Below are 275,498 nucleotides of genomic sequence, written 5' to 3' on the forward strand. Positions count from 1 at the left end.
TGAAATGGTGGAAATGACAAATGACTGCTTCCTAACGCAATTTGTCAAGCACCAACTAGAGGGGAGGCATGCCTTGATTTAGTCTTTTCAAATAATGAAGACAGAATAACTAAAACAGAGGTCAGAGAGCCATTGGCAAACTCAGACCACAACATGGTCTCATTTGAAATATTTTTTAAAACCCCAAAAGTAATGACCAAAGCTAAGGTTTACAATTTTAGAAAACCAAACTATGAAGGTATGAAACAGAGACTAATAGAAGTAGATTGGAGTAAAATAGGGAAAACATCCACAGAAAAAGGGTGGCTGTCTTTTAAAAATGTAGTACTAGAGGCACAAAACAATTACATCCCAAAAGTAGACAAATCTAAATCTAAAACAAAATGGCCAAAATGGTTTAATAGCTGAATTAAAAAAAATATTCAGCGAAAAAAGGCACTTTACAGAGTGTTTAAAAGGGACCAAAAACAAAGCACACAGAAAGAGTACTTGGAACTGCAAACACAAGTCAAAAAGGAAGTTAGAAAGGCCAAGAGAGAGATAGAAATCAATATTGCTAAGGGGGCTAAAACCAATTCCAAAATGTTTTTCCAATATTATAACAGCAAGAGAACATTCAAAGAGGAGGTTAAATGTCTAAGAGACACAAATGGCAAAATCATAGATCAAGAAAAAAAAATAGCAAATATATTAAATGATTACTTTTCACAGGTTTTTACAAAGGAGGACACGGACAACATGCCCCACATGTCGACCTGTTCCTATCCAGTTTTAAATAACTTTAGCATAACAGAGGCAGAAGTGTTAAAGGGACTAGGAGCTCTTAAAATAAACAAATCCCCTGGGCCGGATGAGATCCTCCCAATAGTACTCAAAGAAATTAAAGAAGTTATTTACAAGCCGCTAACCAAGATCATGCAACAGTCTCTTGACACAGGGGTTGTACCGACAGACTGGAAAATAGCAAACGTAATACCGATCCACAAAAAGGGAGACAAAACTGAACCAGGTAACTACAGACCAATAAGCCCGACTTCTATTATATGTAAACTTATGGAAACTATAATAAGATCCAAAATGGAAAATTACCTATATGGTAACAATATCCTGGGAGACAGCCAGCATGGTTTTAGGAAAGGGAGATCATGTCTAACTAACCTACTTGACTTTTTTGAGGATGCAACATTGAAAATGGACAACTGCAAAGCATACGACATGGTCTATTTAGATTTCCAGAAAGCTTTTGACAAAGTCCCGCATAAAAGATTAATTCTCAAACTGAACGCAGTAGGGATTCAAGGAAATGCATGCACATGGATTAAGGAGTGGTTAACATGTAGAAAACAGAAAGTACTGAGTAGAGGAGAAACCTCGAAATTGAGTGAGGTAACCAGTGGTGTACCACAGGGATCAGTATTAGGTCCTCTGCTATTCCTAATCTACATTAATGATTTAGACTCTGATATAGTAAGCAAACTCGTCAAATTTGCAGACGACACAAAAATAGGAGGAGTGGCAGACACTGTTGAAGCAGCAAAGGTCATTCAAAATGATCTAGACCGCATTCAAAATTGGGCAGACACATGGCAAATGAAATTTAATAGAGAAAAGTGTAAAGCATTGCATGCGGGCAATAAAAATGTGCATTATAAATATCATATGGGAGATAGTGAAATTGAAGAAGGGAGCTATGAAAAAGACCTAGGAGTTTATGTTGACTCAGAAATGTCTTCATCTAGACAATGTGGGGAAGCTATAAAAAAGGCTAACAAGATGCTTGGATATATTGTGAGAAGTGTTGAATTTAAATCAAGGGAAGTAATGTTAAAACTCTACAATGCATTAGTAAGACCTCACCTAGAATATTGTGTTCAGTTCTGGTCACCTCGTTACAAAAAGGATATCGCTGCTCTAGAAAGAGTGCAAAGAAGAGCAACCAGAATTATCCCGGGTTTAAAAGGCATGTCGTATGCAGACAGGCTAAAAGAATTGAATCTATTCAGTCTTGAACAAAGAAGACTATGCGGCGATCTGATTCAAACATTCAAAATCCTAAAAGGTATAGACAATGTCAACCCGGGGGACTTCTTTGACTTGAAAAAAGAAAAAAGGACCAGGGGTCATAAATGGAGATTAGATAAAGGGGCATTCAGAACAGAAAATAGGAGGCACTTTTTTACACAGAGAATTGTGAGGGTCTGGAACCAACTCCCCAGTAATGTTGTTGAAGCTGACACCCTGGGATCCTTCAAGAAGCTGCTTGATGAGATTCTGGGATCAATAAGCTACTAACAACCAAACGAGCAAGATGGGCTGAATGGCCTCCTCTCGTTTGGAAACTTTCTTATGTTCTTATGTTCTTAAGATTTAAGGACACTAACTGTGGAGGATGAGACTGCTACGTAATCTTGAAAATTACAACAGTGATCTTCAGCAGGACAACATAGCTGAAACGGGAATAAAGAGATGCAGTGTAATTAATGACCTACATTTCTTTAATGTTGTCGACAACGTTGCTCCAGATATCATGCATGATATTCTAGAAGGGGTAGGCCCATATGAATTAAAACTGGTGTTGAATGCATTAATTGAAGAAAGACACTTTAGTTTAGAAAATCTAAACTACAGAATTACAAGCTTTGACTATGGTTTTGCTGACAAGGCAAACAAGCCTACAGTTCTGAGTAAACAAGATCTTAGAAACACAGATCGTGCAATGAGACAAAGAGCAGCTCCAATGTGGTGCTTGCTAAGATTGCTTCCTTTAATTATTGGTAACAAAGTACCAAGGGACAATAAGTACTTGGGGTTGCTGCCCGGACCTCAATCCAATTGAGAATATGTGGAAAGGGTTGAAAATTGCTGTTCACCAAAGGTCCCCACCCAACTTGACGGAGCTTGAGCAATTTTGCAAAGAAGAATGGGCAAAAACTGAAGTGTCCAGATGTGCAAAGCTGGTAGAGACTTATCCAAATAGACTCATGGCTGTAATTGCTGCCAAATTTGCCTCTACCAAATATTAACTCAAGGGGGTGAATACTTATGCAATCAATTATTTTATGTTTTGTATTTGTAATTAATTTAGAACAATGTGTAGATTTTATTTTTCACTTTGACATTATGGACTTTTTTTTGTGTTGATCAGTGGCAAAAACTCCTAATTAAATCAATTTTGATTCCATGTTGTAGCACAATAAAATGTGGAAAAGTCCAAGGGGGGGTGAATACTTTTGAGAGCCACTGTATATATATATATATATATATATATATATATATATATATATATATATATATATATATATATATATATATATATATATATATAATGTGTGTGTGTGTGTGTTATTTCTTTACTTGATTTATTCCTATATTTGTTTTCTTTTCATACAAGGTGCATGTCACACGTTTATCAATAGTGCAGTATAAGCTATTTTCTTTTGCTAATCACAGTATTTAATGTGTCATTTCTATACACACTCTGTTGATTTCCCTCACATTCATATGGATTTTAGCGACAAATAAGGTAAAAAATATGTATTTTTATTTTCCGTGTTCGCCAGAATATCAGACAGATTCTAGGAGTCAGTGCTGAGGGAAGAGCTATTGTAGACAGCTTGGACACTGATCATTGTATGAGCTTACAGCGAAAACGACTGCTGGTGAGAATCTTGGTGTCCCATCTAATAGAAAGTAATTGGAGAAACGTGAGTATTATTTATATGTGATATCTCCTTGTGCTTTTTTAAATTTCTTAATAATTAAATTCAGTAGTTAGAAATTATAATTATGTAAGAATGGACCGACATCTACATGTTTAAAGAACCATTAACAACTTATAAACTGTCCTTGGTGTTCATAAATTTAGTACTTTTTAGTTGTCTAATATAGAACAAATTGGGTCATTTTAAATGTAAAAAGCAAATATTTTTCTATGCATGTATTTTCAATAGTATTTAAAAATGTATGAATATAGAAAAAAAAATAGGAGGCTGTGTGGTCCAGTGGTTAAAGAAATGGGCTTGTAACCAGGAGGTCCCTGGAGGTTCAAATCCCAGCTCAGCCACTGACTCATTGTGTGACCCTGAGCAAGTCACTGAACTTCCTTGTGCTCCGTATTTCAGATGAGACGTTGTTGTCAGTGACTCTGCAGCTGATGCATAGCTCACACGCCCTAGTCTCTAAGTCGCCTTGGATAAAGGCATCTGCTAAAATAAACAAATAATAATAAAAACGCAATGAAAGATAAGATTACATTTTTAGTATGCATATGTGAGGGGAGTGGATATAATTTGTATGTGAGTGTGAACTTGGAGGGGGAGGAGAGTTAAGGGAGCTGAAATGCTGAAATAGATTAAGTCATTTTCTAAAGTAATGGGAACAAATACACAAACACATACATACTTGATTTTGTAATTATAATACCTATTTTTTTTAATAATGAATGCTTCTTTTAGACCAACATCTGAAGTGAAGAAAGCCCTGGCATCTTCATTAGTAACAACATTCCATTTTCTCAAGGACACAGACTTTATCATTTAATTGGTATGGAGGACACAGTGGGCCTCCAGGACTGGAATATACACACACACACACATATATATATATATATATATATATATATATATATATATATATATATATATATATATATAATCACACTTCTAAATGTTTCAGCATTTGATCTTGCAGGAAGCATGGTATACCCAGGGAAGACACCACCATCCAGCAACTGGCTACCTTGAAGACAGGCTACGCAACATCAGAAAACACTGAAGAAGACAGAGCCAGGACAGAGACCTGCAGACAGAATGACAAGCAGAGCTGTACACATGCCCGGTAATTAATATATTGGTGTATTATAAAGTAATTGCATTAGCGATTATTGCTGGATTATTTCACTTCAGTTGCACCATTTTAAATAGTCATAAAAATTGTATACTTTCAGGAATGGTATGCTACTTATGAAGCATGAGAAAAACGACTAAAGCAAAATTATATAATTTAATGAATTTACATTTAATTTTTATTCATATCTTATTTTAATTTGAAAAACACTCATGTTAAAACAAGGGCTTACTAGTACTAGTGAGTTTTATACAATTTATTTGCATGGAGTTACTTAGAAGCCTGACAAGTAAGGCTAGCTGACAAACTGTTCAGAAATCCCCCTTTTTTTAAGGAAGAATAATTGCCTTCCCCAGTGATAGCTAGCAACCAATAATCTGTGATGATGGATTGAATTTAGCTGTATTGTAATAACTTGATACCTCTGGAAGTTGGTCTGGATAAGGGCGTCTGCTAAGCAAACAACAACAACAACAACAACAACAACAACAACAACTTCAGACATCTGTTCCCTCCTTAGTTATAAGTGCATTTCTAATAATATCCACTGTTTATATATATATTCATGTTCTTGTTTTTAAAGATTGAACAAGACTTCAGAGTGATTTTTCAAGAATGTTCTGACAGGCTTTTTGAACGTTGGTTGCCATTATTTGCTGAAAAAATACTTACTTTTGCAAAAAAAGAAAAAAGAGCAGAAGATCAGCTTCCACGAAACTGTAGCAGCATTACAGCAGGCATAGTGAAGGAAGTATACAGATTTGTAGTTGAAAAATCTCTAATAAGCTTTCTTCTTATCGGTACATTTTCCACTCCATTTGAAGCATGAATCTTGAGTACAGAAACAGCATTAAATAATAAATAAATTCACCTACATATTGAAGGATCAACTACAAAATTATATCTAACACAAAAGAAGGTAACATATTTCTGTAACAGGGTACCACTAATTAAATCACTTATCCTTCCTCACTTCTACTGCCATGTCATTTCAGCCATCCTGTTCTAAGGTATTTTACATGTTAATAATCATATATTCCTGTTTCTTAGTGATAACTAATATCTTATACTGACATATATTATAAACTAACTGTTTAACAAAAGTTAGTTATTTATGTCATCTGCCTTATTAAAAAAACAAAACTAAAAACTGAGATAAAACAATCAGTTTGAGCAATGTCTTTCGTTGTAATCTAATTAATTTTTCTCTTCGATGAGATGGGAAACATTCCTATGCAACTTCTTCCCCTGATCTTGCCACTGTCTCCTTACAAACTTAAAAGGAAGATGTTTCGACCCAGCTATGCTGAAGCCAACAGGTCATTTATTGAGGTACAACCTGTAAGTATAACAAGTAATTCAACTATATAAGCAAGTTGTCAAATATAGGCTACTTCATATATTTCAAGCACAGACATATATACAAGTTAGTGTTAAGTCTGACACACAGTATACCAATTGTTTCATGAATCTACATTTGGGATAATAGCAGGATTTAAAAATAATGTTTGACATTTTTGTTTACTAGTAAGCAGAGATAATGAAATAATGAAAAGGGTATTTCAGGAAGTAATATTTTAAGTCTGCGTGTACAGATTTATATAGTAACATTCTGTATTATTTTAAAGGTTGGAACGAACATGGTTGAATACCTTCAGCATGCAGAAGTTGACAGACTGCACCCCTTTGTGCTGCTGTTTGGAGAACGACACCATTTTTCACAAGCTTTTGTTATTATCTATGGACAAGCACTGGAGCAGGCATCTTTACTTAAGGCTGTTGATGTGTGCTTTAAAGCATTTTATTGCTTTGATATTTCATACCCAAAGCAGTGCTCGCCTGCTTGGGAATTTTTGCAGCACGTTGTGTATGAGGTCGCTGGTAGTCATTTAAAGGAGGCCGAATGTGAATTGTTTCTCAGCCTGTTTTACCTGTGAAGCCTAAGAATAATTTGTATAATACAATAACATATTTCATATACACACCACCGTCGCAGCATCAATTAAAAGTGCTTGATATCCCCAACCACAGCAGCTAGCATTTTCAAAACAACTTTAATTTAAAGAAGAACAGTTGTGAATTGTTTCACAGTCTGTGTTTTACATGTGAATCCTAAGAATAATATGTGAAAAACAAAACATATCGCATATGCGCACACACTTAGCCTGACATGCGTAAAATGGCTTGATATCCACAACCATTTGTTTTTCACAAATTATTATTATAGGATTCACATGAAAATTATTATTATCCAGGGCGACTTACAATCGTAAGCAAATACATTTCAAAAAATGCTAGCTGCTGTGGTTGGGGATATCAAGCATATGCGGTATGTTATTATTTTCCAAAAATTATTCTTAGGATTCACCTGTAAAACAGAGACTGTGAAACAATTCACAATTGGTATTCTTTACATTACAGTTGGTTTGAGCACTGTAGCTTCTGTGGTTGGGGAGATAAAGCCATTTTCATTAATGTCGGGTTAGCGTGAGTCGAATATCTAACATCAAGCTAAACTTTACCGCTGTGTTTATTTTTCCATTAAAAGTGCTCACGGCTATAATTTTCTGCCGCCCGGCTGTACAGAATTCCTGGAGAGAACCCTGTTGGCACCTTGTCACATATTCAAAATCAATGCGCTGCGTAACAGAATATTAAGTACCGGTAGCCATATTGTTTACAGTTATAGCTGTAACTATAAAACAGAGGGCGGGATTCTGATAACAGCGCAAATGAGAATGCAAGCTCGAATGGCGCTTGCCCCCGATTCTGTGGCGCATAAATGGATTGAAGACGTAAAAAAAAAACAATGCGCGTAAATGGTATTCTTAAGACATGTCGTTATAGAGTGCCTGCCCCACCGTCACGGGTAGGCATACATTTTGGGGCATGGTATCATTAATAAATTTGCCACAGCGATTCTGATGACAGCACAATGGAGTCCCCAATAGACAATTGAGCACTGCGTTAAGACCCACTGAAGCCAGGTTTATTTAGTGGCGCAATCAGGAACTTTAACAATTGAACACACTACAAAAAGCAAAGTAGTCCTAAGTAGCAACTACATGTGTTTGGACTGAGTTAGAAAGAGGAAATCAAAGAAAGAAAAGTAAAAGAAAACGTAGGGATGTTCCTAAGACACTCAATAAAAAAATAATAATAAAAAAAGAACTTCTTGTTTACCCAGAGAAATACAAACACAGAGAATTTCTTTGGAAAGTTTGGCATTTAACCTGCTATCTGAGTGTTTTCACTTTCATTCCATTCCAAAATAACCATGTATTGTAAACCTCTCAAAGAAGATATTGTTTTAAATTTCCTATTTAAAAAATAATTATTGTTCTATAAAACGTTTCAAGAAGTTCATTATTTCAGGCGCGTAGCGTCCATTGAGGTAGCCTCGGCGGCCGCCTCGGTATAAATCGGCTCAATTTTTAATTGTGAAAACGAATTAAAAAAAAAACGAACCCACTTTATTTATTTTTTAGTGTAAAATTGAGATTATATATATACAGCTCTGGAAAAAATTAAGAGACCACTGCAAAATTATCAGTTTCTCTGGTTTTACTATTTATAGGTATGTGTTTGGGTAAAATGAACATTTTTGTTTTATTCTATAAACTACAGACAACATTTCTCCCAAATTCCAAATGAAAATGACAACTGGTCAAAATAACAAAAAAGATGCAGTGTTGTCAGACCTCGAATAATGCAAAGAAAATAAGTTCATATTCATTTTTAAACAACACAAAACTAATGTTTTAACTTAGGAAGAGTTCAGAAATCAATATTTGGTGGAATAACGCTGATTTTCAAGCACAGCTTTCATGCGTCTTGGCATGCTCTCCACCAGTCTTTCACATTGATGTTGGGTGACTTTATGCAACTCCTGGAGCAAAACTTCAAGCAGCTCGGCTTTGTTTGATGGCTTGTGACCATCCATCTTCCTCTTGATCACATTCCAGAGGTTTTCAATGGGGTTCAGGTCTGGAGATTGGGCTGGCCATGACAGGGTCTTGATCTGGTGGTCCTCCATCCACACCTTGATTGACCTGGCTGTGTGGCATGGAGCATTCTCCTGCTGGAAAAACCAATCCTCAGAGTTGGGGAACATTGTCAGAGCAGAAGGAAGCAAGTTTTCTTCCAGGACAACCTTGTACTTGGCTTGATTCATACGTCCTTCACAAAGACAAATCTGCCCGATTCCAGCCTTGCTGAAGCACCCCCAGATGAGTCCAATTTTCAGCTTTGCCCAACACCTGGTCATCTAATGGTTAGACGGAGACCTGGAAAGGCCTACAAACTACAGTGTCTCGCACCCACTGTGAATTGTGGTGAAGGATCGATGATGATTTGGGGGTGCTTCAGCAAGGCTGGAATCGGGCAGCTTTGGCAAAAATCCAAATACCTGTTTTTATGATGACATTAAATGTGTAGCTAAACCGCAATTGCTGGCTGTATGTGTTTTTTTTTTTCTCATCACTTTAATTGGACAGTCAGCTCGTCCAAGTATCACCCTACTTGCCATAGCATAGCGTTTTAATAGTGGCTGTGTATTTGCATCTATAGCGACCCGGCCTGTGCGCTAGGCAGCACCAGGACCTCTGCGACCGGTTTCCCCCGCCTGAAGTACTGTACTACTTCCTATCGTCAATTTATATTGACAAAATAATATTAGAATTGTGTGAGAAACTGTGTAAATGCTCAAAGGAGAGCTAGCGTTCAGAGGTGGGAACATCACATTATTATTATTATTATTATTATTATTGTTGTTGTTGTTGTTATTTTTGGTGAATACCTTGTCAAACTACTAGAGAGTTGTACACGAACAGCACCAGTCCCAGCAGTGTCAGCACCAGTCCCCGTGTCAGCACCAGTCAGTGTCAGTACCAGTGTCAGCACCAGTCCCAGCAGTGTCAGCACCAGTCCCAGCAGTATCAGCACCAGTCTTACCAGTCAGCAGCAGTTACCAGTCCCAGCAGTGTAAGGCAACTTAAGTAGCAGTGAACCAAATGCAAGTCAATAAAGGTATGAACCCATCTACTTATTAATATTGATGTTGTATTCTTGTCCTTTTAAAATCACATATTTCTGACAGTGTGAATATGGTCATTTTAGGTTGCTGTGGTTTTGCTGGGAGACAATTAGTTTTAATCTTTGAAATAATATGGGTAATCAAATTTTAACATTAACATCATCATCCAAGGGACTTAATATTGCTTTGCAGTTTGCATGAACAGTCTCCAGGCTTTATAAGATGATAACTTTTACCTTTGTAACATGAACAGGATCTGCAAGAGGTTTGTTCAACTTTTTTTTTTTTTTGCCTCAGTAAAAATCTAATCCTAGCTACACCCCTGTATTTCTGCCATCACATAAAGTGGCGCTCGGCAGCCTCTGTGTGCATTATATATTTAAATATGAATTCACCTTACTGACTGAGACGTTATTATTATTTACTGACAAGTAAAATTAGATCCTCTGCTGCGCTTGTGAAAGCCGTTTGGAATGCATTCTGGGAGCTGTAGTTCAAACTCAGTTATTTATTTATTTATTTTTGCTTACTGTAATTTACCTGCTTGTTTGTAATTTCTCTGTAAGAGAAACAGAAACTAAATCTTCTCATAGATAGTAAGCAAGGTTATATATATATATAATTGTACAGGACGGAGTAAAATTCCAATTGAATAAAAAACAAAACAACTAAACCCCCTACAAGGCCAGCTTTCAGATAGCACTTAGAGCAACTGGCAAAGCTCTAAGTTCCTCTGAGTTTAAGTTTTCACCATTCTAGCTGACGCCACGGTAAACAGCCCTTGTTTTATCCCCTGCTGTGTTGGCACTGAACTCTGCTGGAAAAAAAGGGACGTGAAGGACTGCTGTGCTGTAAGTAGTTCATCTTGATTGTCTGTCAGGACTGTACTATAAAATAACATTTGCTTACTAAGGTGGGTGTACATTAGTTTGTATTACATGCTGGATTGAGGTTGCAGTCTCTTCGGGGGTGTCATGTACATAGGCAGTTGCACGTTTCTTTCTTTATTTTTTGAGCAGGGTTTAAAAAAAATACCTTTACGTTTCTTTATTGAGGGCGGGTCTATTAAAAAGCTGATATCTGAGTGAGGCGTCAATTCAAAGTAATATGGTATTACTATGGTAAGTAATGTAATTGTATGTAAAAAATAATGTGATATCTTGTAACAATTGTAAGTCGCTCTGGCTAAGGGCATCTGCTAAGAAATAATAATAATAATAATGGTATATCATTTTTTTTTTTTTTCAAATTGACGTTTGCTAACCTGTTTCTTTCAAAACTTACTGCGACACCCTTATAGCTAATGGTAGTAAACAGCAGAGAAGATTATTCAAATATTTTAGTTAGCGCTATAATTATAATTAATTAAAAAAAAAAAAGTTTGCTCTTGCAGTGTAGTTTTTGTATGTTTTGGGGCACCACTGCCCTTTAAAAAACTTAAAGAAAATGCATTGATGGTCATAACAAAAATTCTGTCAGATTCGGAAATAGCATTTCCCATCATGAAATATTTATCAAAAGGCCAATACAATGTGTGTTCAAACACGTTAGTATTCTGCTGCTGCCATGCTGTCAATAAGTTTTCTCCAGGTAAATTAATTAAGTGAGTTATGATGTTTTGTTTGGATGTCACACAATGACATCTTTACACAGGATAAGATGTACTGGAATTTTTACAAATCTGTAACAGTTAATGGTTGATTTCTCATGCGATTTATATTATTACTACAGTTTAAGATTTGAATACTGTATTTTGAAAAAAGCTAAAAAATACACACTTTTACCCAATGATGAGGTCTTGAACCAACTTATTAGTTAAAAGGTACCATCTGATGTCTTTATGTGATGCATTAAGTGCTAAATAGTCATACTACAACACAAAAATCTTATACCAAAACTTTATTTCAGGGATACATGGATGTATGTAGTTTAATTTGTCGGGCCATTCAGTGGAATTAAACATACCTGTAATTTAATTAAATGAACATTATGGATGTATGGGAACATAAAACTGATTTGAATGACATAATCATCATCATATTATTTTGCAAGTCTGTGCTATTCAACATCGCACATTTAGAAAGAGAAAGCACTATACACACTTAATTATTCCAAGCCAGCTTCACACAACTCAATGTATTACTGTATATTAAAAAAATAAACAAAAAAACACACATTTAAAAATAATCTTTCTTTTTAATAAAACACCACAGTGAAGAGGGAAAAGCAGTGTTCCAGTGTAAAAAAAAAAAGTGTATTCAAACAATGGTGATTTTCAGTCACACATCCAAATAAGCATCCCTGTGTTTTGATGTCTTGACGGCATTCGCTTTATCACCTGGTCTCCATACTTCTCAAAATTGTCTAAAGGGGTTGTCTTCAAGGGCTAAGATGGGGTGTGTCTTTATATGCTATCCAGTTTCTGCAGGAGGTAAGGAGCTGTAATAAGGAAACAATTCAATTGTCAGGTTCCACTCATCTCACAGTGATGTGAATTATCCCAATAAAGTACCCCCTCCCCCATCCAGCCATAATTATAACACTGCTGCTGTACCCTTGAACAAGGTACTTTACCTAGATTGCTCCAGTAAAAAAAAACAAAAAACAACTGTATAAATGGGTAATTGTATGTAAAAATAATGTGATATATTGTAACAATTGTAAGTCGTCCTGGATAAGGGCATCTGCTAAGAAATAAATAAATTATATATATATATAGATAGATAGATAGATAGATAGATAGATAGATAGATAGATAGATAGAATATTCTTGTTAAAACAAACTCTGATTAGTCAAATATTCTAATGATCCGGGACAAATTTAACAGTCACTTATAACAACTAATTTACAACAATATGAATTCACTACACGAATTTCCGAATTATTTTGAAGCCCCACTAGAACTAAAACAAACAAACAAACAAAACCAAGAATCGCCATAAGTTTGAACAGCTGAGGGCAAAGGATATCAACTTGCATCCATATTAGCGCCTCTGTTCTGTATTTTAGTGCCATTTTGGGACTGATGCATTAGACGAATACACGGTATAAAACAAAATGTATAACCGACAGAAAAAAAAAATAATGTATCCATTTTCTAATAGCAATAGAACCATCATTTAAGAGGGCTTTACCGTCTGGCCCTTCTCGTTATGTGAATGCGCTCGCTTTCGATTTGGGACATTGATTTAACGACACGAGGCGGATCTTACGATAAAGGCCTTTTCAGGCTCTGTTGCTTAACTGAGACGTCAAGTAAACACACAATGACATTCCAATTGTTATTTATCACTGCCGTGTTTAATAAATTGAAGCCTCTTTCGATTTTAAAATTATTTTAATGTATACGCTAGTACTTTAAACATTGCTTGTTTTTGTGTCGGGGGTGTGTGTGATACTCACTGACTCTGAGCAACGTCACATATATCAGAAAGTTCCTGACAGATAAGATAACGTCCTCTCTCATTTTCTTCTTCATCTCCTCGGGATCCATCTTTGGCCCCAGTCCTTCGATCTTGAACATGTTGGCGTTGTTTTACTTGCACGACTACTGAAAATCTCCTTCCCAGTCCTCTACTCTCTCGTCAGTAACTTTTGACCTTACAGACCTTCTGATGCAAGCCAACTACGGCATGCAGAAAAAGACAAATCACATAGACCGAAAAAAAACCAAAGTCGCGGCACTAAGAAATAGCGCCTCTGTCGGTTGTTGTGGTTGTTTATTCCTTGCATTCACAAGTGACGTATCCTTTGCAGCAAATGTGAAGCTAGCAACAATAACAACTTCCGGTGTCAATCTCACATAACGGTTAAAAGAGAAAGAAGCGTCAGCAGCAAGCAGAACAGCATTAAAGATTCAAGTTATTATTATTATTATTATTATTATTATTATTATTATTATTATTATTATTAAATCTTCGTGGAAGGTCTGCTTTAATCCATACCAGATAATTACATATTTGAAAAACTACCTCCTGTATTTATTATGATTATTATTATTATTATTATTATTATTATTATTATTATTATTATTATTATTATTACAGCAAACGTTCAGAAATAAATGATCATTTAAACTCTGTACATCAATTTTTTTTTCTTTTTATCCACTTTTTTGTACACTGCATCTCCTCTGAAACCTGTACATATATATTAAAAACACTACCTCCTTTATTATTATTATTATTATTATTATTATTATTATTATTATTATTATTATGTTCATTAATATTGTTATTAGTAGTATATTTCAATACGGAACATTTATTTTAATTCGTATCAGGTAATTATATATGCAATAACAAGACAATAAACACATAGTAAGATTAATTTGATGTATGCAAAGAATTTAAATGATTAAAAATATATTTAATTTAGAACGTTTCGGGAAAAAGCCCTATTTCATCTGTGTAGAAAGAAAAATAAATGAAAAATAGACAGGCTTTTGCTGAAAACGTCCTGAAATAGATATTTAATTATCTAAACTATATATAAAAACGTAAAGAAAATGCATTGAGATAAATAAACATTGCTTGTTTTGTGTCGTGTGTGTGTGCGAGCTGCAGGCTTTTATTTACTGTGGCCAGGGGTTAACTATTACCCCTCGGCCACAATCTGCACAAGGTTTTTAATTATTCCTGGCAGAGGACGAGTACCCAACCTCGTCTCTGCCAGAACACATTTTAAATAAAAAACAAAATAACAAAACACGCAGCGCTTCGCCGTCATGTATACATACATAAATAAATCATAAAACAAAAATACAAAATTATTATTATTATTATTATTATTATTATTATTATTATTATTATTATTATTATTTATTTATTTATTTATTTCTTAGCACACACACTTATCCATGGCGACTTACCGTCGTAAACAAATACATTTCAAGAATCACAGTACAAGTAATAATACAATTAAGAGCAAGATAAATACAATGACTTTGGTTCTAGCAAGTACAAGTATGACAAAATACGATTCAATAATACAGCAGATAACAGTGTCAGTGATAGTTACATCAGGATATAATTAAATACAAAATACTACAGATTAAATAACACTTGACAGATTACAGTACTCTAAAGTACAGGATTAAATACAGTAAAATAGGGTGCTGATAAGAGCAAGTAAAGGTTCTTAGCTGAGGAGGAGGGAGAGAGTGTGGTAGATTCCAGAGGAACAGAGATAGAGAGATCAGAGGAGGAGGGAAAGAAAATGAGGTCAGATTTAGAGGAGATAGCAGACAGACAGGCAGAGATATGGGAGGGGATGGTGGAGTCAGAGGTGGGGAAGGAGAGGAAAATCTGAGCATCATCAGCATAGAAATGGTATGAGAAACCATAGGATGCGATGAGGGGGCCCAGGGAGCGGGTGTAGAGAGAGAACAGGAGAGGACCCAAGACTGACGCTTGGGGGACTCCTGTTGAGAGAGGGCGAGGTGTGGAGGTTGCTCCACGCCAGGTTACCTGGTAAGTGTGGTTAGAGAGGTAGGAGGAGAACCGGTTGGTGAGATAGGAAGGAGAGAAAGTGAGGCAGGAGAGGTGGGGCAGGAGGGAGAGGTGAGGCAGGAGGTGGAGGAGGTGAGGCAGGATGGAGAGTTAATATTTATATTCCAGATGTTAACTTTTGTTCTAGAATTTGTCAGAAACTAAAAGGAGGTAGTGGTATTAAACATAAGAAAAGTAAAGGTAGGAAAATGAATAATTTGGATTACAAACAAATATCAAATGCAATACATTACATAGATGAAATTACTGCTATAGATATAAATAACATGGGATTTTGGCAATCAGTAGCAAAAACTCTGAATTGGCCACACACACGACCTGCAGCTTCCAGAAGAATTAAGGCACTTCTAGAATATGGAAAGAAAATAAGAATAACATACAAACACTTATAGAGCAGATGAATATTTTAGAATCAGAAAATAATCTAGGCAGTGTCAGTCCAGTACATGCTGAAGTTGATACAGATGTTAAATTGTATAAAGAAACTGAAGAGAAGGTAAACAAAAAAATGACTAAAAAGGACTTTGATAGAGTGGGTCACAGAACCAGTGTTTAAAAAATATATATATATATATATATATATTATTATTATTATTTTGTGTTTGTAAATCCCCCCAAAAAAGTAAAAGACCAATGCTAGCTTGTGGTATTTGTAATCAGCGGTACCATTTTGCCTAGGTATTCCGATAGACATTGATAGTAACACTGACTCGTGGTTTTGTGTGTAGTTCAGAGACATGCCAGTTACAAGTATATTCAGGACATACAGGTTTTACTTTCACGGGTAAACAAAAAGACTATCCTTTAAAACTGACAGTACATAATAAAAATAATATTCATGATTGCAATCAAATTAAATACAGTCAGAATCAAGTTCAAGAAATAAGCTCTTCAAAATAAGTAGAGAGGTACACACAGAGCCAGTAGATAAAATAGAAAAAACCTGATGTAATTTCTGAAGTATTTGATGTTGTCGAATCAAACCCTTTTATAGCTGTACCAAGTTTAAAATAGAACAGCAACACAGGGATCAACCGATGATGATAACATTGACACTGATCTGGACAGCGAATATAATGTTGTTGACACTGAATTCGATTTTTCAGATGCGGATGAAAATGACCCAGATAATGCATTAATCAGTAAGGATACCTTACATTGCATTTGATCAAATAAGGCTACATTTTCTGATTTTAAATGTTCGGGTCCAGAAACTGCACATTTTACAGTAGAAGTATGGTTGAATTTAAAAACTAATAATAAAGGAAGATATTTAAAATATACCTGGGAAGGCTTATTTACAAATATAATCAGAGTCAAACCCATATTGCGTCTTAAAAATTGTTGTAAAAATCACAGGATAGGTGCTGCACATAACAGAATAAACCTTACCTTCAAATAAATGGATATTGCACACATAGTGTAAAATGAACTTCACCATAACCCTTTTGCATCCTAAGATACTGTGTTTACAATGTAAATAGCAAATGCAATACATTACATAGATAAAACTACTGATATAGATATAAATAACATGAGAAACCAAAAACATTTTGTCAATGTCCATCATTTATGTACCTTATTTTTTTTCAAAAATAAATGTGTTATAATAGTTATAAGTTTATTTTGATGCTCGGTATATTTTTAGGAAATGCTAATTTGTGGAGAGCATTATAAGGTACTTTAAGGGTAAATGGCTGTTTCAACTAGACACCTGACATAAAAAGTAGTGTTACTATTACAGTGATGTAAATCTTAAGCAAGCAACTTTATTTTCTGTACCCCCAGTGTGTCTACATTACATCGCACCCCACTTTTTATATGTATAAAAACTATATTTTTTGTGCTGGATAAGGGACTTTTATTTTTACTTTGCCTGCACTGAGCCGTTTTGAAAACTGGAAGTAATCATCTTATTGTTGCTTATTGTGCAGTGCTTACAGGTACTACGGAATGTTGCTGTCAGGACAACTGAGGAAGTCAGTACCTCCAGTCACTTTTTTTAAAGCAACATAATCGCTTATTCACTGCCAAACATGAACTACTTTAGATGTGTAATGACTGCAGAATAGGATACTGACTCAGGTTAGGGTTTTGGTGTAGGGGGAGGATTATTAACAATAATATGATAGCCAATCAGAGTACAGTGTCCTGGCAGGAGAATTTCATGTTACCTTTGTAAGGACAGTGCTTATTGTTGCTAGCTTCACGGGACTCTTGTGCACCATGCTTATTAGAAAATAGGATTGGTGAAAGACCACTTACTTTACACCTCCTCTTCTCATTATAATTTGTATGCATTAAATTAATTACACTGTAGTTAACACATCAAAACGTGTGATAATGAAGAATTATGGTAGGACTGGGTGTGATATAAATGGCTGTTATCACAAAACCCAGGAGTACCATCATTCTGTTATAAAAAAAGCCATTTCTCATTGTTAATACAAATTAGGCAGTTTATTCCTAATAATGATTTTCATTGGCATGCCCTTCCGCTGTTTTAAAAATGATGTTCAGGTGAGCACGATGTTTGTGTGTGAGGTACTATATTTATTATAAATTACATTGACTTTTACATTGTAGTTGATCCTGTATATTGTGCTGTGTTCTTGTCAATGTTTTATATGAGAAAGAACTTTAATCAACATAATTATAATAAAAAAGACAGCATTTAACTTCTCAGACCACTTGTGCGGCGAGTTACCCTCATATCTGAGGGATAGGTGTGTTTATAAGTTACAAAATCATAACATTATTCTTACTACCCTTGACGGTGTTTGTTCACCAATATTCCACATGCAGACGGCTTCAATACTGAGGTTCTTTTTAGATAAACAAACCGATACACACATTCCAGCCACTGTTTTCTTTTTCTTGATATGCCACACATTGTTCTCACTAAAATACTTTTGTATATGATCATTCATTTTATATGCAAGTACAGGGCACAGCGATGTGTGCTTCTTTTGCCCGATTATGCCAATCCTTTATGGAATTTTTAGAACTTGACCATGTTTACTCACAGAATCCCTTTCAAAGTCAAATTGTAGCCTACTATGTGTCGACAGGGGCGCCAGAGCCGGTGTTCTGAAAATGTGAGCCTCCCCCTCAGAACGAGCCTCCTGTAGCACAAATTATCAGACACAGCTGAAAAAATGAGCCTCCCCTGACATAGGCCATTTGAAGAGCAGGCCCAATTTTTCAGTTATATCTGATAATATGTGCCTTCCCTCCAAATGGGCTATCTCAATTGAAAAATGTAAGGTAGTCTATTTGGAGGGGAGGCATCATTTTTCAGGGGCTACCTCAAGTGAGAAATATAAGGTAGCATATTTGGAGGGGAGGAGTCATTTTTTAGACACCTTAAAAATTACGCCTCCACTCCAAATAGGCTACCTTATATTTTTCAGTTGCGATAGATCATTTTAAAGAGACGCACATATAACAAGACTCCTGAAAAATTGCACCTCCCCTTCAAATCTTAGGAGACACCTTAAACAAAATGCCTCCCCTCCAGATAGGCACCTCAAATGCATATGAGGTAGCTCCTTTGGAGAGGGAGAATGACTGCTCAAAGTGGGCTACCTTGTATTTTCACTGAAACAAAAAGTCAATCCGATGACGATCATTTGTTGGAAATGGGATGTAGGGGCTTTGTGGATACACCGTGGCTTCTGTAGGAGATTTTTGATTGTCTGGGTCGATGCATCGAAGTCTACATCTTGAGGAAGTTGCGTAACATTTCTAACTGCTAAATTGACAAGTCTATTATTATGTTTGGCACTTCATACTTTTGGAAGAATTGTGTTTAGCTATTGTGGTAAACTGTCCTTGTTTAACCACGTTGTTGGGTTGAATCACAAACACAACACACAGGGAATTTCAAATCCAAACGTTTTATTTACAATATTTACACAAGCAGTCTGTAATCCAAATTCGTAGTCACTTCATTGCACAGTTCCATATCCAAGTCGGGTTCTCATACACATTAAACAATTTCACCCAGCAAGCAAGTCATCCAAAAACAGGTCATACAGATTCACAATAACTCAGTTTCAAATACTCTCTAGGACACCTCTCTCTATTCACCTCTCCACTACTGTCTGTTTCTGCAGACCTTAAATACCTGAGGTGGTGTTCTATCAGCATAGGCAGCTTAGCTGCTCTGCATTCTGCACTGCGATTTCGCTAAGGAAGCCACCGGAGTCATCTAACTACACTTAAATCACTTTAGATATACCATGATATTTTGAGACAAAGAACATTTTGTATGTGTAACTTTTTGTGAGCAGTTTGCATGTCATGCATTTGGATTATGTCAAGACATGGACGCACACGCTCGTAAAAACATTTTCTATTTATTTATTATACATTTTTTGCACATATATGTAACTCCACTATGTTCCAGTTCTTCAGCAGAGTAGTTTGTGCAAACAACATGTACCCATCTGTAGCAGGCATCAATCACACTGTACCTGAAACAAATTAACAGGAGTTACTGATCTTTCCTTTTTAAATATGATAAATACGTGTATTAGCCAGCAAAGAGGATAACAAAAACATTCTAATAAATATTTCATTAAATATAAAGTACTGTATGTTAAAATACTTGTATTGTCAGAGATATACAGTACAATGTAATACACTGCATATGTATATTTACCATGTTGACGACGCCTCTGCCTGATTGCTCATCTGTTCCGTTGCAGTTAACACCGTACATCTATGCTATGTGAAAAAAAAAACATAAAAATAAAATCAATAGTCCAACAAAAACAAAAAAGGGAAAAAAATGACACCATAGCCTTAAAGTTGTTTAAAATACATCACATAGTAAAACTGATACATTTGCTATAAAGCAGCAGTGGTGTACAAAGGCAAAGCTCACCTCGATTTTCCATCATAAGTCAAGCCATCTCCAGTCTTGACCTCATTGCGTGTAATGTGCTTTCAACTTGATGGATTGAGCCACTTTTAACGGAGTGTTCTGCAAACTTAAAAAAAACTCATTAGAAAGGTTTGAAATATTAACAGCAAACTGCTGCCATTCACCTGACATTGGTGCTCTAATGTCTGTAGTTTCCAAACAGCCCAGCTTTCTTTGGGCAGATGTTTCAGCATAAAATGTATATTATGTATTTACTGAGCATACATTAAATACAAATACATGCAAGTCTGCACAGTGCTACACCGAGAATTTCCACATGTAGTTTATTAAAGAAAAGTGTTAAACAAACAAAGAAAAGCAAGTACTGTCCTTTAGAAGGTAACTATTCCCCAAGTAAGGCAGTTCAACATACTTGTCAAAAGCACTGTTTTACTATATAAAAAAAGACTTCACTCTGAAGCAAAAAGAAAGACTTCACTCTGAGCAGTCTGCAGTCCCTGGCCTCACTCTACACGATACAGAGCAGGGTCTACAGCAGAGCCTGTCGCTGCTAGAGCAGTACTGTCAGAAATGGGCACTGACGGTCAATCTGGACAAGACCAGAGATGGTATTCCAGAAGAAATCCAGATTTGAAGCAAACAAGTACCGCTTCACTCTGGGCAACACCATATTAGATCACAGCACCAATTACAACTACTTGGGTCTGACCATAAGTGCTTCAGGGAGTTTCAACCTAGCTGTAAATGCATTGAAAGAAAAAGCACGTCGGGCTTTCTATACCATAAAGATTCGTTTTGGCAAAACCAAAATACCAATAAAAATTTGGCTCAATTTTCAACTCCGTCATACAACCAAACCTGCTATACAGCAGTGAAGTGTGGGGACCTGTGGTAGGGTGTGGGAAAACACAAGACAGACACCAAGTTCAAATATGAAACGCCGGCACAGGTGCCCAGATTTATTAGATTGAGCTCGGTAGGCAGGTGTTTCTGTGACAGTTCGGGGCACTCTACCAACAATGGTATTGTGCCCCGTCTTCATACAACACACACAGATGTGTAATCCAAAAGCAAAATAAGTGAAAAGGTGAAAGGAAAATGGAAAACAAAATACTTTAAGGAAAAAACTACAAAATAAAGTGTGCAGGTTTTTAACCGCGGCTCGTTGCTCCCTCTAGCGGTGGGAGCCCAGAGAAACAGGCACTGCTCTATACCCTCTCCTACACACTGTGGGATGGCTCTGTCCCGCTAAACTCACTATCTAAAATAGTAGTACAGTAAATAACCAGTGTGTGGCTTGCTTGAACCACCGGGTCTGTAAACCTCACTCTGGAATTGCCACTCTGTCTCCCCGAGTTGCTGCTCCAAAGCTTCCAGTTTCCCTTCTGATTCTCAGGATTCTGCCGTGAAGTCACGCTCCACTGTACTTCCTGTATGAGCCAGAGAAGATACAAAACAGCGCCTTTTTATTCATTCATTCACCCCGTGTAGTCCCACCCCCCAGCCAATGACAGAGTGTCAGCCGATTTCTTCACAGCTGACTCCTGTCAACAAGACATTGCCTGACAGCGTGGGAATACACAGAGAGTAAGGACCCCCTACAGGCTCAGTGAGCCTCAGATACATTCCAATAACAATAACTCAAAAAATTGACCTTAACTTATAGAACAAATACACCGAAAAATTGGAAAATTGAAATAGAAGTAACAAATAAACTGGAATGCTATCGGGCCCTAAACAGAAACATTAAATTAGAGGAATATCTAAAAATTTAAAATACAAAAGAAAGACAAATTCTAACAAAGTACAGACTCAGTGACCACAGTCTGTCCATTGAAAAGGGCAGATATAAAAAATCCTGGGTTACCAGAGAGGAATGGCTGTGCAGTCATTGTGAACTATGGGAGGTTGAAACAGAGATACACTTCCTGTTATCATGTTCAAAATACATAGAAATATGGGGGAACTATATTCCAAATTTGAGAGCCAAATACCAAAATTTAAACTCCTCTTGGACAACATTAAAGTCCCCATCCTACTGGGAGAGGAGGAGTGGACTGCAAATTTAACAGCCAAGTATGTATCCGCCTGCCACAGCCTAAGAGACACCGTGCAGTGACACATGACCTGTGTTACAGTCAATGGGGAGGGAGGGGGCAGTTGTACTGTTCCTGGGGAAGGGGGCTGTTCTGTTCTGCTCATAGATGTGTAAAGTTTAGTAATGTTTATTTGTTGTATTATAAATTTATTTGGCAATACTGTACTTGTAATTATTGTTATTTAGTACAAGATATCACATTATTTTTACATACAATTACATTATTTTTTACATACAATTACCCATTTATACAGTTGGGTTTTTACTGGAGCAATCTAGGTGAAGTACCTTGCTCAAGGGTACAGCAGCAATGTCCCCCACATAGGATTGAACCCACGACCCTCCGGTCAAGAGTCCAGAGCCCTAACCACTACTCCACACTGCTCCACACTGTTGCCCTACTCCACACTACTCCACACTGCTGTAATATATGCTGTGGAAGGGTGGTTACACATGCCAATAAAGAACATTTGGATTTGAGAGAGAGAGATCTACTTTTCACAACCTTTCAATTATAATATAATTAGGTATTTTGCTGTACTATTATTATTATTATTATTATTATTATTATTTATTTATTTATTTATTTATTTATTTATTTATTTATTTATTTATTAGCAGGCGCCCTTATCCAGGGCGACTTACAGTCGTAAACAAAAATACATTTCAAGAATCACAGTACAAGTAATAATACAATTAAGAGCGAGATAAATACAATGACTTTGGTTCTAGCAAGTACAAGTATATGACAAAATACGATTCAATAACAGTGCAGATAACAATGTCAGTGATATTTACATCAGGATATAATTAAATACAAAATACTAAAGATTAAATAACACTTGTGACAGATTTCAGTACTCTAAAGTACAGGATTAAATGCAGTAAATAGGGAGCAGATAAGAGCAAGTAAAGCGCATTAAGGAAGAGTGTTAAAGTGTCCAGAGGGAAAAGAGGAGTTCTACAGGTGCTGTCTGAAGAGGTGAGTCTTGAGGAGGCGCCGGAAGGTGGTCAGGAACTCGGCAGACCTGACATCTGTAGGAAGGGCATTCCATCACTGCGGGGCGAGGATGGAGAAGGAGCGGGCTCTGGAGACGGGAGCGTAGATGAGGTACAGCCAGTCTTCTAGTGCAGGAGGAGCGGAGAGGTCGAGTGAGGGTGTAGGGAGAGATGAGGGTCCGGAGGTAGCTGGGTGCAGTCTGCTGAAAGCATCTGTAGGCGAGTACAAGAGTCTTGAACTGGATGCGAGCGGTGATTGGGAGCCAGTGGAGTGAGCGGAGTAATGGAGTTGCTTGGAAGAAGCGAGGCAGAGAGAACACCAGGCAACAGCGGAGTTCTGGATGAGCTGGAGCGGACGGGTGGCAGACGCAGGGAGGCCAGCCAGGAGGGAGTTGCAGTAGTCTAGGGGGGAGAGTACCAGGGCCTGGACCAGGAGCTGGGTGTCGTAGTTGGTGAGGAAGGGTCAGATTCTTCTTATGTTGCTCAGGAAGAATCGGCAAGTGCGTGCCAGTGGAGATGTGCTGGGAATAAGAGAGGCAGGGGTCCAGGGTGACTCCGAGGTTCTTAGCTGAGGAGAAGGGAGAGAGTGTGGTAGATTCCAAATGAATGGAGATAGAGAGATCAGAGGAGGGGGAGGAGGAGGATGAGGGGGAGAAGAAGGAGTAGGGAAAGAAAAAGAGGTCAGATTTAGAGAGGTTGAGTTAGAGGAGGGGATAGCAGACAGACAGGTAGAGATATGGGAGGGGATGGTGGAGTCAGAGGTGGGGAAGGAGAGGAAAATCTGAGCATCATCAGCATAGAAATGGTATGAGAAACCATAGGATGCGATGAGGGGGCCCAGGGAGCGGGTGTAGAGAGAGAACAGGAGAGGACCCAAGACTGACCCTTGGGGGACTCCAGTTAAGAGAGGGTGAGGTGTGGAGGTTGCTCCACGCCAGGTTATCTGGTAAGTACAGTTGGAGAGGTAGGAGGAGAACCAGGCCAGAGCAGTGCCAGAGATTCCCAGGTTAGCGAGAGAGGATGGTAGAATAGAGTGATCGACAGTGTCAAAGGCAGCAGAGAGGTCGAGGAGAATTAGGACAGAGGAGAGAGGCAGCTCAGGCAAAGTTTAGTGAGTTAGTGACAGACAGGAGGGCGGTTTCAGTGGAGTGAGCAGAGCGGAAGTCGGATTGGAGAGGGTCGAGCAGAGAGTGATTGGAAAGGAAAGCAGAGAGCCGGTGGTGTACAGCCCGCTCGAGGGTTTTGGAGAAGAAGGGCAGGAGGGAGACAGGACAGTAGCTCTGGAGGGAGGTGGGGTCGAGGGTAGGTTTCTTGAGGAGGGGAGTGATAGAGGCTTGTTTGAAGGCAGAGAGAAAGATACCAGAAAGGAGAGAGTTGTTGAGAAGGGAGGAGATGAAGGGAAGTAGAGCAGGAGCAGCAGCTTGAAAGTGGTGAGTGGGGAGGGGGTCCAGGGCACACGTGGTGGGTTTGTGACCCTGGAGCAGGGAGGAGAGGTCAGAGTCTGAGAGGGGAGACAAGGTGGAGAAGGAGGGTGAGTTAGTAGGGGATGCAGTGGGTGTAGGGGTTGGAGCGGGAGGTGTTAAAGAGTTTGTAGATAGAGATTTTAGAAGAGAAGAAAGAGGCAAAGTCATCAGAGGAGATAGAGGAGGGAGGAGGAGGGGGGTTTAGGAGGGAGGAGAAGGTAGAGAATAGTTTACGTGGGTTGTTAGTGGAGGCTTGGATTATAGATTGGAAATAAGAACATTTAGCAGAGGAGAGAGTAGAGGAGAAGGAGGAGAGGAAAGAGTGATAGAGGTCTAGGGCAGCAGGGAGTTTGGTTCTCTTCCATTTCTTTTCAGCAGATCGCAGTGTGGTTCTTGCTGAGCGGATTGTTAATATAACAAACTATGGATTATTACTTTATATGAATTATCATGTTATGCATGAATGTAGGAAATGGATTTCTGTAGTGGTGTACTTTTTTCTTTCAAATAGCATATATCTATAATCGTTTGTGCAATATATTTTAATAGCAAATATATATCTTCCACACTTTTACAGTTTTGTTACAGGATACATTAGTTTATCTCTAATGTAATTACAGCTTTACATATAGACTGCCCCTGTTTTCATTTACGTCCCAAATTCTAGGCCGCTTTGCTTTTCAGATAATGTCCCAAATTGTAGGCCGATTTGGTTTGCAGATCTCTTTCTCAAGTTTTGGTTTCTTTTTGTTACTTCTGCTTCCTTACGGCGCTATACCCTCTATATATTTTTATCGAGGTGTTATTAACTTTAACAAGCAATTAACCAATTGACAATTATCCATAATTCATTAAGGAAAGCAGCTGTGGGTTTTTCGTGGGCGTGCATACATGTGGGAACTCGTGACAACTAGTGGTCAACCCATTATACTGCAGCCAGGTAACACGCTCTTACCATTCTCATAGTAAATTTGATTCTGCACCACAGTAATCATATCGGTCCGCTTTTAAGAATCATCTGCTTATAAGCATCAAAACACTCGGGATGGATGTGATTCTTATAAACGGACTGCACTGTATTATTATTTGTAGGCTAATATAAAAATTGAACTCAAATGATGTTCATAATATATTGATTTTGAGTAATTATAATATACAGCTAAAGGCTATATTTGTATCCTGAGCCATTCGAAAAAAGGCACAATTCACAATTCTCTGTGTAAAAAAGTGCCACCTATTTTCTGTTCTGAATGCCCCTTTATCTAATCTCCATTTGTGACCCCTGGTCCTTGTTTCTTTTTTCAGGTCAAAAAAGTCCCCTGGGTCAACATTGTCTATACCTTTTAGGATTCTGAATGCTTGAATCAGGTCACCGCGTAGTCTTCTTTGTTCAAGACTGAATAGATTCAATTCCTTTAGCCTGTCTGCATATGACATGCCTTTTAAACCCGGGATAATTCTGGTTGCTCTTCTTTGCACTCTTTCTAAGCAGCAATATCCTTTTTGTAACGAGGTGACCAGAACTGAACACAATATTCTAGGTGAGGTCTTACTAATGCATTGTAAAGTTTTAACATTACTTCCCTTGATTTAAATTCAACACTTCTCACAATATATCCGAGCATCTTGTTGGCCTTTTCATAGCTTCCCCACATTGTCTAGATGAAGACATTTCTGGGTCAACATAAACTCCTAGGTTTTCTCATAGTTCCCTTCTTCAATTTCAGTATCTCCCATATGATATTTATAATGCACATTTTTATTGCCTGCGTACAGTACTTTACACCTTTCTCTATTAAATTTCATTTGCCATGTGTCTGCCCAGTTCTGAATGCTGTCTAGATCATTTTGAATGACCTTTGCTGCTGCAACAGTGTTTTCCACTCCTCCTATTTTTGTGTCGTCTGCAAATTTAACGAGTTTGCTTATTATACCAGAATCTAAATCATTAATGTAGATTAGGAATAGCAGAGGACCTTATACTGATCCCTGTGGTACACCACTGGTTACCTCACTACATTTGAGGCTTCTCCTCTAATCAGTACTTTCTGTTTTCTACATGTTAACCACTCCCTAATCCATGTGCATGCATTTTCTTGAATCCCTACTGCATTCAGTTTGAGAATTAATCTTTTATACAGGACTTCATCAAAAGCTTTCTGGAAATCTAAGTAAACCATGTCGTATGCTTTGCAATTATCCATTGTCGATGTTGCATCCTCAAAAAAGTCAAGTAGGTTAGTTAGAAACGACCTCCCTTTCCTAAAACCATGCTGACTGTCTCCCAGGATATTGTTACCATATAGGTGATTTTCCATTTTGGATCTTATTATAGTTCCCATAAGTTTTCATATAATAGTAGTCAGGCTTATTGGTCTGTAGTTACCTGGTTCGGTTTTGTCTCCCTTTTTGTGGATCGGTATTACATATTTACATTTTCCTGTCGGTACAACCCCTGTGTCAATAGACTGTTGCATGATCTTGGTTATCGGTGTGTAAATAACTTCTTTCATTTCTTTGAGTACTATTGAGAGGATCTCATCCGGCCCAGGGGATTTGTTTATTTTAAGAGCTTCAAGTCCCTTTAACACTTCTGCCTCTGTTATGCTAAAGTTATTTAAGACTGGATAGGAACAGGTCGACATGTGGGGCATGTTGTCCGTGTCCTCCTTTGTAAAAACCTGTGAAAAGTAATCATTTAATGTATTTGCTATTTTTTTTTTCTTCGTCTATGATTTTGCCATTTGTGTCGCTCAGACATTTAACCTCCTCTTTCAGTGTTCTCTTGCCGTTATAATATTGGAAAAACATTTTGGAATTGGTTTTAGTCCCCTTAGCAATATTCTATCTCTCGCCTGGCCTTTCTAACTTCCTTTTTGATTTGTGTTTGCAGTTCGAAGTACTCTTTCTGTGAACTTTGTTTTTGGTCCCTTTTAAACGTTCTGTAAAGTGCCTTTTTTCGCTGAATATTTTTTTAATTGATCTATTAAACCATTTTGACCATTTTGTTTTAGATTTAGATTTGTCTACTTTTGGGATGTAATTGTTTTGTGCCTCTAGTACTACATTTTTAAAAAACAGCCATACTTTTTCTGTGGATGTTTTCTCTATTTTACTCCAATCTACTTCTGTTAGTCTCATACCTTCATAGTTTGTACTACTGAACCTTGTCTTCTTTAACATTAACATCACAAGGGTATCCATGTATTATAAAAAATAATAGATGGGCCTCTTCAGTGAGTTACAGAAAAACAATTCCATCTCGGGTTTCTGTGACAGTTTATAAACGACTCGACCTTCGGTCTCGTAATTTATGACGTCACAGAAACCCTGGATGGATTTATTTTCCTGTCACTCAATGTATGACACAGGCCCGGTTTTTGGAATGGAACTACATCACAGTCTCGTGTTTTGATTGGTCCTTGTCAGTCACAGGAATATGACATCAACACGAGTGGGAAAGCTTCCAGGCATTTTTAACATTGCGATCAGAGAGAGAGAGAGAGGGGGAGAGAGAGAGGGGGAGAGAGAGATAGAGAGAGAGAGAGAGAGTAGGTATTTTGCTGTACTAATATAACAAACTATGGGTGATTACTTTATATGAATTATCATGTTATGCACAAATGTAAGAATTGGCTTTCTGTGGTGGTGTACTTTTTTCTTTCAAATAGTATTTATCTGTAATCTTTTGCGTGATATATTTTAATAGCAAATAGTTTATCTCTAATGTAATCACAGCTTTATATATAGACTGCCCCTGTTTTCATTTACGTCCCAAATTCTGGGCTGCTATAGTTTTTAGATAACGTCCCAAATTCTTGGCCTCTCTGCATTTTCGAATTCAGCCCAGTTTTTGTGATATTCTGCTCAGCTGATAGCTGAGTTTCTAAGTCATGCATGCACAGTTTACCATAAACTGGACGGTGAATTCATTTAAGAGTAACTCTTAGTAAATGAAGCAACGTTAATGTGTTTTTTACTCTCCCCAGAAAACATTATTTTTTATGAAGAAACAGAAATAAAATGTAAATGTTAAAAAAAATTATTTCTTTATTACAATGAAGAAACTACATTACACTGAAATAGATACATGAAAATTAATTACAGCAGTCATGAAACCACTAGAGGGAGCCATGATGCTGCAAGCTGGTGAAAGTACACTTGACATACTTGTGAACAACTGGTATCAACTGTGGTAAAAGGTAAGGTTGGTTGGGGGGTGAAAGTACTCAGCTGGCACTAAGTTAAAGATATTTGACACATCTGGGTTCTCTGTCCAAGCGAACACTCCAGCCTCTACAGTAGTCCATTCCTAGCTGCTGTTTTTTACTTTGAAATGTAATAGTGGCTTACTTGTGGATGCTTTAAAAAGACAGTTGCATCATATCTATTGGATCAAGTCACTGAGAGCTTAGTGCTAAGAGCTCTGCATTTTTCAATTGACCGGCTGTCTCATGGTGCTTGGATTTTGAATGGAAATGTAGTGTCTAATTATTATTATTTATTATTATTTGTTTATTTAGCAGACGCCTTTATCCAAGGCGACTTACAGAGACTAGGGTGTGTGAACTTTGCATCAGCTGCAGAGTCACTTACAATTATGTCTCACCCAAAAGACGGAGCACAAGGAGGTTAAGTGACTTGACTTAAAGCTATACATTTTGAGGTTATCTGATTCATTTAAATTGTTTAAAGCTGAAGTATTGGGGAAAGGTAAATCCCACAACAAATAAAAAAAGGCAACACACTTTTAAAAATGTATTTTATTGTTCAACATCAGGCAGACCACAGAAGATAAGAACGGTATGCAAAGTGTTACAATGGATAATATTGTAAACTCTGGCGTACTACCTCTATGATCACAGGACAGTGTGTGGAAGGGGAAAAGTATTTTTTTCTTCTGTTTAAAGCTGAACTATACAATAGCCTTATATGTGGGTAATATAGTGTATGAAATTCTGCCCAAAATTGGTTAAGGCACTTAAGGATTCTAGTGAGTTAAATAACAGTGGGTCATTATAGTGAAATAATAAATCATTACATCTCAATTTAAAAAAAATACGGGCATTTGAAGTCTGTTCAAGTCATTTAAAATGTCAGAACAATAATACAACATATAATATTCATATTACTTTTCCTGTTGTACTGTACATTATGCTGTATCATCTTTGCTGAGACACCAATCAATATCTATTGTGTAAGTTCCAGGGAGTCAATCACTTTCCACCAATAGGAGCCACCTCCAAATCATAACATCTTTGAGGATCACATCTCCAGGAAACCCCAAACATGAGTCCCATGCGAAACTATTTGAGTTTCATTATTTTGCCCTGCTTGCAATTTTGACCTTGCAAGATCGTCTCTCAGAGAGAGAGAGAGAGAGAGAGAGAGAGAGAGAGAGAGAGAGAGAGAGAGAGAGAGAGAGAGAGAGAGAGAGAGAGAGAGAGCAGACTGAGCGTCTGAGCCGAAAAGATTAGTTGTGAGTGCTAGAGCTCAACGTCAGTTACTCGCTCACACGATCACCGTTTGTTACTTCAACAGATGGACAGTAAGCTTCTTGCACACATGACAGGTAAGTTAGACTACTCACTCTTTGCATGCTTTTTAACGAATGTGCCTGCCAGTTACACTACATATTACACGTTTTTGCTATTTGGAATTCATGTGGCTGATGTAACCTTAAAAAAAAAAAAAGAAACTGTCAGAGCAACATTTCGTTATTTTTTTGTAACATTTAAAGTTACACTGACTGGCAATATTGACGTGTTTGTTTATTGAAATTCAAACAATTGGAGCGTTGTTGAGGGAGCGGTAGCTATTTAGTGGGAAACTGCAAATGACTGGCAGCTTGCAGAAGTATACACCAGGCAGAAACTGCTACCCTGTTTTAAGATTAATCCAAAATAAAACTGCCACGTATATTAGGAATCTGTATAATCATATTTAAATATTAGGAATACGTATAATCATGTTGAAATATTAGGAATCTGTATAACCATATTTAAATATTAGGAATATGTAGACTCATATTTAAATATTAGGAATCTGTATAATCATATGTAAATATTAGGAATCTGTATAATCATGTTGAAATATTAGGAATCTGTATACTCATATTTAAATATTAGGAATCTGTATCATCATATGTAAATATTAGGAATCTGTATAATCATGTTGAAATATTAGGAATCTGTATACTCATATTTACATATTAGGAATCTGTATAATCATATTTAAATATTAGGAATCTGTATACTCATATTTACATATTTGTTTATGCTGCCATACTTTAAGTTTTACAACTTACACAGGATATTTGAAAAGGGAGATGGTTTGACAGGGAAACCAAAGTGTTGTGCATATGTTGCAGTAAATAGAAATGCCAGTGTCTATTCAATATATATATATATATATATATATATATATATATATATATATATATATATATATATATACCTCATGGTGGCTCTAGAGTGCTTAATATTAACGTTACAATAGTTTTATTTTTAGAGCATCTGTAGTTAGCATATTGATTAGAAAATATATTGGATATTGCTCAGATGAGATTTAAATAAGCTCTGAGGTACCTTGTGGGTTCATTAAAAAATCATGCCCTTGCAATAGGTGCAGTTTCAAAAGCTTTTTTGAAACAAAGCCAGTCAGTTAAGATTGGCTACAATGGACTGACTCTGTAATATTTAATGTAGGTTATTACTTATGTAGAAATACATTATAGGGAGTAATTAGGGAAGTAGTGTCATAACAGTTTATCATTTGGCATGTCCATATTGGTAACAGAATATAATCGTTTTCTACAGTACAATATGTGTTTGAGTTGGGATTGTATGGATGAGTTTACAATGTGTACTCCAAACCGAAAAGGGGGGCGACGATGACTGACACACATGGTTAGTGTGGTTAGTGAACATGTTAAGAAATCTCCTAATGTACCTCTTCACATATGCAGAGCATATGTAACAGCATTCACATAGCAACGGCAGTAAATTCATTCATATTTTACTGTTAGTGGTTAATAGAAACAAACTGATAAAATCCAATAACTACAAAGTAGTGCAGCAGTGTGGAGTAGTGGTTAGGGCTCTGGACTCTTGACCGGAGGGGCGTGGGTTCAATCCCAGATTGGGGACACTGCAGCTGTACCCTTGAGCAAGGTACCTAGATTACTCCAGCAAAAACCCAACTGCAAAAATGGGTATTTGTATGTAAAAAATATTAGATTTCACTGGTGGAATTGTACAAAGGTTTTAATTTATATGTAAAATATTATTTGATAAAACTCACTCTGGGAAATTCCTCTATGTGTGTTTGTGTAAATTACCTGTATTTTACAATTTAGGGCCCCATACTTCCAGTATATTGATACAAATGGGTTTATGAAAAATATTGTGGTGGATATCCTTTTAGTGTTGTTTTATAATACCCACTGTGTGAATAGTTACACAGTCTAGTTTTTCTCCAGACCACTTTTATGTTGTTACAAGCTTTTCAGTTACATGTTCCACAATTATTGAAGTCTTAAATTAAAGAAAATGAATAGATTTTAGTTGTATTATAACTTTGGGGTAGTGATTTGAACTTCAGGGTTGAATTAAATTCACTGTTAGCTGGGTAAAAGCTAATATCTATCTATCAATCTATATGTATGTATGTATGTATTTGTATATATTTTATACATATATATATATATATATATATATATATATATATATATATATATATATATATATATATATGTTCATTTGTAACATTATTACTGCTCCCCCTCTCCACCTTTATTGAATATCTCTTGGTTCTTTTCTTGTATTTTATACTTAGATTTAGAGTATTACACTTCAGTTTGCAAGACAATGCTATTGCAGTAAAAGTTGCAAAGTTGCTGCTTCCTAGTATAAAATAACCTGCAGTTTAGGTAAGTTTGACTTCAGTAGACCCAACAAACATTAAAACGATAAAACATGCATGCTCCATTTGCACTGGATTGTATTGAGAGCTTGTCCGATTGCATTGGATTGCAAGGGGATTCATAAATAAAACAAAATTCTGGGCGGCTGTGACCTCACAGTGGACAAATTCATACTTATAACAGAAGATCTATGTCACAGACATACTTGTTATAACATATTCTAACTGACTGATGCCAGTATCTGGATTTTCCCACTTTGTGAGGGTAAGAATAGAGTTAAACTTCAGATGACTGTCCTCAGGGAAGATAAATCTATAGTTAATGGGGATCATCCTTTTAAGCCAAGGCCGAGGTCAGCTGATTTCGAGCTCTGCTCCATATTTAAAGTATCCAGTTGCTAGGATACACATTTTAGGCCTCTACATTCACGTTAGACAAGCCAAATCAGAAATAGGCCTATTGTATTCATGTTTTCTTGATTTAAAAATTAAGGCAATACATTTTTTTTCTTTTAAATCTGTTAATTATCTACCGATTACCTTCTTTTGTTTTATATAATAATTGGCAATATTATATAAAAAGAAGCTGAATTTAGTACGATAGTTAAATTAGTTAGGATTTGTGAGATTAATTAAAATGTTTTGCTTTCATTTGAACATAACATGTTAACAGTAATGAACAACCATCGTTCAGATAGAAATTACTTATGTTAAAATATAGTATTATTTATCATTATTACAATGTTAGGGACATCTGATGCAGATACACGCATATTCTTTTCAGGTGTTAAACTCAAGTCCTTTGTATTTCTTTTTTTATAATTGGAAGTGTTCTAATTTCAATGTAAGTTGTGCCTTTTTGTTTAACTATTATGCACAACACTGTTTTTAGTTATTGGATCTTCTGTTAAAAAACTAATGTTTGTTCTTGATTTAGAAAAATAAAATGTCAATGCATCGATTATTGTTGATAAATGCCTATACGATAATCGAATACGAAATTAGGGTGCCACTAATATATATATAAAGCAGGGTTCTCCCCGGGCCTTTTCAGCTGAGCAGGCCGTCCGGCGAAGTGGCTCTCGCCGCCCGGCTGAAAAAATCCGATCCGCCCGTCTTGCAGATGCTACTGTGCCTTTAACAATAAGGATTGATTGCGCTTCCAGCAGACTACATCAGTTGCGTGTTGCTGAGTCAAAAAAATAATCTTGGAACCACATCACAGCTGTGTTACGTCTTGACACAACATTTAACCAATCAGAGAGTTGAAGGGGCGGGTTTTCAGTGTTAAGCACTTCTTGAGGCTAAAACGTTAAAATGACTGCTAAAAAAATAACAGATTATTTTCAAAGCAAAAATAGTGACAATGAATGCAGGGTTTTCAAAATAAGATGGCGATCGCCGCAATCCACCACCTAATGCTATATTTGCACCGACTACTTTATTAAAAATATTAAGATTATTTTCGGGTATTATCATTCAGTCCATTTTTTGTCGTATTATTGTACTGTAAGTTGATATATAGTACATAATAGTTGTACATATTCACCCCCCCCCCCCCCCCCCAAAAAAAAAAAAGCCTATTCCTTTTGTTGTGGTATTGTAAAAATATGTACCCAGGTGCTTGTGAGAGATATTGAGGGTTCATCTATAGAGGCTGATACGCCTTTAAGAAGAAAGGCTTGCTGGGATATCAGATGAACTGTCATCTGATATACAAATGCTTAAGTGCAGAGGTGCTGGATTATTACAGTGCGGTTTCATGCAAGTTATGGTGACCAAACGTGTGTGAGTACTGTTGTATAAAAATAATGGTTAAAATGAACAGTTTCTTTAAAAAAATGTAGAACAGCGAAAAACAAAAAATACTAACTTTGTAGCAAAACAAAACAAAAAAATGTAATACAGTACTATACCAGTAACAGCAAAACTCTTTTAAATATTCAGCCCCTACAGTAGTTATTATAGGCTACTGACTTTGCGTTGTGTTATTTTCTTATTTCTTAATTTGGTTTTAAAATAAAAATAATTCAACCATTTGATTTTGCGGGTGATCAAACACAGTTTTATTGTTTTTTCATTCTTTTGTTGGTGCAGTCACATCCAGACAGTCATCCAGTCTTCACAACAGAAAACAAAAACATTCTTTATGCAACAGATATAAAAAACTAAAATGTATGTAAAAGAGATCTTCCAAAATAAAATACAAATGCCCACCATTCCTGTATAACCAGAGATCAAAAATACCTTCAGACACAAATCATTGCATCACAACCCAAGTGTTTTTTTTAACCATAACTTAACACGTTTTGACAACCAATATAACTCAAAGGGTGTTTAACAGGTACTTATTAATTAATATCAAATGATAATAACAATTCATGGCAATTTTAAAGTAAGATTTGAACATAGATAAAAAGGGAGAATAATTCCATGTGGCTTACCTTCACAACAGAAAACAAAAACATTGACCTCTGACATGCGGGAGGTCACAATAGAATAGAGGGTACAGCAAGACATATCCCCAGGGGGTCTCAATTAAACCAGCTTCCCCTGGTGGTAACAAACAGAAACTACTCTAGGCTACATTATATATATATTATAAATTATATATATATAATTTCTTACTTATAAAAAGAGAACTCTGGCGTTTTGGCCAGCTTCAACTACTCCGATTACAAGAATCTATTAATTCTTCTATATAACAAAATAACACAGAAATACTTTCCTTGAAGCAGACTTTTTATAACTAGGCCAGATGTTTTACATACAGGGGTATTTTAGAAGTGCTCTAAAAATGTGAGCAAGGAATGAAAAAATGAAGCACTGCTGTGGAAGCTGATTCACACAGTACTTCAAGAAATGGCTTGATGAGGTTCTTACTTGGATCAATAAACAACTAAATGAGCAAGATGGGCCAAATGGACCTCCTCTTGTTAGTAAAATTTCTTATGTTTTTAAAAAGTCACATACAACATAACACCTTCATGAATCTATACTGTCCAAAACTGTATACTGTAAACACAGAGTATAATGCTAAACTTGGCTAGCCTGATTGATTCATGTACACTGTAAACCATATTTTTTTTTAAATGAACAAAGTAATGCGTTACATTAGGGAATACACACAAATGTTATATTCCTTAATTTTAAACACTATGGGCCTTATTTAGCAACGTTCGCAAACCCCTAAGGAAATCGCAAAACACTTTTGCAGACAGTTAGCGCACCAAAATCAGGCACACGTGTGGGCAGAAAGACTTTGCCCACCTATGTGATTAGCAACCATGTTTTAGTGCCTACCCGGCAAGTCAGCATTAGCGCTGGACATGGGCTGAACTTTAGGGGAGTGTCCTCATTTACATACAATTGTAGTGATGTGTGTTAGCGTTTGCATTTCAATTGACGTGAAAAACAGGTCTAAACTGTGCACAAATTACATGGTCGACTATAAATACCGTTGAAACTACCAGGGAAGCAGGTAAAGAAAAGAGAGAGAAAAAAGAGAAATAAAAGCAATATGGAGTGCACACTGGATTTCTATGTGGCCAGACAAAGAGAGGAGGAGGAGGAGACCCCGATATTAGGTATGGTAGGATTTTGGTATCATGATATACCATAGGTATCCATATACCGCAGAACACTAGTTTCTAGTGCTTCAGTCTGAGCTATATGCTTAAATCAACCTACAAGCCCATTGGGTTCCATCACTTCATGTTTGGTTATATTCAGTGCTCCAGATAAGGTTTTGGGTCTGGGAGTAACTTACCCTCTAATTTTAACACAGAGAGACTAAAATGTATTTTCAGGGGGTAAAATGCAATATTACTTTGAAGTCATGAGTAATCTTGATAAATACTGTACAATCTTTAATGGTAATGACATAGGCATTAAAAAAGAGCCTTACATTTTAACTGCAATGTTACTTTGAACTACTGTACAACCACACGTGTGTTCTACAAGATTCTTTATTGGCTCAGTGCATTTTTTTTGAGGTATCACACGACTGCAAATTAATTATGTTACTTATATTTTAACATTAAATTCTTAAACACAATAAACATGTTAAAACTTCAAAGCCATACAGAAATGCATTAATAAGCGATAGGCACCTTTTTTTAGTGGTTGCCTCTGACTACGGTTCCAGCTGGATCTGTAGCTGGACTGTGGTGTTTACACTTCAACCTATGTAGCTTGCTATCAAATTTGTCTTATTCTTACTGTGATTGGCTGCAAAGACAACAGGGCTAGCCAGAGATTGGATAATGTTTGTTGGGTTGTTTTTTCTTGTGTACAGTTTCCTAGTAACTGAAGACATTATATTATGGGAGATGTAGTTGTTGGTGATCATTTAATGAGTCCCCAATTACGAGGCCTGAGTAAATAATTTTTATGATAAAGTAATTGTAACAAACTTTAAGCTATCTCAAGACACGCCTTTAGCTATGCATAAACAATATTTTACTATAAAATGATCTATCTTACCATCAAAATTGCATTAATATTCAGGTGTAATCAAAAGTTACACTGAACATATCAATATATATTAAAGTAATCATCGAATGGCTATAAATATGATTGATTCATTCGGCATAGGATTTAAGGTTTAGACAATATTCAACTTTGATTCAATTCAATGTTATCATATATCAGTGCTTGTTTCAACATACAAAAACAAAACGACAAATCTTGTTGAAAGTAAATACATTGTTTTATTTTAAAAGTTACACAAATAAGAGTAGATTGTAATTGTTTTGTATGTATAATCAAGTGTTATACTAAGTATGTTCAAGACAAATTAACCATATATTCAGTTGTAATTAAGATTCTAAATGTATTCAACAACACATTCATATTCTACCATGTAATTCAACATAAGTTAATATTACTTCATACTCACTTTAAACAGAATTAATCATACAATCGATTTATGCACCACAGAAATTCATGAGTTGTTTAGTTACCAGTCCTTATATGTGAAGAAAGTTAAAAACAGTCGTGCAATGAAGAATTATTGTATATAGCTTTTTCCTCTTGGTTAAAAGGGAACAGAGTACCCCGGACTGGATGGTCGGACAATTAATTCCAATGGTTAGGTGGAAGTCGGCCATCTAGAAAGGGGGCAGAGCTACGGTACACCAAGTCATCGCCCCAGATGGATCACGCTACACTGGCGGCACTGTTGGAGGCGCTTGATAACAGACGGGAGGCCGAGGAGAGAATGAAAGAGGAGAGGTACATGGCTCTAGTTGAAAGGGTCAGTATTTCTGATGTCAGTGGAGGATGACCCGGAAGCATATCTGGTTGCGTTTGAGCGGCTGGCTACCACCACGTCATGGCCATGGGAGTTCTAGGCTAGCCAGCTGGGGTACTACCTGATCAGGGAGGCCCAGGCAGCATACCAAGCCATGACGAACGCCGAAGCCGCCAAGTACGACCTGGTGAAACAAGCCATTTTCCGCCGCCTGAACAATCATGGGGGAAAAACACAGGGTACAATTCAGGGAGTACCAGAGATCGCCGGGGACATGCCCCAGGGTAGTCGTGCACTGGCTCAGCCTCGCTCAGAAGACGGGGCTACAGATGGGCGAGGCGATTGTCACCGAGCAGTTTTGCCATGTGGTTGGTGCCGAAACCCAGTCATGGATACGGCGCCACAATCCCAACAACTTGGAAGCTGCTGTGAAACTGGCTGAAGACTTCAAGGACTCCCTGATCTCCGCCAACACCGGCTTACTCACCGCTCCCCTACAACGGAGCAGCTGAGTATGGCCTCCTCTTGGAGCTCCACCACTACCAGGGCCTGGAACAAGACCTCCTAGATTGCCGACCCCCATGGGCCACCTTACCTCCCCATCATGGAGGCCAAGGTTAGCCCCCAGCTGGGGTAGATTTCCTGCCCCTGCCCCATTGCCTTATCAGCTATGGGACAGATACTTAACCTCAGCTCCCTCTGGCCCTCCTATTTGTTTCAGGACACCTCACCAAGTCATGCCCATCGGCAATGGAGTGTGATGTGGCAGCATGTTATTTGGCATCAGAAGAGGGTAAGCGATGGGGAAATGGTCGGGAGGGGCCTTGTATTGTTTATGTGGTTATCGGGAAAGTGAAAATCCACGCATTAGTGTACACAGGGTGTGAGCAGACCTTAATTCGAACGGCTGTCTTGGGCGGTGTGTCGTGGCAGCCACAAGGCAAGGTCGCCATCTCCTGTATCCATGGAGACACAGCGTCATACCCCGTACTAAATTTATATATTTGTTGGTAGGACTGATTAAATGTCACCTGGTAGTAGGGGTGGAGGAAATGCTGCCACACCCAGTAATTCTGGGCTGGGACTGGCTAAACTATAAGGAATTGGTGAAATTAATGGCAACTCCGGTCACACACGTAAACGTGGCAGAAGAAGAGAAAGGGGAACCGATTGGTGAGATTTTCCCCTTTATAACTGATATGTTTTCCCCCAATTTTTGGCCTAGAAAAACAAAAAGATAGAGACGGATCGAAAAATGGGAGGGAGCATCAATTAGACAAGGCTGGGGTCTGGTGGGAGAATGCTTTGATGGTAACAAACGCCAGTCAAAGGGGGTTGGTACGCAGTGTGACCGAGCGGGCGACAGGCAAAACAAAGCTTTATTTAACAGTCACCATTCCAAGCAGGTTATCAATCACATTTTACTAGTACTAAAAGTATTAATAATAATATGAACTTATACTTGTCAAGGTGACCCTGGTTGTGCCTCCATGATACATCACCAGTCGCTTGCACAGTTTACATTCACCTTTTTTTTTTTTTTTGGTTGTCTGGGCATTTAACAAAAAAAATCCTAAACAGCAGAGGGGCTTTGAGACATTTCTTTCAATACAGCTTATGCTATACAACACTTTTTCTGTTGAGATGTCAAATGAAGAAATTAAAGGTTTGCCTCTGGATAACACGAGCTGGAGCGGGGAGGGTGTTAGCGTATATTTTGTATGTTTCAAACATATTCTACCATAGCACTTCTGTTGCACTGTCATGTACACTAGGTATTCAGTACATATTTTACTGAAGCAATACAACCGCTATAGGTACCCCCCCAGTGCTTTGGATAACATACCCTGCTCCATATACGGCAGCGGTGCTATATAGAGTTGCTACATATAACAATTTGGTAGTTGATTTTAATACAACAACTTTTGTTTACATAATATGCATTATACCAATCAAAAGTTCGAATTTTTGCATGTGAGTGACATTTAATTTGTTATTTAAAGTATTCACTCATTTTCAAACGGTTTCAGAGAAAAAAAATCGCAGTGCTTGAATGCCACCTTACGAACCTTCGAAGGTTTAAAACTACCTTTGAATTCCTGGCTAAAGAACAAACCTTCGAACCTCTAACACAGCCCTAATATTGTTATGCATTAGATTTAAATGTAGTGTGTATTTAGGAATTTCTTATGTGTAAAAACGGCAGGTACACAACTTATCTGGACTGCTAGTTGTATTAAATGTATGTATTGTCTATGTGAATTGTTTTGGTACAGTATGGAAGTACTGTATCTTTGCAAGCTGCTGTATTGTTAGATTCACACTTTGTTATTCATTTGTGAACATGGTAATTCTGCTGTTTTCGTAAGTAGTATCCTTGCTGTAATAGTCAGGGTAAGGTCTGAGTTAAACCATAGGTAGAACTGAGAAAATAGTAAATAACAAAAAAGTGCTGGGGGTCCCCTGAGAGTATACATGTGTTGCTCCTCCTTCACTCTCTATCAGCTGTTTAAATCTAAAGAACATGTGATAAGGTCTTGCACAAATGACTATCTCAGGCCCCAACAATAAAAGTATTGATTAGCTGCGCAGCATTTTGTATTTTGTTAATGGGACCCTGTGGCAAAGTGGTAAGTGCAGGTGCAGTAATTCAACAAGAAACAACAGACAAACAAAGTACGAGTGAAGAGGTTTCTGTTTTATTTTAATCCAGGGGTCTGATGACCAAACAGAGACAAACAATGATTGCTGGCAATACACAACGATGTGTATTGCACAGTAAATGATGATGGGTTGCAGTCCCGTTTACAATGAACAATTATCCCACAAGAACAATAATCCCAATGCAAATACCCAAACACGGTCACCTCTCCCAGTGAATGCTGTAGTGCTGGTTGTGAATTTACAGTGTTATTTTAGTGAACAGTCAGTGCGTTGTTGTCCGGGTGTTGTGCTGACCGTGGGCGTCACCCAATGTGACGAGCATGGTGGAGAATGCGGGTAACCGCTCCACTGGTCTCAACAGATAAAGGATAGCACGAACCGGGCAACATGGAAGTGGTGGTACAGCGCCTCCTGCAAGTGGTGATGTCTCAGCAAGAGGCGAGCGCAGCAAGAAGTGACCCGGGTGCAACAAGAGACCAACCGACCAACCACATGTTTTTGGAAGAGCAAAGACACACTTCCCAAGCACTGCGACAGGAGGTACATGAGTTGGATCAAAAAATCCTAGCTCTCAGTACCAGAGAGCCCCCCCCCCCCCTACACACACACTACCTATCAAGGCTAACAAGTTCATCCAGAAGATGACCGAACAGAATGACATGGAAGCATTCCTCAAGACTTTTGAACACATCGCAGAATGGGAAATGTGGCCACAGGACCAGTGGGCTGAGAATATAGCACCATTCTTAGTGGGAGATGCGAAGAAGACATACTACGATATGGAACCTGAACAAGCAGATGATTTCACCTTGCTAAAAGAGGAGATCTTAGCCTGGTTCGGAGTGACATCAGCGGTATGAGCCCAGAGGTTTCATGGGTGGGCTTACCAGCTCAACAGAGCACCACGGTCACAAATGTATGACCTCATACATCTCGCCAGGAAATGGCTACAGCCTGAGGTATGCAGCCCATCTGCTATTTTGGATCGAGTGGTCATAGACCACTTTCTTCGTGGATTACCCTCCAACATCAGAAGATGGGTCGGACAGGGAGATCCGGCAGATGCAAACCAGCTTGTCGCATTGGTGGAGCGATACCTCGCAGCGGGAGACCTTGTGAAACCAATTGGAGCGGACCAGGGCCCCCAGAAGAGAGACAACGCCTATACCGGTAAGACTGTTTCAAGTAAAAAGGGAACAGAAGGGCAGCGGTATGCTGTGAAGGGACTGGAAAATAATAATAAAAAAGCATTCTCGCCATCAAAGCCAGAAGGGGGAGCTAGACTGAAAACGGGACTGATAGAACCACATATAATTTGTTTTAAATGTCAAGGTCCAGGTCATATTGCTGTAAATTGCAATGTAATGTGGAGGAGGGAGACGGTTACGTGGGACTGTATACATGCACAGTGGTGTTGGTGCTGACGGGTCAGGTCAGATTGCAACCACTGTTGTAGAATAAACATAGGAGGTAATAATGTTGAAGCTTTGCTCGATTCGGGAAGTATGGTTACTTTGGTCTCGATAGGTTTAGTCAGACCCATGTAATTGATTAAGTCTAAGGACCTCCTATATCCATGGTGACATACGGTCTTACCCCAGCGCCAAGGTACTGTTCGAGACGGCAGTAGGGTCTGAAATGGCGAGTGGCTGTGGTGCCTGTAATGCCCTATAAGGTAATCCTGGGGTGAAACAGAGATGGAAAGACAGAGATTTCATGGAGATGTCGAAGCCAGTGCAGCCAGACGGAGCCCAGATAAAGATATCTCACACCCTGTCAGGAGGTGGGAAAAAATTTAAAAAATATGAGTTATTGTAGAGTGTCGCAAAGTGAATGGTCAAGGCTTCATTCGCTCTCTGTCACAATAGGCTATAAGCCTAATGCTAGTACATCTTGACAAGGCAGGGACACTAGTCGTAAAGTGCCGCACTTCATTCCCCTACACAACCTTCACCCTGTCACACCTTTGTTTCTACACATTCCCTCTATGTTCTGCAGCAATGGTACAGAACAGAACAGCAAATGTCCAGTTTATCTGGAGATGGACTGCACCTGGCCTGTGAACAAAGAGTGATAGCGTCTTCTGCACCAGATACTGTTTATCACTACCTACATTTATGTAATTATTGTTTCAAATTTTAAAAAGCATAAAACACTTAAACAAAAGTGAATGTGCCAGTACAGGAAATCCAATGGCTTTTAATGTAGAAGGTTTATCTTTAGTCAGCATTAGCCAGTCCTTACTAAGTATTTTCCCTTATAACTCCACTCAAGCCACTAGTCTAGACTAAATTTGATAAACTGAACCAATGTGATATTGTGCAGTAATAAGATTATGTTTTTAAAATGGGTAAAGATTTTTCTCTTTCTTCTTTAATACAATATAAGAACATAAGAAAGTTTACAAACGAGAGGAGGCCATTCAGCCCATCTTGTTCGTTTGGTTGTTAGTAGCTTACTGATCTCAGAATCTCATCAAGCAGCTTCTTGAAGAATCCCAGGGAGTCAACTTCAACAACATTACAGGGGAGTTTGTTCCAGACCCTCACAAATCTCTGTGTAAAAAAGTGCCTCCTATTTTCTGTTGTGAATGCCTGTGAGCAGGTGGCTTTGCAGAGGGTGATGTCAGACCAGAAACACAGACTCAAAACAAGTAAAGGCGGGGCAAAACTGTAACGCTACGACACTCAGCTTTTATTAAACAAAACAAACAGTTTAAACCAAACAAAACACTCAGAAAACAAATGGCACAGGGGACCAGTTTGTGGCTGGAGCCCAATTAATCATTGATTAACAATTACTCAATTAAGGCTCCAGCCACAGTCTCACATGTATTTTGGCAGGGAGGAATTTAACCCCCTCCCTGCCAATCCAAAACACACAAACGTGAACTCATATTAATAATAAAAGGAACATATACATATATACATAAAAACAGTAATAAATCATAACAGTACAAAAATATAAATGAATAAGGGGCATGTCTTTTAAACCCGGGAATTCTGGTCGCTCTTCTTTGCACTCTTTCTTGAGCAGCAATATCCTTTTTGTACCAAGGTGACAGAACTGAACACAATATTCTAGATGAGGTCTTACTAATGCATTGTAAAGTTTTAACATTACTTCCCTTGATTAAATTCAACACTTCTCACAATATATCCGAGCATCTTGTTGGCCTTTTTTATAGCTTCCCCACATTGTCTAGATGAAGACATTTCTGAGTCAACATAAACTCCCTTCTTCAATTTCAGTATCTCCCATATGATCTTTATAATGCACATTTTTATTGCCTGCGTGCAGTACCTTACACTTTTCTCTATTAAATGTCATTTGCCATGTGTCTGCCCAGTTCTGAATGTTGGCTAGATCATTTTGAATGACCTTTGCTGCTGCAACAGTGTTTGCCACTCCTCCTATTTTTGTGTTGTCTGCAAATTTAACAAGTTTGCTTACTATACCAGAATCTGAGTAATTTATGTAAATTAGGATAGCGGAGGACCTAATACTGATCCTTGTGGTACACCACTGGTTACCTCGCTCAATTTTCAGTGCTTTCTGTTTTCTACGTTTAACCACTCCCTAATCTATGTACATGGATTTCCTTGAATCCCCACTGCGTTCAGTTTGAGAATTCATTTTTTATGCGGGACTTTGTCAAAAGTTTTCTGGAACTCTAAATAAACCATGTCATACAGTGCTGTGAAAAAGTATTTGCCCCCTGTATCTCTTGGTTTGTGAAACAGCCTTAGTTTGGATTGAAACACAATGTCAGTATGAAAAGCTGAAACAAAGCAGCCTCAACACAACACCCACCCAGACCTTTTTAAAAAAAGCTTGTCTGTTCATTATGGTTGGCTCACTGCAATGATCCGGATAAATAGGTGACGCACTTACACCAATGTTAAACCCTACCTAAAATGGTACTTAATCCTATCAGGAAGACCTGGAGACATTGGACCATGTGTTCATTGTTTTAAATCATAAGAATGGGGCAAGAGCGTATTTATTTATTTTTTTAATAACTAAACATTGCTAAACCTATTTTTAATGTACTGTGATATGTGTTCTTTCCACATCATTTGATTTTTTACAAGCCAGATTAACCCACCCAGACCCCTTTTGTGGGACCATATAGCCAATTATTCACCATGCTGTAATTAAAAGACCTTACACTAAAGATGGCTGAAGTCTTGAATGCCTTCAGCATATGCCAAACACATTCCTGGAAAATCTGCATTATCTAGAGAATGCTTATGTTTGAAGAAGAATAGGTGAAAAAACTTCCTTGCAAGATCTCAATAATTTATATGGAAAAAATATACATTTGCACAGTAAAATATTTAAAAGCCTTTTAAAGGTATTTTGAGTTTTTCTAAAACTGATTTTATACTTTTGTTGCCAGTTTATATGCATTAGATATATAGTTTAAACATGAAAATAAATTCTGTATTTCAAAGAAAGAATAAGCTTTTCTCTGGCTTGATAATATTATATAAACCCCAGGAGGCTGACTTGTACACAGCAGATCCCAGTCTTACAGGCAGCTGCTTGTCTCACAGCGCTTTATTACAGTACAACTGAAAAGGCTGTGCTCAGTTCAAGGACCCATTTCAATGAACCTTTCATTTGGACAAACATTACATCTTAATATATTTTGATTACAATGCTGTGTTTTTTCAACATAAAGGTTGCTCAACATTCACTTATTTTATTATTATTATTAATTATCCATTTAGCAGATGCTATAATCCAAAGCGATTTACAGAGACTAGGGGTGCATCACAACTGCTGCTGCAAAGTCACTTACAATAGGACTTCCATCTCATACGAAGGACAGAGCACAAGGAGGTTAAGTGACTTGCTCAGGGTCACAGACAGTGAGTCAGTGGCTGAGCTGGGATTGAACTGGGAACCTCATGGTAGCAAGTCCCTTTCTTTAATCACTGGAACACCAAGCCTGCTTGCATTGAAGAGAGTTGTACTGGTGAACAAATTCTGAGGATAACAACCAAGGTGTTACAAACATGTTCATACCACTCATTAGCATTCATTGTGGATCTTTGCTTTCATACATAAATTAACCGTTTTTGTGGTAGTAAACTATGGGCCCATAAAGTCACAAACTGTTAACGCCTATGTTACGGTATATAAAGTCTTAACCCTCCTGTTACGTTTACAATTTAGATGCGTCCGTTATGTTTCGGGTCATATTGGCCCTGCGCAATTTCAAACAAATTGAAACAGCCTTGAATTGATAGAATATTTATCAACTGTCATTATGATAAACTCAAAGATATATTTAATAGCATCATAACGTTATATGACCATTTTATTAAATAGAAAACAAAATTGTATCGTACCTTAATATTTGGAGAAGTAAATTAGTGAAGCTTGATTATAGTGCTGAATTTCAAGTATGTAAAAAAAGAAAAAAACATGTACTGATTATAACTATGGTACATTCATTCACTGAAAGAAATGTAATCTTGTGAAGCTCTGATTTCTTGTATTAGGCAAAGAAATCCCATTATAACAGTAATAAGAAAATATATCTTCCATTATCTTGGCAAGATATTTGCTCTTATTTCAGGAGTTGTGTTTGCAATTTCAGATCTGTTTTAACTTATAGAAAAACAAACTGAGTATCTGAGTTGATTTATACTGAAAAAAAAAAAAAACTCTTGAAGCAAAGATCGAACATATTTTTGGTAAATATCGCCCTGTCTAGTACAAGAAGGGGACATTTCACATGTCTTCTTGTTATTTTATACATTTATTTATGTTTTAATTTTGTTTGAAAATTCACTGATGGTGAAAATAAAATGTCTTTATAAGGTGGACATAAAGTAGACCACAATTTAGCATTTACTGTTTTTCAGGTAAGAGTTAAAATATTTACACTGAAAAAAGTCATCACAAAGCAGAAACAACAGCTTCCCCAATCACTGTCAACCATGATGTTAGAACAGAAAAGTAGAATAAACTGATTTAGCAAAAAGGCTTAAACCTGTTCCTGTTCCACATCAAACAAGTGTCCGAGTCTGTTCACCTCACATTAAATAAACTGCTCCGTCCAGGCCAGTCCGGCAGGTATCTAACACTGGACTGTCATTCTGTCTGCTTTATTATTTTATTATTATTATTATTACAACAATTACTTAAATTACATAGGAGGGGCACGAGACAGTAAAGCCAAATTCTCTTAAGTTACTTCTGCTGTTTCCTATTTCGTGTCTGTCGGCTGTTCCTTCAGCACCAAGAAATGGAGCTTGGGAAAGTGATAACTAGTATTGTTTTGGTCCGGAACCTTTAAAAAGGTATTTAAAAAAAAAAAAATAATAATAATAATAATAATCGGAAAACTACTATAATGATAATTATTTTTTATATGGAGACTGTAGATAAGTAATTGTGTGGTGTAGGATTTAATCGACCAGAGCCTTTCTTCTTCCTCTTTTGAAAACGCTGCCTTTCTCTGATAATAAGGAGTGCCTCCATGATCAGAAAAAACACTTTATCAGATGAGTCTCAGCTCATAGCACCTGCTTTTCATCCGTGCTACTAAGAACGCGATTTAATAAATACCATGTGCACACCATTCCCCTCATTAGTGCTATTTTTCCACATTATTTGAATACATTACAATGCATTAGGCATATTCAGCAGATGCAAATTAACCCAGCACCTTATTTTTATGCTTTAAGGTGCACTTTATCTAGGTGGATGAATAAGGCGTTCAATAGCACGCACGTTATCCTAGGAGAGGGTGCGCCTTAAAGTCTTTAGTGAATAAGGCCCTATGTATTTTGCTACTGTGCAAGAGGTTAAAAATAAGCTATTCCAAAGCATTAAGATTAGCAGTTTTGCAAAACTCCGGACTAAAAGTTACAGGTCCATACAGCAGGCTACATATAGTAAACAATGAGGGAAGGCATTCAGTTGGAATAACCATTTTGTTTTAAGCACTTACCTAATCTGTTATACTGTTTCCGTTTTCTATTTAAAGCAACTTTTTCTGGGTAGTTTTAACTTAAACATTCTTCAATTAACATTTAAGGCTAACAGCCAATTCTGCTAGTCCTCTTATTTACCTACTATGACCCATTATTGTTTCAGCTTTAATGTGCTTTCATTCTTCTTTTACTTTAGCTTCCTGCTCCATATACTGGCCTTGACTAATATTTCACTTGGGTCCCAGCTTTTATTTTCCCCCTCTCTCTTTGTGGGATAAATAAATACATTTGGCCTACAGTCACGTTCACTTCATAACCCGTATTTCCTACAGTCACGATCACTTCATGCATCTGTAACCCATATTTCACAGTCACGTTCACTTCATGCATCTGTAACCCGTATTTCAAACAGTCACGTTCACTTCATGCATCTGTAACCCATATTTCACAGTCACGTTCACTTCATGCATCTGTAACCCGTATTTCAAACAGTCACGTTCACTTCATGCATCTGTAACCCGTATTTCCTACAGTCACGTTCACTTCATGCATCTGTAACCCATATTTCCTACAACCCCCTCTAAACATACAGTTCTAAACATTATTATGGACATAGTATATGATGGTGAGGGTGTTAGTGCTATATCCCCTGACAGGATGGTGTGAACATGATACATTTATAGTAACGGCTTACTACTAACAATAAAAAGAATATGCCTATCCCAGCAGTATAACTACATATATGTATGTATATTAATTCCATTGTATTTGAGTAGTGTTTTATTCTAATTTATAAAATGGATTGTTAGAATGCTGTATGCTGATTGGTCCATCAGTGTTCCAAGTCATTACAATATCCAGCATAATGTCATGATTAGGAACTACTTAAGAACAAAGGCAAATCACTGCACCTGTGCTTACCACGTATCACTGCACCACCAAAATCAAAGCATGCACAGTCAGAAACTGTAAAGTGAGCAACACGGATCAGCAGCTATATGGGGCTCCGTGCTGGATTGAACAAACATTTAAATGAAGTTTTTTAAAAACTTCCAGAAAATCCGCCTGCCGTTTATCCAAACAAAGCACCTTAAACTCTTCCACTGTTTGGTATACGCTAGAGCCAATGGGAGTGAAGACTTGGCAACAATGTTACCTAGAATATGCAGGAAGGCAGGCACCTCACAAATATACACTAATCAAAGCATCCGCAGTACCTTGATACAGAAACTGTCCAACGCTGGATTGCAAGAGAGAAATTATGTCCATCACATTTCCGAGACCTCCCTGCAGAGTTACTGGGTACTCTCGCTAGAAAATAGAAAGCGCTGGAGCAACATGTTGTGGAACACTCCACGGCATCGCCAAATAAACAAACAAGATTAGATGAGCGTAAGAATTCCGATATCTTAAAACTTAGTTTTCCGAAAACTAATTCCGATATCAAAAGTCATGTAAACACGGTTTTCGAAAATGTATTGGAATATTCCGAAAGTCAGTTTTCGGAAAACAGCACCTAGAAATTCCCGATTAAATTCCGAAAACTAACAAAATGTATATCATGTGTAAACGATCGTACTCACACGGGTTCGTTGCCCCTTTAAAATAGACCCAACACGTCAGAAATGGAATTTAAGCGCGGTTGCGCTATATTTTAATAAACAAAATACAAAACAAAACCTAACTCCTCTTGGAGCACTAACTCAACTCTCAGGAACACCCTGTCTAACACGGGACAGCTAAGCTGTTTCTCCGCCCTTACATAAACACATGTTTGACACAGCACTTACTTTTCTGGCTACTCGGAAGCAGAGCACCTCTTTTCTGCTTCCTTCTACTCAGCAGCCTCGTGCAGCCCTGCTGCACGTCTTAAATACCCTGCACCCGGTTCTGATTTTTAATCACCCCCGGGTGCAGGGGATAATACATAATAAAACAATTAACAAACAATGAAGTGTCCAGTGCAAAAGCTCTCCTCTCCGCAACAAAGTCTTCAATCCCACATTGGATCAAACTCAGCAACAAAGCTTTCAATTCTCGATAGAATCAACAAACAGCTGCAACACAGTCAATCTGACAGGCAATTTATATATAAACACAATAAATGATCAAACTTGCAAGGAAACCGGCATGATAACATTTCATAAATATACTAATGTAATGTATGTAATGGCATATTAGCAGGCGATAGGTGAGCAAGAACATAAATAAAAGAACAGTACAAAAATAAAATCACGAATCGTCTTACCTTCAGTGTTGCTGGATTCTTCTTCACTGGTATATACAGTAAAAGTAGGATCCACAACCTGTTCCTCCTCCAAATCAAGATCCTCGCCGCCACTTGAGTAATCAAAGTCACTTCCATCCCCCAAAAGTAACTCCAGTGCTGCCTGTGCATTTAAATTGAGCGATCACTTGCAGAATTCCATTTTTTTACAAAAACGTACCTCACAACTCACAAAACGAATTCTCTGTTTATACTCCTACAGTAACTACAAATTTACCTGGGCCTCGTTCAGAGTTCATTTAGCCTTCCCTTCATTCAAGGAAGCGGAGAAAACCTTGGAGGCGGACCTGACAGTACTCGAGAAGTATTGCAAAGTGTGCCGCTTGAAGCCAAATGCTGGGAAGATGCCAGTATCCTCCTTCCATTTGAGCAACGTCAAAGCCTTGAGGTTGCTCAAAGTCAAATTCTGTGGCGTCCCCCTTAACCTCGACCATAAACCCTGATACCGCATAGTCACCCTCGACCAGACTCTCAGCTATCGCCATCACCTCAAAGCCACCAACAAAAAGACGAAATCCAGGCTCAACATCATCCAAAAGCTGGCAGGGACTTCCTGGGGATGTGACACTAGGACCCTTTAGACATCAACGGCAGGTCCTAGTGTCACATCCCCAGGAAGTCCCTGCCAGCTTTTTGGATGATACGTGTGGGAAGTGGCTCCCTAAAATCTATACTGCTGCCATGGCTGTCAGTGCTCGTGAGCATCCCGCCATCGAACATCCGATGGGATGTATAAGGAGATCTTGGAAAATCCAGATCTCTCTTTGCACACAGACATCAAATCCCTGCCACCCTCCTGTCTGAAGTCGCCAGCCATTCTGGACACATGCCTCGACTCTTATGTCGGCCGGAAAGGACCTAGCCACCCAATGGCGTGAGATGTTAGAAAACAGTGTTGTCCCAAAAAAGGACCTTATCGAAGATCCTACGAAGGAACAGCCTGGTTTCTCCTTGCCCGACGACAGTGGATCGCTCTCAACCGCGTCCGAACAACACATGGGAGGTGCGGATATTTCTTCCATAAATGGAAGATCAAGGACTCACCAAGCTGTGAATGCGGTGAGGTGCAAACCATCAGGCACATCATTGGTGATTGCCCAATACACATGGATTCTGGCTGAACAAGTGGACTCCACACAGCTATCATGGGTGTTGTGGAATGGCTTACAAAACTAAAATTACAACTGTAGCTTGTGCTTTTCAAACGCCATACAAAAGAAGAAGAAGAATTAATTACAGTAAATGTATACACATTTTACACAACACTATTTACAATATTTATACACAAAACCCACACTTCATGTGCTTCCTCCATATTCAGAAACATCTGACTGATTTTATAGATGTTATAAATGATTGTGTTGCCAGTGACACACGTGGAATTTTTTTGGAAAGATCTGAAAACATACAATCGTGTTATTGTTAAATTGTATATAAAGGCTTTATGCACAAGTGTCCTTGTCAAAGCATATATACTGCAGTTTACTAAGAGGTTGTGCCTCTGTCTGTAACAACCAGCTGTGTTTGTGTCTGAACAATAGAGTCAATTGTTTCAAGAGCACAGCAGCACTTCATATATAGATAGCGTTTTTTTTTTTTTTTTTTTTGCAAAATTAATATATGTATGCTATTGCTTTAATTTGTAATCTGGTTATTTATTTTACAGTTTTACTTCATGAGATGTTTGTTCAAAATACAAGTGCATTCTCACAATAATATTTTTATTTTTTCCTGAAAACCGTTGCAGTGTCAATATTAGCGAGGGGCTACTGTTTGTAAATGAAAGATAATTTCTTAGATATTCTGTACAATGTGAACGGTGCCTTCTCAAGAAATGATTATTATTGTTGTGTTTCCTGCTTTATTGGTGCACGTTAAAGGCTTGTTTGTGACGGGCAGTTTGGGCTTCACAAAAATACATGCATGTTTGGTAGCTTTATATATATATATATATATATATATATATATATATATATATATATATAGCGTTTGAGGTGGTGCCCCCTCCAAGTTAAAACTAACAAATTGTTGTGTATTTGTAACAGGGCGAGGAGCCATGTACATGCATTTATTTATTTTTAGAATGCGGTACCCCTCTGCCCCTGTACAATTTATTATTTTGTATTTGTTTTGTGGTATTATTATTATTATTATCGTTATTTATTTATTTAGAAATATGTGTTTTGTTATTATTTTGTATTGTTTAGCAGCGTGGATGGGAAGCCCCATCCACATTAAAAACCTTGTGCAGAAAGTGACCATCTCCCTAGTTAATTAATTGTTTAATTGGTGCTAATCGGGAGATGGTCACCTGTATATAAGCCTGCAGTTCTCCATGCTCTGGGTGGGTGTACAGAGGAGAGTACGGGAGAGCGAAAGGAGAAAAGTAAAAAATTATACATTATACAGGATCAGTGACAGCATCTGCCCAGCCTGACCTGTGTGTTTTGTGTTCGAGTTTTGTTTTTGTTAAAAACCTTTATTTTGCTCTGTGAGCAAGTGTGTTTTTTGTTAAACCTATATTTTTGTTATTTTTGAAAAAAAACGGCACTGCAGCGTCCTTTGCATCGCAGTATTTCTGTTCCTGCATTCTGGCCTGACATCACCACTCAGCCATCCTGTCACACGTGGTGTCCTGCGTGGGATTGCAACGCCTCCAGGACCCAGACCAGAAAAGATACCGCAGGTTTTTTTTTTTTTTTATTGCTTTGAGGAGGATGGGAAAGAAGCCGCAGCAGCGACAGGAGAGAGGTGAGAGGAGATGGTGGTCATGGGACCCAACCTGCCTGGGACCTCCATACTGGGAGGCCGAGCAGGAGCAGCGGAGGGCTGAAGGGGCCCCCCGTGCATCATGTGCAGGGAGTTTGGGCATGACTGGGAGGACTGCCCCTATGAAGACCCCTGCTTCTGGGAGGCCTATTCGATGGGGACGGTGTCTTGTGCCTCCGGATGGTTTTGGCAGACCCCATCACCTCCACAGCCCAGGAAGGGGAGGCCCACAGGGTCAGAACCCAGGTCTCCAGCAGTGGAGGAAGGGTGCCTGCTATTCCCGCCTCAGACCAGCAGAGGGAGAATGCCTGCTGCCTCTGCCTCCACCACTTCCACCGCCAGGGGCAGAGCAGCAGGAGCTGTCTCTGCCTCCACCACCTCCAACGGCAGGAGCAGAGCAGCAGGAGCTGCTTCTGCCTCCATCACTTCCATCCGAGGGAGAGGAGCAGGAGCTGCCTCTCCCTTCAACACTGGAGGGACCAGGTCAGGATGCTGGCGGTCCTCAGCAGCCCCTGCATATGCTGCTGAGCTGAGCACGGGGGAAAACCACCCTGCCGCAGCGGCCACGAAGAGGGTCAACCCCAGCACCCCAGCTACTCCGGATTCCTTCACCAGGGGGAGTATTGGAGCTCCCGCTGCCACCTTCATGGCCAGGGGCTCTCATCCCGCCGTTGCTTCCCGAGAGTCTGCTGTCGTCGTCGCCTGGGGTCACCAGCTCTGCCTTGCCCAGGGATGCCACACCCGCTCCGCTCAGGGATGCCATGTCTGATCCGCTCAGGGATGCCACGTCCGCATCGTCTGGGGTTGCCTGCTGCTCCGCATTGCCTGGGGTTGCCTGCTGCTCCGCATCGCCTGGGGTGGCCTGCTGCTTCGCATAGCCTGGGAGAGCTATGTCTTTTTTGTCTCCTAGGGTTGCTGATGGTCCAGCTTCGCCTGGGGTCACTGCCAGCTCTGCTTCGCCTGGGGTCGCTTCTGGCTCTGCTTCGCCTGGGGTCGCTTCTGGCTCTGCTTCGCCTGGGGTCGCTGCCGGCTCTGCTTCGCCTGGGGTCATTTTGGGGCGCCAGTGCACCGAAGGTTATGCATGTATTACTCAGGCACCGTAAAAGCCACCTATCACAGCTTGTTTAAAAGTACATACTCTGGGTTTTCCAAAGATGTATTCAGTGTGTGTATGCGGTACTCCTAGCCCGGAATCTTCGATCGCCTGAAGTTAAGCCTCTCATCATGTGACAGAGTTCACAGCTTAGGTTTTCGTTTGCTCCGTCATTGTAGCAGCCAGACAGAAAGGGGCGGTATCGTTGGAAAACTTCAAAGCTTAGCTCCCCCACCCCCATGTTCATTTCATATTGAGGTTCAATGGTGCAGTGTTTTTTTTTTTTTAGCAATATATATAACGGTGGACAAGAGCTTTTTTTTTACATATATTCTCATCTCTACCACATATAGTATGCCTGATCCTGTTGCAACTTACATAATATGAAAGGAAATGTTGTGGCCTTTCATTTGATATGTTACATGCATGCAGCACAAACTATCCAGTAATTAAACATACATAAATGAAAACAGTGAAAAAACAGGCAGATTTAGGGCTGAGTGTAAAGAGTAAAACAAAAGAAATGGAGTGCTGGTTAAAAAGAAAAGCACCATGGCAAAAGCAATGGAGAGTGCTCTGTCTCACAGTGATGAACAGCTGTTAGGTCTCCGGAAAGCAGCTTATTTTAAAGCAACACCAGTGTGAATGATGATGCAGTAATATATATCTAGTTTTTTATATGCAAAAGTGCCTTTTTTTTGCCATTCCCCCTAAAATTTTGGAATCCCCCGTCATTGGCTGCAGCATAGGGGGGAAATCCCCCAGCACACAAAAATTAAATTCAAGCCCTAATAAAGTAATCTTTCCGCAAACCACATTTATCAAATATTATTGCCACAGTGATGTTTGGTTTCTTGTGTGTTTTAATGGTGTATAACCGCGGGCTAAATAATTTTGACTTAAACCCAAGTTAGAAAGTATAGCCATGTCTGTAGGTTCAGATTCAGACACTGATGCCATGGTGGAGATGCCTAAATTGGAAGTTGCTTCCGAGCAGGGGCTATATGAATATTTGATAGAGGTGATTAAACAGGATACCACGGGGGCTCCCGATCCAGGGGATCTTGTCGTTTCTCCCACAGAGTTGAATATCGCGAGGGCTCAGGAAAATGTGTTTCAGCAACTTAAAGTTAAGGCAGTGAGACTTATTTCAGCGCAATTGCTGCTATAGTATGACTATTGATTAAGAGGTTGGACTTGGTACAGTGTAAATGTCAGGTAGTGCAGGAGAGATGTCAGGTTTTGAGGAGCAAAAATCAGGATTTGATTGGACAGCTTCAGGCTGTAACTGGAGAAAATCAGGCTTTGAAGTGAGAGCACGCTAAGCTTAGAGACGAAAAAGCAGCCGAAATTCAAGATTGGAGGATTAGCCTGGATAGGTGTTAACTGCGTAACACAGAGCTTAATGAAGCAATGCGTAGGAATAATGTGGTGAATGGTGGTTTGGTCAGTGAGAAGGGTGCATTAAAATGTAGAATTGAAGAGTTGGAACACGAGTGGATGATGGTAACGTGGGATAGAACTAAGTCTGATGCTGAGGAGGCTGAGTTTGCAGCACTGCCTCCCCGAAAACCACAGGCTAGCACCCTTGGGTTTCAATATCCCAGAGATACCCGCAATACACACGCAGAGAAGCCTGAGTTGTCAGTGCTGTCTCTACGAGTTGTGGGCCGGTGTACAGAAACCAATATGCTACAAAAAACGGAGGAATGTAGAAAGAGAAGAGTCCGTGCTGAATGTAGTTTATGAGAGTCCCCTACAGCCCTCGATTTCAATACGAGCGGAGTCTGTGGACCTGAGAGAGAACCAGCTCAAGCAGACCCCCCCAAAATCAAATAAAACAGTAAGACCCCGCAGGGGCAATTCATGTCTCCAGTATCCGTAGCTGACAGGACTGAAGGCAGTCGTGGGGCCGAAGGAGGCTCGGTGCAAATGCATGTCCCTCTTGACCTCAGAGCCGACAGGTTGTGTGCGTGTGTGACAGTAGAAACCACTGAAGTGGCTGATACTGTTGTAACTCCACAGTATGAGAACACTTTGGTCAGTGAGTGTCTGTTTGATCAGATTCAAGAGAGTAACCCACAGCTTGTACAGGTAAACAAGAGAGAGATGTTAAATGACGTCCCTCACAGTAAGCACCACGTCCGCAGCACAGGTATTAGTGATATTGGTGTTGGAATTGGAGATAGGATGTTTACGCATTATGTGCATGTGGTCAGAGGCTTGCCAGTAAACCGTGGGGTCGGAGCCGACTATCTCGTAAGGATAGGGGCGCAGATTGACTTTAGATAAGGCATACTGCATGCAAGGGTTAAAGACATACATGACACGTAGGCATGGTAGGGGGTGAATCATTTTATGTTTTTGAATTGACCCATCCCATTGTGGGACCTTGTCCTCAATACTTGGAAAGGGGGGACGAGAAAGTTAGTCATACTAAACCCTGTCAATGGATTCAAGTACAGTATATTAACGAGAATGAGTCAAAGCCAGGTCCTGTTCTCTCCCCCATAGAACAGAATGCCGTGATGACTCTCACAGCCATACAGCAAGCAACACAAGAAATGGTACAGCCCTTGCAAGTGTATTTAGCGTACAGTTTAGGAAGTGCCGTACCAATATATGTGGATACAAGGGCAAGAGAAGTCGCCTTTTTGGTTAATTTGCCGGTGGTGGAATCCGTGAATGTCTGTCGATTGAAAGCTGTCTTGAACATCTGGTTCTAGCAGGGTGATAAGCATGTGCAGTTAGTCACACCACCTGTGGTTGCGTATCAAGACAGCAGTCCTAATCTCTATCTGGTGCCTAACTTGGAAATGTGCAGCACTATTGGGGAAATTCATTGGCTCTGCCCTAGCAAACCCTTTATTAGGGATACGGCTCAGATATTGTGTGGTTTGAGGAAAGATGCTACTGCTGAGAAATGCAAAGTTACTGTGACAATAACCAGCAGACCCTGTGTTACTCACAGTGTCGATGGGGGCGATTGGCAACACTGGAGATTTAACCCTTTATTACGAGTTTCAAATGGATCCTGCTATAGAGCAGCTCCTGAATCAAAAGGAGCTCCACACAGTGGAAATTACCGTCACTCCAACTGACCTTCAGGTCTCGGATTTGAGACTGGGACCCAGAGGCAACTTGATTATCCGTAGGACAGTTTGGAGTTATATTCACTCTGATCATATTGTCTGGGTTAGTGACTGCCTTGGTCATAGGAGTGGGGTTAATTTTCCAAAAATATCTGGTGGTAAAGAGAGCCATGGACGTGATATTTCTGGTTTTGCCTCAAGTGGATGTTAACTGGAGATCTAAAACAATTCATTTAATTGAAAAAGAAAAGTCTGAGAGTAATGGAACAGGAAGGGAATCATTGTCCTGCAATTGCAGCAGGTCAGAGTGAAAATGCTGAGGCAACAGTGTAATATGTCCCACAATAGTAAAGTATTGTTTATACATAGCTACAGGCGTGTCTTGAGAAGGTATCCAAATACATGTTTACTTGTCTCGAGATATGATTTAACCCTTTAAATTCACGATAAAATACAAAGCTGGAGTCCTGAACACGACAGCAGACTCTCTCGTATTCACAAGGAACAGTGTTCCTCCCCACTTAAGTATTTCACGGACATTGGATTCTGTTTTGTTTTTCTGACCATGTGTGTGTGAAAAAGAAAAGGCAAACAAATAATGTAATTACTTACCTGTGGTTTGCAGCGGGGAGCGGGGCAGCGTGGTAGGTCCTGTACAAGGCTCATTTTTAGAAGTAGTTATATTCTCAATATATTATTTAATATATTCTTAAAAAGGAAGGGAATTCTTTGCAAAAAACTCAGTTAATCCATCAGTAGTGGGTTGATATTAAAAAGTAGGGAAATGCGATATTAGGGTTTTCCCCCCTCCCCCGCTATAAGCAGTGGAAGGGGCAAGGTGTAACAGAGCAGCTTTTAGCATTAGCCAATTAGTAGGGTTTCAGATAAACACCCAAATTACTGTCCAATATTTACTATTACAGAAACATTTTAAACAGAAAAACTGTCTGACAGTGTAAAATGCCAATGTTACACTGATTCTAATCTGAAAGGTTTTTGTTTCCATATGCACACAACAGCAGTACATAAGTAATTGAATAAGAACTTGATACTCTCATTGAATGACAAATAGACCCACGAGTAATTAAGTTATCAGTATTTTTTCTGTTTTGCTATCTTCAAGTTCATTTAATTGTTCTACATCCAAATTGGCATTTTTCTACTTACTACTTTTGGGTTTTTTTTTGCTTGTAATTGGTCACTGAGTATTATAGTTAGTGTACATCTGTAACTGTAAACAGAATAGCTACTGGTACTTTAAATTCTGTGAGGCAGTGCAGTGATTCTGAATATGTTTTCAGGCTCCAACTGTCCGTATCCATCCAATATACAGACAGCTGGAACCTTGCTCTACCATTCACATTGCTTGTTTCATGTTCCATTGCGAGCCCTGGCTTATAAAGATATATATATATATATATATATATATATATATATATATATATATATATATATATATATATGTGTGTGTGTGTGTGTGTGTGTGTGTGTGTGTGTGTACATTTTTTTGTAAACTGGATGAATTCCAATTCTGGGGGTAATATTATAATGAATTATTCAAGCTTGTTTTAAAGTTACCTATTCTCAGATTGGAATAGTTGGGGAGGAGGGCATTGGCGGTAGCAAATACACCGCAGTCAGAGCCATTACTTTGACTCTGGCAGGGGATCATTGTCACTTTCAACTCTCCTTTGGTATCCAGTTGGGTGATGTACTGCTGCTTCATTGGTCGCTGTACATTCTCAGACAATAGACAAGAGAGGCTATCTGCATACAGCACCTCTCCATTGATACAAGCTGTTGTCACCCAGTGGTTTATGTTATGAAGAATCTGTATTACATCATCTGTCACTGCACTAAAGCCTGTTGACTCTGCCAGCAGTGTAGTCTGGCTTTGTGAATGACATAGGTGTGAACTGCCAATCTTGTTCACTCCATCCATGAGCGGATCAATGAGCCAGCCACCAGATATCAGAGTGTCTTTACCAGATTTATGGAGGCCTAGTTCAGCCACCCAGACTTTCTCACTTTCATTTTGATCCTCTCCACAAATGTCACAAATGGCCATCTTTTCCTCTTGCATAGCTGAAGGGTAAAGCCCTGCTTTATATCCATGGATATTCGCATCCGCAGGTGAGGATGCAGGTGTATTGTTTTAATCTTTGCAGATGGTGGATCGGATGCAGATATAATTATTAATATTCAACTGATAAAAGTTCAGCTTGTGTTTATCTGGTCAAGCCACCAGTTTCTTTTCCCACTGTGAGCCCAGAGTACAAACAGTGAATATAAATATGTGACAACATTGTCAGCTGACACGGTCACCTGTTTGCACTTTCTTAGTAGCCATGAAACAGGTACATCAAACTTATTAAAACATAAATGTGATTACGATTCAGGGCTGACGGTAGGCATAGGCTTCAGGCAGCTGTCTTTTGTTGTAGCTCAGCTTTGTGGCTACCGAAAGTATTTTTATTTTTTGTAACATAAAATGTTATGTGTTCTAATGCATGTCACTGTTCTTTATTGTGCTGCTGTTCCTGTAAGATTGCTGTTTAAAATTCTCAGATTAAAAAAGGGACCTCAGATGTCTTCCTGATATAAATGGAAGTTAATTACTTGTAATTACTGTGTTCGGAAATTATGTTAAAATTATTAACAATCTATAGTTACTAATATAGTGAAATAACTGCAATAAAACATTTACAAAATTACAGCTAGGCTATCCAAATTTGCCTTTTTTTTTTTTTTTGCATACGCACGCAGGAAAACTGGCCACACACTCATAAAAGAGAGAGAACAAAGTGACAGACCCTATCATCCACGCACGCTCTATCACAGCAGGCAGCTCAATATGCACCCTGCTCACTTCCGGTCGAACGCTAGATGGAGTAGACACGTGTGACGCTCGCTCCCACAAATTATTATAATATTACTTATCAAACCCATTTTTTAATATATATTTTTTCACTGTACCATTTTTTGTAACGTATTTCTATACTGGCCATATGATGTCCAAGCCAAATAAACCTAAGCTTTTCTTTACCTTTGAATTCCGCAACCAAGGGGCCTGCTGATCCTGCCGAGCCTGCACCGTGGTCTCTGAGCTAGAAAAGCTCTACGCAGCCCTTACTGCTGATCTTACTGCAGAGTTTCAGAACTTGTTTGCCTCTTTTAAAACATCTCTCAATGCCATCCAGACCATGGTTACTTCACATGGACACCGCATTGATAGCCTTGAGCATTCATCTGACGACACTGGGGATCGGGTTCATGAGTTGGAGGCTTCCTGTGCTACACTTGTTGCTGACAACAGGGCGATCAGGGAGAAGCTGTCGGATCTGGAAAATCATAGTAGGCGTCAGAATCTCTGAATCATCGGTCTGCCAGAGGGGGTTGAGGGCTCGCACCCTATTAAGTTTATGTCTGATTTCTTTATGGAGCTACTTGGGGGTGAGGCACTGGGATCGGCTCCAGAGCTGGATCAGGCCCATCGCTCTCTAGCACCGAAGCCTGCTCCTCACCCAAGGCCCAGACCCGTGATCGTCCGCTTACATCGTTATCAGACCAAGGAGCTTGTCCTTCAGGTGGCGAGGGAGCGGGGAATCCTCACCTTTCGGGAGCAAAAGATCTTTATTTTTCCAGACTAGAGCTCAGATGTCACCAGAAGCCTTTTAAGGACGTAAAGACAAGGCTATACAAACAGGGTATTAAGTTCAGCTTGCTCTATCCAGCCAGACTTCGTATTTTGTTTAAGGGTTGGAATTTGATCTTCACTTCGGTACAGGAGGCAGAAGCTTTCTATAAAACTGACATTCTCCCTTGCCTGGATGCCAGCAACATTTGTACGGCCCAGTACTGTGTACCAGTAAAACATTTGTTGCCTGTACGGCAAACCGGAAAAACATTTTGTCAAGGTCATTTTATATTTCGATTTATCAAAACGATTTTTTAATCTACATAATCTGTTCATATTTGAAGTCATTCCCCTCCTTCCGGCTTTTTCTTGGTTGTCCGGTTAGTATTGATGTTTAGCAAAAGAACTCAAAGTCACTCAGGTCCCGTTCATGTGACTTAGGATGACAGAGGGGTGATCTCCATGGCAATCGTCACTCTTGCAGCGAACAACGCTGACTGTGAAAGGGGGTTCAGCATACCTATCAACATTGTTTTCAAAATTAGGGAACTTTTGTAAACTGAAATCTTAGTGGCCTGAATTGAAGTGAATACCTTCTAAGACAAAAGCATACAACTACAGTCAGCACTCAGATATCCGTTACCCACTCGCGTTTTACCACCATTGTATTAAGAATAAAATCAATCCCCATTATATATATATATATATATATATATATATGTAACAAATCAATTCACTTACCCATCCCACGTGATTTCCGACTCCGTCACCAGTTTTCAATTTATCTATATATCCATCACAGCCCGCGTTTAAAAAAAAAAAAAAAAAAGATTCTCTCTAATGCCAAATCAGTCTGTCTTATATTGTGCAGTTACACAGCGTTTCCTCCAGTTTCACCTGATGAAAATGCAGCCAAAACAAAGCGAACGAGACAAGCTAGGGTAATGTAACAGTTAATCATTAAACAACTTCAGAAACCGTGATGTATTTTTATTTTTTTATTTATCTGTGATCTTTTGTTGCTTTTGTGCATTTTCATTTGCAAGGGACCTTATCGAGCACTATATCGTGCAATTTTGAATACTGACTTTGGATATTGTTTAAAACATTTTTTATCTTTTGGTTTTGCTAAATTGCATTGCCTTTTACGTTTTACGCAGTTCTGTGCATGGATAGCATTTAGATTTCATTTTAATGTTGGGTCGTTAATGGGAAATTTTACATACCGGTACAATACGTACCGGATTTAAAAGTATGTACTGTATTACAGTTAACGTGTCATCTCTTTAGTTCTGGCAAGTGATATTTTCAGGATCATATCATTCTGAATTAAAATACTACTTTTAAAATACTGTTACAAATATAGTACTGTACCAACAAAACCAATACAGTACATCTAAATGGAAGCCTACTTATTTTACACACAGTCCATATTTTTTTTTACACAGTCCTTTCAGATATGTATTTTTGATATTGTCCATTTTTCAGGGAACACAAAAAAGATACAAGGTTTGGAACGGGCCAAAATGAAATAATCAGATATGTGTCACACGCGTTTAACTGTCACTGAAGTCAAAATTTGATAGGGTCAGATATGTGAGACTGTATTCCACTTTTGGCAGAATGAGACTGTGATACGCTTTTTCTTCTAATTGCTTTTTAAAAGGAAAAATATCAAACATAAAAACAACCATGAGATGTTTCACAATCAAAACGAACTATACAAGGTAACACCACACAGAAGTAAACATTTTGCATGCAGTTTAGTTAATATTTTGAGGAACAAACGGAGCAAAAACAGCCTTGATTTTTTTGTCCCGGTCAGAAACAGTAAAATTGTTAAATCGTCCCTGTTTTACGATTGTATCACCTTTTTCTTTAATGTACAAAACTGCATTGTGTGCTCAGCAAGATAATAGCAGAGTAGGCCTAATTTATTAGGTTGTGTGTTAGCACCATTCAAAATAAAATAAACAATCTTATTTGTTTAACCATTCTGATTGTGTTTATCATGTTTAAATAGTAATACTAATAGCTGATCTTTAAATCCATTGTCCATTTAACATGTTTTGAGATGACAATATAAAGAAAATAATGAGTTGTTATCATCTGCAATAAATACACCCGATGTTTAACTATTTTGTGTTATTATATACTGTTATTTTAACGCATTCGGTGTTGGTATGGCGTCAGTACTTGAAGAAGAAAAAAAAAAAAAACTCCCAGTTTTTCACTCTGCAAATCTGGTAACCTTAATTACATGGACAGAGCGAGAAACTGAAGCTCTGATAGAAATTTGGACACCAAAATCCAAGCTGAACAACTGGAAAAAACAAAAACAGTAAAAAAATAGTTTTTTTTCCAATTAAGTGATGTTGTAACTGTTAGTATTAATATGTATATTTAAGGTTCAAAATGAATACTTACAGTGGCTCTCAAAAGTATTCACCCCCCTCGGACTTTTCCACATTTTATTGTGTTACAACATGGAATCAAAATGGATTTAATTAGGAGTTTTTGCCACTGATCAACACAAAAAAAAGTCCATAATGTCAAAGTGAAAAATCAAATCTACAAATTGTTCTAAATTAATTATAAATATAAAACAGAAAATAATTGATTGCATAAGTATTCGTCCCTCTGCTATGACACACCTAAATAACCTCTGGTGCAACCAATTGTCTTTAGAAGTCACATAATTAGTTGAATGGAGTCCACCTGTGTGCAATTAAGGTGTTTCACATGATTTCAGGTTAAATACACCTGTCTCTGGGAGGTCCCACAGTTGGTTAGTACATTTCCTAACAAAAACTACATCATGAAGACAAAGGAACATTCAAAGCAAATCCGGAATAAGGTTCTTCAAAAGCACCAATCAGGGGTAGGATATAAGAACATTTCCAAGGCATTGAATATCCCCTGGAGCACAGTAAAGTCCATTATTAAGAAATGGAGAGAATATGGCACAACTGTAAATCTGTCTAGAACAGGCCGTCCTCAAAAACTGAGTATCTGGGTGAGAAGGGCACTAGTCAGGGAGACCACCAAGAGGCCTATGGCAATTCTAAAGGAGTTACAGTCTTCCACGAGAGACACTGTGCATACGGCAACAATAGCCTGGGTGCTTCACAAAACTGGCCTTTGTGGGAGAGTGACAAAAAGAAAGCCATTGTTGAAAAAAACTCACATCAAATCTCGGCTAGAGTTTGCCAGAAGGCATGTGGGAGACTCTGAGACCTAGTGGAAGAAGATTCTATGGTCTGATGAGACCAAAATAGAGCTTTTTGGCCTCAACGCTAAGCGCTATGTTTGGCGCAAGCCTAACACCGCACATCATCCTGAGAACACCATCCCTACCGTGAAGCATGGTGGTGGCAGCATCATGCTATGGGGATGCTTCTCTGCGTCAGGGCCTGGAAAGCTTGTGAAGATAGAGGGCAAAATGGATGCAGCAAAGTACAGAGAAATCCTAGAGGAAAACCTGCTGAAGTCTGCAAGAGACCTGGGACTTGGGAGAAGATTCATCTTCCAGCAGGACAGTGACCCCAAAAATACAGCCAAAGCCACACTGGAGTGGCTTAAAAACAAAAAGGTGAATGTCCTGGAGTGGCCCAGTCAAAGCCCGGACCTCAATCCAATTGAGAATATGTGGAAAGAGTTGAAAATTGCTGTTCACCAAAGGTCCCCATCCAACTTGACAGAGCTTGAGCAATTTTGCAAAGAAGAATGGGCAAAAATTGCAGTGTCCAGATGTGCAAAGCTGGTAGAGACTTATCCAAATAGACTCATGGTTGTAATTGCTGCCAAAGGTGCCTCTACCAAATATTGACTCAAGGGGGTGAATACTTATGCAATCAATTATTTTCTGTTTTGTATTTGTAATTAATTTAGAACAATTTGTAGATTTTATTTTTCACTTTGACATTATGGACTTTTTTTATGTTGATCAGTGGCAAAAACTCCTAATTAAATCCATTTTGATTCCATGTTGTAACACAATAAAATGTGGAAAAGTCCAAGGGGGGTGAATACTTTTGAGAGCCACTGTAACCACTTCAACTCCAGATGTAAAAATGAAACCCCTTCCCAGATATCAGATTTTGAAAATAATAATAATAATGTTTTTAAACTTGTAATTGCTATAAAATGTTAACATATAATGAATAAAACACTAATAAATGACCTAAACTGTGTTTTTCCAAGCACAAACTGGCAGCAAGATGATATGCTGTCCATCGCTGCTTCTGAGGAGGTGGGTGAACAGGAGCTGGCATTCCCCTCTGAGGAGGTGGAGTCAGTCAGACAGCACATCCCCTGCAATTAAGCTCTCCCTATCAGCAGAGCTTCTGCCGCTGATTAAGATGGTCACTGCAGTTTTGCAAGTGCCGTGCCCTACAGATGAGACAGTGCAGTCCATCTTTGATGATGAGCCTGCTGCCTCTCACATGTCCCATTTTGTTTGTCTGTTTATTTTGGCTCAAGTGCTGTGTCCTGTGTTTTGTGTTCAAACCTTTTATTTTCTGTTCTGTTTAATTATTAAATGCGCTCAGCTTCATCAAAACCCCAAGTCTCTATGTGTTACTTCCTGTTTCTGGCCTGACGTCACCCACTGCAGCCGTCTTTGTGACACGTGGTGTCATCGTGGGATTATCAGCGCCTCCTAGACTCAGACCAGAGCAGGAGTACCGTGTGTTTTTTTTGGAAAGAAAAAAAAAAGATTTTTTTTTTGAGAAATGGAGGGAGGAAAGACGCTAGAGAGGAAGCAACAGCAGCACCCATCCTGCAGGCCAGTGACAGAGGAGGTGATCAACTGGCTGCTGGATCAGGAGAAGCAAGGGGGGCCCAGAGTAACATCAGCGCAGCAGATGCAGGCGGTGTTAAAAATGTGCCCTGCACCGCTACTAGCAAGGCTGTTGTCCTCTCTAGCGCCCAAAGGGGAGGAGCCCGTATGTCCTACGCCTGAGTGGGAGGAGCCCGAACGTCCTACGCCTGAGTGGGAGGAGCCCGAATGTCCTACGCCTGAGTGGGAGGAGCCTGAACGTCCTACGCCTGAGTGGGGGGAGCCCGAACGTCCTAAGCCCAAGAGGGGGGAGTCGGTGCGTCCACAGCCCAAAAGGGAGGAGTCGGTGTGTCCACAGCCCAAAGAGGGGGGAGTCGGTGCTTCCATAGCCCAAGAGGGGGAAGTCGGTGCTTCCACAGCCCTAGGACCCAAGCTGCCAGCAGAGGGAGAATGCCTGCTGGTTCCATCTCCACCAGCAGAGGAACAATGCCTGCTGTCCCTGTGTCCACCAGCAGAGGAAGAATGCCTGCTGTCCCCGTGTCCACCAGCAGAGGAAGAATGCCTGCTGTTTCCACTTCCACCAGCAGAGGGTGAATGCCTGCTGGGTCCACTTCCACCAGCAGAGGGTGAATGCCTGCTGGTATCACTTCCCCCACCGTCACCATCACGAGGAGAGGAGCCGGAGCTGCCTCTGCCTCCACCATCACCACCAGCAAAGGGAGCATGCCTGCTGTCCCCATCACAACTAGCAGAGGAAGAATGCCTGCTGGTTTCCCCTGCAAGAGAGGCAGAGCCGCACCAGTCCCCTGCAAGAGAGGCAGAGCCGCACCAGTCCCCTGAAAGAGAGGGAGAGCAGCACCAGTCCCCTGCAAGAGGGGGAGACTACACGCTGCTCCCACCTCCGTCGAGGAGGGTGAATACCTGCTAGTTCCATCTCAACCGCCGTGGGAGGACTGCTTGCCCCTCCCACCTCCACCAGGGTGAATACCTGCTGGTTCCGACGCCACTAGGAGCAGAGCAGCAGGAGCTGCCTCTGCCTCCGCCACTGCCCGGAGCAGAGGAGCAGTTTTCACTCACTTGGGGTTGGGTGTTCGAGAGTGGAGAACGGGAGAGAGAGGAGTAAAAGAAAAGTAAGAACGTAAATATAAGTGTTTGTACTCACCGTGTTTGTTTGTCTCTCCGTGCACCGTTTGGTAGTGTTAATCCGTTTTGTTTGTCTGTTTATTTTGGCTCAAGTGCCGTGTCCTGTGTTTTGTGTTCAAACCTTTTATTTTCTGTTCTGTTTAATTATTAAATGCTGAGCGCGATCACGCTGGGTAATTACAACAGCATACTGGTAGCCTACCAGACCTGTTTATTGAAGGCTGTCTCTGAGAGTCATAGACGCTCACCACAGCAGCTAGAGAAGCCGCGCTTGGTGAATAAAAACCTGCTCCGTATCTCCAAACTGAACGGACAGGCTGTGGGCAGGAACATGGCTGCTTTGATAGCCCCAAGAAGGCAGCTTTAACTTTCCCAGGCACGCATGCCTAATGTGGATAAAACACCACTGTTAGATGCCACATTACACTGGGGCATACCTTTGGTCCTGCAGTGGATGAGATGCTGCAGTCCACAAAGGAGCTGGTGCATCTGCTTCCCGAGTAGCCAGCCACAGTGTGTAAACCAGCAGCCTTATAGGTCCGCCACAGGGGCTTTAACAAGTTCCGCCACCAGGAGCAGAAACAAAACCCTCAGGCTAAGCCACAAGCCCAGCAGAAGCCCTAGGAGCTTGCTGCCACAGGCCCAGGGCCCCTTTTCAAGGAGCAACCTGGAATATTGGCATCAGTGTACCACAGATATCTGTCTGCTTACTACTGTTCACACCGGCTACTTTCTGCAGTTTAATCACGGTCCCCCTCCCTCTCGGGCCGTGACTCCAGCGTTAGTCACCGACCCGCAAGACGCTGCAGTACTGTCTCAGGAGGTGGCGGCTCTGCTGCGAAAACAGGCTATTTGCACATTAGACCCTCTCCACTTGAAGGAAGGGTTCGTGGCCTCAGACCAATCCTCGACCGCAGACAGGTCAACCTGTTTCTGAGTCGAAGGAGGTTCAAAATATTGAATATGCAAAAGCTGTTGCAGTCAACCAGGTCACATACATAAGAACATAAGAAAGTTTACAAGCGAGAGGAGGCCATTCGGCCCATCTTGCTCATTTGGTTGTTAGTAGCTTATTGATCCCAGAATCTCATCAAGCAGCTTCTTGAAAGATCCCAGGGTGTCAGCTTCAACAACATTACTGGGGAGTTGGTTCAAGACCCTCACAATTCTCTGTGTAAAAAAGTGCCTCCTATCTTCTATTCTGAATGCCCCTTTATCTAATCTCCATTTGTGACCCCTGGTCCTTGTTTCTTTTTTCAGTTCAAAAAATTCCCCTGGGTCGACATTGTCAATACCTTTTAGAATTCTGAATGCTTGAATCAGATCACCGCGTAGTCTTCTTTGTTCAAGACTGAATAGATTCAATTCTTTTAGCCTGTCTGCATACGACATGCCTTTTAAACCTGGGATAATTCTGGTTGCTCTTCTTTGCACTCTTTCTAGAGTGGCAATATCCTTTTTCTAACGAGATGACCAGAACTAAACACAATATTCTAGATAAGGTCTTACTAATGTATTGTAAAGTCTTAACATTACTTTCCTTTTCACAATATATCCAAGCATCTTGTTGCATAAACTCCTAGGTCTTTTTCATAGATTCCTTATTCAATTTCAGTATCTCCCATATGATATTTATAATGCACATTTGTATTGCCTGCGTGCAGTACCTTACACTTTTCTCTATTAAATGTCATTTGCCATGTGTCTGCCCAGTTCTGAATGCTGTCTAGATCATTTTGAATGACCTTTGCTGCTGCAACAGTGTTTGCCACTCCTCCTATTTTTGTGTCGTCTGCATATTTAACGAGTTTGCTTACTATACCAGAATCTAAATCATTAATGTAGATTAGGAATAGCAGAGGACCTAATACTGATCCCTGTGGTACACCACTGGTTACCTCGCTCCATTTTGAGGTTTCTCCTTTAATCAGTACTTTCTGTTTTCTACCTGTTAACCACTCCCTAATCCATGTGCATGCATTTCCTTGAATCCCTACTGCGTTCAGTTTGAGAAAAGCTTTCTGGAAATCTAAATAAACCATGTCGTATGCTTTGCAATTATCCATTTTCAATGTTGCATCCTCAAAAAAGTCAAGTAGGTTAATTAGACACGATTTCCCTTTCCTAAAACCATGCTGACTGTCTCCCAGGATATTGGATATTGTTACCATATAGGTAATTTTCCATTTTGGATCTTATTATAGTTTCCATAGGTTTACATATAATAGAAGTCAGACTTATTGGTCTATAGTTACCTGGTTCGGTTTTGTCTCCCTTTTTGTGGATCGGTATTACGTTTGCTATTTTCCAGTCTGTCGGTACAACCCCTGTGTCAAGAGACTGTTGCATGATCTTGGTTAGCGGTTTGTAAATAACTTCTTTCATTTCCTTGAGTACTATTGGGAGGATCTCATCCGGCCCAGGGGATTTGTTTATTTTAAGAGCTCCTAGTCCCTTTAATACTTCTGCCTCTGTTATGGATAGGAACATTATACATCACTTATCACAGGTTTAGTACATTATGTTTGTTTCAATAATTTATTTATTTATTTAATATAGCATTGACAAGGCTGTTCACGGCTACATTGTATAATGGTAAGATGTCGTTCGCCTCCGGTAACGGGGGCAGCAGTAGTTTTAGTGATTATTACGATTAGCAGGTCACTTGTGATCTCTGTATCATCTCTGTGGTTCACAGCCACAGCCAGTCTCCCGCAGCAACTTTTCAAAGCTGCGCTGGGCTGTGCAGAATCTGCACAGATTTCTGCGGGTGGAGTTGAGTGACGTCACGCAGCAGCCCTCAAAGAACCCGCATCTCCGCGATTCTGTGCAGAACTGTGCAGATCTGTGCAGAACTGTGGAAATCTGCGCTACAAGAACGCGACCATTATCAATCGCATGTTTACTTGGTTGCTTATCAGTTATTATTATTATTATTATTATTATTATTATTATTATTATTATTATTATTATTATTATTATTATTTATTTCTTAGCAAACACCCTTATCCAGGGTGACTTACAATTGTTACAAGATATCACATTATACATTATGCAGATATCACATTATTTTTTACATACAATTACCCATTTATACAGTTGAGTTTTTACTAGAGCAATCTAGGTAAAGTACCTTGCTCAAGGGTACAGCAGCAGTGTCACCCACCTGGGATTGAACCCACGACCCTCCGGGCAAGAGTCCAGAGCCCTAACCACTACTCCACACTGCTGCAGAGGGTACAAAGCTTTCAATATTTTCAGCTTCTTTGTTTATGATGAATTGGTTATATTTTATCAGTTATTTTTTAAGGCTTATGTTCATTCATAAATGTATTGTGTACCGGCTGCGCATATGAGTACATGCACTTTTTTGTTGAGAATTTCACTCCTGGTCATACACTGACATCTCTCATAGTAGATAGCAAGTCCATTTAATTAATTTTAAACAAATGTATAACAATTAATGAAGCAATTATGCTATTAGAAATATACCACATACAATTTTAAACAGAATCAATATAGTATTGTTGCAAACCAATGTAAAACAGAGCATTCAGGGCAATGGAGAGTTGCAGTGAGTGGGCAACAGATGCATTAAGTAGTAAAGAATAGGATCATCCTCTGAATATAAATGACAAGGACAAACAAGTTTCTTGCATATATAAGTAAGTGTTACAGCTTTGTACTGTTAACAGATTAAAACAAAATCGATTTAAAATAAATACATGCAATCCTTTTTTGCATAGTCAAAGCCAAATAACGAGCAAGTATGGAAAAAACACATGCACATATATTTTGCTTTTTTATTACAATAGCATCATTCATGACAAGCATCTAGGTGGTTTTATGTACCGGTACTTAGCCATTCCTATGCTATTTTTTCTACAATCCATCAATACAAGTAGTTTTGGTAATTAGAAAAATAGGAATTATTTCCATGCAAATCCTAAATATGAAGCTCAAATTCCATGTTTCTTGTCAACACACTTTTCTCAGACAGTGATGTCTTCCTTATGCCCTTATCAGTGGCAGTGCTGTTTTGTCCTCTCCATAGAAACAAAGCTGGTATAAGGCAGAGGAGACATTCAGTGCTGAAAAGGCTCTCTACAGGCTCTTATAGAAAGCCTTGTATAATGAGAACAATGCAAAGTAATGTGCTGTGAACTGTCACGCTGCGATCCGACACACTGAACTGACACACAAAAGATTTTCTGCTGCGTTGTTCAGGTTTAGGCATCCCATTTCTATTATGTGTGATAGAACTTTAACTCACTCAAAATGTTTATATCACTTTACAGTGTATTTTTTATGCTCACCTGGTTTTGATCCCATCGAATCAAATAGTGTATTGTCCTTTTTTAAAATGAGAAAGGCACCAGTTGTAAACTGTTCTCTGTGCTCAGCCAATCTTTTCATGCTAGCCACTATAATTTGTTTTAAGAATTTAGGGTGGTAAACCTCATACTTACTGGAAGTACCTCCCCCCATCCCTGAGGATTCCTTTTCAGCTGTTATAGCACTTTTGAAAAGTGCCATCCGGTAGGGTCCGGCTGCAAAGGGTCCATTAGGGAGAATTCTGACATCATGAAGAAATCCTGGACATTAACAGAGTCAATAATCTTAATGGCTCCTTGTAATCTTAGTGCTAATGGGACATTTTGCACAAAGGGAAGACTTATTTTTGTTTTCATTAAGCATTTTGTCGATTCACAACACATTACAATTGCAAAATGGATAGGACACTTTCTTGTTCTTGGCAAAATTAGGATATGTAATGGATAGTGCGTCAAACTGATACCATAGTAATATAAAAACCCTTTTTTTTAAATGCTGGCGGCTAGATTATCTGGGGATACCAAGATCTCAAAATGTCTTCACTAAATTGCTACCCGCTTCAACAACTCCCAACTCCCAGTTGTCAGCTTCAACAACTAGGCCAGGTAGAAGTCTTACAGTAATCAATTGAATCTGTCAAGGCCAGGCAAACTTATTACAGTAATCGATTGAAGCTGCTAAATTTACTTGAATCCTGTTTTTTTATTGTAAATATCTCTGTCGTTAACTATTCACATAGAAACAGAGCTACATAACCTATTGAATCATTCACAACTTCTGAAAGGGAATTCTTCACTTTAAAGGACATTTAGCCATCCGTGCAGTTTAAGTAATGTGCAAAATTGAGTTTATTCTCTTCTTCTGCAGATGCTTCGCTGGCTTATAGTCTAATTTAGTTACACAAAAAAAGACTATTCTGTAGCTTCCATTGCAGCATCGGCTAACTGGAACAGAATATAATTACACAAGTTATGTATTTCAGTGGATATTTCCTGCATTCGAATGTTATTACAGATGAGTTACTTAGTAATTGTAGTTTTTTGTATACACTATTCTGTATGATTTGAGAATCTCTTCCTAGCTATTTTCCTAGACAGCAGCTGCTTTAGATTTCAGTCTACAGTACATACATAATCGCTGCTTGCGCACACACAAATCTAGTGATGTGACACAAAGGAGTTCTTAACCTATTAACTTTCATTTCGTCAGTAAAAATCTGTGCTATACATTATGGTTAATTGCATTTCTTTCTAAGATAATAAAAAATAGTCAATTGCAGAGGGATGTCTCTAAACTTGGACTCTTTATGCCTACTCTGCAAAATTGTAGATAACTGGAAAATAATGTACTAATTTGAAATGAAATAATGTACTGACTTGAAATGTATGCCGTTTAAAGGAAGTCACACACATGGGGTCTATTTTAATGATCTAAACAGTGGTGGATCTGAATACCACTGCCTATAAACCTGCTTTTACTGTATTTACTGGTGTTATATAGGAGTTCCATAAATCCTATCTGGGATAAACTCCAGCAGCAATACCATAATGTAGAGCAGAAGTACTTAGATATACAACTGTATAGGCCAATTATGCCATTTCTATTTCTGGCAAAAGTAGTTATCTGGATCTCAAATACCAATCCCACCAGGACAACCACTATCCACACTGCGTATTGTTCAAATGAAGGCTGGGACTAGCTCTAAAACATGTCTCAGGAGATAAATGAACTATCAAATGAAGGGTAGAGACTGCCTCTAAAACATATCTCAGGAGACAAGTGAACTATCAAATTGTAATGAGTCTGGCTGGTATGGCCTATCATAGATTACATCCCTAGAGCTAAAACAGCCTTCATGAAGTGCATGCATTAAGGTACATTTTTAGTTGTTCTCTGAACCTATACTGGCTAGAAAGTGTGACCTGGCTTGAGAACGATGTTTGCGTTAGAGTTTAGCACCTACATGGCAAAATGTCTTGCAGAACTAAGAGTGTCATGTTAAAAAAAAAAAAAAAAGTATAGTCATGTAAACCACCTGCAGCAAACTAAACAATAACTGACCACTTCCACTAGGGGGCTCTGTTGTCATGTATTAACGAGCATATCAATGCCTTGTCAATACCGCAGTGGTTTGTATAATATATATATATATATATATATATATATATATATATATATATATATATATATATATATATATATATATATATCACAAACATTTACTTTACTTACTGAGAACCTATTTTGCAATGAACACTATAGTTTTACAGGCAAGTTTCTTTTCCAAAAATACAAATCTCCTCAGTAAACCCACCTTTATTACTGTGTCACAGAGAAAAAAACACACAACTGTGCATGCACTGTGTGGCCTTGGCAATATAATGAATCAGGAAATTGGCTGCAAAACACAGATGCTGCATTATTACAGTTCATTATTATCAAAACTACAGAAGTGCTGTTTAAATCAGTGTGTTATTTCTGACCTGTCATCAAGTGTGTTTCGGACAATGTGAATATTTCTGAATGACTCACTTACCCCATTGATCTGTTCATTGTGGATCTTAAATGCATCTGTAACCCAATCCTAGACTGACTGGCCTAAGTATGGATTTCCCCTCACTTTGCTTGGGTAGTGAGTGAGCATGTGTGTATGTTCCTGATATTATATGTAGTGGACAGACTGTCTAAAAGCATTCCTCCTAATATGTGCACAGCATTCCTTATTGAGATAGCTGGAAGCTGAAAAACTAAAAACATATCATCATCATCATAGCCATCATTGTCTGTTCTCTGAATCATCAGGTGTAGTATCATTCTGTTTTTCAAGATTACATATGGCTTCAAAACCTAGTGCAAAAATATTGACACCAGAGATTAAGTTGCAATAACATAATGCAAATAAATACGGGAAGGCTGTTCCTTATCCTGGATTACAGGGATCATATCTCATTTGATGTCATATTATTGATTGATTTTTGTTTTTATTTTAATCAAGGGAGCACAATACTCGGATTAACCTATACGCACATTACGCTAGAGCATAGGGCCCCCAGCCAAATTGGGGCCCAAGCAAGGTTGCGTTTGTTGGGGACATTTATCTATATATAATTATTTTCTGTGTAATAATCTGCTGCTATTGTATATATACTAGCTGCTGGACTTTCTGCTAAACTAACAAAACCACTGACCCATTATCCCCAGTGGATGCTATGCACTTGCTGATGCTTTTGCACTTTACTGCCTGGGACTGAAGCTTTTTTTTATGTCTGTGATCCAAATTGCATCATTTTGTGTTCTACAGCTATGGCCAAAAGTTTTGCATCACCAAGATGTAGATCGGTTAAAATTCCAAGCCAAGCTGTGCTAAGATAAGGAGCTGAGAGAGAGGAGTGTTAGCCTATCAGATTCAGCTCCATACCATCTTGGCCAAATAAAATCATCTGTGGGAGGGACAGGGAGATGAGCAGGCTGGGGGTGAATGTGGAGAGAGAGAGAGAGAGAGAAAGAGAGAGAGAGAGAGAGAGAGAGAGAGAGAGAGAGAGAGAGAGAGAGAGAGAGAGGAGCAGGAAGACAGATATTTTAGTTTAACAATTAAAAGCCCTAACTAGCACAGTTAAATATAACGCAAATTATATTAACTGCATTTATTTTCTTTTGGGTACATTTTGTTTATTTTTATTTATGTGCATCGTAATACAGCTCTGTGTTAGAACAAATGGCGAATGCATGTAGTTATATTCGCCTTAATTGTTAGAGTTTCGGCGTTCCAGATCAACAACCGGACAGCCACCTGGGTGACCTGGGTTAAAGCACAGTGTGTCCTCCGGCAACATTGGATCATTCAAAGAAAGGAAAATATAAAGCAGGAGCTTTATATTCGTCCACACAGCAGTTTCCCACTACTGTCGGGTAGCCTGCCTGGTGACAGGTTGTGTTTGTGAGTACTGAAATACACCGCACCTATGGCTAGCTAGTTCTCACTTTTCCCCAGGGTATTGGTACATTTCATTTCAGCCTGTAAGCCTAGGTAAACACAGCTCAGTTTGTGTAGTGAGCCTAGGACTGTCAGCAGTACATTTCTGTACTCAATATATTCTAAAATCTCAGATATCCGCAAACTCTTTAACACCTCTCCCTCCCCCGCACCCCCTCCTGCTCCAACCCCTACACCCACTGCATCCCCTACTAACTCACCCTCCTTCTCCACCTTCTCGCCCCTCTCAGACTCTGACCTCTCCTCCCTGCTCCAGGGTCACAAACCCACCACGTGTGCCCTGGACCCCCTCCCCACTCACCTCTTTCAAGCTGCTGCTCCTGCTCTACTTCCCTTCATCTCCCCCTTCTCAACACCTCTCTCCTTTCTGGTCTCTTTCCCTCTGCCTTCAAAAAAGCCTCTATCACTCCCCTCCTCAAAAACCTACCCTCGACCCCACCTCCCTCCAGAGCTACCGTCCTGTCTCCCTCCTACCCTTCCTCTCCAAAACCCTCGAGCGGAATGTACACCGCCAGCTCTCTGCTTTCCTGTCCAACCACTCTCTGCTCGACCCTCTCCAATCTGGCTTCTGCTCTGCTCACTCCACTGAAACCACCCTCCTGTCTGTCACCAACTCACTAAAGTCTGCCCGAGTTGCCTCTCTCTCCTCTGTCCTAGTTCTCCTCGACCTCTCAGAGTTTCTGAGATGCATTGAGAGACTGCTCCATCGGACTACGAAGAGAGGGGGTGAGGGTTGACAGAGTGAGGATTGAATAGCTGATCCGGGGGGCCTAACCCAGAGATCTAAAAATGATCCACCTACCTTTACGAGAGAGGAAAGAAAGCCTGCCATTTTTCTTGACCCTGTAGGGTTTGCGATAAACTTTCTAGGTGCTTGTTCTTGTGGCACGGCCCAACCTCTGCGCTAACGTGGATACTGCCAGGTTTGGAGAGCTGCAGGACCAAGTGAAGACACTGGAACATGGCATGGTAATGTTGCTGACCTGTCTTTTGAGGGAAGCAGACTGCCAGCACAGATGAAGCAACTCAAAGAGCTACAACAAGCTGTGGCTTCTTTATTGATGCGTTAAACTGCTGATGCTAAACCAGCGACAGCCCCCCCCCCCCCAATCCCAAGTGGGAGAAACCATGACTGTCCCAACACGGGTTGAGAGGTGAAGTTTTGCAATGCAGTAAAGGATCCAAAGCGGGTTGTCAGACAGTTGCTACAAGTTGAAAACGAGTGATGAGGCCAGTAATGGGGCAGACTGCGTCTCCCCAGATCAAACGCTCCAGTATGAATGCCCGTCCCGAGCCAGCTATGCCATTGGGGATCCTCAAGGGCTTGCATCAACAGTGCAGTTGAAAGCCAACAGGACTGGATGTAGAGCCCTGTTGGACAGCGGGTCTCAGGTAACCATCATTTTTGTAAGGTGGTACCAGATGCATCTCAGCAACATTCCCAGACATTTGGTGGAAGGCCTTGCCATATGTGGACTAAGTGAGTCCCGTTACCCCTATGGTGTATGTGATTCTGGAGATGGAGTTCCCCGCTGCTGTTGCTGGGGTGAAGGAAACAGTTGAAGTGCTGGCTTTAGTTTGCCCAGAGGCCAAAGGACACAACCAGTTCCCAGTGATTATTGGTACAAATGCTAGTTTCTTTGGTTGACTGGCTAAACTGTGCAAAGCAACGGCAGGGCCGGACTTCATAAAGACACTTAAAATCCACCCCTGTGTGCCGAAGCCTAGCGACTGTTCCAGAAAGAACAGTCGAATGATGGGAATGAAAGGCCGCTGAGGTATTTAATGTGGAAAGGAGCTGTCCAAGTGATGTTCCAGCCTGGAAGAGAATGCTGTCTCAGTTTTAAAGAGAATGTATGTGCTGGCTAAAGGAAGGAATCCTAATGGTAGATCCTCCATATGACGCACCACTGCCCGAGGGATTATCACTGCAGAGGACTGTGATGCCAGCGAACACAGTAAACGCCAATCGGATAGCGGTGAATGTAAAAAAAAACTAATCTCAGAAAGATTGAATACAGGAATGGTGTTGGCCCAGGTATTTAAAGCCGATACTGTGGCTGGACCGGTGAAGAATGGAAAGGCGGTTTCCAATATTGACTCTACCACCTTTAATTTTGGGGATTCTCCCATTCCCCCAGTGGAAGGAACGGTAATGTCTAAGATGATGGAACAAGCTGGGGTGTTCTCATCCCATGAGTGGATGTAGGACTGGCGAAGGGAGTAGAGCATTCCATTTGTCTCAGCGACCCCAAGCCCTTTTGCGAATGGTCCCTGTATTTGACTCCAGCAGACATAGAAGATGTTCGCCGACATCTGCAAGAACTGCTCTCAGCTGGGATAATCTCCAAGTCCAGAAGTCCATACGCATTGCCCATAGTGGTAGCACGCACAAAGAATGGGTCTGTGTGTATGTGCACAGACTATCGAACCCTCAACAGCTGCACTATCCCAGACCTATGCCTTGCATTGATGAGGCCCTGGACAGCCTTTCAAGCAGCCACTGGTTTTCAGTCTTAGACCTATGCAGTGGGTATTATATTATCAGATTGCCATGAAGCCAGAGGATAAAGAGCAAACTGCTTTCATCTGCCCCTTGGGGTTATTTCAATTTGAACATATGCCCCAAGGCATCACTGGCGCCCCAGCCACTTTCCAACGGCTGATGGAGAAGGCAGTAGGTGATATCTTGATGATCTTATAGTCTTTAGGAAAATGCTAGTCGAGCATGAGGAGTGACTGTTGAAGGTGTTGGACAGTCTAGAAGAGTATGATCGCTCGATAAATGCCAGTTTTGCCAGCCGAAGGTACGCTATGTGGGCCACATAGTGCCTGAAGACCCTGTGGGCCTTTTTGGGGTTCTACGCTTGTTACCATCATTTCATTCAGGGATACTCTTCGATCATTAAGCCCTTGACAGATCTGACGTAAGGCTATCCCTCAGCACAGAAAGTCTTTTGGCAATGGATGGAACAATAACTGAAGACGCGTTCTGCTCTGTTGTCAATGGCCTGATAAATGCACCAGTACTAACCTTTGCAGACAGCTATAAGCCCTATGTCCTCTACACAGATGGTAGCCTAGACAGACTAGGGGCCGTAATTTATCAGGGGCACCCAGAAGGAATGCGGCCAGTGGCGTTCGCGAGCCAGAAGTTGTTTGACACAGAGCAACGATACCCTGCCCATCAGCTGGAGTTCCTGGCCCTTAAGTGGGCTGTAGTGGACAAGTTCCATGACTATCTCTATGGGATCCGTTTTGAAGCGTGTACTGATAATAATCTTTTAACGTATGTGCTCACATCAGCAAAGCTGAACTCCACAGGACGTCCATGGCTAGCAGCCTTAGCCACTTACAGCTTCAGTTTGTGTTACCGGCCGGGGCATTCCAGTAGATGCGGATGCCTTGTCTCATCGCACCGGTGAGTCCCGTGAGATGGAAGATTGGATCTAAAAGCAGTCTGCCCATTGATTGGAGTGGACGAGCACTCCCAGTGCTGGATTAACAGATGCGTTGACCAGTTGGTTCTGTCGCCATATGTCATTCTTGAAGTCTACTCCTGCACCATCAGTTTGGGCCCTGCCCCCATTCCAACCATGGACCAAGGGAGAACTGATGTCTGCGCACCAGAAAGGTCCTGTAATAGGTGAGATGTGGGCGGCAAAGAATCAGAGCAAACCACCCAGCACTGTCATCTCAAATCACCCTACAAGACTGGTAACACCTAGAGATGGACTATGGGGTACTTTATTAGTTATAGTGCATGATAAAGTGGCTGTAAGTGTAGGAATCATACTCAATTTACACATTCATTTGTTTCAGTTTAGGGGCAAATTTAAAAAAAAAAAACTGTCCTGACTCAAATGTTACAATCTTTCTCTTTAAATAGGGGTTTGGAATTTTAGAAAAAAAAGGTAGGTAATGGTAAACATAAGAACATAAGAAAGTTTACAAATGAGAGGAGGCTATTCGGCCCATCTTGCTCGTTTGGTTGTTAGGAGCTTATTAATCCCAGAATCTCGTCAAGCAGCGTCTTGAAGGATCCCAGGGTGTCAGCTTCAACAACATTACATTAGGAAAATGGTTGGTTCCAGACCCTCACAATTCTCTGTGTAAAAAAATGCCTCCTCTTTTCTGTTCTGAATGCCCCTTTATCTAATCTCCATTTGTGACCCCTGGTCCTTGTTTCTTTTTTCAGGTTGGAAATGTCCCCTGGGTCGACATTGTCAATACCTTTTAGAATTTTGAATGCTTGAGTCAGATCACCGCGTAGTCTTCTTTGTTCAAGACTGAACAGATTCAATTCTTTTAGCCTGTCTGCATACAACACGCCTTTTAAACCCGGGATAATTCTTCTTTGCACTCTTTCTAGAGCAGCAATATCCTTTTTGTAACAAGGTGACCAGAGCTGAACACAATATTCTAGATGAGGTCTTACTAATGCATTGTAAAGTTTTAACATTACTTCCCTTGATTTAAATTCAACACTTTTCACAATTTACCTGAGCATCTTGTTGGCCTTTTTTATAGCTTCCCCACATTGACTAGATGAAAACATTTCTGAGTCAACATAAACTCCTAGGTCTTTGTCATAGATTCCTTCTTCAATTTCAGTATCTCCCATATGATATTTATAATGCACATGTTTATTGCCTGTGTGCAGTACCTTACACTTTTCTCTATTAAATGTCATTTGCCATGTGTCTGCCCAGTTCTGAATGCTGTCTAGATCATTTTCAATGACCTTTGCTGCTGCAACAGTGTTTGCCGCCACTCCTATAATCAGTACTTTCTGTTTTCTATATGTTAACCACTCCCTAATCCATGTGCATGTTGCATCCTCAAAAAAATCAAGCAGGTTAGTTAGACACGATCTCCCTTTCCTAAAACCATGCTGTCTCCCAGGATATTGTTACCATATAGGTAATTTTCCATTTTGGATCTTATTATAGTTTCCATAAGTTTACATATAATAGAAGTCAGGCTTATTGGTCTGTAGTTACCTGGTTCGGTTGTGTCACCCTTTTTGTGGATCGGTATTATGTTTGCAATTCTCCAGTCTGTACAACCCCTGTGTCAAGAGACTGTTGCATGATCTTGGTTAGTGGTAAATAACTTTTTTCATTTCTTTGAGTACTATTGGGAGGATCTCATCCGGTCCGGGGGATTTGTTTATTTTAAGAGCTCCTAGTCCCTTTTAAACGTTCTATAAAGTGCCTTTTTTTCACTGAATATTTTCGCTGAACGTGTACAATGGGGGAGGAGAGCAGGAGGCTGAAGATAATTCAAATGTGGATGTCTGCAGCTGGCAAGAAGTATTTAAGTCGGTAGAACTTTCTTCTCTCCCTTCTTACAACTCTATTGAAAAGCTGCTAGTGGTCCGGAGTAGGGATGCTTCATAAAGTCGAATGAAACCTGCTGAATAATGTTATGTCAACATACTGAATTACATACCGCTTTGTAGTTTTTCATATGCTTAAAGAAAAACATGCAACAATTAAAAAATGTGGCATTTGGAAATCTAACATGAAATACTATACTACTATTATGGCTTCTGGTAGACTTTTGCGATATAATTTCGTAGTTTCTTTGATTAAGTGATGTTAAACAAAATATCTAAATTATGTTCATATAGGTGTTTTTTTTTTGTCTCAATCCTAAAATTCTAGATGCAAAACTTGTGGCCATAGCTGCAACTATAAATTAGTTAATAATCCTTCAAGGTGTAACCACAAAAAGAGAAAATATAGCATTACAGCATTAACAAGACCCTTATTGTTTATCTGTTGATCTTTTCCAGTGTTTGGAATGCCTCATGTAAGGCTCTTCTGTAGTGTTTCCATTTCAAGTCAATTTTCCTACCACCATTAACATTAGTTTTTGTATGCCTTCTCACTTAGAATAGTTCATTTTTTCAAGACTGATACAAGCACATCATCAAAACTTCACTTAATGTATATAAGCTTTTTCACAAGTCATGAGTATTTCACCTTAGGATTCCTTGGTTCGAATCTGACTGGGGGACGACTGGGTAAAATGAGTATTAATATAAAACAATCATACAATTCTGCACATTGCTTGAGAGAGGCTCAGAACAGAATGCCAGGATTTGATAATCTTGGATTCTGAGATGAATCTCTCATTTTGCCTACTGACACTGTGCCTTACTGTGGCAAAGGCCATAGTCCAGCTCATGCCCAGTATGCTCAATATCGTGTCATCCCTAAACATCCAAAGCCAATTGAAAGAGTGAGCAACCTGACATTGTACAACACAATGAATTAACATAAATTACTTTTGTCTATCTGCAGTTATAAATGGAAGAACAGGAAATGAATGCATCCCCATCTCGTAAGACAAGCAGAGTTGAGCAGGTGGTAGGAAGATGGCTCCGTCGGTCAAGAGATAATTCCCATCGGTAAGTCTTTAACTGAGTATTGTAAACACATGCAGGAAACAGCTAAGACCATGAAAACAAATAGTGTCACAAATAGCTGTATTGCACTTTATATGAGACTGATAGCACTATTTTAGTGGTCCGCAAGGGTGGTATTTGATATGCAAACCATATTCACTTAAGGGTGCTAACAATTCTGAGTCTGTTTGCGTTGTATGGGACGAGGCCACTGATTACCAAAGCAACTGTGTTTTGTACATTATTTTCATCCCCCAGAGCTTCACAACTGCCAGTTCAGAGGAACTTAATGCTCACTTAGCAGATACATTGCATCTTGACTCTAACCACACAACAGTAGTAGGTCAGGATATCATTAAGACACTGTGGCAAAGTGGTAAGTGGTACGTGCAGGTGCAGGGGTGATGCAGTGCAGTAATGAAACACAGAGAGTTATAATCCAGTTTGGAACAGTTTTTAATTGTATCCAGGTCTGGTGACCAAATAATAATCCCTGGCAATACACAGCAATGTGTAGTGCACGGAGTAAATAACAACAGGGTTACAGTCCCAAATAATAAACACGAATATCCGTCCCACAGTATACTAACACGGTCACCAGTCCTGGGTGCATACAGTAGTGCTCGTGGTGGGTGATAACAATTAAACAGTGACTGTAGTATAGTGTTGCTCCGGGTACTGCTGGCCCAAGGTGACAGCTCCAGAGACGTGTTATTATTTGTTTATTTAGCAGACGCCTTTATCCAAGGCGACTTACAGAGACTAGGGTGTGTGAACTTCGCATTAGCTGCAGAGTCATTTACAACTACGTCTCACCCGAAAGACGGAGCACAAGGAGGTTAAGTGACTTGCTCAGGGTCACACAATGAGTCAGTGGCTGAGGTGGGATTTGAACCGAGGACCTCCTGGTTACAAGCCCATTTTTTTAACCACTGGACCACACAGCCTCCATGTTAGCCGTCTAGTGAATTTCACAAAAACAAGACAATTACTAACAATGACAAAACAAACAAAACACTCACAAACTCGTTTCAGTTTTTAAAGGGGTTTCTCCCGGTCCTTCCAGTTCCTTGCTTCCTGAACCAAGCGAAGGAAAAGATTTGCGATACTCCGTCCCCTTTATGCTATCACGCATTACCCCTTGGTAAATGAGTGCAGCTGTCTCTACTGTCTGCAGCTGCTACATCGTTTACCTTCCAGGTCAATACGTTCCTGCAAGAGTCTCGTCTTCCTCCAGACTGACCGACTTCCCAGCCCGGGGAAAGAACTGTCAGGTCAGCCCGTCCAAAGACTTCTCCTTTCGCTGCTTAGCGTCCTCACAGGTCGGGAGGGAGATTTACAACTAAAACTCATTGTATTTCTGTCACAGACGCTTGTGGAGAATGGCATTGATTTCAATTGGGCGTCTGCCTTTGTAATAATAGACAATGCAACAGAGGGAGAAACACTAGCTGTTTACGTCTATGCTTAGTTGTATACAATGTTTGTTTTTTATTATTAATATATATTTTTTAGATTGTGTTATATCATTTACTAAAAATTTAAAACGTCATAAAAAAATAATTTCTACATACTACTACAGGGGTGGCCAACCGGCATCTCCCAAGCCGCATGCAGCTCTTTAATCCACTACATGCGGCTCTGTCGAAGGGGCATAATGTAGAACATACTATCACAGTAGCAAAGAATAACGAATATCTCCCGTGCTGTGCAGAAAACTGTCATTGCCAAAAACTGTCGCCTCTGCTGTTCTGCGCACGCACATATGGGTCAAAAGTCGAGACGTCATCTAGCTGCCGAAACCAATCGCAAAACAGAACCAATCGCATGCCTAGTAGGCCTATTTAAAAAATATATATATATATTTGACGGAATTGTATTTTGCACTCATCTCGGTAATGTCCAGCATTCTGTATTAAGTAGGCTAGTCCTGAAGATGGAAGGAAAATGTAAACGCAAGCGAAAATATGAGGATTAAAACTTTTTCAGCGGAGTGGGAGATTTTATATTTTTTTATTGAGCGCAATGGGAAACACTGTGTCTGATATGCCAAACTTCTTTGGCACAGTTCAAATCTGGTAATCTGCAGCGCCATTTCACCACACACCATGCGAACATCGATCGGGAATTTCCAAAAGGTACTGAACTCCGCACACACAAACTCAAAACATTGAAAAAAGCCAAATACAAAAACAGACTCAAGTGTTCAGTAAATTTACCAAGCACTATCAAACAGTAACACTCGCCTCCTATCAAGTCGCTTGGAACATAGCTTGTGCTAAAAAAACATACTGCGAAGGCGAGTTTGTTAAAAAATGCCTCGCAGATGTTATTTCCATTGTGTCTCCAGAAGACGATAATCTGAAAAGAACGATCTCTGACCTTCAACTCTCGCACCATACAGTTGAACGCAGAATTTCTGACATAAACGATGCCATTGAATCACAGTTGTATTCGGAGCTTCAGAAATGCGAGTACCTCAGCATTGCACTGGACGAGTCATGTGATGTACAGGACAACCCGCAGTTAGCAATATTCGTACTGACTGTGTCAGATTAGTGTGTAATAAACGAGGAACTCCTGGATATCGTACCATTAAAAGACAGAACCCGTGGCATTGATGTAAAAGAGCACTGATGGCAGTTGTTGCAAAAAACAACCTACCTTTACAAAAACTTACGGCAATTGCAACGGATGGGGCTGCATCTATGCTCGGGTCTGTAAATGGATTTGTGGGGCTATGTAAGGCTGACGACAGCTTCCCTGAATTCTGGACGTTCCACTGCATCATTCATCGGGAGCAACTGGTGTCGAAAACGCTGAATTTAGACCATGTCATGAATCCCGTGCTGGAAATTGTCGAAAGCTCTCAACCACAGACAATTCAAGATTCTCATTGATGAGCTTGAAGACGACCTTCCCGGGGACCTGCCGCTTCACTGTACTGTGAGATGGCTTTCAAGAGGTAAAGTGATGCCGCGTTTTCTTGAGTTGTTGGACGCTGAAACTGTTCATGGAGGAGAAGCACAAAGATTATCCCGAGCTATCAGACCCCCAGTGGGTTTTGGATTTGGCATTTCTCGTGGACATGTTGCGTCATTTGGACAGACTTAACCTGGATTTACAGGGGAAGTCAAAATTGCTGCCTGACCTTGTGCAAAGTGTGTTTGCATTCATGAACAAACTCAAGCTCTTCAGGACTCAACTTCAAAGGGGGGAACTGACACATTTTCCTTCAGTGTTGCAAACAAGTGAACAAGCATCAGTACTTGAAAAACTGCAGGATGCTTTTGTGGAAAGATTTCGTGATCTACAGCTGAAAAGGCCCCAGATTAAATTCCTCATCGACCTTTACAAGTGTAAAAGCAGCTTTTCTTGTTCAGGGTGGATGTTCGGAATGAGGAACGTGAGCGAGCGAGAATCTAAAACGAAAGTGAAAAGAAAAGAAAACAATTGCTAGCTGTGCTGGGAAGCACCAGCACGTTACTTGTTTGTGTTCGTGATTTGTTTTTGTTAAACCTTTTATTTTTTTACTTTTTTTGTTTTTTGTTAAAATATTGATTTTATTTTTGGTTTTGAATAAAAATGGCGCCACAGTGCACTTTTCACCCGTAGTACCTGTGTGTGTGTGTACTACAGTGCCTTGCGAAAGTATTCGGCCCCCTTGAACTTTGCGACCTTTTGCCACATTTCAGGCTTCAAACATAAAGATATGAAACTGTAATTTTTTGTGAAGAATCAACAACAAGTGGGACACAATCATGAAATGGAACGAAATTTATTGGATATTTCAAACTTTTTTAACAAATAAAAAACTGAAAAATTGGGCGTGCAAAATTATTCAGCCCCCTTAAGTTAATACTTTGTAGCGCCACCTTTTGCTGCGATTACAGCTGTAAGTCGCTTGGGGTATGTCTCTATCAGTTTTGCACATCGAGAGACTGAAATTTTTGCCCATTCCTCCTTGCAAAACAGCTCGAGCTCAGTGAGGTTGGATGGAGAGCATTTGTGAACAGCAGTTTTCAGTTCTTTCCACAGATTCTCGATTGGATTCAGGTCTGGACTTTGACTTGGCCATTCTAACACCTGGATATGTTTATTTGTGAACCATTCCATTGTAGATATTGCTTTATGTTTTGGATCATTGTCTTGTTGGAAGACAAATCTCCGTCCCAGTCTCAGGTCTTTTGCAGACTCCATCAGGTTTTCTTCCAGAATGGTCCTGTATTTGGCTCCATCCATCTTCCCATCAATTTTAACCATCTTCCCTGTCCCTGCTGAAGAAAAGCAGGCCCAAACCATGATGCTGCCACCACCATGTTTGACAGTGGGGATGGTGTGTTCAGGGTGATGAGCTGTGTTGCTTTTACGCCAAACATAACGTTTTGCATTGTTGCCAAAAAGTTCGATTTTGGTTTCATCTGACCAGAGCACCTTCTTCCACATGTTTGGTGTGTCTCCCAGGTGGCTTGTGGCAAACTATAAACGACACTTTTTATGGATATCTTTAAGAAATGGCTTTCTTCTTGCCACTCTTCCATAAAGGCCAGATTTGTGCAGTATACGACTGATTGTTGTCCTATGGACAGAGTCTCCCACCTCAGCTGTAGATCTCTGCAGTTCATCCAGAGTGATCATGGGCCTCTTGGCTGCATCTCTGATCAGTCTTCTCCTTGTATGAGCTGAAAGTTTAGAGGGACGGCCAGGTCTTGGTAGGTTTTCAGTGGTCTGATACTCCTTCCATTTCAATATTATCGCTTGCACAGTGCTCCTTGGGATGTTTAAAGCTTGGGAAATCTTTTTGTATCCAAATCCGGCTTTAAACTTCTCCACAACAGTATCTCGGACCTGCCTGGTGTGTTGCTTGTTCTTCATGATGCTCTCTGCGCTTTAAACGGACCTCTGAGACTATCACAGTGGAGGTGCATTTATACGGAGACTTGATTACACACAGGTGGATTCTATTTATCATCATTAGTCATTTAGGTCAACATTGGATCATTCAGAGATCCTCACTGAACTTCTGGAGAGAGTTTGCTGCACTGAAAGTAAAGGGGCTGAATAATTTTGCACGCCCAATTTTTCAGTTTTTTATTTGTTAAAAAAGTTTGAAATATCCAATAAATTTTGTTCCACTTCATGATTGTGTCCCACTTGTTGTTGATTCTTCACAAAAAATTACAGTTTCATATCTTTATGTTTGAAGCCTGAAATGTGGCAAAAGGTCGCAAAGTTCAAGGGGGCCGAATACTTTCGCAAGGCACTGTATATGTAGTATAATACTTTATTATATGTCGAAAACTAATTATTACAATCTAATACAATCTATTTCACATTTTTGTAACTTTTATAATAAAATAAAGTATTTTACTTAACAAGATTTGTCTGTTTTGTTTGTTAACATTGAATTAAACCAAAGTTGAATATTTTCTAAAACATTAAGTCATATGTCACAAGAATCCTGTTTATAGCCAGAATTCTTTGATTACTGTAGAATACATATTCATGTGGTCAGTGTAACCTTTGATTCTACTTAAATATGAATGTTGTTTTTATGGTGCTATAGAAGGATATTGTGGTAAAACCCTAGATCATTTATAATAAAAAAGATGTGCCTCGAGATGCTATTCACAAACATGTATATTAATGATTTTTGCTTACAATAACTTTATCATAAATAGAATCCACATCGTGAATCGCTACACAGTCCTGCAGACTGATTCTCAAACCTTGTTCTAAACCTTGTTGTTTTACTTTAACCAATGTAACTGGTTATAAAAAAGGGGGGAAAATTGTTTAAAAACGTCACTTTATTTTCTGAAGCACCAGGTGTCGATCACTTCCTTCCACAATGGTCATCTGCTAACTGGTGTAGCAGGGCACGTTTGGTTCCTTGGCAGAGGTCTTCTCAGAAGAGCCCAGATGATGTAGGCATTTATTATTGCTATGTTCAGCATCCCCCAGAATACATAGTTCCACCACTTGTGACCAGTGCGACCTACTTTATAGTAGCTTCTAAACTGATCGAGATGATCCACATCACCCGTCTTTACATTATAATCAAGGACCATTTGTGGAACTGAAATCCTGTCATCTGGTCTGAACCTGGTTCGGGGTTTTTCAGCATCAGCTCTGTCACTATTGGTGGCAATGCTATACACATCTCACAGTGATGCCATCATCATTGCTCCACTTTATACTTTCCCCTTGATGCAGCTTCCCTTGCTGGATTTGTTTGGGAAAATGCTGTCTGTTCGGCCTGGCTGTACCACAATAATAGGTGTCAGTATGCAACAAATCTCTTGCAAGTGTGACATGAGAAAAAAGTTGTCAGCATAGACATGGTGTGACAAAAGATATTTTTTTAAAAGCTGCATGACCACACTGTAAACTTGTCCCAGACCTGCACATTCACCTTCCGGCTGCCCATGACCACTGTAGACTGTAAAAGCCAGGCAGTAACCAGTAAGAGAGTCACACAATCACCAAACTTCACAGGTTTCTTTGACGTGTATTGCTTTCATTGTAACCTGCCATCAAATTTAATCATTGCCTCATCAATGGCCAGAAGTTTGAGCAACAGGCGGACTTTGTCAAGTTTATCTGGATCATTAGGCGTGGTTGGATCACTGCAGTGCATTTACTTGCATAGTTGCTCATACCAATTGTGTGTCATTCTACTGGCAACATATGGCACCCGGAGGGCAGGGTCTGAGCTCCAGTAATCGGTGTAAGCTGGTAAGCGGTAAATGCCCATCAAGATATTTATGCCAATAAATGGTCTTATTTCAGATTCACCTGTCTCACACCAGGTAGGATCTGATGAAGCAAAAGGTCGGTTAGGATCTGGTATCTGTGGTGGCTTTTTGTCTGCAGCACACAAATTTGCATTTTGTGCCAGATCAATGAAAAAACTACTCCAACCATTTCTAAAAACAGTTCCAACTCTGTGACTGCGCTGGTCTTTGGACCTGACTGAGCATGATAAGGGTATATCATGGGTCTGGAAACATCAGATTCCCATTATCTCCGTCGGACCTGAGGACCTAGTGATGATGTTAGCCCCTCATCTGAACTTTCACTGTCACTGTCCCTGTCACTCTCACTTTCTAACTGACTGGGATGATATGATGCATCACTAAGGCTGTAAGAAAATCGTGATTTTTTTATCAAGAAGTTGCAGCCACTGTGTATTAAAGTTGCGGTTTCGGCGTGGTCATAAATATAAACAGTTTGCACGTATATATACTTGCTTTCAAGATGAATTTTTAAGAAAAAAACATACAAATAGATACCCAGAACATAAGTTTTTAAGACTTTGTCTTTATCACCATTTGAAATAAAATGTTTTACGCTGTGTTTCATTACAAGTGAAGAGTTGCAGCTAACAATAATGACGCATCACATACAGTACTTGCATAACAGTTAAAAGCTCACTCACAAAATTGAACAGCCACTACATAATTTGCAAAACGGCAATAAACCTTCAGTCACAAAATTTAACAGTAAGTAAGTACAGAACTTGCATCATGGCCCACAGTCTTCTTTCCCGTTGCTTACTATAGCAATGGGAAAGAAGATCACTGATTGGCTAGAGAGGATGACAAGGCATACCAATCCGCCACTAGCAAAAGACAATGTGAGAGTGACGTTTCCTTTTCTGTTTCAGTTTCAGTTTTCAGCATTATTTTGCAACGAAATTCCACATACATAATAGAAGCACTGTAGTCACGTTAAAAGTTGCGGCAACTATAAAAAGTTGTGGTTTGTGTTAAAAGTTTCGGTTTCCGCAACAAATTCATGGCCCGCGATTTTCTTACAGCTTATTGCATCACAGTCTGACTCCAAAAGACAATCCTGTGAAACACAACACACAGAAACTGTGCACAACTCTGCAATCACCAGCAATATAAGCACTATTGAGTATGCAAAAAAAATCAAGGCTCAGACATAACATAACTACTAGTCTTTATTTTGTAAAACAAAAAGCAGCATATTATGTGTCTTTTTTTATTATTGAAATTCAATTTACACCAAACAAACAGAAATATACATATAAAACACAGCGCTCATGCATAAAAACATTGTTCTATACAACAAAACAACAACATACAGAGCATATATATATATATATACACTACCGGTCAAAAGTTTTAGAACACCTCCATTTTTCCAGTTTTTATTGAAATTTACGCAGTTTAATGTCTCAATGTACTCTGAAATTAAAGCATAGAACAAATAAACAATTGGAGATAAAAAATAAATCATGGAATCGTTTTGTTTAACAAAATTTAATCTAAATTTTTGACTCATCAAAGTAGCCACCTTTTGCAGATATAACAGCCGAACACACTCGTGGCATTCTTTCTACAATGGAAATCAAATATTGTTCGGAAAGTTCTTCCCAACACTGTTGCAGAAGTTCCCACAAATGTGTTGCACTTGTAGGTTGCTTTGCTTTCACCCTTCTGTCGAGTTCATCCCAAACCAGCTCGATGAGGTTTAAGTCTGGAGACTGTGCTGGCCATTCCATGATTTGAAGCTTACCGTCTTGTTCTTTTCTTCTAAGGAATGTGACATGGCTGGTGGCGCCGTGCACGTTATTTTTTTGTGAGATAACCGGGTGACTGGTAGAACCTTGTGAAAGAGAGGCCGGACAACAGGAATGCAAGCAACGGTAGGTTTTATTGTTTATTCCTTCCTGTGGGAGAAAGACGAGGCAAATAAAACTGCTACCAAAGCTAGGGGTAAATCCCAAAGAAAGTTCAAATAATAAGTGCCGAAAGAATAACAGAAAACGTTCCTCTTTGAACTGGTGTCCAGAGTGTTCCCCAACCGTCCACTTAAACCTCCTGGTGTGGAACGGTATGGTACGTATTTGGAACTCAGTCCTGGAAGTTTACTGCTTTAGGTATCCGTCGACCAGCAGATTGCGCTGTTGAGTCAGCACTCCCAAGTATGTATTTGTAATCCTCTGCTTGGAAGCAGCAGCTCCTCTCCAGTGCGGCCCCTCCTGGAGTTCAGCGGTAGTGCACTCTCCCTGGCTCTCTACTGTCCCTCCTGGGACTACGTGGAACCAGAAGCTCTGTGCACTTATAGTCCAAACAGTGTATGGATCTGAACAACTCTGGAAGTTAATTAAGTCTTTTGTTAGTTGGTGGTTTCAGTTTCGTTCCTTTTCTAAAACCACTTGTTTCTCTCTCTCATAGCTTATACTCCGTTGCTGGAGAAAACGTGTATTAAAACCACAGTGCTTATTCCTCCGTGTTCCCAGGCCGTTTGGAACACTGTGCAGTTTCTTTGGTATTACTGTACTCCTTAGAGAACTATGTTGGTCTTGCAACAGGTTTGCAGCCTGTAACACACACAGTCCCGTTTTCTCTCCACAGTACTGAGAGCATTTAATCAAGACGGTTTTTACACACAACAACAGTCCGTATACTCGTGTCGTTTCCTTCTAACAATTCACGGTAGCTTGTTTCACTGCTTAACGTCGTGGCGGTTCTAGTGTACACAATACTAATGAACTTGAATAGCACTTTACCGTTGGAATTTCAAACACGTTGCATCTTCGCTTGTACATAACCACTTCCCCAGCTAGGTTCATATGCAAGCACAAGTTTTCAATAACAAATACTGCAACCTTGTTAACAGCATTTATAATATCAAGCGACTTACTTCGACATTTAACAATTTGACCAGAACAGTGCTTCGTTGTTCCATCGGTACGCAAGCGGGTTACAGCGTTCCACTTGCTTACTGTTTTTATCCAGGTCTTTGTTTTCAGCATGACTGAAAACTGGCTTTACAAACAGCGTTTCTTTTAAACTCCTTTTCCTATCCTTCCTTCTATCCTCCTCTCAGCCGATTTAAATACAGCCCCTACCCACAATGCATCACCTGGTTTCGCTATTCATTCTGGGTCTTGTAGTTATCTTTGCTTAACCCGTGTGCTGCATTAAAACCAAACTGACTATTTATTTTACGGCGTATTTTTCGATTGCCGTTTGTCTGTACACTAACGATATTCGCACTCTTTTTAACATTGTACCCTTGCTGTACCACCTTTCCTCCACAGGTAGTTCTGACATAGCCTGGAGGTATGTTTTGGGTCATTATCTTGCTGTAGGATGAACCCCTGACCAACTAGGCGTATACCAGAGGGTATTGCATGGCGCTGCAAAATACTGTGGTAGCAGTTTTGGTTCAGGGTGCCACTCACTCTGTGCAAGTCGCCGACTCTGGATCCAGCAAAAGAGCCCCAGACCATCACGCTTCCTCCTCCATGTTTGACAGTTGGTGTCACACACCGAGGAACCATCCTTTCGCCTACACGACGGCGTACAAAAACCCTGCGTGACGATCCAAAGATTTCAAATTATGATTCATCGGTCCATAAGACCTTCTTCCAGTCTTCAGTAGTCCACTGGCGGTGCTTCATGGCCCAGGCAAGCCTCTTTTTCTTATTTTGCCATCTTAGCAATGGCTTTCTTACTGCCACTCGACCTGTCAAACCTGCAGCTCTTCACAGTTGAAACTGAGACTTGCTTACTTCGACCAGTGTTAAGCTGTGCTTGAAGCTGTTGTCCTGTGAGCCGCCTATCACGCAAGCTGTTGACTCTCAGAAACTTTTCTTCTGTTGTGGCTTTGGGTCTGCCAGACCTCTTCCTGTCAGAGTTTCCTCCAGTTTCCAAGTGCCTTTTGATGGTGTAGGAAACTGTACTCACTGACACCTTGGCTTTCTTTGCAATTTCTCTAAAGGAAAGACCTACACTTTTAAGGGTTATAATGGTCTGTGTGTCTTCCTTTGTTAATTGCCTTTTTCTCGCCATTATGAGAGCAATATACTACTTCCTGCAGTACAATACTGTCCAAATAATGCTTAAGAGGGTGTAGGAACACAGTCTGTTCCAACACTGCTTTTATACAGACAGAGGGTTTGTAAGTAATCAACAAAAGTTGGGACACCTGTAGGAATTGTTAGCATCAACTTTCAAGGCTTAATTTACTTCCATTGCTGCAGAACAGCTGTAAGTTGTTAACCCATTACTTGTTCCCTGAAAAAGGCCTTTTTGTATAACTCTGAAATGTACATTATTTTTTCAGTTTTTGGTAACCTAAACTTTTTTTTTAAACCTCTGGCAGTTTACCGCTTACCTTCGTACCATTTCAGGTTATTCACTGGACTTGAACTGCTTAAATTTCAATAAAAACTGGAAAAATGGGGGTGTTCTAAAACTTTTGACTGGTAGTGTGTATATATATATATATATATATATATATATATATATATATATATATATATATATATATATATATATATATACACTGAACAAAAATATAAACGCAACATGTAAAGTGTAGGTGCCATGTTTCATGAGCTGAAATAAAAGATCCCAGAAATTTTCCATACGCATGAAAAGCTTATTTCTCTCAAATTTTGTGCACAAATTTGTTTACATCCCTGTTAGTGAGCATTTCTCCTTTGCCAAGATAATCCATCCACCTGACAGGTGTGGCATATCAAGAAGCTGATTAAACAGCATGATCATTACACAGGTGCACCTTGTGCTGGGGACAATAAAAGGCCACTAAAAAATGTGCAGTTTTGTCACACAACACAATGCCACAGATGTCTCAAGTTTTGAGGGAGCGTGCAATTGGCGTTCTGACTGCAGGAATGTCCACCAGAGCTGTTGCCAGAGAATTGAATGTTCATTTCTCTACCATAAGCCGCCTCCAACGTCTTTTTAGAGAAGTTGTCAGTACGTCAAACCGGCCTCACAACCGCAGACGTGTAACCACGCCAGCCCAGGACCTCCACATCCGGCTTCTTCACCTGCAGGATTGTCTGAGACCAGCCACTCAGACAGCAGATGAAACCGTGGGTTTGCACAACCGAAGAATTTCTGCACAAACTGTCAGAAACCGTCTCAGGGAAGCTCATCTGCGTGCTCGTCATCCTCACCAGGGTCTTGACTGCAGATTGGCGTTGTAACCGACTTCAGTGGGCAAATGCTCACCTTCGATGGCCACTGGCACGCTGGAGAAGTGTGCTCTTCACGGATGAATCCTGGTTTCAACTGTACCGGGCAGATGGCAGACAGTGTGTATGGCGTTGTGTGGGCGAGCGGTTTGCTGATGTCAACGTTGTGAACAGAGTGCCTCATGGTGGCGGTGGGGTTATGGTATGGGCAGGCATAAGCTACGGACAACGAACACAATTGCATTTTATCGATGGCAATTTGAATGCACACAGATACCGTGACGAGATCCTGAGGCCCATTGTCGTGCCATTCATCCGCCGGCATCACCTCATGTTTCAGCATGATAATGCACGGCCCCATGTCGCAAGGATCTGTACACAATTCCTGGAAGCTGAAAATGTCCCAGTTCTTCCATGGCCTGCATACTCACCAGACATGTCACCCATTGAGCATGTTTAGGATGCTCTGGATCGACATGACAGCGTGTTCCAGTTCCCGCCAATATCCAGCAACTTCGCACAGCCATTGAAGAGGAGTGGGACAACATTCCACAGGCCACAATCAACAGCCTGATCAACTGTATGCAAAGGAGATGTGTCGCGCTGCATGAGGCAAATGGTGGTCACACCAGATACTGACTGGTTTTCTGATCCACGCCCCTACCTTTTTTTTTTAAGGTATCTGTGACCAACAGATGCATATGTGTATTCCCAGTCATGTGAAATCCATAGATTAGGGTCGCATGAACTTATTTCAATTGACTGATTTCCTTATATGAACTGTAACTCTTTGAAATTGTTGCATGTTGCGTTTATATTTTTGTTCAGTGTATATATACAGTATATATATATATATATATATATATATATATATATATATATATATATATATATTTTTTTTTTGTTACATTGTTTTTAACATATGATTCAATTACTTATAAACAGCACATCATACAGTTTTCTTTTGGGATATAAGAAGGGCTTCTGTTTTTCAGGTTTTTATTAATTGTATTTTTCGGTGCTTATTTTTAGCTATTTTCGAGTTTTAGGTAAATAGTTTTTTTCGGGGCTTTCGTTTTTGATATACTTTATGAAATTAGTATTTTCCATTCACTTTTCAAAATGCTTGAATGTTTTTTTTTGTGTGTGTGTCAAAATATGTATAGTTACTCGACAGTACTAGCACACTTAAGTTGTACCTTCTTTCCTTTGCTGTCCCCGAAATCCCTATCTATGGTCACAGGCACATTCTTCTGGGGTTTTTGTGTGTAGGCATTTTTGTACATTTTGCCACAAGTCTGTTTTAAATCCTCCGTATCTTAACTGTAATACAGCTTTAAATCTCGCAAGCAGAGTCTCCAATAGAATTGTAGGAATGTGCTGTCACTCAGCAGCACTGGAAAATGCATTTATTATTATTTTTGTAGTAGTTTTTTTTTTTTTTTTATGGGAAAAGGGTAAAGTCAACATGAATAAATTAACCATTTCCACAGTTTTTTCCGGTGTTTATTGGCTATCCACCGATTTAATTCTTTTGTATTGGGGGTGTTTTATCGGGTTTTATCAGTTAAAACCGAAAATCAGAAGCCCTAGATATAAGTTTAGTATACCAGTGATATTTTCCTTAATTTAAACTCTTGAATACTTACTAGTCCATCTAAATCCATGTCTGAAGCAAACGAGAATGATTTGGGGTCGTTTTCTTCATCAGAATGAATTTCTCAAATCATCTCAACGGCAGTATCCACGTCTCTTAGGCGCACCCATCTTTGTTTTGGCATATTTCAAACACAGATAGCTTCAAAAGTTCAAATGTGAACATATGTCATTTCCACTTCCATAAGTGAATGCCTTCTGTATATATGGAAGAGTGATTTGAGTATGCTGATGTGAAATAGATTATTGCAGCACCTAAAAAAAAACATGGCCGCTGACAGGCGTTGTAGTAATTTACAGGATGGGCGCTCACAGGCGTTCTGGGGTTTAAAGGGTTAACTGAGAGCTACCGGTGCCAAAAGGCTTATAGTCTTGAGAGAAATGGCAGAAGCGAGCATTTCATTAATTAAATTAGAAATGTTGTCTACAGTGTAAGTTCTTATCAGGAAGGTAGCCACTTTAATTAGGATGATGTTTTTGAGCTAAAAACACTGAGTCTTTTGTATTACAAAAGAAAAAGCAACTGTTGGACAGAATTACATTTAAAAATAAAAATAAATGTTGCATTTATTTAAGTTTTACTGTGATAGAAAATAAAAGTATTTATTACAGGGAAACTGTTAAGTTTAAAAGTGAAACAATGTAACACAAAGCTGTAACCTAGTTTATTAACTTGGGCACATGCATAAAACTACAAGCCTTTTGTCACTAAATTTACTGCAGGCTACCCCTCAACTCTGCTTGCCTGAGTGAAGCAATATTGGGACATTCAAAGCTGGTTTGCTGGTCAGTTGCGTTTCCCATACAGACCCTATGTATAAACTGTTATACTGTTGTACATTGTATTTTGTATCTTGCTCTTAATTGTACTGTAATTTTTGATATGTATAAGTCGCCCTGGGTAAGGGCATCTGCTAAGAAATAAATAAATAAATAATAATAATAAAAAAAATTATTGCATCAGTGAGACAATTGGATACTAACAGAAAAAAAACTCCAGTTTAGAAACAGGTTTTAAACTAAACACAGAGCCTCTGTAAGATTAACAAACTGGACTAAAAGTTTTATTGTAACATAATAATGAAAATAAAACAATATAGTGTAGATTGTATTTAATAACTTTAGTACACAGTAGACTTACTGAAAGAACATAATTGATTGTTAACCTTGCCTTGAGACTGTTACATTTAACTATGTTTTCTAATAGCCTAGATTTAAGTGAAAATAACTGAACCAGCAACTACAGACAGAAGTTTGCCATGAACTCTCTAAACAGTCCGTATCCAATATTATTTTGTTAAAACACATCTATACATGAAACAAAGCCAGCCTATTGAAAATAATGTTTTGATGTTAAGAGGGAAATATATTTTAAAACCCAGGTTGAAATAATCAAAGATTAGGTGTTATATATTAAAAAAATCTCTCTATATATATTCTCTCTCTCTCTCTCTCTCTCTCTCTCTCTCTCTCTCTCTCTCTCTCTCTCTCTCTCTCTATATATATATATATATATATATATATATATATAGTGCCTATAGAAAGTCTACACCCCCCTTTCTGAATGTTCACCTTTTGTTGCCTTAGAGCCTGGAATTAAAATGCATTAAAATAGTTTTTTTTTTCATTTATCTACACATCCCACCACACAACTTCCAAGTGAAAAAAATATTCTAGAAATTAATTAAAAATAAAAACTGAAATAGCTTGGTTGGATGTGTGTCCACCCCCCCTGTAATAGCAATCCTAAATTAGCTCAGGTGTAACCAATCACCTTCAAAATCACACACCAAGTTAAGTGGCCTCCACCTGTGTTAAATTGTAGTGATTCACATGATTTCAGGATAAAGTTGTTGAAAGGCACAGATCAGGGGATGGGTATAAAAAAATATCAAAGGCCTTGAATATCCCTTGGAGCACGGTCAAGACGATTATTAAGAAGTGGAAGGTGTATGGCACCACCAAGACCCTGCCTAGATCAGGCCGTCCCTCCAAACTGGATGACCGAGCAAGAAGGAGACTGATCAGAGAGGCTACCAAGAGGCCAATGGCAACTTTGCAAGAGCTACATGTTTTTATGGCCAAGACTGGTCAAAGTGTGCATGTGACAACAATATCCCAAGCACTCCACAAATCTGGCCTGTATGGTAGGGTGGCAAGAAGGAAGCCATTACTCAAGAAAGCCCACCTTGAATCCCGTTTGAAGTATGCAAAAAAACACTCAGGAGTTACTGTAGTCGTGTGGCAAAAAGTTTTGTGGTCTGACAAAACTAAAATGGAACTTTTTGGCCTAAATGCAAATCGTTATGGTTGGCGCAAACCCAACACAGTGCATCACCCAAAGAACACCATCCCTACTGTAACGCATGGTGGTGGCAGCATCATGTTATGGGGATGTTTCTCATCGGCAGGGACTGGGGCACTTCTCAGGATAGAAGGGAAAATGAATGGAGCAAAGTACAGAGAAGTCCTTGAGGAAAACCTGCTGCCCTCTGCAAGAAAGCTGAAACTGGGACAGAAGTTCACCTTTCAGCATGACAACGACCCAAAGCAAACAGCCAAAGCTACACTGAAGTGGCTAAGGAACAAAAAGATAAATGTCCTTGAGTGGCCCAGTCAGAGGCCCGACCTAAATCCAATCGAAAATTTGTGGCATGACTTGAAGATTGCTGTCCATCAACGCTCCCCAAGGAACTTGAAAGAGCTTGAACAGTTTTGTAAAGAAGAATGGTCAAATATTGCCAAATCTAGGTGTGCAAAGTTGGTAGAGACCTATCCCAACAGACTCACAGCTGTAATTGCTGCCAAAGGTGCTTCCACCAAGTATTAACTCAGGGGGGTGGAGACTTATCCAATTATTTTGGAAATGAGGAAGGGGCAGACATTAGATCATATCCAGATAATTTTAAAGGAGGTACCGGAAACTTTTAAATCTATTATTCACTTAAAAGATAAGGGTTGTAAAACAAACCAAATAATTAGATTTAATTAGATGTGACGTATGAAGCGTAGAAAACGTTCTAAAAGTTGAAGCAAGACTTCAGTCAAGCATCACTCGACTTTGCTAACTACAAGTTGCGTGGTCCATGCTCTGAAGATCTCTGAAAAAGCTGGTTGCTGTTTGGTCGTATTCAGAAGTCTCTGCCTTTGGAGACAGCTCTTGTTTTTACGTTATATCCTACAACTACACTTCCATACAGTGGAAGGTACGAACCATTTTAATTGTATATCTCAAATATATTGATGCATTGCTATAAGGTATAGGAATTATGTTTTAGCTTTAGAGAGTGATATATTGGATGCTCTATGATTTAGAGGTGGACGTTTTTAGCTTTTTGCATGCATGGCCTAAGGGAAGAACATGTTATAACCATAAATGTATTGAAGCGTTAATGCTGTTATACCTGTGAAGGCACTGGAATGCCCAGGCTACCTATTAGCTGGGATCCGAAGTGGTCTGTAAACTCGATCCATTATTAAGCACTGAATAAACCGAAGGAGTACTAATACTGCTCTGATTCGTTAAAACTTCAAATTGAATGAGTCTGTGTGATTTTCTTGATTATTTAAAAGTTGTCGGGATACGTTGCAAGCCCAGTGCATGAACAATCCACTACAGGAGTCCAGAACATCTCTGTGTCCTTGTGGAAGGGTGGTGGGCAATTCACTGACAAAACTTTATTTGTAACGCCGCTCAGGCGCACTGATTTATTTTTACCCACAGAGGGCACTGTTGTCCGTGGCCTGAATACTGGCAACAGTAAACAGGACCACAAGGTTAACAATACTGGTATACAGTCCAGTGCACATCTAAGTGCTCAAAAATAATTATGAAAACAAAAGGTGAAAGAAAAAGGGAAAATAAAACATAGTAATAAAACTACAAAATAAAGGTGCTGCACTCGGCAGCGTTACCCCGACCGCTGCTATCTGTACGGCCCGGGTCTCCGTCCTATGCTCACCTGCTCGTACTATTCGGGGTTCTATCTTTAGGGGTGGTTCGCCCTAGTTTGTTTTATATGCGTTTGTTTGGTGTGCTTTTCTATTACCTTTCTCAGCATCACGGTGCCGCTGATGCTCCGATGTGCTGTGTTTTGTTGTGCTCTTACTTGTTTGTACAATCTGCTGATACTGTGCCGCCTGAACGCGTTTCGAAACCAATATTTCTCACTTAGAACCAGCAGCTGTCCCCTTACACGCATCCACTATGACAGTCGCGTCTGTCACTCCCCTGCAGTCAAGCTGCCAATCTTCACATTCGCTTCGGCTCTCTCTCCTCATCTCCCCTACTGTTGACACGACCCAGTAGCGAGAAATTGTAAGCAAGAAAAAATGCTTGCTGTGCGTAAACAAAAATAATATTCTTGATAAACTGTTTCCATTGTTTCAGCACACAGATACATGCAGTCATAGATACTGTATTTGTCTTCATGTTATTAAGGCATTGCGACAACTCATCAATCCACTTAATCTGCGCCAATGTCTCTCCTCCTCCATCTAGCACAATGCAGAAACCAGCCACCAGAAGTCCCACCCTCGCAGTACAAGCATGCCTCGTAGTACAAGCACGCCATGCAGTACAATAACGCTCCATCCGGGATTTATCTGCGCAAGCTGCCCGTCATTCTTGGCTGCCTATCACTCTTATAGTTGTTTAAAAACAAGGCTTTTCACTTTTTCTCCTAAAGTATAGGGGAATCTGCCCCTTGACCCCTGGGCAACTCCTGGGCATGCACAGTTCACAGCCTACCTCGGTAAAGCGCTTTGTGATGGTGGTCCACTATGAAAGGCGCTATTAAAAAATAAAGACATTATTATTATTATTATTATTATTATTATTATTATTATTATTATTATTATTATTATTTTTATTTGCTTGTGCTGGCCAACGTTGCCCCAGTTGTTTCTTCTAACTTAGCTTGTGTTTTTGATACAAGTTAGTATAAACAATTGGGGCAACCTTGGCCCCCATCAGTTTTAGAGTTGTGCCTATTTGCTTTGTGCTGGACAAGGTTGCCCCAATGGTTTCTTGAAACTTGGTTTATGTTTGTTATACCTCCACTTTAAATGGCTGGGCACTTTTGATAACTTTACATTTTTGTTTCAGATAAAGAGAATTCATTGCTTACAGTTAGCCGAGGCAAATATAATGTTTCGTTTTTTTCAGGCAGCATGTGCAATTAAGTTGCTGTTAAGTGAAATGTTTGTTCGTAAAGACTAGTTTATAAATGATATTTCTTGTTCAAGAAAAGTTAGGGGTTCCTGATACAAGGTTTTAATAAGAACAATAACATAAAACTACATGTGTTGTGATTGGCATTAATTTCACAGTAGTTGATCAATCGTGTTACATTGTTGATAACATAACAGACTGCAGATCTTTGCGAATAAGTTAAAACTCATTTGGTTAAATGATCAGAAATAAATATGTGGTGCAACTCTCCCTGGTCAATAATACTCTATTACCTTCTTCCCACCGTTGCTCTAAAATGAAATTACATTTAACAGTTAGTTGCATGTAAGTGTCACTGTGAGGGCATGTTATACTGCTTTGTCTTGAATGTGAACTGACTTGACTTAATTGTGACTTTTACTACTCAACCTGTGAACCTCATTGTGTAATCCACATATTTCCACACTTTCACTTTTTGAAAACACAGATGTCATTTTTGTCATTTCTGTTCTTAGGGAAAGAACTCCTGGAGATGGATCGTCAAACAACAGGGGCAATCATCAGCTCAATTTCACAGTAAGGCTCACAGTACAAATTCATAAGGATTTACTGCTTGACTCTTATGGATTTGAGATTTCGGCACATCATCCAATCATGATCAAGGCTGTGGCTGCAGGTAACTTTTTAAGCAACAAACTAATACAGTATTTTATTATATCGCCATTGCTTTAGTTTTAGTGTGCCTGCATAATGTTATGTAAATATTATTTTTGTTACACAGTTGTGTGATTGTTCATCCTTTAAATGCTCTGGGTAAAATTAGTTCCCTATCAAGTACGAAATGTAAGCATTACCTAATGGGTATTTATTCTAAAGACCCTGTGTAGCACCCTGTGGGTTACATCAGACCAGGAAGGAGATACACAGGACTGGGAGAGACAGGACTTGGGTATGAAAGCGCTGCTTGCACGTTTTTAATAATAAATAAAAGGCTTTCACAAAAAGAAAAAAAAATACTTTTACAAAAGAAAACAGCATGTTGGCCAAAACAGGCAGACAAAAACACACACTAAACAAACACTAAATACAACAAGTATCTCACTGGTTTTAAGCCAGCATGAGTAGCAATTGTTATTATTCTTTTTAGTTTCTCTGTTACTCACGTTCCGCCTCTGAACAACCAACACAGAGTGAGCAATCCACACCTCTTTTATGCAGCTGTGCCTGGCTTGATTGCTTGTTAAATCATTCAGTCATAGCCAGGCACAGTCTTATCTGCCGACTTAAAACAACAGTGCCCAAATACAGACATTTAAATAATAATAATAATAATAATAATAACACACCCTGTGAACCGATACATACATACAAATAACATAAAATATGCACAAGGCATGTGTACCCTGCCACACCCTGATACCCTGAATAAGTCACATCAAAGCTGCATATCAGAGCCTGTGATGCGGTTGTGCCCGCCCATTGTCATCATTTTTCCTTTCATCTGACCTGAGCAGGAGAGACTGCAAGTGTCAAGTTACTCATATCTGCTTATTTGATGGTGTAATTACACTATTAATGTGATTTATTGTTACATGCTTGGTATTACTACTTACACGTATTGTGCACTCAGCCGTAGTTTTTGTTAGTCCCACAGCGGCCTTATGCCCCTTGTGAAGCCGGCGGCTCTGTCGCCCCTTCCCTGGGATCAAACAACTTTAAGTCGGCTACTTGTACTTTCTGTCAGGCTGCTAGCTTCATTTAAAGTTAAAAAATATATAGTTTAGTTTTTTTGTTAAGAAAATTATATATTAATAACGGTAATCGAGATTGTTACTGCAACTACCCTTTTTTTACAATAGCAACATCATGGGAACAAATATATATATATATAAGAGAGTGCTGAGCACCCGCTTATTTTTCCCCATGCGGTGCATAGGCTGCAGTATAGTACTCATATCTTTACTGTAGTTTAAAATAAAGGAGCATCAGAAGCAACATGTTGTTAATGCTATTAATAGTCAAAAGTTCCACTTTCCTACAGTAATTTTACAGTGAGCTACCATATCTTTATGTTACAAAATCAGTCGTGCTTTGCCAATGTACAACTTATTATCAAAATGAAACCATGATGTAAAGTTAAAAGCCTAACCATATTGTTTAAAATCAATACTTAACTTCCCAGGCAGTGCTCACACAGATCATGTTTTACGCCTCACGCAGGCAGTTCAGTGCTGCTTACTGCTTTATTGGGTTACCATAAGACCAGGGCACAGGAAGTACCTGCGGTTTGCTTTCCAAGGGACAGCGTAAGAGTTCCGGGTACTGCCATTTGGCCTCTCTCTAGCTCCCCATGCCTTTTTTGAAGTGCATGGAGACTATTCTGGCCCCATTGCGACTCAAAGGCATCAGAGTACTCAATTACCTGGACGACTGACTCATTTGTGCTCAGTCTTCAGCGCAGGCAGAGGCCCACTCGGAACTCATCACCGACCACCTTCATCGGTTGGGTCTGTCGGTGAATCCAGGTCCATGCTGTCCACTCTGTCGGACGACAGAGTACAGAGAATAGCCGCTTGTCTGAAGCTTTTTCAGCTCAACAGAAAGTTCACAGTAGTGATGTTTCAGAGGCTTCTGGGCTTGATGGCAGCAGCTTCCCAGGCCCTTCCTTTGGGTCTCCTGCGCATGCACCCTCTCCAAGCCTGGTTCAACAGCAGGGTTTTTCAGCCCATATTGAACCACCGCTGCCTACTGACAGTGTCTCGGCACTGTCTTGAGGTGCTATCCTGGAGGACACAGCCTGTTCAGGGTGATAAACTGGGTGGCAGACCTCCTCTCAAGGGGAGTCCCCAGTGCTTCAGAATGGAGGATTCACCCAGAGGGTGAGCGTCATGGCAGTGGTTCGGGAGAGCACAGATAGACCTCTTGCCTCCCAGGAATCGACCCACTGTCCCCTCTGGTTCTCCATAACAGGAGTCCGGGACCTGATGACAATAGATTCCTTGGCACATCAGTGGCTGAGGCAGCTGCTGTATGGCTTTCCACCACTTGCCATGCCCCTGCTGTGCCTGGAAAATATCAGGCAGGACCGGGCCAGGGTGCTATTAGTAGCCCTTTACTGACCCAGGAGACTGTGGTTTTGAGCTCTGATACAGCTCCTGAGAGGCCAGCCTAGAACTTGCCAAAACACGGCAACCTGCTCAGTCAGGCGCGGGGGACATTGTGGCATCCTGACCCATCAAGCCTGCGGCTCTGGGTCTGGCCCCTAAACAGCAACATTTGAGCCACCTGGGGTTATCTAATAGGGTCATTGACACCTTGCAGAATGCCAGAGCAGCGTCCATGCGTTCCCAGTGTGGCTACAAGTGGGGTGTTTTTCAGATGTGGTGTCTGCCTAAGGGTTTTGACCCCATGATCTGTCCCATGGCAATTATACTGCAATTTTAACAGGACATATTTGATGAGGGGAAATCCCCTTATACATTAAAAGTCTATTTTGTAGCCATTTTGGCTTGCCATATCGAAATTGATTCAGTCTCCCCAGGAGCTCATTTCCTGGCGGGCAATTTTTAAAAGTAGCTCGCCGGCTTCGGCCGCCTATTATTATGCACGGACCTCCGATGCTCGACGCTCGGCGATCGACACTCGGTGTGCGACGCTTCGGCGCTCGACGCACGCGCATTCGGTGCTCGACACTTCAGTGCTCGACTCTCGTTGCTCGACGCTTCGGCGTTCGATGCACGCACCTTCGGTGCTCGGCGCTCAACGCGCAGTGCTCAACCCTCACTGCACTTCGGCGCTCGGTGCTTGCGCTAGGTGCTCCCTCGACATTCGGAGCTTGTGTGTCGACGCTCGGTGCACATGCCTCGACGTTCGGCGCTTTACGCTCGACGTTTGGTGCCTATCGGCACACACACCTCGACGCTCCAGCGCTTGGTGTTTCAGCATGTCTGGGTTTTTACTGTTGCGTCACATGCCAGGCCAAGTTTCCGGTGAGCGACCCCCACGAGGACTGTGTGGCGTGCCTGGGACCAGAGCACGCTGCATCTGCCTTGGCGGACAGGTCGTTCTACGCATTGTGCGCCAATTTTCAGCCGCGCACTCTTCGCCAGAGGGAGAGGAAGGCGGTTGGGGATCACTCCCCCTCCTCAGGGTCGTCTCACACCCTGTCTGCCCTGCCAGCGGCGACTCCCGGTAGGCTGCGGCTGTCCAGGAGTCTGTCCTCCCAGCTGACAGCTGGTCAGAGATCCCCCGGCAGCGGACACGCTCGGCAACCCCGCAGCCCGTCAATACAACCGCGAGACCCCTCTCCTTACAGGGGACGCTCCCGCCGGACATCACAATCCCGCTCCAGGTCACCACCCCGAAGGGGACGCTCCCGTTCCCCTCGTCGCGAAAAGTACCATAGGGACAGATCAGGCGTCTTAGAGCTCACCTCTAAGATGTCCCAGTTCATGGAGGTCATGATGGGCCAACAGTCCCTGCTCATGACTCTGGCCAATAGGGTGCCTCGGGCCACAGATGATTTAGTCGGACCAGTTGCCAACCAGCCAACGGTTCCGCTGCAGCCCCTGCCCGCCCAGGTTGTGCAACAACCCCAGGAGGTTTGGGACGTTGACATCATCTCCAGGAATGCATCTGAAGGGGAACCTCTTCTCGAAGAGGATAGTGTGGAGGCGGAATTGGTGTCTCACCACTCAGAGCAGGAGTCTGAGTTGGAGGTTTTGGACACCAACGACCCCCTTTGGCCACAAGTGGAGCGAGCAACTCGCCATCTGGGGATCGAGTGGCCAGTCGTCGCGCAACCTCGGCGTTCTCTTTTTGAGTCGCCTTCAGTCCAGCCCCACCAGTCCAGGATGCTTCCGGCATTCCCGGACTTTATCAAGGAGGTGCAGTCCACCTGGGGGGCCCCGGCCTCTGCCCCTGCCACTTCTCGCAAGGCTTCGGCCTTCACTATGCAAGGGGCAAGCGAAACTGGGTTGGCGTCATTCCCACCGGTGGGCGCTGCATTCGCTGCATTGGTGAAGACACCAATGCTATCTGGGCTGACCAAGGATCCTGCATGCCCGAACAAGCAATGCAGGATTATGGAGGTGCACCTCAAAAAGGGGTACGCTGCGGCCACAGAGGCAGTCAGGCTGTCAAACGTGGCCAGCCTCCTAACGGTCTACCAGGCGGCGCTCATTCGAGACCTACCTGAGTGCCCGTCCCTTGCCCTTAGGACCGAGCTGGGTACAGTCGCTCACCTGCTGGTGAAGCTGGCTCAGCTAAATGCGCGAGCTCAGGGCAGGAGCATCGCATCCCTTGTGGTGGCAAGGAGGCAGCTCTGGCTCTCGCAGTTGAGGGTACAGGAGCCTGATAAGGTTCCATTGCTGGATGCCCCAATCACACCGGGGCACACATTTGGCCCGGCGGTGGAGGAGATGCTGCAACGCTTCGCCAAGGCACGTGAGGCGTCGCAGCAAATGGCTAGGATGTGGCCGAATAAGCCTTTCCAGCCGAAGCGGCCACAGGATCACCAGTGGCGTAGGACACCACCACAGCAGCAGGCGCACCCATGGGGCAATAAAACCTCCCCTTCAGGTGCATCAACGCTCGGCCAACCCACGTTTGTAAGACCGCAGCGCAGAGGGTGGCGCCCTAGAGGAGGTGGCAGGCCACACCCTCGTGGCTCTGGCCAGACCCCTCGCGAACGAGCGCAGCCAAAACAGCCCTGAAAATCCTAGGCAGCTGTTAACCCAACCCTACATTGTCCCACAGCTCCAGTTCTGGCAACATTGCAACGACGACATCTGGGTGCACAAAACTATACTCACCGGGTACACCCTTCAGTTCCGGTTAAAACCTCCCCCCTTCCGGGGAGTGGTGGTAACTGCAGTGAAGGACTCGGTTCAGTCCTCAGCTCTGAATGTGGAAATACAGGCATTGCTCAGGAAGCGTGCCATTCAACAAGTAGACCCTGCTCTGATCGACCAGGTATTCCAAATACTTCCTGGTGCCCAAAAAGGACGACGGGCTCCGTCCTATTTTAGATCTGTGAGTACTGAACAAATACCTGCGGGTGTTATCGTTCAGGATGCTTACGCACAGGCACATCATACAGTCAGTCCGACACGGCGACTGGTTCACCACCGTGGACCTCACAGATGCATACTTCCACGTTCCCATCTGCCCAGGTCACAAGAAGTATCTGCATTTCGCATTTCAGAGCAGGGTATACGAGTTTTGTGTCCTTCCATTCAGCCTGTCACTAGCTCCTCGAACCTTTTTGAAATGTATGGATGCCATTCTAGCTCCCTTGCGGGCTAAAGGCGTCCGACTGCTGAACTATCTGGACGACTGGCTCGTCTGCGCGCAGTCAAAGGAGCAGTTGACAGTGATGGTTACAGACCATCTTCAGCGGCTAGGTCTGAAGGTCAATTCAGAAAAGAGCCGCCTCGTGCCGAGCCAACAGACCTGCATCTGGGTCTGCATCTGGACTCAGTGTCCATGGAAGCGACCCTGTCGATACAAAGAGTTGCCTCGATGGAGCGGTGTCTCTCCCTACTCAGGTTGAGAGAAACAGTCAGCATGGAGCTGTGTCCGCGCATGCTGGGGTTAATGGCTGCCGCCTCGCAAGCCCTTCCTTTGGGCTTACTACACCAGAGACCTCTGCAGGCCTGGTTCAATGCCTTCGCGTTGCATCCGCGGAGAGATAAACACCGCAGGTTAAGGGTATCCCGAACCTGCTGGGAAGCGCTACGCTGGTGGAAAGTTCAGTTGAACATCCACCAGGGCGTACGCTTGGGTCCCATCTTCCGGAGGGAAGTCATCACGACCGACGCTTCCAACCAAGGTTGGGGAGCAGTCTGGAATGGGACAGGGACCCGTGGAGTGTGGTCAGGGCCCTGGAGGTCAGCCCACATCAGTGCTCTGGAACTCAGAGCGGTGGACCTCGCTCTTTGGCACTTCTTGCCAGTGCTTCTAGGCAAGCATGTGTTAGTGTGGTCAGACAACACCACAGTTGTGGCGTATATCAACCGCCAGGGCGGCTTGCGGTCCCCCGGTCTTCACCGGATGGTAACACAGATGTTGCTATGGGCACAACCGCGCTTAACCTCTCTGCGTGCATCTCACCTACCGGGCAGAGTCAGTTACGCAGCGGATCTCCTATCCAGAGGAGGCCCTCTTGCTGGCGAATGGCGTCTTCACCCTCAGGTGGTAGAGCGCATCTGGGAATGGTTCGGCACAGAGCAAGTAGATCTCTTCACTTCGCAATAGACCACGCACTACCCCCTATGGTTCTCGGTGAAGGACCTCGACAGCCCCCTAGGAGTCGATGCACTGGCTCACGAATGGCCACCAGGGCTCCTATATGCATTTCCACCGATTCCGATGCTCCCCACCTTCTTAGAGAAGGTCAGGGTAGAGCAAGCGACAATGATTCTGATCGCTCTGCGAGCGGACCTGTTGTCCCAAGCCCAAGGAGGGCTATGGCACCCAAACCCCAAGCTCTGGCCCCTGATAGATGAAGGGAAATCTCCCTCTACAATTAAGGTGTATTTAGCCGCCATATCGGCTTGCCATGTACGCATTGACGGTTTATCACAAGGTTGCCATTTTCTGGCATCTCAGTTCCTGAAAGGCGCGAGACGCTTGCGGCCTCCAAGGACAACCAGTTTACCGTCATGGAGCCTTGACGTGGTGTTAGAAGCCCTTACCAAGGCACCGTTCGAGCCTCTCCACAGCGTGGATATGAAGCTCGTGTCTATGAAAACCGCGTTTTTGCTATCAGTGGTATCAGCCAAACGCGTGGGCGAGTTACATGCACTATCAGTGCACTCATCATGTACTCGTTTCGCAGGAGACGGTTCTAAGGTCTCCATGCGTCCAAATCTGGCCTTTTTACCCAAGGTCATATCCCTGTTTCATATGAACCAACCAGTCGAGTTGATGGCGTTCCATCCTGCTCCTTTTTCTTCCCCAGAGGAAGAACGGTTACACATGCTCTGCCCCGTGCGGGCATTGAGGTGTTATATTGACCGTACAGTGACTGTGAGGCGAACAGAACAGCTGTTCACATGGTTCTAGGACTTTGGGTCAGTCGTTGTCTAAACAACGCCTTTCCCATTGGATAGTGGATGCTATTAAATTAGCATATGAATCTGCAAGCCTTCCGCCACCAGGGCAGTTGAAGGCACATTCCACTAGGGGTATGGCGACATCCTGGGCCCTCTTTTTGCGCTGCAAGTTGGGCTACACTGCATACTTTTATGAGGTTCTACCGTTTAAATGTCCAGGAATCCTCTGCTCCGTCATTCGGAGCATCTGTGTTACACTCTATGACGCCCTAGTTGGCAGTCATATTGAGTATTGTCACGATATAATGTCGACTCCACTTTAGGTTCAGTGTCATTGCGAGCGTAGATGCTGAGGCGCGGCTCCGCATATGCGTAGATGTATTGCCTACGCAGTTGCGTTATGATGTATGTCCTACTGCCGAGAATCCTCCTTCGCGACGGCTTGGGTACACTGTTCCCATACCTTGATGGTTATTTTCGACTTGAAAGGGAACGATAGGTTGTGGATGCAACCCCGGTTCCCTGAAAGAGAAAATAACCATCAAGCCGCGAGGTCGCTCCGGAAGCCTTCACGGCCTGAAGAGCAAAAGAGGAAGAGAGTCTCTGTGCACTGCGTATAGTAAGCTCCCAGGGGGGTGGGCTTACGTGGCAGCTCGCGCAGAGGCCTATCGGCAGCCAATCCCTACTGCCTGACGGCAATATCCCATACCTTGATGGTTATTTTCTCTTTCAGGGAACCAAGGTTGCATCCGCAACCTATCGATATGGTACTGTGACGAAGTGCCGAACTGTGTGTATTTTCTGTGTTATATGTTATATGTTACGTGTTGTGTGTAAATGTTGGTGTATAGCGATGGCTGCACGGGATATAAATAGGTGTGTGCAGCACGAGTATTTAAAATGTATATTTGTATTTAGGCACGAGGATGGCACAGCACTTCACGTGCAAGTAAAATGTAATATGTGAGCACGGGGAATTGCACTTTATTGATTCACGTGCAGTTGTACCGCGACTCCAATTGAATGATTGCATAAAAGCAGCATGTTTTCACTCACTCAGGGTTGGGTGTTCGAGAGTGGAGAACGGGAGAGAGAGAGAAGGAGAAAGAAAAGCGAAATAATAAGAAGAAGAATAAGTGTTTCTCACCGTGTTTGCTCGTCCCTGTTTGTTAGTGTCTGTCCATTTTGTTTGTCTCTTTTATTTTGGCGTGAAGTGCCGTGTCCTGTATTGTGTTACAACCTTTTTATTTTGCTGTTCTGTTTATTTATTAAATGCTGAGCGAAACCATTCGCTCAGCTCCACCAAACCACACCTCTCTGTCATTTTATTTCCTGGTTCTGGTCTGATGCCACCCACTCCGGCCGTCTTTGTGACAGGTACCCAGATGTTTTTTTTAGGACAAATACATGTTCACAGATTTTTTACTTGTTGCTACCTCTACTTTTTACAATGTTATCATACATTTGCAAGAATTCATCATATTCTTTTTAACATGCGTTATACAAAGTAAAGCATGATTTCGTACATTTAAGTGAATGAAAAACAGAGTGCAATGTGCTTTACGTTTGCACTGGTTTGTGCTGTCCCCTTCGTGTTGTGATTTTAAAGGGCGTTCAGCTGGGCCCTACCTGAATTCCATTAGCACTGACCAATGAAGAAATAGAAGGTGTCAGAAGCTGCCAGCAAATCAGGAGCAACTGACATGCCCTTTAAGAAAATGATAACCCTAGCAATTGCCTTTGCTGTGATTTTGATAAACAAAAAGCTGTTCTTTATTGCCATAGCACCATTTGTTAATGAAGTATTTTGAAATAATTACATTAATTGTACAATTTTGGCATCTGTATCTGCAGTGCTACGTTATATTCATAAACTTTTTATAAAAAGAAATATTTTTATACTTCTAGCCTTTGCAAGCTTATTTAAGATTCATATGGGAACTGTGATTTGGAACGTAACTTCATTCATTTTCATACTGTTGTGAAAAATGCAGATTTGTATGAAACATTTTTTAATTCATAGGCCTACACCTCATAATTACTGGAAGTAATTTAGTCCAACATGTTTTAAATTTGAATATGCACTTATTATTATTATTTTGCTGTCAGTCTTCCAAAGATCCATGTATATGTTTCAAACCCAACACACAAAGAAAAGGTGTATTTAAAAATATTATGTGATCTGGAATAAATTACACAGATACCTTTCATAATTTGAATTCGGAAAGTGCCGAGTATATCCTTTCCCTTCCTATCAGCTTGGGGATCTGTGGTGTATATCTCCCTTTTTTTTTAACAATCTCCAATTTTTCAGAGAAAGTTCTCTTTGAAAAAGGATTCTTAACCAAATCGACTATGATGTCTCAGTTTTTTCACATTTTTTTTTTGTGTAAAATAAAATTCGAAATAATTAGATGTTTTAAATTAGGGTTGCTCACTAATGATTGGTCAGCTGTCAGAGCTTTGACTTTCCCATTGGCTGCTAAAGCAGGGCCATCAAGTGAGGCCCGCCTCTGCTCACTCCTGATTGGTCAGCTGTCTAAAAAAAAAGACATTCTTCGACTCGCCTACCTATTGGTTAAACTCACTCAAGACCTTCAACTGAAACGGAGAATACCCTCAACTGTTTTTTTTTCTAGCTTCTGGTCGTTGTTTTAGACTGCGGGGGAAATGCAGATCTCTTATTGGCTGATCATATCCCCTTCAGGAAACCCCTAGACTCTTAAAAAACCTCTAGTAAACTCTGTAAGTCATCTTGGATAAAGGCGTCAGACAAATGAACAAATAATAATTAGAGTAGTATGTTTCATATTATTATTTATTTCTTAGCAGACACCCTTATCCAGGGCAACTTACAATTATTACAAGATATCACATTATTTTTACATACAATTACATTATTTTTACACATTATTTTTACATACAATTACCCATTTATACTTTGGGTTTTTACTGGAGCAATCTAGGTAAAGTACCTTGCTCACTGGTACAACAGCAGTTTCCCCCACCTGGGATTGAACCCACGACCCTCCGGGCAAGAGTCCAGAGCCCTAATCACTACACACTGCTGCCATTGTATACGCAAGCACACTGTACGCAAGTGAGTGACGGTTTACTTGGCACTGTCTGGTCAGCAGAGAATACCTTGAAGGTCCTGACGGCACGCCACTGCAAAAACGTCACTGCCTGAGCTCGAGTCATCCATGACATATAGGCAGCCATTCTCAAAGAAGCGTCATTAGCTTCCTGAGGAATTCAAAGAGAACCTTTTACAATTTCAGCATTTCGTTATTAGGCTCATTTCTAACAAACAGTACCAGCTTTGATGGATTGGAAATGCTGGTTAGACCTCCATATTTTTCAACATGCCAAGCAATACCACACTTCACAAAAAGGGAGAAAAACAGGTGCAAGTACTCACAACTGGAAATGAGAAGCAGTCCATAACTGTATGCTCTTTTTTCCAATTATTTTATTATTTTCTCCAAATTTTACATATCCAATTGTTTTTTAGGCTCAGCTCACCGCTACCAACCCCGCGCTGACTTGGGAGTGGCGAAGACAAGCACATGCTGTTCTCCGAAGCGTGTGCCGTCAGCCAACCGTTTTTTTTCACACCGCAGACTTACCATGCTGCCACCTCAGAGCTACAGCGTCGGAGGAGCTCTGGGCAGCTTACAGGCAAGCCTGCAGGAGCCCGGCCAGACTACAGGGGTCGCTGGTGCGCGGTGAGCGGTGGACACCCTGGCCGACCTAAGCCCCCCCCCCCCCGGGCGGTGCTCAGCCAATTGTGCACTGTCCACTGGGAGCTCCAGTATTCGGTTGGCAATAGAATAGCCTGGACACGAACCGGCGACCTCCAGGCTAAAGGGCGCATCCTGCGCTCCACTCGGAGTGCCTTTACCAGATGCGCCACTCGGGAGCCCCTATAGGTCATTTTCTTATATGCGTAATTGAGGTTGTATCTTTGTAAATGCATCTTTATTTGATGTTTTATTTTTTTCTCGAATTTAGGATGGGAAATTTGGGCTGCGTCTTAAATTCGAAGGAATACGGTACTCCCCAAAATACTCCACTCTCCACGACTGCTAGCATGCAGGCTGCTCTTTCATAATCCCCAACCCTACAATGATGTAATAAGCAGAAGTCCTGGCCAATCAGCTAAGCCGGTCCTGCAGGAGTCTGCCGCATTCCAGACCGGAGGTGTCCTCTGCAGTGTCTGGCGGGCGGCCAAACAGAAGTTCAGCCGGAGTCTGTAGTTCCTAGTCAAGTATCAGCAGCGGGGGTGCAGCCAGTGGACTTCTGGATGGCAGAGTGGCAAGCCAGCAGAATGTGGGACTCCAAGCTGGCAGAAGCAGCGCTTCTGCCATAGTCTTTGCTTCCTGGTCTGGCAGTGCATATGCTTCTGGCCACTTTGTAAAGTAGTCCCTGTCCACCAGGATGAATCAGTTCCCCCGGTCAGAGCAAGGGAAGGGGCCCAAGATGTCAACCTCTGCACGCTCCATGCGGCCCTCAATGGGAAATTGTTGCAGCGTGCGATCGGCCCAGTGGTCCCTTTCTTGCCACACACTTCTTGTAGCACCAGCAGTAGTCCTCCACATCCCGGCAGCAGCGCCCCCAGTAAAAAGCTTCCCGAACCAAGGGTGTACGCCATCTCTGATGGCTAAGCTGCTCTACTGCGACCACAGTACCTTGGTAGCTGCAGACTGAAGGGCGATCTCATCACCGGGCCACGCAGCACTGGTTGCAGGTCAGGATCCCTCCATTCTGCCACGGTGACACTGGACAGCTCCCTGCAGGTCATTGAAGTCACCTGGCTCCCCCGCACTGGCTGGTCCTGCTCCCAGTCCTGGTAGTGACTGTTGTTCTCTGCACAGGGGTGACATGACATGGCATCAGCTTTGGTGTGGCGCTCTCCAACCCGGTGTTGGATCTGGTAATTGGTTGCAGCTGCTCTATCAAGTGCGCCACCATCAGTGTGGATGGTAAAGGGCAGCCACAAGGGTCACACAGTACCGGTGTTCTGCTTTGCTCAGGGACTGGCTGAAGTAGGCCACCACCCACGCTCCATCCGGCCGCCATTGTGACAGGAATGCTCCAATAGCATAACTGCCCTCACTAGAGAAAGTCCAGCCCCAGGATGTAGGGGTTTTACAAGGCTGCTACCCATACCTTGTGGCATACGGTAAGACCCCCAATCTGAATCCTCGTGAGCCCTGTTCCCCTCATTGGCACCAGCTCCCCGTCACAGTTCGCAGTTGGACCATAATGGGCTCCAGGCGGGTGTGCTGTTTCTCGGCGGCTTGCTGGTAGACGTCCAGCTCTTAAACCGGTGTCCGCCAGGTCTGTGCAGGGACCTCTTCAACACTGATGGAATGTGTGGCTGGGCTTGGCGGGCTGGCACAGGGTGCAGGCGTTCTGTCAGCCACTTCTGGCGGGGACTATGCTATTGGGCCCCTCCTTGTAGTGACTGCTGGGCAGGCAGTGGAGAGGCTGTAGTGCAGTCTGAATTCCTTGGGTTCTGAAATTGGGCCCGCGGTCCCCCATCTATGTGGGCCCGAAGTTGTTCCACGGTGTCTTGCTTGGCTCCTGGAACTGTAACTGGGAGGCTGCTGCCAGGCATACTGCACACAAGTATCCAGGCTGGCTGCAGTTCCAGCACTATAGTGATAACTTCCTGGAGCACGGGTAGTGTAGGCATGACACTTTCAGTTTTGCTTCCTCAGGTCTGTGCTTGGTGGACCGCTGGTCGACTCCTTGCTGACCCCTCGTCCGCCGTCATATCTTCCCTACCCTATGCTAAAGGTAGCGCAGCTTGCAAGGTCTGGGGTCACTGCAGCCGCAGGTGTCATCTCAGCTCTCCGGTTCCTTTCTCAGCACTTTGATGAACTGTAGCCTTGCCTGCTGCTCTTGCTCGGCAAGAGAGGACATTGTGTAAGCTCAGCAACCTTCAGTCTTTGAATGCAGTCTTTCTGACGGCTGCATTCAAAGCACTGTAACTAGTATAACGAAAGGAGAAACAGTCGAATGTAATTATTTTTTTTTATTGAGTACGTCACATAAATATCTGAACAACCGAAGCATATTAAACACAAAAGCCCAAGTTAGGAGAAACAATTGGGGCAACCTTGTCAAGTATCAAGCAAATAGGCACAATTGGAAAGGTGCTGGGGCCCAACATTCACACAAGTGTTGCTTCTAACTTGGCTGCTTTTTTTCATCGCTCCACTTTATCGCTCACTTTACATTGAAATGCTCATTCCCTTATCAGCTGGGTTGTAACCAGAATAAAGATGCTGAGACACAAGTGTACCAAGGAAAGTGCTCAACACAGACTGAAGTGTTTGTGGTTATCCTTACAAGCACTACTACAGAGAAAAAGACAGACAGGGAATGGGAGAGGCGTCATCACAGGCTCAGACAAGTATGCTTTGGGAAGACACACGGACAACATGCAGGTAAGGCAAGGGTAGATGAGGGCACACATGGACAGACATTTAGCCCATACATACAAGAATACCTCAAAGAGCATGAAGCAGTATATTTCCAACAATGAAGATGATGAACAAAACCAATAATAGCAATGAATGCAAGGGATAATGAGAATGCAAGGTAAGTGTATGGGAAGTGACAGTTGATGGGGCAGGCATTGCAGATCCAGGGCTGAGGTGTTGGAGCATTTTTTTTGGTTGTGCATTGTCAATGTTTTTTGTTGCAGATGTGACTTTTGAGCTGATAAGGGAATGGTCACAATGCCCTTGAAGTTGTACAAAGAGCATTTCAATGTAAAGTGGAGCGATGAAAAAAAGAAGCCAAGTTAGAAGCAACAATTGTGTGAATGTTGGGCCCCAGCACCTTTCCCATTGTGCCTATTTGTTTGATGCTTGACAAGGTTGCCCCAACTGCTTCTCCTAACTTGGGCTTTTGTGTTTGATATCACCCCTTTAAACGGCTGTTGTGTTTTTCTAACTTGCTTTTTTACATTGACATAGATATCACTTCTTTTTTTACTTCATCAAATAATGAGTAAAGCAAGGGAAAGATATTCGAGAATGTGTATGGTAAATAGACAGACAGACAAGACAAGAGAGTAATAGAGTAATATAAGAGAAATGAGAAAAGATTTGAAAGTAAAATAATGGTAGAAGGGACTTATTGAAAGTGTATTTTCAGTATTGAAAGTGTAAACATTGTATTCTTATAGTTGCAGCAGTGGTGAAAACAATATGTCTATTTTGGTAGGTATTGATATATTGATATTTACGTAGGTACAAAACTACAATATTATGAATCGTTCAAAAGGTTACATATGCATGTCAGTGCTAAAGGGTAATATACTAACACATTTTAACCCTTTGCGGTCCTATGTCGGACCTGGCCCGACATCACAATTTTCCCTTTCCGGTCCAATGTCGGACCCTGTCCAACATCATCAAAAAGACGCAAAAAACAGGTCTCTAGTCATTTTTTCTCCGGAAAAAGCCGAGAAAACCATTCAATGGCCGAGTGAGACCGATAGGAGCCAAGGAGTTTGGTACATACTGATAAATCAAGAGATGATTTATCAGTATGTACTATTATTAAGATATATTTGAAAAATATAGCGAACAAGGGGTGGGGTGGGGCTGGAGATTCAGTACTGAGTGTCCTGTTGATATGCAGTGCCTTTTAAACCTGTTTTACTGTGAAAAAAATACTTTTAAACAGCGCGTCTAAAATAAACTGCGCGTGTGAAAATAAATTGGACCTGACGCGCCTGAGACGCGCTGAATAAATGGACCGCTAAGGGTTAATGTTGGAAAAAAAAACATGATTCTCCTTGATATAGTGGTGTTATGAACTTAGGCTAATGTAAGGCATTTGTAAAGCATTAGATCTCTTCATAAAAGGCCATATAGATGTCCTTTGCATTTCTTGGCCATGGTTTGACTTCAATAAGTGCATAATAAATAACTCCTGATAGCCTCTTGTTGACTGTGTTTTAATGAATCCTTCAGAGGTTGCTAGCGAAGAAGGCACTGCAATGTTGCATTTGCATAGCATGAGGTGAAATTCGGGTTGCTCAAGCCTCTGAATGGATGTGTAACTGCAAGTGTTCTCTTAGAAGATTGAGGCTTTTTGCAGTTCCTGAACATTAATGATGGCTTGGTGAATGAAATGAAATGGTATTTACGTTTTTTTTTTCACATTTGATGTAAGAAAGTTTCAGACCTTTGGTACTGGTACAGATGGTAATTCTAAGTAATTTAGTTTTTTTGGATGTGTTTATGATTTGTAACACTTTTTAAACATTCATACACAATTATAACAGGGCTAGAACCTCATACCAACGGTCAAGCATGGTGGTGGTAGTGTCATGGTTTGGGGATGCTTTGCTGCATCAGGACCTGGGCGCCTTGCCATCATTGAAGGAACCATGAATTCTGCTCTGTATCAGAGAATTCTACAGGAGAATGTCAGGCCATCCGTCCGTGAGCTGAAGCTGAAGCGCAGCTGGGTCATGCAACAAGACAATGATCCGAAAAACACAAGCAAGTCTACATCAGAATGGTTGAAGAACAAGAAATTTTAAGTTTTGGAATGGCCTAGCCAAAGTCCAGACCTAAACCCCATTGAGATGTTGTGGCAGGACCTGAAACGAGCAGTCCATGCTCGAAAACCCACAAATGTCATTGAGTTGAAGCAGTTCTGCATGGAGGAGTGGGCCTTGGATAAAGGCGTCTGCTAAATAAACAAATAATAATAAATAATAATGTGAGAGACTAATCAATAACTACAGGAAGCGTTTGGTTGCAGTTATTGCTGCTAAAGGTGACGTAACCGGTTATTGAGTCTAAGGGGGGCGATTACTTTTTCACACAGGGGCATTGGGTGTTGCATAACTTTCTTTAATAAATAAATGAAATATGTATCATTTTTTTGTGTTATGTGTTCACTCAGGGTCCCTTTTATCTAATATTAGGTTATGGTTGAAGATCTGATAACATTCAGTGTCAAAAATATGCAAAAATGCAGAAAATCAGACTGGGGCAAATACTTTTTCAAGGCACTGTATATTTACATGAAACTTGTACTTTTTATATAAGTATATAAATGTAAATTGCTGTGGATAAACGCATCAGCCAAATCAATTTATATGTATTTTTCTAGCTTGCTATTTATTAATTTATTTATACATTTATAATATTAACATGTATTCATTTCTACATTTATTTATTTCAAAAATATTTATTTATAAATGTATTTATTCCTCTATGCATTTGTTTAAATCATTTATTTATTCCTACCAAATAAATTATTCCTTTATTTATTTTTAATTAAACGAGGAACTACATTCTACCAAACCAGGAAACTAAATATTTTCAAACAGGAAATAGAGCATTTCAAGAATCGAGCAGAACCTTCAGGTTTTCAGCGAAAGCTGGTCAGGCATGGATGTAAACTTAAAAAATTTACACATTTTAACAACACCCCAGTGGCACAGCGGGCTAAGGCCGTATGCTCTTCAAGGGTGTCATGTTGCAAGTTCAAACAAAAGTTATTTTTTGGGGGGGGGGTTTTTGCGATATGTGCTGTTTTAAAACATAAATACATTGTTTAATATAAATGGTGTGGATATCAAACTGCTTGCATTCCCTGGTTTATTTTGACGTTGACCAACATGTGGAATCACATGATGTATCACATGATGTAGATGTCCAGTTATTTAGCTTTTCTGTTTGAAAAGTCGCCACACAGTCTAAAAGTAAACGGAAGAGGAAGAAGAAGGAGGAGAATTTTACCTTAGATTGACAACTTATATCTCATTGTGCATAAGAGGTATTTACGTTTTTTTTTTCACATTTGATGTAAGAAAGTTTCAGACTTTTGGTACTGGTACAGATGGTAATTCTAAGTGATTTAGTTTTGCTGCTGCAACATGGTGAAAACAGCTAAACTCTTGAAGCTGTATAGAGACTCGGTAGTTTCAAACAAGTTTTTCTAACTGTACGAGGAACTAACGTTCCTCTCTCTCTCTCTCTCTCTCTATATATATATATATACATATATATATATATATACTGTATATATATATATATATATATATATATATATATATATATATATATATATATATATATATGAACATTTATTTTACAAAACAAGAAAATGTAAATAAATAAACATCTGAAAAGACATCGGTTTACAACATACATATTTATAAAACTGAAACGATAGCAATACATTTTTAACTTTTCAACAGAAATCGGTTTATTATCAGATGCGCAAAAGCAACTGAACGTAGATAAATAAACTTAGAAAAAAACATTTTACAGAAGTGCAGCAGCACAAGAAGTTATAAAAAAGTCAAATTTCTTTATCTTTTTTTCTGCTTTTTTGGACAAAAGGGTATTCCTTTATCTTGAGTCTAAGGCTGTTCACAATCAACACAGATAATGTGTTTCTCCACGCACGCAGTGCACTTTCCACACAGGGCACAGCTGTCCGAAGTTTTATTTTTATTGCACTTGCCAACCTGGCGTTGGCGTCTCTTGCAGCTCTCAGTGGGGTTGTCAGCTTCAGCTATGGGTACACGCTTGGCAGTCTCCCTCTGTTCCAAATGCGAAGTTCCTGTGCTAACTATAAAATATATTCTCTCCTTGGTAAATTCTTCTCCGTGCATTCTTTGTAAAGTACCCAGGAGTTGATGACTTCTAGGTCCAATACATTGTAACACACTGGAACAGGCCGACGGCAGGAGACAGCTTTCACGGAATACTTCTGTGCCATCTGATCCAAAACATCAACTCCATATTTTGTTGCATTGTAAAACTCCACAGTCTCTGGTATTTTTTTTTTACTAGTCCCTATGGTAATTGAGTGACCAAAAAAGTGCACCTGGCAAGCAGGTGCCAGCCTTTGGAAAGGCTAATTGAGGCAGAGAGTAGAGACTAATCTAATTACAGCTAAACACATTGCAGACTGGTAAATAAAAATAATAAAGTAGAATACTGTTTTGTATAATCAAAATACAATTGTTTTCTGTGTGGCCGTCAGTGTGACTGCTCCCGGGGATTTTAGGTATAATGTAATATATCTGCACTCCCGCGTTTCATGCTTTGCTAGAATATTTAATACATACGGACAGAAAGGTACATCAACACTGTTACACGAGTGAAGAAAATTAAATTTTAAAACCAAAAACCGCCAAAATGACTGCCGCGGGGCTTCAAGTGTTAAATAATATAAAGCCCATAATCCTTTTTCTCTTCTAAAATCTCAGATATTCCCACTACTGTCGGGTAGCCTGCCTGGTGACAGGTTGTGTTTGTGAGTACTGAAATACACCGCACCTATGGCTAGCTAGTTCTCACTTTTCCCCAGGGTCTTGGTACATTTCATTTCAGCCTGTAAGCCTAGGTAAACACAGCTCAGTTTGTGTAGTGAGCCTAGGACTGGCAGCAGTACATTTCTGTACTCAATATATTCTAAAATCTCAGGTATCCGCAAACTCTTTAACACCTCTCCCTCCCCCGCACCCCCTCCTGCTCCAACCCCTACACCCACTGCATCCCCTACTAACTCACCCTCCTTCTCCACCTTCTCGCCCCTCTCAGACTCTGACCTCTCCTCCCTGCTCCAGGGTCACAAACCCACCACGTGTGCCCTGGACCCCCTCCCCACTCACCTCTTTCAAGCTGCTGCTCCTGCTCTACTTCCCTTCATCTCCCCCCTTCTCAACACCTCTCTCCTTTCTGGTCTCTTTCCCTCTGCCTTCAAAAAAGCCTCTATCACTCCCCTCCTCAAAAAACCTACCCTCAACCCCACCTCCCTCCAGAACTACCGTCCTGTCTCCCTCCTACCCTTCCTCTAAAACCCTCGAGCGGACTGTACAACACCAGATCTTTGCTTTCCTGTCCAACCACTTTCTGCTCGACCCTCTCCAATCTGGCTTCCACGCTGCTCACTCCACTGAAACCGCCCTCCTGTCTGTCACCAACTCACTAAAGTCTGCCCGAGCTGCCTCTCTCTCCTGTGTCCTAATTCTCCTCGACCTCTCTGCTGCCTTTGACACTGTCGATCACTCAATTCTACTATCCTCTCTCGCTGACCTGGGAATCTCTGGCACTGCTCTGGCCTGGTTCTCCTCCTACCTCTCCAACCGCACTTAACAGGTGACCTGGCATGGAGCAACCTCCACATCTCGCCCTTTCTCATCAGGAGTCCCCCAAGGGTCAGTCTTGGGTCCTCTCCTGTTCTCTCTCTACACCTGCTCCCTGGGCCCCCTCATCGCATCCTATGGTTTCTCATACCATTTCTATGCTGATGATGCTCAGATTTTCCTCTCCTTCCCAACCTCTGACTCCACCATCCCCTCCCGTATCTCTACCTGTCTGTCTGCTATTTCCTCCTGGATGCACTCGCATCACCTCAAACTCAACCTCTCTAAATCTGACCTCCTTTTCTTTCCCTCCTCCTCCCCCTCCTCTGATCTCTCTATCTCTGTTCCTCTGGAATCTACCACACTCTCTCCCTCTTCCTCCGCTAAGAACCTTGGAGTCACCCTGGACCCCTGCCTCTCTTATTCCCAGCACATCTCCACTCTGGCACGCACTTGCCGATTCTTCCTGAGCAACATCCGTAGAATCTGACCCTTCCTCACCAACTACGCCACCCAGCTCCTGGTCCAGGCCTTGGTACTCTCCCGCCTAGACTACTGCAACTCCCTCCTGGCTGGCCTCCCTGCGTCCGCCACCCGTCCGCTCCAGCTCATCCAGAACTCCGCTGCTCGCCTGGTATTCTCTCTGCCTCGCTTCTCCCATGCAACTCCACTACTCCGCTAACTCCACTGGCTCCCGATCACCGCTCGCATCTAGTTCAAGACTCTTGTACAAGCCTACAGATGCCTTGACCAGACTGCACCCAGCTACCTCTAGACCCTCATCTCTCCCTACACCCCCACTCGATCTCTCCGCTCGGCCTGCACTAGAAGACTGGCTCTACCTCCTCTACGCACCCTGCCTCCAGAGCCCGCTCCTTCTCCACCCTCGCCCCACAGTGGTGGAATGACCTTCCCACAGATGTTAGGACTGCCCAGTCCCTGACCACATTCCGGCGCCTCCACAAGACTCACCTCTTCAGAAAGCACCTGTAGAGCTCCTCTGTTTTTCCCCTGGGACACATATCACCCTTCCTTAAATGCACTTTACTTGCTCTTATCTGCCCCCTATTTTACTGCATGTAATCCTGTACTTCAGAGTACTATAATCTGCCAAGTGTTTAATCTGTAGTATTTTGTATTTAATTATATCCTGATGTAACTATCAATGACACTGTTATCTGCTGTATTATTGAATTGTATTTTGTCACACTTGTATTTACTCGAACCAAAGTCATTGTATTCATCATTGTATTTATCTTGCTCTTAATTGTATTATTACTTGCACTGTGATTCTTGAAATGTATTTGTTTACGACTGTAAGTCGCCCTGGATAAGGGCGTCTGCTAAGAAATAAATAATAATAATAATAATAATAATAATAATAATTCATACCTGTGTGAAATAATGCATCCAGATCATTTTTTTTAAGAGAATATGTCCTTCTTGTGTGGGATTTGAAATATACGCAAATTGTGAAAGACTTCACACAGCAAATGATTACGTGTATATACAAATGTAAAACACTTTGGAATAAATTACTTCTGGTAATTATGAAATACAAATATATTTATATGCATTTTATTTTCATATCAATCTATATTTTTCAGAACAGCCTTAAAGTTAACAAAGGCACGTTCCACATCACAGTTCGCACAGATATCATATTTATAATTTATTTTAAAATATAAGAAATATATATAACATGGAACAGTTTGGAAAAGTGTGTTCTCCCTCTCTTTTGCTCCTTCTCCTTCACCACTTGCTGCGTCCTTTTCATAAAGGCATTGGCTGCACCTGCAGTAAACCTCCCCTTACCTAGTTAGTTTGAAATGCAGTTGCCCCCGTCTGTGCTGTCTCCAAATCTTTCAAAGTTAACATGCAAACGAGGCCACACCCTATAAGTAATGCCGAGTGGCTTTGGCTAATGACCAAATGCCTTTACAAAATAAACATAATAACACTTTACTTCAGACATTTACTGGTAAATCTCAAGAATAACCAAGTGCATTTGGCTAATGACCAAATGTCTCACTTTCACGCATTGTGAGGCTTCAGGAGTCCTTTGTAACTCCAAGTGCCACCATTTGTCGTGTTTTGTGTCATAACCAAAGTGTGATTTTCTGTTGAAAAAACGAAGGTCCCAAATTATTTAATTTGCATTTAACAGAATGTTATTTTTCCTCAAACTACTATGTATTTGGAGTACAATATCCTTCAACGCCATTGTGAATGGTTTTATACACAAATTTACCAAAATGATGGTGGTTTGACATAAGTGGATCACAATATTGTTCAGTACCATGTTGAATTGTTCAATTTTGCATTACTGTAAGCATTAATGATTATATTGTTAATGGAAAATGTGTACACAGAAATAAATATATAGTTCGACATTAATGTTTTTTGTTAATGGAACATTTATAAGTAGAAATAAATATATTCTACAACATTAATGATTATTTTGTAAATTGACAATTCATATGCTGGAGTAAACACATTAGTTGATGTACCTGCTTTTACCAATACGCTTCGGTAAATCATGAGATTAACTGGTAAATGTCTGAAAAGAAATTTATTTCTTAATAATTTTGGACATTTACCACCTTATTTGGTAAGTGTAGACATTTACCGGTAAAACTTAAGATTGACCAGATTCTGAATTTTACCGTAACATATATAACATAGAAATGAGTACTATAAAAAGAATATATTTTAATGAAATATCCATCCAGGTGGCTAGTTAGTGAAACAGTGTTACATATACAGTACTGTGCAAAAGTTTTAGGCAGGTGTGAAAAAATGCTGTAAAGTAAGAATGCTTTCAAAAATAGACATGTTAATAGTTTATATTTATCAATTAACTAAATGCAAAGTGAGTGAACAGAAGAAAAATCTACATCAAATCAATATTTGGTGTGACCACCCTTTGCCTTCAAAACATCATCAATTCTTCTAGGTACACTTGCACACAGTTTTTGAAGGAACTAGGCAGGTAGGTTGGCCCAAACATCTTGGAGAACTAACCACAGTTCTTCTGTGGATGTAGGCAGCCTCAGTTGCTTCTCTCTCTTCATGTAATCCCAGACAGACTCGATGATGTTGAGATCAGGGCTCTGTGGGGGCCATACCATCACTTCCAGGGCTCCTTGTTCTTCTTTACGCTGAAGATAGTTCTTAATGACTTTCGCTGTATGTTTGGGGTCGTTGTCATGCTGCAGAATAAATTTGGGGCCAATCAGATGCCTCCCTGATGGTATTGCATGATGGATAAGTATCTGCCTGTACTTCTGAGCATTGAGGAGACCATTAATTCTGACCAAATCCCCAACTCCATTTGCAGAAATGCAGCCCCAAACTTGCAAGGAACCTCCACCATGCTTCACTGTTGCCTGCAGACACTCATTCGTGTACCGCTCTCCAGCCCTTCGGCGAACAAACTGCCTTCTGCTACAGCCAAATATTTCAAATTTTGACTCATCAGTCCAGAGCACCTGCTGCCATTTTTCTGCACCCCAGTTCCTGTGTTTTCGTGCATAGTTGAGTCGCTTGGCCTTGTTTCCACGTCGGAGGTATGGCTTTTTGGCCTCAAGTCTTCCATGAAGGCCACTTCTGACCAGACTTCTCCGGACAGTAGATGGGTGTACCAGGGTCCCACTGTTTTCTGCCAATTCTGAGCTGATGGCACTGCTGGACATCTTCCGATTGCGAAGGGAAGTAAGCATGATGTGTCTTTCATCTGCTGCAGTAAGTTTCCTTGGCCGACCACTGCGTCTACGGTCCTCAACGTTGCCCGTTTCTTTGTGCTTCTTCAAAAGAGCTTGGACAGCACATCTGGAAACCCCTGTCTGCCTGGGAGAGACCTTGCTGATGCAGTATAACTACCTTGTGTCTTGTTGCTGTGCTCAGTCTTGCCATGGTGTATGACTTTTGAAAGTAAACTGTCTTCAGCAACCTCACCTTGTTAGCTGAGTTTGGCTGTTCCTCACCCAGTTTTATTCCTCCTACACAGCTGTTTCTGTTTCAGTTAATGATTGTGTTTCAACCTACATATTGAATTGATGATCATTAGCACCTGACACCTGACTATATGCCTACAAAATCCCTGACTTTGTGCAAGTGTACCTAGAAGAATTGATGCTGTTTTGAAGGCAAAGGGTGGTCACACCAAATATGGATTAGATTTAGATTTTTCTTCTGTTCACTCACTTTGCATTTAGTTAATTGATAAATATAATCTATTAACATGTCTATTTTTGAAAGCATTCTTACTTTACAGGATTTTTTCACACCTGCCTAAAACTTTTGCACAGTACTGTATATGATTTACATGTATATGTTTAAATCATTTCTTGACAGGAGGGCCGGCCGAGAGGAGACTTCTACCAGGAGATCAGATCTTAAAGTTAAACAGTGTACTTGTGGATGACTTGTCTGGTGAACAAGCAGCAGAAATCATCAGGTAACGGGCCAAGCAGTCTTTATAAATTCTGATGAATATTGCTTCCTCTTTACCAAAATATTGTTTTGTAGTACTGTACCTGTAACCTTTAATGGCTCACAGTCTAAAACAGCCTTTTGCTTAAAGTTTACAAAGTTAATAAAATACAGTACATAGTACCTTCAGTGAACTATTCATGTAGGTTCACATTCAGGGATTGAAAAATACATATCATCAACCAATCAATCTTTATTTTATATATCACCTTTCATAGTGGACCACCATCACAAAGCGCTTTACAAGATGCAGTAACAACAAGCTAATCCATAATACTTTAAATACAGAGAAATGCCAAATGGATATGAGAACCCTTCACTAGTGGTTCTTCCTAGGATCACTGTGAATGGCAAGGGTCCCAGATTTGTCACATATTTTTTTCCCAACCTTCTCTTCGATCCACTGATATATTTTATACTACCAACCAGTTGCTGTCCAAAATGACTGACATTATTGGAGACCAGTTGTGGTGTCCCTATCCTGTTTAAATATGAATTACTATGAAGACTCAATGGCACACCCTGTATACAGTTACAGACGCTCCCCGGGTTACGCAAGATCCCCGACTTACGCAAATTCGACCTTACGCAAAAAGTTCCATAAGGCATAAATAACATTTTCGAGTTACGGAAAATATTGCTTAGCGTACGGAAATGCAAAGTAGTGCGGTGTGCGGAGGAATGCAGCGTAGCATCTCCTACAAGGGAAGGCTTTGCGCTCTCACAGCCTCTCAGTCTCATGTTCTTATTGTTTCCGATCGGATACTCGCGGCATCGTGTTATTTCACCCTATTATTTCATTCAAATCATGACTGGAAAGCGACCAAGTGATAGCAAGCGTGCAGGACCAGTTCGGAAGCGAAAGAAGACTGATATACGTATCCGATATATATTGATATATACGGTTCCGACTTACGTGAAATTCGGGTTACGCAAGGCTTTCCGGAACGGAACGATTGCGTGAGTCGGGAGCGTCTGTACTGCAAAGTGTGAATACATTCCAGTGAGCACTGTTAGCTATCCATTCCTACACATGACTGTAAATATAATAGTCAAGCCACTTAAAATACAGACGATATGTGGGATATGTAAAATCTATAACAAAAACATTGTCAATGTAAAAAAACAAGTTAGAAAAACGCAACAGCCGTTTAAAGTGGTGATATCAAACACAAAAGCCCAAGTTAGGAGAAGCAATTGGGGCAACCTTGTCAAGTTGTGCTGGGGCCCAACATTCACACAATTGTTGCTTCTAACTTGGCTTCTTTTTTTGATTGCTCCACTTTACATTGAAATGCTCATTCCCTTATTAGCTGGGTTGTAACCAGAATAAAACGCTGAGACACATGTGCCAAGGAAAGTGCTCAACACAGACTGAAGTGTTCTTGGTTATCCTTACAAGCACTACTAATAAACATGAAGTTCTCAAAAGTGTCCTTTCCTCTCAATCTCGGTAGTTTCAAACAAGTTTTTCTAACTTGTACGAGGAACTACCGTTCCTCTCAATATGAATTATGCATGATATTTAAATGTAGTATGTAAAGAATATGCATAGCAATTGTACTGCATGGTTTGTTTTTGCATGCTATCAAGCTTCTTGTACGCAATGGTCAATTGTAAATAAACTGCATGCGGTAGCTAGAAATGGCTCATGTCTGTACAGTTACTGTAATTGTATCCTGCATGGAAATATGTGACCAGAAAGTACTTACTTGCAATGCTTGTGACTGGTGAATAAGGATTTCTTAGTGCCATTTATCCTCCTCAACCTAACCTACCAATTTACTGGTCACACATTTTTGGAAGGTAAATCTTTATAATAAATACAATATTGTGTGTTTGGAGAGTCACCCAAGGTACTGCTTCCGTTGCCGTCGCTTCACAAATAACAAATATCACTAAATGAAACAAAAATTATGTAAGGGTAGTATGGGGATTTGAGAGGGAGGGGAAGTGATGAAATTACCACACACAGTCTGAGTAGTTTTGGGTTAATCACACAGTGTATTTACAATAAGTCACATGGGTCCGAACGATGTTTGCTCTGGGACGAAGTCCCACGGTCAAGCCCTGTCTAGCAGAGGCTGTCCAAATGGATAGCAGACACATGCAGGACTGCCAATGAGCTGGCCAACTTGCCCCTTGCAGAAAGCATGCAGTCCATTCCTTCAGGGGCATGGTAACTTCGTGGGCTTTATTCTAAGGTGCATCTGTCAAGGACATTTGCAATGCAGCAGTGTGGGCTACTCCCCATACCTTTACGAGGTTCTACAGACTGAATGTCGTGGATTCATAAAACCCTGGCTTTGGAACTAGAGTATTAAGGGCGGCTTCAGAGTCGACCCTTACAGCATAGACATAGTGGTGAGTTTCTCCCTCACTTTCTTAGCCCTAGTTACTTGTTACTGGGGTTCTGTATGGTAATGCACAAGGTAGCCTTCAAAGGGAACGTTAGGTTATTATCATAACCCTGGTTCCCTGAAATAGAAATGTAACCATTAACCTTCAAGGTCGCTGCATCCATGATTGCAGCATGCATGAAGGAAAAATGATGCTGGTATCTGTGTGTGCAGTCGTCTTATGCCCTCAGGGGCGGGCTTGACTGTGTCACAGGCGCTGGCGTGCAGCTTTGGTATAATAGCTATTCAGGTTCGGGTTCTTTAGGAGGTAAACATCCATATGGTAATGGTTACATTTCTATTTCAAGGGACCAGGGTTATGATAATAACCTACCATACTCTGGCTTCCATACCTCAGTAACCAAGCAACAAGCTTCCTCAACTCGTTGGTTAATGGTGTACAGTTGCAAGTTTGTTTTGATGGTTTCAATGGATCACTTTGTGGTGCGAGTTACAAAAGATGGGGAAGAGCCTGATTTGGATTAAAATATCCCAGCTGTTTCAAAGAAGGTGAAGCTGGCACCAAAGCGTAACATTAAACAAAGGTGGGAGCTGGAATCTGTCATTATTTTTGGTTCCATATACCTGTGCAAGACTACGTTTTCAGCACTGACAGATGTGTAAAGCTTTCTGTTCAAAATCTTGAGGCTCAGCTTTGTTGAGCTGGAAAATAATGGTCAAAACCAAAGCATGCAAAAGTTCACTCTAAACTTTAAGCATTTGTATTGCCGCTGACAGCAAACACTATTCTCTGGTTTATTTATTTTTTTACTTTATTTGCTATACTAAATTTAAATAGATAGATAGGACAGCGAGGAAGCAGAATAGTCTACACTGACAGAAAAAACATTCAGAGGGTGGTACAAGAATAGCGATTTTATTTCATCAAGCCGAAAAAAGGTAAAATACACAAATACTGTTTTTACATATTTTCGGGCAGATTGATTTGGAACAGTGATTAAACACAGTTTGAAAGATAACATTCAAGGTCCTTTTATCAGAGATTAAAGCCCTCGTATTGACCAATCAGGTTAAATGGCATCTCTGATCCATTTTCCAATTTATTGTACTCTTATTCACTGTATTGCTGTTTATTTTGCAGCCCATTGAGATCCACCAAAACACATCTCAATACTTGGTGGATTGGCTGCCACTGCTTTAGAGGATAATGAACATTCTATGTAGAACTTGATTAACTGAGACAATCAGTATGGCAGTAGAGAATTAAAGCTGCATGACTTATTGGTGCATTTATCCAGCCTAGTATATTTAAGATGACCATATTTCTAAGTCCTTAAACTGGGACAGTATGTAAATATTGTGAATAACGTCCAACTTCCAAGCTACAGGGAAGCTCTAGGGTTTTTATTTTCACTTCGGCAATGTTTGATCTAATATCATATTGGAAATGAATGCAGAGACTCATGGTGATATTCAAAGAGGAATCTTTTACTTTCAAAAACTTATTTTTGTGAATAAATGATCTTATTGTCTTTGTAATTTCATTTCTACACAACAAATTAGTTATTACATTACACAGTAGCAATTCAATAATATCAAATTCCGATTTCCACTTTCCATCTCTATCTCTATTTCTATGCTATCCTTGAGTGTCCAATCTGAAAACCAGGCCCTTCCTGTATGAAAACATTACATATCTCTATATTTCTATTTATTAAATGGTTACTTCATAGAATCTATATTTTTTTCAAATTATTTTATTTCTTCCCATTTAATATGACATGATATTTGTTCTGTACATTTTTTTTCTATTGCAGTTTCTGCATGGAACATTAGTGTGTCGTGATTAATAGATACTATGATTTTTTTTCAGCCACTTTCAATTATTAAACTATTACTATTAAAGGTGATGAAATGTGTTAAATATACTTTTGACTGTGTGCAAGAAAATGAAGCCCACTAATCAGCTTTTCTGAGTTTTGTTTAGAAGCTGCCCTGATTGCATAAACAGGAATTTCCTTCTGAAGTAGTTATTAATTATGGGGAATAGTAATACACCCAGGAAGCCCTTTAAGTTTCTCTGAATAGTTGTATTTCTAGATTCCCCCTTTAACATGCTGTAAGCTGACGGGCATCGCTTAAAACAGAAATTAACCTGCATGATGAAATTTCCTGCCTATTCCATTTTTGGTACCAATCAATGATCATGAGAAAGCATCTTCTGACAATCTAAATTAACAACACATTTTACGAAAGTTAATTTCTTTGCTGACCTTGGCTGGAGTTTATTTTGAGTCAACAGTATAGGCTGAGACATGGATCAAGGTGTAATAAGATTAAATCGTATTCCTTTTCTGATCAAATTAAATGTTGTCACTTCTTTACTTACGAAATGAATACTGTTTAATCTTCCTTAATATAAGCATAAACATTAGCCTATGTAAAATGCGCAGAGAAGTTTTCACATTGTCTGGAGACGCTTTTTCATTATCATTGATTGGTACTGAAAAACGTATCATTATTGGTACTGAAAAACTGCACAGACAAGGCAGGAAATGTCATCATACAATTAACATGTTTTAGCAGGTTACTTTCTGTTTTAAGTGATACCTAATGATCCTTGGGAACCCAGTCAAACCAGCATAAGAGAGAAAAGAACCTCAATGGGCACAAGCCTGGAATTAAATAGCCCAGAGCTTGTGAGAAAACTACGTGGGACACAGTAAACACAGATCTCTGCTTTGCGTTGGAAAGGTTAAGTGGAACAGTTGAAAAGAAGCTGGATAAATTTGGGGACATCATCAACGCATATGGAAGCGAGAGGTTTGGAGTTGAAAAACGGAAGGAAAAAGTACAAACTATTCCTGGAAAGTCTAGATGGCAGCAGGAGAATGAACGCTTAGTTTGAGAAAGTTAGAAAAGCAATGGAAAAGAGCAGAACAAAGTCAGGAGGAGGGACTCAATCTCTTACAAAGGATCATAAAAGATAAGCTTGCAATATTGCGCAGAGCTGAGCGCTTACGGAAACGCTACAAAAAGGAGCGTGCGAGAACTAACTTTTATAAAGACCCATTCAAATTTGTAAAGAAGTTATTCACCAGTGAGAAGAATGGCACACTAAAAGCAACTAAGTTTGAGTTGGAGAGATATTTGGAGGAAACACATAAAGATTCAAAAAGGCAGGAGCCTATGTCAATTCCTTCAGACATCCCACCTATCAATCCACCAGGGCCTCCAGGGCCTAATGGAGTTCTATACAGTGTACAAGAGTGTTTCAGGAGTTCTATGAATCCTGTGGAAATTGATTGGTTGTACCAAGAGCATGGCGCCGAGCAGGTGGAGTCTGAATCTTTTACCTAAAGAAAAAGATTCTACAAGCATCAGTCAGTTTCGCCCCATTTCCCTATTAAACGTAGAAGGCAAGATTTTCTTCGGCATTATTGCTTACATATTGTCAACTTACATATTAAATAACTGCTTCATTGACACTTCAGTACAAAAAACGGGCATTCCAGGTTTCCCATGATGCTTAGAACACATCAATGTGACCTGGCAACAAATTCAAATCATCTAAAAAAGAGAAGAAGGAGCTCTATGTGACATTCCTGGATTTGGCTAATGCATATGGTTCAGTGCCACATGAACTTCTTTGGGCAGCATTTGATTTTTTCAGTGTACCGATGACAAAAACACATTTAGTGAAAGCCTACTTTGGAGATTTGCAATTTAGTTTTTCAACTTCAGAATTCAGCACTACATGGCAATGCCTAGAAGTTGGAATAATGGCAGGATGCAACATTTCTCCACTGGCTTTTACCATGGCAATGGAAGTAATCATTAGGGCATCAAAATGGGTAGTGGGAGGAGAGCGCTTGGCTTCTGGAATGCGACTACCACCAATTCGAGCATACATGGATGACATGACAACCATGACTACAACAGTAGCCTGCACTAATCGGTTATTGGGCAAATTAACCAATAACATTGAATGGGCACGAATGCAATTCAAGCCCACTAAATCAAGGAGCAGCTCTATAATTAAAGGTAAAGTAGTAGATAACATGTTCTACATTAATGGTGAGGCAATACCAACAGTGTCTGAGAAGCCAGTGAAAAGTCTTGGGAGATGGTACGACAGGGATCTAAAGGACACAGTTCGTGTGGGAGAAGTTAGACAACAAGCAGTGGAAGGGTTGAAGAGCATAGACAGCAGCGCTTTACCAGGCAAACTAAAACTCTGGTGCTTTCAGTTTGGTCTACTGCTGAGGCTGCTGTGGCCACTGACTGTGTACAAGGTTTCATTGACAACAGTAGAGAAGCTGGAAGCTTTTATCAGTTCATACATCAGGAAATGGTTGGGAGTTCCACGCTGCCTCAGCAGAGTGGGACTTTATGGTAAAGGAATACTGCAGCTACCAGTCTCCGCTCTAACCGAGGAGTTTAAGTGCGCCAAGGTCCGACTGGAAATTACATGAGTAGAGTCATGCGACAAAGGAGAGTCGTGCGACAAAGGAGGTAGCACCTGTGTTGAAAACTGGAAGAAAGTGGGTGGCAAAGAAAGCTGTGGAAGATGCAAAGGCTGCCTTTCGAATTGGTGATATCATGGGGCAAGTTCAGCATGGAAGTGGGGGTCTTGGTCTCAGTTCAGCTCCTCCTACATGGCACAAGGCACCCCCAGCTCAAAGGAGGAAGCTGGTAGTCAACAAGGTGCAAAAGCAGGAGGAGAGGATGAGGTGCATAAAGGCTGTTTCCCAGGCCAAGCAGGGAGAATGGATGAGATGGGAGAGTGTGGAACAACGCAAGATTGGCTGGCAAGACCTATGGTCAGTGGAACAGAGCAGGATCAGTTTCCTCATCAGGTCCTTTGTGTTCATCACCTGCAACATTAAGGCACATTTTGACAGGATGTAAGGTGGCTCTTGCCAAGGACAGTTTACTTGGTGCCATGACCAGGTGCTGCGATGTTTGGCCTTAGCATTGGAAGACAAGCGTAACATGACCAATAAGTTGCCACCACTTCCATCAAAACATTACACACAAAAAACAACATTCCTCCACCCAGGAGAGCAACCACCAAGAAAAGGTGTTAAAACCAAGCCTCGCCCAGGACAACTGGAAACTGTTAGAGACTGGAAAATGCTGGCAGATGTTGGTCAACGGCTTATTTTTCCACCTGAGATTGCCACCACTAACCTTCGACCAGATACTGTCTTGTGGTCTGGATCAGCACGCCTTGTTCACCTGGTAGAGTTAACAATGCCATGGGAGGATGTTGTAGGTGAGGCGTATGAGAGGAAGAAACTGCGGTATGCTCAACTAGCCGCTGAAGCGGAACAGCGAGGATGGAGAGTCCAGGTTTACCCAGTGGAGGTGGGTTGTCGAGGATTTGTGGCACACTCTACAACCCGGTTTCTCAGAGACGTCAGATTCAGTGGCCAAGAGTTGCGTCACACAGTGAAGAACTTATCTGAAGCAGCAGAGAGGAGCAGCAACTAGCTGTGGTTGAGACGGAGAGATTCTGGTTGGGGATCTGAAGCACAATAGAAAGAAAGAAACGCTGATGTACCAGTAAGTAAGCTGGGCTGAGTTGAGTGGGGGACGGAGGGGGGTGATGCTGGGACGCCAGAATCACCGTCGAGCCCTCTTGAGGTGTTGTGGGCTAGTCGACGAAACACCGAGGATGGAAGGTGCCCACTTGAAGACCCCAGAAATGTACCCTACTTAGCTCAATCCAGACGGTTGTCATGCTTATGCGCTGGGGAGACCGCACTGCGGTTGATCTCCGGAGCTAGCATCGCAGCCGTTGTGTGTGCTGATGCGCTAGGGAGGCAAATAAGCTGATCCCTGGAGCCAGCATTACACTTCAGCCATCAACACCAGACAGACAAGGATAGCCATCAGTTAGTTTTAACAACAATCAGTGGATAAACACACCCGCAATTGTCTGTGATTGGTTGCAAATATGAACGTTGACTATTCAGTAATTCTCCAGATTTGCACCACGCTGTACAGCCGCTTTTTAATGCTACTGGTCGTTCAACCTTCCCTTTAATCACACAAGTGTCATTGTACTGTAATACAGTGCACTCCGTTTATAAGAATCACATCCGCCCCGGATGATTTGATTCTTATAAGCGAATCGATATGATTACTGTGGTAAAGTGCAGCAGTATAAAGGCTTTGTTCCCTGAAGTGTAATGGGTTGACCACTAGATGTCATGAGTTCCCGCATGTATGCACAGGGACCACACAAGGGTTTATTTTGTTTGTTTGTTTTATTAGCGGTTGTTTCCCCACCGCACTGTAAGAAAAATAAAACCAACACTGGTTTAAAACTGTAAATCAAGACTCCAGCCTGATCATTTACACTGCCCTCGGCCACATCACATTACAGTTAGCAAAAAGCGCCTCCGTGCGTCAGCAGTTTAAATACAGTATACAAATGTCAATGGTGCTCAATCACTGAGGACAATGCATCAAAACAAGTCCTCATGGGTAAGCAGCTTGTTATATGATCATGATTATGTTTATTCAAGGCTGCAGAATCCTGTTTTACTACAGTATACTTGAGAAACGATCGTCTCGTGAGGGTGCCTAGTTTAACTGCCATTCGGTGTTACGTGTAATGGCCTTTGAATTAAAATGACATTAAAGTACAGTATTTTACTATCAGGACTACCACTGCATTTAAGCATCTGTGGCTTACTTATTTTCTGTTGCGATGCAAATCTCACAGTTTTTCATTAAGCGGAGATGCAAAGCTCTGCAATCCCCCCCTCCCCCTCCTCCTCACTGCAACCCCACTCCCTCTACATGCATATCACACAGTAACACTGCTGTAGTCAGTATATACTGAATGAATGTGTATTTACTTTATTGAAACACATTTTCACTAACAGAGAACACAAAAAAACATACCTGCACAATGCAGTGCCGCAGTCACAAGTTGATTACAAACAGTTTGATTACAGCAGTTTTTCCGGCTTTATTGCATGATCCACACTGTGTACGTGTCTAACCACACGAGATGTGATCAAATTCTAATTCAAAAACAGCTTTATTGGCTTGTAGCAGGGCGGAAGCTCTACACATGGGAAATATGTAGTTTTATTGTATATTTTTGCGTTATTTGTTGTAATTTGATTTAATTAATTGTTTAACTGCTGTGGCGCTCCGCTGGGGACGATAACCTGTCTGCATGGAGCAGCAGCTGAAAGCAATCAGCTGTTCCAGCAGGCAGGTGGGCGTGTCTCAGCAGAGCGTCAGTATAAAAACATAGCGATCACTATGATCAGGGCTGCTGCAAGGCCTGCCGTTTTCACGGCACCTTTGATGTATAGTTTGTTGTATTGTGTTTTTATTTTTAGTGTCTTTTACAGTCTTGTACTGTCCTCTGTGCGCTACCATCGCTGGTAGCGTCACATTACATTATTGTTTGGTTTTTTCTTTGTTTTATGTGTTAATAAATACTGAGCACCATGCTGACGTGTTTCATTGCACCTGTGTCTTCGTGCCTCCATTCCGGCTCTCACCTGCCTGTCTGCCTGCTTCAGTGTGGGAACAACACGCAAGAACACCACATAGCTGTACACATCATGTAGTCAGTTTGCCCCAAAATGATTCTTATAAGTGGATTGCTTGATTCTTACAAGCGGATTATTTTACATTGGTTGGTATAGGAATGATTTGGTCCCAGTGGTTTTGATCACTATATGCGGTTGATTCTTATATCAGTGATTCTTATAAATGGAGTTCACTGTAGTTAGATATGGTAGTAACATGGCAGCCTGCATCAAAATATACTATTCTGTCACTTGCGAGACAATGCTCTGGGTAAAAAAACGGGATGAAATGAGCATCCCAAGAAAGGTTCTGGGGACACTGAGACTGGACGTCTGGTCACCTTAAGTATATTGACACACTATACCTAATAATCCCGAACTGAAATGCTACTGTCAGGTCCCAGAAAATGACTGGGGGAGGGAGGGGGGGGGGGGTGGTATCTGAGTTTAGTACCACAGCCCCAATATCTGGCCTTTAAAACGACCTACAATAGTTAAGGTTTAATAGAATTTGCAGATTTATTATTTACTGTGGTCCCTTACAATACAGTACGAAGTATTACAAAAACAATTCTTGAAAGAAAAGTACTGTTATTTGATCACTTGAATCCGCCTTGTGGTTGCTCTTATTATGTAGTTTTTACATGGGTTGTGACATTGTATGCTTGCTGTATGTAATTTCCTATGTATGTAATAACATTTTAAAGTAAATAAATTGCAAAACACACAAATGACTCTGAGACTTAAGCTCCCTAAACAAGTGACAGTTATAGTGTTTCTATTACCTTCAAATGCAAGTCATGGAGATCTTTTTATCCAACATTACTTAAAATATTGTACCCAAAACAGAATATTTCTTATGTGATTCTTAATGCAGTTACTGTTTTGTAAGGTTGTTTATGGTCCAAGTATTCTGTTTTTTTTTACTCTTGTTACAAGAGTATGAAGTAGAGGCTTTTCTATATGAAGCTGTAGCAGGGCTGAGATCTGTGCTGACTCTGCTGGCGTGTTCACAGTGCTGCAGGAAGAGGGCAGCAGTCGTCCAACAACCGCCTGTGAGTCATGGCCGTGACACGGGGAGGTGGGAGAGGGGGTGTGTGGACTTTCCCTCTCTCTGAATGGCTGGGAGGCGGGTCTTGGGGTGATTGTTGGCCCTATAAGATAATGCTCTACTGTTTCCTCAGGTCTGCCAGATTTTAATGAATGGGCCAGCAGAGACCCTACGGACGGACAGAGAAGAGAGCCGCGCGCAACTTGAAAAAAAAGAAAAGACAACGCTGAAAGAAAGAATAAGTGTAGCGTGGAAAATAAATGGGCAGACCCCAGAATTGTATAGGGTAGTGAGGGAACAGGGTGAGTGTAGGACGGAGTCCCGGGCCGTGTGGCTAGCGACGGTTGGGGTTTGTTTTGGCTGCCGATTGCAGTACCTTTATTTTGTAGATTTTTGGTATTTGTTTTTGTTTTCTTTTTGCCTTCTGTTTTTCATATGATTTATTGCAATGCCGTGTGCACTATAGGTGAGCACTGAGACGCCTTTACCATCGTTGGTAGCAACGGTGTCTTAGTGCCACGTTGTGGCGAGAAATAAATAGTGCACCCAAGGGGTGTTTAGAAACCCAGCTTTCTGTCTCCGGTGTCAGTGATTTCCCCCACCCTTCCACACAGTGGGATTCACTGGCATTGCCCATTAAAAGCAGTGCAACCCCAGAAGGAGCCGAAATGGATGCCACACAATTTGCGGCTATGATGGACCTCTTACGTCAGACCCTCACTGCTGCGATGCAGGGGGCTGCTAGACCCGCAGGTCCAGATCCCAGGTTGCAGAGACCCACCAAAATGATGGCTGATGATCGCCCTGAAGCCTACCTGGAGGTGTTTGAGGCTATGGCAATCTCGGCCGGGTGGGACCAGGCACAGTGGGCTACCTGCCTCTTACCCCAGCTGACGGGAGAGGCACAGGCAGCCGCGAGGGCGCTGTCCCCGGAACAAATGATGGATTACCCCACACTAAAGGCGGCCATCCTTAATCGGGTGGGGGCCACGCCAGAGGGATATCGGCGAAAGTTCCGGGAGGCGCGTTTTTCGGCGGAGGAGCATCCCAGAACCATAGCCCACCGCTTAAAGGATTACGCTCTGGGCTGGTTGAACCCGGACGCGACCACCAAAGCCAGGTTGGTGGAGGTGATCGTGGTGGAGCGATTTCTGGAGTGCTTGGCTCCAGGACCTCGGCTATGGGTACAGCGGCAGGCCCCTGCCACTTTGGACCGGGCGGCTGAGTTGGCGGAGCAATACCAGGCGGCGGAGCCAACGCCAGCAAAACTGTCTGGACGAAGTGGGGCTACCGGAACGTTCCCTCAACTGGCCCCGGAGAGGGCGAAGGGACTGGGGGAACGGGGTAATCGAGGATTTGGTCGGGGGTGTCGGCGGGGGCTCCCGGCCCAGGAACTGGGGCAGGGTGGGGTTACCCACGGGCTGCTGCGGTGTCGGACTGGGGTCTCGCACGGACACCTTATTGGCGAGCCTCTTCTATGGCTCCAGTGTTTCCCCTTTTTGTCGAAGCTTCGGGGAGAGAAACCAGCCCACTGAGGTGTTGGACATGCAGGGAGGTGGGCCCCGTGATGGAGTGTGACCTTGGCCGACCCGGTAAGCACGTTCAATTACCTCAGTCACTTCAGCACACGGGTTTTGTTATTCCTGTGATAGTGGATGGTGCAAAAACCCAGGCTCTCCTGGATTCAGGGTGTGATCAGTCTCTAGTACAGGAGAGCCTAATCTCACCGGGGCATAAACATATACTGGGACGGGTGCATATTAAATGTATTCATGGGGATGTACGCTCCTATCCCAAGATCAATGTGAATATGATGATTGGCCAGCAGGTGACGGAGGTGCAGGTAGGATTATGTCCTCAATTGCCAGTGCCGGTAGTTCTGGGACAGGACTGTGAGCAGTTTAAAGATTGGTTAGCTGCCCTGACAACCCCGTCCTCCTTATTGGCTAAGAAAGAGGAATTGGAGAGATTTTTCCCTTTCGTGATCCGGAGTGGTTTTGTCATAAATTTAAACCCCGTAAAACTAAACAGGAGCGTCGGATCGCTAAGAATGAGGGCTGGCAATGGAGGGGGTCGGAGAAGTTTCAGGTGGGGGCGGTTGGTGAAGAGTCTGGGGGGGAGGCCGCGGAGCCAGCGCAGGGGTCTGGCTCGGCTGCCTCTGCTCAGGACCGACCTGACCCAGAGTTGGAAGCCATGGGAGCTGATTTTCTAGCTCACTCCCGTGACTTCCGACTTGAGCAAGGGCGTGACGATGTGCTGGGCAGGCTCTTTGACCAAGCATCTGTGGTTAATGGTCGGGTGGTCGAGCCCAGACGCGCCGCCACGTACCCTCACTTTGAAATTAATCGAGACCTTCTGTATCGTGTTGATAAATTACCCCAGACCAGGGAAGTGCGTCATCAGTTGCTCATTCCTCAGCCCTTTAAGGAGGATCTGTTGCAGCTTGCTCACACTATTCCCCTGTCTGGTCATTTGGGAAGGGACAAAACTAAAGCGAGGCTCGTGACACGGTTCTATTGGCTGGGGTTGGATGGTGATGTGAAGCGTTTTTGTGAATGATGTGGAGAATGTCAGAAAGCTAGCCCTAGAGCCGTCCCACGCGCCCCACTGGTGCCATTGCCCCTAGTGGAAGCTCCGTTTGAGCGCATTGGAGTGGATATAGTGGGTCTGTTAGAAAGGAGTGCGGCAGGATACACACACCTATTGGTTATTCTGGATTACGCTACGCGTTATCCCGAGGCCATTCCCCTCCGATCTGCGTCCGCTAAATCTGTTGCCAACGAGCTTGTGAAGGTTTTCTCCCGGGTGGGGATCCCCAAAGAAATACTGACCGACCAGGGTACCAACTTTATGTCTCGGCTAGTCCGCGGAACATGTAAACTTTTGGGGATTAAGACCATTAGGACCTTGGTTTTTCACCCTCAGACTGATGGTCTTGTGGAGCGATTTAATAAGACCCTCAAGAACATGTTGCGCAGATTTATTGATAGTGACGTGCGCTACTGGGACCAGCTGATTCCGCCCCTTCTCTTTGCTATCAGAGAGGTACCCCAGGCGTCCACAGGCTTTTCACCATTCGAGTTGTTGTATGGACGGAGACCCTGGGGTGTACTCGATCTGGTTAGAGAGATGTGGGAGGAACAGCAGGACAATTTGACTAATACTGTCCGGTATGTGTTGGACCTGCGCAAACGTCTGGAGTCTGTGGGAAAGTGGGCGCATGACAATTTGCAACAGGCTCAGCACAGACAGGAGACCCAATATAACAGGGGGGCTCGGTTGCGCACGTTTTAGCTGGGGGATAAGGTGCTTCTATTGTTACCCAGTTCAGAGCCTAAACTCCTGTCGAAGTGGCAAGGGTCGTTTGAGGTTACACGCCGGGTTGGGACGGTGGATTATGAGATCTGCCAGCCGGAGCGACGGAGAGAAAAGCACATTTACCATATCAACCTGTTGAAGCCGTGGTTACAGCAGGAGGCTTTGTTAGTGGCGCAAGCAGATGACGTCACAGACTTGGGACCTGACCTTTCTGTGTTGGCGAAAACAGGGTCGGTACAGATTGCAGATAATCTGACACCAACACAGAAATGTCAGGCTCGGGTGCTAGTGGCGGAGTTTCCTGATGTGTTTTCTCCTGTCCCGGGGCAGACTCGAGTAGCCCACCATCACATTGAGATTGAGCCGGGGGCGCGAGTTCGCCAGAGGCCGTACCGCATACCTGAGCGCAAAAGGCAGGTAGTAAAGGCGGAAATTGATGAGATGCTCAGACTGGGGGTAATAGAAGAGTCCCAGAGTGACTGGAACAGTCCAATTGTGCTAGTGGATAAGCCGGATGGACCAACTCAATTTTGCATTGATTTCAGGCGAGTTAATGAAAAATCGAAGTTTGACGCTTATCCCATGCCCCGGGTGGATGAGTTGCTGGAGCGTCTTGGCACGGCTCATTTTATGATGACACTGGATTTAACGAAGGGGTACTGGCAGATACCCCTGACTCCGGAATCCAGAGAGAGAACGGCGTTTTCGACTCCCTTCGGGTTGTACCAATTTAGGACCATGCCCTTTGGGTTGCACGGAGCACCAGCCACTTTCCAGCGGATGATGGATCGCATTTTGCGGCCCCATCAGCAGTACGCCGCTGCTTACATAGATGACGTGGTGATCCACAGTGAGGACTGGCCGGGTCATCTGGGTAAGGTGGTGGCGGTACTGCAATCCTTGCGGGAGGCTGGGCTCACTGCTAACCCAAAGAAGTGTGCCATTGGGAAGAGTGAGTTGGAGTATTTGGGTTATCGAGTAGGGAGCGGCCAGATCAGTCCGCTGATTGCTAAGGTGAAAGCCTTGGCTGACTGGCCGGTCCCTACAACAAAAACCCAGGTGCGTTCTTTCTTGGGACTAGCGGGCTATTATAGGAAGTTCATCCCGAGCTTCGCTACGCTCGCTGCTCCCTTGACAGACCTCACCCGGAAGGCTGCCCCAAATACAATTCAGTGGACAGAGCCGTGCCAGAGGGCCTTTCTTGCCTTGAAGCGTAGGCTGTGTAGCAAGCCAGTGCTGTGCAGTCCTGATTTCGGCAGGAGGTTCACCCTGCAGACGGATGTGTCAGAGACAGGTCTCGGGGCAGTGTTGTCTCAGGAGGTACGTGGAAGCGAGCACCCGGTCCTGTATATCAGCAGGAAGCTCCTGCCCCGCGAGAAAAACTACAGTACCATCGAGAAGGAGTGTCTTGCGGTAAAATGGGTAGTCGAGTCACTCCGGTACTACCTCCTGGGACGACACTTCACCCTTGTTACAGATCATGCCCCCTTAGCATGGCTTCACCGGATGAAAGATAACAATGCCAGAATCACACGATGGTACTTGGCCTTGCAGCCCTATGTCTTCAGGGTAGTCCACTGAGCAGGGAAACTGCATCAAAACGCAGATTTTTTCTCTCGGGAAGGCATGGGGTTGTAGGATTTTCGAATGGACCGGTGGTGCCATTCTGAGGAGGAGGGTATGGAGCAGGGCTGAGATCTGTGCTGACTCTGCTGGTGTGTTCACAGTGCTGCAGGAAGAGGGCAGCAGTCATCCAACAACCGCCTGTCAGTCATGGCCGTGACACGGGGATGTAGGAGAGGGGGTGTGTGGACTTTCCCTCTCTCTGAATGGCTGGGAGGCGGGTCTTGGGGTGATTGTTGGCCCTATAAGATATTGCTCTATTGTTTCCTCAGGTCTGCCAGATTTTAATGAATGGGCCAGCAGAGACCCTACAGACGGAAAGAGCGGGGCTGGAAGAGAGCCGCACGCGACTTGAAAAAAAAGAAAAGACAACGCTGAAAGAAAGAATAAGTGTAGCGGGGAAAATAAATGGGCAGACCCCAGAATTGTATAGGGTAGTGAGGGAACAGGGTGAGTGTAGGACGGAGTCCCGGGCCGTGCGGCTAGCGACGGTTGGGGTTTGTTTTGGCTGCCGATTGCAGTACCTTTATTTTGTAGATTTTTGGTATTTGTTTTTGTTTTCTTTTTGCCTTCTGTTGTTCATATGATTCATTGCAATGCCGTGTGCACTATAGGTGAGCACTGAGACACCTTTACCATCGTTGGTAGCAACGGTGTCTTAGTGCCACCTTGTGACAAGAAATAAATAGTGCACCCAAGGGGTGTTTAGAAACCCAGCTTTCTGTCTCCGGTGTCAGTGATTTCCCCCACCCTTCCACAGAAGCATATATGAATCAGGCACAATTGTATATTCCTGTTTCAAAATGTAAACCATGCTTTACAGTGTTACATTTCTGTAAAAAAGTGCAAAGTTTCTCCTTCATTTTTAAAAAAAAAATAATTAACAGATTTTAATGTTATAAAACCATCAGGAAACAAAACTATATTGAAGGCAATTGTTAAAACAATAAGGGCCCTATTTCAAAGCGTGGAGAAAGGCAACCTTTCTAAAAAGAAATAAAAACATTTTTACAGTATGTAACAGGGCAGCATCACGTCACCGGCTTCTCGGGTGCATGTGTGTGTTTGCAAAAGAGAGCCAGAGGCTCTGTCTGTGACGTGCTGCCAGCCGAGTTTTCTTTACAGGGAATCATAGCCAAAGATTGGTCGGCTGCTGTTCATTAACCAGCATCTTATACATATAAACACTAGTCCTACATCAAAACCATTAGAAAGACAACAACAATCACAGAGCAAAAGATAAGTCAAACTAAACTCATCACATCCGCACACAGTCAGTAGTCCAAAACCAGGACAACAAAATGGAAGTATATAGTCTAGCTAAGATCATGTTTTGTCTTTTTTGTTCTAACTATAAACATGTCAGTTATAGTTATGAATGTATTTCTGACAGAAATTAAAAGTGTTTGATCATTTTTTATGGTTTTATGTTTTTAATAATCAGTTTTATTAAAAACATAATAGTACTCACTGGAACCGGTTCCTTGATATTTGTATCCAGTTTGTCAGTTCCAAAGCAGGAACTAGGTACCCAGTTTCAAAGGAACCAGTTCGCACATCACTACATACTAGTCCATATGACCGCGAAAGGAAGACGCCTATCTGTGTGGTGAGCCACCAAGAAATCTTTAACTCTGGACCACCGCATGTCCAACCGGGGTCAGAGTTTTTCAGTTATTTATCTAGGGAAGGACAGGGGATTAGTCTGGGGATTTGTACCGTAAGGATTCCTGTGTTTTTAATATGATCTAGAAAGCTTGTGACCTTTACAGTTTTTAAATCAGATATTTCTATTTTTTAGGGATTCTATGCTGTCTTCATAACTATATCCTTTCTATGTGTATGTTTCAGGGAATCAAAAGAATCAGTTGCAGTCACTGTACTTCGCTACACTTCAGTAAGTATGCTCCATTTAATAAACAAGTCAATGGGTGTGCATTCAATAATTACATATCATGCCTTCATTCCCCCCCCCCCCCCCCCCGAGAATACATATCATAATCTTGGGGTACATAGATTCTGTCTGCGATTATCCAATTGGGACAATAAGAACATCCTTTTGCACAAGTTATTGATTGTCAAAATTCCCAACTTGTATATTAAATTATATTTTTGAAAGTCTGATGGGGGGTATATATTATTGGAATACTTGTTAGTTTTTGTTTTTAGTCCATTAAAAATAGTTAGCATTATATTATATGTTAAGCATGTGTCTGCTTGCACCTGGGATAATAGATAATGTAGTACTCGTCAATGCCCCCTTTCTTGTGATAGCCCCTTGTCATTTAAGACTTATGTTACAATGGTATGAACACTCTTTCTTGTCATCCCCAATATGAACAAACTCCAATGTATTCCCCACCAGCGGTTGTTTAGAACAGTGAATTTAATAATACTGCTGATAAACGTAAAAGTAATACAATCTGATGTTTTTTTATATATATATATATATATATCATTTTATAAAGGGACCGAAGTCATCCTTTATCACTGCTGAGAAGCGAGCCAAGCTGAAGTCGAACCCTTTTAAAGTACGCTTTGCAGAGGAAGTGATAGTCAATGGACACGCTCAGGTTTGTTTGATTCTGGATCCTTCTCTTCATTTCTGTGTATTCAGTGATTAAAAGTAATCAGGTGTTCTAAAGGGGCGTTCACACCGAATGCCACGTGAAGGCAGCATGCAGGAGCGGCCAGAGGCCACACTCGGGGCAGCAAGCAAGAGATAAAACATTTTAAACTTTTGCTGTATCAGGTTTAAAATGCATATCAACAGGACACTCAGTACTGCATCTCCAGCCCTGCCCCACTCCTTGTTCGCTGTATTTATCACATACCTCTTTATAGTAGTGCATACTGATAAATCATCTCCTGATCACTCGTTTTATCACCAAACTCCTCAGTAATGCTATCAAAGTCATTATTTTATTACTATAACATCTCAAGAAGCTTGGCAAATGTGTCAAGCACAGGTTTCTAGAAGAAACGACTAGAAACCTGTGCTTGACATCTTTTTGATGATGTCGGACCGGAAAGGAAAAATTGTAATGTCGGACCTGGTCTGACATAGGACCGCAAAGGGTTAATGGTTTGCAATCCGATTGCCTGATGACGTAACAGTATATAATAAACAATGTTAACAGGCAATACAGCGGCGTGTATTGCTCTGTTTAAATCCACGGTTGGTTCCCAAATAATAAACAGTCCCGTTCTTATTCACCCACACATAACACGTAACACAAACACAAACACAAGTCCACAGTGCGTGCTCTAGTGCTCGTTGTGAATATACAGTCCTGAGGAAAACAAAGTGCAGTGATGTTGTCCGGGTTGGTGCTGGCCTCTGGCGGCAGCTCCAGATCGTGTTAGCCGTCTAAACAATAAGAGTATTTTCGGACAAGACAAAACAAACAAATCACTCACGATATATTTCTTAACACTGGTCCTTCCGGGTCCTTCCCGTAACCATAACTGAAGGGACAGATTACGTCGCTTCGTCCCCTACTTATACCGTCACTCATGACCCCTTGGTAAACAATTGCAGCCGCTCCTCCAGTCCGTGGCTGCCACATCATTTCCCTTTCGGGTCCATGAGTTAATTTACTAAAGCTCCGCCCCTTTTCTAAATAGCCGACTTCCTTTTAACCCTAGGAATGAAGTGTCAGGCCAAACAATCCCGGATACTCTGTTCCCGTTACTTATCGCCCTCCAGGTCAAGAGGGAAATTTACCACCAAGAATCATTGTCTTTCTGTCACACTGACCTACTACTGTTGCGTGGTTAGAGTCAAGATGCAGTGTACCTACTACGTAAGCAGTAAGTTCCTCTGAATTAGCAGTTGTAAAGCTCTGTGGGATGAAAATAATGTACAAAACACAGTAGCCTTGATCATCAGTGGCCTCGTCGCATACAACGCAAACAGACTCAGAATCTTCCATTTTTCCATTTAAATATTCTTTGTGTGCTGCATACATTTTAGGGAAACAATTCAGGATTTTTTTCATTAAAAAACTATTTCATTGACTAGCTGTTTTGTTGGTATGTTCACTGCACTAATGGCTTCCACTGATTCCAACTTGCTGTGTACTCCTGTGATTGTGACCTGCTTGTTTGGTAATTGTTTAGCTTGATTTTCTTGTTTTTGTGTACTGCGCTGTCAAGATGCTAGTCAATAGTACCTTTTCTTAGATGATCCAAAGACACATTACAAGTTGAGCAAAACGGAATTCCACCATCTGCATGCAACGTCCCCTTTTCGTAGCTCTGAACGTGATCTTCTGTTGAAATTAATTTAGCTTTTTTTTATTTGTCAGCTGTCTGCATTTTTAATGTTAATCATACACTGCAAGCTAATAAATCAACACTATCTAGATAAACATTTTAAACTTCCCGCCAATGTTACATCATTGTACATAAGAGGAATTCACCAATCATTAAGCCGGTATTTGTTTGACCCTGCTGCCGTAGAAAACCAAATGCGCCGCATTGATGCCGGACCGTGTACAGCTACTTTAGCGCTGCTTCTACTTAATAAAAAGTATGATATGAACAGTGGAGGTGAAGAGTAATGGAAAATACTCTGTAAGGAAAATAAAATACATACTTTTCACGTTAGGCAGTCAAATACATGATTTCTGTGAAATTCGTGATATTGTGATTTTTCCGGGGCCCTACTATAAGGCTAGTATGATCTGTGCTTAATCTGTATCTAGTTATTACCTCCCCCTCACACAGCCCTGAAATACTCTCTCCCTGACTCTTCTCGCTCTCCTGTGCAGCTCTTCTGCTGGTTCTGTGGCACCGCCTGGTTTCAATAAGCGGTACTTTTAACACACGCTGAGGCACCTTGTAAAGTTAGCACCCTTAAGTTAATATGGTTTGTTTATTTTGTGACATAATTTGCATACATTTCCATCCATTAACATTATTCATTATATTTAAATGGCTTGAACGCTGTACTTTTTCTATGCACTTTTTCCATGTGCTAGGTTGTCTGCCACTGCTTGGTGGATACAGCAGTTGCACAAAGCACATGCAAAACACATTACTGCTGTTTAGTGAATGAGGCCCTTAGTAGTGTGACCAGACATCCCGATAAAATCAGGATTGTCCTGATACTGGGGGCTTTGTCCCGTGTCCCGAACGTTGAAAAACCTGCCGCAAAATGTGAAATTTTGATTCTCGTTAGGAAATTCCATATATGTGGCTGCTGTACTGTCTCGCAGTGCAACAGCCGACTCTACTAGTTTAGGGCGTGTTGTTTGAGTGAGTTGTTTGCATCTATGCGGCTATCCAATCACATTAACCTGCAGCAAAGATCTTCTATTCCATCTACACAAGATGGTCAACTCCGCTGATTTAACATTGGAGCTTCCGTCCGTGCCTAAGCGATGCATCATGGGAATCCAAAGAGTTCAGGTAGCGACTTCCTCATTTCCTATTCCAAGCCTTCTCTTTTTAAAACGATTGCATTTTTCAACACGATTCACCTAGATTTATTTAGAGACATCCCTCCTTAACACATATGTGTTATTATTTCTATGATCAATGTTTTCGCCTGGCCTTACAAGAGCTCTTTATTGCCGAAGTGCTGTCAGAAATTGCCACTGTCATGCATATTCATGAGCAGTCAACTGGGGCATGGTTTGGTTTGGTAGCGGATAGATTGGGCCTATAATTATTATTATTGTAGCGTTTTCGGATTCTCCTGGGACAGAATTGAGAGTGCAACCGTGAGTAGATAAAGGCTCAAGCCGTTTATTATTTACAATTACTACATTTATCACAAAATAAATCATAAGATGATGGAAAGGGAACTGGGAGTCAAATGAAAATAAATGATTACAATTAGTAGTAGTATTGGTTTCGTTTGATCCTTTTCCTCTCTATCGCTCCCCACACACACCCCTCTCTGTCACTCACACTTTCTCCAATCTCCCGGTCTTTTTCCTGCACTCTTTTATATGCCCTCGCTTCCCCCGCCACCCCCCAGTCTTTCGCGCCAAACCTGCAACCCAATTCTCCTCCACACACACACACACACAACCCCTGCATGCATACACACCCAATACAATCCCTTGCACACACTCTACACTATCCTGATTCTCTTCCCTCCCCACCAGGATCGCTACATTATTATTGCAATCACTGCTACAAATAGTATGTCTCTGAGGTGTTCCACATTTAATTGTGGCAACGCAGTAAAAAAATAATAATAATAATAATATCTCCCTTTTCAATTTTCTACAGTATGATCTTTTGTAAGTTTTACAACTCCTGAGTATAGCTTTTTATTTATATACAGTAGATGCTGCTTAGCCATCAAAATGTTGTCATTATCTGAAAGTTGTCAATAAGCGAAAAACGATAGGATTGGTTCCTGTAAAAATGTTAATAACCAAAAGTTGTCTTTATCAGACTTGCTAATAAGCAGCATCTATTGTATATATTATATTTCTGTTTTAATGTTTATCTGTACAAATTCTTAAGTTGTTTTTTAATTTGATATAACAATGGTTATATAGTCACACCTGATTTTTCCAAACATTTTATGTAATGGTGAATATTGTGATCAGTAACTTTTATATATATATATATATATATATATATATATATATATATATATATATATATATATATATATATAGATAGATAGTTAGATAGATAGATAGATAGATAGATAAATAGATAGAGATAGATAGATAGATACACACACACACACTCTAAATCTGTTCTCTAGCAATTGATGAAGACATACTTTATTTTGAAATGTGTTGTTTTTTTCTTTAGTGTTATATAACCCTTCTATGCGCTAATGCTAATGCACAACAAATAAATAATTTTCTTTTTTTTCACTTCTTTTTTCATTTAATTTCCCAGGGCAATTCGCTTCTTTTCTTGCCTAATGTTCTTAAGGTGTATTTGGAAAATGGTCAGACTAAAGCATTTAAGTTTGAGAAGAAAACTACTGTTAAGGTAAGTTTTTGTTGTATTTAAACTAGGCAGTAGGCCACAGAAATGAGATCAAACTGATGATTCATAACTGAGCACCATATGAAAAACATTATTACATAACATGTTTGAATTCAAATCCACCATTGCACCATTGAGTTGGCTTTGAGTTGCTGTCTGGATACTTTTTATGTCCAGACGTAGAGTGACATTAACTCATTTGGGGAATGTCTTTGTCTTCACAATGCATTTCAAATGATCATGCTTTGCCTGGCATCTATATGCTGTAAGTCTACATGTTCATAACATTGGCTGGGTTTCCATGGAAAAAGATAAATAAGTCTCACCTTTCTTTTAGCCAGAGAATTTCCTTCCAATTTAAAATTAATATTAAAATACAAGAGGGTATATTTACATGTTTCTGTCTGTGTTCCAATTTGGCCTTGCATGACAACTGATATTGTACAGCTTTCTTAAACTGGGTTTCCACAAAGTTTTTAGTTTGTGTTGAAGCACCGCAAGTGCAGTCTGCCTCATTTGGCCACCAAAAAAATATAATAAAAAAGTAGGGGAAACAAAGCAAATACAGAGACATAGCTGTGGTGTAGCCTCCAGGTAAGGCTGGTCTGCGCCTTTTAATATTAGACCCAGACACTGAAACTGCAGAACGCTTATTGCCCAATTTTATTTTACCCAAATATACAAAATGCTGGAACATATAAAAGGTTTAAACAAACCTCTACAGAAACTCCTCAAAAGATGAAACCCCAAGTACGACTGTGCCTGGTGGTGCAGTGACCTGTGAATTAGACAGCAGAGGCTCTGGAGATTGCAGCGGCTCCTCCCCCGTTGGTTCTGGAGATTGCAGCGGCTCCTCCCCCGTTGGTTCTGGAGATTGCAGCGGCTCCTCCCCCGTTGGTTCTGGAGATTGCAGCGGCTCCTCCCCCGTTGGTTCTGGAGATTGCAGCGGCTCCTCCCCTTTTGGCTCTGGAGACGGTGCTGTGTACTATCCTTGTATTATTATTGTAACATTTTATTTACTGCTTATATAGTTATTATAAACCCAAAGCTCTCGGGGACTCTGGTACCCTAGTCCTTTACACACACATGGTTTGTCCGGACCCTCAGGTTTTCAGTTGTCTACTCCCCGGGAGTTGTGTGAGGTGGAAGCTTCAGAATGTTCACGGGCTCTTACTTTGTGTTGTAATTCCCACAGTGGAAAACCGGAAAACACGGACCCGGGTACGTCTTAGATCGTAGCGGACTGAAGGACTGAACACTATACTTGCATGTTTTGCTGAAATCCATTTCAGGCTTTCTTACTGACTACTTCACAAGCATAAGCAACTGTTTGAAATACTTAAGCGGCTGCTGACAAAGAAATGACACAGAGAAGTTTAATGTTAAAAAAGCTCCTCTCACTTTAAGTTTGACATTAATTATGTTGATGCAGTTTTAAGAAATGTAACAAAAGCAGGACTTCACTTCCCACTTTTCTAGAGCTTTGTGTCTGTTCTGGAACTGAGAGCAGAGTACACATAGTTTGCAATATTGAATAGCAAGTTGGAATTTAGCTTTTGTGGATTCTAGTGCTATGCTGTTTAGTTCTTTCTTTTAGACAAAAACATCTGTTTGTGACTTTTAGTGTTTGTTTCTTGTAACCTTTTAAGGTGATTCAGGGGGCAGGAGCTAGAGCTCCACCCCTGCCAACATTATCAATTAATCACCAATGACAAAGCCCCCCCCTGTCGGTTTGCGCCCTTCAAACACTTGACCCAGACACAGAACTGTAGTTAATTAAGCGCTTTTTGCGTACATTTATTAAAATCAAACGCAAACAAAACACAAAAACAAAAGCCTAGCTACAACTTGGAGCATTAGTTAAACTTTTCTCCAACTAAACTAGCACAGGACCACCAAGTGGTTTGTACAACACACAGTTGTAAACCGTACAACACAGTTGGTTAAATGCACACACAGTACTAACAATTTCCCACAATCAGATTCCTACTTCACCCACCACCAACACAGACAAAGACCAGCATTTATACACAAGCACATGGCACTAATTACAAACACTGAAACAATAATTAAATTAATAATGCACATAGGTGTTTCCCATTCAGCCCTAGAGGCTTCTGGGACACGTAGTATTTTAGGCCTTTGGCCATGACACCTCTCCCGTGGACTACAAAACTACATCACACACAAGGAATACCCAGCAGGCAGGACTCTCACCCTGCCACACACCCTATTTAAACCCTGGAATGCACCCAATTGTCTGTCTTGCTTTTTCATTTGCATATTGTCACGCAACTCTGTGTTTCCATTTTCTGCTGTCTGTGCTTCCCTATGCATTGCCAGGCTTTCACTTGGCATTGTTACACTTTTCTGTACTTTTGCTGAGAAACTTTAATAGGGCTGGTTTGCCCTGGGTTGTTTTTATATGCAGTTTGCTTGCCTATGCTTTGTTGTGCATTTACTATGGGAATATTTTATCCCCTACTTTCATTTCTCCTATTTTTTGTTTCCTCTTGGAAGATAATAATTTTGTTATAAAATCGCTACAGTGGTATCTATTTATGATAAAGTTATTATAAGCACAAATTATTAAGTTATCTTGAGATTATATTATCTAGGGTTTTACCACAATTATTTCAATCAAGAGTTCCACTGTACACATGGATATTTATTCTACATTAATAAGAGAATTCTGGCTACAAATTAATGTAAAATATGACCTAATATTTTAGACAATATTCAACTCTGGTTCAATTAAATGTTATCATATATCAGCGCTTATTTGACATTAAAAAACAAAACAGATCTTGTTAAAAGTAAAAATACTTTATTTTAAAAGTTACAAACATTATATGTTGAAAATTATTTATTATAATCTAATACAATTGTAAGAAAATGTTTAAGAAAACTATTAATCATATTAGATAGAATGCAGTCATATATTTTATCAGACCTACAATTCAACACAGGGGGTATGGGTTAATATCATCACATCATACACAACTAAAACATAACTAATCCTACAAATCTATGTATGCACCATGGAAATTCATAAGTGGTTTAGTTACCTGTCCTTATTTGTGAAAAACGTAACAGTCTTCAATAAAATATTATATGGCTTTCTCTGTGTGGTTAATAGCAGTTCCTTTTAAATTTGAGATCCGAGCTGGGCTCCATAGATAATGGATTTGAAGAAAGGCAAGATGATGTCTTCTCCATGTGTTACAATGTCTCACAATGCAACAAAATCACACACAAGATGGTGTCCTCCACATGTGTGTTGAAGGTTGTTTGATATGCAGGTCAGAACAGCAGCAGTTTCATTACAGCAGTTTTAGCTCAAGCATATTTCTAAATAACTTTGTTTTAAAATAACTTCAATATTCTTTTGCATACTTCTTCGGGTAATTTTAGTAGACACTTAGATTTTCTAGCAGCAATGATTTCTTTGGTAAACTACGTTTAGAAAACATTTATCTTCATCGGATTTCCAGGAAACAGTGTCAATTATGATGATTTGCTCATTTAATATCTCTTTGGAAAGTTGAATTCAGTTCTGTTTCAATCAGATTTAACATTACTGCTTTTGATTAGTGAGATTGTACACAAATACCATTTGCAATTACTTTGCATCTCACTTCATTATTAAAAGTAAACGTTTAAGCAGTTTCAAATAAAGTTTCATAGTTTACGGATTTGTCCATCGTTTCAAGAAGTCCTTTTCTTGTTGTTTCCAGCAGCTGTGTTTGTTTTCAGGCCATGGAGTCGGATTGTTAGGAGAGCAGTGATGTGTCCTGGCAACGGTTTTCAGGCCGAAGTGTTGTTGAATTGCTTACACACTTAGGATGTTTCCATGTGGCTTTTCCTTCCAGAGACTAAATCAAATGCACAACATGTGCATATAAATGGATTATTCTTTCCCATCATTAGTTAAATGATTGGCCTTTTTGAAACCAAGCATGATTACGTCAGGCTTTAGAGACATATCACCTCCCATATTGTTTCAAACAAAGGGTCCTAAATACTTTTACATGCATTCCGTTAAAATACACTTCTGTGAAATAACTTTTAAGTTATACATTTTTACTTGATAATTAGTTATTCTCCTTATTTGATTTCACACAATGCCAAATACCAAATAAAAGTCGGCATTTTATTTATCATTTTAACAAATTCATTGAATTTAAATAATTTTCTGAATGAAAAATTCACTTAATTGTCAGCGATTTAAGTAAGGCTTTTAACCACTTCTAGGCTGTCTAACGTTTCTGTTACGTCTTCAAACACACTCGCTCAGTGCTGCCTAACGTAAGAGATATGTCCTAATTTAAAAAAAATAAATTCAAGTGGTAAATCACCGGGCCCGGATGGGTTTCCCATACAGTTTTATAAAGAATTAAGTTCTCAACTCTCTCCCTTATTAACACTAGAACCACCAGATTTTCAAACTACCTAGAACCGCCACTTTGATCTATACATTTTTAATCTGCTTCCTTATGAAAATGAAACATACTATCGGATACGACTGAAATATTTTATTCATGAACATCATATCTAACATTTGCATTGCAGAAACACCATATTTAAATGGAAAATTAAACCTAAAAGGCTTTATTTTTAAAATGAATGCATATACAGCACGACTACAAACAGTAAAAAATATAATAAAATATACATTTAAAAAGAAACAGGTATGTACATTTACCTGTGTACAGGTGTAAACGGGTATATGTACACACAAAACTATAAAACCAAAATCATTGTTTCTAATACTACATAAAAAGAAAATATAACACTACTTCCGGTATGACGGCTGCATTGTACTCTGTGGAGGAGCGTACACTTCTGCCAGCTGACTGTGCCTGCACCCAGGAGCTGTGTTGGAAACACAGACACAGTTCCATTGAATACTACTAAAGTGTAAACTGGTACATACAAACCTGTAAAACCGAAATGTTTTTTTTTTTCTAAAAGTAATATAAAAAAAAGAATATATAACATACGTTTCATATTAGGCACATAAGTTGTTATCCTACCTGTCATTTCAGTTTGCTGTATGCATCTGAGTGCAGTTTGCCGTATTCCAATCAAAATGACTACTTTCAAGATTAAATATTTCCTTCTGATATATTCCCAGTTGCATTTGTGGAACAAAACAAAGGATTGATGTCACCCAGGTACATTGAAAAATAAGCAATAGGCTTTCACTGAGTTGGCATCTTGACAAATTCACAGTCATAGCAATCTCTGTCTTGTGGTCAGTCTACAAAAAAAGAAAGACTTCAAATAAAAAAAAAAACACGTGTGCTTGGAGGAGGCGTGTCTTGTTTGTTGCATTTACAAAAAAATATAGAATATCATACGTTATATTAAAAAAAGTATCGTAATGCATGGGTCACATTGAACCACGTGGCAGTTCAAGGTAGAACTGTTTATAACTATCATTTTTGCATTTCGCCGCCAGGATATTTATTTCATATATTTAGGAACAGTCAAAAATGGACACACATGTACGATTTACAACGGAAGAGTAATTAACATTTTAAATGCAAAATGGATCAAACTGACCATAATGGCGGTTCTAGTGTTAAGCTCTATGTTTGCTGATTCCCTTTCTAAATCAGTTTTACCTACACTGTATAAAGCTTCAATATCACTACTAAAGAAAAATAAGGACCACGATGGCTGTAGCTCTTATCGCCCCATTTCCCGCCTTAATGTAGATGTTAAAGCACTTGCCAAGGCTTTAGCTCAACACGTCGAATCGGTTCTCCCCTCCATAATCTCTCTAGACCAAGCAGGCTTTGTTCAGGGTAGATGGTCATTCTTTAACCTTAGCCATCCCTTTAATATTCTATAATCCCCCTCAGACTCACCTGTGCCTGAGATCCTTCTCTCTCTGGACGCAGAGAAGGCTTTCGATCGTGTTGAGTGGGATTATCTTTTTATAACCTTACAGAAATTTGGTTTTGGTCCCAATATTATTAACTGGATAAAACTACTGTATCTCCTCTTGCCTTAATACGTACCAATAACACACATTCTGAATATGTTCCTCTCCACCGCGGAACCAGGCAGGGGTGGCCTCTCTGGGAATAACTGACTCGTTCATATAATAATCTTTTTAATGCTAACTTTAACCCCGTTTTAGAACGTACTAAACAAGACTTCAGCCTTTGGTCATCCTTACCTATTTAATTTATTGGCAGAATAAACTGTAAAAATCAGTATTCTTCCCAAGTTTTTATACCTCTTCAAATGTTTTACTATTTTTATTCCAAAATCTTTTTCTATATCCTTAACCATTCAATCTCTTAATTTATTTGGAATAATAAGATGCCCCGTGTTCGCAGAGAAACCTTGCAGAGGTTAAAACCTACAGGGGGATTGGCTCTTAAAAATTTCCAGCTCTATTACTGGTCTGCCAATATCCGCAGTGTTTTGCATTGGTATAACCAGGTTCCCATCTGGATAGACCTGAGTGGCTGCATATAAAGGAAAGCTCTTGTAAAGCCTCCTCCCTATCTGCTCTTTTATGTGCCCCACTTCCAAATTTAGTAAGGACCAACTTGTTTGTCATTCTCGCCGGATCTGGGCACAGTTTAGACAGCATTTCGGGTTACAATCTTTCTCGATTTTTGCCCCATAGACTCAAATCACCTATTTTCCCCTTCAGTGCAATAATGGCATTTCAAATCTTAAAGACGTATATACTGATGATAATTTTGCCTCATTTGAACAGCTGTCACAAAAATTCGAACACATTTCTTGCAATACTTGCAAATTCGTAATTTTGTATGTAATATAGTTGTGCCGTTTCCCTCTCTAGTCCCCTGTTGATTCTATACTAGCACTAAATCCTTCATCTACAGCCATATTTTAACACTAAGCTGTCCATCACTAAATATATATAAAAAAAAACTTTATGGGAATACTTTAAGGCATCTGGGGATCTATTCTGTCCAGAGTGCATTCTTCTTCATCCTGTGCTCGTCATGGGAGAATCCAATTTAAAGTTTTACACCATCGACACTTTCTAAAACTAAATTAGCCAGAATCTACCATGGATTGAACCCAACCTGTGACAGATGCAAACAAACACCTGCCTCTCTATTTCATATATTTTGATCCTGTCTGGAGCTGACAGTTTTCTGGTCATCCATTTTTTAAACTTTTTCTCAAGTGTTAGACACACTCATTGATCTCTCACCAATTGTTGCACTCTTTGGAGTTTAACCTGAAAGAATTGGTCTGTCTAGGATGCAGCCTGACACTCTGGCCTTTGCAGAGTGCCAAATTGTATGCTGTTGGAAGCAGGCTGCCCCTCCTCTCTATGTCCACTGGATTAGGGATCCCATGCAGATGCTCCAGTTGGAGAAAATGAAATTCACAATCTGCGGAGCCAGTGACAAATTTGACTCTGCCTGGCAGCCTTTCCTATCCCACATTGCTTTCCCTCTCTCTCCTGACCTCTTCACACAGCCTTCTGGGTGCTAAGCGCGACATGCCTATCTCTGTCCCTACTATTGTTCCCCTGTAATTTAGTTATGATTTATATATTTTGGTTTATTATATTTTTGCTGCATAGATCCATGTATATGCACGTTTTGTATTTGATTTTATATGCATGTGAGAACCTTAAAATGAATAAACAGCAGAAAAAAACGCTGGATTGTCGTTTTTTCACTCTGAATCAATCATTTAGATGCTTTTACAGATAATATGTGGTCGGTGGTTCTAATTTCATTATGTTATAGTGATAAAATACCATTGATGTGACACAGCTGTTAGACCTAATTTACAGCCTGCATGAATGCTGCTGCTAGCTAGCGCTGTGATACATCCAGAGCAATGAGGATTGATAATAACAAAATTCTCCTGTGATTAGGAGCTGTGGTACCAGCTTGTGTTTCGTGGAATTAGCTTTGAAGTGACGCACCTGCATTTCTCTGCACTGTACTGCATTCTCTTTTGTTGATGTGACGATACAGAAAGACCCTCCTACTTCTGTGGTTGCCACGTCGACATTATTGAAACTTCTCACGTGTGTGAGGAGGAACTTGAAACATGTGGCCAAAGATACTCTATGTTGTGGCTTCATTATTTTTTTTTTCTCCAGTGACATTTAAGGTCAGCGATCAGAGTCTCAAAGGAACCACATGGTTTTTTGTTACACTGCCTGTACCTTGAATCTCAGACTGCGTTGAGTCTGGTTGAGTTAGTGTTAGAAAGAAACAAGTTCAGATAATTTTCCATTGATCTGCTTATGTAAAATATAATTTTTTGACTTTTTAAATTTTTTATTATTGTATATTTGATCTAATTTTATTTGTCTACCATCTACATATAATTGACAATTTTATTCAAAATGTATCTGATTTTTCTACATATGAAAAAAAAAAAAAATTGATTTAGCTTAGTATTTTTTTTTTTCCTCACCCTTCTAAACCTTTAAAAACATAAACATTCGGCCCATCTTGCTCGTTTGGTTGTTAGTAGCTTATTGACCCCAGAATCTCATCAGGGAGCTTCTTGAAGTATCCCAGGGTGTCAGCTTCAACAACATTACTTTTGTTTGATACACAAGGAGTATCAGAGACCGAAAGATCAGAACCTGTGGCAAGGCTCAGTGAACAGTATTTTATTTGAACGCTGCCACAGTCCGGTAGAAAAGCCTATCCTTAAAAAAGGAGCTGTGTATGTTACCGCAACGGTACTACTGTCCACACTGTCCCTCTCAGCCAGGCCTCTGTTTGGAGGAGTGTTTTGTACTACACGTTACAGGAGTACTGGAAGGACTAAACAGACCTTCAAAACAAACCAATGTAACCAAAGGCAGTAAAAAACACTTTTTTATTTCATGCAGCCATATTACCTCGGGCTCCAGAAGGATTATGAGTAACAAACCATTGAAGGGATATCTTATGCTACTGTGACAAGTTGGCTTGTGGTGACGTCAGACCCGGAAGAAGTAGCACACGCACAGACAGCTCTGGGGTAAATGAAAGCACTGCTTGCACAGTTTAATTAATAAATGAAAAGTTTAAACAAAACAGAACAAAACTCTGCCTGAGTGAATGACTGACAGTCTATTGTTTTTCAATCAGTCATTTTAAAGGCTGGCGCCTGCTTGTCAGCTGCGCTGCTTTGGTCAGTCAATTACCATCGGGACTAGTGAAAATAAATACCAGAGACCATAGAGTTTTACAACGCAACAAAATATGGAGTTGATGTTTTGGATCAGATGGCACGGAAGTATTCAGTGAAAGCTGGCTCCTGACGGTGGCCTGTTCAGGTGTTTTACAATCCATTGGACCTAGCAGCCATCAACTCCTGGGTACTTTACAAAGAATGCACGGAGAAGAATTTACCAAGGAGAGAATATATTTTACAGTTAGCACAGGAACTTCACAAGAAGCATTTGGAACAGTGGGAGACTGCCAAGCGTGTACCCACAGCTGAAGCTGGCAACCCCGCAGAGAGCCGCAAGAGACGCCAATGCCAGGTTGGCAAGTGCAATAAAAATATAAAAATAAAAAAGAAATAAATGACTTTTTTATAACTTCTTGTGCTGTGCTGTGTTCTATTTATCAATGTTGTTCAGTTGCTTTTGCGCATCTGATATTAAACCGATTGCTGTTGAAAAGTTAAAAATGTATCGCTATCGTTTCAGTTTTATAAATATGTATGTTGTAAACCGATGTCTGTTCAGATGTTTATTTATTTACATTTTCTTGTTCTGATTTGTAAAATAAATGTTCATATATATATATATATATATATATATATATATATATATATATATATATATATAAATATATATATACAGTGCCTTGCGAAAGTATTCGGCCCCCTTGAACTTTGCGACCTTTTGCCACATTTCAGGCTTCAAACATAAAGATATGAAACTGTAATTTTTTGTGAAGAATCAACAACAAGTGGGACACAATCATGAAGTGGAACGAAATTTATTGGATATTTCAAACTTTTTTAACAAATAAAAAACTGAAAAATTGGGCGTGCAAAATTATTCAGCCCCCTTAAGTTAATACTTTGTAGCGCCACCTTTTGCTGCGATTACAGCTGTAAGTCGCTTGGGGTATGTCTCTATCAGTTTTGCACATCGAGAGACTTAAATTTTTGCCCATTCCTCCTTGCAAAACAGCTCGAGCTCAGTGAGGTTGGATGGAGAGCATTTGTGAACAGCAGTTTTCAGTTCTTTCCACAGATTCTCGATTGGATTCAGGTCTGGACTTTGACTTGGCCATTCTAACACCTGGATATGTTTATTTGTGAACCATTCCATTGTAGATTTTGCTTTATGTTTTGGATCATTGTCTTGTTGGAAGACAAATCTCCGTCCCAGTCTCAGGTCTTTTGCAGACTCCATCAGGTTTTCTTCCAGAATGGTCCTGTATTTGGCTCCATCCATCTTCCCATCAATTTTAACCATCTTCCCTGTCCCTGCTGAAGAAAAGCAGGCCCAAACCATGATGCTGCCACCACCATGTTTGACAGTGGGGATGGTGTGTTCAGGGTGATGAGCTGTGTTGCTTTTACGCCAAACATAACGTTTTGCATTGTTGCCAAAAAGTTCGATTTTGGTTTCATCTGACCAGAGCACCTTCTTCCACATGTTTGGTGTGTCTCCCAGGTGGCTTGTGGCAAACTGTAAACGACACTTTTTATGGATATCTTTAAGAAATGGCTTTCTTCTTGCCACTCTTCCATAAAGGCCAGATTTGTGCAGTATACGACTGATTGTTGTCCTATGGACAGAGTCTCCCACCTCAGCTGTAGATCTCTGCAGTTCATCCAGAGTGATCATGGGCCTCTTGGCTGCATCTCTGATCAGTCTTCTCCTTGTATGAGCTGAAAGTTTAGAGGGACGGCCAGGTCTTGGTAGATTTGCAGTGGTCTGATACTCCTTCCATTTCAATATTATCGCTTGCACAGTGCTCCTTGGGATGTTTAAAGCTTGGGAAATCTTTTTGTATCCAAATCCGGCTTTAAACTTCTCCACAACAGTATCTCGGACCTGCCTGGTGTGTTCCTTGTTCTTCATGATGCTCTCTGCGCTTTAAACGGACCTCTGAGACTATCACAGTGCAGGTGCATTTATACGGAGACTTGATTACACACAGGTGGATTCTATTTATCATCATTAGTCATTTAGGTCAACATTGGATCATTCAGAGATCCTCACTGAACTTCTGGAGAGAGTTTGCTGCACTGAAAGTAAAGGGGCTGAATAATTTTGCACGCCCAATTTTTCAGTTTTTTATTTGTTAAAAAAGTTTGAAATATCCAATAAATTTCGTTCCACTTCATGATTGTGTCCCACTTGTTGTTGATTCTTCACAAAAAATTACAGTTTCATATCTTTATGTTTGAAGCCTGAAATGTGGCAAAAGGTCGCAAAGTTCAAGGGGGCCGAATACTTTCGCAAGGCACTGTATATATATATATATATATATATACACACACGGGTGCTTCGGTTGTTCAGATGTTTATGTGGCGTACTCAATAAAAAAAAAACTAATTACATCCGACTGTTTCTCCTTTCGTTATACTATTTACAGTGTTTTGAATACAGCAGACAGAAAGACTGCTGGGGGGCTTCTAGGTATGAGTATATCTCCGGTCCTTCTAGTATTAAAGAGCATGGAAAGCAAGAGAGAAAAGGTGGGTCTTGAGAGCTGGGGATAACAAGCAGGCCAGTCGGAGGGCCTCAGCTTGTGGGCAGGGACATAGCGGGTCAGCAGGTTGAGGAGGTACTCGGGACCTGTGTGATGAAGGACATTGTAGGTGAGCAGGAGAGTTTTGAAAATAATCCAGAACTTTACAGGTAGCCAGTGCAGCTGGGCAAGACGGGGGGTGATGTGATCACGTTTTCTGGTAAGGATCCTGGCAGTGGCATTCTAGACTAGCTGCAGTCGGTTTATGGTGCGTGCTGGGAGACCACCATATAGAGAGTTGTAGTAGTCTAGTCGAGAGGAGATAAATGCATGACAGAGTATCTCCGCATCCAGGAGGGAAAGGTAGGGATGGACTTTGGAAATGTTTCGAAGATGGTAGAAGGAAGATTTGACCACAGAGGAGATGTTGTCATCAAAGGAGAGGTTGCTGTCAAGAAGTACACCAAGGCTTCGTACTGTGGGGGAAGGCAGCAGCAGACAGTTTCCAAGGTTCAGGGCAGCTATATTTAGATTCTTAAGTTGAGTTTTAGATCCTACTAGGAGTTCAGATTTGCTAGTGTTCAGCTGAAGAAAATTGGCAGACATCTAGGCCTCGATGTCTTGAATGCAAGCCGAGAGCCGGACCATGGCAGAGGGGCTACCAGGGTCGAGTTTTAAGTTTCGAGCTGGGTGTTGTCAGCATAGGAGTGAAACATGAGGCTGTGTTGGCGAATGAGGTGACCTAAGGGAAGCATGTAGATATTGAAGAGAAGGGGCCCAAGAATACATCCTTGGGGGACACCACAAGTGACTGGGTTTGCAACACCACTGCATCCAGCATAGAAAACAGACTGCATACGTCCAGATAGGTAAGATGATATCCAGGAGAGACAGGTTCTAGAGATTCCAGCATACTTCTGAAAGCAGTCAAGAAGAATGCCAAGATCTATGGTGTCAAAAGCGGCTGTTAGGTCAAGGAGGACAAGCACAGAGGGAGCACCAGCATCAGCATTGAGCAGGAGATCATTCACAATCCGGAGCAGAGCAGTTTCAGTACTGTGATGCGGCCGGAAACCAGACTGTAGAGATTCAAGCAGATTGTTGTCCGTGAGATGTTTCATCAGCTGACTGGCTACAGCCCTTTCGAGAGTTATTGAGAGAAAAGGGAGATTGGAGATGGGACGGGAATTAGATATATCAGCCGGGTCAAGGGAGGGTTTTTTGAGCACCGGTGTAACTCGGGCAAGCTTAAGGGCAGCAGGAACCAAGCCAGAGTCCAGGGACAGGTTGAGAGTGTGCATAATGGAGAGAGCAAGATCAGAAGCACAGAGATGGACAAGATTAGTTGGCCAGGGGTCCAGGGGGCATGTGGCAGTAGTTGATTTCAACAGTAAGCCAGAAACATCAGCAATTGAGAGAGGAGAGAAGGAGGAGAGGGCATGAGGGGCAACCAGAGGAATGTCAGAGTGGTCAAGTAGTAGACTGGGTTTGGGTGGGAGAGTGTAGAATAGATGTTGTTGATTTTGTTCCAAAAGAAAGAGGAGAAATCATGACAGGTAAGAGAGGAGGATGGACCAGAGTTGGATCTGTCGGTGGCTGGATGTAGGATTTGATCAGTGGTCTAAAGAGAACATTGGGTTTACCGTGTCTGTAACAGGGCGAGGAGCCCTGTACATGATTATTTGTTTATTTTTAGAACGGGGTACCCCTCCGCCCCTGGGCAATTTATTATTTTGTATTTGTTTTATTGTATTATTATTATTATTATTATTATTATTATTATTATTATTATTATGTATTTATGTATTTTTAAATGATGGCATAGCTGTGTTGTTTTGCTATTGTTTTATTAAATGCAACGCATTTGTTTGCAGCATGGATGGGAAGCCCCATCCACAATTTAAAAAACCTTGTGTAGAAGGTGGCCATCTCCCGAATTAATTAATTGATTAAGTTGTTGCTAATCAGGAGATGGTCACCTGCATAAAAGCTTTCAGCTCTCTGCACTCGGGGTGGGTGGTCGGAGGAGTGAACGAGAGCGAGCGAGAGGAGGGTAAAAATTAAAAGATAAAAAATAAGTAGGATCAGTGAAGGCTACTGCCCAGCCTGATCGTATTATTTTGTGTTCGTTTTGTTTACATCTTTTGTTTTGCACTGTGAGCAAGTGTGTTTGTGTTTAAATATTTATTTTATTTTTGTTCTTTAAATAAATAAACTGCGCCGCAAGCATCATTTGCCCTGCAGTACTTTGTTTTTGTTCCTGCTTCTGGCCTGGCGTCGCCACACGGCTACCCTGTCACAGTGTCCTATAGTTATGATTTCAGATAAGTATTTCACCCTGGCCGCAGCAAGCACATGCCTGTAGCTCGCGAGATGGTAAGTCCAGATCTCTCTGTGAACCGTTAGTCCAGACGACCTCCACTTGTGCTCAAGCTTGCAGAAGGCAGACTTAAGCTGTCGAAGTTCAAGGGTGTACCATGGGGAGTTTCAATCTTTCTTGACGGTTCTGGTTGTAAGCGGGGCAACAGTGTCGATGATATGAGTAAGGGTGACATTGTAGAGGGTCACCGCATCATCAACTGAGGATGGGAGAGTACCAGTTAGAGGGGATGCAGAGACACATTATGAGAGTTTCAAAGGATTCAGCAGATTCTTGGGACGGAAGGAGACAACAGTATCAGTAGCTAAGAAAGGATCAGGGAGATTAATATTAGCAGTGATTATGAAATGGTCAGAGAGAGCGATATCTGAGACGGAGAGATTGGAGACATCAAGGCTTCTGGTGATGAGCATATCCAGGGTGTGTCCTCGGGTGTGAGTGGGACGTTGACAGATTGAGAAAGTCCAAGACAGTCTAGAATTGTGTTGAAGTCAGTCACTAGGGGAAAGGAAGACAAGTCAACATGAATGTTGAAGTCACCTAGGAGTAGGATTTTGTCAGTAGAAGTGACGAGGGAGAGGAATTCTGAAAACTCGGCAATAAAAGCAGAGTTGTTCTTAGGTGGACGGTAGATAACAGCAAGGGTGAGGGACATGGGAGAGGTGAGCTTGATGGCGAGATGCTCAAATGAAGAAAAGGCAGGCAAAGAAAGAACTGAGGAAGTGAGCACAGAATTTGCAATAACAGCAGTGCCTCAGCCAGTGAGGCGAGGTTTATCAAAGATGGAATAGCCCTTTGGGGTGGCTCAATGTAGTGAGTGCATGTCGTTTACAGAATGCCAGGTTTCAGCTAGACAGAGAAGATCAAGATTGTTATTGGTTATAAGTTCGCTGAGAAGCAGAGATTTGTTGGTCAGAGAGCGACAATTAAAAAAGGAGATTTTCAAGTTTGTAGCAGGCAGCATAGGGGTAGAAGGAGTTAATACGGGTATGTGCAGCAGGTACTTACCAGTATCCATTCTGGGAGTGGAAAACAAGTGAGCCCGCTTTGTCCAGGGGATCCAGACGTTAGGTGTCAAAGTGGGAATGAGGCCTCTAGTAGCCATTGGGAAGGATTTGGAAAAGGTCCTCGCTCCACCTGTCCTTGCTCAGACTCCCACAGCTCAGACTTGTGGCCCTTAGACTGGCTGGCGCTTAGAACGGCTGGCATTCTAAGACACTGATTGCCAATTTATATTATCCTGTCGGCCTGGAGCCGTATACTTAACACTAAATTTGCATCAACTTCACAATTCAACACGCCCCCAACACAGTTTGGATCACGTAATTCCTTTTCTTAAATTTTTTAATTTAAGTGCAGGCTGCTTACCAAAGCAAGCAACGATTATAACAAATAAACTACAATCTACTTACCTATTTCAACGCCGATTTAAACAGCAATGCGAATTCCAGCCAGGGGAAGAAGCAGATACCACACTAAATAATTGCAGGGTTATAGCTCTCAATATGTATGCAGGACACCACAGAACTCACACACACTTATACAAAACAAAAGGCACGTTGGCCAAAACAAGACAAAGAAAACAGACACAAAACAAAACCAAACAAGTATCGCGCTGGTATACATCCAGCATGAATAGCAATAGCTGCCAGTAGCAATGCTGGCAGTTGCAAGGCTGACAGTTGCAATGTTGTCTGAGGAAGTGCGGACAGTGGAGCAAGGACCTCCTCCATTGGTAATGCTGTCAGCGGAAATGCTGACAGCCGGGCGAGTTCCTTCTCCCGTAGCACCACTGGCAGTGGAAAGGCTGCCGGTGGCAATGCTGTCAGTGGACATGCTGACAGCTCCAAGACTGGCTCCTCCAGCCGGGGCAATTCTGGCAATGGCCATGCTGCCATTGGCAATGTTGGCAGCGGCAAGGCTGACAATGGCAATGCTGTGGCAGTAGACATGCTGCCAGTGGCAGTGCCGGCAGCAGATAGGCAGACAGTGGTGCGGCCCACTCCACCAGAAGCCACAGCAAATCCTCGGGGGTCAGCATCAAACGACCCCCAGGCAGTGACGAACAGGCCTCCCTGGGCGATGGTGAACAGGCAGGTTGATGGCAGTGGCGCTGGAGGGTCACTCCAGCAGTGGCAGCAGTGCTGCGTACTGCGGCAGTGCAACTATTGCAGGTGGAGGTGATCTCCTCACCTCTTCCCCCTTCTCTGTAGCAGGCGGTTCCCTTTTCTTGGGCTCTGACCCCAGAATTTCCTGCAGTGCAACTACTACTGCTGGATACAACAAAGCCCCGGGTGATGACAAGCAGGCATCCCCTGGCAGTGTGGTGCAGGCCTCCCCAGGCGATGGCGAGCTGGCCTCCCCAGACGATGGCGAGCTGGCCTCCCCAGACGATGGCGAGCAGGCCTCCCCAGGCGATGGCGAGCTGGCCTCCCCAGACGATGGCGAGCAGGCCTCCCCAGGCGATGGCGAGCTGGCCTCCCCAGCCCCAGGCGAAGCCGAGCAGGCCTGCTTAGGCAATAACATCCCCCAGTCATGTCTGCTATGCCTTGTTACACTTTTTATGCTTTTACTGTGGGGAACTTTTATTAGGATTAGTTTGCTATGGTTTGTTTTTAATATACTTTACCAAACCTCTCCCATTTAAATGGTTCTCCGACACTCTCCCTCTCCTCAAATCAGACGCAATATTATCAAAGCAGCCAAAGTTAACGTCAACCAATACGTATTCAGCAAACAGTGCTGTTTCTTCATACGTGCAGCTATGGCAGAGAAGCCTTCACAACCACTGCACATTTTTCTTGTGTATTTTCTCTTGTTTTCATTTTCGTTGCAGTCTCTGCTTCCCTTGTGTTGGAGGAATAGCCACAAATGCGTGTACACAGCTACTTTGCGCAGGCATTGTGATGGACCTGGCTGCTGCATTGCCTGTACCCAGTGCTGTGTTTTGATAGTATTTCGTCACAGCACTGCCATTTCAAACCAAACAGCTTCCCGTTTGCAGCTGGCTTACCTGTAAAGTAGCTGCATGCTCTTTTGTTTGTACAGTTTGTATTGTTCTTGGCTCCACATCCTCTTCATCATCATCGCTGAGTGATAAGTCAGCATCACTGTTGCTGGTATCGAAATCCTCCGAACCAACTTCACTCCTGTTGCTCATTATAGAAAGACCACATACGTTGCCATGTTTACCTTTCGCTAAAAGCTGTATAAAACTATAACTAAACAAGTAAAACTAATAATAAAACAAAAAATAATAATTTAAAACACTATATATATATATATATATATATATATATATATATATATATATATATATATATATATATATATATATACTACCGGTCAACACCCCTATTTTTTTATTGAAATTTAAGCAGTTCAAGTCCAGTGAATAACCTGAAATGGTACAAAGGTAAGCGGTAAACTGCCAGAGGTTAAAAAAAAAAGTTTAGGTTACCAAAAACTGAAAAATAATGTACATTTCAGTGTTATACAAAAAGGCCTTTTTCAGGGAACAAGTAATGGGTTAACAACTTACAGTTGTTCTGCAGCAATGGAAGTAAATTAAGCTTTGAAAGTTGATGCTAACAATTCCTACAGGTGTCCCAACTTTTGTTGATTACTTACAAAGTCTGTATAAAAGCAGTGTTGGAACAGACTGTGTTACTACACCCTCTTAAGCATTATTTGGACAGTATTGTACTGCAGGAAGTAGTATATTGCTCTCATAATGGCGAGAAAAAGGCAATTAACAAAGGAAGACAGACAGACCATTATAACCCTTAAAAGTGTAAGTCTTTCCTTTAGAGAAATTGCAAAGAAAGCCAAGGTGTCAGTGAGTACAGTTTCCTACACCATCAAAAGGCACTTGGAAACTGGAGGAAACTCTGACAGGAAGAGGTCTGGCAGACCCAAAACCAAAACAGAATCAGAAGACAAGTTTCTGAGAGTCAACAGCTTGCGTGATAGGCGGCTCACAGGACAACAGCTTCAAGCACAGCTTAACACTGGTCGAAGTAAGCAAGTCTCAGTTTCAACTGTGAAGAGAAGACTTCGAGCTGCAGGTTTGACAGGTCGAGTGGCAGTAAGAAAGCCATTGCTAAGATGGCAAAATAAGAAAAAGAGGCTTGCCTGGGCCATGAAGCACCACCAGTGGACTACTGAAGACTGGAAGAAGGTCTTATGGACCGATGAATCAAAATTTGAAATCTTCGGTTCATCACGCAGGGTTTTTGTACGCCGTCGAGTAGGCGAAAGGATGGTTCCTCGGTGTGTGACACCAACTGTCAAACATGGAGGAGGAAGCGTGATGGTCTGGGGCTCTTTTGCTGGATCCAGAGTCGGTGACTTGCACAGAGTGAGTGGCACCCTGAACTAAAACTGCTACCACAGCATTTTGCAGCGCCATGCAATACCCTCTGGTATACGCCTAGTTGGTCGGGGGTTCATCCTACAGCAAGATAATGACCCAAAACATACCTCCAGGCTATGTCAGAACTACCTTAGAAGAAAAGAACAAGACGGTAGGCTTCAAATCATGGAATGGCCAGCACAGTCTCCAGACTTAAACCCCATCGAGCTGGTTTGGGATGAACTGGACAGAAGGGTGAAAGCAAAGCAACCTACAAGTGCAACACATTTGTGGGAACTTCTGCAACAGTGTTGGGAAGAACTTTCTGAACAATATTTGATTTCCATTGTAGAAAGAATGCCACGAGTGTGTTCGGCTGTTATATCTGCAAAAGGTGGCTACTTTGATGAGTCAAAAATGTAGATTAAATTTTGTTAAACAAAACAATTCCATGATTTCTTTTTTATCTCCAATTGTTTATTTGTTCTATGCTTTAATTTCAGAGTACATTGAGACATTAAACTGCGTAAATTTCAATAAAAACTGGAAAAATGGAGGTGTTCTAAAACTTTTAACCGGTAGTGTGTATATATATATATATATATATATATATATATATATATATATATATATATATATATATATATATATACACTTGTAAAAGTTGAATTGCTTCCCACAATATATCTCAAGTCTTCTAAACACCCACAGGTAGATTGGAATCGCTACATGACACGCAATTGCATACAAATGTCACCTGACCCTCCCCCGACTTTCATTGCACATTCCACAGTACTAGCACTGCCTTAGAGAATGAAACCTGAAATACTAGACTGAGAAACCGATCATAGAATAGATGCCTTCGAAAGGTACGGCATGGTACTGTAAGTGGGTTTTCATTTGACGTACGTGCGTACGTCATGGTGTTGAAGTGGTTAATGAATAATAAAAAAAAGATGTATACCATAACATCAAGACTTTGTACTTCATTGGGACCCCCACAGTTTTCATTGGGACCCCCAAAATTTCCTCTGGGACTTCAGTTTTGTTCAGTTGAGTCCTGGACCCTCAATGCTAAAGTTTTGGAGAGCCCTGAAACCTTTTATACACGTACATATATAAGATATACAAGTTCCCTACAGAACCAGTTCTGATCCTTACAGTCTACAAACTGAGTTAAAATACCAGCACTTTAGGTTAATAATATCGAAATTATCCAGTCAAAATGTTTAATACAGTACATTTTAAAATACAGGCAGTAAATCTACAATAGTCTATCCTACTCACCCACATTTCCCACTAGATAATACTATTTAAATAATAATAATAATAATAATAATGATAATAAATACCTTAATTTGAATTCCCCAGGGACAGTGCAAGGCCAATAGAATGTGGTTAAAGAAATGGTTCAGTGGATAAAGGCGTCTGCTAAATAAACAAATAACAAATAATATATATATATATAGCTAGGGCCAAAAGTTTTGCATCACCTAGAATTTTAGGACTGATACATAATTAAAAACTATATGCTTACGATTTTAAGTCGCCCTGGATAAGGGTGTCTGCTAAGAAATAAATAAATAAATAAATAAATAAATAAATAAATAAATAAAATAAACAACATAATTTAGATATTTTATTTTATTTCATGTAATCAAAGAATCAACAAAACAATATCGCAAAAGTCATAATAGTAGTACAGTTTTTGATGTTAGATTTTGAAATGTCACATTTTTTAAATTTGTCAATTTTTCGTTAAGTATATGGAAAACTACAAAGCGGTATGTAATTCAATATGTTAACGTAACATTATTCTTAAAGCAAATCGGCTATCCGATCACCAAAGATAACAAAAGTGTAAAGGATGAAAAAATAAGGGCTTTGTTACTTATTTATTTATTTATTTATTGCAAAGGGCTGCATTTTTTCTGTTGTAGTAGCTTCACTATTTTTTTTATAACCTTACTTATAAGTAAGGATATGATTTTGTCACAGTGATTTTTAGTACATTTCATGGGCGAATTGCAGAAAAAAAAAAGAATTCACAGAAATGTCAAGGAAAGGCCACCAAATAATGTACTTTTAGCTACATTAACATACATCGGCCCATCTTGCTCGTTTGGTTGTTAGTAGCTTATTGATCCCAGAATCTCATCGAGCAGCTTCTTGAAGGATCCCAGGGTGTCGGCTTCAACAACATTACTGGGGAGTTGGTTCCAGAACCTCACAATTCTCTGTGTAAAAAATTGCCTCCTATTTTCTGTTCTAAATGCCCCTTTATCTAAACTCCATTTGTGACCCCTGGTCATTGTTTCTTCTTTCAGGTCGAAAAAGTCCCCTGGGTCGACATTGTCTATACCTTTTAGAATTTTGAATGCTTGAATCAGATCACCGCGTAGTCTTCTTTGTTCAAGACTGAACAGATTCAATTCTTTTAGCCTGTCTGCATACGACATGCCTTTTAAACCCGGGATAATTCCGGATGCTCTTCTTTGCACTCTTTCTAGAACATTAAAATCCTTTTTGCAACGAGGTGACCAGAACTGAACACAATATTCTAGATGAGGTCTTACTAATCATTGTAAAGTTTTAACATTACTTCCCTTGATTTAAATTCAACACTTTTCACAATATATCCGAGCATCTTGTTGGTCTTTTTTATAGCTTCCCCACATTGTCTAGATGAAGACATTTCTGAGTCAACATAAACTCCTAGAACTTTTTCATAGATTCCTTCTTCAATTTCAGTATCTCCCATATGATATTTTATAATGCACATTTTTATTGCCTGCGTGCAGTACCTTACACTTTTCTCTATTAAATGTAATTTGCCATGTGTCTGCCCAGTATGCTGTCTAGATCATTTTGAATGACCTTTGCTGCTGCAACAGTGTTTTCCACTCCTATTTTTGTGTCGTCTGCAAATTTAACAAGTTTGCTTACTATACCAGAATCTAAATCATGAATGTAGATTATGAATAGCAGAGGATCTAATATTGATCCCTGTGGTACACCACTGGTTACCTCGCTCCATTTTGAGGTCTCTCCTCTAATCAGTACATTCTATTTTCTACATGTTAACCACTCCCTAATCCATGTGCATGCATTTCCTTGAATCCCTACTGTGTTCAGTTTGAGAATTAATCTTTTATGTGCGACTTTGCCAAAAGCTTTCTGGAAATCTAAATAAACCATGTCATATGCTTTGCAATCATCCATTGTCGATGTCCTCAAAAAAATCAAGCAGGTTAGTTAGACACGATCTCCCTTTCCTAAAACCATGATGACTGTCTCCCAGGATACTGTTACCATATAGGTATTTTTCCATTTTGGATATTAGTATAGTTTCCATAAGTTTCCATACATACGCAAGAGCTTTTAAATAGTACACAAAAACAATAATATAAAGACTATTGATTTTGACTGCTGGTTTAAATGTTACTTTAGAGTACAAAACTTAGTTAAAGGTCCTTTCACACCAACGTAACTTTTTTTTTTTTTTTTTTAATAGAATACTGTACGATGCAGGCTTTTATTCCGGCCGCGTAGCGAAACAGACTGTGTCTGAAATAAACTGTGTTCCTATTTCTCTGTGAGCGTCCGGCACAAATGTGTACACACACACACACACACACACACACACACACACACAAAATCAGCATGTCAAATAATTGTTTTCATTACCGTGTTCAAAATGAAACGGTATATATTTTTTCTCAATAATAAGAACGAGACGTTTAAATTGGTTGTTTGAGTAGCCTATAGAGCACTGCCCCTTCAAACATAAAAACAAATAAAAACAACAGAGTTAAGGTCAAATCACACAGACAGCACTGTGTCCAAGAAACGGGGCATCACAAAGATCAGAAAAAAGAACACAAACAAATAAACCTCTCGTTTTATCTACAGTTTGCAGGAAATAAAAAAAGATGTTCAACGGCAATCTAAAGTATTTTGTTTAACAATGTTTAGTTTTAGAGAGACTGAGTATTTATTTTCAAGAGACTACTTGGGTACACTAGCTACATTGTATGAAAAAAGTTTCAAGAAATTTCATTAATATTTTTGGAAGATGCAAGCCCACTTTTTTTGTTTAAAAAATAAATTAACAAGTGCTGTATGTATGTGAAGATCACAACCGAGAGTTTACAGTAACATGCGATCTGTTCATTTACATGCTCGCTCAACTACAAAATACAAATCTGAGGTATGACACAGGCCCAATTTTTGGGATGGAACCGCATAACAGTCTCGCGTTTTGATTGGTCCATGTCTGTCACATGACTATGTCATCACACGAGTGAGAGAGAGAGAGAGAGAGAGAGAGAGAGAGAGAGAGAGAGAGAGAGAGAGAGAGAGAGAGAGAGAGAGAGAGAGAGAGCGCGCAGGGCTTTTTATGCAATAAAGAATCGGCTATACAAAATTAAACCACCAATAAAAATTTGGCTAAAAATTTTCGACAGCATAATAAAGCCAATCCTTCTGTATGGTAGTGAAGTATGGGGTCCCCTTATGAACCCTGATTATAAAAAATGGGATCAAAGCCCCATAGAGAATTTCCATCTGGAATTCTGTAAACACCTCCTGCAGGTTCACAGGAGTGCAGCCAATAGCGCTTGCAGGGCTGAATTGGGCCGGTTCCCCTTACTCCACTCCATACAGAAACGAGCGCTCAACTACTGGGTCCATCTACAGCAGGCTGATCCGCAGTCCTACCACCACACTGCACTGCGGAGCTGCTCACAGCCCCCACAAGAGAATCCCCTCAGTAGAATGGTACTGAAGCTCAGCCAAATAAGTCAAATTAATACCAGCGAGCTTCAGAACACCACCAACAAAAAACTCCCAGCACAAAAAATGAAACAAATTAATCTAAATCTGGAAAACAATTATAAAGTACATTGGAATAACGAAATTGAATCACACAATAAATTACAATGCTATCTGGCCCTAAAAAAAGAATTTACCCTGGCAGAATATCTGGTCAGGGTCAAAAACACAAAACATAGACAGATCCTGACCAAGTGCAGACTCAGTGACCACAGCCTGGCCATCGAAACTGGCCGGCACAAAAAAACCTGGATTGCCAAAGAAAAAAGGCTGTGCGGTCACTGTGATCTGGGAGAGGTAGAAACAGAAATGCACTTCCTGTTGTCCTGCCCAAAATACACAGAGATACGGGAGAGATATATCCCCCAATTTAACCTCCTCTCCAATTCGAGTAAAATCCCCATCCTTCTAGGAGAGGAGGAGCGAACTGCAAATCTAGCAGCACAGTATGTGTCTGCCTGCCACAACCTGAGGGACAGTGTGTGACACCCTGCATACACGACCATGGGTTACTGGTGATGAGGAGGGAGGGAGGGTGGAAAGAAGGAGAGAGGGAGGGAGGGAGGTAGTTATATTGTTCAAAGGGAAGGGAACAATGGTTTTTTGTGTTTGTTATGTTCTGTAATTGTATTTCTGTTTTATTATTTCTGTTTTGTATTATAAAAGCTTTGGCAATACCTGAGCGCTCTCGTCATGCCAATAAAGCATTTTTGAATTTGAATTTGAATTAGAATTTTGAGAGAGAGAGAGAGAGAGAGAGAGAGAGAGAGAGAGAGAGAGAGAGAGAGAGAGAGAGAGAGAGATCTGCTTTCCACAACCTTTCAATTCAAATATAATGTGGTATTTTGCTGTACTAATATAATAAACTGTGGGTTATTAGTTTAAATGAATTATAATCATGTTATGCACGAATTGGCTTTCTGTGGTGGTGTACTTTTTGTTTCAAATAGCATATATCTATAATCGTTTGCGCGATATATTTTAATATAAAATGTATACACTATTGCAGTCTTGTTAAAGGATACATTAGTTTATCTCTAATGTAACCACAGTTTTATATATAGACTGCCCCTGTTTTCATTTAGGTCCCAAATTCTGGGTTGCTTTGGTTTTTAGATAACGTCCCAAATTCCAAGCACTTCTGGTTTTTCGATAACGTCCCAAATTCTGGGCCGCTTTGCATTTTCGAATTCAGCCCAGTTTTTGGGACTCAGCGGACAGCCGAGTTTCTAAGTCATACATGCACAGTTTACCATAAACTGGATCGTGAATTCATTTAAGAGTAACCCTTAGTACATTAATCAAAGTTACTCTCCCAGAAATTTTTTTTTTTTTTTATGAAAAAACAAATAAAATGTAAATGTTAAAAAAATGTATTTCTTATTACAATGAAGAAACTACATTGCACTGAAATAGATACATGAAAATGAATTAAAACAGTTGTTTTCCTTTATTAAAGGCTAATATTAAAACACATTTTTGGGAAGGAACATGGTATTCCAAAAAAAGGTCATCTCATTTGCTTATGTAATGTCCATCAATATATTGTAGCATTTCTGGTTCTTTTTGGGACAGAATTGAGACTGCAACTGTGAGTAGATGAAGGCTGTTTATTTTGACAATAATTAAATAATCACAAAATAAAATAAAGTGAGGGAAAGGGAGTTGAAAGTGAAAATAAATGATGGAGGTAGTTTTTCTTTTACCCTACCCTTCCCAGTCTTTTCCCTGCACCTCCTTATATGCCCTCGCCTCCCGCCCCCTCTTTTGCGCCAAACCTGCACTCTAATTCCCCTCCACAAGCAACCCCAGCACGCATACATCCACCATGCGACCCCTGCACGCATACACCCACAATGCGACCGCTGCACACACACCACCATACAACCCCTGCACGCACACACCACCATGCAACCCCTGCGCGCACACCACCATGCAACCCCTGCACGCACACACCACCAGGCAACTCCTGCACACAGACACCACCATGCAACCCCTACACGAACACACCACCATACAACCCCTGCACGCACACACCACCATGCAACCCCTACACGCACACACCACCATGCAACCCCTGCACACACACACCACCATGCAACCCCTACACGCACACACCACCATGCAACCCCTGCAAGCACACACCACCAGGCAACCCCTGCACGCATACACCCACGGTAGCAATTCTTTACAAAATATATTTTCGGGTGTTCAGCCCCATTCATGTCTATGGCATTGTTAAAAAACACAATTTCAGTCATATCTCTCGAACCAGAGCACCTACAACCACCGTTCGAAGGGTTCTAGACCAGCCTGAATGTAACATGCCCAGTTTCGTAGCAATTCTTTGCAAAAAATATTTTCAGGGCGTTCAGGGTGCTCAGCCTCATTCATGTCTATGGCAGGGTTGAAAAACACATTTTCAGACATATCTCTCGAACCCGAGCATGTAGAACCACCATTCGAAGTGATATAGACTCAGGGGAGCACCCCAAACCACCCACTACGGCGGTTCACCCAAAAACTCGAATCATGACGAAAAAATTCACTTTGCCGAGCCGTCCTGTCATCTGAACCATGAAAACGGTGACTCCTTGTGCGCCGCAAAAAAAAATCAAGTTCCTAACCCCCATAGAACCTGAGATACGCCCCCATCAAAAATTTCCAAAAACGACCCTTTTTGGGGTCATATCTCCATGACCCCGGGGCCTAGAAACCGGGTTGAACTTCCTAGGGTCAAGTCTGGGGGCCCTCTTTCACAGGGAGCCACCCGTTTTCAAATGCTACATTTTCAACAAATGTTCACATTTTCAGCATGATGGTGTGTCAATGTTGCATTTCCAATAGCTTTTGAGCTCCAGGTTGGCAAAAAAAGTCAAAACTTCTAAACAATGTCTTTCTTTAACTAAGACTCTTGTGCACACAGATTATAATCCATTTTATTGTAACTGAGGTACCATTCAGTTGAGCGAAAATTCTAAAGGGGTACTCGAGCTGAAACCTCCAGATAGAAGGGGTACAGTTTCAAAAAAAGGTTGAAAACTCCTGACCTACAGTATAAACTATCAGGAATAGATAAGGGAAATGTTGACTAATACAATACAATAAGATTTATTTGAAGTTGTTGAAGGGCACTGGTCTCTTAAACCCAGAAGGTCTGATAAACCCCTATGCCTCACTATATATTGATGGACATTACATAAGCAAATGAGATGACCTTTTTTTTTTTTTTTGGAATACCATGTTCCTAAATGTTTTCTGAGGAGAGTAAAAAATACATTAACTTTGATTCATGTACTAAGGGTTACTCTTAAATGAATTCACGGTCCAGTTTATGGTAAACTGTGCATACAAACTCGGCTGTCAGCTAAGCAGAATATCCCAAAAATTGGCCTGAATTCGAAAATGCAGAATTTGGGACGTTATCTAAAAACCAAAGCGGCCCAGAATTTGGGACAGAAATGAAAACAGGGGCAGTCTATATGTAAAACTGTGATTACATTAGAGATAAACTAATGAATCCTGTAACAAATCTGTAATAGTTTGGAATACATATATTTGATATTAAAATATATCGCGCAAACGATTATAGATGCTAAAAAGTACACCACTACAAAAAGTCAATTCTTACATTTGTGCATAGCATGATAATTCATATAAAGTAATCATCCATAGTTTGTTATATTAGTACAGCAAAATACCTAATTATATTTTAATTGAAAGGCTGTGGAAAGCAGATCTCTCTCTCTCTCTCTCTCTCTCTCTCTCTCTCTCTCTCTCTCTCTCTCTCTCTCTGATCGCAATGTTAAAAATGCCTGCAAGCTTCCCACTCGTGTGACGAAATATTCATGTGACAGATATGGACCAATCAAAACGCAGGACTTATGTGGTTCCATCCCAAAAAACATGGCCTGTGTCATACATCACAAATCTCATTCGTTGACCTACATAGCTACACATAAATGCTGTGTGCATACACAACCAAACAATTTACAAATACTCGCATATTTGTATTTTCAGTGCATGACATACTGCATTTTAAAGGAAATAAAGGCAGTGTCTTCCAAGATTTCACTGACTTTTGTTCAAATTCACGATTTTCCCAATTTCTGTGACCTCTGTGACAAAATCGTATCCTTACTTATAAGACAACTAAACAATAAAGCACAATCATTTTATGAGTCAAATGGCAATCATTTGAAGTGTTGAATAAATTCTTCTTATTATTATTAATTTTTATTTGGCAGATGTTGACTAAATTGTATCATAAAAATGCTGAATGAAGAGGCCTCTAAACCCCTCACTGCATGCTTATTTTTTACTATTTGCTAGAGCTACTTCCACCAGATTTCAGACAGTGGCGGACATAGCGGTTGGCAACAGTAGGCACGGCCTACCAAATTATTTTAGTTGCCTACCAATTTCCTGGGGTATTAAAAATGTTTTGAACAGAGCGCACACCCTTAAAGATTTTCAGTAGCGCTGCAAAGCTACTGCTTTCGCTTCCATTGCATTGATACACAGACACGTCTTTTTTTTTTTAATTATCTACACGTACTTGAGTCATATGATATAATGGTAATGATTGGGCATCCATGAACTCCCGCCCCCTTACAAGTCAACTGTGCAATCTATTGGCTACATCATTTTCTGGTTTGATTCGGACATTGGAAAACACGTTAGTCTGACAGGAGAAAGAACCAATACACTACATGGAGTTCCCGTTAGATTCTGAAAGGCCCAATCACCATTTAGTGTTATCTTTTACGTGTTAGAAATGCCATGCATTTCCCTGTGTTCAACGCAGTCGTGTGTGGTAGAGGATTGAGTAAGGGCTATTGATGATTAGTGTGTCTCTCAATTAAATAAATATAATTGGCAGTGTTATATTGGTAAAGGGTTGATTAAAAGTGCTGGGCATCAAGAAAATATCAAACAACTGGTTGTAGACATATTAATGAAATGGAATGGAAAATTAATACATTTAGACGCTTATGATCACAAAGGTCTGTAAAGGGGAGCCTAGTCACGTGACCTGGCTTACTACCAGCTTGTCTCATAACTCATTTTCATCTTGTTTTTGTTCCATTTTATTTTCAACTCAAAATATATTTATTTCCCCAAAACTGTTCACATGCGAGTGCTTCCACCTAATAATTTAATTTGGTAAAGCAACTATTCTGGTTGTTCACTAAATAATAAGTTACAGAAATAGACAGCATTTCAGTAAAAAAATAAATAAAAAGCATTTGTAAAATTAAAAAAAAACAAGAGAAGTGTAGCTATTTTTTATTTTTTATTATTTATTTTTATTTTATATTTTGTGAAATAAAATGCAGAAGCAGCAGCTCACACTGCAAAACTTTCTGTAGAAAGTTTACAACACACAGCAGCAAGTAGTAGTTTTGATTTTGGCTACAGGAGCCAGGGATGGAAATAAGACTCTGCATAGCAGATTCACAGATTCCAGATTTTAATACAAGCTTGATTAGCCACAGTGTGAATAGGTAACAATCTCAGGTGTGTCTTATTATTAAACTCACAGTAAAACCAGGAATGGAGTCTTTTTCCATCCCTGGCAAGAGCCAATGAAAGTGTTACTCAGCTGAATCCCAGCACCAGTCCTTCATGTTCTTCCACTGAAAGATCAATCATGGCTTTGCATGCATCTGTTGCTCTAAGTCTTTCTGACCTTGGCTCAAAAGAAAGTGGTCCACAAAGGCCTCAGCTAACATTTGGCTGGTCATGTACAAAATGAACACTGCCTTATTTCTGTGTCCAGATACATAAGAATACACCATTTTGTTTGCCTAAGTGGCCCTTGGACCCCTACATATAATTTGCTTACTTCAGATATTCAATTGCCTACCAAGATAATAAAGGATTGCTTGGTACGGCCTTTAGTTATAGTACAAAGTTGCGTGAGGTTACGCCACAAACGGGATTTTCACTGTTGAAGTCACATGAGCATACTGTACGGCTTTCGGAGATGTTTGTTGTCACTTGTACAGCTTTTTAGCGTGAGAAGGCGATTTACCCAACCTTAGACATGCACTTACTGTAACGGGAGGAATGTGCATGGTATCTGCTCGTGACAGTGGAGAGAGAATTTGGAGTTTCTAAACTGCATGGAAACCCGGCCAATGTTCCTGTCCTCTATGTCTGTCTACTTGTAAATCTGAAACAAATTGCTGACAGATACTGTAACAAAATCCTTTTGAGTTGTATATATAATCAGTGAAAGGTATGCCAATCTTTTGGTAGTATTTGTAAGCCACCACATATTCGCCAACAGTATGTTGCAAAATGTTATGTAAGGTAAGTATCACAATTTCTATGTGATTGAACTATCTACCAGCGCTAAAGTGGCTTGCTGAAATGCTTTACAGGGTGGAGAATGAAATGACATTAAATACTAATCTGTATTGCACAATTCCTAGGATATTGTCCTGACCCTGAAAGAGAAGCTGTCTATCCGCTGCATTGAACACTTTGCTCTTGCTTTAGAGGAACAGTACAATATTTCCAGACTTTACCTCCTCCATGATGATGAATGTATTGAACAGGTAATGACAGTCATCTGTGACACATCTAAACCTCAGCAGTAAGACTGAACTGAAATGGGGAGTTGGAAATTATGGAGACCAAGGGGGAGATTCAATAAAAAATACTGTAACTTTGTTAACTCACTGTTTTAAATGGCTTAAAAGGGCAATTATTATTATTATTATTATTATTATTATTATTATTATTATTATTATTATTAGGGTTCACTTTGTGTATCATTTTCTGTTTCATTCATCATATATAGTGATTTTTTAAAAATATCTTTAGAGATCTGAAATGTGTATAGCTGGCTCACCAGAGTTTACCCATGTATCTGCCCCCTGCCCCCTGCCCCCTGGACTATGGGGTATTTGTATTATGGGGCATTTCTTACTGAAGTATTTCTTACAACCACATTTGAGTTGTACAATGGTCACCAGCATGTGATGACCAAAACTGAAAAATATGTACAAAGTGATTTCAAACTGAAGAATAACACATAAAGTGATATTTTCTTCCCATGCCAAGTTGCTCTTTATGAGAATGTTAGCACAGTTATGACTTTTTTGATAATGCTGTGCTTTGTCCATGAGTCTGAAATTTGGATTGCATGAAAATGCGGTAGGGAAATATCATAAAACAGCTCTGAATCAATACGTTTCTGAATTTCAAATGGTTTAGTGCTCTTAAACCAAATATCTGCTTCGTAAAATGCAAATACATTACTTCCTACTGGTTTATAGAAGTTATTGCTTTTACTGTGTTTTTGAAGGAAAATTATAGTTCTGGTTCATGCAGAATGTTCCTAATTAATCCTGTTCTGTACTAGCAACTTTAAAGAGATATCTTGCTATGCCTCAGTACCAGTGCCTGTGTCACAGGAAATTGGTAGATTGTGAAAAAAGGAGATATCGCCTTTACTGTAAATGTGCGAATTTCTGAATTTAAAGGCAAGGTTAATTGGGCATTCAATGAAGATTGCAGAAACGAAACGCCATTAGTTATTTTTCAAAAACAGACAGGCACATACAGTGTTTTTGTATAAAATGTGATTTTTGTCTTCTCATCTAGCTAGACAAGTAAGTTGCTTCAAGTTTTTTTCCACAGACCTCTCACAATTTTAAAATAAGCTTTTTTTAACAATATATATATATATATATATATATATATATATATATATATATATATATATATATATATATATATATATTGAGAAGTAGTGGGTTATGAGAAACAGCAGGGAGGGGGTTAAAACCTCCCTGCGAGAGAATCATGTGCGGAATGCACATTTTGTTTAATTGTTTTATTATTTTGTTTAATTGTTTATTGGTTAATTATCACCCGCAACTGAGCTATATTGTAAATTAAAGCCAGGCACGGGGTATTTAAGACGTGCAGCCTGTCTGTACGAGGCTGCTGAGTAGGAGGAGACAGAAGACGTGCTCTGTTTCCGAGCAGTCCGAAGAGTAAGTGCTGTGTGCAGTTTATTTGCGTTTGTGTTAGCAGGTAAACGGCTTAGCCGTCCTGCAAGGTAGTAAGGGAAATACCTGTTTAGTAAGCACTCCAAATGGAGTTAGGTGTTTGTTTTGGATTTGTTTTAATTTTGTGTTTATTAAAATATTAGCGCAACCGCGCTTAAAACTCAATTTCTTGTGTCCTGGGTCGTACTTTTAAAGGGGCAACGAACCCGAGTGAGTGCCGGGCCGTTACAATATACAGTGCCTTGCGAAAGTATTCGGCCCCCTTGAACTTTGCGACCTTTTGCCACATTTCAGGCTTCAAACATAAAGATATGAAACTGTAATTTTTTGTGAAGAATCAACAACAAGTGGGACACAATCATGAAGTGGAACGAAATTTATTGGATATTTCAAACTTATTTAACAAATAAAAAACTGAAAAATTGGGCGTGCAAAATTATTCAGCCCCCTTAAGTTAATACTTTGTAGCGCCACCTTTTGCTGCGATTACAGCTGTAAGTCGCTTGGGGTATGTCTCTATCAGTTTTGCACATCGAGAGACTGAAATTTTTGCCCATTCCTCCTTGCAAAACAGCTTGAGTTCAGTGAGGTTGGATGGAGAGCATTTGTGAACAGCAGTTTTCAGTTCTTTCCACAGACTCTCGATTGGATTCAGGTCTGGACTTTGACTTGGCCATTCTAACACCTGGATATGTTTATTTGTGAACCATTCCATTGTAGATTTTGCTTTATGTTTTGGATCATTGTCTTGTTGGAAGACAAATCTCCGTCCCAGTCTCAGGTCTTTTGCAGACTCCATCAGGTTTTCTTCCAGAATGGTCCTGTATTTGGCTCCATCCATCTTCCCATCAATTTTAACCATCTTCCCTGTCCCTGCTGAAGAAAAGCAGGCCCAAACCATGATGCTGCCACCACCATGTTTGACAGTGGGGATGGTGTGTTCAGGGTGATGAGCTGTGTTGCTTTTACGCCAAACATAACGTTTTGCATTGTTGCCAAAAAGTTCGATTTTGGTTTCATCTGACCAGAGCACCTTCTTCCACATGTTTGGTGTGTCTCCCAGGTGGCTTGTGGCAAACTGTAAACGACACTTTTTATGGATATCTTTAAGAAATGGCTTTCTTCTTGCCACTCTTCCATAAAGGCCAGATTTGTGCAGTATACGACTGATTGTTGTCCTATGGACAGAGTCTCCCACCTCAGCTGTAGATCTCTGCAGTTCATCCAGAGTGATCATGGGCCTCTTGGCTGCATCTCTGATCAGTCTTCTCCTTGTATGAGCTGAAAGTTTAGAGGGACGGCCAGGTCTTGGTAGATTTGCAGTGGTCTGATACTCCTTCCATTTCAATATTATCGCTTGCACAGTGCTCCTTGGGATGTTTAAAGCTTGGGAAATCTTTTTGTATCCAAATCCGGCTTTAAACTTCTCCACAACAGTATCTCGGACCTGCCTGGTGTGTTCCTTGTTCTTCATGATGCTCTCTGCGCTTTAAACGGACCTCTGAGACTATCACAGTGCAGGTGCATTTATACGGAGACTTGATTACACACAGGTGGATTCTATTTATCATCATTAGTCATTTAGGTCAACATTGGATCATTCAGAGATCCTCACTGAACTTCTGGAGAGAGTTTGCTGCACTGAAAGTAAAGGGGCTGAATAATTTTGCACGCCCAATTTTTCAGTTTTTTATTTGTTAAATAAGTTTGAAATATCCAATAAATTTCGTTCCACTTCATGATTGTGTCCCACTTGTTGTTGATTCTTCACAAAAAATTACAGTTTCATATCTTTATGTTTGAAGCCTGAAATGTGGCAAAAGGTCGCAAAGTTCAAGGGGGCCGAATACTTTCGCAAGGCACTGTATATATATATATATATATATATATATATATATATATATATATATATATATAAATTGTTTTATCATTAACCGATCATACTGAAATGTCTTTCTGGGCACGATCACAAACGCACACTTGCTGAGCCACCATACTGTGCCGCACAGGTTGGAAACGCGTATCACTGCATATTGAATTTCACTCCCTGATAGTTTATTTTTTCCGTGTGATGTCACTGAGACGGGCATTTTATTTTTAAAGGACGGAGACAGTTTACAGGAGCACGCAGAAACAAAACATCACAGGAACTTGTTTAGAGATCAGAAAGAAATGGAAAAACACTGTAAATCTGATTATTTTGACTGATAATTACATTTGAACAATTATTCTGTCGTGTTTTTAATATATGTTTTTACAACATTTATAAATATCAAGAAACGAGTGGATATAAGCAGATGTTTCAGGAACTAAACTGGTATCTGTTGCATTTTTTTCCCTTATTACTGATAATAATGAAATGAACATTATTTTATTTATAAATATTTATTTTTGAGAAAATAAATCGAGAGTAGTGACCATTATTGCTTATAAAGATCCGGAGGATAAATGTAATAAACAAATAAACCCTGGTCCTGGGGGAGCATCCCACTAAAATAGGTTTGGTCTTTAAAGGGTAAAATTACTACTATATTTATTGCATCGTGTTTTAACAATTTGTTTTATATATGTAATTTAAAAATAATGTCTATTTTTTTAATCATAAGAACATAAGAAAGTTTAGAAACGAGAGGAGGCCATTCAGCCCATCTTGCTCGTTTGGTTGTTAGTAGCTTATTGATCCCAGAATCTCATCAAGCAGCTTCTTGAAGGATCCCAGGGTGTCAGCTTCAACAACATTACTGGGGAGTTGGTTCCATACCCTCACAATTCTCTCTGTAAAAAAGTGCCTCCTATTTTCTGTTCTGAATGCCCCTTTATCTAATCTCCATTTGTGACCCCTGGTCCTTGTTTCTTTTTTCAGGTCAAAAAAGTCCCGAGTCAACATTGTATATACCTTTTAGGATTTTGAATGATTGAATCAGATCACCGCGTAGTTTTAACATTACTTCCCTTGATTTAAATTCAACACTTCTCACAATATATCCAAGCATCTTGTTGGCCTTTTTTATAGCTTCCCCACATTGTCTAGATGAGGACGTTTCTGAGTCAACATAAACTCCTAGGTCTTTTTCATAGTTCCCTTCTTCAATTTCAGTATCTCCCATGATATTTATAATGCACATTTTTATTGCCTGCGTGCAATACTTTACACTTTTCTCTATTAAATGTCATTTGCCATGTGTCTGCCCAGTTCTGAATGCTGTCTAGATCATTTTGAATGACCTTTGCTGCTGCAACAGTGTTTGCCACTCCTCCTATTTTTGTGTCATCTGCAAATTTAACGAGTTTGCTTACTATACCAGAATCTAAATCATTAATGTAGATTAGGAATAGCAGAGGACCTAAGATTGATCCCTGTGGTACACCACTGGTTACCTCGCTGCATTTTGAGGTTTCTCCTCTAATCAGAACTTTGTTTTCTACATGTTAACCATTCCCTAATCCATGTGCATGCATTTCCTTGAATCCCTACTGCGTTCAGTTTGAGAATTAATCTTTTATGCGGGACTTTGTCAAAAGCTTTCTGGAAATCTAAATAAACCATGTTGTATGCTTTGCAATTATCCATTGTCGATGATGCATCCTCAAAAAAATCAAGCAGGTTAGTTAGACACAATCTCCTTTTCCTAAAACCATGCTGACTGTCTCCCAGGATATTGTTACCATATAGGTAATTTTTCATTTTAGATCTTATTATAGTTTCCATAAGTTTACATATAATAGAAGTCAGGCTTATTGGTCTGTAGTTACCTGGTTCAGTTTTGTCTATCGGTATTATGTTTGCAAGTTTCCAGTCTGTCGGTACAACCCCTGTGTCAAGAGACTGTTGCATGTCTTGGTTAGCGTTTTGTAAATAACTTTTCATTTCTTTGAGTACTATTGGGAGGATTTGTTTATTTTAAGAGCTCCTAGTCCCTTTAACACTTCTGTCTCTGTTATGCTAAAGTTATTTAAAACTGGATAGGAACAGGTCGACATGTCGGGCATGTTGTCCGTGTCCTCCTTTGTAAAAACCTGTGAAAAGTAATAATTTAATATATTTGCTATTTTTTTTTCTTCGACTATGATTTTGCCATTTGTGTTTCTTAGACATTTAACCTCCTCTTTGAATGTTCTCTTGCTGTTATAATATTGGAAAAACATTTTGGAATTAGTTTTAGCCCCCTTAGCAATATTGATTTCTATCTCTCTCTTGGCCTTTCTAACTTCCTTTTTTACTTGTGTTTGCAGTTCCAAGTACATTTTTTGTGTACTTTGTTTTTGGTCCCTTTTAAATGCTCTGTAAAGTGGCTTTTTTCACTGAATATTTTTTTTTAATTCATCTATTAAAGCATTTTGGCCATTTTGTTTTGGATTTAGATTTGTCTACTTTTGGGATGTAATTGTTTTGCGCCTCTAGTACTACATTTTTAAAAAACAGCCATCCTTTTTCTGTGGATGTTTTCTCTATTTTACTCCAATCTACTACTGTTCGTCTCTGTTTCATACCTTCATAGTTTGCTTTTCTAAAATTGTAAACCTTAGCTTTAGTCATTACTTTTGGGTGTTTTTAAAAAAAAAAAAAAACACTTCAAATGAGACCATGTTGTGGTCTGAGTTTGCCAGTGACCTCTGTTTTAGTTATTCTGTCTTCGTTATTTGAAAAGACTAAATCAAGGCATGCCTCCCCTCATCTGTCGTGCTCCCCACCGGGTTCTCCCATTTTATACGGGGGAAGTTGAAATCCCCTATTAGTATGGCTTCTTTTCTACACGCTACACATTTCTAATGTCATTGTTTAACAGATTATTTTGCTCGGCATCTGAATTTGGCGGTCTATAGCATGCTCCTATTATTATGCCCTTTTTTAATTGTTTTTTGAATTTTTGTCCATTATTCTGACCCATATTGATTCAGCGTTTTCTTTGTCCAGATTTAACACCTGGGCTTCAAGACTATTTCTTATGTATAGCGCTACCCCTCTGCCTCTTCTGTCCTGCCTGTCTTTCCTATATAGTGTATCCCCACTAATATTATATTCGTCTCCATCACTCTCAGACAACCAAGTTTCTGTAACACCTATCACATTGTAGTTACTTGTTAGTGCAGTAGCTTCAAGTTCTAACAATATGTTTCTCAGACTTCTAGCATTAAGATAAATACATTTAAAAGCTGTCTTACCCGGGTTGTTGCCTTTGTTTTGATGTTTTACTGTGTAAATCCCAGAGAGGTATGGTACATCATATTAAAAAAAAAACAGGTCAAACCATAATACAGTATATATGCATAGTATAACCATATAAAAACCATGGGAAATCTGCAAAATTACTGTGCAAATATACCGTGCTAAACTGTTACTACTTACAGAGCATCACAACTGCTGCTGCAGAGTCACTTATAATAGGACCTCAGTTTTATGTCTCATCTGAAGGATGGAGCACAAGGAGGTTAAGTGACTTGCTCAGGGTCACACACAATGAGTCAGTGGCTGGGATTGAACTAGGAATCGCCTAGGGATGATTTTTCAAAACTTAAAGTTATCGGATTTCTGGTTTTGATCTGGATTATATTGTGCAATTGGGTTTTTCAAAACATCAAAATGTGATTGGGATTATTTAAAGAGGAGATCAGGATTACTTTGATCCAGAATACCAGGATTATTGTGATCCTACTGCAGGAGGTGGATTTAGCTTTTAAATGATAATAGAACATCGATATTTTGTTTGAATTGTCATAGCAAACACACGCTGTGTGTCCAAATAGTGTGTTAGGAAAACACGTATTTAGTGTTATAGCTTTACTAAAAAAAGCATACACATCACATACGCCTCTTTAAAGCTCATCTGAGATGCTGGACTCCCAACCGCCGAGGAAGATGTCTAAAAACACAGATCCTTTTTTCAAAAGTTTTATTTTTCTTCAATTTAGTTATTTAATTTCTGCTAATTGGGTGTAAATAAAATAACCATTATTTGCATGCATTGTGTGCACTAACATTAAAAGGGATTTAGATTTAGTTAAATAATATAAAACAAAAGTTGTGTATTAATCATTATTACCATGATCTTATTTATTTTGTTAAATTAGGTTATCATAAATAAGGCCTTGTGGAAGGGTGGTGGGTAATTCACTGACAAGGGAGACGAGACAAAAGGTGAACTTGAAACATCGTACAGGTGCCCAGTTTTATTAATGGTGGGTAGTTCCACTTTTCAGCCCGCAGAGGGCGCTGTTGACCGTGGTCTGCCTACCAATGATGATAGACAGAACCACAGTAATACCAGAGGCGGTACAGAATACAGGTGCTCAACAAAAAAATAAACAAAAGGCAAAAGAAAAAAAAGAAACAGTAATCAAAACTACAAATAAAAGGTGCTGCACTTGGTTTTCCCCGCTACCACTATTCTCTTTCTTTGTGTTCTCTTTCCTTTTGGGATTTTCCTTCCCTGCCGTGTCTCAGTTCTGGACCAGTGCGTCTCTTAAAAGGGCAGACCTGAGGGAACAGCAGAATGTTATTTTATAGGGCCAGCAAACCCCAAAACCCACCTCTCAGCCACTCAGAGAGAAGGAAAACCCACACACCCTCTCTCCCACCTCTCCATGTCACTGCCATGACCAACAGGCGGATGTTGAACGGCTGCTACCCTCTTCCTGCAGCACTTTGAATACACCAGAAGAGTCAGCACAGGTCTCCCCCTGCTACAGTTCTATTAAATAAATGAATAAAATAATAAATTAAGAACTATAGCCTACTGGATTTCATAATCGTGATTATTTGTTATCTGGATAAATGTAATCCAGCAGTGACATTTTCTGAAAAACTGAATCAAAATGATCCAAATAAAAGTAATCTTGACCATAAAATATAGGATTACAAAATCCAGATCACTTTGATCCAGATTAAAAGATTTTAAAAACCGGACCCTGGTAACAAGCCCCTTTTTTAACCATGGACCACCAAGCCTTACTGCCAGTATGACAAACATTTAGTCTTAAAATGCTCATTCTTATTGTGCTGTGTAGTATAAGCTCGTATTTGTTTTTATGTAGGCTGTGCTACCTGAAATCATTTTCCAGGGTGTCCTCAACTCACCGTGCACCAGCGACCCCTGTAGTCTGGCCAGGCAAGGTTACAGGCTTGCCTGTAACCTGGCTAAGTAATTGGCTATTCTAAATTGGGAGAAAATTATAAATAAAACACCCCACATAGAACAATTGCAGACTACTAAATTTTTAAAAAAATGTAATTACAAATATTATAAAATAAAATAATTAATAAAGATAATTCCCAGTCAGCTGTATCGTGAAGGAGATCATATGTCTAGGCCAGTCAATACATAACACCCCACAGAGAAAACTATAGCTAGTACTCCAGTGAGAAGTTAGGTTATACATTTGAAGTTAGGTTACCCATTTGAAGTTTTTAGCATGCATAACACACCTAACCAAGTGTATATTTCCACTTCTACTTTTGAGAAAGCATGCATTCTATGGCAAGCCAAATTATCATTTAGAGATATCTCAAAATGCATTTCAAGATATCTTAAATTGAACTGCAGATATCTCAAACTAACTCAATTTCAAGATCTCAAAAAAATAGTAATGACAAAATAAACAACAACAACAGTATTGTTTAAACAAAAATAATCATTAAGACAAGACAACATTAACAATACTGGCAGATTCGGGTAAATTCAAAACCAACAAATAAACAAAAAAAAATAAGAAAAGAATATTCCCAAAAAAGTCCAAATCCAAAGTAATCCAGGTTAAGAGCACAAAAAAACAAGACATACATGCAGCCAAATCCACTGGAAAATCATATGCAGCTCCAATTTAAAATCCAAGCAAAAAATTAATAAATAGAAAAAACTGGCCTGATCTCACCCATTCTTCAGAAACTTCAGAGAAAATCCAGAGCTGATATTGGATAGTGTTGCAATCTGTGACAAATAAACACAAACACTCCAAGGAAATCCAAAAAATTTCTAATAAACAAAGAGAACAAAATATACAAAAAAACTTACCAACAAAGAAAGCAGACCAGCCAAAAAGGAAACAAAAAAGTAAATAGGTCATATAAATTACTTAAAACAATTAGTAAGCCTACAAAAGTAACTCCAAAGTTTAGTGCTAGTGAAATAAATAGTTTAGAACTAAACTCATTTTTGTAGTTTTCTAATAGTAACCTGGAAAAACCGGGATATCACTCATACCTTTTTTAGTGAGGCATGAAACATTTATCTCTCCCTCACATGCTGTGCCTTTTGAACTTGGGGTTTCCCTGTAACAAACCCAGGGGCAGCTAATTAGAACACCTGCTGTAAATCAGGTTAAGAAAAAATAATCAACTCCCCAACTGATTCTGAACACTAAGGGGGGGGGGGGGAGTATACTTTAATTCTATTGCTAAGAAATAAATAAATACATTAATAATAATAATAATAATAATAATAATAATAATAATAATAATAATAATAAATCGTAACCAGTCTCGATATTAGAAATGTGCAGCATGAACAGTATTTCAAATGTGTGATATGCACATATATAAATAACATTATTATTATTATTATTTATTTCTTAGCAGACGCCCTTATCCAGGACGACTTACAGTCGTAAACAAAAATACATTTCAAGGGTCACAGTACAAGTAAAATACAATTAAGAGCAAGATAAATACAATGACTTTGGTTCTAGCAAGTACAAGTATGACAAAATACGATTCAATAATGGAGAAAGATTAGTGTGTGTAGAAACTCCACTAAGAATACGCGTGATACATTTAAGGCACGTTTTCACTTTGTCCCTTGCAAGCATACACGTGGTTGCCAGCAGTGACGTAGATGGTATGACGGGTTAAACGTCAGGCACTCACAGGACTAGTAGCATCGATACAATTCACGGTGGATCTGATTCTGCAAATATGCTAGACCGTTTAAATACATGGATTTGTAATATAGAAAGTAATTAAAAACATGTGAAATACATGATTGCAATACACAGATTAAGTTTAAATTGGATTACATTTATAACATTTAAAAAAATGCTTCATATTAATTATGTATATATTCACATGACCTGTTTTTTCAGTGGCAAATGCATTAATCTAATGTATAATTACATTCTTTACAAATTATTGTGCAAAACGTTGTTATGACTTTTTGACCCAAAAGAAATACAACTCAAAATATTATATAATGGGTATAATTATAATTTTGTAACATACAAAGAAAAATGTACTTTTAAAACGTGCTATAATAAATTATGTATCTGTATATTACAGTATAAACAAAACCCATGCATTTCAAAATGATGCCTATGTAAATTTTTTGCAGTGAATCATGTCATATCTCTGTGCCACGCCCTCCTGAGCCAGCGGTAGGCTCTGGCTTAATAATAATAATAATAAAAAATCTTTCAATTTAAAATCACACTGTAGCTTGGAATGAATTTTTCCAGTGAACAGTTTTAGTATTTTGGTGACAAATCTTTTATTTATTCTTTTATTCTGAAAGTTAAAGTCAGTAGAGTGCAAAACTTAAATTCAAGATGGCCACCGGATAGGAACTGTAGTTGAATTTGGTGCGTAAAAAAGCATTTTTAAACATTTTAAAACTTTTTTTAAAAAAAATTTGATTTCAGATATATTTAAGTTAATGGAAAACTATTAATAATAACCTACAGTATTTTGGGTTTTGTTTGTTGAAATCTAAAAAAATGTTTGCCCAACCATATACAATAAAAAGTAGAATAAAATGCTATCCAGTGCCGTGAAAAAAAAAAGTTGATTGCAGATTTAAACGGGCACAGTCGGGTAGTTGTATTATTATTATTATTATTATTATTATTATTATTATTATTATTATTATTATTATTATTATTATTTCTTCTGTCGAAAACCCAAAGCAAATTTAAAAAACGTAATTTTGATGCTTCTAAGATGACCTTTACAGGTATTACGTAATTTTGTTATCTACACAGATTTATACGTTTCGAGGGGACCGCTTGGCATGCTGACACGGTATAGCCAAAATGTGCTCCCTTGTACTGGAACGGTGGACTTGTTCTTACATGCCGAGAATTTGGGCTTCATAATGTTTCTCTGTGGTTAAAACATTCATACGTTCTTTATTAGTATTCTAGTTTGCTTACATTTTGAGTTTGATCGAAGTTCAATATAATGGAGCACTGCGCCTTTAAGAAATGATAATTTGAACAGATGTAGATGATGTCACAGATGACAAGTGAAGATGTGCATGGACTTAAAAAAGTGTACCGTCCGTAGTTGTAGCTTACTACAAAGAAAAGAAATGAAAGAAAATACTGGTATATTTAAAAAGCTTTACCATCACTGAAGGAGACACTGCTTCAAGCAAACCTCTCCATGAGTAGAAAAGAGTCTATTGTTTGTACGTATCAAAGAAATAATACGTATTGCTTTATTAAACATTTAACTCGAACTGTGGCAAAAAAAAAGTAGGCTTAAAGAAGAAAACGGTCTTAAGAACATAAGAAAGTTTACAAACGAGAGGAGGCCATTCAGCCCATCTTGCTCGTTTGGTTGTTAGTAGCTTATTGATCCCATGATCTCATCAAGCAGCTTCGTGAAGGATCCCAGGGTGTCAGCTTCAACAACATTACTGGGGAGTTGGTTACAGACCCTTTCTAGAGCAGCAATATCCTTTTTGTAACGAGGTGACTAGAACTGGACACAATATTCTAGGTGAGGTCTTACTAATGCATTGTAGAGTTTTAAATGCAGAAAATCAGACAGGGGGCAAATACTTTTTCATGGCACTGTATGTGTAGGGAATAGTACAGTGCTGTATAAGAGAGCACAATCAAACTGACACTACCAGACCCACAAAATAATAGTGACTGGTTAATCAAAAGGTACATAGGTCAGAACATGTAATTCCCTCTGTAATGCCTAAAAAAATACTTTGTCATGTGATGAAAAAAGACTGAAGACTGTTGGACTCTCTATAGGTGGTGCAGAAGAAGGAGTCCCATGACTATAGGTGCCTCTTCAGGGTGTGCTTTGTCCCCAGAGATCCACTTGACCTACTACAAGAAGATCCAGTTGCATTTGAATATCTATTTTTACAGGTAGGAAATTAAAGTTCAAATTATATAAGTTCAATTTTAGCCTACATGATCACATTTACTTTAAAGTGATTGACGCTAAGTAAATGTTCTGGTAAATGTTTTTTTTTTAATTTGGCCCTTGAGATGTTCTCTCACTGTTCCGACAGGAAGTGGAACATGTCTACTTTATTAAAAGATTAGGCCGGGGCTTCCCTGTCTACTGCTGTCATGCTTCATCCACAGGTGTTTCTACTGCATAATGGAGTCTATTGGAATTACTCCACTTGTGGTGGTGAAAAGAACAGTAAATGCAAGCAAACTCAGGGTACTGGGGTATTAATTTTAAAGCACAATTTCTACCACTCCAAACTTCATTCTACCTTAGTCTTATGGATTGCTTTATGTTCTACATTAAAACAAGAAACACAGGACATGTACAACTGAATGCAGGTTAAAGAGCAATGTATAATAAAAATATTTCTTCCATTTCCCATAATAAGCAAATGTCCACATGAATTGAGCATGGTCTGCTGTTTTCTCTCTCCAGAGCTGCAGTGATGTCCTGCATGAGAGGTTTGCAATGGAAATGAAATGCAATGTTGCCCTCCGCCTTGCAGCACTGCACATTCAAGAGCGCATTCACACCTGTGGGCAACCACAGAAACTCTCACTGAAGTACATTGAGTAAGTACAAGTGTGCAAAGCCAGAACTAAATGCAATGATGAAATCATTTCAAACAAAATATAATTTAAACATTTCTCTTTTTGTTTTTTGTCAGGAAGGACTGGGGAATCGAGAATTTCATATCATCCACTTTGCTCCGGAATATGAGAGTAAAAGACCTGAAGAAAGCCATTAGTTTTCACATGAAGCAGACCCAAAGTTTGCTTGAACCAAGGCAAAAGGTAAAACTACTGTATTTGTCTGTGTGTGTTAGTACACCAATCCTTCAGAGCAGGGATGAAATTCTGCCGGTACTCAGTAACAGGACTTAGTTTTATGCTGGTACTGGGTACCAGGACTTATTTATCTGCTTTTCATTCAATGCGCATGCATTCCATCCAGTCTTACTCAGTCCACTAGCGTCTCGTCACAGCAACTAAACAACCATTAGATACTGTATCGTCAATCAAAACTCGAAGTGTGTCTTTTAAAAAAGCTCACCGTGGTTCAATGTTACAATTCATAAGATGAAATATGAGGGTTGAAAAATAGAATGGAGATCTAAATTGCATGTTCATTACATCGGCCACCTGGTTAAATATAGGAAAGCTCTGGTGTTGGCTAGATCATCATATTCTAATTTAATTGAAACAAATAAAATATTCCTAGATTTCTTAAATTAATTAATCCTTTCCCTAATAGTCCTACCCTTGACATTGGCTCCTCTCACAGCTGCAATGACTTCTTACATTTCTTTAAAAATAAAATACTAGACATCAGAAATGAGATTCCACAGACACCTTCTATTAAGGAGGACCGGCACAATTTTAACAACTACACCTATTAAGGCTACTATGGGGGATTTTTCTTTGATGAACTTAAAGGAACTGACAGAGCTAGTTCAACATATGAGAGTTACTGCATGCTATCTTGATCATATTCCTACAAAGCTATTAAAATATGTTCTTGGTGTTATCAATACCCACATTAAAAAAATTATAAATGGTTCACTTTCCTCCTGTATAGTTCCTTCAGCACTTAAGGTAGCTGTGGTAAAGCCTATGCTTAAGAAACACAATTTGGGCCCTAAAGTCCTGAATAACTTTAGGCCAATCTCCACCCTACCGTTCTTAGCTAAGGTTCTAGAGAGAGTTGTTGCAATTCAGTTACAAAAATGTCTAACTCTTAATGGTATATTCAATAAGTTTCAGTCTGGTTTTCGTGCTGCACATAGCACAGAGACGGCTCTTGTCAGAGTTGTGAATGATCTGCTGATAAGCTCTGACTCTGGCTTTCCATCAGTTTTAATTTTTCAAGTTCTAAGTGCTGCCTTTGATACTGTAGCTCATAGGTGCATAACATACGGCCCGCAGGCCAAATCCGGCCCGCATAGATGTTTCATGTGGCCCGCCAACACACATGAAAATGTTGGGGTTTTTTTACCTTTTTTTTTCTCACGCTTTACCGATAAACTAGCTCAGTATAAGATCACACTGAGAAATACTTCCCGTTTAGTACACGCCTACTCATTTGAGGCGGAAGTTATAGTAACCAGCAAATCCAATTTGATGAATTTTGTTGTCTCCATGGTCAACTTCATAAAATCTTGTGGACTCAACCACTGTCAATTTAAAGCGTATTTAGAAGAAATTGATGCTGAGTACTTTATCATACAGAAGTCAGGTGGCTCAGCAGGGGTAAAGTTTTGAAAAGGTTTGTGGCGCTGCTGCTGGAGATTAAATCATTTTTGATAGAGAAAGAAAGACCTGTGACCCTACTGGAGGATGCTAAGTGGCTTTGTGGTCTTGCTTTCCTTGCTGACCTTACTGCCTATCTTAATGATCTCAATGTTTGGCTTCAGTGTGTGACCTCGCCAGCCAAATCAGACTAAACCGAAACTGTTCTATACGCAACTGCAGTGAGGTGATCTCTCTCACTTTCCTACATGCCAGCAGGTGTTTTCAGATCACAACTCTGGGCCCTATACTGAAGTCGTGGGGAAGCTTCAGTATTCATTTGAGCAGCAATTCTCAGACTTTCATAGAGACACTCAAAAGCTGATGTTATTCACTGACCCATTTTCAACTGACCCAGAAGCAGTGGAAGGAGTATTCAACTTGAACTTATTGATCTGCAATGCTCTGACTCGATTCGCTGTAAATACCGCAAAGGAAATCTGCTCAATTTCTACAATTGCCTTGATTCTGAAGTTTCAGAACCTGCCACAGAGAGCCATGAAGTTTGCTTGTCATTTTGGCAGTACGTTCATTTGCGAGCATGCCTTTTCTCTGCTGAGTCTCAACAAATCTAAACAACGGAATCGGATTACGGATGATAAACTTGAAGCAGTTATGTATCTGGCAACGTCGAAAATAATATCTGACATTCTGAAATTGGTCTCTGAGAGGCAGTGCAACACGTCACACTAATCCCTAGAAAGCATTCACTGGTAAGTATCACCTTCTTAAGTTATCAGTGTTTTCCATCCAGTCATAAGTTCTCACTAACAGCCCAGGTGTTTGCTTTTTCCAATTAAAAAAATATTCAGGGAAAAATAATAATTGTAGATTGCTTGTGCACAGTAAACAATTCCCACAGTCCATTTATGTCCCAAAACATGATTGTTTTAATTTATAAAACAGTGAATAATTTAAAATCAATGACAAGATGATGGTTGGATCACAAACCCGGACTTAGTGAGTCTCCAGGACTGATAAAGACTGTAAAAGTGATTTCAAGCAAATTATGCTGTCAAACACCTATAAACACTGGTCATAATTCCCTGCATTTTCTATAACGTAACCATTATTAGCTTGTTATTGTTTGATAGAAATCTTAACAGAAACTAGGGTGTTAACAAACTTTGGCATTTGGGTCTTCATATACACAAAAAATATTTGTATCTGGTTATGTATGGTTAAAAAAAACAACAACAAAAAAACACATTTTATTAGTGGCTCTCAGAAGTCATTTGGATTGTCAATGTGGCCGTGCCAGCAAAAACATTCTGCACCACTGCTGGAGACCATTCCATCCTACTGAATCGTCTTGAAAGGACAGTAGGAGTGTCTGGCCTTGTCCTATCCTGGTTCAAATCTTATCTTTCTGATAGATTTCAGTTGGTCTATTGGTGAGGTAAAATCGGCATTATCGGAAGTTGTCTGTGTTCCACAGGGCTCTATTCTAGGTCCCTTGTTGTTTTCATTATATATGCTGCCGTTAGGTGACATTATCTGCAGACACGGAGTGAACTTCCATTGCTATGCTGATGATACCCAGCTATATTTGTCCCTAAAGCCAGGAATTTCTTCTGCCTGGGTGTTATTTGCTACATGCCTTACAGCCATCAAGCATTGGATGTCACAAAATGTTCTAATGTTGAATTCAGATAAAACAGAAGTTATGCCAGTGGGCTCACAGAACCAACTAAAAGGAAGTGTGTACCCTTGCAGTCGCTCATCAAAACTTAAACTAGAAATGAATAATTCAGGGGTCATCTTTGGGGTCATCTTTGATCCTGATCTGTCATTTGAGACTCATATTAGGGAAGTTACTAAAGTATCTTTTTACCATTTGAGAAATATAGCCAAACTTAGACCAATTATTTCCATATCTGATGCCGAGAGACTAATGCATGTCTTTGAACCATTTATAATTTTTAAAATGTGGGTATTAATAAACACCAAGAACATCTTTTAATAGATTGTTTTTGAATAGAAATGCAGGAGAAGTTTCTTTGAGATGCCACTTCAGCACACTGATTTAATAAATACACAAGGAGGCGCTTTTGTGTCTTGAATACTGACACCGGTAACTTTGATGCAGTCCCACTGTTTACCAACAATGGTAAAACTACATACAGTTCTTTCATGTGCCCATCGATCTATAGACTCGAGAAGTTTGCGCAGGTCCAACACATACCGGATTGTATTGGTCAAATTGTCCTGCTGTTCCTCCCACATCTCTCTGACGATATCAAGCACACCCCTGGGTCTCCACCCATACAACAGCTCGAATGGAGAAAACCCTAACTCTAATAGCAAAGAGAAGGGGAAGAAACAGCTTGTCCCAGTTGTGCACGTCACTTTCAATGAGTCTGCGCAACATGCTTTTTAGGGTTTTATTAAACTGCTCCACAAGTCCATCAGTCTGAGTGTGATAGACTGATGTCCTGATGGTCTTAATCCCCAAAAGCTTACATGTTTCGCTGACCAGCTGTGACATAAGGTTGGTTCCTTGGTCGGTCAGCATTTCCTGGGGAATACCTACCCGGGAACAGATGCGGAGCGGAGTGGTATGGCCTCTGAATAACGCATAGTGTAATCCAAAATGACCAATAGATGCATGCATCCCACCGTACTCATCTGCAGCGGTCCGACTATGTCTACCCCAATATGCTCAAACTGAGCTTCTACCCATGGCAACAGCATCAGTGGGGCCCGTGGGACTGCTCTAGGTCTGGCAGGTTGGCATTCCCAGAAGTGTTCGCAAAAGCCACACATCACCATCAAGCCCTAGCCAATAGAACCGTGTCACAAGCCTTGCTTTAGTTTTATTCGGGCGTGTCACATTTTAAATAACTTGTGCTGCACACACCCATTTATATCCTGTGTACCAACTACAATACACCAACATTAACACACGCAACATACAACATATAACACACAAATGCACACAGGGGCGGGGTACATTGCCACATATACCCCACCTTGTGCGCAGCACACATGGCCTCAATGGCCACCTCCCCCCTTAAAATCCCCAAAGTCTCGCTCAAAGTCCTGGGCCAAGAACAGGGACTTTAAGGGGTTCATGGGCGGCAATGTTGCCAGTAGCCAGGCTGCTACTGGCCATGCTGTCAGCAGATGTGCTGACAGCTCCCAGACTGACTCCTTCAGCCGGGACAGACCTGGCAGCGGAAAGGCTGCTTGGGGGGTGGTCTCCTGACCTCCCCCCTTCTTCGTAGCCGGCAGCTCCCTTCTGTGGGGCTCCGGCCACAGTACTTCCTGCAGCACATGTGCTGCAGTGGGAGGAGGTCTCCTGACCTGTCCCACGATCTTCGGCAGCGAAACTGCTGCTGGGGTTGATGGTCTCCAGACCTCCTCCCCCTTCTTCAAAGCCGGCAGCTCCCCTTGGTGGGGCTCTGGCCACAGTACATCCTGCTGCGATGTGGAGCACCAGGCAGCCCCAGGCGATGCGGAGCAACAGGCAGCCCCAGGCGATGACTCGCACCAGGCAGCCCCAGGCGATGCTGAGCACCAGGCAGCCCTAGGCGAAGCGAGGCAGGTATCCGTGGGCGGTGTGAAACTCAGCTGCAGCTCCTCTGGTGGTGGAAGTGGGAGTGGCAAGCAATCTTCCCACAGCGGTGAAGGCGGAACCAGCAGGTATTCACCCTCTGTTAGTGGAGGTAGGAGGGGCAAGCAGTCCTCCCACGACAGTGAAGACGGAAACAGCAGGTATTCACCCTCTACTGGTGGAGGAGGCAGAGGCAGCTCCTGCTGCTCTGCTCCTGCCGGTGCAGGTGGTGGAGTCAGAGGCAGGTCCTGCTGCTCTGCTCCTGGAGGTGGCGGAGGCAGAGGCAGCTCCTGCTGCTCTGCTTCTTGCGGTGGAGGTGGTGGAAGCAGAGGCAGCTCTGCTCCTTGCGGTGGAGGAGAGGCAGCTCCTGCTGCTCTGTCCCTGGAGGTGGTGGAGACAGAGGCAGCTCCTGCTGCTCTCCTCCTGGTGGAAGCGGTTGAGGTGGTGGAGGCAGAGGCAGCTCCTGCTTTTCTGCTCCTGGGGGTGGAGATGGGAGCAGCACGTAGTCTCCTGGCGACGGAGGTGGGAGCAGCGTGTAGTCTCCTGGCGACAGAGGTGGGAGCAGCGTGTAGTCTCCTGCTCTTGCAGGGGACTGGTGCGACTCTCCCTCTCTTGCAGAGGACTGGTGCGGCTCTAACTCACTTGCAGGGGACTGGTGCGGCTCTACCTCACTTGCAGGGGACTAGTGCGGCTCTACCTCACTTGCAGGGGACTGGTGCAGCTCTACCTCACTTACAGGGGACGGGTGCAGTTCTCCCTCTGTCTCGGAAGGGGAAACCAGCAGGCATTCTTCCTCTGCTGGTTGTGATGGGGAAACCAGCAGGCATTCTTCCTCTGCTGGTGGAGATGGGAACAGCTGCCTCTCGGGCGCTGGACGCTTGCGGTCCCCCCGTCCGGGCGCTGGACGCTCACGGTCCCCCCGTCCGGGCGCTGGACGCTCGCGGTCCCCCCGTCCGGGCGCTGGACGCTCACGGTCCCCCCGTCCGGGCGCTGGACGCTTGCGGTCCCCCCGTCTGGGCGCTGGATGCATGGGCTCCTCTCACTCAGGTGCTAGTTCCTCCTCATAACTGCGGAAGGGACAGGAGGCAAAGTAATGCTTACCCTCACAGAGGGGGCACAACGGTGATGGCAGCTGGTTGGGTACTGCCTTCCTAGCCTTCCGGCGGAACCACTCCTCCGTGTCTTCCCCCCATCCCATCTTTCGGGACAGTGCCCAAAGAGCCACATGGACGGAGCAGTGCATGGTGGTGTGACAGGTTTTGCCACAGGCGAAACACCACAGCCCTGCTTCCTCCTTTTCCCCTTTGCTCTGCTGCTGCCGGCTGCTTTTTCCCATTTTTTTTTGTACAGTACCCTTTCTGGCCTGAGTCTTGGCGGCGCTGTTATCCCGGTTCCGACACAACGTGTCACAGGGTGGCTTTGTGAATGACGTCAGACCAGAAAGGAATACATAGAGAGACAGTGGTGATGAGTGAAACTGAGTTGCGGCAGCGCTCAGTGTTTAATAAACAAACAAAAGGTTTTAAACAGAAAACAGGACACAGCACTTGAGGCCAAAATAAATAGACAAACAAAACTGATTAACACTTAAACAAAAGGTGGATGAACAGACAAACAAACACGGTGAGTAAGAATAAATAAATAACAATTATTATTTTAGTATATTTTTAGTTTACTTATTGTTCTCCTTCTTCACACTCCCGTTCTCCACTCACCGAACACACAACGCCAAGTGAGTGAAACATGCATCTATATATACTGTTGTGCCGGGATTCAATTACTAATTAATTATTCACTTGAATCCCAGCACGTGAATTAATTATGTGCAACCTCGTGCTCGCATATTAATTACTTTAAATGCATGTGAAGTGATGTGCAATCCTCGTGCCTAAATACAATTATAACTTGTGCTGCACACACCCATTTATATCCCGTGTACCAACTACAACACCAACATTAACACACACAACATACAACATATAACACACAAATGCACACAGGGGCGGGGCACATTGCCACATATACCCCACCTTGTGTGCAGCGCACATGGCCTCAACGGCCACCTCCCCCCTTAAAATCCCAAAAGTCTCGCTCAAAGTCCTGGGCCAAGAACAGGGACTTTAAGGGGTTCATGGGCGGCAATGTTGCCAGTAGCCAGGCTGCTACTGGCCATGCTGTCAGCAGACGTGCTGACAGCTCCCAGACTGACTCCTTCAGCCGGGACAGTCCTGGCAGCGGAAAGACTGCTTGGGGGTGGTCTCCTGACCTCCCCCCTTCTTCGTAGCCGACAGCTCCCATTTGTGGGGCTCCGGCCACAGTACTTCCTGCAGCACATGTGCTGCAGTGGGAGCCGGTCTCCTGACCTGTCCCACGATCTTCGGCAGCGAAACTGCTGCTGGGGTTGGTGGTCTCCGGACCTCCTCCCCCTTCTTCAAAGCGGACAGCTCCCCTTAATGGGGCTCCGGCCACAGTACTTCCGGCAGCGAAAGTGCTGCAGCAGGAGCAGGTCTCCTGACCTCCCCCACGATCTCCGGCAGCAAAACTGCTGCAGGGGTTTGTGGTCTCCAGACCTCCTCTCCCTTTTTCGTGGCCGGCAGCTCCCCTTGGTGGGGTTCCGGCCACAGTACATCCTGCTGCGATGTGGAGCACCAGGCAGCCCCAGGAGATGCGGAGCAACAGGCAGCCCCAGGCGATGCGGAGCAACAGGCAGCCCCAGGCGATGCAGAGCACCAGGCAGCCCCAGGCGATGCAGAGCACCAAGCAGCCCTAGGCGAAGCGAGGCAGGCATCCTTGGACGAAGCAAGGCAGGCATCCGTGGGTGGTGCGAGGCAGGCATCCGTGGGCGGTGCGAGGCAGGCATTTGTGGGCGGTGTGAAACTCAGCTGCAGCTCCTCTGGTCGTGGAAGTGGGAGTGGCAAGCAATCTTCCCACAGCGGTGAAGGCGGAAAATACAACATATAACACACAAATGCACACAGGGGCGGGGCACATTGCCACAGGGCCCAATGAGCCAAATGCAACAAATCATCCCTAAAGAGGTTAGGAATGGGCAACTGATGATACACTTCCTCAATCTGGTTTATCAACTTGGTACAGTAGATCTCGATCAATTTCAAAGTACGGGTATGGGCTCGACCACCCGACCATTAATCACAGCTGCTTGGTCAAAGAGCCGGCCCCGTGCGTCATTACGTCCTTGCTCAAGTCGAAACTAATGGGAGCAATTGATCATGTCAGTCCCGAATGGAGGCAGACGTACCAGGCCCCTGTGTTGGCTCCTCCTCCTCCCCCCTCAGAACCTTCACCAACTGCCCCCACATGAATCTGATCAGATTCCTTCCGTTGCCAGCCCTCATTCTTAGCAGCCCAGCGTTTGCTTTTTTGTTTTTCTGGGCTTGTATCTATGGCAAAACCAAGCCAGGTAGCGGAAGGGGAAGCTTTTCCAATTACTTCCTCCTTAGCCAATGGAGGGGGCGGGGGCAGTCACAGCAGCCAACCAATATTTGAACTGCTTACAGTCCCATCCCAGAATGATGGGCACTGGCAGTCGAGGATACAACACCCACCTGTACTCGCGTCACATCCTGCCCAATTTTTATGTTTACTGAGACTTTAGGATAGGCATGCATATCCCCATGAATACATTTAGTGCACTGATTTACTAAATATTATTAACTTGCAACTTTCAAAAACAAGTTTAAACTATGCATATTACTATCCAGCAAATAACCTGATTTGACTGTCTCGTACGCTACATCCCCCTGAATAAAAACAAATAGGCCAAAAGGGCATTTTCGTCATTTATTCCTCAGCGACAGTTAAGCAGTGTCAATTCAGTGTTATTGCTGGACAAGCATCAACAATCAATTAAATCATTTATGACTCAAGGAAACAAAACAAAACATATTTGCATATATGAAAAAGAAAATTCCAATACATTCGAAAGTCATCAAATTTAATAGTTTCTACTGAATCATGAGGTAAACTAGCTTTAGCATGAAAGTTATTACATATTATTTATTTATGATATTATATCATTAAGGATTCTCAACCTTTGTAGTAACTTAATTACTTCCTATTACACACATGTATTGTACAGTCATTCATTTTAATGAGGGGTTTTACAGGTCACAACCAATGAATATTAGTTATATTAAAAAACATGTCATATGGTTCTTTTTTGTTTTCACAAAAGGGAATTTTTAAATTTGGTTAAAATACTCCTTTATTGAGATTTTACATATTTACAATTTACACCCATTCTTTTTTCATTCATTTTACATTTCTTTTAAAGATGACATTCATGCATACATACATACATTTTGTTTTAAAAGCATTTAAAATACATTTAAAAACACCAAGACAATCGTGCTTTGTACATGGTTAAAACACACAGATTAAAATCAACATGATAAAACCTGTGCTGCTATAAAAGTGACTGGAAAAAGAACCATCTATAAAAAAAAACAGTGCTTGTGAGGGCCGGGGAGTGCTCTCTTAAAAAGGTTCATAAAACACATAAAACAGAACAATAAAACTATAGAACTAAAACTAAAAGGGACAGGGGCAAAGGGACAGTGTGTAAAACAGTGTGTTAAAATTATAAAATTATAAAACACTTAAAATGTAACTTTTAATAGTTGACATTAAAAATCTTTTAGATACATAAAAAACAAAACAAAACAAAATCAAATAAAACATTCAAAATAAATCAAAGTCCATAAAACTGAAACAAAAAGACTACATAAAACCAGGGCACCGTTCAAAAACCGTCATGCCAGCTAAAAAGGGCGGAATGCTGGCATGACAAAATAAATAAAAGGCTTAGCGGTGCCCCGTAGTCCCGCTCCTAGGAGCTAGTGGTTCCAGTTTTTTGTGTTATTCCATCTTCACGTCCTGAAGTCCGGCGATCCTCCAATCCGCGCAGGCCTTGTCCTTCCCGAGGGTCCGGATGTCCAGAATTACAAAGTCCTTGATAAGAGTTTGTGCCCTTCTGGTCGTGGTGACAGTGTCTAGCTCCTGCTTGTGATAGACACAGACGTTACGGCCCTCCCACAGGATCTGCTTGACAACATTGATGACACGCCAAACGCACTTAGCTGTGCTGGTAGCGATTCCTTCCGCAGGCCCATAGAGCCCAGTCTCAGCGGTCATCTTGGCCATGTCAGCAAACCTGTTTAGAAAGACAGAGACAGAGAGCCAGACACTGCCAGCCACATCACACTCCCAGAAGATATGGGCTGGTGTTTCTCTCTTGCGGCACTTTGCATAGGGGCATGTTTCTACTATTGGTGATGGACCTCCCTGGGACACCACAAGCCTGGTCGGGGCCAATGACCAAAGGGAGGTGTACTTGTAGCCGGAGCATCAGAGCTTTGGCTAATATCTTGTAGTCCACGCAAAGGAGGCTGATTGGGCGCCAATTCCGTAGATCTTTAACTTCCCCTTTCTTATGAAGGAGAGTAATTACACTCTCCTGCATAAAGGCCCAACCGCTTCTCCCTGTAGACCTCTGCTAAATGAACTTTTAGTGTGTCCCAAAAAAGATGGTAATACTCACCCGGGATGCCATCTGGACCTGGCATCTTACCGGTGTTCATGGTCTTAGCCATCTGGGTGAGCTCCTCCAACGTGAGTTCTGGGTCCTTCTCCTCCCCCTCCTCCTCCCGCACTGAGTCAGGCTCCAACTGGCTCAGGAACCACTCTATCAGGGTGTCATCTGTAGCTTTGATGTTATATAGGTCCCTATAGAAGTTATCTACCACTTTTTTAACTCCCTCACTATCCTCTACTAGCCTCCCACTGCTGTCGAGCATGGAGGACATTAAGTGCCGCTTCTCCCTCGTTTTCTGGAAGAAGAAGCGGGTACACTTTTCATCTTCCTCCATTTTTTGCACTTTTGCATTGTGCATGACCTTTCGTTGTTCCTCCCTACAAAGCACTGAAAGATCTAACTTGGTCTGGGCTATCTTGTCGCTTACAGGGAAGCTGTAGCAGGCTCAGACGCTGGAGGGCAGCATTCAGGTGTTTATATTTGGCCCTCCTTTCTTTTGCTTTCCTCTTGCCTGCTGCTATGAAATAACCCTTAGTTCTCATTTTGACCATCTCCCACCACTCTATAGGGGAGTTGAATAGGTCACGCAAAGTGGTCCACTGAACAAGCCTGCTCTTATAGGCTGCTGCTATGGAGGGGTCGTTGAGTAAGGAAGTGTTTAATTTCCAGACACCTGACCCCATCTGGGAGGCCTGAGGGACCTCCAATGTTACCTGCAGGAGCCTATGGTCAGAGAAGAAGGCGGCCTGGGTGTCTACTGCTGTCTTCGTAAGGGAGCAGGTATGCAGGACAAGATCCATACGGGAGAAGGAGGTCCCAGATGAGCTCACCCAGGTAAAGGGAGGCACCAGGTCCTTACCTGCATCACACAGGGAGAGATCAGATATTACGGAGGACAAAACTCTACTAGAGCGGTCGTTGCGTGGCCTGCTCCGGTCTACGTCCCTTAGAGCACAAATGAAGTCACCCGACACGATGACGGTTACGTTCCCCAGGAGTAGTGGACGCAGCTGTGGAAAAAACTGAGCTCTTTCGTTTTGGTTAGTGGGTGCGTAGACATTGACCAGTCTGAGGGAAGTGTTATTGTATGTCATATCCACGCTCAGAATTCTACCAGGTTCTACCTCCCTGCTGCTGCAGGAGGTAATAAATGGGTTTTTAAACAGGATACCTACTCCGTCGGCTCTGGCTATGTTGGAGCCCGACCAGAAGGAGTCCCCCAGGGTCCAACTCTCTTTCAGGTCCCTATAATCAGGGCTCGACGAAATACCACACTCCTGCAGAAAGATGATATCTGCTTTCAAGTTAGTTAGATAGTTTAGTACATCAAATTTTTTTTGTGTCTCCCTGATGCTCCTGACATTAACAGACACACATATCAGGGCCATCAGGGTAGCTAACAAGAAAAGGAGTCGCTGCGTCCACCCCATAGTGACTATGATTGGGAGGTCGGGACACTCTTCCTATTCTAAGCTCTACGCTTGCTTCGAGGGGGCTTGGGCTTATTTGCAACTCCCATCACCCCTGAGAAGGTACTCACTGCTGCCTCGTCCAAGAAGGCACCGTCTTTGTATTCACAGTACGTGGAGTTGTTTGGGCTATTCAACTCCCCACAAGGTAAGTCTAGTGGAACTTGCTCAGGGCCCCTCGGAACGTGTGGGTCAGCTTTGTCATGAGGGGAGGGGTTTGACAGACAGCCTTCTTTGGCTGTTACCGTTTGTTGAATTTGAGCTGTTAGCCGACTTCTGGCTTCTCGCGTCCAGGGGTATTCCCATGTCCTCCAGTGCTGTATCTAGGAGGACCTCTAGGGGGCCCCTGGTTTTGCCCATACAAGGGAGGGGGTCAAGGATGCTTTGAAGGGAGGCCCTTCGCTTGAAGAGGGTCATTGCTACCGAGGTACTGCTGGTCAGGGAAGGTGTTGACCCTGACCTCTCCCTCGTGCATTAGTGAACACCTCTTCTGCGAGGTGTGCTAGGGTCTGTGTTAATGACTGGGAGGGCTGGCTGGGGATGCCCTGGCTGGCTGCTACCTGCCCACTAGGGGGCAGTGTAGCCATCCCACTCGCCTCCGTCTCTGCCTGCGAGGGCAAGACTGGGGACTTTGTGTGGACATTAGCTGGTTTTGGGTCTATGGGGGCCACCTGCAACTTGCTGTCTTTGGTCTTTATCTTTCTTTCCCCCCCCTCGTCTCTACCCTTTCTTTTTCCCACCCTCGGCTGGTTCTTCACTCCCTTCCCCTCCTTCTCACTTTCACTTTCACTGTCGCTTTCGCTTTCCTCCCCCACGGACTCAATCCTTATGGAGTCATAACGAGAGCCGAGGGGGAGTGCTGGCGCTGAGAGGGCCCTACTTGGGGGGGGGGGGGCGCTGCTGGGTCCAGGCTCCCTCCCTGCCTCGTGTTCTGTATCAGAGGAGCTACTGGAGGAGCTAGTGAAGTGGCTGTTGTACTCTCTCTCTGGGCTGGGGGAAGGGGTCCTCGTAAAACGGGACATGTCTCGGGGGCCGGGGGGTGGTGAGGGTGCTGGTGATGATGGTGGTGCTGGAGTCTGGGTTCTTGATGCTGTTGGTGGTGATGTGGACTGATCTTTGTTATTTGCTCCCTCTTCCTGCTAAGGCCTAGGCTTGTTAGTATTTGCCTCACTGGCTCTGGCCATGTTGGCATAGGAAGAGGGGCAGTCCTCAAACAGGTGCCCCTTCTTTCCACACAAATTGCACTGCCTCTCTACTCTGCAGTGGCTGGTCTCTGCTTGTCCTCAATCATAGTACACAATGCCTTTTGCAGACTATCTCTCTGAGTTACCAATGTGTCAAACTTATTTTCCAAAGCATTTTTTCACAGACCGCTGATAAATATTTCAAATTTAACTCGTCTCCCTCCTGAACCACCACCTCGTTGATTGGGGCAGAATTAACTTCTGCTTCTTTTGCAGTTGTTATTTCAAACAAATCAGTTTGTTCACGTCCAGTATTTTTAGCTTTCTTTAACTCCTTCAGAGTAAACTCTAACTGCTTCAACCATTTCCATCTCTTATCCGAACCCAGTTTCCTAACCTCAATTTGAGACGTCTTTTGTTTAATGCTATGCTTAAAATTTCTGGTCTAAACATTCAAATTCACAAAATAACAGTGCCATTGTTATTCAAAACAGTACCAGCAAAAACAATTATATCTAATTACTTTCAACCAAAATCTGCTTGCAGCTGATTGTGCCCCGGCCACAACCACACTTTTACAGTATTACTCACAAGCTGCAGTTCAGGGGAGACAAGAAGGGCACGCCCAGTTTACCGACACAGTTTGTGAGAGTCAGAGTAGTATCAGAATAGTGCGCCATGATTTCATTTTAGTATCTCTGAAAATGTGTGTTTAAAGAAATTATTTCTAAATTATTGTAAATGGAATCCAGTTCATTTCAGTTTATGATATCCCAGCAGCCTCTAAAATGTAGTGAATTAGGTATACAATTTATTTAAATATAAATTAGTCTCTAGTCACCCACTCAGGGATGTCAAAATGTGAGAAATGAGATATACCTTATTTAAGTTCACGATCATGTAGAACTCGGATTCCCTTGACAATAATCACACGTGTCAGAAATATAAAACAAGATTTTATTTAAGAATAAAAAGGGTGCTAATCTAACTAATCTAATATTATAGAAAGGAAAGGCTATTGGTTAGAGATATGCATGAATAGTTTACAGTTCATTGATTTCTTAGTCAAACGATTACAACGACAATAACACTATTAGCATACATGGCTAATATACTAATATTAATTATGGCTGATCACACAAAGTGTCTACTTTGCATTAGTATTTTCAATACTCGTTTCTTGTTGCAGTATTTCATATCAAAATGCACAAGAATTAATTCAACTTCCCATTCAGAATCCAACATTCCAGTTAATTTTGTTTAGACGTGATCTACCAAACTAAACAATATGTTATCAATCTCAACTGATTCTATATTAAAATTAACTCAGAAATGGGGCATTGATCAAATTCTCTGCATTTATGAGGCAACTCCTTTGCGTTACACATTTCAACAAAGAAAATACATTTCTTGCACACTCTAAAACAGGAAGTTATATTCTATTCCTAGAACAATTTATCCACTGACTTGGCAGCATTTGCTACAGTTAATTTCTCAAGTCATAAAATGTTTTATATTTGATATGTTGAATACTTATCGAGTTTCAACAAAGACATCGTTCTTGTAGGGTGATGGTAACACTGTAATTTCTTCTTTCTCTGGATCTGATGTTCACAGAGACCATCTTTCTTGTGTTAGGCATTGTGTTGCTTAGGTTCTCAGCAAACAACAGTTATTTTCAAAGGAAGTAGCTTGTTGATTTCCAATAGTCTTGCAACATTATCTTCGACTGGAAATATTTCCGTTGATCAGACGTAAACTCACAGTTCAAAGAATGCGTTGCATTGTAATTCTTCTATATGGCTAGTACATGACCTTAGGCCCAGCTGCTGGCTATGCTTCAGTTTGTTTCGTGCAGCAACATAGAAACAAAGACCCGCTTTCAGATCAATGCAGTGTCCTGTTTACTGGTTCAGTCTTTTGTAGAGCAAAGAGCAGGCCTCTCTTCAAAGCTGATTTCAGCCTTCTCAGAACATGATTTTAGCCAGTCTTCAGACCATTGATTCTTCCACGTCTCCAGCACACTTTCCCATTGCTTTCTCCAAGCTTCAGAAACTTTCTTCAGAGCAGTTCTGCTTCCTCAGAACTACTTTCAATTTTCTTTGCCTGTTTTTTTTAAATTAAGCACCGATCCATCTTGATTGAATTCATGGGTGATGTTTAACATCACGCAACGTTCCTAAACACTGGTTTAGCCACTCCTTAACCTTGCCCATTGCTCATGATAGAGAGTTCAACCAAATTTCTTGTCAAAGGTGTTTGATGCCCCTCCTCCCCCCCCCCAGCTGCAATTGTTAAAATATAAAGTAATATTAGAAATGCAATGTTAAGTGGGACATACACATTATTCAGAATTATATTATTTAAACTGTAATTTAAACAAGATAAATATAGCATGCAGTTGTTTGACAAGAGTCTTTATTTGTAAAATTATGCAAGTCAGAGAAGCATATTCAAGAAGATGATCTGGAGTTGCTTTCTTGTTTTGATATATACTTTAAAATTGTGTTTTTTTTTCTTTTTACTTATTTAATGTAATTGTTTTTCTTTCCCCAAGCAATTGATTTCTGCAGCACAAGCAAGGTTAAACTATCTAAAAATACTGGGAGAGTTAAAAACATATGGAGGAAAAACCTTCAGTGCAACTTTAATGGTATGTAAAAAAAAAAAAAAACCCTAATATCAATGTGACAGTACAGGCTTTTGTCCTATATGTAAGTGGTGGTATATTAAACATTAAATTGTGAACTATTTTTCACACATTTTTATTTTTATTTTTAAAAAATAAATAATTACATATAATGGATAAATAACTTCCACATTGACCAGATTTAAACCATAGGCATTATCACATTTGAAAAAAAGACATGTCTGGAAGTTTTTAGGCATTTAAAAATGTTTTTTTCAGTTGCAGGACAGAGAGTCATTTGTCACACTGCTGGTTGGTGCCAAGTATGGCATCAGCCAAATCATCAACAACAAACTAAATATCTTGACAACCTTGACTGAGTTTATGAATATCAGCCAGGTGCAGCTTAATCCTGAGTCTGAAAAAGTCAGCATGGTAAAAATATACCTCCAGGATATAAAGGTAAAAGGCTTTGTTTTATTCATAATATTATTAAGCATTGTCTAAAGTAGTGGGCATTGCCTGCTAGCTAATTGACAGCGGCAACAGCAAGGGAACTTAACAAAAAGCCAGTTAGCTACAGGTAGTGACCGGTGTGGAGAATATTTGTGTATGAAAATGTGTATGAAGAGAGTTTTTTGTGTTTTTATGTTATATTTTGCATCAGCATCAGACGCCCCTCAGGTGAGCACAGTGCTTTATACTGCCAGAGGTAGATTATAGCATGATGAATCGGTGGAGGGCTTTCTTCATATTTTATATATTGACATGCATTAAGAAAGAATAAAACATCTTATGTTAAGTACCTTTAAACATTTTTAAGTGACTTTTCAGGTTTTATTATCATTACTTTGTTCTGATAATTCTAAAAGAACCATCGGTAGAGCATTCAGTCTGTCTGTGATAATGGACCTTGAATTATGTATTTCACAAGACAAGTCATTTTCATATATCTTTAAGGGGCATTATCACCAATACTATATTTGAGAATGAGCAAGAAACTACAATACTCAAGTCCACAGATTACCATACTGGGTTGCTGTAAATTTTGTAACTTTTTGGTTAGTTTTTTTTACAAAAAACAGGCAATTATTTGTAGAAAATGTATGTAAACAGTATTACACAGGAAGAAAGTAATGTAGAATAAAACACTAAACTGCCTTGCAAATATCTGTAAATGTAAAAAAGAAAAGTGAGAGCTTGTTGAATTCAAATATAAACAATAATTTTTTTTTTTTTTCTGTTTGCTTTCTCCAGCCAATCACATTGCTGATGGAGTCTCATTCTGCTAAAGATCTTGCCTGCCTCATTGCTGGATACTACAAGCTTTTTGTTGATTCAAAGGTTACTGTATTCACATGGACTGGCAATAGTAAAATTCATCGGATATCTGCTGAAGAAGGTAATAGTCTCAATTAAAATATTTCTGTGACATCACCCTTGATCTTTTGATTGATTAATTATGCAAATTTACTAACTAAACTTTTAAGAGAAAGGGAGTGCTGAGCAAATATTTTGTTGATTAACGAATCCAGTTAATGCTATGAAACCACAGTAAGTTGAACAATTAAACAGAAAAGCGAATACAGTAATCCGTCGTGTATCAACCCATCACGTAGCCGCCCTAACCGTTTATCCATGATGATCAAGCTCTTCAGCACAGTGTGAGTGAGTGAGTGAGAGAGAGAGAACCAGAATCAGGGTTGGATACCGAAGAGTGAGTAAGCAAGTCGAAACCGCCGACAGCCGGGCGAGTAGCCGGAGTTCGTTTATTATTGAACAAAGAAGATTAGTTCAGATATTGTAGATCCCACCAAAGTTTATGTACACTGTGTTGTGTGAACTCCATGCACTACCATTGCTGTTAACGTCACGTGAGCTGTTCAGTGTGTTGATATGTAAATAAATTCTGTACGCCTCCGAGGCGTATCAACTTCAACCTCTGTCTCGATCTCCAGCCTGTCACTCAGCATCAAATACACACCCCCACACGGCAGACGGCTACCCTGTCACAAGCATTAATGTTGTGTATCTTTCTAAATAAGGGATTTACAGGAGCTCCCTAATTCTGTGTATAATGGTATTTAAAAACAGTCGGATACGCTGGACTACTGTACCATTTTATTACGCAACAATCATTTCAACAATTAGTTCATTAGTAGTACACATTTAGAAAACGGCTTGCGATTTCAGTTTAGCATTTCACATTGTTTGTTAAAAGTAGGAGAATACAATTATACATTAACAATGTAAAAGCTTTTTTTTTCATAATCACAAATTGTGACAAAGCTTCTTTATTGACCACAGTTCTGGATTTCTAACACGTCTTTGGTGGATAATGCACACTCGACAACAATGGGTGGGTTTAAACAGGACAATGCCTGTATGTTCCCTTTCAAGTAGGAAATGTAACCATTACTGAAAAGGCATTTACCTCCTTGTGGCAAAGTGGTAAGTGGTACGTGCAGGTGCAGGGGTGATGCAGTGCAGTAATGAAACACAGAGAGATTTATAATCCGATTTGGAACAGTTTTTATTTATATCCAGGTCTGGTGACCAAATAATAAACCCTGGCAATACACAACAATGTGTAGTGCACAGAGTATATAACAGCAGGGCTGCAGTCCCAAATAATAAACACAAATATCTGTCCCACAATATACTAACATGGTCACCAGTCTTGGGTGCGTGCAGTGGTGCTCGTGGTGAGTGATACAGGTTTATTTGTGACAAAGGTGCAGTGTTGTCCGGTTTTGTGCTGGCCCCTGGCGACAGCTCCGGAACTGTGTTAACTGTCTGGTAATGTACAAGACAAGATAATTACAAACAAGCAAAAACACAACACTCATGATTTCATTTAAAATGGTGTACCGGCCTTCTGGCTCTTTACTCACTAAAAACCAATGCGAAGGAACCGATTACGATTCTCTGTCCCCCTTATATGCTGTCATGCATGACCCCTTGGTAAACGAATGCAGCTGCCTTTACAATCTGTGGCTTCTACATTGTTTACCTTCCGGGTCAATACGTTCTTGCAACTGAGTCTCGCCTTCTTCCAGACTGACCGACTTCCCGACCCGGGGAAAGAACTGTCAGGCCAGCCTGTCCAAAAAACTCGGTCCTCGTTGCTTAGCGCCCTCACAGGTCAGGAGGGAGATTTACAACCAAGATTCATTATAATTCTGTCACACTCCTTAAGACCCAAAACCTGAGCTGCTCAGCGAGCCTGTGACGCAGTCATGACCCGCCCCCAAGGGTACAAAAGGACTGCGCTCACAGATCTCAGCGCCATTTTTCCTTTCAAGACTGACCTGATCGGAGAGCCTTGTTCAGATAAGTACATTGTTGCTTCTATCTGTATATACAATGCCCTCCATAAGTATTGGGACAGTGAAGTCAAAATTGCCAGTTTTGCTGTACACTCAAGCAATATGAAAATACGAGTAAAAGATTAATATGAGGCAAAAGTACAGAATGTCACCTTTTATTTCTGGTGGTTTCAAGACATACATGTTATACCAGCTAAGAATAACAGCACTTTTAGAGTTCCATCCCCCCATTTTATGTGAACATAAGTATTGGGACAATTCAACTTAAAGCAAATATAGGAAGTATAAAAGCTAGTATTTAGTCGCAAATCCCTTGCATGCAAAAACAGCAGTAAGTCTGCGTCCCATTGACATCACCAAACTCTTGGTATCGTCCTTTGAGATGCTTTGCCACACCTTTACTGCAGCCATGTTCAGCTTTTGCTTCTTTTTGGGGAATTTCTGACTTCAGTCTCCTCTTCAGCAAGTGAAATGCATGTTCAATCGGATTTAAATCAGGAGATTGACTTGGCCAGTCTAAAACTTTCCAGTTTTTTCCCCTGATGAACTCCTTGGTTGCGTTGGCAGTGTGTTTTGGGTCATTGTCCTGTTGTATTGTGAAACGCCGCCCAATGAGTCTGGTGGCATTTTCTTGTACATTGGTAGCCAAGTTGCTTCTGTACACTTCTGCTGCTGCTGCCATCATTCATTACATCATCAATAAAGATGAGTGAGCCCGTTCCAGAGGCAGCCATGCATGCCCATGTCATGACACTACCTCCATCATGCTTCACAGATGAGATTGTATACTTTGGATCATCTGCAGTTCCTTTTTTTCTCCACACTTTTGCCTTCCCATCACTTTGATAAAGGTTAATCTTCGTCTCATCTGTCCACAAAACTCTGTGGCTGACCTGGTTGTTGCCAATTGCTGAAGACACCAGTGGTTTCTTTCTTTTTCAGGACATTCCAAACTGATTTGGCTATGCCCAACTTTTGTGCTATGGTTCTAATTGAGTTCCTCTTTTCTTTTAGCATCCAAATCGCTTGCTTTTCCTTCATAGACAGCTCCCCATGTTGGATTATGCCTACTGACACCAAACACAGACTCCAAAGGCAAAAGCAAAGGATAGAACTGAGACTACACGTTCTTCACAGCTCTTTTATGTGTGAACAATCAATGCAACAGGAAACATCTGATTAATTAGAAACACCTGTGAGCCAAATGTCCCAATACTTATGCTCACATAAAATCGGGGGGATGGAACTCTGAAAGTGCTGTTATTCTTAGTTGGTAAAACATATGAAATATGAAGTTGAAACAGCCAGACATAAAAGGTGACATTCTGTACTTTTGCCTCATATTCATCTTTTAATCGTATTTTCATATTGCTTGAGTGTACAGCAGAAATAGCAATTTTGACTTCACTGTCCCAATACATATGGAGGGCACTGTATTTTGCATGTATTGTGTTTTTACATAAATTATGTGATATTTAATCTAATTGTTGTAATAGTTTTTGCTAATTACGTGTATTGTGTGCTCTACAGCCTGTTGCTTCTTATGTCACGCTGCGGCCTTGTGTCCCACGTGAAGCCAGCAGCTCGAGTCGCTCCTTCCCAGGGACCTATCAACATAAGTCGGCTGACTTTGTGCTCTCCCCCAAGGTTGCATAGCTCCGGCTGGGGCTTATTTTAGTTCTCATTTTTTATTTTTAGCACCATACGAGACATTTTGTATCATTTATGTAATTGTTAATTACTGTTTTTTGTTAAAGTATTTTCTTTTTGTGTTTTCTGTTATTTACAGATACTACGTGCAGGCCTGTCTGTAACGTGGTGTTAAACACACGTGCAGCAAGAGCAGCTGTTGGGCTCAGCAGTACTGCGCAGGACTGTGATACTCTCTTCGGTTGTTGTTGCTTGCAATTCAACCACAGTATCTTGATGCCATTTTGGTGACAGTCCATTCTAACAAGCATGCTTCCCTCAGTCTCTTGTGTGCTACTGACTGAGTGCTTTGCTAGTGGTTTTTGCAGGTGGGCATCCCTGTACATTACTGCAAACCGGTGGACCCATACCAAACTAGTACGAAGGTCACCGACCCGCTTCACTTCTGACCCGGTACCAAATCGGGACCAAGGTTACCGCACCGGTACCGACCCAGTGCTAAAACCACCGATCTGGTACCAATGTTCCCCGGTGCCGTCCCGTTGCCGTCCTTGTACCGACCCAGTGCTAAAGTCACCAAACCACAGGTACCGACCTGGTACTGTACCTTTACCAACACAGTGGTAAAGTCACGGATGGCTAGGGAACTAAAACAGCATCCTGGTAGCATACCAGTCGCATGTGCTGCTGTCTCTCTATAAGAACCACAGGCTGTCACCACAACATCTGGATGAGCTGTGCCTGGTTATAAAAGACTCAAAGAACAAGCTGTAGGGAGAAATCTGGCTGCGCTGGTAGCCGCACACAGGCAGTTTTGGCTTTCCCTGGCACGTGTGCCTGACAGGGTCAAAGCACAGCTGTTGGATGCCCCGATCACTCCAAGGCATACGTTTGGTCCCGCGGTGGACGAGATATTGCAGCGCTGTTACCACATGCGGGAATCCACTAAGGAGCTGGTTCGTCTGCTTCCCAAGCTACCACCTCCAGTACGTAAATCTATGGCAAACTGGCACCCTAGGCTCCAGCAGCCTCAAATACCGGCACAGCCGGCTGCGCACGCTGGCAGAGCTGTGGTTCGGAATCGGTCCGCCATAATAGGTTCCGCCACCCTGTGCAAAGACAAAAGGTACTTCTTTGTGCCGAAGCGATATTCAACCTCAGACAGGTCAACCTGTATCTGAGCCAAATACGGTTCAAGATGTTGACAATGCAACAGGTTGCAGTCAGGGCTTACGGTGGATTATGTGAAGAGCCAGCTCACACCTTTCCAGACAGCCTCCTTCTCGGAGTGTGCTTGGTCTTCGGGTCCATGCTGTCCACTCTGTCGGATGACAGAGCGCAGAGAATAACTGCATGTTTGAAATTCTTTCAGCTAAACACAGCACGAATGATATGATGTTCAAGAAACTTGTGGATCTGATGGCAGCACCTCCAGACTGATCTACTGGGTCTCCTGCATATGTGCCCTCTGTAGGCCTGGTTCAATTGCAGGGTCTTCCAGCCCACATTGAACCACAAATGCCTGACAGAGTCTCACCTCTGTCTAAGGACACTTTCTTTGTGGAAACAGCCGGCCCATCTACACCTAGGCATAGCTCTGGGCAGTGACACCACAAGGGATGTCGTCACCATGGACGTGTCCAGTCTGGGCAGGGATGCTGTATGAAATGGCCAAAGCGTTCAAGGTGTGTGGAACCCCCCATTGTAAGGTTTCCACATTAATGTTTTTAGAGCTGCAGGCAGTTTTGCAGGAGATTCAAGTGAGACATGTGCTTGTCCACAACCACCAGGACGGCCTGCAGTATGACTCAACGAACTCACTGACTCTCAGAGCTGGTGAGCTACTCAACAGAAAGATGGCGACACCCACAACCGCGATCCAGCTGCTATATAAAAATTATGAATGGGATTTAAATGTTGATACTGCGGACCCTCTTTTCAAGGAGAGTACCCAGCAGCACAGTGGAGGCTTCAACCCGATAAACCTCTTTACCTCCTAGGAACCTCTTTGCAACCCACTGTCCCTAGGGGGGCAGGACTGGGCCAAGGTGCTCTTAGTAGCCTCATACTGGTCTGGGTTTCGACCCTGCTGCAGCTCCTGACCGGTCAGTTGTGGAGACTGCCTGCTCAGCCAGGCACGGGGGGCCTTATGGCAGCCTGACCCATTGAGCCTGCATCGTTTAAAGTGGCTTCTTGCTGGCTATCACCTCAAAGCAGGTGAGTGAGATACAGGCATTCTCTAATGTGAAAGCCTGCTTATATTTTACAGAGGCCAGGACAAGGCCACACTCCGTACTAATCCTGCCTTCTTGCCGAACACTATCTCGGCTTTCCATGTTAACCAGTCTGTGGAATTGGAGGCTTACATCCACCTCCTTCCTGTCTGACAGGGAGTGATAGCTCCATACACTTGACCAAGTTCAGGAAAAGTCCCGTGGTCAAGTCCTGTCTAAGCAGCGCCTGTCCAAGTGGATAGCAGACATGGTCAGGACTAGAAAAACTCATGGCCCATTCAAACAGGGGCCTTGTAACTTTGTTTGCTTTATTCCACGGTGCATCTGTTGAGGACATATGTAATGTGGTAGTGTGGGCTACTCTCCATACCTTTTATAGGTTCTACAGGCTAAATGTTGTGGATCCTCAAAACCCTGGTGTTAACCCTTCTGCTCCGGTGAACATTCTACCGGTTTGAGGTCTGACTGACATAACTTGACTTTCGGCTTGTGTATCAGGACAAATATCCACTGAAAGTACACTGTATTGTACCTTTCTAAACAGCTGAGAATCTGAAGATTATTAAAAGAATAACATTTTCACTCTATGATGAAATATACCCTACGATTACCTAGCTTGAATGTTAAAAATATGTTTTAAAATGTATTTGAAAATTGATTTTTCTTTAGAAATGTCTCCATAAATGTAATTTAGTAAGCTCCTACCTAAAAACTGTAAAAGTCTCAGTGGTAGCCACAACTCTCAGGAACTAGGATCAGAAATAATTTTATAAATACCGTGTCTGGTTTTCATTTTACACCAAAAATGTGAAGACGTTCGCCATCAGATAGATCTGTCAACTCATCATCATTTTCTGTTTCTTTTGGGTCGGTAAGCATTCTTGGTTATGTAAAGCAATTTAGTATGCTCTCCGGTAATGCTGCGTTTTAAAATCATGGTATATACAGTAATCAAAACCAAAAGCTAAGGTACTGAAATGTTGCACCTCATGATAAAAGGTATTTCTATTGACCTGGGGCTTTAGTGAAATGCATTTTGATTGGAGTGTCATCAATTTATGTTTATCCTATAAATATTTCACTACAGTTAATATTTTGTTCATTTACTTTGGGGCTTATAAACATTTTGGAAGATTTAGTTTTATTTCTGGTAAGCTTGTACTTGTGATCTCCGAATCTCCCACCAGAAAAAAAAAAAAATCAAAACTTATAGCTTTCTGTCTATCTAACTTTACTTTCATTTTGAAAGTATATAAAACCATCCCTGATTGGTTGGCTGAGCTTTTGGAGATACCAGTCATTTGGTAAGCAACCATTGGTTGTTTAAAACGGCTTAAAATGGGTGTCTATGGGGCTCCCAAGTGGCACATCCAGTAAAGGTGCTCCGCAAGGAGTGCAGGATGCACTCTATAGCCTGGACGTAGCCGGTTCGAGTCCAGGCTATTCCACAGCCGACCATGGACGAGAGCTCCCAGGGGGCGGTGCACAATTGGCCGAGCGTCGCCCGGGGGGGGAGGGTTTAGGTCGGCCAGGATGTCCTCGGCTCACCACGCAGCAGCGACTCCTGTAATCTGGCCAGGCACCTGCGGGCTTGCCTATAAGCTGCCCGAGAGCTGCGTTGTCCTCTGATGCTGTAGCTCTTGGGTGGCTGCATGGTGAGTCCGCAGTGTGAAAAAAAAGCGGTCGGCTGACTTCGGAGCTTCGTCTTCGTCCTCCCAAGTCAGCGCGAGGGTGGTAGTGGTGAGCTGAGCCTAAAAATAAATAAATAAATAAATAAATAAATAAATAAATAAATAATTGGCCATTCCAAATTGGGAGAAAATAATAAAAATAATTGGCAACAACTAAATTTATAAAAAAAAAAAAAAAGGGTGTCTAATGTAACCATTAACCTTCAAGGTTGCTGTGTCCATGATTGCAGCAGACATGAAGGAAAAATGGCACTGAGATCTGAGAGCGCAGTCCTTTTGTGCTCGCGGGGATGGGGCCAGGGCCACAACTGCGTCACAGGCTCGCTGAGCAGCTTTGGTATAACATGTTCAAGTTTCGGGTCTTTAGAAGGTAAATACCCATTCGGTAATGTTACATTTCTATTTCAGAGAACCAAGGTTATGATAATAACCTAACATTTTATTTATATTATTTCAACAAATACAAGCTAATCCAGTTTACTAACTTTAAATATATTATGCACAAATCACAGATTTAATATACTTTGTTTTATAAAACGGCTTGGAAAAATAACAACCTCTGATTGGTTAAACAGCATCACATGACCATGCATACTTAGGCTGCGTTCCTAAATTCAATGCTGAGAAACCGTTGAGATCTATTGATGTGCAGTGTTGGCTCAACGCTGACTCAACAAACTCATCGACTCTGAGCTGGTGAGCTACTCAACAAAAAGACGGTGACACCCACAACCGCAATCCAGCTGCTATATAAAAATTATGAATGGGATTTAAATGTAGATACTGATACCGCAATTCGCCTTCAAAACGGTAATTGTTAATATACACACACGCGCATATATATATATATACAGTGCCTATAGAAAGTCTACACCCCCTTGAACTTTTTTTTCACATTTTGTTGTGTCAGTGCCTCAGAGTTTCATGCATTTAAATGAGGATTTTTTTCCACTTATCTACACACCATACTCCACACTGTTAAGTGGAAAAAAGTTTTTATTGAGAAAATGATTGGATAAGTCTCCACCACCATGAGTTCATATTTGGTGGAAGCACCTTTGGCAGCAATTACAGCTGTGAGTCTGTTGGGATAGGTCTCTACCAACTTTGCACACCTAGATTTGGCAATATATGACCATTCTTCTTTACAAAACTGTTCAAGCTCTGTCAAGTTCCTTGGGGTGCGTTGATGGACAGCAATCTTCAAGTAATGCCACAAATTTTCTATTGGATTTCGGTCGGGGCTCTGACTGGGCCACTCAAGGACATTTAACTTTTTGTTCCTTAGCCACTCCAGTGATGCGCTGTGTTGGGTTTGCAGCAAACATAACGATTTGCATTTAGGCCAAAAAGTTCCATTTTGGTTTTGTCAGACCACAAAACTTTTTGCCACACGGCTACAGAAACTCCTGAGTGTTTTTTTGCATACTTCAAACGGGATTCAAGGTAAGCTTTCTTGAGTAATGGCTTCCTTCTTGCCACCCTACCATACAGGCCAGATTTGTGGTGTGCTTGGGATATTGTTGTCACATGCACACTTTGACCAGTCTTGGCCATAAAAACATGTAGCTCTTGCAAAGTTGCCATTGGCCTCTTGGTAGCCCCTCTGATCAGTCTCCTTCTTGCTCGGTCATCCAGTTTGGAGGGACGGCCTGATCTAGGCAGGGTCTTGGTGGTGCCATACACCTTCCACTTCTTAATAATCGTCTTGACCGTGCTCCAAGGGATATTCAAGGCCTTTGATATTTTTTTATACCCATCCCCTGATCTGTGCCTTTCAACAACTTTATCCTGAAATTATGTGAATCACTACAATTTAACACAGGTGGAGGCCACTTAACTTGGTGTGTGATTTTGAGGGCGATTGGTTACACCTGAGCTAATTTAGGATTGCTATTACAAGGGGGGTGGACACTTATCCAACCAAGCTATTTCAGTTTTTATTTTTAATTAATTTTCTACAAATTTCTAGAATATATATACAATTATACACACATAGAATATATAAACAAGTAAAACGCAGCAAATATGACAATGTACACTACAACCTATTTTTAATATATATAATTTTTTAGCATACTAATGAGCTGCTTCACACTGACACAATTGACAAACTGTATTAGCTATAAAACCACTGCCACAAAATGAATGATATTCCACCCATTTTATTTAATATATTTGGGGATGAAACTCCAGAGAACTGATACAGCACCAACTTTCCTAGTGAAGACAGTTGTGGCACTCACTACACAACGTTTGCAGATATCTATAGTTTGTTGTTTTGTAGTGTTACCACCAATCAAGCCGTATGTTAATGCAACACAACGCACAAGACTGGATTGTGTTATCAGATATGAAATGGATACAATTTTAAAAAAAAATGTTTTATGTCCTTCTGCTTTGGAGAAAAAAATATACCCTCAAGCACTGTTCTATTTGTTGTAAACATTAAACTGGGAGTTTTCAATGTTTCAATTTATTGTAATTAATTAAAATGAATAAAGCTGTGCTGTTCTCAATCGCTCCTTAAACAGAAATGACATAACCCACAATGTTAGCCTTGTTAATGACCAAGCATTTAAAAATGCCAATCATGTATTTTTGTTGATAATGAAAAGGAGGCAAACCCCTTGCTCAGGCTGTTAGGCAAAGCTCTTTTGTCACCCCTATTGATTTTAAAGGGCTCTAAACACCATATATCTCTCTACGCAGACAATATACTGTTATTCCTCTTAGATATATCTAAGTGACTCCCCCAAGCTCTGAAATTATTCAGTTCAATTTCTGGCTATAAAATAAATTGGTCCAAATCAGTCTTGGTGCCTCTGAACTCTGTGGCTAAAATGTCCCATCTACATCTTGATGTTCCTCTCCAGCTTCAGTCCACTGGTTTTACTTATCTGGGCATTAAGGTATGCAGTCATTTTCAACAAATGCGCAAAGAAAATATTATAAGTGCTTTGACTAAAATCAAATCTGACTTGCTCAGATGGTCACCCCTGCAGCTCACTCTGCATGGCAGAATTTCAGTTATAAAGATGAGTGTTCTTCCACTAATCAACTTTCTGTTCTCCATGCTTATCACTTCAACATAAATATATAGAAGAAATTCATTTCACATGCTCTAGTTTAATCTGGAATGGTAAGCGCCCAAGAATCAGATTAGCAGCACACAGCGCCCCAAAATACTGGAGGTTCAGCCCTTCCAAATTTTACATTTTATTACTGGGCCTTCCAATTGAGAGTTTTCAAAATCTGGAGGAACCCTGATACCCCTTGGGCACAGAGATCAATGGAAGAGGCGATAGTCATGCCGATCAGATTACAAGATCTTCCCTTTTGTGGTCTCAAACAACGACTGCTCTCTCTTTTGAATGGGTCCAATTACATGTAATGCAATCGATGTATGGAAAAAATTTAAAAAAATGTTGACATTTCTCTTAAATTTCACAAGCTTTCGCCCATTTGGAATAATTCCTTTCTGTTGACAGGCTCTCAACCTTTCGCATACCCACCATGGTCTACAAGACGTGTTTATATTTTGAACACTAGGTTTACGCACACTCCAGGATATTCAGGAAACATACTCGCTTCCTGGGTTTTCTTTCTTTCTGTCTCTTAGACCACACTCATCCCTCTGTGCTTATGGTGTCCCCTGGGATGCCCTTCTGTCCACCCACCCCATAGTTAAACTATTTGCCTCATCGTCTGCCACAAGAGGCCTAGTTTCTGCTATGTACAATTGTTTTACTTCCCATAATTCCAGACCCCTCCCAGTGGCTATTATTTAGGGCAGAGAACTTACTCATCTTAAAACAGAAATTTAACAGACTGCAGCTGTAACGCTGCAGAGAGAGAGTGTACAGGACCAGAGTTAATTTCTTACAGACTACCTAGCTATTTCAATATTTGTTGTTATGAAAATATTGTAGCCTTTTCTATACTTGTGGTTATGAATGGGATTTATTCACTTTGTTTTAACCATTTGTAACCTTACAGAACGTTTGTTGTATTGCTAAAAATGATATACTGTTATTTGCACCCAATGTAATGTTACTAAAAATAAATTATCAATGCAACTGTAGCCTATTTGAATTCTTCATATGTACATTATATGACATCTGACCTCTACTGTAGATTTTATTTGAATTATACAACTTAAATCTTGGTATAGAAAACGGCATATTAGATATTACAATAAAGTTTCCTTAGGGATTGCAGATTTGCAATGTGTCCTTGGCTTTTAACACCTCTGTCTAATCCACACAAGAACGAAGAATAGGCATACAAGGACACACAGACCCATTAGGAATGTGATCAATATCATTAACATGGATTTTGCCTTAGCGTATTTGTAATGTTGTCAGATTCCAGGAAATGAATGGACTCTCACACAGTACTACGAGTATGATGCGCTGGTGCGCACATTTTAATTATAAATACAAGATTTAAACAAACAAAACAAAACACTTATACAAAACAAAATGGCACGGTGGCCAAAACAAACAAACATACAAAAACAAGTAACATGCTGGTTTATAGCCAGCACGAGTAGCACTTGTTTTTATTCTGACTTTCTGTATCTCGCAACTCACGTCTCTCGTTCACCACTCTGAACACCAACCCCGAGTGAGAAATTCGTGCTACTTTTATCTACAGCTCGATTGCTAATAATCATTTAATTGAATCCTGGCACAGCCTGCATGTGAACTAATACCTCGTTTACACTTGCACACCGGAGCCAAGCTTGGTGCGGTTGTGGCACTGCCACTTAAATTGAATGTTTGGTTCTACATGGTACAATAAACGTACCATGTGTTGCGCCTTAATTGGGCAGCACGGAAGCCTGGCCAGGTTCCAAATACATTTCGAGGTTCTTATTCGCTGGAAGCGGCAGCGTTGTTAATGGAAAGATTGTTTTAGACAAGTATAAATAGTACCTTTGTTACGCCATAGGGGGGTGCTGCTTACCTGCCTTTTGAGTTCCTGTCATCTCCTTAGTTCCTGTTTAGGGACTCTATTCCTTGTTTTTGAAAAGTCCGCGGCGTTCTTTTTTCCGGGGAAGGTTTTGCCATGGTAGAGCGATCCTGTTTACCTTCGACTGTCGTTCTTGTTGGAAGTTGATTTGTTTTTTTTATCAGCAAGTGCTTTGTTCCAGTTTCAGGCTGTTTTGCCGGTGTTGTTCACCTTTGCTGCCCACGATCGCTAAAGCCTGGAGGCGGCTTGTAATGCACCACGTTGCTGACGGTGTTGGTTTTTCAAGTGCATGTTCATAGTTTTTGTGGATTACTGGTCATCGTCTTCCGAGAGGCTCTTCAAGCAAGCGGGTACCCAGGAGTTTGGTGAGATCGTTGTTTTTTTATTTTTGTTGCAGGACTGTTTTGTTTTTTTTGTTTTATTTTGTTACTTTGTTCTCGCAGTGGATATTTTGCTGGCTTGTTTATGTTTTGTTTTTTTGCTCGGAACTTCTTTTCCATCTTGTTTTGTTGAACAGTTTCAATTATTTTAGCCAATAAATGTTTAAGGTTATCCCGTGTTTCTATAGTGTATTTATTGGGGGATCTCGCGTCCTTGATGCACTGTCGCTTCGCCCTTCCCCTTGTTAATAATTTGGGTATAGTTGATACAGGGAGGTAATCCCGTCGTTGGGATTAGTTTTGTGCTAAGAGCGAGACGTTACACGGTTCAGATCGCATGGCTCACATTCACACTAGAGAAAGGCAAGCCGAGCGACTGACGTCACGCATAATGAACGTGCTGAGTAGCAAGTTGATGATGCAATACGTATGGGATGGTGGAAAATGGCGGATCAAGAGGTTGTGGTTGTGTTTTTTTGCATCTTTGTGTTTTATTTGCTGAATAACACGGTTGAAATGCATCAAAGGACATATTATGCAAAGAAGAGAAGAATGCATCTGGAAGAGAATCACAATCTGAGTCTTATGAAGACGAATATGACAATCAGAAGACATAAGGCAAAAAAGGTATGTTTTTTTTTTTTGGTCTCATGCTTAACGTTACGCTTTCCCAACTGTTTCTATGTAGTATGAACTGCCGAAGAGTAATCATTATCCTTGTAAAAAATATTAATAATAGAAAAGATAGGACGAAATAAATGCATTTAAGAATTGAGAGCCCTTAGTAAACACGAATCTTAAATATTGTAGCTACACAGTCCTTCGTTTTCGGTGTTGTTTTGTTTACGACCGATATACCGATATGTCATAAACTAAACATTTTTTATTTGTTTTTAGCGAGCGCTAAATGTGTAAAAGAAGGGTGTGTGTGGAAATATATTTATAATTTGAAAAATAAACAAAGAAATTAAAATGGAAAACGCAGTCGGTTATAAGAACCACCGGCGTAGATTTAGCTAGGGACGGTAGGGACATGTCCCTACCAATGTCAAGGGACCGTTGAATTGTCCCTACCAATAATTTTGATAAATCTGAAACGTCTTTTGTCATGTTATTTTATCCGCTCCACAAAGGGTTAACTCTTTCAACATCCCCTCGTTGCTCCTCCCTCCTCCAAAAAAAAAAAAAACCCCGCTAATTTGATTGGCTTAGGCACTAGGTTCTCAACCGGGCGGTGAACGTTTGAATAATAACGTACTAGTAATAATAACAGTGACGTGTCAAACGATACTCCCGATTTCGCCCTTTGAGTGCAGCGAGTTATTAAAGAGAAAAAGAGATAGCTTTAAAAAGAATGGCACCCTGGGATGTGTAGGTGTTTGGTGGGGTTTTGGGGTGTAATTAGCAGACAAGAAAACTACAAATTCCATAATGCATCACTGTAACACAGACTCAGTGCGCGGCTGACGTCAGGGACCAAGCAGAGTGTTCTGTTTTCATTGAGGCGCGAAAGTGCACAAGGACTCGGGAGTGAAAGGTGATTCTCCGGGGTTAAAATAAGGAACATTCTAGTCAATCTTAAACGGTGTATATTGTGCCACACTTTTCACATTTATTTTAAAAAATAAGAACAAATGTAATCAGTTAAATTCTATATTTATTTTGTGTTTGTTGGTTAATGCGTTGTCACATTATTTCAATCCTCCTCCTTCCTCCCTTTGTAACTAACTTACTCCTTGCTTGATATTTTTGTATCGTGTGTGTAAAAAGCGAACACGAACATATGTATTTGATTGAATGGACAGTGTGACTATCCAGGCGGCTAAATAAACCCTCTATATTATATTAGTAGTCATAAAAAAGGAGGAGTTATAAAAAATAAATTTCAGTGGGGCGTGAGTAAAACAAGGTTGGGAATCGCTGGCTTAGGCTGCTCTGGAGCGACCGCGACTCCACCCCCCTAAAAAATTGTGTCCCCACCAATGTTCAAACCAAACCTACGCCCTTGATAAGAACAGTTTTGTTGGAAACAAGCGTAGTTACCTTGTTAGCACCTGATATCGGCGTTTGACTAAAAAAGATTTTCGTTCAAGGTATTTTTTTTTTTTACTTTTACTGCAACTACGCTCTCGCTTCAAACCTAAAAGATTAGTAGAACAACAAGATATACATACCACTGTTTATAAATGTAGAAGTAGCACAAACAGAAACAACTTACAGAAGCAACAGTTTATGACAAACACCAATAGTTGTGCTACACTCCTATCAAGTAAGCATAGTCATAATACATAATAAACAGAAGGGTTAACATTTCAATTTTCAATTTATATTGTGGGATTTCTGTGTGTATATTGGAATTATTGGAATATTTGTGTAGGTAGGGATTATGCTTAAAATGAATTATTGATTAATAAACAATGCAAATATTTTTTCTAGAAAATCCTGCAATATCAGATCCAGTGAAAAAGGCAGCGCTCAATTCAATCGACAGATTGGTGGGAAAGAATTGTTGGCAACTTCACAGACGCCCAGTGGCTTAACAACTTCAGAATGTCACAGGAAACTTTTGAATATTTATGCCAAAGACTGACACCCACACTCCAAAGATCAGAGTTTGAAGGGCAGATGATGGTGTCTGCTGAAAAGAAACGACTGTCATGTTCACTTAGTTAAGCAAATGGTTTTGACATGTTGCATGCTTCACAACCTCTGCGACAAACATGGGGAATACTACAGTGACGACTGGGCTGCCACACTTGGCACAACCTGTACATGTGTTACCAGAGAGAGGGGTAGATGAAGGGGCTGCTGTACGTGATGCTCTTGTTGAGTATTTTAGTGCTGACATGTGAAATACCGATATGTATTTTGTTACCTTTTCTGGACTTTTTCATGTTGTGTACTGTGTATCATGTCAAAAAGAATAAACATTCAATAATTGGTTTAACAGAAATGTCTATTTGTTGTAAGTACTCAAAGTGTTTACATAAAATATATTTTAACTATATAAACTTACACATATAACTTAACTGTATGAACTTATAAACTGTATACATTAATGTAGCAGGGTGGTAGGAAAGCCCTGCACATGAAAAAGGGTCAGGGCAGAGCCCTGCTGTTTAAATGTATTTGTTTGTTTATTTTTGTTTATGTTTTGTACTGTTTAGTAGTGTGGATGGCCATCTCCCGAATTAAGTGATTAATTTGTTGCTACTCGGGAGATGGTCACCTGTGTATAAACCTGCAGCTCTCTGCACTTCGGGGTGGGTGTTAGAGAGGAGGAACAAGAGCGAGAGGAGAGAGAGAAATTTAAAACGAAGCAAAAGAATAGGAACAGCAACAGCAATCTGCCCAGCCTGACCTGTTGTATTTTGTGTTCGTGATTTTGTTTTGGTTTAACTATTTATTTTGTTCTGTGAGCACTGTTTTTGTTAAAACCTTTTATTTTATTATTGTTTGAATAAATGGTGCCGCAGCGCCTTTTGCCCTGCAGTACTGGTGTCTTTGTTTCTGTTCCTGCATCTGGCCTGACGTCACCACAACGCCATTCCTGACTCAAGCCGGACCTTTTTTTTTTACTTGTGGAGTGAGGAAGAAAAAGGATGGGAAGACAGCTGCAGCAACAACAGCAGCGTAGGACATGATGGTCAGGTGACCCCACCCGACTGGGACCTCCGTACTGGGACACGGAACAGGAGCAGTGGAGGGATGAAGGGGCCCCCTGTGCGTCAGGTACAGTGAGTTTGGGCATGACTAGGAGGACTGCCCCTGTGAGACCCCTGCTTCTGGGAGGCCTACTCGACACTCTGATGGTGTCCAGGGCATCTGGGCGGTGTGGGTGCTGGATCAGCGAACCCCATTCCCGCCACAGTCCAAGAGGGAGGAGGCCAAGCGTCCACAGCCTGTGGGAGGAGCCAGAACGTCTTGCACCTGAGTGTGAGGAGCCCGAACGTCCTGAGTGGGAGGAGCCCGAACGTCCTGAGTGTGAGGAGCCCGAACGTCCTGCGCCTGAGTGGGAGGAGCCCGAACATCCTGAGTGGGAGGAGCCCGAACGTCCTGAGTGGGAGAAGCCCTAATGTCCTCAGTGGGAGGAGCCCGAATGTCATGCGCCTGAGTGGGAGGAGCCCGAACGTCCTGCGCCTGAGTGGGAGGAGCCTGAACGTCCACAGCCCAAGAGGGGCGAGTCAGTGCGTCCACAGCCCAAGAGGGGGGGAGTCGACGAGACGAGATGTACCTGCCGCTCCCACCTCCACCGCCATGGGAGGACGACTTGCCGCTCCCAGCACCACCACCAGGGGGAGAAGGGGAGGAGCCCTGCCGCCTTTGCCGCCAGAAGGGAAGGAGCCCCTGCCGCCTTCGCCGCCAGAAGGGGAGGAGCCCCTGCCGCCTTCGCCACCATAATCAGGAGGAGAGGAGCAGAAGTTGCCTCTGCCTCCTCCATCACTACCACCTGAGGGAGAGGAGAAGGAGCTGCCTCTGCCTTCACCACTGGAGGGACCAGGATAAGATGCTGGCAGCCCGCAGTCGCCCTTGCATAGGCTGCTGAGCAGAGCAAGGAGGGAAACCTCCAGGTCACAGCGGCTGCAAAGAGGGCCAACCCCAGTACCACTACTGGTCCTGGCTTCCCTCCTTCAGTTGCCTCCTGAGGGTCCGCTGCCGCGGTCGCCTCCCGAGGGTCCACGGACGCCGTCACCTCCCGAGGGTCCACTGCCACCTGAGGATGCCAATTCACCATCGCCTGGGGAAGCCAGTTCGCCATTGCCCGGGGATGCCTGCCTTGCTCCGCCCAGGGATACCTGCCTTGTTCCGCCCAGGGATGCCATGCCCGCTCTGCCCAGCCGCATCGCCTGGGGCTGCCTGCTGCTCCGCATCGCCTGGGGCTGCCTGCTGCTCCGCATCGCCTGGGGCTGCCTGCTGCTCCGCATCGCCTGGGGCTGCCTGCTGCTCCGCATCGCCTGGGGCTGCCTGCTGCTCCGCATCGCCTGGGGCTGCCTGCTGCTCCGCATCGCCTGGGGCTGCTGAGGATCCTGCTTCGCTTAGGGTTGCTGCCTATCCTGCTTCGCCTGGGGTTGCCTGTGGTCCTGCTTCGCCTGGGGTTGCTGCCTGTCCTGCTTCGCCTGGGGTTGCTGAGGGTCCCGCTATACCTGGGGTTGCTGAGGGTCCCGCTTCGCCTGGGGTGGCTGTGTCCTTTGCTCCTCCTAGGGTTGCTGCCTGTCCCAGTTCGCCTGGGGTTGCCTGTGGTCCCGCTTCGCCTGGGGTCGCTGCCGACTCTGCTTCGCCTGGGGTCGCTGCCGGCTCTGCTTCGCCTGGGGTCACTGCCAGTCCTGAACGGCAGCAGGAAGTACTGTGGCCGGAGCCCTGCAAAGGGGAACTACTGGCCATGAAGAAGGAGGGGGAGGTCCGGTGACCACCCCGACGAGCAGCCGGGTGGCTCCCAAAATATCCTTGGCCCGGAGGAGCGGAGCGCGGTCCACTGGGACACTACTACTCTTTGGGTGGGAGGAAGACATCCCACCGTGGCCGCCACCCTTGGCCCATTGCTGCTCCTGGGCCGGGACCCTCTTCCGGGATTTTGAGACTGAGGGGGGAGGTGGCCATTGGGCCAGGTGTGCTTCGCACAAGGAGGGGGATATGTAGCAGGGCGGTAGGAAAGCCTTGCACAAGAAAAGGGGGCAGGACAGAGCCCTGCTGTTTAAATGTATTTGTTTGTTTATTTTTTGGACCGCTGTACCCCTCCGCCCCTGTGCAGTTTATTTTTTGTTTGTATTATGATTTATTGTATTTATGTAATTGGATTAATTTGGTGTAAATATGTTTTTGTTTATTTGTATTTATTTAAAAATGTATTTACGGCGTAGCCAAGTGTTTGTTTTTGTTTTCTACTGTTTAGTATTGTGGATGGGAAGCCCCATCCACTATTAAAAAAACTCATGCAGAAGGTGGCCATCTCCCGAATTAATGAAGTGATCAATTTGTTGCTACTCGGGAGATGGTCACCTGTATATAAACCTGCAGCTCTCTGCACTTCGGGGTGGGTGTTCGAGAGGAGGAACGAGAGCGAGAGGAGAGAGAGAAATTTAAAACAAAGCAAAAGAATAGGAACAGTGACAGCAATCTGCTCAGCCTGACTTTTTTTTTTTTTTTGCATGCGCTTGATTATTGCATACAAACAAGCTGAAAGCTATATGTTTGTATGTATGTAATGAATACTGACGAAATACAGACAAATAATTTTTACTGTAAATAATTAAAACAAATATATATTTTTATTTAGTTATAGGGAAAGGTTTTGACTAAAAAATAACATGTAGGCAATAAACAACGCGGTGTCCTAACAAAAAAAAGGGCAACAGACACAGAGAGATAGAGAGGAGATGAATAAATCATATCTGGGTAAACAGGTTGTGGGGGCGGAGGGAGTGGGAGAGTCTAATGCTTCAACATATGATACTGCTGAAGCATGGAGCAACGCAGAGCTTGGCGCCGCCTCTTCGCTGTCACTTCATGTTGATGGTAAATATACTTCGCTTATGTCTTCACTGACACACTCGCTGACATCCGATTCAGTGGAAGAATTGTATGTATTTGAATTTAAATCGGAATCTGAATTGAGTATTAATACTAATACTTCTTTCTCACTGAGTAATTTTTGTTGGTTTACAAACACGGTTGACATTTTGTGAATGGGTTTATTATATGTAATTCAGTCAATATCTGGCAGAGGGCGCAAAAGACCAATAAAAGGTGTTACAGAAATCTTGTTTTAAAATATTATGTGATCAAGGGTTTTGTAAGCTCAGTGTGACAGGGTGGCTGGGCGGTGACGTCACGACAGAAGCAGGAAGGGAAATACTGACACCAAGTCTGCAGTTTTTAACAAAAGAAAGACGCGGCGGCGCTGTTTTATTTAAATAATACAAATAAAATATAAAAAAAAAAAACACTGTGCTTGCAGAGCACAATAAAAAAGTAAACAAAAATAACCACAAACACAAAATATAAATACAGGTCAGGCTGGGTAGTCGCTGTCACTATTTCTGTATATTTTAAATAAAGTTTGTTTTCTCTCTCCTCGCTCTCTCCACTTTCGCTCCTCATACACCCACCCCGAGTGCAGCGAGCTGCAGGCTTTTATATTGTGGCCGAGGGGTTTAACTGGCTAGTAATTATTCTATTACCCCTCGGCCACAATCTGCACGAGTTTATTTAACTCAACTGCTGTGGATGGGGCTTCCCATCCACGCTACTAAATAAAATAAAACAGACGGCTACGCCGTGAATAAATACAATAATAAATCATAAAACAAAACAAATACAAAACAATAATCTGCACAGGGGCGGAGGGGGAGACCCCGTTCTAAAATAAACAAATACATTTAAAGCAGCAGGGCTTACTGCCGACCTGCTACACTCAGTAATTCAAGTTTAAAGTTGCAGAACGTACCGGTACCTTCGTACTCCCTGGGGACCAGAGAGCAGCGAAAGTACTGGTACGTTTGTACTACTCAAAGGGTTAACTATTTATTTTGCTCTGTGAGCAGTGTTTTTGTTAAAACCTTTTATTTTATTACTGTTTGAATGAACGTTGCGCCACAGCCCATTTTGCCCAGCAGTACAGGCGTCTTTTTGTTTCTGTACCTGCATCTGGCCTGATGTCACCACAACGCCTTTCCTGTCACAATTAATAATGTAAGTATTAACACAAAACATACGCATAATTTAATTTTATACAAAATTTACAGAATATTAACATATACAAACAGTGCTGCACAGGGTCTGTTCATTATTTAATCTACAGGAATATCCAATAGCTGGTTTCTTGCTAAATGTTAACCAAATGTCTATTGAAAATGTAATTGCATATCACGTCCATTTATATTATGTTTTGTTACCCTTGAAAATATGTAATAATTTCCCATTGTTTACATGTTTTTAATTGAAAATACAGTTAATCCGATTTAAATGTTAATGGGAAGTAACAAGGAATAATTGAACGTACATTTAATATCAATTGCATATCTATTAAATATTAATTTAACATTAATTTAATATGCAATTGCATATTATATTGAACAATTCAATAATTGATCATTTATTGTTTATCTGGGTTGATTAGTTCTCTTACTAACAATATTTAATTGACGTGTTACAAAGATCGAGGATTTACTATGACCACACATTCACGTGCAGACACAAGGAATGTTTAATCAGTAGTAGTATTTTATTAAGCACACAAATAATAAACAGAAATCAGAAAAGTTAGAAAGTAAAACTCTTTTAGTACAAAACACAATAAAACTAGAGTTGCAAGCAACTTTACGGCTTCCAAGCAGTTATCGTGAAATTTAAGCGCATTGGTTATTTTAAATGAAGCGTTATCATCACAACTGAGCTAACTGTGTCCATTTTGGCCCACATATTGGAATTATTGGTTAGTAGCCAATTTAAATTTGATTTGGATGCACACAAAATTCTAAATAGTATGCAGTTATATACTTTGAAAATAATGCATATAAGAGGCTAACATTGTTCTAAATTCGAAATCGCTCTGTTTGAGTTTGTGTGCGTGTGGTACCCTATTCTTCATTTTGCAATATAAAGTCTACAGCATGTATTGGTTTTTGGATATTTTAATGCCACTATCATTTAATGTGCATTTTTTTAAAGCAATAGAAAGTGATAATAATAGTGTAACGATTAACTATCAGGGGTGCCTGGCAAATACACAATTCACCATATTTAATTGTGACAATGGCTGCCGAACCATGTGACTTGCGCAAATTTGCTGAATATCACCGACTATCATCCATAGGCATCTACCAGTGTACCGAATTTCGTGAGTATTTGAGCATGTTTTGGCAGAAAAAAAAAATAATAATAATCCTAACAAAAACAATAGGCTTCCCCACCCTACGGCTTGGAAGCCTAATAATCCTAACAAAAACAATAGGCTTCCCCACCCTACGGCTTGGAAGCCTAATAATCCTAACAAAAACAATAGGCTTCCCCACCCTATGGCTTGGAAGCCTAATAATCCTAACAAAAACAATAGGCTTCCCCAGCCTACAGCTTGGAAGCCGAAAAATCTCACTGCACTCATGCTAGCTAGCAGGCAATTGAAATATGACACCGGCTGTCTCCTCACACACAAACTGCAGCTTCGGGCAAGCTGTGATGTAGTAGCTTGCTCTCACACACACGCCCACATATAATCACAGCCTCAGGCTGAAACGATGCAGACAATCTTAGAATATATCTGTGGCAAAATGGCTAGTGATTGGAAACAGGTGCAGAAGTGATGCAGTGCAGAAATAATCACACACCAGGAAACTAATCTGTTTGTAAAAGGGGTCTTTATTTTATAACTCCCAGTCTGGCGACCAAACAATAAACCTCCGGCAATACACACCAATGTGTACAGCACGGAAGAAACAATAATAAATGGATTGCAGTCCAAATGATAAAGACACGTTATCCGCCCCACAATAATACAATACATGGTCACCAGTCCGGGTGCGTTCAGTAGTGCTCGTGGTAGGTGATAACAATTAAACAGTGACTGTGGTGTAGTTTTGGGGAAAGAACTGTCAGGCCAGTCCGTCCAAAGACTTCTCCTTTCGCTGCTTAGCACCCTCACAGGTCAGGAGGGAGATTTACAACCAAAACTCATTATATTTCTGTCACAATATCACATTAAGCTTAGTAATGGTATCTAGATTAAGTATATGGCAAGGTTACTTTTAAAGAAATTCTTTATACAACAATATGAGGTAGATTACTTATAGTTACTTCATCAAGTTTCACTAAAAGTTATTCCACACGCAAAGTGTGCAAACTAAATAATTAACAGTTCAATTTTATGTGACTGTGTTACAATTAATTAATTTAGTTCAATGAAAGGAAAATGCAACTGGAATTATGCACAACAGTTCCTTGAAGATTTTGGTCCACTGTTTTGGAAACTCAATCTGTTGAAGTGTCCAGTACAAAAAGCTCTCCTCTCACAACAAAGTCTTCAATCCCATGTTGGATCAAACTTTGCAACAAAGCTTTCAATTCTCGATAGAATCAACAAACAGCTGCATCAAAGTCTTCAGTCCTTGGTATAGGATCCACAACAGCACCCGTCCGCTCTGTACTCTTCGCTGAATCTTTAGCTACGCAGGTAGCAGGGCACAGTTTCTTTTGTATACTGTGGTTTTAGGTGTACAACAGATCCAGACTGGTTTGTCTGATAACACTCTTTAAGTTTTACGGCAGTCCTCCAGCCAGGCCTCAGTCTCGTTGCTTGTGGTAGTGACTCGCTTGCAGCTTGCTTCCTCTTTTTGGGTCCGTTTCAGACAGTCCCGTCTTGGTTCCGTTTTTAGGCAGAGTCCCGGAGTTGCAGCTTTGCTTAGCAGAGTGACAGCACCTTGTTTAGCGTTCCGTTTTGCTTGGATATTTATAGTCTTTTTCACTCTGCTTAATAGCCACTTTCATGAGATAATTTGTGTATCTTGCCTTTTTTTAAACTCACAGGCCCAAATTTATAAAGGGAAAAAACGACCGCAAAACCACGTAATGTGCGTGTTCAGTACGGCCGCACTCAGCGTCAAAATAACAGCCTATTTTATAAGACTAATTAGGTAAAGCAGGTGATTCCGCAATCAACCAATTTAAATACCCCACACCAATTACAGAATTACACACCTCTCACAATAAATAGCGGGTTTGGGTCAACCCTGCGTGTGTAGTTTACACATTCCAAAAGAAAATGAATGGCACACAAAGACCTCAGCCTGGTACTAGCCATGGTGATGAGGATGCTTAGAAGCGAAAACTGAAAGTCACCAATATGGAAGTGGAGATTTTGGTACAAGCAGTACTTGTAACACATGAAGATGTGTTACAAGCTCAAAATACATCACCAGGATACCTCCTTAGTTCCACTCCTTTTGAATAAAATATGGAATGTGCGGTGGCTTCTTAATAATCAAATGTACCACTTCAGAGTTTGTAGTAGGTTGCTTATAAATTACAACGCATCATCCAGTTACTGTGCTTCACATATTAGTTCAACTTCTTATTTCGTATAGAATAATTCCAGGCGTATAGACTTTTCAAACTTCAGAAACAATAAGTTGTATTTACTTACATCCATGGCAGTCAAACGGGTGGATAATCCTTCCATTGTTGTACAGCAATATGATCAACAACAATACAGCTTCAAACAAACAGTCTTCAGTTTAACTACGACTTATATCTTAAAGTCTTATGCAGTTACAACTCTCCTATTTTTTATGTTTGTCTGTATTTCTTACTCTATGTATGATTTTAAAGCATATCTGTATGGTATATATGGTCGAAAAACTGTACTTGCTCTAGCTACAAACTAACTGCGTCATCTGTCCCTCTGTCCTTTTTTTTACCGTTTTCTTTCCAACTTGAATTTAATAATACTGCCTGAACCAGTATTGTTAAATACCAGAATGCCATATTACAAAAAATACATTCTGTAGGCATTACTAAAATAACTGTGGAGGATGAGCCCTCATTATATATGAGACTTTTTCTTTCATGCGCCTCGGAATATCATTCCATCTTTTCTTAATCTCCTCCACCGTTCTTATAATAATGCCTACACTCTAGAAGTAAAGGCTCTCGTGAGAACGTTGCTTTGCCACTGTGGGGAGACCTTTTAGAGGACCTTTCTTACATGGATTCTATATTCTCTATTTGCAGACTTTCTGTTTTGTCATGTAAGCTATGAAACATTGAAAATTGGAGTTTGCAAAACAATACGGTACCGGTATTATAAACCGTAATTTACAAACTGACTTGATCAGAAGGGTTAAAAAATTAGCTCTTTGCAAAATGTTATTAAATGTTTCTTTGTCCTTGAAAACGATGTCTCCTTCTTGCTGCAGACAAATTAACACCTGCTTTTCAGATCTCTTAAAATAATCACGCAACTACGAGGCCCGCAATTACTGGCAGCGTTAATAAATTAGACAGAATATTTAATAGACCTAATTTGCAAAATCCCCTCCAAATTTTAGCGGTTTCGTTATGCCCCAGAATTACATATGCATATACAGAATATATAGGTAATATATAGGCATAATATACATATGCATCAAGGGCTAAAGCGCACAGAGACATTGCCCCCGCAAATCACGTATTAATTGCGTGTTTATGCCATTGTGTGTGTTTAATAAATCCCATCCAAGAATTCAGAACCATCAGTGCCCATTTTACATAAAACATGCGCAATCCTTTTATAAATCTGGGCCATAGTCCTTTGATGTTTTAATGTCCTTTTCCACTGGGACATTTAGTTTGTCTTCTTTGAGTGAAAATGATTGTTGTTGCACGTGTGAATTATCTGTACATAATTCAAATGTTCGCTCAGCCTAATCAAGTCCAGACACCGGTCCTCTAATCAGTAGGTCACATAGTTCAGTATGTCTGCAAGCCAGAGGCCCCCTTCTCAAGACACAGCAGTTTGCCCTGATTATCAAGACACACAGTTTCATTAATGAATCAAGTTACATTTTTAATACACGTTCATGTATTATCATATTCAGGGAATATGTCCCACAATATCTATTTAATATTGCCACGCAATATAAAGCGTTACCGGAATATCTTTGGCATTTCTTGTTAGCAAAGCCTCTCCAATTATTCCTAACACAGATATTAACTGAGTAGTCAATGTTGTGGATGCTTCCCTTTCCTGTTCCCTTTGCTCCCGGTCCAACACCATTTGCCTCTCACGAAAGTCACGTTCAGCCTGCATTTGCGCTTGCATGAAGTCCATGGACTTTGTATCGGACTCTTTCATGGCCTTTACCAGTTCATGTACTGGAGAAGGTGCATCAACCCTTTTACATTTTTTCCCTGAAAGAAATTAAAACACAAACAAAACAAATTAGTACCGGTTGGTTTACTTGCCACAGACCACGAAATAGTTTATTTTCGAATTTTAAATACAGTACAGAAAGTGTGGTAAGTTTTAGTTCAGAATAGGAAGCGAAAAATACACTTTCAAAATACAGAAAAAAGAGAGGTTATCATCTCGCGTATTGTTTCTTACCCAGTTCGAAAAAAAAACCTTGTCTTGCAAAGCGAAAGTTTATTCTTAATTGCACACAATATATTTTTTATTGCAGCGTATGAAAATCACGGGACGGGTGTGCTAGTGTAAATACACGCGTACCGTGATGGTGTGGAGCCCTCACGGGATGGGTGTGCTAGTGTAAATACACACGTACCGTGAGGGTGTGGAGCCCTCACGGGATGGGTGTGCTAGTGTAAATACACGCGTACCGTGAGGGTGTGGAGCCCTCACGGGATGGGTGTGCTAGTATAAATACACGCGTACCGTGAGGGTGTGCTAATGTAAATACACGCGTACCGTGAGGGTGTGGAGCCCTAACGGGATGGGCGTGCTAGTGTAAACGGGGTATAATTGTGACTTCCCCCGTGCCAACATACCAACATACATTTTAAATCACCTGTGCTACATAACCCACACTATACAAAATAACCCAAACTACACCCAGGGGCGGGGGTTACCCCGTCACAAAGTTCTGTCATAATTTTAAAAGCTTAATAAATATATAATTAAGTGTTACAATACATGGTATATACATGTATAATAGCTAAGTGGCACTTCAAACGTATTTATTTATAACTTAGAATCGTACAGACTAAAATACATACAAAATAAATTCCAACCAATATGGTTTATGGTATTTTTTTGTTCTTTTTAACAAAAAAAAAGATTGCAAAATGCACATTAAATGAGTTGTATATAGTAAGCTGTGGCAGAATACCCCCCCAAAAGAGGGTAAATGACTAGTGGGGTTTACATCATTTATTTATTTTTAATCCGTGCCGTCTGATTTTTACTCACACGCCAGATAATTGTAAATCAGCATTGTATATGTGAAGTTATCTAAATACATGTACATTCTGCATGACAAAATGCACAATGTTAAATGAAGTTTACACATTATACACAAAATAGATATTCCCGTTATTTTTTATTTCCATTTGGCTGCTGCTGACTGGTGGGAGAGCCATCTCCATGTATGCTAGTAGTTTCCATAACAGCAAATTTTGCTTCCATTAATTTTTCTTGATCTCGTTAACATGAGTTCTCCTCATCTAGTCATTGAGACAGGAATTGATGTACGTGACCTGCGACAATTAAGCTTTTTAACAAGAAATGCTTTTATTAACGACTTCAATTTCAAAGCATTAACGGATTGATTTAATAAACACATTTCATTTGAAAATCACTTGCTACTGAAGCTGTTGTTACTATACCACGCGTCCGATACAATAACACTGTTTTTTGAAAATCCTGCCCATTGTATCATATTCATTGTATGTATTTATGATTTATTGTATTTTTTTTTTTGTTTCCACACAAATACAAAATTGTTCACAAAAAAATTTAAAAGGAGGCAAAGACAAAGTTCACTATCCACGCATTACTACCAGTGACCTGGAGAAACCAATACAAAAATACATTATTGGCATTTTTAAATACTTGGTCACTAACAACAGGCTATCATTGCTGTTTATGTCAGCACTGTTTACGGAGTGATTGAGTCCAGCACGGAGGCTAACATAACAAAGCTCAGGGTTCTCCCCAGGCCTTTTCAGCCAGGTGTGGCGCCCATCTAAGTGGCTGTAGCCGCCCAGCTGATAAACCCTGAGACACCCATCTCGCAGATGCTACTGTGCCTTTAACGATAAAAATTGATTGTGCTGCTAACAGACTAGATCACTTGCGCACGCTGGGTGAAAAGAAAATATTGGAACCACATGACAGCTGTGTTACTGTGTTACGTATTGACACTACATTTAACCAATCAGAGAGTTGAAGGGGTGGGTTTTCCATTTTAAGCACTTTGTGTGGCTGAAAATTACAAGGTCTGTATTTTCTCAAAAATATTAACTCCAGTCTTCTTGATTTGATTTGAATAAAAACTGTTTAATTCTGGAACAGACAAAAATCCAAAGATACAATCCAAAATGTAATCACAGGTGAACTACAAGCAAAATCATGAAACAAGCAAAAGCTACACTTGACACCTTGCGGGACCCTTATCAATGGCACAACATTCAGTGTGCTTGAGCGAGGACTTGAGATCTGCAGAGTTAATATATACGATAAAAGCTACACCAGCACAAAAACCCACACCTTGTCTATGAGAACCATTTCTTGCCTCGGTGAAACACAGTGAATCCCACTTTTTGACACCAAAATGTGTGGGTGCATGCATTCGCTGTTAAGTGAGAGGCAGGAGATTGAGACAGAAGTTGATGTTGATACGCCCTGCAGGTGAACAGGATTTATTTACATATTCACAGTGAGAACAGCTCACGTGACACTATCAACAATGGTAGCGCACTGAAAACATACAGGGGAATGTAAGTAAAGCAATATAAAACACTTTACAAAAACTATAAATATTATATTTATTCCGCTGGAACACAGCTACCTGCTGATTAGATTCCACATCTGGTAATCACACCCAGCAGGCAGGCTCTCCCAGGAGTGTCAGGTACTTCCTGAATTATTTACACACAATTACAGTCAATATTTACAATATGCATACACAAAACCCACTCTTCATGTGCAGGGCTCTTGCCCTGCCACAATAACCGATTATTTTCTAAGCAAAAATAGTGACAATGAATGTGGAAATTACAAAACTGAAATGGATGATGAAAAAAGAAAATGAAAAAGAGTAACCTGATATAGTCAACAAAGAAAACTTGTAGAAAGTACATTGGAAGAACCGCAAGAGGGGCAGTGTGTAACAAAAAAAAAAAAAGAAACGTCATGATAGTGGGTATGATGTTATGTGGGGAAAAAAATGGAAATTACTTTTTTACAGCAAGGAATTGGGTGGTATGATGTGCAAGCTCTTCAGTAAGCTGTACTGTGTATTGTGTGCTCTGCCAGGGTAAAAAAAAAAAAAAACCAGGTAGTCTGCAAACAAAAAAGATTGAAAACCAATGATCTAGAGGAACTAATTACAGAACAGGTTTGAACAGTGAAATGTATTAGCAGGTAACTACACCAACATTTTAAAGTACCAAACATGTCCCTATCCCTTTAACATTTCAGGATATGAATCCAGAGGCTGTAGCGACTCTGAGGAGTCCTCGGAAATAGATTCCTCCCAGGAGATACTGGCTGATTTTCACATACACAAAACAGGCCCTGAACCTTTTTACAGAGTGGAGGAGGATAAGGAACAGGAGGCACCTCCGCAATCCCCGGGGGGTGAGGATGGGGGAGTAGAGACAGGAGCTAGGAGCTTGGAGGACATCGAAGAGAATGCAGGAGACATCTCAGAGGCATCAGACTCTTGTAGGACTGAAAGCCATGAGGACTCAAGGCTCAATTTGAGCTTCTCCAGTGATTCAATAGATGCTCTGGAGGAGGATGATCTTGTGGCCTGTTCTTCAAGCTGGCCTGAGTTTCTCCAGATCCACGACCCATACCTGCTCCAAATGCTTCAGCAGGACAACCACAAAGATGGAGAAAATGAAGCCAGCGCCACAGGAGAATGCCCAGCTATGAATGATACTTCCTTCTGCTGCTCTCAGCATTCACAGATGGCCAGGTCCCTGACTGAGCAAGCCAAGGCGCTACACGACCAGCCTAGCCTGGCCGAGCAAACAGGAGGAAATGACCTGAACTATTTTACCTTTGACTGCATGTTTAGATTTGAGGAGGACACCATGCAGTATTACAACCTATGTGCAAATGTCACACCAGATAGTGCTTTGGACAGAAACATGGATAGCTCAAACCCAGCTGAAGTACTGCAGGCCACCACAGAGCAGAAATACACTGTGAATGATGAAAGAGAAACACTCAAGACCTTGGTAGATGTTATGATTCTAGAGCCTCCGTCAGGCTTTGGGGATTGCAGCTCTGACGAAGAGTTTTTTGATGCACCAGAGAGACTCACCCCAACAGACATTGTGACTGGAGCAGGAGCTGAGGGAGATATAGGTGAGTCTACATCTTGCAAACTAGACAAGAGGCTTAAACAGAACATGCACATAATAGAAGACCACCTGACTGAAATTACTTGTTACTTGAGCTGGACCACCTAAATAGTTACAAAGATCAGAATAGGATTTATGAAGAGACTGGTCAAAGTTTTTTTTTGTTTTGTTTTTTTTTCACATGTCAGTGATGTTACAACTTATTAAAATCAGGAATAGTTATTCACAAATGATTCTGAGATGGTTAGTAAAGAATTTTCAGCCATGTTTTATCTCAGTGATAAGTGGAATGTGTCTGTGGTAACATACTGTATACATAGTGTTCTGCGTTTTCGGGTTTTGTCTTTAAAAAAAAATTACAGGAATTTTTCGGAGTTTATTTTACATATATTAAAATAGGGATAAAATCAGTAAAAAAAACTGTTTTTGATTTAAACATCGGTAAAAGTCGGGAGGAAAAAATCTCAGTATACACACTTTACATGTGTAATATGATGCGTAGCAGTTCTGATTGATAATGTCCTGGCATGTATAATGAGCAGAATCTGTGCAAGTCGAAGCCACGTTTTCCCACGTTAGCTGGTACTTTGCGAACGTTTGGGCAATTGCTGTGCTGACGGTAACAGTATCTACAGAAGGTATGAGCATGACATCCGCACAAAACAAGCCAGGTTTATTCGCCTTGAAATCATAAAAAGAAAATTGACAGAACTGGGTGGTTGAAGCCATCGGGAGACAGGTCAAAAATCACACTGGACATTTCCAGTATTTCCGCTTATTTTCCAGTATGTTCTTTTATTGTCAGCATGAACATGTACCTCAATGCAGCAGTATTTGCAGCGCTATGCATCCTCTGCCTCATCTGACCCACTTCTGCTATTTTTGCTTTTTGTACACTTGTAAACATTCATTTTCTTTGAATATTAATAAACTGATTTACGTTTTCTCCCCATTCCTCATCTACTAAAAATATTATGTTTTCTTGTAAGTATTTCAATTTAGCTTTTGATTAATCTAGTAGTTACTATTCCCAGCAATTGCCACAATAATCAGACTTTGATTGGCCAACATAATTAGGTGACAATGTGTTTGTGAAGTGACAGAGAACCATGTTTGAATGTTATTTGTCCTCTGATGCGTCTGCTGTATACTAGCATACAGTATAGGGCTGTCAAAATAAAACAGCATTTTGATCAAAATATTGAATTCCTAGAAAATAGTACTGGGAAAATATTGAATAATAGACACAAAAATTGGGTATAAATCAGTAAAAACTGACATCCAGTTTTAAAAAAAATCCTGTAATTCTTAGCTAAAATTCGGAATAAACCGGAAACGCAGAACTCTATGTATACAGTATGTGATGGTTGTTTAACATATTCTAAATTCCAGTAACTCTTGTAAACTTCAGAACAAATGTAAATTAAAAAAATTCATAAGTGGTATTTTTAGGACAGTGCACAGTAGAAATTCAACCTTTTATTCACAGAATGCTTATTTACATTGCATTTTTTTCATATTTTCCACAGATGATGTGGACATCTGCAGTACTGATGAAAGTAACAATGCCTTGCCGAGAACAGTACGCTTCAGTGATATTGGAATAAGTGTTGCAGAAAGGGAAAAAGAGAAGAAAAGCAGAAAAAGACGTTCGTTTTTGGAAACAGACTACACCTCCCAGGTATCTTTCCCTTCAGAGGCTTCCAAGAGCAAGGAACACTTGTGTTACTACAAAAAGGAGCCCTTGACCTCTCATGAGCACCTATCCCTAACCACTTCATCTCTGAGGAGCACAGAGGGTGAACCAGCCTTCCTGGAGACCAAACCAATCACTCTCAGGGGGTCCCAGAGGCCAGCTGCTAGCAAGAAGCTTTCCTCCGAGCAGATGGAAATGGAGCCTGACACCATGGAGACCAAGTCTGTGACCGAATCTCTCAAAGGGATGTCATCCATCCTGGCCATCCGCTGCCAGAGTGATCCAGAGAGAAAGGAAGGCTCAGATGAAAAAGCAGGGGACACCAGCAAGAAGCTATTTTTACATCACATGTTCACAAGCACAGATGACGGGCAAGCAAGTCCCTCTGAGGTAATCATAACAAATTTCTTTAAAGATGATAACATGGAGCAAGCAGAGGCTATTCACACTGAATGGGCTTCTGAGAGTGTCTCTCCTACAGAGACAAGCAAAATATGCACAAACAGTCTTCCTTACAAAGAGAATGAATCAGAAAGAGTATTGAACAAATATGTTAAGACTGACACAAATCTACAAGGATCTGTCCAGAATATAGATAGTGGAATAGGCGCATCAGTTTTCACAGAAGATGACACATTTCAAGAACTTGAGTACACTACCAGTCCTGAAGATGATGACCAGGGGGATGAGCATGAACAAACAACCCCTTGCTTTTCTGAAGGGCATTACCAGACACCACTAGTAGATAATTGTTCAGCAGATGTTGGAAAAGGGGTTTCAGTGAGTCATGATTGTCTTCTACAGGTTGGTCTGGAGAGTTCTTCTGTAGGCAGCAAAGCTCCAGAGATCTGCAGCACCAGGGAAATGAACTATAATTTCAATGGAGTGTCGGGTGTGGTGAGCCGCCTGTCCACTTCAACCTTGAGAAATAAAATTCAAAGGCTGCCCTTGTACTTATCAAAGTCTCATGGAACAATCAGAGACTGTATAAATGGCTCCCCAAGAAGCCAGGGGTCCGGCAGCTTCCCCAAAACAGAGCAGCCTGCTTATGAACGTAGCCAGTCAGATTCAAAAGCTGATTGCACCATCAGTGAAATGGGTGCTGCTGCTGAAGACCATCCTGATCCACAATCCCCAACAATGATGAAAGATAAATCTGGAGCATCCATAGCATTTCTGGCCCCAGCAGAAGGTCATCTTGGCAAAGAACAGTTTACCTTTCTAACTCACTGTGACCTTGAACTGCCTGAGAGCAGCCTGGAGAATGTGGAACCTAACATGATCTGTGGAACAAATACATATTTTGATTTCCCACCTCTTAAAAATAGCCTCTCATCAAAGAGCAAGTTGGAAGCATGTGACTGCCAGACAGTTTATGCTAACTGCTTCAGTGGAACGAAAAGCAGTTTTGATGAAGAAATCACTGTTTTTGAGTATTCATGCAAGACATCAGTACCCTTGGTCATGCCGCCTTCCCCTAGGAGCCATTATATTGCAGAAAGTCCTTTGCTTTCACCCTCAGATACTGACCACTCTGATAGACTGGAGGATACACTCAACCAGCTGAGGAACAACTCATACGGGATGCCACAGGGCTTCAGTCAGCTTCAGAGTGACATCTTGGAGCTTATGAGGGTACTGAAGGAGAATCCAGAGAGCCGAGGACAGCACCACAAAGAGACTTGTGCCGTTCAGTTCTCAGAAAACAAGCACCTGCTCTTTGCAGAATGCAGAAAACTAATGTCCAGCTGTCAGAAGGTCATACGGGTTGATCAGAGGCCCGAGGATATGCTACAGATGCTTTCTGGGAGCTTCCAGACTCTGGTCCATCTGGCATCTGTCTGCCTTTGGTTCACCAACTGCATCCGCTGTCGGAAGCGACACAATGAGGTTCTGAGCAGCTTGAGAGAGATTGTCAGCACCTACAAGGAATTCACCATGGCTGCTGAAAAAGCATGTGGGAGGAGCTGCCATGATTTAGCCATTAAGTTACTAGCGCGGCAGTGCACCGCACTTACTGCCAGTGTATTTTGCCTAACGCAGCTCTTCAGAACACTGACATCCCTGTAAACCAAGACTATGCCCAAAACACTTTGAGACCTGAAGGACCAGGGCTTGCAGAATATCACATGTGTGTTGCCAGGTCTTTTCTGGGGGTATTGTATGACTTTTTTTACAGTTGAATGTCACCTATTAAAATATTTCCCCAGAATTCCACTTATCCATTCCAGTGGGGTGGGGGGGGGGGGGGTGGGGGGGGGGCTCCTCTAACACAATTGCACAACTTGGTGGCACTGATTCACAAGTTACTTTGTCCATGATAGCCCAACCAAAATGCTGCATCATATTGCCAGTGGGGACCCTGTTTATATTGTTTTATAGCAGGGTGGCACTGAAGCACAAGAATATGGTTTGCCCCCCATCATATACTAAAGGACAATACAATTGGCTTGGTTTACTTGCATGGACTGCAAAAATTCAGCTCCTTATTACTATCAGAATGTTTAGCATGGCTACAAGAAGCTTTATAATAAGGAAGCTCTGATGTCATGTTCAGTATCTATCTTGCACTATGAAAACTGCATATTAGTATTCCAATGACATATGATGTGAATGCATAGATAAGTAAAATGTATACATTAGACAATCTCCCTTCTTTCTTAAACAGTACTTTATACAAATAATAAACATACACTAAAAAGAAAGAAAGTTGTTTGATATTTATGTATTTGTGTACAAAACTAAATCTTAGGATGGATATACAAAAGTTATGTAAAATGATAATAAACACATTATATACAGGATTGTATCCAGTTTTTGTAATTAATGTTTCAATATGATTTTGAAATTATTTTTACTTTCTGTTCCTTTTTAATTAATTAATTTGAAAAAAAAGTCAATAATTGGTTCCAGTTTCAGCAGGATTTTGACGATCTGCACTTGTTCATATATATATATACACATATATATACAGTACTGTGCAAAAGTTTTAGGCAGGTGTGAAAAAATGCTGTAAAGTAAGAATGCTTTCAAAAATAGGCATGTTAATAGTTTATATTTATCAATTAACAAAATGCAAAGTGAGTGAACAGAAGAAAAATCTACATCAAATCAATATTTGGTGTGACCACCCTTTGCCTTCAAAACAGCATCAATTCTTCTAGGTACACATGCACACAGTTTTTGAAGGAACTCGGCAGGTAGGTTGGCCCAAACATCTTGGAGAACTAACCACAGTTCTTCTGTGGATTTAGGCAGCCTCAGTTGCTTCTCTCTCTTCATGTAATCCCAGACAGACTCGATGATGTTGAGATCAGGGCTCTGTGGGGGCCATACCATCACTTCCAGGACTCCTTGTTCTTCTCTACGCTGAAGATAGTTCTTAATGACTTTCACTGTATGTTTGGGGTCGTTGTCATGCTGCAGAATAAATTTGGGGCCAATCAGATGCCTCCCTGATGGTATTGCATGATGGATAAGTATCTGCCTGTACTTCTGAGCATTGAGGAGACCATTAATTCTGACCAAATCCCCAACTCCAGAAATGCAGCCCCAAACTTCCAAGGAACCGCCACCATGCTTCACTGTTGCCTGCAGACACTCATTCGTGTACCGCTCTCCAGCCCTTCGGCGAACAAACTGCCTTCTGCTACAGCCAAATATTTCAAATTTTGACTCATCAGTCCAGAGCACCTGCTGCCATTTTTCTGCACCCCAGTTCCTGTGTTTTCGTGCATAGTTGAGTCGCTTGGCCTTGTTTCCACGTCGGAGGTATGGCTTTTTGGCCGCAAGTCTTCCATGAAGGCCACTTCTGACCAGACTTCTCCGGACAGTAGATGGGTGTACCAGGGTCCCACTGTTTTCTGCCAATTCTGAGCTGATGGCACTGCTGGACATCTTCCGATTGCGAAGGGAAGTAAGCATGATGTGTCTTTCATCTGCTGCAGTAAGTTTCCTTGGCCGACCACTGCGTCTACGGTCCTCAACGTTGCCCGTTTCTTTGTGCTTCTTCAAAAGAGCTTGGACAGCACATCTGGAAACCCCTGTCTGCCTTGGAATTTCTGCCTGGGAAAGACCTTGCTGATGCAGTATAACTACCTTGTGTCATGTTGCTGTGCTCAGTCTTGCCATGGTGTATGACTTTTGACAGTAAACTGTCTTCAGCAACCTCACCTTGTTAGCTGAGTTTGGCTGTTCCTCACCCAGTTTTATTCCTCCTACACAGCTGTTTCTGTTTCAGTTAATGATTGTGTTTCAACCTACATATTGAATTGATGATCATTAGCACCTGTTTAGTATAATTGTTTAATCATACACCTGACTATATGCCTACAAAATCCCTGACTTTGTGCAAGTGTACCTAGAAGAATTGACGCTGTTTTGAAGGCAAAGGGTGGTCACACCAAATATGGATTTGATTTAGATTTTTCTTCTGTTCACTCACTTTGCATTTAGTTAATTGATAAATATAATCTATTAACATGTCTATTTTTGAAAGCATTCTTACTTTACAGCATGTTTTCACACCTGCCTAAAACTTTTGCACAGTACTATATATATATATATATATATATATATATATATATATATATATATATATATATATATAATCAGTAAGAAACACAATGACACTGCTGGTAGACTGATTAATTAAGTAATTGATTTCAATGTTTGTCAGTTACTAATTATCCCCTACAATGCGGAAATAGTGGAGGCGGTTGTATATGTCACACTTCACATTTTTTGATATATTTGAAGAACATCTTATCCAATTATCATGAAACTTGGTATGAACATTATTTAGCACAGGGGTGTCAAACTCCAGTCCGAGGGCCGCAGGGTCTTCTGGTTTTCATTATAACTTAACCTCTCAATTAACATAATTGCTCTAATTATTTGTTCAATTTGACATATTTAATATTTTTCGAGGTCTTTTACAGTTGATGGTTTTAAAAATGCACTTGATTCAAGTTACACTACCTATGAAACATTTTGAGGCCTGAAGAGAAGTGTTTAATGTGTCCAGTTAATCAAATAATTAGACCAATTAAGTAACTGAGAGCTCGGGTGGAACGAAAGCCAGAAGACACTGTGGCCCTCTGCGAACTGAGTTTGCCCCCCTGGTTTAGCATATTGAGACTATCACAATCTGGGGATAAGTGTTTGGGGGGGTTTGTTCCATCTACATGTCACAATTACTTTTTTTTTTGTGTGTTGCATAGATGTAGACAATTGCTTATCAAACTGTAATTAAACATGTTGTTGCTAATTCTCATTCTGTATTATTGTGTACATGCTGTTGATATAATCATGGCCGTAATACTGATGAATCTCATTTTGAATTTAAAGACATGCAGCTGCAATAGCATACTAGTGTAATTCTCATTGCCATAAGCCTGAGAGAATGAGTGTGAGCTGAATCAGAGACAAGCTTAAAATACAAAATACAGTGTACAATAAAATGTGCTACCCTGTGATTGCAGAGAAGTGAAGATTGTACACAAGTTAATAGCAAGTTAAGAAAAGGGGTTTCAGAAGTCTAGCTAATAAGTGATACGAGTTATAAACTATACACTGTACATATTACATTATCCAGTAATATCTTGAGCAAAATCCCCCTCCTAGTGAAAGAGTGGAAGAGTAACAACACTTGGGCCTGTAAGGGGTATATCTTTTGTGATGCCGTCCTCCATTCAGTTTTGTTTAAAAATATAATGATTTATTCCTGCAGCATGACAAAACAAACAATAATAACATTCAGGTAATTATTCAAAACAACTTCTATAGTATTAAATACAAGAGAGTCTTGCAAAATCACTTAGCCTGCTGCAGTGTTGTAATCGAGTCACAGAAATTGAGTCACTGGGGGGTAAGACTTGAGTCGAGTCGTCTTTGACATGCCAAGCTCGAGCTGAGTTGAGTCGAGTCACAGAGTTTGCTTGAGTCGAGTCACCTATCTGGCGCGAGTCATTGTTCTGACAGTTCGAGACAGTTTGATTTAATCAGATTCATTTTACAGGAGATTAACAATCTACAAGTAAAAAGAAATTAACATTTCAATTAAAAATACAAAATTTAGATGCACAATAATGCGTTCATACTTGCCCCACTGATGTTCACCATTAAAGGTCCAAGGTTTCTGCCTTGTGTTTTGTCTCTCCATTTCAGGCCTATTTATAAGCAGGTTTTGTTATTGACCATACAGAGGCCATTTTACCTATGCTCAATTGGGTTGGATGTACAGTAATGGATCTCTCAAAACAAAATAATGCATTTAACCATTTATTTATAATTTTACTGATGGCAGCCTGAGTGTTTTTCACCTTTTTTCAACAGTGAAACTCTGCAATAGGAAATTTTGTGGTATTTAATTGGATATTCGATATAGAAATCTCGCTTCTACTCCTTAAAACGTAACAGCTACAAAGGAAAACAGTCCAAGTAATGCAACTGAGGCGAAATCAGAGTTTTAAAACCTTTGCGTACTCACACATATATGCTCCAGATCAAAATCAATAAACTCAACCTAATTTGCTTAATATTACAGAAATAAATGTATCTTGAAAGGATAAGGGTTTAGCATAATAATGCATGTTACAAAATACCAGTAAGTCATTTTTGTTATTTTTATATAAAAAATAGTTGTTTAATGCGCTTAAAAAAAATAGCAAAAATATTTCACAAAGAACACATCGCACCATTAACCCTTTAACCACCTAAAATAAAATCCCAGTTGTTTGTCAAAATAAAATCATCAGTGTAGTTAAAATGCGCAAATGTACAGTAATACTAAGAGGTCAATTGTATTTTGGATAAACACATGCAAAATACCTAAGCAGCACAAACTAACAACATTTTTTTTTTGCCAATGTAATAATTGATGTGTTCACCCACTATGACAAAATCCACAGGCCACTTCTTAAAAATTAATTGAAAACAATACAGTTCCATCCTCAACCTCCTTTCGTCTGGCAATGTTGATTGTGCCTATTCCCAAAATCATGCTGCTGTGGTCTGGTCTGTTTTTATGAATGTATTCATTTAAAAAGCAAAACCTTTTTAACAAAACTAACTCTAAAATAGCTATCCAGGTTGCAAATCCTGATGTATTAAATGAATCAAACATGTTTAGAGCTGTGTGACAGGATGACGAGTCGTGACGTCAGGCCAGAAGCAGGAAAGAAAACACAAGCAGTACTGCAGGCAAAAGACGTGTGGTGTGCCGTTTACTTCAGATAATAGAAAAACAAAATAAAATATTGAAACAGAAAACGCTGTGCTCACAAAGCAAAATAAAAGTTTAAACAAAATAATCATGAACACAAAACAAAACAATACAGGTCAGGCTGGGCAATTTCTGTCACTGTTCCTGTATCTATTTTTCTCTCTCGCTCCGCTTGCTCTCGTTCCTCCTCTGAACACCCACCCCTGGAATGCAGAGAGCTGCAGGTTTATATGCAGGTGACCATCTGCACAAGATTTTTAATCACTCCTGGCAGAGGATGAGCAATAATCTCGCCGCTGCCAGAACAAGTCTTAACTAAACAATACAAAAAGCGGCTACGTCGTCATATTTATAAAAACCATAAACAAACAATAACACACCGTCAAATACAATAACTAAATCATAATACACAAATACAACAATAATACTACAACAACTAAAACAAAACAAATGCAAAACAATACACTGCACAGGGGCGGAGGGGTACCCCGTTCTAAAAATAAATATATTTATACAGCAGGCTTTCTACCACCCTGCTACAAGCTGATTAACTCAATTCGGGAATGCTGGAAAACAAAGATGGCCGTGCAAGAGATTCATTTATCATCTGTAGCGTGTGCTACAGTGCCAGTGGCTGTAGGCTACTGGAATGTAAGAAAAATAAATACAATTATTAACACTCCAGAGGGTTGTTTCTGTGTTTCTTGTACAGTGTGTTAAAGACCAAAAGTGATTTGAGTTATTTTAGACACAGATTATTCTAGTTTGGCATTTCTCAGTGCTGGCAGGATGCAGACTGCTTATTTCTCTCCCTGTCTACTCCATAGTTCATGTGAACTCAATGAGCGCAGGTACCAGTACTCTAGATTTAACTTCCATGCTGCTGACGTTTTTCTCTCTGTCTCTGTTGTCACATGTTCCTCTCACTCATAAAGAGGCAGGGCGTGTACTCATCAGAATAAAGGCTGCGGTTACTGAAAACGAAACTGATCATGGAATTTATTTTATCATAGAGACAGTGACTCAAGTCAGGTGGAGACTTTTGGCCCGGGAGTCAAGACGAGTCTTTTGAGCAGAGACTAAAGTCGAGTCAAGTCTTTTCTTGCAGGGTGCTCGAGTCAAGTCAAGTCGAGTCATTTGCTAACAATGACTTGAGTTGAGTCGAGTCATCGAAAATTGCGACTCGAATCTGTTGAGTCATTACAACTCTGGCGTACTGTAAGTTACATGAAATTATGCTGGGGGACGCTTTCCTAGTTTCCCATAAAGTAAGCAAATAAGAAATAAACACTCAGGGGTAGGTTTACTAAAGTGTTGCGCCTTTCTCAATAGTCACAAACCAGTTGCAAACAAGTCAGAAGTCTTGGGTGAAATGTACTAGACAGGTGCAATGTGACTTTTTAGGGAATGCTTTGCGGCTGCAGTTTCTGTTTGTGGTTCAGTAGATGAATACGTAATTATGAGCGTTCCTGTATAAATTCGACATGTGCAAATCAGGCTTCTCAAATATTATAATGAGATGTACGAAGGCTACAGACAATTGCAACACTTACAATTGCATCAATTTGTTAAGAACTTTTGAAACCATGTTTTAAACACTCACAATTGTTGCTGGCATTTCCCAGTCCACCTTTTCTCATGCATTGCCAGTTGTGCTCAATGCATTTTTGAGGTGAAAAGCCAAATGCCTATTTTTCCCTAAAAGCAGTGTGTACTTACAAGCCTTGAAAACAAATTTCTATGACATTTCTGGTTTTTCCAACATGTTGGGAACAACAGACTGCACACATGTGCTGCTAACCCCTCCAGCTCATTATGAGCATCTGTATAGGAATAGGAAACACACCTATTATAGTAATGTGCAGGTGGTTTGTAATTGTGCACAATGTAGCACTGCACCGCTGACTAACTTAAATAAAAATGGACAGTATACATTTGGCTTATAAGCTACTCATGATAATATGAATTAGTGCTATTGTGCAACATTTGTTGCTGGTCCCTTGAAATTCATATTAACGAGAATTGACTGTCCTCCTGTAAATACTGTAACTTGTCAATACGGCACCATGACCTATTTTGTGTTAATTGTCTAGGCTGCCAAGTTAATAATAATAATAATAATAATAATAATAATAATAATAATAATAATAATAAATATACCTGCAAGCAGCAATGACCGGGTTCCAAGTGCCAGACCATGCAACCTATGACTGTATTTCACATGTGGCATAATAGCCCATTGGCCTCTACTAATCTTTGTAGTATATTGTACATATTGTAACAAAGTAGGGGTGCCTTGCTACAATTCGGGACCTTCTTGATTGTAAAAGAAACATTCACTGGACCACAGAGGTTATTAAACAGGACAGGGCCTGTATATTTATTCATAAACCCCAAACAAAACAAACAAAAGCCTAACTCCTCAAAGGAGTACTAACTAAACACACAGGAACACCCTGACTACAAGTGGGACAGCTAGGCCGTTTCACCACCAAACAATAAACAAAAACCACACAGGTTTAATACAGCACACTTTTACCTCACGACTGCCAGGAAGCAGAGCACTCCTTTCTGCTTCCTTCTCCTCAGCAGCCCTGAGCAAACTGACTGCCTCTCTTAAATACCCTGCACCTGGTTCTAATTTAACAATGGCTACCAGGTGCAGGGGATAATTAATAATAAAACAATTAACAAAACCCTTCCCCAATTAACAAAACTACACATTTTACTGCGGGGAGGATTTCAACCCCCTCCCCGCTGTGCTACAATATATAGGATGCTATATGTGTTCCATAGTAACCATTACCATTACCCCCTCCCCGCTGTGCTACACATCCTCCCCCTCAAGTGTGCAACACTGATTGGCCATTCCAAGGCCACCCCCTCCCTTAAAACCCAGCCACCCACTCTCAAGTCCACAAATGTCAATTTTCGCCCTCTTCCACGGGCGGGCTTGAGGGTGGGTCGGTCCCTCCGGCACTTCCAAGAAGGGACCGTGAACCAGCGAGGGGGAATCCGGATGGCTTGACCAGGGCGACTGGAGTGCAGGCCGGCAACCGGGAGCAAGCAGTGACAGGCAGAGGTGTGCGACTGTGGACCCACGCAGCGACGTCTGAAGCTTCAGGGGGAGCAAAGTGAGGGAAAGGGGGAGCGCACGCGACGTCTGACCTTCACGTCGTGACGTCTGTATGTCCAGGAGGGGTAGAGTAGGGGACCAGACAAGCAACTGTGCCTGGCAATGCTGCGACCCGGGAGTCAGGACCAGCGGAGGGAGGTCTGGGCATTCTGGTAGGGGAACCACGACGTCGGGGCAAGGGACCGCACCAGTCAGTGCCGGAGTAGTTTGTGGGGCTGGTGGTTGGGGCTGTGGAGGAAGTAGTTTCCTCACCTCCTCCCCCTTGATTGTTGCTTCTCCCTCGGGCGTTGGAGAAAGCGGGGCTTCTCCCTCGGGCGCTGGAGACAGCGGGGCTTCTCCCTCGGGCGCTGGAGACAGCGGGGCTTCTCCCTCGGGCGCTGGAGACAGCGGGGCTTCTCCCTCGGGCGCTGGAGACAGCGGGGCTTCTCCCTCGGGCGCTGGAGACAGCGGGGCTTCTCTTGACCTCACCCATCTCTGGAACATTAGCTGCAGCACCGTTGGTTCTGGGTCCGGAAGTCCCCGCTCCTGTCTCCGTTTTCTGTTCAGTTCCTCCTGAACAGCGGTGGCCGCTTTCATTGCCCGGATCATTTCGTGCAGCTCTTCCATTTTTTATTTATTTATTTATATATTTATTTTACTGTGCTGGGTCAGTAGGGCGCATTTCTGTCCACATTCTCCACCACATGTAACAAAGTAGGGGTGCCTTGCTACAATTCGGGACCTTCTTGATTGTAAAAGAAACATTTACTGGACCACAGAGGTTATTAAACAGGACAGGGCCTGTATATTTATTCATAAACCCCAAACAAAACAAACAAAAGCCTAACTCCTCAAAGGAGTACTAACTAAACACACAGGAACACCCTGACTACAAGTGGGACAGCTAGGCCGTTTCCCCACCAAACAATAAACAAAAACCACACAGGTTTAATACAGCACACTTTTACCTCACGACTGCCAGGAAGCAGAGCACTCCTTTCTGCCTCTTTCTCCTCAGCAGCCCTGAGCAAACTGACTGCCTCTCTTAAATACCCTGCACCTGGTTCTAATTTAACAATGGCTACCAGGAGCAGGGGATAATTAATAATAAAACAATTAACAAAACCCTTCCCCAATTAACAAAACTACACATTTTACTGCGGGGAGGATTTCAACCCCCTCCCCTCTGTGCTACAATATATAGGATGCTATATGTGTTCCATAGTAACCATTACCAAATATGCACTGTATAAGGAGTTATAAGCAAGTTTTGCATTTTACCTTTATATACAGTCAAACCTACTCATGCGACCACCTTTATTTAGCGACCACCTGGTCTAAGTGATCAGCGACCATAATTATCTTATCCAGCAACGGACTTAAACCTGTATTACGCACCCTTACACAGGGTTTTAAATGGTACGTCCTAAATCCAAAGGATACGATAACCATTCTAGCTGTCTTTTATCCGTAATCAATAAAACAACAGCGCTCTCTTGTAAAGGAAGAGAGAAAATGTGGAGAAATAAAAGGTCCTCCTTAGATTACAGAATTAAAGTTATTAAACTTGTAAAGACAGTAAGTGCCAGAAAAACTGCTGGAAAATTCGGCACTAGAAAAACGCAGATACAGCATTTTGAAACGGAAAGAACTAGGGCTTGAAGTTTTAGGTTTTTATTTTTGTTCACGTGACTGTGTTTTGAGCCGATTCAATATCTTAATGAAACTGTTCATTACTAAACAAAGTTGCTTCATTTTACATTGATGTCCTGATTGACTTGCTGATTCTGTTTCACCTTCTTCATTATTTGAACACAAGAGCAATCAATGACATTAATCTCTTTCCCCAGATGCTACTCTAACTTGCATTTCGTTCTCGCACTTGCCTTGGTAGCTTCCAATGTGTCCATTTTTTTGTGTTGTGTTGTTCTTTCCCGCTAATTTAACAGAATGTTCTCATTAGGATGTAGCAGCTTAAGACTTAAAGGCAAACACCAAAACACCAACATTCAAGCCATACTTATAAGAGTATGAAAACAATGTGCGCGGTAATCAAAAAAGATATCCCAAATAATAACACACAAATTCACAAATAGACACACACAGACAAAACATACACAGTCACCAGTCCTCAGTGAGTGCAGTAGTGCTCGTGGTGAATATACATATGTTGTGCTTTAGTGCAGTGATGTTCCCGGTGGGTGCTGACCTCTGGAGACAGCTCTGGAACGTGTTTAGCCGTCTAACAAACAACAAGCAAACAGTTAGACAAACAAAACAAAACACTCACGATACGATAATACGGGTCCTTCTGGTCTCCATACACGTTACCCAAAAAGAAGGAACAGATTACGATTCTCCGTCCCCTTTTATGCTGTCACACATGAGACCTTGGTAAACAAGTGCAACAGAGTCTCGCCCCCCTTCCTGGCTGGCCGACTTCGCTTGAACCCTGGGAAAGAACTGTCAGACCAGCCTGTCCAAGGAACTCTATTCTCGCTGCTTAGTGCCCTAACAGTTAGGGAGGGAGATTTACAACCAAGAATCATTGTATTTCTGTCACATATCCCACCGCTCAGAATGGAGTCGAAGGAACACTCGGCTGAATCTATCTTTTCCATTACTCCCCCCTCCCGGGAAAAATAATCTGCATTTTGATGGTCTTTCCCTGCACGGTGTACCATGTGGTACATGAAGGGTTGCAACACCAGATACCACAGAGTTTATTGTCCTTCATTGTGCTTAACCACTTGAGTGGGGCATGGTCTGTGACAAGATCAAATGAATGTCCCAGCAGGTAATATCATAAAGAGTGAGTAGTCCATTTAATGGCCAACACTCCTTTTTGACTATGGAGTAGTTGCGCTCTCGAGGTAGCATCTTTTTACTAAGATACAGTATTGGGTGTTCTACTCCGTCTACCTTTTGGGACAAGACAGCACCCAAACCCATTGGTGTGGAGGATGAATCTATTGGTGAAATCAGGTGTGATAAGGGTGGGGGCCTGGCAAAATGTATGCTTAATAGTATCAAACAACCCCTGACACTCAGCTGACAACTTAATTAAATTTGGGGCACTCTTTTTGGTGAGGTCGACTAAAGGGTTAACCACTGTGGCATACTCGGGGATAAAGCGGCGGTAATAACCGGCTAATCCCAGTAGTGACCTCACCTGAGTCTTGGTTTTGGGGATCGCCGGATCAACCAAAGCTTGGATTTTGGTGACCACGGGTCTCACCCTTCCATTTCCCATTAAAAATCCCAAATATTGAGTCTCTGTCTTGGCAAACGCACATTATCTCAAGTTAGCTGTTAGCCCGGCTACCCTTAGATACTGAAGGACGGCTGTAATCCTATCCAAATGCTCTCGCCAGGTGGAGCTATAAATCACCACATCATCAATACACATTGCTGCATATTCATGATGTGGGCGTAAAACCTGGTCCATCAGTCTCTGAAAGGCAGCGGGCGCACCTTGTAGCCCAAACGGCATAGTTTTGAAGTGAAACAGCCCTTCTGGTGTTGAAAATGCGTTTTTCTCTCTAGAACTGCATGTTAAGGGGATCTGCCACAATCCCTTTGTCAGGTCCAGTCTTGAGATAAACTTCGCCTTTCCCAGTCTATCTAGAAGTTTGTCGATCCGAGGCATAGGGTACGCATCGAACTTGGCAAAAGCGTTTACCTTCCGGAAGTCCGCACATAAGCGATTAGTGCCGTCTTTCTTGGCCACTATGACAATTGGACTGCACCACCCGCTCCTGGAAGGCTCAATCACCCCATGTTCAAGCATGTCCCATAGCTCTTTGTAAACGCCACTTCGTCGACTTTTCTGGGATCCAGTAAGGTCTCTCGTACTGTGACACCTGAGGGAGAGACAATGTCATATTCAACCAAGTTAGTCCTGCCAGGCACGTCAGAAAAAACAATAAGCTTACGCAGTTCCCGTTGCTGATCTGGAACCATTTGTTCCCCCATCGAAATGATTTTGATGATAGAGCTAGGAGTCTCTGGACAGGGGCCTAAATCATCCTCTACATTGCCTGGGGCTATAAATAAGACCTCCCTTGCCTGCCATCATTAAGGCAATCTGGCTGTCTAATTTCATAATTCACCTTTCCTATAACCTGAATCACTTCATATGGCCCCTGCCATTTAGCACATAATTTTGATTCTGAGTAAGTAGCAGCATTACCTTGTCTCCTGGTCGAAAAGTTCAAATTAATGCATTTTTATTGTAATGCTGCTGTTGCCGGTGCTGAGCCGATTTGAGGTTGTCCTGGGCCAAACGATTGACCAAATCCAGGCGGTCTCTTAGTAGGAGCACATGCTGCACTACATTTTTGGATGAGCCTTTGTGCTCTTCCCACCCCCCCTCTCAACAGATCGAGGATGCCGCGAGGCTGTCGGCCGTACAAGAGCTCAAAGGGGGAGAACTGTCGAACTCTGCAGCACCTCTCTCACTGCAAAAAGGAGGTAGGGGAGAAGTGATGCCCAATATTTCTGCTTTTGTGTTAGAAAATGTCTCAGCATCTGCTTCAAGGTCTGATTAAATCATTCCACCAAACCGTCCGTCTGTGGATGATAAACAAATGTCCTGAGGGACTTATTTAATGATAATTATTATTATTTGTGTATTTAGCAGGCGCCTTTTTCCAAGGCGACTTACAGAGACTAGGGTGTGTGAACTATGCATCAGCTGCAGAGTCACTTACAAATACTTACTCACCCTAAAGACGGAGCACAAGGAGGTTAAGTGACTTGCTCAGGGTCACACAATGAGTCAGTGGCTGAGGTGGGATTTGAACCGGGGACCTCCTGGTTATAAGCCGTTTTTTTTAACCACTGGTAATATTTTATATACCTCCTGTAACGTTTTAAACAAAAAGTTGGTTCCATGATCAGTCAAAATCTCCTTGGGGATCCCCACTCTAGCCATAATCTGCACTAATTCTGTGGCTATTGCAGCAGCACTAGTGGTCCTCAATGGAATTCCTTCTGGGTATTGCATTGCATAATCTACCACTACTAATATATGCATATACCCAGAGTCAGAAGGTAGCAGAGGGCCCACTCTGTCCATTGCAATGCGTTCAAAGGGAGTGGAAATAATCGGCAGTGGAACCAAAGGGGAGGGGCGCACTTGGGGCTACATATTTCGACACATCATTATGAAGTCCTACCCAATAGAATTGAGCCAATATCCGTTCCCTTGTCTTGTCAGCTCCGAGGCACCCCGTAAAAGGTGATATCATGCGCCAGCTTCATGATCTCAGTCCGACAAGACGGGGGAACCAATAATTGTGTTACAGGCTGTGCTGTGCCCGTGGCTAGGTTTACCCTATACAGTAATTGCCCCTTGATACTGAAGTGTGGAAATACTAGCGCCCCAGCGCCATCAACATCCTTACCTTCAATAGATCGGACCTGCCCCCAAGCGTGCACTAGTGACAGGTCATTATGTTGAACCCACACTATGTCCTGCTTGAGTACCACATGTCCAGTATATTGAGAGGGACGGGAGTAGCATCTGCCCTAGATGGCCCAGAAACCTCGCCCTCTCGGTCACACTGTGTTCTGACCCCTTTTGACTGGCGTTTGTTACCTGTGTCGCAGTCTCCCACCAAACCCCAGGCTCATCTCATTAATGCTCCCTCCCATTTTCGTATCCGTTTCTCTTTATTTGTTTTTCTAGGACGAATCAGTGGGGAAAACATTTGAGTTTGAAAGGTAAAAACATCACCAATTATTTCCCTTTCTTTCTGCCACAATTACGTTTGCGGTTGAGACTGCCATTATTTGCACCAATTCATTATAGTTTGGCCAGTCTCGGCCTAGAATAACTGGGTGTGGTAGCCTTTCCGCCACCCCTACTACTAGGTGACGTTTTTTCGGTCCTATCGATAAATATGCTTTTATAGTGGGGTATGTCACCCTGTCTCCATGGATACAGGAGATAGCTACCTGACTTTGTGGCTTCCATGACACACCACCTAGGAGAGCTGTCCAAATTAAGGTCTGCTCGCACCCTGTGTCCACTAATGCGTGGGTGTTCACATTCCCTAAAACCACATTAACAATACAAGGCAACCATTTTCCCCTCGCTTACTTATTTCTGGTGCCCAATTGCACACTGCCACGTCACACTCCATTGCAGCGGGGCATAACCTAGCCAGGTGCCCTGGTTGGTTGCACCTGAAACAAGTAGGAGAGACAGAGGGAACATGGGTTGAGTATCTGCCCCATTGCTGGTGGTCTGCGAGGTCTCGATCCCGGTGTGGGTGCTGGTGGTGGTGGTGATGAGAGAGAGAGAGGAGGTGCAGCTCAGCTGCTCCGGTGAATAGGAGCTGTGAGTAGACCAGTCCGGGCGGAGAGTAGGGAGTATTCATAATCCTCAGTGATTTCAGGGCATCCTCCAGGGTGTCGGGGTTGTGGCGCCATATCCACGCTTGTGTGTTAGTGCCGGCCACATGGCAAAACTGCTCCACAGCTATTGCCTCCCCCATTTGGAGGTTGGTCTTCCTGGTGGGGGTCAGCCAGTGTACCATGTGGTCACACAACTTTTGCGTGACCACCCTGGGACGTGTATCCGGTGATCTTTGGTACTCCCTGAAACGGACATGGTGTGTCTCCGATGTGATGTTCAGATGACAGAGAATTGCCAGCTTTACCAGGTCGTAATCGGCGGCTTCAATGTCCGTCATGGCCTGGTATGCTGCCTGAGTCTCCCCGATGAGGCAGGGTCCCAGCTGGCTCACCTAGAACTCTTCTGGCCATGACGAGGTGGTAGCCAGCCACTCGAATGCAACCAAGTATGCCTCTGGGTCGTCCTCGGTTTCAGAGAAGACATTTGAATATTTTTGACAAATCCAATATTGCCGCCGAACCATGTGACCAATCAACTTGTGCTGAACAAGTCTAAATATAGGTCCAAAGGGTATTATGTGCCCCAAGGTTCACATCTCTACCGTCAGCGGTTTCGGAGAAGACTTTTTTTTAATTGGCCAAAATTCTAGAAAAATGCAATATGGTTGCCAAATCATGTGACCTATGACCTTCGTTTTCGCTCTGACACAATTTTCCTTAGGCATCTACCACCCTACCAAGGTTCATGACTTTTCATGCAACGGTGTTGGTTTTACGGACATACAAAAATTTGGCTCGAAAAATTCAATATGGCTGCCAAACCATGTGACCAATCAACTTTATTCTTTCGTTGACATTAATTCCCCATAGACCTCTACTAATGTATGAAGTTTCATCACTCTACCACATTCTACCATAGAAAAACACTGCAATATATGCAAATTGACCATAGCTAAAATTTGATTGGCTCACGGCGGCCATTTTTTTTATTAGCGACTTGCTTTTAACAAACTCAATTGGCAACCTTGCCAAGGCTATGTGTGCAAACTTTCACTTCAATTGGCATAACAGTTTCAGAGAAGCAGAGTTTGAATATTTTCGACAAATTCAATATGGCTGCCAAACTACGTTACAGATTTTCTTCTCGTGAACAAATCTATATCTACGCCATCAGGGTAGTATGTGCACCAAGTTTCGGTTGATAGTGGTTTCGGAGAAGAAGATTTTTGAAAATTAGCCAATTTTTGTGAAAAATCCAATATGGCTGCCAAACCATGTAACCTATGACCTTCGTTTTCACTGTAACACAACTTCCCATAGGCCTCTACCATGCTACCAAGTTGAGTGACTTTTCATGCAACTGTGTTTACAGACATTTGAAAATTTTGGCAGAATAATAATAATAAATAAATAAATAAATAAATAAGTGTTAGCCTATAGGCGTATTTCGGGGGACGAGATCCCGGGCTCCACCCTGCCTTTTCTGTCAATCTTCTCCTATTTCCTATTTAACCCTTTCCGGTCCTATGTCGGACCAGGTCTTCCATTACAATTTTCCCTTTCCGGTCCAATGTCGGACCTTGATCCGACATCATCAAAAAGACGTAAAACACAGGTCTCTAGTTTTTTCTCCGGAAAAAGCTGAGAAAACCATTCAATGGCCGAGTGAGACCGATAGGAGCCGTGAGAAGCCGAAAAAAAAGGGGGCAGACCTGAGTAATACACTTAGCCCCGGCACCACAGAGATAACACGGACATAAACAAACAATTACGTGTTAAGTATTGTTTGTATTTTCCCTTTCATCTTTCTATGACCCCTGTTAAGTGCTTGTTTGAGCGCTAATTATATATAATGGGAATAGGTGTTGTAGTGATTTTTCAGGGATTAATGGGGAGAATAAAAAGGACAGGTGACAGAGAACGACCGAATGGTAGAATAGAAATGAAGTTGGTGCATAGGTGAAGAAGGGATCGGACGGAACAGAAAATAGAGATTGAAACAGCAAGAACAACGAACAGCAGACAAGCAAAACAGAGAATGAGCAGGATGAAGGTGCAGTGTCTGAGAGTTAATGCATGAGGGAGGAGTGCTATTGTTTATATTTTGTGATTGTCTTTTGTTTGTAAGCAACGCTGACAGTTTTGGCCGTGTGTGTGTGTGTGGATAGAGAAGGAATAGGACGGGACACATTGAGCAGTGGGGGTAAAAGACACCTGGCTACAGGGAACAAGCTGGTTATTGCTAAAAGATTAACAGCATATAAAGAAGCAGGTTTGGGGATATAAACGCAATACAGCCTGATTGTGCTGCAGGTAGAATTGAGCTGGGAAGTGTTCACTAAGGCAGCAAGGCTGGAGCGCTGTTTTTATTGCAGCTGAACTGGTTTTCCTTGAGTATCAGAATTGTTATACTCTGTGTATTATTTTGGATTATTCTTTTTTTGTTTTGTTTTTGTTTTATTTGCTGAGACGCATTACCGTCAGGGAAGCACTGGAGATCGTTTGACTATTTATCATTTTGTTGTCTGGAGCGCCCTCTGGTGTTCTCTGCATCTCAGTGACATTTCACTTGGATATTTTTTTGGAGGATTTGTTCTTGCACAGTGGCACTTGGATTGTTTTTTTTTTTAAGTTCTGGCAATTATTTCTTTTTTTTTTGCAATTAAGTTTTTATTGAAAAAATATATACAAAGTGAATAGAAAGACACTGGAAAAAGTTAAAATATTAACATTATTCCAAATGGGCAAATATCTGTGCCACTTAATTTTAAGACCCAAAGTTCTTTCCACTGTCTGAAAAGTTTGCACAGTGTATGCGATTATGGGGCCATAGTGCAGGGAACACCTTTTATAAGTAAGACCAGAGAACAGTATATCTTCTATTCTAATTGGCAATAATATTTCCTGTTCTATCTCCTTCCAAGATGCCTGCATAGTTGGGTTCATCCAGTGGTTTAGTGTACGTAGTAGAAAGACCAGTGATAAAATTTAAAATTTGGACAGACCCAACCGCCTTGTGCTTTATTGCGTTGTAATAAAGTCTATTTAATACGAGGGTGTTTACCATTCCAGTCAAATGTTCTCAACAACGAATCGAGTTTTGACCAGTAGCCCACCGGTGGAGGCAATGGAGCATTGAACTAATAAAATTTAATCGAGGCAATACGGGCAGGAACTGATGCTGGTAGTAGCGTCCATCTGTTCAAATCACCCTCAATTTTTTTTAGCGCTTTTGTGTAGTTATTTTTAGCAATTGTTGATATGGAGGGACGTATCTCAATACCCAAATAAGTTATTTGATGTGAAACTGGAATGGTGGGGGGGATATTAACTCTGCCTGCCTCCACGTTGAGTAGCATTAACACTGATTTTGACCAGTTAATTTTATAACCAGCTATTAAACCAAAATCTTCAATAATCTTAAGTATATTTGGAAGAGAGCGCTCTAAATCAGACACATATAAAAGTGTGTCATCGGCGTATAGTGAAATTGAGTGGCAGGACGATCCAATTTTTACTGGTGAAACTAAGGAGCTTTGGCGAATAAATTGGGCTAAGGGTTCCAGTGACAAGCCAAAAAGTAGAGGGGAGAGAGGGCACCCTTGTCTCCATGAAAGATACTAAATAAGTCTGAAAAGATTCCACCTGTGGAAACTCTCGCGGAAGGGTTAGAGTACAGAACTTGTATTGTTCTAATAAAATTTGGACCAAAAGCAAATTTCTTTAAAACACACCATAAATACTGCCATACCAAACAGTCAAAAGCTTTTTCAGCGTCGAGAAATAAAAGCCCACTCGCTGAATTCAATTTTTCAGCTTCAGCAATAACATGTAATAAGCGACGGATATTGTCGGATGCTAATCGACCCTTAATCGATTGTATATTACATCTGCCTTCTTGACGCTTAAGAGTTAGGGCAAGGAGGCGGCTCGGTCGACTTCCCTCAGAGTAATACTTTTGTTTGGTGATATGCATAAGAAACTCGCTGTCTTAATAGATTATTTAGTTCTGCCTTTTCCGCCTTTCATTTAAGTTCAGTATACCTGGTGTAATTAGATTTCAGAGCCTTTTCCAGTTTACTACAACTTAGTTCTAATTGGGAAACTAACTGTAATTTAGATTTTTTTAAGATGAGAGGAAAACCAAATCGCATTGTCGCATTTGATAGCTGCCCAGACCAGTGCTGGATCAGAAACCGAATCTTTGTTAATGTTAATAAATTCATTCAGTTTTGGTTGTGAGAGAAATTCGTCATTTCGTCATTTTGCAGAAGTGTAATATTAAATCTCCACCTGGACGGATCGATGCTAAATTGAAAGTGGTTAAAATTGCATTATGATCTGAAAGTACAAGGGAGAAACTCTATGTTCCCAGCTAAAGGGTTTAGTTCAGGGGAGGAAAGAATATAATCGATCCTTGGAAATGTTTTATGGTAAGGTGAGAAGTATGTATAATCCCTGGCCGTTGGATTTTGTGTGCGCCATATATCAATTAAATTTAAATCTTTAGAAAAATGCCTGAGTGCCTTAGAGGCTGATGCTTGTGCATTAGATATAGAAATATTGGATTTGTCCAGTTTGGAATCGAAAAAGGTGTTCATATCAGACCCCATAATCAGTGAACACTCTGTCAGTGGTAATAGTTCTTTGGTAAGCCATGGAAAGAATAAAGGGTCAAAAATGGTGGGTGCATAAATGCTGACAAACACCGCTTTCTTACTCTGAATGGAGGCACAGCAGAAAGCTAATCTGCCAGTGTAATCAGAGCTGACTCTCTCAATTGTTAAATTTCTGCTTCGTTTCATCAGTATTAACACACCTTTTGTTCGAGAGCCATCTCCAGAAGCAACTATTAGTTTATATCTACTATTCTGGAGTCGAAGTGTATCCTTTGGCTTTAAATGTGTCTCCTGTAGAAGAGCTACGTCAACATGTTTTCTTCGTAAGAGATCCAGGACCCATGTACGCTTAAATGGCGAGTTTAACCCTCTAACATTGAGGGATAAAACTGTAATATTAGCCATTATCAAAGTATTCCAAACACCATGAGAGAATCTGAAACATTCGAGACTGGGCACAGCATGAGTTTAAAAGTATGAAAGATCACAAGAACATTTATGGTAAAGAAACATATAAAGTGGAAAACCCATGTAACCCTCCCTCCCCCAAATCCCCTCTGTAGCAAACATCTGTGACGAACACGACGCTATGTCGAGCATCAAACATCAAACACCTGTACCCCCTTAAAACTAATATTGCAAACTGATTTAACCATCCTTTTGAACTGAGAGTAGTACATTAGAAGTGGCGGCAAAACTAGAAGCTGATTATTACTGTTGACAGAAATGAAATCTGTCTCTTCAACAATGCTACAGTTTTTGATGTATCAGAGCACCATGTACAATAGTAGTGGATTTAAGAGAGAGAAAAATAAATTTGCATCTTACACAAGATCAGAAAGAGAGCTATACATTAGTGATACAATAATAATAGTAATACAAAGGTTTTTGAACCATCCCTTTTGATTCCAGTATAAAGCAATAAAACATTTGTAAAGAGGAAAACAATTATGCTATTTTTAAGAAGGGTATATAACTATAGAGTGGTACTCATGTCTCCTTTATAAGCACCGGACCCTACTGTTCCCGAACAGCACGTATAAACGGCAATGAGAAAAAAAACAAAAAAACTACCACCTTATAGTTTATATAAAACACAATCCACATTGCATTAGTTATTCAAAAGCATTATACAGTATACGAGGCTCGTAATATTGTAGTAAGAACACAAATTGAGTTTAGTAAAGGTAAACACGAAATACAGTGCTACACTATCGGTGTCCCAGGAAATAAGTAGATCGGGAAATAAGTTGATCAAGCTCTAGAATTTAAAGAGGAGGTTCCATTGTTTCTAATGTAAACGAGCCTAGGCTAGGAAATAAGTAGATCGAGCCAGGAAATAAGTTGATCGGATATATTAATGAACAATAAATAATTTAAAATTAATTTTGTAAGTATAATTTATATCAATTAGTAGATCTGATTTATTCGGCAGTATGCTGCAAGATAATATGATGTAAATATCGCTTTAGATCCGATATATTACCCTAACAAAAATGCATAATTTAAAATGACTTTTGTACGTATAATTTACATTAACATGTAGATCGGATATATTCGACAGTATTAACACGACACGACTATCATGACAGTAAAATGAAGCGTTCTTACCTTTATATAATTAGTACGGAAGCCCTGAACCGCAGATGAAAAAAAAAACACACACAGATTATCTCGTACGTACGTGATAGTTTCACGTACGTACGAGATAGTTTCACGTACGTACGTGATAGTTTCACTTACGTACGAGATAGTTTCACGTATGTACGAGATAGTTTCACGTACGTCCGTGATAAGTTTCACGTACGTACGTGGTAATCTCTTAGTGGTGGATATAGGTGGGTAGTGCAAGAATGCAGTGCTACAATCCAGTGCTGTAACAGTGAGTGAGGGAGGTGGGAGCGGTCTCTACAGCCTGGTTAATAACAACGAAAGGTGGTAACTAAACTGGTTGGTGAAGATGGCGGGTGAACTGGACAATCTGACATCGCTGTGCTTCAGTTTAGGACTTCAGCAAAGAGAAATTCTAGAACTTCTTTCCATTGGACATGGCCTTACTGTAAGCCTCAGAACACTCCAGGCAACACTGCAGAAGAAGAGACTGTATCGCCGAAAACATTACTCAGATATTGTCGATGTTGCGATTTATATAGTGGAGGAAACCGAGATATCAGGACAACTCCTTGGATATCGGTTAATGCATTTGAAATGCATACAGCGTGGGTTTGTTGTGAAACGAGAAACCGTAATGCTTTTGTTAAAAATTATTGACCCAGTTGGTGTGATGCACCGGTGTCATCGGAGGCTTAGGCGACGAGTATACAATAACCCTGGTCCAAATTTTATGTGGCACCTTGATTCTTACGACAAGCTTAAGCCTTATGGTCTCTGTATAAATGGATGCGTGGTTGGCTTTTCACGTAGTGTCATCTGGCTTGAGGTGTACTCAACTAATAGTGACCCGAGAGTAATAGCAGCGCATTTTATAGAGGCTGTAAAAGCAAGAGCTGGCTGTCCAAAAAGAGTCCGTGCAGATCGTGGAACGGAAAACATCCATGTGGAACAAATGCAGCGATTTCTTCGTCGCTATGCCATTGATCGTTTTGCTGGACACGGAAGTTTTGTATATGGTTCAAGTAACCATAATCAAAGAATTGAAAGTTTCTGGGGTTTTGTGAGGAAAGAAAACGTCCAGTTCTGGATGAACCTTTTCCAAGAGCTGAAGGAAGAGGATCAGTTCACAGGGGATTTTCTTGACAAGTCTCTGATCCAGTTTTGTTTCATGAAACTATTACAGGTTAGTAATAGTTTTTTATGGTTCTAATATAACAATATTTCATAGTCCTGAAATGTGCTGATGTTGTATCACAAGTCTATTTAAATGGGCTCTGCATTGATAAAAAAATAGAAACATCATGCATTGTACAATACTCTATTTCACCTTGTTCATAGTTAAATGCAAAGAATACGGCTTCTTCATTGGGAATAGGATACATGTTTCCCCAAATATGTGAAATTCCAAAATAGCATAGCATATAGTTGAAGTATCCTGGGTGTATCCTATATTGTAGCATGTGTTTTTCTCATACTGTTTTAGGTTACACCTACCCCGATATATTGTTATTATTTTGATATTTTTTTCTGTAAAGCGCTTTGTTATAGTCTTGCCATGAAAGGCGTTATAAACATTAATTGATTGATTGATTTGATTAGTGTAAACAGTAGTTGTGTGTGTGTGTGCGCGCGTGCGTGTGCGTGCAGTTAAATTTAGAATAATAAAGTAAAGTAAAGAGAGTTAACGCTACAACAGTTACAAAGTAGCCTGTCCTCAAATAAGGACAATGGCACTTAACGGGTTCATGGTTTTATAAATGTGTTTTATACAATGCTTAAATGTATTGTACTTTGGTCCACGGCAGTGGGATACTATGTTTGCAAATGTAGTGATTAAAAAAAAAAAGTTTTTAAACAAAAACATATACCGGTATTTTATTTTGCTGCAGGACGAACTGAACACAGTTGCCCACATTTGGAACACCCATCCCATTCATGCTCAGCGAAACCGAACTACACCTCACGGTCGACCGCTCATAATGTACACCCTTCCACATCTCTATGGAGTTGCTGATCATCTCTGTCCCAGCAGCAGGGATGGAATTTTGAATTGTGAAGAAGAATGCCTCACAAGGAGAAACTATCCCTGCGACAAAACAGTGTTTGAACTGTGCAGCCTTTTGATGGTTGAACGTGGACTTGATCCACCAGGTGATATAGACCAAGCCACACATCTCTACATAACTTTGAAAGAGGAAATTTGGAATTTGCTGTAATATTCCCCATTGTTGGTCTTTATTCATTTAAATTTAGATTTTTTTTTTTGTGCAATTTTTTTATACCTAAGTTTGAATCACCACTGAGAGCCAGAATTGCAAAGACTTGTGCTGCTAAAACGATGGCCTCTTTCCACACTGCAATGCAGAATGGGAATAGGGTAGTTTTAATGGGTTTTTCAATAGACTTATAGTTGCCAGAAGTGATTTAAACTGGTTTAAAACAGTTAATGAATTGGATTGCCCTCTTTAGATACTTTGTAAAAGATCAGTGGATAGAAATCTCAGCTGTTTTCTCAAACATGAGTGGTGATTTAGTTTGTTGATTTCTTTTTTAAAAGATTGTGAAAATGACATTTTTTCTTGATTGTTTTTAATATTTAATGTTAAAAAAACATGAAAAATGTACTTTTGTAAATCTCAGATTACATAAAACAAGTGATGTCTCCAATCAATGTGTTAGCTTGAGTAGAACATTTGTTTCCATTGGAATGTATAGCTATCGTAGGGCAACTCATGGTTTAATAGAGACATAGGTATAAACAAATTAGATTTGACAAATAAAAAGAGACAATGTTATTTTCAGCTACACTTTTATTTATTGAGAAACGCCAAAGTACACTTTGAAATCTGAAGGGAGGATTTTTATTACAGAAAATGTATACCCCTTTTAAAGTGAAACTATAATCCAAATATAGTAAGATTAAGATATATATATATATATATATATATATATATATATATATATATATATATATATATATATATATATAGTATGCTTGTAAAAGGTATTTCTTTAAAAAAGGTTTTAGAACTTCAATTGGACACTTAAAATGTGATTTGTTTTAAAACATTACTTCTGATCCACTCACAGCAATTTAACAATAATGAGAAGATGTTTACCAAATTGTTTGTAAGGATATCAGTTTTTGTAAAACCAGCTTTCACAAATATTTTTTTCTTGAAGACTGTGAAAATGAAGGGAAAAAAATAAATTACTTTACAAAAGTTTTATGGATCACTTGAGATTCAAAACCACAAATAAAACTAGATGCTGTGATAAACTGTTGTTAATCAATTTTAAAAGCAGACCTAACACTATCATCTGTATTTTTTAATTATTATTATTATAAATTGCTGTTGGGTACATTTATCTATTATTTGCAATGTAAAAGAACACCTTTTATAACAAACACAGTACAACTTCAGTGAAAACCCCCCTCCAAATTATGATACAATAAGTCTGATTTTTCCCTTTTGTTAACTCAAGATCCACTTATGTTCAGAAATACAGCCCTTCAGAAGAAAACTGTTATCTGTCACATACTTATGTGACATTCATTTTTAAATAAAAGTATATATAAAAAAAACATTTTACCAGTTTGTTGGTGCTTTTGTCTTCATTTTAACCCTTTCACATTCTAAAACACATCTCAAATACAGTTAAAATACACCTTACATTGGGGCAGATACTGGTATTAGAAATGGAAGAAATGAAAAGTTGCTAATCCACCCCAAACTTTTGGTCATGTTGGATGTAAAAATGTATATATTTAAATTCTTATTTGAAGTAGCATACCCTGGCCTGAGGAACTCTCTGACATAAACCAGTATCATAGCAAGGACTACAAAACATGTAGCTTCCGGAAGGGTTTCAAATAAAAATTACAACCAAGAAAAAACATGTCTAAATTTACTAAATGCTTATGGCAGAGAAAATGAATGATTTAAACATTTGTAAAATAAAATAATACAATAAATAAAACCATCATAAGGCACACAATAAGCCCTTATTCACACAGCTGTACCCTACTTAAGACTTAAATGTGATAAATTAAACATTGTCCATTTTCAAGAACAATTCTACATTCCTTTAAAAAAAAGGAATATATAGTGAAATGTTTACTAAATAAATGTTTTACTGCCTACTATTGTTTTAATCCATGTGAACAGGACCCAGAATGGCAACACAAATCTAGATGACTTAAATCACAACAACTGTCATCATTAAAACACAAAATATGTGTGTTGTACAAACAACCTACACAATCCTTGAACCACAGTGAAAAAGTGTACCTTACTATGAACTGAAACGTAGTCTACATAAACGGCTGGTTTCACAGACCCCATTTGGCACTAATCTTGGGTTACTTTACCTAAAATAACATGAGGTAATGCAAGATTAGTGCTTATTGGGCTCTGTGAAACCAGACATATGTGTTTCCTGCTTTTAACATGTAAATGGCTGACAACTCATTTTCAATATGCTTTTTACATTTTCAGTCAAGTAAAGTGTTATATCCAATCCAATTTAAAACAGAACAATGTATATAGAATAAGGTACATTATAGTACATTGTTCTATGGAAGGCCATCATAATTTAACCATACCATGTAATTTAACGATAACATGTAATTTAACACCTGTCTTTCTTAAATTGGAATAGATTTGTTCCGAGGTGGACTGATAATCTTCCACTCAACTGTTAATGTAATGTGCACATGAGAACCGACGACAGTGGTGCACAACTCTGGCCCTCGAGATCCATTCCAGTTCAGACCTTTAATCCAAGCAGATCCTAAATTAGTTAATTATACCTGTTAGGGGTCAATTAACTCATTCAGGAACTGACTGAAACAAAAAACCCTGACTGGAATGAATCTCGAGGGCCAGAGTTGTGCACCACCGACCTACGGTATCACATATAGATGATACGGACCATTAGTCTTTTGCACTCTGTGGTTCAGGGGTTCTGTAAAAATCCATCCTGTATGTATAACTGTTTTCCTATGCACAGATGAAGAATTCCTCATAACAAAGCTAACAATGGGGAATGTTGATGCACTATGCAGATTATGAGCACAATAAAGGTACTTTTTAAGAGAAGGCAGCACGCTGCTTCTAACAACACACTTTTACAGTGTTTATCACCTGCATTTAAATTGCTAAAATTCTAAGATATCTTTCATCAGTTCTTAACCAACTCACATGTATGTACTGTAGCATCATCATCTCTATCTGCTTAAAGAAGATTTATCCAGGTATAGGCTTTTTGAATTCCAAGTAAAGTTCTCAGAAAAAGTGCACACACGTCTCTGCAGATCTACTTTATAAATGGAACATGCCACCTTAATTAAAGCATTCACATTATGTCCATTCTGTGACAATCACCATCCAAAATATTCTGGAATTCACTTCTAAATTCTGGATAGGAATTCCACAGGTGTGTGCAATCGGCCTTCGCTCCAGACCTCTCAGAGTAGTGAATTGCACTTCAATTTTCTCAACACACATAATATCTGCTCCCATCACAAAGCGCAAGAATTTCTGGAGTCGTTCATCATGCAAAGAGCGGATGAACTGCTTCAAGAAATTCAATGTCTTGTTCTGGGCTGCATTCTGAACCTCGGCTTCAATAAGTTTTAGTACTCCTTTTACTGTGACCTTCTTGGCCTCATACAATGCTACTACAGCTGAAACATCTGGTAGAAACATTTGCAGAGTGCTGCGGATTATATTGGACATAATGTCCAAGGCATATTTTGGTTCTTGTATCAGCTGTTTATGGGCTACTTGCAGAATTGTGCCCTTCATGTCATCGAGAGATGGAACTGTGTGACAACCCATTCTAGACAGAATTTCCAGCAACTCATCATGATCATCTTCTCCAATGCTACCATTCATTGCTGCAGTTATTACATCTTTCTCAAATGAAGCAATATAGCTCAAAAAAGAATCAATCAATATTTCGGGAGTAATTTTGGACTCTCCATGGACTACAGCAACAACAAATGCAAGTGAGAGTTGAATTGGGAAATAGGAATGGTCTATGTATCCCTTAATTAGTATTCTTCCCAAGGATTCCCATTCCTCTTTGCCATATTCCGGACACAGTGCTGGAACACGTTCCAGCTCTCCTTCAGCGCGGTTCTGCATAAAAGTGGCCCAAAAAGCAGCATATGCATCCCGCGAGACACCAGACGCATCAGCACCTGCTTCATCAGCAAAGAATATTTTCAGAGAAGCATTCAAAATGCTTGAATCTTTAAACGCTGCTATCATATCTTGAACTATGATTACCCTGTGTAAAGTTACGTAGTACACATCTGACAGCTGCAGTGGAGGCGAGCTGGGTGCAGGTGTTGAGTTTGGTGGCAGTGGGTGCACCTGTTGCAGAGCAGAGCTGGGTGCAGGTGTTGAGGAGGTGATGAAGGTGATTAATTGTTCTTGTCTTACAGGTGAGTTTGGTGGTCTGTGTTCAGGTGTAGAACAAACAATAGGGTTATTGGTTTCAAGCATTGGCTTAAGGGAAGTAGGAACTGGTTGGTATTCATTGGGAATGCCTGGTGTCACCCAAGGCACAGTGTCATCACACACTTCACTTTCAACATTGAATGGATAAAACTCTACCTCCGAATCAGAAGAAAATATAACGCTCACAAGAGCAGATGTTATAATGTTTCCAGAGCTGCAGAGGCCAATGTCACATTCAGTGGCAGCAGAATCAGTTAGAAAACAGTGATTGGCAGGCATTTCTTTCAGTGAATCACTTCTTACATTTCTGGAAGAATTTGAGGTACATGTTTCAGATACTGGGTGCATGCTGACTTTTTCTGGAAGATGAACTTGTGCAGACTCGAAAGGCACATTGCAGTCTACAGTACTTGACCTTTCTTCTGGGACATTGTCTACCACTTGCACAGTTGTTTCAACTCTATTTTGATCCAGAGACGCTAAGTAGAAACGAACAATCCCCATTTTAACTTTTTCATACACATCCCCTACAGTCACACCAAGTGGTAACACATTTTCTTTAAAATTCCAGATTTTAAAAATGAACTCTTTTTCATTCCCTTTTTTTGACTGTCCATCATGAAAAAACAAATCTTTCCCGATCTTTAACAACCCCTCACAGTCCATGTTCTTTGGGACAGAGATTTTTCTAGTACCACACCCACCACGAACACGGACTTGTCTCCCATTATGTATCCAGCCAAACTCTATTTTCCTGTTGCTTTTTGCAGCATATTTGTTTCCAACCATTGATTTCCCTACTTTGTGTTGTGAATGATTTTCATCATCACTTGAATCAGAACTGACTGCTGATGATTGCTTTAACTTCATTTTTTTCCTGAGTTTTTCAAGAAGCACGTTTTTCCTCACATGGTTGGTGTACTTTCCATCATGTGAATTACTGCCAGCTTGTTTTGTGCAATAACTTTTCAAAGCCATTCTATCCCCTAGAGCAGGCAAGTATCTCGCTAAAGTTTCATCATCCATCAGCAGAACGGTTGAAGTGTCAATCTGTAAAAATAAAAAACAATACACATTTAAGAATAAATACATTAAAACATGAAGACAAATCACAGTGACTACAGTAATGTTTTTGGCTCATTGTTTTGTAAATTACCCATCAGTGTCTACTATTTGAGCAGTTGAACAACTATCTCTGAAGTAGTTTTCCGAAGTATTTTTTGATTGTACAACATTAAAACTGAGGTAAAAATAATTCCTAATATTGAACAGACACAGGCTTCATGCACACATTTCAAACTACTGGACTGAAATTTCTGGATTTTTTCTTGAGCAGAATATTCTGCATGACATTGTTGACAAATCAGTGAGATGCTAGAAAAAACACACAAGGTGTTTGAGATCTTCTTTTACTCTTCAGTCAGTGTCCCTTACATCACTCTGGCAACTAGTGTTCTCACTATCTCAGTCAGTCAGCCTGTTGGTATCTGTGCACTGCAGCTCACTTTCTGAAGTACCTTTTTTGCACCTGAAGCTCATCTATTCCATTTTGATGTGTGGTGCAGCTAGAAGTGTCATCAACAAGAAGGACATTTCCTTTGTATTCCACCTATGATTCACTGTGCTAGATGTTTATCTTTAAATATGCAAAGCATGAAGTCATATTGTAGCTTGAGGTTTGCACAAAGAAGGGAGTTAATAATGTATCTGTATGGTAAGATTCTCACTGGGTCTTTAAGAATCAGTAAACAGTATCCCCAGACTTGCATTATATTTAAGTTTTACAACATTCCTTGCTCTTAAAGGTGTTCTTTTTATGTTAAAAAATCATTCTTTGAACAAACGTACCTTCTGACTTTGCATCTGCTGAATGGCCTCATCACCAACTCCACGCTCCTGAAGAAATGGAAATATGTCCTTTTGATCTGCCATTCTTGTATATAATCTAAAGTTTTAAGGACATAAACAGAATTTAAGTTTATAAACTTAAGTGATTATATTTAAATATATTTATAATACTGTTATGCATAATAATTATGATAAATAAAAAATAGTAGTAGTAATAGTAGTGGTAGTTAATAACAATATAGAAGATCCAGATATCATAGGGTTGTTTATGCTAAATGACATAGTAATTAAAATGTTTCTCTAACAATTTTAGGTAAATTATATGCAGTGACTATAACAATTATTCAGACAGTGCCACGTTTGTTGTTTTTTGTTGTTGCAATTTTTCCTATTAAATCTAAATATTGCATAGAAAAAACTACTAATTTGTATTTAGTATACACAGGGTGTCTCAAAAAAATGTATAGACAATTTAATCGTTAGAAATATAGACATGTTATCTACTGTAATGATTCTTATTTTATTGGAAAGCAAGAAGCATAACTTACGATGTACACTACTGTAGATATTCAAAGTGTCCACCATTGACATCGAGACACTTATTATAGCGGCCAGCAACAGAGCGATACACGTGTGCACATGTGTCCAGTGAGATGGCAGCGCAGGCATCAACAACTCTCAGGCACATGGCATTACTGTTGGCTTTCTAAGGAAACAACAATTAGCACTGTCAAGCAATATCTCTGAATTCTTGATGACTGAATTGTGTATAATTTTGTTTTGAGACATGCTGTATTTAGGCAACCTGCAAAGCAAATATTAACAGTTTTTCTCCCATATTAAAGTTTTTTAACAAAGATTTTAAGCCTGATGTTTTCAAACAATTATTTAGGCAGAAACAGAAAAGTGAGTGCTTCGGATATTGTGCAGGAGCTAGTTGAGGAATATGGTGTTAAGGTGTCAAACAAACAGTAAGAATAGAGTGTAGAGAAGGGATTTAATGGATGGGTTGCTAAAAAGAAGCCCTTCATCAGTTCAATCAACAAGAAGAAAATATTTTGCCCAAAGGTATTTTCAGAAGCCAGAAGCTTTTCCAAGCAAAGTAATTTGTCAGATGAATCCAAATGTTATTTGTTTGGCTCAGATGAGAGAGTGATGGTGTGGAGAAATGTACAGAGGAGTACCTGCAACCCACCATGAAACATGGAGCACACAGAATTAACGTTTGGTGTGTACTTGCAATAATAGAAGGCAACATGAATATAGAAATGTACAGGGAAAGTCTACAGGGGAATTTGAAGAAGTCAGCTAGGAATTTAAATGTAAGAAACTTTCTGTTCCAACAAGACTGGTGTATGAAGCAGAGCAAACTACTGCCACATCTTTTTAGGAGTAAGTGTTTATATTGTCTTTACAAGTTGCCTGAATATATACTAAAAACAAATATGTATCTTTTTCTTTGGGGGAGGGGCACCAAGTTATTATTATTTATTTATTTATTTTTGGGAGTTCGTTATGGAAAAGGTCCCCCACATCAACCGTTCGCCACTATTAGTTACATGAGCGCAAACAAACCAACCAACCAAATAAATACGATTTGCGCGATACTATGAAACACCCACACAGCACGGCTTACTAAGTACATGTATCACATATACTGAATGCTGCGTTTGTTTCCAGAAACGTTTTTCTTATTATCTTAATTTTGAATGAATGAAGTGAGAATGCCCTCTGCAGTAAATACAGTGCAATAAACAAATATCGACACACCAAACTACTGTAAAGTAACGAATGTGCACATACATTAATGCTTACTTTAAACTGACTGGACAATCTTGCACCAATTCGTATATTAGAACTTAGACGGTTAGTCCTATAAGCTTTTGTGCTCCGCGTATTTACGATCTGTGACATACACATTCCAGATCTACAGGGATCGAACGCATTTACAAAAAGCTGCAACTACTTACTGCCTGAACTACAGACGCAAAACTACAATAACGACCCTACAAAGCTGTTAATTGCGAAGACTTCAGTAAGCTACCAGTATTCATCATGGGTCACCCATAAATGATACATAAACAAATGTGTGTTATGAGAAAACCCTAACAAATCCATTTCGGGAATATATTACATTAAATATCAATAGCAATATGACAATCATAAGCTTAATTATTATAATAAATACCGTGAATATAATACTATACTATACTATACGTTACTCTATTAAAAAAAAATAATAATAATCTCAATTTACCCTATGCACCAAGCACGCCTTTAGGAAGGTCCCGGGTCAAGATAAATTACATTATGAAGCACTGTATCGAAATCCGTCATGATTTTAGAGATTATCACGTACGTACGTGAAACTATTTCGTACGTACGTGAAACTATCTCGTACGTACGTGAAACTATCACGTACGTACGAGATAATATGTGTGGTTTTTTTTTTTTCATCTGCGGTTCAGGGCTTCCGTAAATTAGTGATCTGTATCAAGTATCGGGATTTTCTTCCTGTGCATCAGGACGCATTTGCGAGGAAACCAGGACTGTCCCGACCATATAGGGACTGTTGGCATGTATGACAAATACGTAATTTAAAAGTGTTACATATTTAACATTATTTTGCATTTCTGGAGGTGTTCTTGTTTGGGGAAGCACTACTGTATGGACAGGTATACGAGCGATTTTCCAAATGTTAGAGCATGAGTTTCGGTCATGGAAAAAATTGAGCTCCCTGCTGCGATGGTGCACATCAATCACATGATGTACTTGAAAAATGTTGCTTATACAGTATTATTATTTACTATTATGTGCTTTGTTTTTTCATTTATTTTTACATACAGTACTTTGTATAATTAGGACAGAAAACGAACATCATGCATGTATTTCAATTACAAGTTCGGGAAGAAACAGTACATTAATTAGTTAAAAACTAAAGAGTTAACGTCTTTGCTAAACCGTGGTAAATACGTGTAGTTCAATACCAACCAAGATCGCTATTGTAAGAAAGAGAGATCATACAGTTTATGTAGGCTACTGTAGATCAGCATGATTTTAAAAAGAAATAACGAGCAATCATATCTACCATGGCATACATTTTTCATTTGTCCTATCAAGAGGATTTGACAGGGTCCTTTTTTTCACATAGTACAAATATTATCCCTTAGTAATACTATATATTACTGCAAGGAATACAATTGTTACGTTTACAAAGAATATGGCATTTCTGTTAATGTATTGTGTGCAAACAACATGAGAGATTTTTTTTTTATTCCCAACCTGAGTACATGACACAATTCCTTATTTAAAATCCCAATTTAAAAATCACAACCCTAAACCTAGAACCTTTTTTAAATAAACATAATTGTATGTGTAACAATAAACATTAATGCTTAAGACATGCAGACAAATCAAGGTACTGTGTATACTATTCATTTTTTTTAACTCTCAGTGTAGGCCTACGTTTTTCCATGTCTAAACTGTAGTAAAGTTACTAATATTAAAATGTAAAAATACGACATTGTCATACTAATATGATGGATGCAGCATGTCATCAGATTATATTACTGAAACATTTAAATTTTGATTAAAGACTGACGACATTTTGACGTGTAAAATAATGTAATATATAAATAAATCTCTGCGATCACGCATACATCAGATTGACATCGATGTTATAGAAACATAAAAAGACAGAGCTTTAAAACAGTTTACCATAGAAACAATCATCGCTCACACATTTTAAAGTTCATACAAAAAGACAGTGGCACGAACACGCACCAACATACACAGTCTAGTAAATAAAACGGCCAGATAAAAATAAAAAGCCATGCAGTGAACCTCCCCTTTAATCAAACTGTAGCCCCGCCTTACTTTTGTCTACTTTTGCCTTACTGCGCTTGTGCGATCAGCTTATTTCCTGGTCAACTTATTTCCTATGACACCGGTCCACTTTGCAGTTCAGGATAGAACAATTCCTATCCTGTTCTTCCCTCCTTACGAGCCTTGCATAGGGACCTCCTCAGTAATATCAGGTTGGAACTGCAAGAATTTTCGAGCGATTACAGCCCCTGTGGGTGACCTTCAAGACTGCCGGGTAGATTAAAAAGGAATCCACGCCCTTCTGCTGAAGTTTAGCTCTAACTCCTGTAATGGTTTTCCTGCTCTGGGCTGTTGCCGGGCTGTAGTCAGCGTAGAAGCCCAAACGGCGGCCTCCTGCAAGGGACGGTTGCGCTTTGCGAGCACCCTGTAGAACAACCTGGCGATCAGCATAACGAAGAACTCTGAACAACAGCGTACGTGGCTTGTCTGAGTTGCTTGAGTGGTTTGAGTAAACCCGGTGAGCTCTGTCGATCTCAATAAGCCCAGGAGCAGCCGAAGCGAGGTCCAGGATCCAGCAAGGCAGCATCTTCTGCAGATAACGAATGGGGTCGTCACCCTCAAGGCCCGATGGTAAATTTACCAACCTAATATTGTTTCACCGTGATCTGTCTTCCAAATCATTCATTTTCATTTGAAATTTGTCTGGGAGAGGCAATGGTTAGTGTCCTTTT

General features: G+C 40.8%; 2 protein-coding genes across 4 annotated transcripts; one reads left to right on the top strand and one right to left on the bottom strand.

The window, feature by feature from the left end:
• Positions 1–11,764: 11,764 nt before the first annotated feature.
• tomm5 (translocase of outer mitochondrial membrane 5 homolog (yeast)) lies at positions 11,765–13,553 on the bottom strand. The gene is made up of 2 exons (XM_034035919.2): positions 13,284–13,553; positions 11,765–12,319 (listed from the first exon to the last, which is right to left on the bottom strand). Exons 1-2 carry the CDS (start codon positions 13,402–13,404, stop codon positions 12,285–12,287), a joined length of 156 nt encoding a protein of 51 aa, XP_033891810.2. The 5' UTR covers positions 13,405–13,553; the 3' UTR covers positions 11,765–12,284.
• A 16,740-nt stretch (positions 13,554–30,293) lies between these two features.
• On the top strand, positions 30,294–242,717 carry LOC117420497 (FERM and PDZ domain-containing protein 1). 3 transcript variants are annotated; one of them, XM_034921745.2, is made up of 16 exons: positions 30,294–30,414; positions 81,078–81,184; positions 100,512–100,672; positions 124,552–124,654; positions 142,455–142,500; positions 143,072–143,176; positions 147,480–147,575; positions 177,258–177,383; positions 189,819–189,938; positions 190,465–190,601; positions 190,697–190,823; positions 206,638–206,733; positions 206,989–207,171; positions 207,967–208,111; positions 237,100–237,996; positions 239,522–242,717. In XM_034921745.2, the coding sequence occupies exons 2-16, from the start codon at positions 81,084–81,086 to the stop codon at positions 241,756–241,758; spliced, it is 4,680 nt and encodes a 1,559-aa protein (XP_034777636.2). In that variant the 5' UTR covers positions 30,294–30,414; positions 81,078–81,083; the 3' UTR covers positions 241,759–242,717. The 3 variants fall into 3 exon arrangements, with proteins under 3 accessions (XP_034777636.2, XP_058881923.1, XP_058881927.1); XM_059025944.1 differs by lacking the exon at positions 30,294–30,414 and adding an exon at positions 89,751–89,858 and having other exon boundaries at positions 81,075–81,184; positions 239,522–242,716; XM_059025940.1 differs by lacking the exon at positions 177,258–177,383 and having other exon boundaries at positions 239,522–242,716.
• The last annotated feature ends 32,781 nt before the right edge of the window (positions 242,718–275,498 follow it).

This window comes from Acipenser ruthenus, chromosome 1, assembly GCF_902713425.1.
Source record: "Acipenser ruthenus chromosome 1, fAciRut3.2 maternal haplotype, whole genome shotgun sequence".
Classification (NCBI taxonomy): domain Eukaryota; kingdom Metazoa; phylum Chordata; class Actinopteri; order Acipenseriformes; family Acipenseridae; genus Acipenser; species Acipenser ruthenus.

Coding starts and splice junctions, on each gene's coding strand:
- tomm5 (XM_034035919.2), bottom strand. CDS start 13,404: ATGTTCAAGATCGAAGGACTGGGGCCAAAGATGGATCCCGAGGAGATG. Junction 12,320..13,283: donor TGTGACGTTGCTCAGAGTCA/GTGAGTATCACA, acceptor TCCTTATTACAG/CTCCTTACCTCCTGCAGAAA.
- LOC117420497 (XM_034921745.2), top strand. CDS start 81,084: ATGGAAGAACAGGAAATGAATGCATCCCCATCTCGTAAGACAAGCAGA. Junction 147,576..177,257: donor AGAAGAAAACTACTGTTAAG/GTAAGTTTTTGT, acceptor CACAATTCCTAG/GATATTGTCCTGACCCTGAA. Junction 208,112..237,099: donor TCGGATATCTGCTGAAGAAG/GTAATAGTCTCA, acceptor TTAACATTTCAG/GATATGAATCCAGAGGCTGT.